General features: G+C 44.6%; 2 protein-coding genes and 1 long non-coding RNA gene across 3 annotated transcripts; 2 read left to right on the top strand and 1 right to left on the bottom strand.

Moving 5' to 3' along the window:
* The first annotated feature begins 38091 nt into the window (after positions 1–38091).
* Positions 38092–88587, top strand: LOC119167989 (uncharacterized). The gene is made up of 5 exons (XM_037419441.2): positions 38092–38267; positions 58392–58525; positions 58591–58679; positions 85843–85947; positions 88371–88587. The coding sequence occupies exons 1-5, from the start codon at positions 38151–38153 to the stop codon at positions 88526–88528; spliced, it is 603 nt and encodes a 200-aa protein (XP_037275338.1). The 5' UTR covers positions 38092–38150; the 3' UTR covers positions 88529–88587.
* Positions 88588–98618: 10031 nt separating this feature from the next.
* On the bottom strand, positions 98619–193005 carry LOC119167988 (uncharacterized). The gene is made up of 5 exons (XM_075866660.1): positions 192863–193005; positions 158785–158921; positions 158633–158721; positions 107308–107394; positions 98619–98834 (listed from the first exon to the last, which is right to left on the bottom strand). The coding sequence occupies exons 1-5, from the start codon at positions 192965–192967 to the stop codon at positions 98701–98703; spliced, it is 552 nt and encodes a 183-aa protein (XP_075722775.1). The 5' UTR covers positions 192968–193005; the 3' UTR covers positions 98619–98700.
* Positions 111175–118757, top strand: LOC142765535 (uncharacterized). The gene is made up of 3 exons (XR_012884299.1): positions 111175–111358; positions 114062–114317; positions 116893–118757. It is a non-coding gene; the product is annotated as an uncharacterized LOC142765535 (long non-coding RNA).
* Positions 193006–235906: the final 42901 nt, after the last annotated feature.

The raw sequence follows: 235906 nt of genomic DNA, 5'->3' as shown, positions 1-235906 counted from the left end.
ATTTTCAAGGCATTCTACGAAACACGAGAAGCAACAAAAAAGACGCGTACATCTACCCACACGACGAGCTGGTGTAAACGTGTCGCAGGGAGGTGAGGCTATCGGTTGAATGTTGCGTAATTGAGTATGGTTTGTAAAATGCTTAATTGTCATTTCGACTTCATTATTTCTATTTATTGAATGAAGGAGAAGCGCTGCCCTCAACGAGCGATGTGACACTGTGGTTGGGTTGTACCACACTGCTGCTTGAAGGTACTGTTGCTTCCAACGCATCTACACGAGTCAAGAAAAGCGTCAAGTCAAACAAAAGCCATGTAAAGACGCCTTTGACTGAATTCGAAACGCGCGATCTGGTGCCTACGTATACCGGTTAGTTGGTGAACGGCTGTGCAGCGCGAGAAGTTAGTTTTTTACTAGCAGACGCTGCCTGCAACGGCCTTCAAGTTAATGTTCTCTCAATGACGTTTCGTTTGATATTCATGAAAGCACGTTAGAGAGTGCTTGCATGACTGTTAATCGTGATGACGTCACGTGAGTCAATAGTGATCAAGTCGGTTGGCCGAGTCATAAGTATAACATTATTGCTCTCTCACAGACGTTTCGTTCGATATGCATGAAAACAGGTTAGGACAGCGCGTGCCTGTGTGATAGACGTGATGACGTCACATGAGTCACTAGTATTCACGTCGCTAGGCCTAGTGAGAGCACTCAAGTTATTACTCTCTCTAAGACGTTTCGTTTGATATACATGAAGGCAGGTTACAGAGTGATTGCGTGGGTGTCAGGCATGATGACTTCACGCCAGTCACTAGTAATGACGTCACTGGGCCTTGTGACAGCGTTCAAGTTATTACTCTCTCAAAGACATTTCGTTTGATATGCATGAAGACAGGTTTCGACACTGCGTGCGTGTGGGATAGGCATGATGACGTCACGCCAGTCACTAGTGATGACGTCACTGGGCCTTGTGACAGCGTTCAAGTTACTACTCTCTCAAAGACATTTCGTTTGATATGCATGAAGACAGGTTTGGACACTGCGTGCGTGTGGGATAGCCGTGATGACGTCACGGTAGTCACTAGTGATGACGTCACTGGGCCTTGTGACAGCGTTCAAGTTAATACTCTCTCAAAGGCGTTTCGTTTGATATGCATGAAGACACGTTAGGACACCGCGTGCGTGGGTGTCAGGCGTGATGACGTCACGCCAGTCACTAGTGATGACGTCACCGGGCCTTGTGACAGCGTTCAAGTTATTACTCTCTCAAAGACGTTTCGTTTGATATGCATGAAGACAGGTTAGGACACCGCGTGCGTGGGTGTCAGGCGTGATGACGTCACGCCAGTCACTAGTGATGACGTCACTGGGCCTTGTGACAGCGTTCAAGTGATTACTCTCTCAAAGACATTTCGTTTGATATGCATGAAGACAGGTTTGGACACTGCGTGTGCGTGTGATAGGCGTAATGACGTCACGTGAGTCACTAGTGATGACGTCACGCGGCCTAGTGCCAGCATTAAAGTTATTACCCTTTCAAAGACCTTTTGTTTGATATGCATGAAGGCACATTATAGAGTGCTTGCGTGAGTCTTAGGCGAGATGACGTCACGCCAGTCACTAGTGATGACGTCACTGGGCCGTGTGACAGCGTTCAAGTTATTACTCTCTCAAACACGTTTCATTTGATATGTATGAACTCAGGTTAGACGCTGCGTGCGTGGGTGTCAAACGCGATGACGTCACATGAGTCACTAGTGATCACGTCACTCTGCCGATTGACAGCGTTCAATTTATTAGCCTCTTGAAGACGTTTCGTTTGGTATACATGATGGCAGGTTAGACATTGCGTGCGTGGGTGATAGGCGTGATGACGTCATCTAAATCATAAGTGATCAAGTCAGTTGGCCGAGTCATAGGTAACACGTTAACGCTCTCTCGAAGACGTTTCGTTTGGTATGCATGTCGGTAGGCGAGTAAATTACGTGTGCGGGTGATATTTGTGATGACGTCCCCTGAGGAACTGGTTATCAGGTGACTTGGACGAGTTTTAGGTATCAAGATCCCGCCCTTTCGAAGACGTTTCATTTGATATGCATGACGGAAGGTCAAGACAGTGCGTGCGTGGGTGATATGCGTGAGGACGTCACCTAAGTCACTCGTGATGAGATCATTGGCCTGGTTAATAATTATCAAGTTATTACTGTGTGGACGGCTTTTCCTTTGATATGCATGTCGAAGGTGTGAATAGTGCTTACGCGGGTGATAGGCGAGATAATGTCGCGCGAGTCACATTGTGTCACGAGTGACTCATTCATGGTTTTTCCCTGTTAAATTCACTCCAAAGCTATTCACTCCACATATTCCCGAAAATTCTGCGTCGTTTTGAAGTCACATTGTCATCAGGATTAAATTTGCTGGCGTCCGGATTAAATCGGCTGGCGGTTGGATTCATTTCAGTGGCACTTGGATTAAAATGAATGGCACCTGGATTAATTTCAGTGGCGGCTGGACTAAATTGACTGGCGCCTAGATTAATTTGGCTGGCGCTTGGATTAAATTGAGCGGGAAAACCTGTAGTAGAACAAGAACAAGTTTCGTAATAGGTTGGCGCATAGGGTGACCGACTCGTGACGGTATTCACATTGTGCAATGATTTGTTTTTTTTTTTTTGCTCTTTTAAAGCCTTTCATAGGTCGTATTAACGCGATTGCTTCCCCAACATCAAGTCTGCTAAGGCAAGTTTACCAACAAGTCCTAAGCACTAGCATAGCTCAGTGGTAAAATAATGGACTGGTACCCAGGTTCGGGCTCCGCTGTGTCCTCGGTAATAAGCTTTTGTACACAGGAGGCGGTGGCGGACAATTACAACGCTGCGCTACAGCCCAGTTGTGATCTCATATTATCTTTCGCTGTAATATTTACTATCAAAATTAGCATTATGGTAGTATGAATAAATAATCCTGTATTTCGCTGTTCAAATATATTTACGCCCCTCCCTTCTACAATGTACAAACGTATACAAAGCGTTTAACAAATAAATGATAAATACAACACCAGGTATAAGTGGTTATAAAGGAAAATATGGTTAGTTAAAGTACTTCTTTTTGTTTTTACCCTGTTAGCCTGTGTGACTCTTGTGAATCTAGCACGTAGCGGCTTTTCATTATTCTCGGCGACAACTTTCTGTGGCAGCACAGCCAAAGCTACGTGGGTGAAGCTTCTGCACCTGTGTTACTACACCAAGTAGTCTGTTTTCATGCGATTTCGGTATCGGTTTCGCAAGCGCATCCAACATGCACTTTTTCGCACGGCTACCATGCAATCAATAATACATTTATTTGGGAGGCAATAAATAAAACGTTCATTATAAAGGAAAAGAACACGAAGCTTTTTTGGAGCGTTGAGGTTTATTTCAGAAAAAAATACGGCCGAGCAGGTACTGGGTGACTGGAACAACGCTAAGCCAACCAATCATTTCTTAAGCTTTAGTGCATACTTTGTCGCCATCGTTGCTTTGCTTCTTATCGAGACCTTGTGTCTCGAAAAAGAATTTTCTGGAGAAGCTCGTGTTATTTTTTAGGGAATGGGAATGCCACGATGGCATGAAGAAATCTTGGCACCGATCGGTCATGATCGGATGTGTAACGTTCGTAAACCCGAGTGAGTGAAACGCAATGTTTACTCGGCCAAGAACGCTGTTTTCGTACAGTCATTAGAGTAATATACATGGACGTGTCTGTTACCCAGGCAAAGCACAAGCAACGACTCCCTCCGTAAACACTCACGGGAGCGCTGTTACGGTAAGCGATCTTCAGCGTTATCGTACCAACAATATCTGCCAGCCCAAACACCGATCACGTATGCAGCGACATTTAGCAAGAGGGTCATTAGTTTTACGTACAGTTTCCAATCACAGTTTTTCTTCCAAGCAGCTAGTGTTACTGAATACTGGCAGGTTATCGGTATCACTTGCAAGGCGACTATTGCGATTAAAGTCCCACTTTCACTGATGATACCACTCGCACACAGCTTCTCGGCGATTGCATGTGCGGAAAACAAAATATTGCGCGACGCACCACTGTGTTCGTTTGTCCCTGTTTGATGAATGCAGATCAACTAACGAACATGAACTTATGCTCGCTCACAAGCTTCGATGGAAACTTGCAGCAACCGAGTGACACCATCAATTTTTACCGGATAGGGACAACTAGAAATGGCACTATGAAACCAGAAAACTGTAAACAGCAAAGAACGGGAAACATGCACATGGGATGCTTCCTAATATCAATGCGAACATTTTTAGCATAGCATTTAAATCATTTCTTTTTATATTTTCTATATTAGTACGCAGTAAGGAAATGTTATCGTTCGTGGACTAGATGCGGAAGCGTTGTAGAAAAAGGGCGTGCTTGGACTTCGTAGCCTTAGCGGTGCTGCCACAAAAAGTTAACGCCGAATATAGTTACAGTGCCTAAAAGGGCCAAGCGCAGGTTCTTGCGCTCGTGATACATCACTTCTGATTGAACATACATGGTCATCGTCTAATTATTGGTCACTTTTAAGATCCAGCATCATAAATTAGTGCCAAAGTTCGCTTCAGTGTGCCGAAAATACTTGGGCCCATGTCTGCAAGGTTGGATGTAGGTGGTTCCTCAGAGTACTGCCACAACCCACCCTGGGGGTCAGCCATGAAACGGCAGGCTGATTCATCTGCACTGAATAGCCGCCACCTTCTATCTTCCTCGAGCACTATTCATGTAGCGCAAAAAACAATTTCAAATTCATTACCTACTATCTTTTTATTGGAGACATCATACATATTAACAAAGAGATTTGAGCAGGTTTCCCGAATCGAATAATCAGAAATCGGGAGCTGTCACAGAGCTGCAGCGCCAGATTCGCATGATTGCATTGAGAGCTGTGACAACCACTGAGGCCTGGTGTCCTATATTTAGGACCCGAAGATCGTGCATTCAAGCGAGTTACGTGTTACTGTTATGGAATATTCACTTTGCAAGTAGAGAGTTAGAAATCTCAGATAGAAGGCTAAAATATGACAGCTACCGATATCACAGTTATTGTTAACTCTTCATGAAATACTCGGTGGCAGCGATTGTCACATTTCTCTCCTTACGTCATCTTCCTTTCGGCTTTTGGCTTCTCCGAGTTTCAAAGAACTCGCTGACAAGAGAACGACTGCTCATGTTTTGGAAGATATGTTGCTAGTTTCTGATTTTATTTTGTCATTATTTCTGAAAAGTTTCTTTATGTTCTTTCACTAGTAACCAGGGCCGAAAGACTTCATTCCAAAGATGTTATGAGATCACAACAAAGACGTCGTAGTTTTCCACTGCCGCCGGGGTTCATCACCGCTATCGCACAAAACAGAAAAAAAAGTTTTTTGGCTGCTGGTGTGTTTTTATGATTTCGTCGCACCTTCGCCTTTGGGGAAAAAACCTCTACGATGCAACAAACCGCAAGTGCACCTTTCGTTTCTGCCTTGATGTTCCAGATGTCGCCATACAGATTGTCCCCACGCTTGGCCGTTGAACGGTTTACGTCTATGTGACAGCATCCTCAGGTCTTTGAAGGTGACGGACGTTTATAATAACTGCATTCTGGGAAGACCTTGCATATTAACCCAGTAGTACTGCGCAACAACAACAACAAAACATGTACATAAGAGCAGAAGACAAAGAAGCACACGAATGAACAGTGAAGTGAGGCAGTCTGGTGATCACTCCTGAGTACTGTGGTCGACACGTCGGCAAAATCGCGTAGTTTTTTTTTTGTGGCGCTTACAGCAAAGGTAGCTCCGGCTCGCTTTCTCGCCATGGTAGTCGAGCAGGTGCTGCGAGCGCACCACGAGCCCGTCTCGCTTCATGGCGTAGTCCTACTGGCAGGTGGAGCAGTTTGTGTCACTAGAAACTACGTTGGCCGTTGACAAAACAGGAGCTCTGTAGTGTACTGACGCGGCCGCAGCCTGCGAACAACGCTGCTTGATAAAGCCGACTAGAATATAACTAAGGCTGCAACGTATGAGGGAATCCCAGGGACTACCGTCTGCTATTCTAAACAACGGCATGATCTTGCGATTGACGCCATGTGAGGCTGCAAAGATGGAAAAGTTGTGACCCATTTCTCTACCGATAACAATCCTCATAGTGTGACACAGTGATTGGGGTTGGTTTTTCAATTCCAGAGTAGCCTATCATTGAACAACGAGTCAATTGTGTAGTGGGCATTATTAGATAATCGTAAATAGGTGTTTTCTTCAAGGCAAATATTGATGAAATATAGCACAGGTTCCTCATCAGTCCCGCAAAGAGACACCTCAACTAGGTGAGCAAGTTCTCTCATGCTCAGCCATTTTAGCAGCGACGTAGTGTTATAATAGGATCACAGTTGCCACAAACCTCATCTTGTTTTCATTTTCGTGGCTAAGTGGCGTCTTCATCAAAACTGCTGACCTAGGTTGTAGTCAAAGGAGCTTTATCTTGCCCAGAGAGAGAGAGAGATGTAAAGATGTAAAGAAAGGCATGGAGGTTAACTAGACGCACATCCGGTTTGCTTCCCTGCCCAGGATTCTTATTAAAGAAAGGTGCTAGAGGGCACCTAGAAAGGTGGGTTAGTATTCGAGGGTTTTTGACTGTTATATGATTTTCAAATTATGCACTTTGTTGTTTTTAACACGAAGATGTTTTATACTGCGGTGCACCAAAATTTAGTGAAGTGTTTCCGTCACACAATTAACCTTGAGAAAATGGCCACTACCAAATGAGAAGGAAAAAAAGCCTGCTGAAAGAACTTCCCCCGCGGACAATCAAGCCTTGCAGACTATGAGCCGCAGCGACAAGCGTCGATGCTTTACGAGTGAGCTATCGGAGCAGATGCGAGACCTCAAACAAAGGCACCACATATTTCTCGCATATTTTTTGTCGCACGCTGCTCCCTGTTGGCGATCGTGGTGTTACCGCCGTCTGTGAGTGATAAGGAGAAGTAATATGGCACGACACTTACTACCGCCGATAGAGAACGATTCGTCGACGGCGTATTTAAAGTATGACATTTGATATAGCGCGCCGACTTTATAGCTCTTGTCTGAAACGTCCGGATTGCAGCCACGAAACATCGGCCAGGTACCTCCATGCTTACTTCCAAAGCGCATCGAAAGACCAGTGTTCTCTCTAGAAATAAAAAAAATCTTTTTATTCGACGTTCAGTGCCAGATTGGCTAGTGGTGCTTGACATATGGCGTCATCCGACAGTAAAGAGAAGAAACAAAAATTATTTTTTTTTTGCAATGGAGAACTATTGGTTGGCGGAAGCCTCTTTTCGTTTTAGCGATATGTAGGAAACACCCGCTTTTTGGTTCATAGCGCCATAGTGTAAGCGTAGCGCAACAAATAATGCGATCTCTTGGATTACATGCCTAAGCATATTACTAAAAAAGAAATGAACTACCTAATATTTACGTACTTATGTGGTGTCTCAAATATGCATAGTATTTGCTTCTTTATTAACAATATTCAAAAGTGTGAACGCAGTTACCAAATCATTGGGTGCGTATAAAGCACAGCTTTAATCTTTCGCCGGAAGGCTGAATTCTTGGACACAAACGATAATTCATTGTTGAAATATTCTAATCCTTAAAAGTGTAGCGGTAGCTTCAGGGAGTCACTCCAAACGCAGTCATGTTCTTTGGCTTTTTTTTTTTTTTCGCGTAAGCAAGAGACAGCTCGTTACCGGAGTAGTGCAGTTTCCACGTGTCGTGTACGGCGTGCGCTGCCGATAATAAAGCTGTTACAGTAACCACTGGAGAAAGGTAATTATGTCGGAGGGCAAGTGCAGTCCCTTCGCGCAGCGACAAAAAGGCGAGTGGGACGCATTTGTGTATGAGCACAAGCGTAGGTTGCCCTGTTACTGATGTTTATTGACGACTTTTTCATTTTAACTGACAGTGTCTCGCACGAGTTTCAGACTTACAATAGCCATGCTATTGCTACTTCAAGAGCTGTCTTTGAACCACAGGAGCTCACTGGCGAATTCGGTGATGAGGGAAGACATCGTTTCTTTGATGTGATGTGTTTTCCCAGCAAGTGATGAGGTGTTTTGGATGTATCAACCTCAAGTTAACAAGCTTCTTCTGCCATTCAATTCGGCACACAACAACGTGGCAAAACGACGTATTGTTAACAATAGTCTGACCAATCAGCTCCAACGGTCATGGCGACTTACACTGTAGGAAGCGTTTGAAAAATAGCGGATACGGTTGGTGGCTGCAGGCTACCCGAGTCATCGAATCATATTAGTGCCTTAGAGCGTAACCAGAGAAGTTCACTCGAGGAATAAAGAATACCTTGAAGCTGATTTTGCATTCTTTCGTCCTTGTGGCGAAACAATGCACAATGAACACTGGATTACCTCTGAGAGGACATTTTTCTTTCGTGTTACACAAATTTTAAAAAGGAGAATCAGCCACACTTTTCTACATGCTTCGCCCCGGCGCAGTTTCTGTTTTCCGTCACATTTCAGTGGTAAAATCTTTTAGCGCATCACCGAAAACATTCTGGCGCTTTTTGGCACTCGTATGGCTTTTCATAGGCAGCGTAGGTCAGCTTACATCAATGACTCAGGTTATCGGAACCTAAAGAAACTAGGTTTGCGCGAACACCACTTGCACTGTGCTTCAGCCCAAGCGAGACCATTTGAACGAACGTGATAACTGCCAACATCTCTTCTTTATTCGCTGTAGTGGTAGGTTCAACATTTAAGTTTCACGTGTTTTTGAGCCCAATACTTGCAACGGAGATGAAGATATGCGTTGGGCATCATACCATTCCCAGTCAACCTGCATTTTCTTGTAAGGTGGTTCTCAAGTCAAGGTTAGCGCCCAGGCAGCACACCGGCGTTGGACCAATCTTGGACCCGTATCGGCTAACGTCGGCCTCAATATTGGCCCAAGATCGGCAACTCGGCCAAGTGCAACTTCTTCCAATATAGGACCGATGTTGGCCGATGTTCAAGCCACAAGCCAATCTAGGGCCGACGTTGTGTCGTGTTATTCGCCAATATCCAGCCGACGCCGGCTCACTCTACACGTGCCAATGAAGGCCCGTCCTTGCACTGACGTAGTTGCCTACATACACCCAGCATAGAACCATTCTCGGGCCACTTTGTTGCCAATGAAATGCCATTATTACGCCAGCAGTCACTTTACCACGAATATCGGCTACCATTGGCTTGCCAATATTCCACCGTTATTAATATGGGCTTTTTAGTACTGGCATTCCTTAGCAGGTAAACTTTACATTACGCCCATAGAACTTCCCCTAGCAACTTATAGCAGCCCCTTACGAGCTTCACAGTGTAGTATACTTCAAGGCGACTGACCACTGGATGACTAGTGTAAAAACACTACATGTTTCCGCTAAATTGTTCATTTTTGTTTTTTTTCTTGCATTGCATATTACTTTCCCCACAAGTAGAGCATAAGGTTTCACAAGTCTAGTTACTGTCTATTTTTCTCCACATATTCCTCATTGGTTTTGCGAGAAGTTGTAACATAGGCTGTTCCGTCGAGTATTAGCCATAAAACATTATCTAAAATAACTGCTCGGTGCAAATATTCAGCACACCAGCAATCTAATATTAAGAAAACCGGAACACAATTTTTGTAGCTATATTTCTAAAAATACCAAGTCAAACCATTCATTTTTCAGTTCAGCTCTTCAAGTTACTGCTGTTCAGTAATGCATCCCAAACTAGGAGGCAAGTTTAGCAAGGCTCTATGGGCATAGAGCTGGCCAGGGCAGCAGAGGTGGGGCGATGATTTAGAGGCTGCAGCAGGAGATGAGGCAATGACGGTGGCCTACCCAGAGTCCTGAAAGCAGTGATTGGGCAGAAAACCAACCATCACAGGCTGTCGCAGATTCCTACTCTGAGGGGCAGCAGTGATCGGGCTGCAAATCTAAAACATATGTGCAAGCTAAAACAATGAAAAACAATAAAAAACAATGACAGCAGACGTTATATTGAATTATCCAGATCAAATGCCATGTAGCCATTGTGAAAAGAACTGAACATATACTTCAACAGTCATTGTGCAAAAAAAAATCTGCCACAGACCAAAATATTTAGGAATATGTTTCAATGAAAGTTGAATAAAACAAGCTTGTTTGGCTAATTTACAAATAAAGACTGGGTATTTCATAATTTCTAAGCATGACTTACAGGGTTGCAAGTCAGGTGAACTAGTCTGCAGCTATAAGCCTATGGCTGTATAAACTTGTAACAGGACAACAAGACAAACAACCGCACGAGTTTTCAACTCTGGATTATTCTTGAGCACACATAGGCTAATACCAGATAGACAACACAATATAAAAGAATCTATGCAAACCCAATTTCAGCACTGACACTTGTGGAATATTGCAAGGCTCCTGTATTAATTTTAAAATGGTATGTATCTCCAAATGCTATGAAAGATGTGCTGATGTGGTTTCCTATGTTGTTATTTTCGCTATAGATAAACCTCCGATATTTCACGTGCTTTTTGAGACTAGCATGATCTGAAGTCTTGGTTTCATAGGAGACCAAGACTGGATAGGTGGCTCACCTAAAAACAGCACTTGGCACAGAGTCGCGACACAACTCAGTGATTCGCACCCAGACGACCGATTGCAGGGAGAGCACGCACGTGTGGCGCTGCCGTGCTTCATTTTGGAACAAACAGCTCTAAAAGCCATTGCGCCAGTAATACTGCAATGTGGTTTCAAAAAACTGTCTGAACGCTACCCTCACATTAATAGCACTTGAAAACGGACAGAAGCTCTGCAAAGCGGACTGCATCTATGCATGTGGCATGGAAGAGACAGTGTTCTGCAGTGGTGGTGACTCCCTCGTGATCATTTTCTGGTTGTGATTTTGTGCTATGGTAGTACCGGCTTATATGCCCGTGCGGTGACGATACTACACTGCACACTTCTGTAGTGAAAAATGAATAATTAGTGGCTGTGGCATTATTTTGTTTCTGGCGGCATATGCACACTTTGTCTGCGGTATGTATGTACGTGGATCAATCAAACTACTGTGACAGCATAGCACGGGTGATGTCGTGGTCTTATGGTTGATAGCGCAGGATGGATCTCCGACCACAATGGCTGCATTTAGATGGGGGACGAAATATAAAAAGAACACCCGTGAATCAAAAGATATGCGCGCATTGGAGAACCCCAAGCGGTCACAATCTTGGTACGCACCCAACAGCGTACCTCATAATGATATATTCTTGGCACATTAAAGCCTAGCAATTATCGATGTTGAAGAGACATGTTCATTTTACACTCTAAGAAAATATCGAGTAAAAAGGGTGTCTTTTTGTCCCGCAACAATAATCGTCATCAGGCTTGCGTGCGCTTCCTTTCTTGAGAACTTGGCGCTAGCCACTTTCCTATCGAGAATTCAATGTAACCCTGATAATGGGCATGTCGATCGTGACCGGAATGTACCGGGCGCGGGGCAATAGCGCAAAGTTAGAACGCAATATAGATAACGGCTATTGTTGTGGGACAAAAAGACAACCTGTTACTTGCTCTTTATCAGAGTGTAGGCCAACACAGGCAAGCGGAAAAAACAAACTGTGTGTTAGGTGAAGTAAACAAGTAAACATCAAAGACATTTGATACTTCTCTAGCAATGCATAAATTTTTATCTTATTTAGCACCGGCAGCAAGTGGGAAAAGGGCTTACTGAATTGGCTGGCTCCATAAAGCTAAGCTTTGAATAGTCCGCTCCTTTGTTCGTAACAAGAACCGTGTCCTTTGCACAAATTAGGTTAAACAGAGGCACTTCGACATCGAGTTTTTCCCGCAAGAATATCTTTTATAAAAGTTCATAGGCATGTGAAAGGGGCGCTGCGCAAGTTTTGTGGGCAACGTAGCTTACCTTTACACGCAACCCTGCTAATTTTGGTTCACGCCAAGCTACGGGGGTGACCACGAGAGCAGCTAAACGTAAGCGGTTAGATAGATAGATAGATAGATAGATAGATAGATAGATAGATAGATAGATAGATAGATAGATAGATAGATAGATAGATAGATAGATAGATAGGCGGACGGACGGATGGACGGACGGACGGACGGACGGACGGGTAGACGGGTAGACGGGTCGACGGATAGATTGATAGATGGATACATGGGTAGACGGGTAGATGGGTAGATGGATACATGGGTAGATGGATAGATGGCTAGATGGGTGGGTGGATGAATGGATGGACGGATGGATGGATATGGATGAATGGTAGATACGCTCAAATTCGCCGAAGTTCGCTAAGAATTATTTCGCATTTAAAAGAAGTGACAGATTTGATCCTTGCAGAACCACTTTTGTTTGCTTATATAAGCCAGAAGTAGTTTCGTCGTGGCAACAAAAGAATTGGCTCTCACAGAGAAACTCCTCAACCAAAAATATATTGTCTTTTGGTACATTCGAGTGCCCCACTTTGCGTCTACTCCCGCTGTTTTTTCTCGATTTCTTCACGTATTCGAGAACGTGCAAAAATCAATATTGGTGTTTCTGGGCTGATTCGCACCTACCCACTGAGAGAAATGAGCCAGGTGGCGGTGGTTCACGTAATCTGATTTTCTTAAGACGAAGCCCTTAGATGCGTCATTAAATAGGAAGTTCAGGCGTGTGCGGCGATGTTCCCATGGCATCGGTGGATAATGGTGTGAAAAATTATTTTTATGGAATGACGTTGATGTAGGACGTCATCATGACTTCATATTTCACAAAATTTCGGATAACATGACGTCACTAATGCTGGCGTGACAGCATGCGTCGAATAAAGTTTCTTAATATATAGAAAGTAGTGACACTACCCTCCACATCCTCTCCAAAGCGTCCAACACTCATCTCCCAAGTGTCTGAACCTTATCTGTATCATACACGAAAAAGCCACCGTGCGGGTGCCCGTTGTTTCTATTCACTGAGTACTATCTCGTGTGGGAGCCCAGGTAAACGAGCAAGCAGACGCCCTGGCGAAAGAAACGCTTCAGTCCTTCGTCTCTGTGTGCCATGACATGGGCGCCTCCGACTTTTCAAGGCTCAGGTTGAGGAGGCTGTTGTGACGCTGCAACTCCGGCGATCGTGTAGCTAGGATGGAACCACAAAATGAGCTGCGTGACCGCAGTTTCACCAGGAGAAAGGTCCCTTCCACTACGCTCGTGAATCTGCTGCTCCTGGCCTGCGGCTCTGCGTCTTCGGCTTGGCAGAGCTTCGTCTCCTGCGTGCGCTGCGTGCGGGGCAGATGGAACCATCGAGAACATGTTCTATGTTTGCCCAGCGCTTCGCACACAACGAGACATTCTGCTCGCCGGACTCTGGCTATATGGTCTGCCCGCGGCTACACAGAGAGGCCTCCTCTTCCCTGCATGGCACCACACCCACACTAAAGGCGATTCTTCGCTTTCTTGGAGACACTGGACTGGACAACTCGCTACAGGAGACACCCGCCGCGCCCTCAGTCATTTACGCTATTCCTCTTCTTCTCTCTTCTCCACGTCTCTAATACACTCACTCCACACCTGCAGGCGCTGAGCCATGTTCGTGAAAAGGGCTGCAGAAGTTGCGTCTTTACCTTTTCTCAATATCTTCATCCATATATAACCTCCCTCGCAGCACTTTGCTATCAAGAATGGTCTGTCACGCTGATAACACGTGCAATGTTCGTGACCTTTTTTTGAGTGGCGGCACGAAAGGCGGGAAAGTAGAGTGCGGGCGCAGTGGCTCGGTTTGAAGAAAGAGACACTAAAAAAAGATCCAGGGACCTTAGTGTCTATGCTGTTATAGCGCTCTCGTTTAGGCGGAGAGCAAAGCCGAAGAGCGCTTGAGCTTAAGGCACGAAAATGAAGATGGCTGTTCCAATTCCACGTGAAAGCATGGCTCCTGCTCTCCTATACAACCAGTGTGCCGTAACAGGATTGATTCCGCCTTCCGGACGTTTTAGGTGAGACCACAAGAGACCGTAAGAGTATTTCGGTCATAATAGACGTTATAGTGCTAATAGTAATTATTAGTTTTTTTCCAGAGATCGAAATTTAGTCAGGACCATGTGGCATGATTCTCCAAATGGCAAACAAAATTATGTCAGGATAACGTATCTTCAACGTTATAAGTGGCTCATCTGTCGAATAGATTGGTTTTTATTCGTATATACGTTTATGCAGAGCAGTGGCCCGTGTTCTAGTCGGAGTGTCTCACCCTGCATGAGACATAAATTACAACCATAAACTTGAAAATGTACGCTCGCTCATCCGTTCTGGTCGCCTATTCGTCATTTTTCTCGCGAAAAAGAACATTTTTTACGCGTTTTTTGTGCGTTCTCTTTTTATCCTCGCGTTTCTTTCCTTCCACAATCACTATCAGCAGCTCACCGCTTGTTGACCCACTTAAGAGCTCTAACTACTGCGCTAACGTCCGCGCTTATAAGCTCCTCGGGGTGTCATGGCCATGCGTCGTATTCAACATTATTTCATATATATATTGTCACCAAACATGAGAAATCAAAGATGGGTTTGTTGGCCCAGTGAGGCTCTTGTGAGAGGCAGTCTTTGGGGCTTGCCGAAATACGGAGACATCCAAAAAGAGTAAGAACCTATTTGACGGTCCTGAGAGACAGCGATTCACATATCTTCAGAATTGTCAAGAATCCGCGATCAGGCTCCCCGCTTGGACGGAGAGGCCAAACCTTGCCGCTGCATCGTATGCTCTCTGGACAAGCCATGAAAGGCATTAAAGAGCGGAGCTCCATAGCCCAAAGCAGCACTCTTCTTTTGTGTTAATATTTGGGCTTCTGTGCGAATACCAGCCTTTCCAAAGCATATTGCCACGAGGAATCGTCAACGCACAGTACAACGCAGCCATTGGTAACGAAGAGGAACGCTGATGGCACCGCTACGACAGATGAAGCCAGCCGGAACACACAAGTCTGCCCAGCATGCGCACGAGCTTCTACCGAGCGGCCAACACATGTGACGAAGAAAACGATGGTGTTAGAGGCAGAGGCTCACGAGGACCACAGATGTTCGGTTCCTTTCCTAACTGTCGTGTAATTTCTTTGGCTCTGGGCAAAAGTTCGCCCGTAATAAACCTTGTGTATAGAAATCCTTGTAGGGAGGTTGTTACATTTTTTACATCATATTATTTTCCAAACACAGCATGTGTTTTTCTGTTTGCAAAGAGGAGGAGGAATGAAAGAGGAAGGACAGGGAGGTTAGCCAGTTCTCAGACCAGCTGGCTACCCTGTACTGGAAAAGGGGATAAGGGCCATAAAAGTTGAGAGAAAAGAAACGTTTAAAAAAAAAGGAGAGAGAAGGTCATCAGACGATCCATGACGCTGCTTATAGTCTGTCTCTAAGACCACTTGCCCGTAGAAAGCGCAACAACGCTCTCAAAGCCTTGCGTGCAGAAGACGGTTTTGGCCAGTGTCCTAATACCCTTTCTTCCGACAAACGCCATTGTGTAGTCTATCTAAAGCTTTCGACAGTTCTTTTCTTGGCACGCTGAAGCGAGGACACTCGCAAAGAAGATGGGAGAAAGTCTCTGCGCAGCCACAGTTGTCACATGTCGGGTTGCTGGCCATTCCGATTCGAAACGAATCTCCAAATTTCTTCTTTATTGAATGCTCAGTCTTGTAGGTAATGATGCTTTTATGTGATTAAGTTTAAACATAATATAAAAATGCACCGTTTAAATTCGTTGGTGATATCAACGTTGATATCGCAGACACGACCAATAAGTGGCTTATCCAACATGTGGTTGCTATATGTGCTCTGAGATTTATATCATATGACCATATGAAAACAACCACAATCCGAGGAACATGCATTTACCTAGTATTTGTAAATTTTGATTGATATGTGGGGTTTAACGTCCCAAAACCACTATATGATTATGAGAGACGCCGTAGTGGAGGGCTCCAGAAATTTAGACCCCCTGGGGGTTTTGTAAATTTTCCACTGCAACCTATACAGGAACCACTCAACATTCATTTCACAGACTTTAAAGCCGTCATATTGAAGGGACATCGTAAGCCATCCACCGTATCTAAGAACAAATAAAAGTTGATTTCTATATATATACACATAGTGTTTCTCATTATGTATTTAAATCATGATCGACTGGGATATTACACACGGAAGATTCATGGTTTTACCAATGATTCTCTCCAGAGTTTCGCCCACTCGTCATCATTCACCCCGTGAATACTGGGTTACTTTTTTTGTTGAGGATTTACTTGTGACTGTTCATATTGATACGGGTGCGCGAATATTTGCAATGAGCGAAACTTCCGTCAACACTTTCGAGTTGTTTTGACGCCTGGCAGTACACCTACCATTCGTTTAGGCGTGAGAGTTCTCTTACTATGTTCTGCATGTGCAATAAATACCCCGGCGGGAATTTATGTCAGAACGTCGCAGTTCTGTTCGCTGTACTGTAAAATCTCGCTCATGGCCTCATCCTTGCAATCAAATCTTTCAACACACACGCTGCGTTTTTAGGCTTTTCTGCAGTACTGCTTTGCGTGAGGCACAATTTGTTATCAGATGCTGCTTCTACGGGCCTTCCCCTGTCACCGCTCCCTCGAGTTTCTTGAAGTTCAGGAGCAAGCCGCATTCCCAGTGCAGCTCTCACCGTTCGCACTAGCAGTCGATAGTGATTATGTACATGCTCCAGTTCTTGAAGTCGCCATGACGCGCAATGTCACGCTCCCATACAGGGGGTGACAATTACTGACACTCCAACCTCGTTTCCCGCCCTGAATTCTGGCTGCTCGGCGCACGTTATTCCTCGCGGCATGTCGTTTGCGCATCTGCTAACACTTCTAGACCATTCAGCTTCGAAGTTAACCTCAGTTTTGCCGCCTGAATGCTCGTTGACGTAGTCATCAGAAGGAACGTCAAGTTCCTTCTGATTGCCGAAAAGTTTGGAGCTTTCCAGTGTGGCATTCCTTAATATCATACCATGGGTTTCGCACGTTAAACTTCAGCTATTGTTACTGAGCGGAAAAACAACGAAGATTGCAAATATTTTGACTATATTACGATTCGTTCTAAAAAAAAGGTCGCGCATAACACCTGCTTATCTTGAAGTTATGCCGCTCCAACCAGAAGCACGAAGGCTTCCACTGCCTTTGGGGCCTCCATCGCCTCAGCGACCTTTATGTGATAGCATACGTGACACGCGAGACAGTTGAATTGTAGTTTCTCTTTTAGTTTTGCGTTCCAAAACCATGGTAAAGTGGGGCAAATGGCCGAATTGAGGGCTTCAATTATTCCCACATGTTCTTTTTTTAGCATTCACATAAATCTAGACGCATAGGCTTCCGACATTTCACCTCCATTGATATGTGTCCGCCAAACTCGGAATTTCATGCCGTGACCTTCGTATCAGAAGCCGAGCACCCGAACCACTAAAGTGCCGTGGTGAGTTGAACACTGTTCCGGTGACTTTATATTGAACGTGACATTGATTACGAGAGCGAAAGTGCACGTGTAGTGTTGTAACTGTAGTTGTAACGAAAAAAAATATTGCACATGGATTCTAGGATACCTTACTACAGACACGGTGTGACAGCTTGTGCCGAAAAATGAGAAAAAGCAACCTGCACATCGTTCTAACTACAATATAACTACAACGTGAATTCTCTAAACAATATTTATGATCGATATTATATTGCACCTTTGGGAATTCGGAACGATACACGCACAGTAGTAAAAAATCGTGGCCAGCAAATTCTTTTTCCTTACCTTGTAATTTCCAAACCTATATCCTGCTTTTCACGATTGTAAACCTTTACACGTATTATAATAACAGCATATTTCTTCTCATTTGAACAATAGGAAAAAAATTCAGGCACACCTCCCCTCTAAAGTCAAAGTCGTTCGTAACATGCACGTACTCGCACTTTCCAAATTTGTCGCTCTAAAATATCTACTGCTTTCAGAGGCCATAGTAATTTTTTTAAAAGAACCATTATCACTTTGTTGTTTCATTGGTGGGCTCCCCGATTGGAAAATAGGCGATTTTATAGGAAGTTAGCAACAATAGAGCCCAATATGCATTTGAGGCATTCGTTTCATGATATTTTTCTTATTTTTTTCATTTGAAGTACTTACGTTTGGATGCGTTTTTCCTGAATATGTCCAGCGAATAGAAGTGGTAGGTAGTCCACGCAACAGTGGTTCGCGTGCGTCACAATTTGCTTTTCTTGCTAACCCTTGGATACCATGACCTCTATATTGCCGGCAATAGTTGTAAAAAGTGGCTTTCCGTTATTCGCTACTTGTATCATTTGAATTTGCGAAACAAGTGCTTGAAATTTTCTTACGTCATCAGTCAGCCACTTTGTCTAAATCGACTTCTTCATTCAGTATTAACACTTGTAAGGTATTGTGTTCGAAAAGGTGGCTGGCATATGTGTCTATTGTGTGTATTAGAACAGCAGCAATGTTTGTGCTTCCGTGCAATGCATGCAAAAAATTAGGACTTTTTTTTTCAAATAATAGAGAATTACGTCAACAATGCAGTACAATTTGGAAATGTGACTAAAGAAAACCTTGGTATAAACTATTTACTCTAAGGTAAATGGTTATGGCGCTTCATTACGTGACCCATCGCCTCCACAACAAAGCTAAAAACCATCCAGACTCATTGAGTTCAAATTGTTAGACATATATAGTACAGAAGCCATTTAAGTTAGGCGAAATCCCGAGTAAATTTTCGTACATTTTATCATAATGAAAACTTGGATGGCTGCGGGCCTCAGGTTGTGAGTGAGTCCCAAATCAGCAGGTGCATAGAAAGAGGAAGAGGCGAGGTTAAAAAGTAGAGGCACGGCTCAGAACTTGTATGGGAAGGAGAGGGTGATGAAGATTTTGAGCACATGAATAGAAACGGCTTCAATAAAGACATAGCAAGGTCACTGAATTCATTTTGCCGGTGGCTCAAAAGATTGTGGCCAAAAGCTTGCACGACCGTTTCGGCCAAGTTGTTCAGTTCTGCCTGAAGAGAGTAGTCAGTTGAGGACAGGAGTGACTGCCACGTCTTGAGGGAAGAAGATGGCAGTATGTTTTTTTTTGGTAATCGGTGTAATGATGTAATGCTGCAATGGCCTCATGCCTATGGAGCAGCGTCAACGTACCACATATTTGAGTGATCCTGAAATTTTCGCGAGGTTTTCTGCCCTTGCTTTCGGCTTTTGTGATGTATTTCTATCGACATACTTTTGGGCAGAGGATCCCTTGTAATATCTGCACGATATTTCGCTGCTGAGAAAGCCGTGTTGATTGTACAACTAGTGCGTCATCCAAGGCGGTTTAAAATGTGCTCGCCGGCTTTGGGTTGTGAAATCCTTTCTTCATGAGCCGTGAGGTGTCCTTCGATTGATTACTCTGCTGTGTTGTTTGTGGGTACCAAGACACCGCCGTTGCTCTGTACTTGCGTGCCTGGAAAATCCTAAAGCATGTTGATATATTTGTCTAATAGGGTAGTTCAGTTTTTCCACATCCCTCTCTCTGATGTTTTATTAGACAAATTAGGTGGCGCAGCTGGTTACAAAAGCATGGATTACCTTTTTTAGGTCTAGTTTCTTAATTTTTTTTGTTTCTAGTTGCCTCTCGCCTTAGAAGCTTAGTCGTTTGTTATACAGTTGCCTGTGTTTTGTTATAGCTTCTGTGTTATGAGTATTTTGCTAGATGCGCATTCCTAAAATCCTCATTTGTGAACGGTAGGGACAGTGTTTCTATTTACTGTGATTTATATCGTGGATTGCGCTCCCCTGTATCGGTCAATCTTCATGTTTCGCTTCTGATTACTCAGAGCTCCTAAATGTTCTAATAGAATTGTACGTGCGACTTAGAACGTTCATTTTGGCAAGGTTATCAAGTGCAACAGAATGGGACATATCATCTATTGCTTTACTGATATCCAAGCCAAAGATGGTCCTGGTAGCCGCTGTTTGACCTGAATTTAGTATAGTCGAAGATGCAACCTTATATTCTGTGTGGGTAACTGCTCTGGAAATTGCACCGTCAGGGAGGGGGGGTGTAGAAATCATCATCGTAGAGTTGCGTCTTTCACCGTCCTAAGACAAAAACTAAGGGAAATAGGCCAAAGGTTTTCCAGACTAAGAACTTAGAAATTAAGGCTACTGGATCATGTTTTCGAATGGAAGGTAGCGTCCCAGATGCCCAATGATAGTTCATAAAGTCAGTAATTATCGTAATAGACTGATCATCAAGGGTACCTAGTATTTTATTGATAATTTGACCATCTTTCGCGGTAGCCGTTGTATGAATTCTATTAAGACAACCCGTATTTCTGCCTCGGTGATGCCTCCATCTAGCTCAGGGTTAGTATTTCTAGAGTATTCGGGCATTGTGACGTGTCTACTTGTAAGTTTCAATACCTGTTTGTCACTTATTTTTCTAATTCCTGGTTGGTGTTCGTATATTTGTAAATAATCTGATGCATTATTGCATGACGCGCTTTAACTCTGCTGAAGATAAGAGAACTGCCTCAATAGCTTCCAGGTGTTTTTATATCCTAGCTGACCGTTGATCCTGTCACATATAGCTGATATCATTGTGTTTGAATAATTTTATTTGGCTACTTCTTGATGTCCCTGTTAATTTGAGCTATCCGGCGTTTAAAGTTTCGATGGTGCTTTTCGTGGAGCTATTGGTGATTTAGGCTGGCTGATGCTTCTCACAGGTGCAGAGGCTATGAGTCCGGCACGGGGCCGTGCCCCTCCACAAGCGTTTTGCAAGTATGATTATTTCCCATTTAGCATCCCTAGTGAGATCGACACTACGCTCATTGAGATCCTCAATAGTCGCGGTGAAGCGCTTTTCGCATGTGTATTAGTGAATTTTCATCTTTTGCAGCTTTTAGTAGGTACGTTGATGGAAAGCAGATAATAGTCGCTTCCTAGATGTCGTTCATTGTTTTGCTACGTAACTGCGTAACCGTTTTTAAAAAGTGTGAAATCGTGGGTCGTGTGGCGACGGATGCTATTCCCAAACTTGGTTGGTCAGTCGGGGAGCGTTACTAGGGCAAGCCCCTAGTCTCTACTCGTTTCACGTAGTTTACTGGCTTGGCGGTTCTATTTGAGGTGGCTCCATTCGATATGTTTGGAAATAAAGCCCCCATCACTATCAACTGTGAGTAACCCACTAGTGTGATAACATTCGTTAGGAATGCGGCAATCTCAATGCTTTTATCTTTGGGTGGACTGTACGATTTGAAAACGCACACGCTTATATCTCAGCGTTTGTTGGAAAGAATTAAAAAATTTTCACGAGAGTGTGAGATATCTCTGAATAATGCAAGGCATATCGGACTGTTGTGCGATTCCGTTGTACCTGTATGGCAGCAGCGGCTGTCTTATCGGAAGTAGTAAATTCATTGAATAAGGCATATCCACGCCGTTTCACAGCACAGCCTGTCTCCTGTATCACAATTATGTCAGAGGAAGAGTCGCCGTTTTGTAGGTGAAATCATGAAGCCCCCGTTTTTTGCGGTAGCTCTTGCGATCCTACGGACAGAAGAGCGTCGTACTTTAGTTGACCTTCTTTTCGTGAATATGGCGTGGCCCTGACTGATTTGTCCGAGCAAATATTGGGTATTTCGTTAGCAATAGGCTGCATAGAAGTTGAGGGCGGCACAACTGGTGTCTGTGATGCGAATGCGTCAGTCGAATCTGCACTACCTGTGAGGGTGAGAAGCGAAACTGAGCGAGCTGTAACGTTAGCGGGCGCCATGCCATAGGCAGCGATACTCCCAGAAAGCTGTTAAGTTTCAGCTGTTCGGTCCCTAGACATTTCAGCGAATAGTGACTATAGCCTTTTAATTCGTTCATTGAATTTTGAAACGTTCGGTATCACGTAGGTAGTTACGGCTGTTCATTTGTTTGGCAGCATTAGGCTTTGTGCTCCTGACTTCGTCTCCTCTATTGTGGCGGTGTTTTCCCTTTGGGTGCCACATCTGTTTGGTACTGTTTGCAATAGTGGCACGATCGGGCACTTGTTTGCTTTCCAAATCTTTATTTTTGTTGTTAGCGGCAGCCAATGATACATGTAATAGTTTAACCTGTTTTTCCTACTTACTCGTCTATCGGTTTTTGTGTGGTTGTGTCTCCAGCGGTCGCTGTTTGTCCTGTCCGTCTGCCAGGGAACACACTTTGAGTCTCTGTCAGGTCTGGTAGCACCGGTTCTTCTGCCACCAATGTGCGGAAAAGATTCTTCATAGTTGTCAATGTCGGTGTTAGCGCCCTCGGTCTGGAAGTCGGAAAGGTACTCAGTTGCTTTGTCGGTGCACTTGTAGTTGACTGGACACTTCCTTTTTGGGGATCTATATTTACAATTACCACTGCCAGTAAGGTGGCCCCCTTTACAAATGTCGCATTGTGCTAGACAAACTATTTCTTCGCTCTCGGCATGTTCTGATTGGCCACAACGACGACAGATATCTTGTTTTGGCTTCAGACACTCGTTGGTCTTATGACCACTGTGTCGGCAATTGAAGTCTTCACCCACTTCCTGACGGAAAATAACAAGAGTGATGGTTACCACGTAATCCCTGGTGTTTACAAGTCATCGCACAACTACGAAGTCGATATTTGGATTTTGGGCATGAATCTCTTTGAAAATCTGGTCGTCACTCTCGAAGCTGTGCTCATTGAATATTATGTCGCTAACTGAGTTGTCGGGTACTGGGGCATACAAAGCCTTGGCACCAGATTCATCGGCAATTTTCAGTTGTATAATTTTCACGTAAGCCATTGCAGGGTTTACATTAGGCGTGCAGTCTGTAACACTGTTGTTGGTTGGGTGAATGCACCCCTTGTTGATGTGCAATACTGCGGGTGAGTCAAAACGGGCAGCGCCACATAAGGCTTCAGTGAAGCGGGCTGGTTCGAGTTCGGCCAGGTTAAGTGAACTCTGAGGTCGCATAACTATTTTGGGTATTTTGGTGGTCACTTTGGTAGTGGGTATTGTGTTGGAGAGGCTGATGGCCGTGCATGGTGAAGAATGGGCTTGCTTCATTCGGTGTCGGTGATCACATTTATCAGCCACTTCTGAGCGATGCTCAGAATCAGGAGGGCAATACTGGCATAGCAAGGCCACTACAGTATGTGACCATGATCTGTCACTAATCTCTCTTCATCAAGTATTGGTGTTTCTTTTATAACTTAGATTTCCCTGCCTGTGAGGACCTCTGGAAGCGAATGCTTTAAGAGAAAAGTGGCATATTGTTGTCGCAATGATGCCATAGGTAGGGTGAGCATGAAAGCCTAGCGAAGTCGGGCATGGTGCGCTCACAACAGCAAAAAAAAAAAACGAATTGCCGGCGTGCTGAGGTTCTTTTCATTGTTGCCGGGCACCTTTTTGGAGCATTAGGTTACATATCAGATGTAAAGCAGGGAACGTCGGATGCAGGAAAGCGAAAATACAGAGTTCATGCGAAACGTGTCCGTGAGCTTTGGCGATCACAGCGCCTCCCGAGGAGCTGAATATAAGGAGGAGAAGGAGACGAGGAAAGAAAGGAAGGGGAGGTTAGCCCGTTCTCAGACGAGAGATCACGTCCATTACCAAGCATGTGGTGGGCAGCTTCTACAGCCATTTGCCTAGTCGAGTGCCCCCGAAGAAGTCAAAAACAGTCCTAAAGTCCGGGGTGTAGGGCCATTCAGGAAAAGGAAGGTTCTTTTGGGTAGCCGTGTGTAGACCCTAAATACGGAGAGTGGCGGGCAAGCTGACTCGCTTTTTTTAATGATTGGGCAGGTGCAAAACACGTGCTCAACCCTTTCGTCTACGCCGCGCATGGTGCACGGAAAGATCGAGTATCTTTCGAACCCGTGCCGCCGACTGCAGGCCAGAAGCAACTGGTGTGAAAGTGAGATAGAAGGGTTCTCCTCGAACTACACTTGGAGGTTAAGGGTGGAAACTCACGCACAATAGCCGGCCTCACCTCAAAAACACAGAACAGGCTTTGGCTCATACTCGGGGTTTCATGAGCCACATTAGTTATGCCGCCTCGGTGTTGCGCTGGTTCTAAAGGGAAGAGCCGAAAACTGGCGCGCTGATGCACAACAGAACACAACAAGTTGTTCTATATTGATATCTGTTACGAACAGACTGAATCTTGCGACTTTTATCAGCGCAGCACAATTTGGGCGTACTGGCCGTTTTGCCGAGTTCACAGTAGTACACTGATCATAGTAGCACACTGCTATGCTCTGCATCAATTGTACAAGTTTATACAGCACTGGCTGAGTAAATAATTATTGTTATAGTAATTAAGAACCCATCACGTCCAAATGTCTTTTCAGATTCACGTTCCACATATAGGACTTTTCCCTCCGGCGCAATCAAGTGGGAGGCAACGGCCATCCTCGGAAGCGAGGGGGCTGCCGGGTTTCACACCGTAACATGTTTCCTATCCAACCAGAGGGTCACGTGCATGCGCATGTCTCCAACGACAATGACTTTGCCCATGACCGTGCGCGTTATATCGATCACCGCAGCAGTTCCGATGGATTCACAGGCGGGTTGCCAGAAGGAACAGAGACTCGCTATTTACTTTCCAGGAAGCCATGTGCCAGTGGTATCTGTCTCGGAGGGTTCGCACTTCCTCATCTTAAACAAATACATGCTCAACCGCCATCATTGGCCTTCAGGATGCTTTAAACGGGGTCCTCTCCTTCGCGGGGTAGTTTAGTCATTTGTTGCCAAACATCCCACCGCATTGTCCAGACCACGGAGCGGTGTATTGCTCATAAACTCATGTGCTCTGGCGATGCCTTGCGTTACGTGACGCAGAGTATTGTATAAAACAGAACTGGAAGGGAGCCCAAAACAGCAGTGACTTCTGAGTTTCACGTCGGGCTGTACAGAGGGCCAGCAACTGGGCGGAGGGCCATGATCTTTTAGTCCGTACGGGAGAGCAACCTGCGCCAGGTACGCATTCTCTATAAAAGGGGTTGTCTGAACAAGTGTTGTGGAGTCACCATTCCGTAATTGAACTGATGCTGGAATAATTTCACAATTCCGTGACCCCGGAATTCAATAAGAATGGAACGTAGACAATACTCGAAGGAACGAAGTAGAAATAAAACTAAGCCCATTTAACCCGTAATGAAAAGAGAATGAAATTACCGCTTTTTTTCGGAACCTAGAGCACGTTTTGGTCTTTACGCCGTTTTTAAAACTTAAAACATTAGTAAATCAGAACCTCAAATGTAACAGTAAGCCAGCAATAAACTATCTTGGCTGTTTACAAGCATGGTACGTGTATAAGCAACGCACCTACTACAACTTTGCTCGTATATCGACTGCGTTCCTCCGAAGTTTGTCTCTATTCTTCGTGTGACCACGGTCGAATGGAGTTACAAAGACACAATCCCCCCCCCCCCCCACCTTTACACCTCATTTTTTTTATTTCGCTGGCACCCCAGCAGCCACTTCCTGTCTCCCTTTTCATCACTTTTTCGCGGTGCTATGTCACCGTCGGCGTTTAAGACGCATGATGGAAAAGACGCTTCTCTAAGCAGTGATGCGCATTACCACTGCCACGATGATTTTGTTCACTAAAAGCTTACGTATACGAGGCTGCGCGACCTTCCACTTCGTAGTCCCGTTTCCCTCCACCCCCACCCCTTTTTTTGCAATAGTGTTCCCCCTGCCTATACGCATGGGTGCTTTTGCTCGAACTTCTGTCGGTGAAGATCTGAAGCTCAGCGCAGCACGCAGTCGTACACGATAACTTGTACGAACTCTCTAAACGTACAGACAGAGAGAGAATCAAATATCGAAAATTTGGTTAGATAAACCACCCAAAGCAGCAAATTCCATGCAACCACGGCCGAGGCGGTGACTTCTTGATTTCTGGCGTGCCCATTTGCACCAAATATAGCCCACGTTCACTTTGTTCTAAGATGGAAGAAAACCCGGGTGGCCCCGTGCCTGTTTGCGGCCGGCTATAGAAGCACTACTATAATGCATTACCACGCATGCTCTTACTTTCTGTTCACGCTCGAGCAGTCCATGATTGTAAGGCACAACACATATTTACGGAAACGGCAATTCTATCATCTCATACTTTTTTACCAAGCGTTCAAAAAGCCGTCATTCACAACTTGGGTATTGAAGACTAATTAGGAAAGCGCCCATTTAGCTAACTATATTTCGGGGTGAAGTTTGAATGAATGAATCGAAAACAATGCTTATTTTTAACCTTGTACGGCTTGCCATCTTTATTGCAGCCTTAAAACTGCTACGAAATTTTGACAATAAAGCAATTGTAATCATTACTAAAAATATAAATGAGGCATTGGAAACTGGTACCGTGCCACAAGAATGGCGTAGTGCCAAGGTCTCGCTCATCCCAAAACCTGAAAAAGCGCTGTGCATCGACAACTTAAGGCCCATATCACTGACATCTTGCATTGGAAAAATAGCTCAGCATGCAATACTCAACCATATCATGGACCACATTGAGGACGATGGGCTCTTTCGACAAAATATTATTGGCTACAGCAGGGCACTGTCTAAGCAGGACGCCATGGTGATGTTAAGAGAACACGTATGTTACGGGCTCCTCCGCTCGCCCAAAGCCATGTTAGCCCTGAACCTCACCAAGGCCTTCGACACCGTAAGACATGAACGCATACTGGGTTAAATATCGCACATAAACCTAGGCGAGAAATTCTACAACTACATTAAAGATTTTTTGGTGATTGATTGATTTGTGGGGTTTGACGTCCCAAAACCACTATATGATTATAAGAGACGCCGTAGTGGTGGACTCCGGAAATTTTGACCACCTGGGGTTCCTTAACGTGCGCCCAAATCTGAGCACATGGGCCTACAACAATTCCGCCTCCATCGGAAATGCAGCTGCCGCCGCCGGGATTCAATCCCGCGACTTGCGGGTCAGCAGCCGAGTACCTTAGCCACTAGACCACCGCAGCAGGGCGCCTTTCTGGTGAACCGAACAGCCACCATACGCATAGGAGAGCAATGCGGCGAACCCAAACGACTCGGAAATATCGGCACCCCACAGGGGTCAGTGCTCTCGCCATTGATCTTTAATGTGGAGATGCACAGGTTGTCGGAAAAGCTCGCTCAAATCCCATCCGTGCACCATGCCATATACGTGGATGATATTACCATATGGGTCCCATGTAGCCACTCCTATGGTGCCTTGGAAGGAATCCTTCAACACGCACTGACTACAACCGAAGACTTTCTTAAGCCCACTGAACTTGCACTCTCCCTCACTAAATCTACTTTAATGCTCTTTTACCCTCACTGAAATTCGGACGAAGAGGAGCAGCAAGTATTGCTCAAAGCTGAGAACAACCAAACGATACTGCAAGTATCTACGGTCAAGGTACTAGGGATAACGTTAGGTGCCAAGGAGAACCTCAACAAGGAAGCACTCAAGCACCTTGAAGAAGCACGAACAATTTTGCTGGAGGCAATGCTAGAATCGTCAACAAGAGAGCAGGCCTCCTAGAAGACAATATCATGAAGGCGTATCACGTTTTTCTCGCAAGTCACGTAGCATACGCGTTCCCGTTTCTGAAACTTACGAAGGTTGAAATCAAAAAGGTCGACTCCATGCTCCGCAAGGGACTGAAAGCGGCACTCGGCTTGCCCAATAGCACGAGCAACGGAAACTCGAGCAACTCGGTTTGCACAACACCGCCGAAGAAATTTTTGAGGCTCAGAGTGTGGCACAGATCACATGCCTATCGTTGACGCAGGCGTTTCCCCAAATTTTCAACCAGAGAAAAGAACCACTTGGTAATGACGTGAGGAAACACATGAGCGTTGAGCCAATCCCCCGCAACGTTCATTCAACAATCCACAAAGGGCGAAGGAAGGACAGAGCGAGGGCAATCATAAACAAGGCAAAAAAACACACAACACGCACGCGCTAATCGTCGATGCCGTCAGCTACGACGGCAGAGATACGTTCGCCATAGCGGGCGTTGATTTGGACGGAAACCTCACAAACGCGGCAACCGTCCAAACAAGCCATGCTCACGAAGCAGAGAGAATGGCGATCGCGCTAGCCCAGCAGAGCTGCCAAGTCTACTCCACAATATACACACACTCTCAGACGGCAGCACGAACGTTCGCGGCTGGCCTAGTAGCTAGAAGCACCGGAAAACTCACCATCAACGCAATAAGAGAGTACGAGAACAAAGAAATCCTTGTTAAAGAAGGGAAAGCTCAAATGTACGTATTCTGCTTTCCAGCCCAAATGGGACAGTTACCGGTCCTCGACCTCTGCAATCACAACGAAGAGGTCAACCGCCTGGCGCGTGAGCTCACACGCCGCGCCGCGGACAACGACCCGTCAACGAGTGAGCGGTACGAGAATCTCTGCAGCCAGGACAAAGCACTTACATTCCACGAGATCACTTCACATTACCGGGGACTAAGACATGCCTTCCCAGCACCGCACCTAAAACTTAACAAAGCACAAGCTCCAACTCTAAGATTGCAAAAACGTACGTACATAACACCATCCACCTTACACAGAGTCGACCCCGACACACCACCCACATGCCCTTTTTGCAACCGTCCCTATTGCAATTTCGAACACATGCTTTGGCTGTGCCCTACCCACATCGCAGCACAACGGAATAATCAAGAGGCTTGGCAGGAAGCCCTCAAGAGCAACGAATACGAGCAGCAACTACAGGCGGTCCAGAGGGCCCGGGACATCGCTTTAAGCCTTCGGCTGCCAGCGCCATCCTAGGCGGAGCCTCCAGTTGAATTAAGGGTCGAAATGGCCCTTTCTCCGCCTCCTCAGGATATGTTTCAAATCAAGTCAATCTCTCTCGCTAAGCATAATTTATGATGCGAGCCGGGTGACCAAAGATAAAGTGGCCAAATCCGAATGTTTTCGGAAAACCAGGCGTTCGGGAGATCAAGCCCAGGAAATCAGACATTTGTGAATCTTGAGCATAGCTCTCGTCTTTCTGCTCTCTCAATGCTTCTGGGCGGAGTCATTACAATATTATCGTCAACCTATTATTTTTTTTTATTGGGAAACTCACTTGCTTCCTATGACTCTGGATATATCCGTGTTCGCATCACCCAAGAAACACGATATAGGGTTGGGGGCGTATTTTGCTACACCTTTAAGAGCTCCTATTGAAATAGCATGCTCAAATTAGTGATTTAGGCCTGAGTACATGTTCTATCGAAGTAGAAGGACACAACCCATTCTCTACGCCCACCTCTAGCTACCCTGAGCTAACGGTTGGCGTGGTTGAAAGTTGTAAAAACCTGCCAATTTGTGAAAGAAAACCGAGGCATAGGGATTTGTGAAAATAAGTGCATTATCCAAACACATAATTAGGGAGAAACAAATTATTTTTCCACGTTGGTTTTCATTTACAGCCCTACACCAAAGTGACCAATACTTTTTGCACAGCCCTATATCAATATCACGAGGAGTTTAGTACATTACCACGTAAATAGTCTTTACTACAAGAAAGATATTGCACAGCTGCGGGCGGGCTAACACAAAGTTATCACTTCACCCATGCATGCAAGGTACTCTTCACAAGAGTGAATGCTGACGAGCCATGCGGTTCAGTGTTTCGTATTCGATGCAGTGGCACAAGGTACCCGAGTAGTCATGCACTCTTTCCTCTGATACAAACAGCGCTAGAGGGTTTCGCACCCATTACTGACGTTTTTTAGATGTTTGCTCTATATTCACGACCAATTCATACACGCAACCAAAGATCTTATTCTTCTTGAAACGTCGTTTTGTCAGCATGAATATACACTATGTTATCAATTTAGCATGCACACATTTAAGCTTCAACAATATAAGAACATCACATTCGTTCAAACATGCTCAACATACAAATACTATATATAGCGGCAATGCTGCTAATCTATATGGAAATTTGTTTAATGGTTTTATGCATGAGATATGCTACCAATTTACTATCTCTGTAACTTGGTAACGTTTTGCGTACTTTGGCAGTTCTTAATGCATCTCGTGACACGAGTTTTATGGGGGCGTTCTTTACTAGCTAAAAAGTATCACGGTGCATTTCCTACAATAAGAAATTACAGGCATAAAATTGAACTGCTTGACTGTTCCTGAAGAGGGAATGGGCAAACTTTTTTTTTTCGTTCCGAAGAAGTAAAACGAATGAATATGCGACTAGTCCTCATTTCCCGCAATGGAATTAGATTGAAATGAAGTCACTCATTTCGCAGCACTGCTCAAAATGCAATGAAAAACAATGCAAATAAAAATTTTAAAAACTACGGTCATAGTGGGGATTGCATCCTGGTCGTTTCGGTCCAAGTGGGGTTTAACACGGGTCATTCGCGTGGTAAGTAGATGTTCTACCAACCGGCAACACGTCTGCTTCTTCATCATCATCACCATCAGCTTGTCTACGGCCACTGCATGGTAAAAGCATCTCATATGATACGCCAATCAACCCGGTCTCGGGTTTTGCGTTGCCACGTTAATCTTGCGAACTTTTCAATCTCATCAGCCCAGCTATCTTTCTGTCTCTCCTTAGTTAATTTGCCTTCTGTGGGAATCGATTGAGTTACCCTTAAGTATCAGTGGTTATCCTGCCTGCGTGCTACGTGCCCTGCCCATGTACATTTCTTTTTCTTGATTTCAACTATGATATCCTTAACGCCGATTTGTTCCTTCACCCACTCTGTCCTGGTCTTGTCTCTAAAGATTACACCTATCATTTTACTTTCAATCGCTCGCTGCGTCGCCCTCAATTTAAGCTAAACTGTCTTTGTGAGCCTCCACGTTTAAGCTCCGTAGGTAAGTACTGGCAAGATACAGCTGTTATATACCTTCCTCTTGAGGAATAGTGGCAATCTACTTGTGATAATTTGAGAGGGCTTGCCGAATGCACTCCACGTCATAGAAATGGGCAAATGTGATGAGATGAAACATCTAGGCGAATTGTCCGTGTGGTTGACAATGACAATTATCCCCTTGAGGATTAATGGCAGATTTTTATTCATGATTTCAGAATACTTGCTGAACGTATCCACCTCATCCTTTTTCTTTTAGTTATTTCACTCTCACGGTTCGGCTCCGCAGTTTCTACCTGTCCTAAGTAGATATATTTCTTTACAACTTGGAGCGTCTCTCCACTTACCGCAAAGTGCAGTTTCTTTCCGAAATGGTTGATCATTCTTTTAGTTCATGGTATAATATTTTAAAGACCTACTTTTCTGTTTTTCGCGTCCAGTCCTGTAATCATGAGCTGTTACTCGTCCTCTGAGTTACTCATCACTGCGATGTTATCAGTGACTCGCAGGTTACTAAGACACTCTCCATTAACTCTTATTTCTAACTCTTCCCAATATGTGGTTTTGAAAACTTCCTGTGAACACGCAGTGAATAGCATTGGAGAGATCGTGTCTCCCTGCCTCCGGCCCTTCTATAATTATTGGGATTCGGCCGCTTTATTTATGGAGAACTGTGGAGTCTGTGGATCCACTGTGTATTTCTTCAAGTATGTTTATCGAAAGTTCTTCGATACACTTATTCAGCAGTGCATGCAAAACTGCTGATGTTTCGACTGAGTCGAACGCCTTCTCGTAATATATGAAAGCTATGTATAGGGGTTGGTTGAACTCTGCACAATTCTGTATTGCGTATTGATGATATGAATATGGTCTATTTTGAAGTAGCCTGTACGAAATCCTGCTTAGTCCTTTGGACGATTAAACTCTAATGTCACCCTAATGCTATTAGCCATTATTTTCGCAAAGAGTTTGTAGTGAACTGGCACTAAGCTGACTGGCCTCTAATTTTCAAGTCCTTGACGTCTCCTTTCTTATGAATTAAGATGATGGTGGGAGTCTTCCAAGATTCTGGTACCCTTCCCGCCAAGACAAGAGAAACTTCGTTTTAAAAGATAGTCAGTTTTTTGAAACAAATTTTCGCCATCTTCAGGACGTCCGTTGTTAGCTTATCCACACCACCGGCTTTGCCTGTGTGCATTTCTTCGAGGTTTTTTTTAAAATACGATAGTCTTTCTTGGGAATCCTCGACGTGAATCTTTTGGTCTGTCTGTCTGTTCTTTTGTCTGTTTGTGCATCCTTAACGGTACCGGGTGTTTTAAATGGCACCAGCGGATATCCGAAACGGCCGAACCCATCCACAGTGCCCACCAATGTTGCTCAAGGTTGAGTGTTCATACTCGTGCGATTTTCAAATAAAAAGCAATCATCACAACAACACGTATATATTCTGTATGTGCATCTTTTACTACAAAAGGCTTACATAAGTTATTCTACGGGCCACAGCGTTTATCGTGCGGCGCTGACCATCCAACGCTTGCATTAAAAGGAAAATGTTTTCAACGCTTTGCTAAGACGACATGGTAGGGGCACCTTCCCATCGTCTTGCGGGATGCACCTTACCACATCTGAGACGGGCGCGCACGCCCGTGTCTCAGAGCCACGCGTTTCGTTGTGCAACATAACTGCCAGATAGTGCTCTTGCCTCACGTGTGACGTGACTTGGTGTGCTCGTTCGCTTTCACTGCACGCTCCAGGCACTCTAACGCAGCACCTCCAGAATACTATTCACCGATTTTTCTTTCGCAGAACACCAAATAAACGTTTTGTTTAGGCTCTGCAGACACAAGGCTATCGTCGTTCGACGACGCTTGCAGATTAACATGTAGATATGGGGCCAATTTTTTACTTCTCCTGTCGTTACTGGTAGGATGTGGAATTCCCCTGGACTATTATCGATTCTAACGATATCATCCTGGTTGTTTTGGCTTCCGTGCAGCTCTGTGTTGAACTCCTCAGCCGCCTCGACTCTTCTATTCATATTGGTTTCGACATTGCCTTCCTTGGTGCTGAATGCATACATCCAATTTTTTCTAATGCACAAGTCTGTCTTCGCAGCGTTCCGGCTTCTGCCGCTTTTTACAGCCTACTAAATTCTCTCCATGTTATACCTTTTCACGTCGGCTACCTTACGCCTATTGATTAACTTGAAAACCTGCACTACCTCTATTTCGTCGGTTGCATTTGAGGCGTTTATGGTTTGTCTTCTCTAAATAAGATTTTTCGTCTTTTGAGATATTTTGCCCATTTCCTGCTTAGTTACTGTAGCTTCGACTTCCATTGCACACTCTTTTATGATCCTAGTAAGACTATTGTTCTTTGTACCATTTTGGTTATCTCGTTTAGTGCCTCGAACGTATTCTAGAGCGAAACTCTGAATACCTGTACTTTTGCTTCCAGCGCTAAATCATTAATTGGCTTCTTGCGTACAAGTATTTGTGTTTATTTCTCGAAATCTAGGTGAATCCGAGCTCTTACCATTCTATGATCCCTGAATTGGATCTTGCCAACTGCTTCTTCACCATGTACAATGCCTTGGTTTTCGCACAGAATGAAGGTTACTTCATTTTTAGTTTTGTCATTAGAACTTTGCCACGTCCATTTACAGTTAGCTCTTTTTCTGAGGAAGGAGTTCGAGATCGATAGGTGATTACGTTCTGCGAACTTTACTAGTAGCTCTCCTCGGGCATTTCTACAGCCAATGCCATATAATATTCCCCCACTGCCTGGTCTCCGGCCTGTTGCGCGCCAGCTTTGGCATTATAGTCACTCCTCAGAACAGTATACAGTGACTTTACTCTATTAATGGTTGACTCTACGCCTTCATAAAATTGTTCAACTGAATGATTGTCATGGCTCAATGTAGGCGCGTAGGCCTGCACCACCTTCGTCTCGTACCGTTTGTAAACATCATTATAACACTTACCACCCTCTCATTGATGTCAAGTATTGCTCTATGTTGCCAGCGATATTTTTGTGTATAAACAACCTCACCCTTTGCTCTCTTCTTGCAATTAATCTCTGGTAGCATAGGACGTGTTTGTTCTTCTGCACTGTATAAGCCCCACGTGTCCTCCTAAAGTCACTGAGTCCTATTATATCTTACTGAACACCCTCTAATTCATCAAACAGGACAGCTAGACTAGCCTCACTAGATGGCGTTCTAGTCTTGAAGATAGCCAAGCTCAGGTTACAATGGCGGCCTGTAAGCAACCAGAGACTCTCAGCAACCTCCACTGCGTCGCAGGTCTGACCGATTCCTTGAACAGTTGGTTCGCAGCCGCTAGGGACTGAGGGCTAAGGGTTAATTGCTCTATTTATGGGAGGTTGTGGCAAGGTACTGCACAGGGTAGCCAATCCTGCTCTGGTGAGTGAGTACATTACTGGCAGGTGGTCACCAGTGAGGCCACACCCCAGACCTGTTTTTTTCTTTAAACCGTTTCCTTATCAGGTGGTTTATTTAGGTGTACGATTCGGAATGGTCCGACATGTGCATTCGAACCGAATTTCGTCACTACATGCTAGGCTGCTGCACTATCTCTAAGACGGGGCTCTGTTGAGCTTTTTTAACACTGTAGAACACCACTTAGTAATACTCTGCAAATGACTTGCTCTGCTTGGCAATGAAGTGAAAGTGACACATATTCTTTACAATCACACGCGTCCTGTATACATGCTTTACAATATAACATAAAATAATGCAGTAATATTGCGTGATACAAGCACCCATAGTAATCGGGCGTTGCAACAAGGGATTATCATAAAGACTTCATGGTTTAAAGCCAGTAACCCACTACGAAAGGCAGACACGCTGCTGTGCCTGTACAAACTACGCACAGAAGATCGCTATTGGGCTCAACTCCTAAAGACGAACCCTTCATGCTGCTCAAATTTAGGAAATTTGAGGATCTGGCCTTGTTCAACGTTCTCTTGACGATGCTTCATGACTCAAGCCTTGTAGCTTAATAAGCTTTGGAGAGTTTCATCATGGTGGGCGCAAATGAATGTCCAAAATATAATAACTTTTTGCGAACCTAACTACCATTTGTTTATTTGCTATCCTAACTCCCACCGTCACTCATATTCTTTACACACACTTTTGATCATGGCACCGTTAGGCAGTGTTACAAGGCAGTTAGAATGTCTATACTCGACGACAACTTTCTGTGGCAATGACGGGAAGGCTATGGAGTCAAAGTGGGCATGTGCCGTTGCTTGGAATATAGTGCCACAAATGCGCCCGTGTTTTCAGCGAGAAAATAATAAAAAAGAACAACATTAATTTCCAGTGGATGCTGTTTATAAAAAGATGCTGCATGCACCGAACAGGTATTCATATCTGTTGTTTTTTGAAGAGTCACTTCACGCTTCGCGTCTAAAAACGTCACTCGTTTTACGTGTGCCTCACGGTCAAAATGGCGCCTTCATATTCAGGTAAGCACGCGTCACCCTCCAGCTATTCTGATGACTCACCGAAAAATCTTGGTTGGAATTTCAGTCACGATTAGCTGTGTAAGCAGATGTATTAAATCGTGTGCAGTGGGATTGCCGGAAGACGACCATCATTTGAAACGCGAGGGGAACCGGATTTCTTCGCGAAGGCGTACAGGCACAGTAGCTCCACCCCTTAGCTCTGCCTTTATAGCCACAGAAAGTTGTCCCCGAATATAGAACTTGTCGGTCACTATGAATTAGGTTTCGTTGGTGTTACTACATCCAACATCATGTCATGACGTAGTTATTAGCACAGACGTTGCCAAAAACTTCAAATCGGGAACAAAAAGTGCTGTTGCCATAATCGTTACCCCATTGATGGTGAATAGCAATGGTTGCACCGATGCTTCTTGGCGAAATTCTAGGTTCCCGACATATGAAATGAGCGATGCTTCAATAATCGGTATAATTTCTTTCGTACTAGTCTATGAGTTCAAAAAGTTGTTCGAATTTAAGTTTCCGTTTATTGACTTTCATCTTACAAAAGTACACAGGAGGTCCCAGAGCACTCGGCTGAAGGGGAACCTCGTGTCCAAAAATATTTGAATTGTACCAGTACAATGTGTAAATTTTGACAACAGGAACGAGTGCTTATGAAAATTTGATAAAACTACAAATAGCTAAATTTAACTGCAAGAAACATTATTCAGTGCGAGAATGCTTTTAATAAAAATATTTTTGCTGTTTAAAGGAGCCAAATGTATGGAGCTCTGTGAATTATTCACCGGGGACGCCAGTTTTTGTTGGCACAAGAATTTCGGTCTTAAGATATTCAACAATGAGTGGCCAGCCGGTTACGCGCATTCGCTGCGCTAAGAACAAACTTCTACCGTTCCGATCGAAATCACGTTAAATCATTTCTTACAAAAAAAGAAAATGATACCCGTGCCTCATCACATCGTGGTATAGTTGATATACCGCAAAATGATTTCACCACTAAGATGAAACCACAGAAGTAGAAATAAAGAACCCCAGGTGGTCAAAATTTTAGGAGCCCTCTACTACGGCGTCTCTCATAACTATATGGTGGTTTGATACGTTAAACCCCATATATCAATCAATCATTACAGAAGTAGAACGTATCTCAAAAGCGTAACACTAGTAGTAAAAGGTATTTTTAGGGTAATTTGGCGATACTGCCATTTTCGGGTGCCTGAGAGCACGTGATGCGTACCAAGCGTGTCAGCTGCAACTTATTGGTCGCAAATACGAAATAAAAATTCACAGCATGGTGCTGCTCTGTCATGGCTTCTCTTCTACTTTTGAAGTTTAGCCCCCCCTCGTTATGCTTTTATATTGAACCCAAGCAGGTACTGTGGTTCTATTATTGAACGACACCTTGATATGCGATGCCAATATTGCTTGGTACCTAATCTTCTTCGTAATGCCTTATTCTTCTCTCAGTACTGGCATTCTGTGGCCGTGCATGTCGGTATTGAACTGCTTTCGCTCATAAAATATTAGAAAATTAATACATGGATCTTTGTTTTTAATATATTTCTGAAATATATATAAGCAAAAAGTTATATACCAAGTAAAAAAGGACATTCCAGAGTGAGTACAACTGCAAAAAATGATAATTCATGATTGTGATTTTTTCGCTGTAAACGTAACACACGAAGCTAAGAAATAGACATGTTTCATTTACGCTAGATGACCAACGGAAGATAGATTGCCAGCGTTATATATCGCTTACTTAGTATTTACGCCATCTGAAGAAATAGGTCAGCATTATCTGGTGCCGTGTTCTAATATGCATGAAAGTTGTGACAACTTCTGTTATAAACCTATTTTATATTCCTTCTCCTTATAGGCCCAGCCTCCAACAAATGTGCGAAAATTACAGCGTATTCACGGGCTGCATTATGATGAGTGCGGCGAAGTGGTCGCCTGCCTGCCTGCCTTCCTAGCCTGCCTGCCTTCCTAGCCTACCTGATCTGGTCTGGTCTGGTCTGGTCTGGTCTGGTCTGGTCTGGTCTGGTCTGTCTGTCTGTCTGTCTGTCTGTCTGTCTGTCTGTATGTCTGTCTGTCTGTCTGTCTGTCTGTCTGTCTGTCTGTCTGTCTGTCTGTCTGTCTGTCTGTCTGTCTAATACGCTGGGCTGGCAATGCCGGCAGAAGAATGCTGCATTGCCTCACACCATAAAGAGCTTCTTTCGTAGAAGAAGAAATACCAAATGTTTAAAGATATTGGTTAAATATAACTTATGTTTTCCGTATTGGTTTAGTGGTATGTTGCTCGTCTCATGTTGGTCTATAGCTGTCCCATATTGGTACACTGGAAGTACTAAAGTGCAGTGTGTGATTGACCGTGTATTAGGGCTGCCCTGGTTGTTGAAACCCTTGAAGTCCACCCATTCCTTCGTATCTTGCATCAGGAGCCTTTCTTCGTGATGAAAATGATTAAACCGAAGCTAACTGAAGTTCGCCATAAGATTATCACGCTTACAGGAGCGTTGTTTGAAGCTGTACTACGTACAATTTTCGCACCCGTTCAGATGCTCCAATGGCACATTGTTCTCGTATGAATGCTCGCAAATAATGCAAACAAAAATTGATGCAAATGAACAGGTTTTACATTGTGTAGGTATCCTATTGTGAAATAAATTTAGTTTCTGCATTTGAAAATATATATGGAGAACTGGAAATCATGCTATATCTCCTGGTATAACTGCGGAAGAGTAGGACACTTGCTTTCAAACGAGTGACATGAAAAAGCTGAATATTTCGGCAACCTTGGCTATTGCAGTTATAACCATTATTATAAAGTGCAATGGAAAACGTTTCTTTCCTGCAAATGTTTTTAGCGTGCCGAATATCAGAAAGGTAAGCTGTGTTTTTTTATACCTGTGATACACCTCGTTTTGCATCACACTGTTGAGGGCTAGCTCAACATGTAGGGTAAAGGATGCAACTCTTCTGAGAATGTGTCAAAAATGTATTCATAAATTTAGCACCTGCTCAGTTTTCCACAATTTTTTAGGGTTTGATTCCTTCTGAGACCATATTTATTCTAAGCATCCGTTTCATCAATGCTACCGATGTCAGAATTTAGCGGCGAAGCTCCTCAGGGCCAACCTAGTTAGCGCCCATCACACCCCACAGAATACGACCAGAAGCTGAACAATTTCACAACAAAAAAAACAAAAAATGTAAGTGTAAACAACCCACTTGTGTGTAATCAACTATACGACACCACAATTCATGAGCACTCGTACTGTCCACCTTTCTGCCTGTTCATAGATCTGTCCATTCATTCATCTATATCTTCGTCCGCCTATCTGTTCTCCCGTCCATCCTTTTCCCCTACTTTCCGAGCATACGTCTACTTGTCCGTCTGTCCGTTCGTCTGTCTGTCCGTCAGTCCATCCGTCCGTCAGTCCGTAAATATGTCCGTCCAATGATCGCACTAGTGGGCGAGTTCAACATAAACATTATGGGCCTTGGGACATAGATCTTTGCCTACTCGTCGTCATACACTTTGGGACGATGCACTTATTTTTTTTAACGCTCTCAAATTGAAATCACCAATGTCTGTTCACACCTTTCCTTGATTGAATTAAACTCGCAAGCACTTTCAGTGAATTGCACTTAACTACAACTGATTTTAACTCAACGTGAGAGCTGTACCATAGGAATACTTATGTTAGGTTTTCAAAACAATCGAACAGCCATCACTGCATCTTCAATGACGCTTCACGAAGATTGCGGTCTATTTGAAAAGAAGTTGCGACACTTGGCATGGCTCAGTGGTAGCGTGCCTGCTTACCACGCAGAATGCTGGGGATAATATCCTTGTGGGACCCTGACATTTGTTCTTTACATAAGTCAGGTCAATGCAGCCGGTGTCGGCTGTTCCTCAACGCTGACGTGTTTGAATTACCCATGCATGCTCTCGCCATTCCCAAGTAAATGAGAACTATCAATCTCATGTGACACATAACCGCCCGCGAGTATGTGCCTCTGTCTGGCGGGAAGTATGTGACAAGTTCGACGGCCTACATGACCGGTTTTTGGTAATATTTATGTTGTGACTGGTTAGTCGTATTCATCAAGCCATCTTACTTTCAAATACTAACTTTGGTTTACATCAAGGTAGGGGGGGTGACCACGAGAGCACCCAGACGTAGGTCGTCAAATAGATAGATAGATAGATAGATAGATAGATAGATAGATAGATAGATAGATAGTGTCACAGTGCAACGCGAATAAAAGATGACAGCAGCTTGAGGCAGTGAAAAGAGCGTATTCAGGATCAGCTGTACAGCAAGACGCCTGCTTCGTTGTCGTCCCGAAAAACCATCTGACCCACTAGCTGGAATCTACGAAACATTCCTATCATCGTTCTTTTTTATATAAACACGTGTAACTCGCTCTTCCTTATAATAGCATCGCCCCGATGCTGATTCAGACCAACAGTATTTCTTTTAACGTGCAGTCAGTCACTCACATACGGCTTCATACGCACTACATGAACAAGTTCAGGCTGGTGCTGGCGACGCCGCCTCGGGCATCGGGGACTGTCGGAGATGACCTCGTAGGTGACGTCACTTAGCTCGCGCGATTCTCGGTATGGCCCAAAATATCGCCTTAGCAGCTTCTCGGACTGTCCACGTTTTCGTACGGGTGTCCAAACCCACAATCTGTCACCGATTTTGTACGTTACAGTTCTATGGCGAGCATTGTGCCAGCCTGCATCGTAGTCTTGTCGCTAGGTGGATCCGTAAGCGGGCGAGCTGCCTAGCTTCTTCCGCACGTTCAGTTGTTCAGTGAACAATTGAACACGACCTGTGTCAGTAGCGTCCCATTCATGTGGCAACATCGCATCCAGCATAGTCCGTACCTCTCGTTCGTGAACCAAGCTGAATGAAGTCATGCGAGTCGTTTCTTGTTTAGCCGTATTGTATGCGAACGTGATATAGCGTAAAACTTTGTCCCATTTTTTATGTTGGACGTCCACGTACATGGACAGCATGTTTTCAATCGTCTTGTTGAGGCGCCCCGTTAGTCCAATCGTTTGCGGGTGGTACGCAACGGTCTTACGGTGAGTCGTTCCACTAAGCATCAGGACGTGGTTTAAAAGAGCTGCCGTAAATTCTGTTCCACGGTCTGTGATCACGATAGTCGGGGCACCGTGGCGTAGCACAATACTTTTCTATAAAAAATCTCGCCACTTCCACTGCGGTGCTCTTTTGGATAGCTTTTTTTGGGCATACCTAGTTAGGTAGTCTGTTGCAACTATAACCCAGCGATTCCCTGCAGTAGAAGTAGGAATGGGTCCCTAAATATCCATTCCTATCTGGTCAAACCGTGTACGTGGAACCTGAACTGGTTACAGCTGACCGGCGGGTCTCTTCGGGGGTGACTTGCGTCGCTGGCAATCGAGGCAAGTGAGAATGTGGTGCTTGACGGCTGTTGTGAGTCGTGGCCAGTAGTATCCCTGCTGTACTCTTGCCAATGTGCGAGTGTAGCCTAAATGGCCAGACGTCGGCTCGTTGTGACATGCTTGGAGCACTTCAGTTTAAAGGAGTGCAGGAATAACGAGCGAATAGGGAGCTCCGATGGATGAAAAGTTTCTTTTGTAGAGGACGTCATTGCGTAAGAAAAACGACAATAATGTCCTTTCAAAGACTCTAGGTGCCCTTGAAGAACGTCCGTCCACGTAATTAATCAAATCAAGCAATTCAGGGCCACCTCGTTGTTGTTGGGCAATCGTGGACGCGTCGAGAACACCAAGGAAGGCCATATCGTCGTCCTCAGAAAGCGAAGCTGACTGTACTGGTGATCGAGACAGGTAGTCGACGTCCGTATGGCGCTTCCCAGACTTGTGCATGACCGTCATATCAAACTCTTGTAACTTCAGACTGCACCGCGCTGATCGGCCGGTTGGATCTTTTAAATTAGTCAACCAACAGAGTGAATGATGGTCACTTATAACTTTGAAAGGGCGGCCATACAAATACGGGCCAAAAACTTCCGAAGCCACGGCGAGGCATTCTTTCTCAGTTGTTGAATAATTGGCCTCAGCGCGTGTTAGCATCCTGCTTGCGTAGGCGATCACTCGTTCCGTGTCTTCATGCCACTGCACATGCACAGCTTCGAGGCCTACATTGCTTGCGTCAGTGTGAAGCATTGTTGGCGCTTGCTCGTCGAAGTGAGCAAGCACTGAAGGTGTTTGAAGACGTTGGCGGAGGTCATTAAACGCTGCTTGCTGTTTGTGGTTCCACTCAAAGGTGGTGTCGTCTCTAGTGAGGCACGTTAACGGCGACGCCATCAGTGCGAAGTCGGTGATGAACCGGCGATAGTAGGCGCATAGGCCCAGCAAGCGCCTGACAGCTTTCTTATCGGACGGTACTAGGAAGTCTTCCACGGCCACAAGTTTTTTGGAATCAGGTCGAACGGCAGTGCGGCTGACGACATGACCAAGAAACAGCAGTTCTTCAAAGCAAAAGTGGCATTTCCCTGGTTTCAATGTGAGGCCTGTGGAGCGTATGGCTCGTAAAACAACTTCTAGCCTTTTGAGATGCTCGTCAAAAGTTCGGGAAAACACTATGACGTCGTCTAGATAAACTAAACAAGTCTTCCATTTTAACCCTGAAAGTACAGTGTCCATGAGCCTTTGAAAAGTAGCGGGCGCTGAGCACAGACCGAAGGGTAGAACTTTAAATTCATATAAACCATCCGGCGTCACAAAAGCGGTTTTTTCCCGATCTCTTGGGTCTACCTCGATCTGCCAATATCTACTTCTGAGGTCCATTGAAGAAAAGTAGCGAGCGTTTGGAAGCCTATCGAGGGAGTCATCAATACGTGGAAGCGGATACACATCTTTCTTAGTCACTTGATTCAGCTTCCTGTAATCCACGCAAGAACGCAGGGTACCGTCCTTTTTCTTAACTAGTACTACAGGCGATGCCCACGGGCATGTGATGGCTGAATCACATCATCTTCAAGCATTTTAGCGACTTGTTTCTGTATAACTTCCCCCGTTCCTTTGGAGCCACACGATAAGGATTCTGGTGTATAGGCATTGCTGCGCCGTTGGTAATTATTCGGAGCTTTGTTAGCGGCGTTCCACCGACCCGTGATGTCAATGAAAAGCAGTCCTGGAATTCAGCTAGCAGCTCAAGAAGTCTCGTTCGTTCATCCCTTGACAACGTAGTAGCAACTGCAAGATTAGGTACTGATTCTTCTTGAGGCGCTTCGTCTAGTGCCGATAAACTGCCTTGGATTTCGGCAGTAGTGTCAAAGTAAGCGACGGCTGTACCCTTCGGGAGATGTCAGCGCTCAGTACTGAAGTTAGTGAGCAGCAAGTTTGTGCGTCCAGCAGTGGCAGTGACTAGACCTCGAGCAACTGAAATACCTTGGCTAAATATCAGCGAGATTATTTAGTCAGCAATACCGTCGCCGTCAAACGGCTCATCCCCAGCCACCGAAACAAGCGTACACGATCGTGGCGGGACGACCACATCGTCATCCGTCAGACGCAAAGGCCCTGAACAAGACGCATGTCTCGGTTCTGAACAATCGACTAAAATAGGGCTGTTGTTGCGAAACGTAATGAAACCGTCAGGGGCGCTAATAACGGCGCCATGTTCTCTCAAGAAATCCATTCCGATAATTAGGTCATTACAGCATGAAGCGAGAACGACGAACGTCGCCACGAAAGTAGCGCCACTGATGTCGAGCCTTGCTGTGCACATTCCGACAAGCATCAGTAATTGGCCTCCTGCCGTCCTTAAGTGAGGTCCCGTCCACGCTGTCTTTACTTTCTTGAGGCGTACGGCAAGGTCATCACTCATAATAGAGAAGTCAGCCCCGGTGCCGACTGAAGCTTTGACTTGCTGTCCATCCACAAGAACGGTGAGGCCTGGGGTCACAGTTTCGTCGGTATTACGTCTTGTCGGCTTTACAGCGTCCTGAGGTGGGAGTAATGGGGGCTTTTTTTTCTTCGTCTTGACAGCCTGCAACCTTACCCCCTGAGGTCGCAGCCTTCAGTTTCCCCGGTGTGGGTTGGGTGACCTCGCTCCTCTGGTGTCGGCAAAAGTGCGGCGCTGCAACGAAGGTGACTGGGCAGGAGAAGGAGAGCGTGGTCGATGTCGGAAGACCAGCTCGTAATCAGTTATAATCTCATTATCATTGTTACGGCGGTCGTCGAATGGGGGTCGAGGTACCTGAGGTCCTTGAGAACCGACATCGCCACGGCGGGATACGTAGTCGTTGGTATGTCGACTGTCAAACCGTGGCCTGAGAGGGCGACACGGATCGGCGCGGTGCCAGCAATAGCGGGCTATGTGGCCTACACCTCCGCAGTTTAATCAAAGTGGACGCCTGTCGACAGTGCGCCAGGTGTCTGTTCGGCGAAGCTGTGGTTGCCGTGATGACTCCTCACGCGACGAAGGCCATGGCAGGCCAGAAGACGACTGTTCGTATGGGGGCTGGATGGGTGGGCGCCACGATGTCTCCCCCTGTGGTGGTGACCAAGGAACAATTGCAGGTGGGGGGTAGTATGAAGGCGGAGCGGGTGGGGAGCTTCAAAGGGCGGCGGCGTACGTCATGAGACGTTGTTCAGGGGCGGAATCAGCTGTCGAGAATGCTTGACGGACTTCGTCACGGACGAATTCAGCGACAGATGCCATGGGTGTATCCACTATCGGAGTCCACAGCCTTTGCAGTTCCTCACGTACAATCTCTCTAATCATATCACATAAGGAGCTATGACTGTCAATCGTCACAGCGGCGGCCTGAATTTGGGGGCTGCTGCACAGGCGGTCATATTGTCGGCAGCATTAGTGAAGGGCCCACTCGATAGCCGACGCTTCTTTGATAAAGTTCTCTACAGTGTTTGGCGGGTTGCGCAGAAGTCCGGTGAACAGCTGCTCTTTCAGGCCCTGCATGAGGCAGCGCAACTTCCTCTCTTTGGTCATCTGCGGGTCAGCCCTCCGAAATAAACGTGTCATGTCTTCGGCGAACATGGCGACCGTTTTATTCGGTTTTTGGACCCTTAGCTCTAAATGTTGGTGGGCGCGGTCACGTCTGTCGACATTGGCTAAAGTTTCAACCATTTTTGGTGTAAGTCGGTCCATGTGGACAGGTTGCCTTCTCTGTTCTCGTACCAAGTACGAGCGCTGTCATCAAGATAAAAATAGGCCCGGCCGAGCTTTTCCTGAGAAGCCCAGTGGTTGATCTTTGCAACACAGGCATAGTGATCTAACCAGTTTTCTGCATCTTCGTGTGCGCCACCACCAAAGCGTTTAGGCTCCAGCGATTGAAAAAACGTTACCTGGGATGGGACGGGAGGACTGGTGCCGAGAAGTACAGGCTGGGAGCTGGTGTTAGCCATTTCTAGTTGTCTGGTAGAGGTTTTCTGCGAGGGCTTGCAGTCTGGAAGAATACCTCGTAGCCGACGACTGAACCGATGGACAGGGGTTGCAGTAGGCACGTCCGGGATAGATGAACGGCTCCCACTAGGAGTGTGGAGCATCGGGCAGCGTCGCGGCCCAGCTCCTCCACCAGTGTCGCAGTGCAACGCGAACAAAAGATGACAACAGCTTACGGCAGCGAAAAGAGCGTATTCAGGATCAGCTGTACAGCTGATGATGATGATCATGATGATTCCACAGCCGTGGCTCGAACCCACTCAGGATGATCGGCCAGGAATCAATGACTTAATTCAGTAAGATTTTTTTAATATCGAAACCACCCACCAGAGAAAAGAAAGATAAAAGAACAGACACCCTAGGCAGAATGAAAGGAGTGCAATAGATGTTTGTCACTCGTTCAGATAAGACAATTATTCATTACATTGAATAGGAATCAGCATGGTTAAATAATGCTCTTGTGTATGTTGGAATTTATTTTTTGCGCAAATAATAATCACGCAATCAAAAGCTTAATTCTTTTACATTCGTTTAGGCACTTTGCAAACTGCATAGAAAACGTTCTCGTGGCTGAAGCCCAGATCATAAGCACCGAAGGAATGTATGTTTTATATTGTGAAATTCAGCCCTAGGCTAGCGAATGGGGGGACTAGGAGTTTTTTTCTGAGCAATTTGTATCGGCGACATGACAAAAAATAGTGCTCTATTGTTTCCAATTCTGAACAAAAGTTGCATAGTGGTGATATCGCCAGACCAGCCCTATGTGAATAGAAATTTAACGGGGGGACACGACATCGAAATCTAGTTATTATGGTTTCCAACTGCCTTGTAGGAAACCAATGAATTTTCCATGGAAATCTTAAATGAGTAAACTCTGGTGTTGGCAATACTGCTTCCATAGCGTCTGCACTAAGCGCAATTTTTCTGTATCTTGTCGCAGTTATAGTGGCCACTTCAGGAAGGACTGATAGTACTGGCCTTTCCAATGCTGCTCGTGCTAGAGAGTCGGCGATTTTATTTACTTTCAAGCCGCAATGACCGGGCACCCATACTAATTTCAGTAGCTGCAGCTGAGGAGGAACTAGCATAAAGAGCATCTTTAAGGCCATCGATTTTGTTGACGCCGTAATCGACGTACATACTGACAGAGAATCCGTGATTATGATCGCGTTAGCAGCATTCAAAGGTAGCTTTCGCAGTGCTAGAACAATTGCCAATAGTTCAGCTTCAAAACCTGGGGTGTAATCCGTTAATCTTAATGAAAAAGACCAGTCAAGCGAATGGGAGTATATACGTACACCTGTCTTTTCATCCATTACTGAAGCATCTGTGGCTATAATATTATTCGTTTCTGCGTGGGCAAGATAATCCTGCTGTCGGCTATTTAAGACCCTATAGGATTGTAATTTGGGCCTAGAGGAAAAAATCTCATCGAATTCTATTTTAAGAATTTGATTCGTAAACTGCGCCGCAATCACATCTCGAATTTTCACATTTACCCTATCTAGTTGTTTCTGAACAAAAGCAATTTGAGGTGTTCGAACCGTGGCCAATGGGCTCGAAAAAAGGTGTCGTGGTCATTTATAAAATCATATTCAGATCGTCTTGGCGCATAGCTATAAAATTTCAGAAACGTGTGAACCGTTAGGATACGAAAATTGCAAGGCAATGTAGGTAATCGTGCTTCCTGATACAAAACATTGATTGTTACAAACCTAGGAAGTCCTAGACACAATCTCAAGGCCTCTCGTTCCAGCATAACCAGAGGCTTTGTTTTATAAGCAGGGCCACCTGAGAACAATACGCACCAAAATTCTAGGATTGGTCGCATATACATTTTATATATCATCACCTTTGTGCTTCTGCATAGACCATATCGGCGGCTGCTCAGTCTACGAATTCCTAAGGCGCACTGTGCTTTAGATGCCATGCTTTCTATGTGGGGAGTCCAGTTTAGGTTGGCTTTATAAATTACTCCCAAATATTCAACAGATTCCACCTGCGGAATGGCCTCTTGTTTATAACATATTGAAATCGAGATTGGATCGGATAACGGGAATATCAATACTGCACTCTTTTTTACATTTAAGGTCATGCAGACTGCATCTAGCCATCTCTCCAGCATATTGACATATCTCTGAATATTTTTATAAAGAATATATGTCACTATGTGGCGTGAAAAATGCAATATCATCAGCATATACGAACATATTCACGTCTTGGCAATGCGGTATAGTGCTCATTAAGATGTTAAATAGAACTGGCGATAATACAGAGCCTTGGGGGACACCGCGTGTTTGTTTGCACTTTGACGATGCTCATCCATCCTTAAAACAATAGAACTCTCTTCCTCTAAAAAATTTCCTCACCCACGCCAATATATAATTTGGGAGATTGTGGCTCTCTAATATGTCTAATAAAACTGAATGTTCTACACTATCGTATGCCTTAGCTATATCCAATGCCACTAGTGCCGCATGTTGTCTTTTTTTGCGAGCAAGCTGAATGCGGCTTTCTAAATCTGCGTGTGCACACCAGATTGAGCAATCTGTTCTGAAGCCAATTTGATTTGGATTCAATATCGAATTTTCCTCCATCCATATTAGAATTCTTTTATGGAGCACTCTTTCAATGAGCGTCACCATGTTAGATGTAAGAGAAATGGGTCGAATGTTTTCTATGACATATTCGAATCCTTGTCTTTTTTGTATCGGCACTATTTTAGCTAATTTCTACTCATACGGATTCCAGGCATACTTTAACGAATAATCTACAGTGTTTAGTAGGTCACATGGTGATAATTCGAATAATAATTTTATCATAGCAGCTGTGATTCCATCCGGACCAGGAGCTGATGAGGGCAAACCTTGTATCAATTGTGCTAACTCTTCCTCTGTAACTTCAGTAACTGCAATGGTTAACGCTGGTTTTTGTGGATCTTAGTTGATGTATATCTACACTCCAGGCCTTTAGCCATGATTTCTAAGGATTTCTTTGTTTCTTCCAAAGACATAATCTCAAACCCTATATTATTTTGAGATGGCATCATTTTACGTGATCTCATGAACCTGAAAAGCGCCTTTTTGTTACAAGCTTTTGAAAGGTGATCATAATGTTTTCTATCATATTGTTCCTTAGCTAAAAAGACTGTGCGTTTAAAAATTGCAGCGCGATACTTGTAATCAGACCAGTTTTGAGGGCACTGGTTATACATAAGTTTTTTCCAAGCTGCCTTTCTTCGTCGGAAATCCCGGGCACAGTCCGAGTTTCACCACGGACTGTGGGTTGTTTTTATTGCGGATTCCACAACGAATTCTGCATTTTTATATGTTCTTTTGATCAGTGCACTCATACTCATGGCTTTTGTATCTTCTTGCTCTTCAGAATGAGTTGCCAAAGCAGATCCTAAATCTTTCATAAATTTGGTGTAATTAATAAACACTCGAGTCTGAGAGCCTGACATTATAGCTTGGCAAGCAATCTGGAATAATATAAGCAAATGATCGCTGTTATTTGCACAATCACACGTGCTCCACGACAAACTAGTGAGTTATGAACTCACAAAGCTCAAATCTAAGGCTGAACGAGACCTATCACTAATATAAGTGGGTGTTCTTGAATTCAGGCAATACAAGTTATTATCCGCGGTCCACTCCCACAATCTCTTACCGCATTGATCAGTTCGTAAACCCCAGCACGTATGATGAGAATTAAAATCGCCGATTAAATTTTTATTTTGTTAACTAGAAGTCACTGCAGCGTCTAAACATCGAGTATCTATTACACCTTTAGGAAAGTATGCATTCACCACCAAAAAAGGCATGCAGCCTGGTAAGGTTACTTTCAAGGCGAGAAGTTCACTGTCAGGTGACATGAGCTTATACGCAATTTTTGCTTTGAGACTTATCCTATTAATAATAAGAAATGCCAAACCTCCACCTTTCGATGGACGGTCTAGACGGAAAGATCTGAATCTATTTAATTGAAAAGACTGATGCATTGAAAGCCAAGTTTCTTGCAGTGCAAAAATATCTGGAGAAAATTTCGATGCCAAATATATTAGATCAGTTGTTGCAGAGTGAATCGATCGGCAATTCCAATGAAGGATTTTAAGTGACCCTATTTTTGCTGTAAAATAGCCTCAGCGATGGCCTTAATTAGAATATTTTCTTTAAGAAAATCAGCTTTAAACAGGGTGTTCTTCTGGTACTTTTTGGTTTTTGAATTGACAGGTGCGATGCCTTTTTTTGTGTAAAGGGGATCTCGAGTGCTTTAGCGATCGGGGATCCATCTTCATTTCGTCTGAGTCCTCCACTTTCCTGGTAAGCTCGCATTGAAATACGCTACCTTCCTCTACTGAATCTGCAGCTACCATAGGTTGCTGTGGCGTATCGGAGCCATACTTCTTTGAAATTTCAGGGGAGTCACGAATGTGAAGGGCTTCCGTAGCCTGCTGTGGCGTAGCAGAGTCATACTCTTTTGCAAACTCCGAGGAGTCACTAATGTTATGTGGTGCACTGAGGTTGTTTTCCGCTGTACCCAACATTTGAGCCATCTGGTTCGATAGAATCTGGGCCAAGGACTCACAAAGATTCCCAGCGATGCGCTCCATTGCCTTTTCCACTGCCTTCTCAATCACTTCCGCAATAGGGACAGAGAGAGCTTCCATTGTTGGCATATTACGAGCTGTAACACCGGCGTAGCCTTGTGTTCGTGCTTGCATTTCAAGTGCTGCTTCCTTCCGTGAACACCGTCTTCGTTCTACTATCTCTAAAATTTGCAGTTCACGTACCTTTGCCGAACAAATAGAGCTATCGGCCGCATGAGCTTCGCTACATAGGCAACACTTTTCTTTATCCCTCAGACAGTCGCTAGAATTGTGGCCTTCCCCACATACCTTGCACCTGACCGCTGACCTACAACCTTTCATTGTGTGACCATAACGCCAGCACTTTGTGCATTGGAGCGGACGAGGAGAGAGCGGCTCTACTCTGTAAATTAAAGGCCAAGCCTTAATTTCTGATGGTCGGACTGTTCCCGCAAAGGTCACAATTACAGACTCAGTTGGTATTTTGTTGTTATCAACCACCCGTCCACACCGATAGACTGAAATAGCACCTGCTGGCGAAAACAGCTCTCGTACTTCGGAGGGTGGCATGTTGGCATCGAAGCCACGCACTAGACCTCGGGTACATGCTAAATGAGAAGGTATGAACACACTCACCGGCTGGGATGCAAATGTTGAGCACTTTAGCAGATCTAGGACACAGGACTGGTCTGGCGAAAAGCACAGTATGCCTCCTCTGCCAAACTGGCGGACCTTCGTTATGGACTGGTATTGGGCTGTCACTGACCGTAATTCCGCCTGAATGATCTTCGGGTTTTTCATCTGAATGATGCCGTCATTGTTCGGGACTAGATCCACTGGAACCGGTGATATTCCGTTGCGCAAGAAAGGATCCACTGGCACCTCCTTTGGATCTGTACAAGCAGACCAAAGAAAAGTCCCTGGCCCTGGCAAAGATAAGGGCATCTTGTCTTGCCTGAACTGCACAAAAACACTGATCAAACAACTATTGCAGTATAAGAAACGATGATAGATCAATTAACCAACAACAACTACTTAATTCTTGGCCACACCCCGAGAGCAAGCTTCAACGGCCAGACAGATAGCTGTTGTTGTTGTTGTTGCCCCTTCGCACTGGCACATACCCACTATGGGGGATTGGCCATGAAATCTAGAAGTATCCTATATGAGATATATTAAAAGGTTTATCCTTAATGAAAAAACTAATGATGTAATAGAAAATAATAATTAACTAAAAAGGAATATTAAACTAAACAAATAATTGAAGATTGAATCAAGAAGAGAAAAGGTGAGGTAATACTACAGTGGAAGACAGAAATTTTGAGTAGACCAGACAATCGAGCTTATCTCACCCGGTCACAATCAAATGAATATGCAAATTTCATTCAAAATTAGACAAGTGTCTTCAGAAATATATTTAAGCAGGCATTATTATGACATGCGCTTTGATTCTCGAATGAAATTGCATACAGCATCGAATACGCTCCTGTGGCAATGTCCCAAGCTAAAGGCACCGAAACTTAGAACATTATCTGCAGTTAAATTTAAACCTACTGCTTGAAACGGAACAATTAAAAGTCTTTTCCTAATTAATGAATAGTTTTTACATGTTATAAAGTAATGCTCTATTGTTTCCGTTTCTTCACAGAATGGACACAGGGGGGATATCGCCAGACCAGCTCTGTGCAAGTAAAAGTTTAATGGAGGGACACGACATCGAAATTTGGTTAAAATAACTTCTAACTTTTTAGATTGACTCCACTGAGGTTTCCAGGGGTATGTTAGGTGCTGATAGTCCGTATATTTAGTAATATTTTCCATAATATCCGTATAAATAGCCCATTTTCTATATCTGATCGACACTATGTGTTCCGATTCTGGTAGTACCGAGATCACAGGGCCATCAAGTGTGGCTCGAGATAGTGAATCGGCTATTTCATTCAACCGTATGCCACAGTGTCCCGGGACCCAGACTAGCTTCAGGAACTTCACATGAGGTGGAACTAATGTTTGTAATGTCGCTAGAGCTCTTGATTGTTCTGAAGCTGTGAGAGTAGTACACAGCGAAAGAGAATCAGTAATTATCATTGCACTCTCTTCGTTTGAAGGAAGTTTTCGTAGCGCTAAAATAATAGCCAGGAGCTCAGCTTCGAAAACCGGAGTGAAGTCTGGTAGTCTTACCGAGAATGACCAACCGAGGTAATCTGAGACGATTCCTACTGCTGCCTTTTCTTTATTCACAGAAGCGTCTGTGGCTATTATGTTCTTTATTTCCGCATGAGCTATGTAGTCTTCTAACCTGTCATTTAAGTAACTCGAAGATTGAAACTTAGATAGTGGGGGAAAAATTTCATCACATTCTATCGTAATATTGTGATTTAATGCTTTGGTTAGCACGACGCCTGCTTCGTTGTCGTTCCAAAAAACCACCTTACCCACTAGCTGGACTCTAGAAAACATTCCTATCATCGTTCTTTTTCATATAAGCGCGTGTCAATAGATAAATAGATAGGTAGATAGATAGATAGATAGATAGATAGATAGGCGCCAAAAGTGCTTGCAGTGTGCAAATGAATCCTTCGTAATGAATATACATTGCATCATGGGCCACTGGAATATTCGACGAGGTATTCACTAATATCGGCCCGCCAGGCAGCGCCACGGGGCCAGGTCAAAATGATCATGCATGTGTGTGAAAGGCAAGATTTGATCATTTGCAACAGTACTGAGAAGTCTGAAGGGCAAATAACATGGGAGATAGTAAGGCTGCAGTCGTCGATAGATTACGCACTGATGTCACATAGAGAGAGAGAATAAAATGAGAGAAAGGCAGGGAGGTTAACCATAAATTGGAGCATCCGGTTTGCTACCCGGCACTAGGGAAAGAGGGAATGGGGAAGAAAGATGGGAAAGAAAGCGAAGGGGGAAAAAGACACGAGCAAAAGAAGGGGAGGGGGGCTGGGGTGCTACAGTTCATACAAAAGGCCGCTGCCACGCAAACAGTTCAGTAAGGCCTTCACTGATTTTCTGTGAGCACACAAATCATGTCGCCTTTCCAGCATTGATTGTTCAGACAAAGGTCTGTCGTCAAGGCGAGCTAACGCAGCAGCTCGTTGTTCTCTTTGCACACGGTAACGAGGGCAGTGACAGAGAACGTGCCCTATATTGATGCCGCAATGATCGCAATCAGCACTGTCCCCCATGCCGATTCGGAAGGCGAAAGCTTTGGTGAAGGTGACACCAAGCCATAGTTGGCAAAGCACCGTTGTCTCGAGTCGAGATAGTCCAGACGGAGGCCAGAGTGGACGAGACGTGTCCAGTCTATGCATTCACGTGTGCCGTAAGCACTCGGCGTTCCACAGGGATTTTAGTTCTGCATTAGCAATTTTTTGGATGGTCATTGCAGCATCAGTCCTTGAAAATGGTATAGATTCTTCTTCACCATCTTCGTGTGCTGATCGAGCAGCTGCATCGGAATGTTTGTTGCCCAATATTTCGCAGTGACTTGGAAGCCACTGAAACGTGATTCTGTGTCCTTCGTCGAAGAGGTGGTGAAGCAGCTCTCCAATTTCCAGCACTAGTTGTTCCTGACGTCCACGGCGTAAGGCGAATATCAAACACTGTAGTGCTGCCTTTGAGTCCGTGAACACGCCCCATTTCTTGGCTTCTTGGAATATCACATAGGATGTATGTATGATAAGCTCAAGGGAATGTACATAGATAAAGGTGGCTCCAGAAGTCTGGGTATTGATCACAGACGTATCAAGCTACGTTTTGGAAGAGCAATGAAAGTGGGAAGGAAACAAGATTAGCAACTACGGGAAAATTTTTATTCAGAAAGGCAAATAGAAATAACTACTAAACAAATTCAGAAAGTAATCACTGAGCATAATAAAACAGTGCGGACATACACGAAATTAATTAGACTCTTTGAGCTAGAGCTTGATAAGGTACGTCACAAGTCACCCCGGAAAACAAGACACAAACCCAAAAGTTGGTGGAATGAGGAAGTTAAGAGAGTGATAGCAAAACGTCAGGAAGCCACTAAGGAACTAAGGAACAGAGACATGCTAAGCAGCGGAGTCAACCGAGAGATGATGTTAAAAGAAAATGGGAAATCTTTCTAAGCTGTAGAAGGAATGCTTCCATTCTGATCAATGAAAACATTAGAAGAAAAGGGGCTCAGTGGCTGGCAGAAGTACATAAAAAGATAGAAAGGCAACTGCGATATTTTGGAACCATCTAAACTCCATAAGAAATGAGACGGGCATAGAGCAGATGCTTATAACTACAATTCAAGGTGCTAGGCTAAGAGGGGGAGAAGCAATTGAATATATACGAACAATGGTGACCGAAAAATTTCAACAAAGAAGTGCTTTATGCACCACAATAGACAAGGAAGAATCAAGTGGCGCAAAGGCTCAATTTTAACAACGAGAGTGGGAAAGGGCTGAGAAGATGGTTCCTAGTAGCACATCAACAGGCCCAGATAGCATTCCGATTATGTTGTTAAAGAAATTAGGTTCGAAGCCTAAGCAGGCTTTGAGAGAGGCAGGGAGCAAAATAATAATCGATGGTGAAGTCCTCTAGGGATGGAAACTTAGCAAGATGAATATGATCTATAAAGGAAAGGGGGACAAAGCTTACATAAGCAACTACCATCCTACAACAGTGACATCAGTGGTCTACAGGCTGCAATGCAGATTATGAAGGAAAGACTGCAGGCATGGATAGAGGATGCGGGGGTGCTAGGAGAACTGCAAAATGGGTTTCGGATACAGAGGAGGTTGGAAGACAATCTGCTCTCACTGACGCAGTGCATCAAAGTAGGAAAAAGGAACACAGGCCCCTGTGGCTAGCATATTTGGAAATCAAGGGAGCGTACCATAGCGTGGTTCAGGAGGAATTGTGGGGAATACTGGACACACTAGGCGTGGAAGATGGAGTCACTGATCTTTTAAAAGATATCTATGAAGGTAACAAGGTAGTTATAAAGTGGGAAAAACAGGTATCCAAGATTGCAGATGTATAACGGGGCTTAGGCAGGGGTGTCCTATGTCGCCCTTATTATCATGATGTGCATACAAGGATTAGAGGCAAAATTAGAGGGAAGTGGACTGGGCTTCAACCTCTCTTTCGGTAAACAAAGAAAACTCATTGAACAGGCACTACCAGCATTGATGTACGCAGATGATATAGTGCTATTGGCCAACAACAAGGAAGATTTGCAGATGATATAGTGCTAAAGGCCGACAACGAGGAACATTTGCAGAGAATTATGGACATCTGGGGTAATGAGGGAGGTAGGTTATATTTCAGATTCAGTAAGGAAAAACCAGCAGTCATGATTTTTAATGAGAATGAAGGTAATGAGCTACTGGAGGTCACGCTTGAGATAACAGATAAGTAGAAATTTCTGGCTGTATGCATAGGCAATGGGGCCGAGTACTTGAGGGAACGCGAAATATACGTGACGACTAAAGGTAACAGGAATGCAGCAGTGATGAAAAATAGGGCACTGTGAAATCACAGTAGGCATGATGTTGTGAGAGGAATATGGAAAGGGGTCATGGTTCCTGGGCTGACGTTCGGCAATGCGGTCTTGTGCATGAGATCAGAAGTTCAACAAGATTAAAAATTAAGCAACGTGGAATAGGTAGGCTTGCTTTAGGAGCTCACGGGAATACACCAAATCAGGAAGTACAAGGTTATATGGGATGAACATCATTTGAGGGCATGGAAGCTAGCAGCAAGATAAAATTTGAGAAGCGATTGAGTGAAATGGGGGAAGAGCGTTGGGCTAGGAAGGTTTTCAGCTACTTATACATGAAGAATGTCGATACAAAATGAAGGAAGCGAACCAGGAAGTTGACTGGTAAATGCTTAGAAAACAGGAGCTGACCAAACAAAAAAAAACTATCGGTTAAGAAGAAAGTGTAGGAAACGGAGACTGACATGTGGAGAGTGGGCATAATTAAAAAGTCCGCACTAGAGATCTATCGAACGTTTAAGCAGGAAATCGCCAAGGAAAGAATCTATGATAATACTCGGGGTAGTTCTCTACTGTTTGAGGCCAGGATGGGAGTATGCGAACCAAGACATATCGGGCATAATACGAAGGGGTAGACACAGTGTGCAGTGCGTGTGGAGAGGTAGAATAAACTGCCGAACACTTGATAATGTTCTGTAAAAGACTTCAACCTATAGTTCAGGATGATGGCGCAGAGTTTTTCAAAGCACTGGGGTTTAGCGACCGGGAGGGCAAAATACACTTTAAGTGGGTAGACTTAACTAGAAGGAGGTTATTTGATTGGTGGCTAAAGTCAAAGCACGAGTGAAAATTAAACTCTTCACGAATCCTCAAACTCAGTTTTTAAGGAAAAAAATAAATCTAGTTTTTGGTTCAATAAGCCATATCCATCCATCCATCCATCCATGAAAAGAAGCAAGATGTTAGAAACTAGACGGTGGTAGTTTTGGTTGATAATGGGAGTTGCGAGACGTTATAAAATAGGAATGATGTCACGTATGGTGCATGACATTGGTGGAAGGCAATCGTTTGATATAATGCGGCGACGTACGCTAGGGGGAGCGTTGTAATAAAATCGAGTGGGCAAAATGTATGCAGGATTCATGGTTTACCAGGTTTATCTCCAGAGCTTCGCCCACTGATCATCATATACTTCGTGAATATGGCGACACTTTTTTTTCATTCCCTAACGATTGGTAACTGGACTGACTTATACTCCTAGACCATTTAAAGAGCGTGCCATTCCTTTCCCCATACTTTCCTTTAACAAAAACTTCTTTGCGGCGTATTACCTCTGAATCGCTTCATCGGATGAGGTGTTATTTACAAAATCAAAGGCAACGTCTCGTAATAATGGCTCTCAAACTGAACACGTTACTGAATTCGAGGGTCCCTCAGAGATTTATTTTGGAGTCTTTGCTGTTTTCAGTGTACATGTATTGGTCAGAATATTTTCTACAAACTTCGCCTCCTCGTTTACTTGATTGCGCGATTTACTATTAGATTAGATCCTTCTCTAACCATCAGTACTTGAAATGCAAGCTAGATAGTATGATGCACTGGTGTGTTTAGTGCCGTATAATAACTAACATCTGAGCTAATTGGTACGCACACACTATTATAATAGACAGGGCATGCAAAAACGAACACAATGAGATGGCGTATCTTTTCGAACGCTAGTAAGCGTGAATGCGTCTCCTTCACTGGTAAACACGCTGCTTACTTGTTCGACTAAACGTGAGACACCATCCAGCTAACGCGAGGAACTGGTTTTAAACATCTTGGTTTTCAGTTGGACCGAATATTCCTAGGAATAAGCAGATTCAGTATGTTGCAGTGCGACCTTGTACTACAATAGGTTTAGCTGAACATGGTTGCCGCTTAGATCCTTCCAAAATCGCAAAATTACACAAGTATTTCACTGCTGAAACTATACTGCAGTATGTCTGTGCGGCTTGGGATCCACAAAGAAAACCGTATGTAATATGCTCGAGCGAGTACGACGCCGTGCAGTTCCTTTTGTCAGTTGTAATTATCATTCCGCGCAATGTGTAAATACAATCGCCAACATTGTGAAGAAAAAGAAACGTTACCTTATATTCTGTTTTCAAACATTTGCAGGGAAGGGTTGAAATGAATAAAAAGTTCACATTTTGCCTCTCTATCTAACAGAAGTGACCATTCTCAAATATAAGTAAGCGTTTTTGCAGCACAAACGTATAACAATATTGTTTTTTTCTCACACACAATCCAACATTGCAGTAAGCTTTCGAAGGAGATGGTAGATTCTCGCACAGAAACATTGTTCACAAATATACTGTTGCGCTCACAGATACATCTTCTTTTGCAGTTTTTGTTTTGATCTTGTTTCCATAGTTATCATTTTTATATAGGCATAAGTTGTCTGGTGTGTCATCCGTGCAATAATGCCTTTGGGGGATGGAGCAGGTACGGTAAAAAAATAAACAGATAAACAAATAAAGAGATAAATAAAGAATGAATACATAAGAATAATAAATGAATAAATAAATAAATAAGTAACAAGGTCGGAGATCTTGATTGCTTTCTAGGATAGCGTGACAGGTATGGAAACGTTACTAATGCACAAGAGCTTTAGTGGAATTCGCTTTCTTCTTTTTGTCACCGTCTGAGGAAGACGCATACATTAAACATATTCCCTTTATTTGACAGAATCTTGCAATACAAATTCAACAGAGTAAACATCACAGGGCTGTTACTGAAATCAGCCAGAAGAACCGGAAACTGCATAGCCTTGACATGCAGGAAAACAACAACGATGTGTTTTTATTTTCCCCTCATGTGGAAGTGTATCCCTCTTTATCGACGTCCGAGTCTGTTCAGGCTGCGCTGCGAAAAACTCCGCCACCAGCGCCGCCATCAACGCGCCGGCCATAAATGGGTAGTGCAAAGCGAACCGTTCGCAAGCCAATAGGCATAGGCCATGCTAGTTCGCTGGTCTTGAGGCACGGTTTCATGAAAATCAAAAACCTGACAAGCTTCTTCCTTCAATCGAACATCGCTTCAAAAAAATAGCAAACTCATCAAAACAAATGGTGGCCACTATGCGGAAGATGCTTGGGTTAGTTCAGCGACCTGTAACAGGCAATTTAAGTGCAGGCGAGCATCGCATGACATTGAAATCGAGGCAAGCACTGCCACGTGCATTCGTAACGCCCAAGCTTGCTAAACTTGGGCCTATGCATGATTCTGGAGCGATGAAGTGACTACAACATCAATCTATGCTACAATAAGGGGTAAGAAGCTCACTTTATCTTGCACGAATAGCCCTGGCAATTTTCGCCTTTGCACTTGCATTCGCAATCGATGTCTCGCTTTCTGTGCATTGAACAGTTTTATTATTACCATCCTTTAGAATTATATTGTGCGTAACTAGATGTGATGCTCACATATATTTCCCATTCTTTCCTTTACAGTTTTACACGGACAACACGACTATATGGACTATGCTAACAACACAAAGCAACGTTACATGTAAAGTCGATTTGGTGGCTAATAAGTCTAAGACTTCCGTTTTCTTTGAAAGGCATTACTGTTTAGGCAAGCAATGGTGAGACATTATCATTCACTATTTTGAATCGCTACTTTGTGCTCACACAATGCCAAAACTTTTAGGATCAATGAAACTTTGGAAGGGACATTCATAAAAGCCAGCCCTTTTGCTAAAAAAGGCGCTCTTGACGCAATGCTAGTGCACCCTCCCGGTGAGCCTTACGTATTTCTATATTATCAAACGTTCTTTCCGCAATTCTAAACATCTGCTAATGGAAAGAACATCTTATCAATGTTCATTATTCTGCAAAATAGCAGAAAACATACTAACTGTTCTTAAATTGTTTACATGTACACTCTAAAATCTACCACAACGAAAGGCGCACACTCGCTACATGAGCTTTGCTAAATATATTTTGAAAATAGCAACTTCGATACATTTTAAAGTTTGTTGTTTAGGTTATATATCAGGACGTGACCCCATGCTATAACGTGAAGAAATATGTATTTATTAGTATATGAAGTTGTAATATCAGTGCGCGCGTATTCGTATTCATGTCTGGATGTAACCTGCTCTAACACCACTGGGTGGTACGGAGAATCTGATAAATAAAACAAATAAAAGAGCTTCAAACGTTTATGTTTGTTCAAAAAACCTCTAACTTACAATTTTTTAACTAAAAAAGCTGTGTTTATTTCATTACTACAGCTGAGTACACAAAAGCATGTGTCTTGATTCTTCAAAGCATACGTGCTCCATTTGAAAACAACGTATTGGGATTGGTTTACATACTTCAAATCACAGAACCTTACATAATAAGCTGTCAGTGGTTCCTTATTGTCATTTCTGTAATTGTGCGAGTAATATAGCTGAGACTTTTTAACGTGAGGCCCCACCACGGTGGTCCAGGGGCTAAGGTACTCGGCTGCTGAACCGCAGGTCGTGCGATCGAATCCAGGCTGCGGAGGCTGCAATTCCGATGGAGGCGGAAATGTTGTAGGCCCATGTGCTCAGATTTGGGTGCACGTTAAAGAACCCCAGGAGGTCGAAATTTCCGGAGCCCTCCACTACGGCGTGTCTCACAATCTTATGGTGGTTTTGTGACAGTAAAACCCACATATCAATCAATCAACTTTCTGACGCGAGGTCGTTAAAGAGTTTGTTTTTACCAAATTCTGGTGTCAGTGTTGGCGTTAGCATACGCGCCTTTGATTGTGAGGGAAAAATTATCTTGTGCATGGTGTAAAAATTAAAGAACATGCAAATAAAAAGCTGGCAGATCCAACGTACTGTGGAAATCGATTATATGCAAATCACGAATGAGAAATTTTGTTATGTCTGATTAAAATCTGCAAAACGTCACGAGTTGAAGGTGAATGGTGGCGTGTATGACTTCCGTGTCATGATTATCATGTTTGAATGCGCCATTTACTTTCGTCATCTATTAACATCACGTGACACGAAATTTAGTATGTGTGCAGCTAGCGAAACGGCCGGTAGCACGCTATGAGCGTGGTATGCTGTCATGTTCTTACATGACACGTGTGTCAGAATTATAATGTTTGCATGCGCAAAATATATAATTCGTCATTTATTGATGTCACGTAACACCAAATTTGGTACATGTGGAGTTAGCAAAACGACCGCGAGCGCATCATGAAGGGCCCATTATACTCCAATGTAACGTTGACACGCGCGCACGCTGGGCACAGCGATGATACGTTAGCAAAACGCGAGCACTTAAATTCTGACGCCAGGCGTGACCAGGGTCTGTCGGCACGGCTCGATGGCAACCGGCACCAAATGCAACATGCTGGATTTCGCGTCGATAACATGCTGCATTTTGAGTCACACACCTTCTTCATCCATTCACGTACTCTAATGCCAAATTTGGTATATGTGATGCCAACGAAACGGCCACGAGCGCTTCATGAGCGTGGCATGTAGTCATGTTGTTACATGACACGCATGTCACGAATTTCATGTTAGGGTCTGTCGCTTGTGTTCGCCATGCAATCATGCCATACCATAGCAGTTTTAAATTATGCTATGTAAACAAAACCACCGCAAGAGTTACAAGATCATGAAATGTAAGTTAGGACATTCGTGACACATTCGTCGAGATTTTCATGTTATAACTAGTTAAATGTGTTCTTCATACGCGATACCCAGTTTGGTATCGATACCAAGATTGAAACGGCCAGGACAGCTAAAAGTCGTAGGTAAATGTCGTAGGGACAGCTAAAAGTCGCAAATCGCATTGATTATTGCAATAAAATCTCTCCCGTACATGTCTGCATCAGCAATGATATATTTTGAATGCAATAAACATGAGTGTTTTATGGTGATTATTGCCGCATTTGTTCATTCGTTTCAAACTGTGTTGTACCTGCAAAAGTTTCAAATTTCGTGCCCCCAAATTTCTACTTCTATTGTTTTGTGGAAGTAAATATATTTTTTGCTTCTGGTATTTACGTAGTCTATATTTTGGTACACTTTTTATTTTTAAATACATTTCTAAAGCTCCTTTAGTGCGCAAACGCGTCAGCGGGGACGTAACCAAGTTACCTGCTTGGGCTTGGGGATCTCGTGTCGGCCGCCTCACAGGGGGTCGGTTTTACATCACGTTTTTCGTTTTTGAGTTCTGTGCGCTCTGTGTTCGTGTTTTGTGTTCTTCCGGTGCTGCTTATTACGAAGATGAGCTATACTCAAGCGAGGAACGTGTGGCGTCGTATTGTGGAGCACTCGCCAGGTATGTACCATATTTTGGCTGTCAGTGCTTTTTTAACACCGAGAGCGTGGCAACGACACCGTGCTTCGTTTTTCGTAACATGTGGACGACAAGTGAGCTTTGTTAACGTAGTGAACCTGTTTGTGTGTGTTATTTATTTAGGCTCAAGGCAAATGATAGGGCAGTTAAGCGCGAACGAGTTTTTTTGTTCGATTGAAGCAAGCTTCGGTGTGCGAAGCAGCGAGTGCACGCGTGCGCAGTGGGAATTCGGTAGCAAATTTAGGCAGAGTTGTGGCGGCGCCTGCCTCTGCCAGCAGTGGTGTTGGAAGGGAGCCCTGCTCGCGATAGACTAATATTTTGGTTAAGTGATTGCTGGGCAAAAACGGCATTTGTTAGCTGTAAGCGTTGATCAAGTCTAGGACACGTATGCTTGGATTTGCTAACTTGGGTATTTTTTTCCTGCCTGTTTATATTGTGTGCTATAAGATTGCACGTGTCCAAGACAGTTTATATGTTGTAAGTCCTTTTTTAAACTACTATCAGAAACTTTTGTGGGTAGCCGAACGTATGTCTGTGTATGCATCCGCGCCGGCACGCATCTTCGAATTACCCTGTTACTCGAGTTCGCGTGCAGCTTGTTGCCTCGTCTTGGGTAGGGCTTGCAAAGCTTGCACTGACATTTAGGTGTTTATGCAGCCCGTTTAGTGAAATCCGAGCTTAAGAGATGCACCCACAATACAGGTTTCCCGACGCGGCCGGAACCCGTGAATTTCGAGCCGTTCGTTAAACTTGAAGTGTGTTTTCGAACAAACTTTTCATGGCTGATTGGGCCGAATAGCTGTAGCCTAACTGTGCGAGTCCTAATTTGATCATTAGTCCGTTAGTTCAGCTTGTTTTCACGATGCTTGGATTTTGATATTTCGCTGTGGTTTAATAAATATTGTATGTGCCTCGCCCAACCTTCGTGTTCAAACTTTGCTAAACATTTTTACTTGTACGAACAGTAGAAACAGTTTAGACCACCACCTCCAAAGACATTTCCTAATCAATGACAAGCTTAAACCTGTCTCGTCAGAAACACACATGAAAACACTGAAAAACCGCAGACTGGTTATGAATAAAAGCACAATGATTGTCACTTGTGAATAAGGCTGCTATGCGGAAGCGAAGACGTCAAGCATTTATTTGCTTTTATTCGTGCTCAGCATGCTGTTTTAATTGTTTTTACAGCAGATGACAACCTAAAGTAAGTTCTCTAGGCATGCGGTACGGGTGTTGAAGGAATTTGGTGTTGATTAATTTATTAATATTTGACGTTCAGCGTCCCAAAACCTCCACATGGTTATGAGAAACGCCGTATAGTAGAGGGTTCCGGAAATTTTGACCACTTGGGGTTATTTAACGTGCGCCCAAATCTGAGCACACGGGCCCATAATATTTCTGTCTCCATCGCATATGCGGCTGGCGCAGCCACGATTCGATCCCATGACCTGCGGGCCAGCAGCCGAATACCATAGCCACTAGACTACCGCGGAGGGGCGAGAGATATTTGATGTTTGAAGAAACGAATATATATTTATGTGCAAAACTTGCAATACTAATAAATATCATGGTAGGCCTACAGAAGGCAGGCACGTGTTACTGTGAAAGTGTAAAATTAGATGATGTATTTATCTGAGCATCATGAATATAGACTGCGTGATTCCAAGCTGTTGGCAATGAAGCAATTACACAACTTTGGAAATCAGTCTCATCAAATGTTTTTTTGTGTACTGCTAAATCGCAACCAATAGCTTCCATTGTTCTGGTTACCGGACATCGTTGCAAAAGCTTCCATGCTTCATTGGGATAGTATGTTATTCAAGATGGGCGCCTTGTATGTCTTGACATTTCCACATTTTTTACCATTGTTCATTAGACAGCTTGTAATGAGGGTTATGTGAGGGATGAGTGACGGGTACTGCCTTTTTTTCACCTGGAAAAATTGAAGCTCTTAGCCATAATTTAGCAGCAGACGATAGTAATTTAGTGAAACCGATTTTTGATATTCTAGGTATAATCATCCCAATTTGAGCAGCCGGAACAAAGTTACATTAGCTGTGTTCAAATTGATTTCATAATTTCTTTTATGTTACCTGCAATGAATACTTGATGAAAGTTCATAGCGTCATATATGTATATCCTATCACTGAATCGGCATGCATACGCACTATGCAGGAGCCCTATTTAAGCATATTTTGTGACACATCTGTTATGTGCAAATCGCATATTCTTTCATAAGGGTGCTTGTGTTTGCCAAAAACATTGAGGAAGTTTTTGTTGTAACAAGTCTGGTTTTCGTACATCCTGTTCGTTTAAAACACGCTGTTCCTGATCATTCTAAAAAATTGCAAAATTGAGCTTTGCTAACAAACACAGGTCAGTAAATTGTTTTTTGTTTCCTTCGCAGCCTATACATGCTCGTCGTAAGAAGGAAGTGTGAAAAACGTCTGGACTAGCCTGTCATCAATGCTGGCTTGTGGAAAAGTTGGCTGCTGGTGAACAGAAGCTGTGCATGGCGTCTGTTTTCTGCAGAAAAGGAACTTCACAGAGCCACCTGGTAGCTGTGTTCAAGGGGCACAAAGGTCCAGGGTGTTCAAAATAAAACATTTGTTTTTCTTTAACAAAGAAATCAGCGCTGTAAGTTATGTATGTAAAAGCCACCTTTGCAGATAGCTATGTATCCGGGGTGACGCAATTTGAAGGTCAATATCAGTGTCAGTGGTGCCATTAAGCAAGATTCATTAATTAACTTAATCGTGATCGCAGAAGCTGGTCATGTGTGTGGTAAATACTTGAGCCAGTCACATTTCTACATAAGTTCACTTGTAAGAGTTCTAGTATGCCTTGCATGCAGGATCATGAAAAGCAAAATTCAATTTCGGAACGGGATATCTAGGACCAAGAAGATAATTAAAAAAAATTTCATGTATGACTGTGTAGAAATACGACTGCCTCCAACTTTTCAATGCAGACATACCCACTTATTTCAGTTACTAAAATTTCAATATTTTTAGTTGATTGGGCTTATGACCGCATGATTTGCTTAATTTTTGTCCCCCTGAACACAGTCTGCCAAATTGTTTTTTCTGTGTTCTTAAGGATGCATTTCAATTCTACAAGTCAGCACATTTATGAATGTGTCAGTGGTACCACTTGCCCGCCAGACTCGCATGTCACGTTTTAATTGATGCCTTATGCGCAACTGGCCATTTAAAAAAGCACTTTTCATGTGGTGATAAACAAATCGTACAAAAATCATTTTATCTCCACTGTAACCTTCACTGAACATTGAATTTTGATACGTTTTTGTAATACTAGTTATTTCATTGTCTTTGAGAAGTTCATTTTATAAGCGCAATCAAGTGGTTTCCTACTGTCGTACTTAATTATACCTAACTTTGCCAATACCTTCCATATGGGATATTTTACAGTGATACATACTCATGCTAACCTTGTTACTGATAACTGATAGAAGGCAAAGTAGAATACTGTAACGTGAGTCCTTGGATTGGGGCGTTAAATGGTGAATTTTCAAATACAAAACATTTCTTAGCGAACTTCTGCAAAATTGAGCGTATCTATCTATCTATCTATCTATCTATCTATCTATCTATCTATCTATCTATCTATCTATCTATCTATCTATCTATCTATCTATCTATCTATTTATCTATCTATCTATCTAGCCACCTACGACTTTTAACTCTCCTGGCCGTTTTGGTAATAGTATCGACAACAAACTTGGTATGGCATAACATGACTGTATGAAGAACACATTTTACTAGTCATAACATGTATGTCATGAATGTCATGATTTACATTTTGCCGTCCAGCATCTCTTGCGCTGGTTTCGTTCACGTGGCATGTTGCCTAACTGGTATCGTACAGCATGATTCCATGGCGAACACAATGGACAGACCCTAACATAACAATCATGATATGCGTGTCATGTAACATGACTACATGCCACGCTCATGATGCGCTCGCAGCCGTTTCGCTAGCGTCACATGCACCAAATTTCGTAATACAGTACATGAATGCATGAAGAAGGTATGTGACTGGGGCAAACATGTTAATCATAAGATATATATCTTGTAACAACATGACTACATGCCACGCTCATGATGCGCTGGCGACCGTTTGGCTAGCTTCACTTATACCAAATTTGGTATTACGAGACGTGAATCGATGACGAAGGTATGATACTGGTGGAAACATGATAAACATGAGATGCGTGTCATGAAACAACATGATGTGCTCGCGGCCGTTTCGCTCGCTTCGCATATGCAAAATTCGGTATTACGTGACGCCAATACATACGAAGGTATGTGACTGATGCAAACATAATTTTGAGATGCGTGTCATGTAAAAATATGAATACATGCCACATTCAAGCTGCCAATATATTTCGACGTGACACGGTGCGCTTGCTCCGATTTTGTGCTGATTTGTTGTGCTGACGTTGTGCTCATTTAAAGTGACATGAGCATTTCTCATTCATGTTTCGCATATCATCAATTTCCACTGAACATGGGATATGCCATTTTTTTATTACATAATAATATCTACTTGCTTTATTTCACCACAACTGTATTGAAAATTATATTTACTGAGTTACCGTGTTGAAACCGCAATACAATTATGAGGGATACTGTAGTGGAGGGCATCAGAAATTTTGACCACTTTTTTTTTAAATGCACCCACGTCTAAGCACACAGGTGTCAAGCATTTCCTTCTTGATAGAAATCGCGGCCACCACAGTCAGGGTTTGATTCCGCAGCCTTCATTTCAGAGTTCCAGGGCTACATAAAGGGTATACTGGTTGTGGGTTGTAGTTTTTCTTCCATGATGCATGTTAGTGCCTACCGGGTATCTCTGCTAGTGTGCTGGTGCTGCATTTTTTTGCATTCCTAACTTACTGCAATGTTTAATATTTTATCAAGATAAGTTTTTGCAGCTCTGCATAGCTTGTGGTGGTGTTTTTTATCACATTCCTATTTTTATGCAATATTTATTGATTGTTGCATGTATCCTGAGTAGGTTGTGCATTTATTATCAATTTTGATACTGTGTAAGGCTGCTTGTTACTAGCATGTAGAACGCAATAAGTAATTATAATATACACTTCATATCGTACATCAGACAACTAATTTGCGTGTGCAGAGCCTAACTAGGTAGCCCGTGGTGTTTTGAGTACCTTGAAAACTGCCTTGGGATCAGAAATTACTGTTCTGAAGAGTAGCATATTCAGGCTAATCTATGGAAGAGCCTCATATAGGCTAGCTGACGTTTCGATAGGAGGACCTATCTTCGTCGAAGGCGCCGTGTTGGTGTTGAGGGGTTTAGTATAGACGCCACCTCCTGGTGGTGGTGCGCGTCCTTGTTGGCCATTGCCGTCTGAAAAGAAAAAAAATACTATAAATCAGAGGAGTGCAGTCCTCGCTTCATTTTAGGTCGGTTTGCAGTAATTCAAAATGTTCTCGGACAGTGGAGAAAAAAATAGGAATGAGAAAAAAATAACTAGAAAACACGCAAAATAGGAGCATTGTGCTGCAAAGCGGTGGCCGCTACAGACACGAAAAAAAAAAGGAAGATCTCGAAAGTTCTAAGCCGGCAGATTCTCCCCGCGTCCGGCCACCAGACAGAGTTGCCGACGATAGTGGCTTACGCCTGATCTCGAACACCTCTAAATGGGCCGCATAACAAGAAAGCGGTTACAAAAAAGGGCGAAGAGAGAAGCAGGCGGCGTTATTTTAAATGCCAAGAAGTTGAAGGTAAGTAATTCCGGATGGGTTCGGAAGAGCGCGTGTCTATTGGGGAAGGTCATTGGCCAATATATGCTTTCAGTATACTCATATGTGGCCCGCTCAGCGGAATCGCCTTGAGAATTCGGCGGCATGTTGGCAGTGAAAACGGGAAATTGAGAATTCAAATGAACTGAGCAACGAAGAAAGAAACAAAAAGAAAGAAAAAATGGAAAAAACGTGGGTTGGGGGTACGTGCGGCGTTAGCGTTGACAAACGAAGGGAAAAAAAGGAAATGCTGAGAACATTGTGAGTTCGCAATGACTTTACCGATGCGCGGTAGGAGTTGTTTTTAAAGGGATAAAAGAGTAATGAAAGCATTGTTTGAAAGGTTCTAAAAATGAAAACTTCGTAGTTTATATATGCATACTTATACGTTAATTTTGTAAAGGAGATAGAACAGTAAAAGTACAATACGTAGGCTTGAAGCAGTTTCATGTAATACTGGTAATGCCTATTTCAAGTTTGAACGTTTCTTGTCTCTAAATACTGCCGCAGTTATGCTATGACTTTTAATGGTTCCCGATTGCCCCGTGTTTTAGGATTCCTGATAGGTGTAGGAACTTGAATTTGTGTAATAAATATTAATACATGTATTTCCTCTCTCGTGGTGACCGGAAATTACTTTGTAGGATGTAAATAATACGTAAAGCTTGGCTTGGTAGAAATTGGTGTCCTGTTGGTTGAGGTGACCGGCTACTGCTTTTGGTGAATTGTGCTTTGCGTCCGCATGGTGGCCGTTAAGTCTTACGTGAATTTGTAGCTCTGTTTTGTCTATATAATATTTTCTACAGGTGGGACACTCAAGACGGTATATTATGTTGTTTGAAGTGCACATGAAGCTCGATGTGACTGGGACTAGGCGTTGTCCGAGTGTTTGCTTTAGGTTTTGCGTGAGTTCGCAACGCGTGGTACATGGTGTTTGCAACGCTAACAATAAAGACATGCTTCTTGTCGCAAAACCTTAAAAAAGACTAGGACAACGTCAGGTCCCTGTAGCCGGCCCAGATGCTCCACCTGCCAACATATACAACCAGCTACCAACATAAACATTGGCCAGGCATCTGCATGTTTCACTGTGAATGTCTTCGAAACACGATAGTCTTGCATGTGGAGAGAGTGAACAAAACGTTTATTTGATGTTCTGCGCGAGAAAGTTGGCGTATTTTGTGTTAGAGAGTCTCAGTCCGTGCAGCGAAGGCAACGAGCGCATCGAGGCACGTTAGACACGAGTGCCATTTGGCTGTTATCCTCGAAAACCAAGAAAGGCTTGAGCGCCCGCGGAGAAAGATACGTGCCTGACTCGAAGACGATAAGGAGCAGAACGCAAAGCGACAGGCAGGTGCCACCACCGTGTCATCCTAGCAAAGCGTTGGAAACATTTGCCTTTTTGAGCATCGCGTTGCTCTGTCAGCGCAGCGTGATAAACGTTACGGTCCTTAAAAAACTTGTGTATGCCTTTTTTAGTGTAGAGGCACACATACAAAACATCGACGTATTCTTCTGGTGCCTCACATATGCGCAATAATTGCTTTTACTGACAATCGCCCAAGTATGAGCGCTGAAACATGAGGAATAATGGTGCACGCTGCGTAAGCGGTTGGCCGTTTGAAGTATCGGTTGATGCCCTTAGGGGGATCACTACTGCTAACGAACAGACAAGTATACAGACAGACAGACAGACAGACAGACAGAGCAAAACTTTGGCGTCAAAGGTCCGCAACAACGACTATCACCTTTAAAAGAACAACATCTGACTAGATTCACAAGATCACAGTGAGCTTCACCTGCACTTCAAACAACCTAATATACTGTCTTCAGTGTACCACCTGTAGAAAACAATACATAGGAGAAACTTGGCAACCAGTTCACGTAGGACTGAATGGCCACCGTGCAAACACGAAGCACAACCAACTGGACCACAATAATGACCAAGCAATGCTTTACGTTCTACAAAATAATTTCTGGTCACTACGAGAGGGAATACATGAAATCATAATAGACACACAAATTTGAGTCTCTACACCCGTCCGTAATCAATTTAGCACGTGGCAGTTTAGAATCCCTGAAAGCCATAGCATAGTTGCGGCAGTGTCTAGAGACAAGATACGTTCAACCTACGAATAGACATCACCGGTATAACTTGGAATCGCTCCTAACCTGCATATCGTGCTACTAGCGTTCTCTCTCATTTTTTTCATTTTATATATAAATATACACCTACAAAGTTCTTCTTTTTTAGAACCTGTAAACCTCGCTTTTCTTTCCTCTTTCCTTGTTTCAGAAACCACTGCAACGGTGCGTTGTTAAAGTCATTGCCAACCCACAAAATTTTCAGCGTCTTCTTTTTTCCCCTCGTCTGTTAACGCTAACGTCCTTCCTACCCCCACTTACAAATTTCTCCTTCTTCTGTTTCTCTTGTCGCTGATCATTACCTTTGAATTCTCAATTTCCCCCTTTTTCTGCCAACATGATGCCAAATTCTTGAGGCGATACCGCAGAGTGGGCCACCTATGGCGACACTGAAAGTGTAGTTTGCCAATGACTTTCCGCATTACACTTGTGCTCTTCCGAAACCATCAAGTATCGCTTAACTTCGACATCTTGGCATTTGAATGTATGCCGCCTGCTTCTCTCTCCCCTGTTTTTGTTCTATTAGGTGTTCGAGGACAAACGTAGGCCGCTATTGTTAGCAACCCTTTCTGGTGGCCGGACGCGAGATCGAACTTTCAACGCGAGGCTTCGAACTTTCAAGCTCTTTCCGTTTTTCTGTCGGTAGGGGCCACTGCTCCGCAGCCCACCACTCCTACTGTTCGTGTTTTCTCCTTTTTTCTTTCCTTTTTTTCTCCACCCTCAAGAACATTTTAAATCACTGCTACCCAACTTCAAATGAAGCCAAGATTGCACTCATATGCTTTATAAGTTTTTCCTTTCAGACGACGATCGCCAGCAGGGACACGTGCCACCACCAGGAGATGACGTCTCTACTAATCCCCTTAAATCTAAAATACCAAGGATCACAGGGTGCCTTTGGTGAAAATAGGTCCTCCGATTGAAACATCGGCCAGCCTATCTGAGCCACTTGTACTGGTCATCCTAACTATTCGACTACGTGTTTCCACCTGTCGGTACCATTTTGATTTTGTTGTGAAGAGTGCGTGTTTGAGAAACGAATGCAGTCCCTATTACCTAAACAAAGACTGAAAAATTAAAATTTCAAACTTTAATGATGTGGTGAAGCTTCATGGGGTTAGGGCTGATCTGTTACTCTTATCTTTCTTTAGCCACTGACAGATGAACATTACTTGTACAAATATTGTCTGCAAAATGCTCTATACTGTAGTGTAAAAGATAATATGTATGAAATATCATAATAAATGTCTTTGTTTGCGGGAAGAGGAGGAAGCAACAAATAGAGAAGGCAGGGAGGTTAACCAGAAAGACATCCGGTTGGCTACCCTACACTGGGGGATTAGGGAAGCGGACAAGAAAGACGAAAAAGAGGGAAGAGAGGGACAATAAAAAAAGGTTAGAGAGAGACTGACAGTAATTTCACTGCAGCCTGTAGAAGTCTACCGCATCTCAGAGGCGTTCACACAAGCCTGTCTTCCTCAGGAAACACAGCAGGGCTTTCACTGCCTTGTGGGCTGTCGAGGCATGTGGACGTTGCTGTAATAGCACCTGCACAGAAAGAGGCCGATCATCCAGTCGCTGCATTGCGTTGGCAAGTACTTGTTTATCTGAGGCAAATCGAGGACAATGGCACCACAGGTGTTCGATATTTTCGTCGGTGCCACAAACATCGCATGCCGCACTGTCAGTAATTCCAATTAACGTGGTATAAGCTTTCGTGAAAGCAACTCTCAGCCAAAGGCGATAGAGAAGCGAAGCTGCACGTCGGTGTAGGCTGGGTGGAGGCCGGAGCTGTAGTGAAGGTTCGAGCTCGTGCAGTCTTGTACGTCCTACGCTTGGTGTGTTCCACTCAGTCAGTGTGAGACTGCGGGCCAGTTGACGAATCTGCCTCGCCGCATCCGCTCTTGAAAGCGGAATCGGAACGCTGTTCGCTTCTTTATGTGACGGGCGAGCAGCATGATCTGCAGAATCATTGCCGCCTATACCACAATGCCCAGGTAACCACTGAAAGACGATGTCATGGCCTTTTTGTATTAAAAGGTGGTGAAGTTTCACGGTTTGGTAGGTCAACTGGTCGTGGCATCCGCGTCGGAGAACTGATATCAGGCACTGTAACGCTGGTTTTGAGTCAGAAATCACAGCCCATTTACCTGGTCTTTCTTCTGAATTGATGAGGTCCAGTGCATTGCACAGAGCCTCGAGTTCTACCGTCGTTGACGATGTCCCATGTGAAGTGTTAAAACACCGAGTTACCCCTTGTGATGGTATAACCACTGCCCCACCTGAACTAGACGGCGTAGTAGAGCCATCTATGTAAATGTGCACGTCGTTACTGTAGTTTTGTTCCAGTAGGAATAGACTCAGTTGTTTCAGGGCATGTGTCGGTAAGTCCGATTTTCTCCTCATTCCTGGAATCATTAAGTGAACTCGCGGCCGGTTCAAGCTTCAAGGAGGAAGCAGTAGCTTTGATGCAGGTGCATATGTCTCAGTAAACGATGAACGATGCTTGTAGACAATAGTGCCGTATGTCGTGTGGCGCCTTTCAGCAGCTAGGCTCGCCAGGTGGTGAGAAGGGGTCCTGGCATAATGCCTGAGGTGCATGCGCATTGTCTCAGTAATATAATGCGTCTTGCAATGGTTTCAGCCGTTGAAGCACTGCGGGGTAATCCAAGGCATATCTTAAGTGCTTGGGCTTGAATGCTCTGAATCGCGCGCAGGTTGGTCTTGCCGGTTTTAGATATTGCAGGTAAGCTGTACCGTAAGAATCCGATAAACAGCACTCTGTACAGTTGTAGCATGGATGGTATGGGCGATCCCCAATTCTTTCCTGCAAGGAATTTGAACATGTGGCATGTTCCGATCAGCCGCTTCCTCACATAGTTCACGTGTGAAGTCCACGACAGGTTTCTATCTATTATGACTCCCAAGAACCTGTGGCTTCTGCTAAATGATATGTATTCTTCATTATTCGATATGCTGTAAGCATACATTGGTTTCCGCGTGAACGCAACCACTGCACATTTTCCGCAGGACACCTCGAGGCCTTGTTTACGAAGGTAGCATGACGTCGTTGTAGCAGCCTTCTGAAGGCGAGGGCGAAGCTGAGGCCTTGTCACACCTGATGTCCAAATGCAGATGTCATCAGCATAAACAGAAAGTTCTACAGTGCTAGGTAGCTGCTCGACAGTGAGAGTTAGGTTGAAAAGTGTAGGGCTTAGCACTCCTACCTGAGTAACTCCTCGGCTGCTGTAATAATCAGGTGTTGGGCCATTCGCTGTCATCACGTAAAATGATCTCAACTGTAAGTAGCCGTACACCCACATATATATCTTGCCACCGAGATCTACTGTTTCCAAAGCACTAAGGATGGCTTCATGGGTGATATTGTCGTAAGCCCCCTGAACGTCTAGAAACAGGGCAGCGCACAGTCTCTTACAGGCTTTCTGGTGTTGAACATATGTCACCAGATCAACAACGTTGTCGATTGACGAATGGCCGCGCCTGAATCCGGTCATGGATACTGGGTAGATTTCGTAGTGCTCTAAATACCCCCCCATTCGTGCTTGAATAATTCGTTCCATCGTTTTTCCCACATACCTGGCAAGTGCGATAGGATGGTATGACGCAATATCTAAAAGAGATTTACCAGCCTTTAGAAGTGGAATGAGGCGACTTGACTTCCATGACTGGGGAACAGTACCAGTCTGTCAAGAGTCGTTATATAGGCGTAAGAGTGCCTTCCGAGCTTCGTCTCCAAGATTACAAAGGGCCGTCAGATAGGTAATGCCGTCAGGTCCGGGTGCTGAAGAACGTCTGCACAGTGCCAGTGCCGTCTCTATTTCATCAATAGAGAACTGGCATTCCATACGGGGATCAAGTGTGGGCGGTGGGTTGTCAAATGTTCCCGTTCTTAATATTGTGAAATTGGAATCACCGGCAATTCTTCTACAGAAAGATTCTGCGACGTCAATCTCTCAGCGTCGAAGGTGAAGTGCCAGAGATGCAAACGGGTGCCGCTGACCCAAGGCTGTGCTAAGACCCCGGACAGTTCGCCATATCAGTGATAGGGGCTTTCGTGGATCCAACGATTCGCAAAAGGTTGTCCAACGTCGCCTAGCAGTTTATCCATGTGCCGCTGCATTTTATTTCGAATGCGTCTAGCCAGCCTCAAATCATCCATGCACTTTGTCCGTCGGTACCTTCGTTCTGCACGACGGCGTATTGCGCGAAGTTTATCAAGCTCGATGTAGAAGTCGGTGCGCTTGTGACTAGTCAATTGTGTATGCGTGGTATTCTGCAGGACATCCTTCATCGAGTCCTCTAGGTTATATGATGAGCCGTCAGTACAGCACTCATCCATTAACATTTTGAATTGCGGCCAATTGGTGTATTTGAGGCCTCTTGAGGACTTGGAGCTGGTGAAACCTTCTATACACAGGTAACTTGGTATATGGTCGCTGCCCCACGTTTCCAGATCCGAAAACCAGTGCAATTTCCTGGTAAGTGAGCGAGAAACCAATGTAAGGTCCAAACAGCTGCTATAGGCTGATCCGCGTAAATATGTTGAGCTTCTATCGTTACAAAGACAGAGTTCGTACTCCGAGGCTAAGGACACCAACTTTCTTCCTCTAGAGTTGTTCCTGGAGCTTCCCCTTAGGAAATGGTGGGCATTAAAGTCGCCAGTGATCACCAATGGCATTGGAGTCAATGTCAGAATACCGCGTAAGCGCTCGCAGTCAAGGCGGCTTGATGGAGATAAGTAAGCTCCGATAATCGTGAAAGCCATCTTATCCTTCTTCACAGTAAGGCACACATACTGATTCCCTTCATCAGGCGAGACTCTGTGGTGAACGTAAGTGAGGTCATGGCGCATGAATACAATAACTTTGCTGCAGTCTCTGTGAGTGGAGGACATTAAGTACTCATATCCTGACAGCTTGATTGAAGCACACAGGTTGGGTTCACAAATCACAATAGTGGGGAAGCGGTTCACAAATACAAACTATCTAAAATCAGACATGCGCGACTTCAGTCCTCTGGCGTTCCACTGAAAGACAGATGCATTCTTGACTTCCGCTCGAAACGACGGTGCCTCGCTGACTATGGTTTTACCTTAGAGCTGCAAGCACCAGACTCAGGGTGTCCAGCACATGCAGAGCGGTCTGCGCAGCCCGAGTCTTTATATTACTCTCTTTGTTTGCAGTTGAGAGAAAACCTGTGTTGTGGTACATATTCTTCACATTTATCCGACGCAAATATGTATCTACTTTAAGGAGATGTGAAAAAAAAACTTGTGAATAACTGGAAACGATGTCTACCAAAGCATTTTTGTTATTTGTGTTTTATTAGAAAGTTCGAAATGAACTAGGTGAGGCTAAACTCACATTGTTTCGTGATGCCAAGACAAACTGCAAATCAAGTTGCTGAAACATGTATATGTCTGCATCCTGCATGACCCATGTGCACTGCTACGGTTACTTTGAGTTTAATATATTGTGTTTGTGTATCTACACACTTATACATACAAGCACTCTTGCTGTTTCAGCTCACTGAGCCTTGAATAGATACGCACGAGATGCTCATGCTATTTAATACTGTATATGTGTGTATTTATTTGTATAAACATAAAAGCCAGTTTAAATTTGCACAGTCCGCTCTACAAAAAATGCTTTGAGTAATAGCATTGCACTTAAGTAGCCATATATATATATACATACATACATACATATATATATATATATATATATATATATATATATATATATATATATATATATATATATATATAGGGGAAAGAAGTGTGTACATAGGGGCTCGTTTTTCCGTGTTTTGACACAATATGTCGAGATATAACAGACAATAATGCCAAGGTATGTATAGGGCAAGTTATTAGAACAAATCGATTGTAAATAAGAAGAAAGAAGAGAGGGTGAAAAAATAACCTGCCTTGAGCAGGAATCAAACCTCTGACTTTATGTATATATATATATATATATATATATATATATATATATATATATATATATATATATATATATATATATATATATATATATATATATGTATATATACATATAAATAAATATATATATATATATATATATATATATATATATATATGCAACTAGCCTGCTTTGGGACGTGCGCTTAACAGATTATCTTTTCGTTTATTACCCTTTGCAAATGTTCTGTGAGAGTCGACGTAGCAGATGGCACACACCCTTCCAACACTCTTTTAGAAAGGTGTTAAACTATCATCATCATCATCAGCCTGGCTACATCTACTGCAGGACAAAGGCCTTTCCCATGATCCGCCAGTCAACTTGGTCCTGTGCTTGCTGCTGCCAATTGATACCCACAAACTTCTTGATCTCATCTGCCCACCTAAACTTCTGTCTACCTCTAAACCGCTTGCCTTTTCTGGGAATTCAGTTAGTTTCCCTTAATGACCAGCGGTTACGCTGTCTACGTTCTACAAGCCCAGCCCATGTCCATTTCCTCTTCATGATATCAACTATGATATTCTTAACCCCATTTATTCCCCAATCCACTCTGCTCTCGTCGCACCTACCATTTTTCTTTTCATTGCTCACTGCATCGTCTTCAATTTAAGCTGAACCTTCTTTGTAAGTCTCCAGGTTTCTGCTCCATAGCTAAGTACCGGCAAGATTCAGCTGTTATATACCTTACTCTTGAGGGTTAGTGGCAGTCTACCTGTCATGATTTGAGTGTGCTTGCCAAATGCGCTCCACACCATTCTTATAGTATAAGAACACCCTACACCCCACGTTTTATTTTGCTGGACACCCTTCGTGTAGGGTGTTCAGCTAGCACCTTTTCAGAAGGGTGTCTTCGAAAACCGCCATGGCGTGTCCCTCTGGCGACAAGCCAGTTTGCACCCTTGAAGGTGTTAAACAATTACTGCGGAGTCATGTGCCTGCATGGAAATACATATAAGATAACTCCCTCTGCTTGGACATCCAGTGAAAACAGCATCCATGCCTTACAAACACATACATACATACATACATACATACATACATACATACATACATACATACATACATACATACATACATACATACATACATACATACATACATACATACATACATACATACATACATACATATATAAAACACATACAGTATTATGACTTCACAACAAAACTTACAATATCGCAGTGGTGTTGCGTGTTACACGCTTGCATTGGCATCGTGCGTCTGACAATGTGATTATAATGTATGACTCTACCTATTTTTTTTTTCTTGCGAAGTGTAAGTTTGACTAGAGTATATCATGTTTGACGTCGTGTAGGTTTTGACCTGCAACAAAAAAGTGCTATTGTACTGTTTTCGTAATATTTTTAATCACGTACGTGTGATGCTTGTTTCATCTAACAATAACAACCGATTCCAGTTCCCCAATATAGCATTTGTCAGAATATTATTTTCGATTAGGTAGGTGAAGATTCAAGTATTGTAGGTAAAATTACATTTTATTGAACGAACGTAATCACTTGTGCATTTCGCTATACCGCCGTGTTTAATCTATTGGAGAGGCTTACATCACGGACGTAAGCAAAGCGGTACACGAGCTGTAGAATGCGGGTTTATTTTAGCGTGCATGAAACATGACCCTCATTTGAGATCATATGGCGGCGATCCACAATCTTTGGTGCTTCGGGAAAGGCCTTTCTGAGGCACTTATTACTTGGCAGTATCAGATAACAGTAACGGCGGATATTATTTATGTTTGGAGATAATTTGAACACTCAAGTTGAAATGATTGCCGCTTGTTTCATTAGCCTACGGGGGCCCTCTTAAATAGCATACGTTTTATTTACCTTACCTGCTTCATTGCAGACCTTCCTTGAGACGCGTTGCAGGTATTATCTTTACTTATTATTTGCTTACTTATGTTATGTGGTGAACGTAGTCACCATCGTCGCTATAGATTCTTGTTAGACTTCTTACTAGTCTGGCAAATATCCCTTTTCGTGGTGTGACCTGGATAACTACTATGAAGTAGGTGTTGTTGACGATTTACTGGTTTTGTGTGAAACGTCGTCTTTCTTTTTCCTGCATTATTAAATACTATTCGGTCCAGAAAGCTAATAGCATTTGCAAAATAGTTCAGGGTGAATTGAATACTACAGTGAAACTTGTTACAGGGATGAGTGAATGAATTGAATTGTTTACGCAAGAAATACGTCGTTTTTATAAAGGACACGGGGGAAGACTACAGTACAGTGTGTAAGGCATAGTCACACTAGCACTAAGTAAATCAGTATTGGCACTCAAAAAACACTATATAGAACATTGTTTTTTGCATTAGCGAATTATAATTTAACCAACCCAAAACTCCACTGTGTTCGCCAGACAGTGCTTGGTAAGCGAACAAACGCTCAAAAAAGCTATATGGTTGGAGATGCCACCTTGAGAGTTTCACAGTAAAAATATGGCATGAATTTGTTGACAGCGTCTATTAGGTTCCACGTAGTTCTTAAGAGTAAAAATGGAGTACATCTGTTTAGGACAAAGACCTATTATACAAAGTTTTAGAAAATTTTATGCGGTCAATGTCGCGGTTATACCAAAAATGAATTCCGAAATTTGTGACGTCTCGTGCGGATACTTCGGTGCGAAATTTAAAATTGAAGCATCAGCCTTGATTTTCTTCTTTCATATTTAACCTATATTGGTTTACTTATGTCGTCAAAAACCAAGTGATTGTTTCTTTTTAGTGTCCCCGTAAGAAGACAAGTTGGATTGAATGTTAACCAGACATATTATCAGGGACATTGATCATTGACTTTCGAACATTTCCCTATTCTTTTTTTGTGTTTTATGCATGCGTATAGGTGTGCTCTTGCACACGCCTGTCCGAGGGCGCTCGATTTTCTCTATAGCACTCTTTATTTCACAGCGAAAGCTTTTTCATAAGATCACACCACAATTAGGGTGACGCACAAAGCTGTAGTTCTCCGCCACCGCCGCCGGTGTCCGTAACCAAAATCGCAAAAAATAAAAAAACTCAAATAAAAACAGTGAACACATGTGGTGACATAGTGAGATGTGAACACAGCTTCACTGCGTACCTGCCCACTATTCTACCACTGAGCCGCGCTGGTGCTTAAGACTCGTTCAAAAACTTGCCTTAGCCAGGCTTGATTTCGGGAAAGAAATCACGTCAATATGAGATTTAAAGCATTTCAGAACAGCAAAAAAAAAACAACCAGATATCGCACAATGTGAATCGTGTAACCAGTGGGTCATCCAGTGCTCCAACACATCACGAAAACTTTTTCTTTATCAGCTAATAACTGTGGCACATACCCACTTCAAGATGTAATTTTTCATTGTCATTTGCCACTGAATACAACACAAATTCCTTGCAAACAGATCGCAGATATCATGCTTCTCCGAAGATTGACGAATGATGGCTAAGTGAAGGCCAGCCTACTATAGATAAATTATGAATATTTATATATAATATATAATACCTATATATCAATACTTCAGCAGGTACCCAGCAAGTGTTTTTCTAGCACTCACCCAAGGAGTTAGGAAAAGGCTCTGAAAAGCTACTCTCCATGTTTTTGCGTTGACTGTGCTGCGCCTTCCACCCAGGCTTGTTGTTTTATTCCTTTAATATCTATGTTCAACAGTCGATCAAGTGCTAAGGAGTAGCCGTTGCCTTAATTGGGCGCATACAGCTTCCTATATATAATATGAATTATTCAAAAAAGTGACAAGTTCGCTTGTCCCACCGCCACCTCGACCACTTAAACAATGCTTAGGAATAATTTCACAGGAAAATTTCATCATCCCCTTCCTGCAATATTATTCATGAACTGTAGTAATGCAAAGCCGAGCAAACACTTCTGCTATTCCAATCGTTGCTATCATAGCTCCGCTTTTCTTTTAGTTTTCTAAAAAGCAAAACAAGTTTTATTATCATCAGCCTGACTGCGTCCACTGCAGGACAAAGCCCTCTCTTTTGTTCCGCCAGTCAAGTCGGTCCTGTGCTTGCTGCTGCCAATCTACGCCCAGAAACTTCGTTTTCTCATCTTCCCACCTAACATTGTGTATCCCCCTAGTACGCTTGCCTTCTCTGGGAATCCAGTTAGTTACTTTTAATGACCAGTAGTTATCCTGTCTACGCGCTGCATGCCGGGCCAATGTCCATTTCTTCTTTTTGGTTTCAACTATAGTATCCCTAACGCAGGTTAGTTCCCTGATCCACCGTTTCCATCGCTCGCTGCGTCGTCCTAATTTCAAGCTGAACTCTCTTTGAAGGCGGCCAGGTTTCTGCTCGGTAACTAAGTACCGGCAAGTTGCAGCTGTTACATACCTTTCTCTTGAGGAATAGGGGCAATATACCAGTCATGATTTGAGAGTGGTTGCCGACTATGCTTCGCGCCATGTTTATTCTTCTAGTTACTTCAAATTCGTAGGTTGGCTCCGCAGTCCTATGAGTAGACGTTGTCTTTTAAAACTTCATGGGCACTATTACCTATATCGAGGCGCTGTTCTTTTCCGAGCTTGTTGTACATTAGTTTCGTTTTCTGCAGAATAATCTTAAGACCTACCTTTATGCTCAACTTGTCTAATTCAGTAATTATGAGTTGAAATTCGTCCCCTGAATTACTTAGCAATGTAAAGTTAGCGGAGAAGTCCAAGTTACTAAGGTGCTCTTCATTAACACTTATTCGTATCTCCTCTCGTTCTAGGCCTCTCAAAACCTTAAGCACGCGATAAATACCATAGGGAAGATCGTATCCCTCTGTCTTACAATCTTTTTGATTGATATTCTGTCGCTTTCTTTATGGTGCACTGTGTTAGCAGTTGATCCCTTGTAGATTTCTTCCAGGTTGTTCATATATGCTTCGCCGACGCCCTCATTCCAAAGTGTCTGCATGACTGCTGATATTTCTTGAATCAAACGCCTTCTCGTAATCTATGATGGCTATGTATAGTAGTGGGCTTCATTCCAATCATTTCTCTATAACCTGATTTATAAAATGAAAGTGGTCGATTGTTGAGTAAACTGTTCGAAATTATGCTGGTTCCTTTTGTTAATAATGTTCTGTTTTTTGGTTGATAAATTCTCAAGAAATTTAAAATCACCTAAAGATGTCTAACAAGTACCTCAAAGTAAAATAGACCTGTGTTTTTCAATTCATCACATGTAAGTAGTTATGAAGAGTTTTGGTCGTACAAACAACCAAAAGAACGGGTTAAATCAAATATATAACGTCAATCGCATGCATGTGCCATATGTGGCCCTTGTTATGGTTTCTTGCTGTTTTCCACCTAATTATCCACCTCGTCGGTCTAGTGGTAGCAGTGGTCGAGCAAAGATCTGAAGGTCTCCCGATGACGTGCTGCCTGATGCAGCCGCATTTAAGTCGACACGAAATGCTAAGGACCCGTGATTGCGGGGCGCATTCAAGAATAACTAGTATTCAACATTTCCGGAGCCCTACATTAGGGCACCCCTCATGATCATTTTGTGCTTTTCGAATGCAACACCACAAGTTTTATTGTAATGCGTTGTATTTTATTCTGCAAAATAGGAAGGGGCAAAGGTGCAGGATAAGTGAGACTGCCTTCAAAACCGAATGCATTGCATCACACCCTAAAGAGCACGCAAAAACGTCCGAGCAAATGTTTTGTAAGGATTGGCTTTGTGCGTGGTGATTTGTCCCGAGCTTGTAAGAACTCTCTGCAGCCCCGCCGCGGTGGTCTAGTGGCTAAGGTACTCGGCTGCTGACCCGCAGGGCGCGGGTTCGAATCCCGGCTGCGGCGGCTGCATTTCCGATGGAGGCGGAAATGTTGTAGGCCCGTGTGCTCAGATTTGGGTGCACGTTAAAGAACCCCAGGTGGTCTAAATTTCCGGAGCCCTCCACTACGGCATCTCTCATAATCATATAGTGGTTTTGGGACGTTAAACCCCACATATCAATCAAGAACTCTCCGCAAAGAGGTAATAAAATAATCACTGTGCTCATACACTACTGTACTACAACGCTCTGAACCCCAATTCGAAAAAACTACCAGTGCACCGGACGTCAGGGTGTTCGTTCCCCGGCACGATGACTTATCTTCGCCATGTGCGGCCATCGAAACTACAGAAATACATTGAAGTCAATGCATAGAGCCATGCCCTCTCATTTTGCCACGGTACAATCAGCACTTCTTTCGCATGAAGCACGTTTGAGAGCAGTTCTCTGCGGTAGCACATGGCGAGTGTTATCTGGTCATAATTTGTAGAATTTCTTTGATTGCCTTAAAAAATAGGCAGGTCCCACGTGCAGTGAGAATCCATAATATGGGAAGCACGAATGAGGAAGGTTCATATGTCACTTTAAAATCAGCACAGCGTTACGAGGTGGAAGTAAAGGATGCCGTACATGACTTTCGCGTCATGATTATCAAGTTTGGATGTGTCTTTTACCTTCGTCATCTATTCCGTCACGTGATACCAAATTTAGTATAAGTGGAGCTAACAAAACGCCCGCGAGCACGCTATGAGCGTGGTATGTTGCCATGTTCTTCATGGCATGCGTGTGAGGAATATTACGTTTGCACCAATAATAAATTTCGTCATTCATTGACGTCACGTAACACAAAATTCGGTATATGTGAAGCTAGCAAAATGGCCGCGAGCGCATCATGAAAGGCCCAACGTACTCCAATATAGCGTCGACGCGCGTGCACGCTGGGTACAGCGACGCTACAATAGCGAAACGCCAGCACTCTATAGTCTGACGCCGGGCGCGACCGGCGTCCGTCGGCGTGGCCCGACGGAAACTGGCGCGAAATGCGACATGCTGCATTTCAGGCCGATGCGTTACCCAGACAACACAGCGTCTCCCTCTTTTCGTGAAGGAGGGACGCTCGACACGATGAAACGCGCATGCGTCTAAGCAACACAGCGTGGCGCGCTATTGCGAACACATGGCAGGACCGGAGCCTGACGTGGCAACGCCGGCGTGACGCCATGAAATGAACGCCGGCGAGCACGCACACCGCGTCACATTGAAATGTATTGGCTCCTTAATCGGGACATACAGTCATGTACTCACATGACACGCATGTAATGATGATCATGTTCGCACCAGTCACATACCTTCGTCAAACATTCACATACCATAATACCAAACTTGGTATATGTGACGCTAGCGAAACGGCCGCGAGCGCATCATGAGCGTGGCCTGTAGTCATGTTGTTATATGACAGGCATGTCAATATTTTCATGTCAGGATCTGTCGCTTGTGTTCGACATGCAATCATGTCATACCATACCAGTTTTGCAACAAGCTATGTGAACGAAACCACCGCAAGAGCTGCAGGACCATGAAGTGAAAATCATTATGTCTAGACAAATATGTTGTTCATACAGTCATGTTATGCCATACCAAGTTTGGTATTGATACCAGTATCAAAAGGGGTCAGGAGAGCTAAAAGTCGTAGGTGGCTAGACAGACAGACAGACAGACAGACAGACAGACAGACAGACAGACAGACAGACAGACAGACAGACAGACAGACAGATAGATAGATAGATAGATAGATAGATAGACAGGCAGACAGGCAGACAGACGGATACATAGATAGATAGATAGATAGATAGATAGATAGATAGATAGATAGATAGATAGATAGATAGACAGGCAGACAGGCAGACAGACGGATAGATAGATAGATAGATAGATAGATAGATAGATAGATAGGTAGATAGATAGATAGATAGATAGATAGATAGATAGATAGATAGATAGATAGATAGATAGATAGATAGATTGATAGATAGATAGATAGATAGATTGATAGATAGATAGATAGATAGATAGATAGATAGATAGATAGATAGATAGATAGATAGATAGATAGATAGATAGATAGATAGATAGATAGATAGATAGATAGATACGCTAAAAGTCACCGAAGTTCGCTAAGAAATGCTTCACATGTAATAACACTAGGCAAACAATATGTGGAGAGAAGCTTGTTCTGAAATGCCTTCTTCGATATTATGAAACAGACTTGGCCATAGAAATATTCTAAATATCGCTGCGCAATCAATCTTAGTTGACTAAATGGGCATATTTTAGATGTGCCATAGTGAGCGCCACGTCATATCAAACCATATGTAGTGCGCTTTATTCAGAGGAAATGTTTCAGTTAAGCGTTTTTTTTAAGATTTGGTTTTAGTTACGCCTAACACCTTGTGTACACAGAATATAGGCGGCACCTAGAAAGCTATGACAGGCTAGATGATGTTTCGTCAAGTAGATATTTGGGATCGATTTAGGAAGCCTTAGTGCCTAAAGTGGTCGATTGAACGCTGATATAAAAAACGAAGTGTTTGCTGTTGTGATACCTCTAGAAACTCCTTTCTAATACATTTCAGTTGTTCGCTTGTAACTTTTCTTAATACATTGCAAACTCACTATCGCTATTTAACTGTATTTTCAGCAGAAGTTTCTCTCCGACCACTGGAGGGACACCTACCGTATTCTACCTCTGTACTGCACATTAAGTAAAATAAAATTTCAATATATTGATTGTAAGAAATATACAAATTGTTTTACTAAAATATTAACTATAGCGACCATGTTTGAGCACCAGGTTGCACAAGATGTCTTTCAACTAACATAAAAACTCAAACAACGAGCAGGTAACATGTACAGGGACTAAGTAAGACAAGGAGCAGCGTGGTTCTTGGTCCTATTTAGTCTATATCCACTCTATGCGCCCATATTTTAAGTAATAAAAAATTACCAACTCGCCCAATTAGCGAATTGACAGGCATGTCTTAAAAATAATTAAGTTACCTATTTATTTTTACATACTGCAGCCGCTCATGAGTTATGGCACGAGTGGCGATAACAACAGATTTCAAGCCCAGTCACACACCAATCATCGCTAAAGCACGAACAAATCCAGGCAAAGCCTTCCAATGATTAGTGGTGCTCTATTAGAATGTCGGTGAGCCATACGGTCACGTACGCCTTTCCTGTTTATTTGTGGCTGGTGCTTTTCTGCGGTCGCGGGATCGAATCCCGGCTGCGGCAGCTGCATTTCCGATGGAGGCGGAAATGTTGTAGGCTCATGTGCTCAGATTTGGGTGCACGTTAAAGAACCCAATGTGGTCGAAGTTTCTGGAGCCCTCCACTACGGCGTCTCTCATAATCATATGGTGGTTTTGGGACGTTACACCCCACATATCAGTCAATGGTGCTTATCTGCTATAAAGTTCACCCACTGAACAGTTCCCTCTCTTCCAGTTTTGTTGCCGACCTATTACGCAAGAGCTCAATAACGTTTCGCTTATTGTCGAGCACCTTAATGAGAAGTTTTGTAGGTATGCGCCACAGAAATTGTAGAACCCTACTACCGAGTGCAAACAATATTGGGCACCATATGAATTTATTGCTGGTGGCAAAGGGATCTGAACGCGTGGATGAGGAAAGGATTAAAAGAATAAATTTGAGAGCATGATTCACAGCATGTCTATGAATTTCACAAATTTAACAGGTACGATAAGCGACGTAAGGGTAAGGAGGAGTAATGGGATGGTGACGAGGATGGACAGGGTAAAGCACTGTATTAACTTGCGAAGTATGGTACAGCAAGTTGATGGGGAAAAAAAGTCGTGGTGTGGTGGACGGAAAAGTGAAACATAAATGGGTAGCTCTTTTACCTTTTACCTAATTGTAGTTGAGCACGACGGAAAGCGGGAAGAAAAACGCCACCACCTTCACCGTTTTATCAGTATTTGCAGCACAATGGCGTAATTGTCCTATTTTTGGGAGACGTAATCACACGACAAACGTGGACAGTTAGTGGATCTCTTTTAATATTTCATACCTCTTGAACCGAATGCATTGAGGTTGTCAATCAATGCTAATCTATGTATGTTTCATTTTACGAAGAACGGACGTTCGACTGATGGCATAAAAAGTATGTTCATAGCCCATTCAGTCAAGAAATATTACATGGTGTCAAAAACGCATCCAATTTGCGCGGAATATTTTCCAAGCACTTAGTATTAGATTCCAAGTAAGAAAAAAAAGCAAGGCGTTCTTTTGTGTGAGATTTAGTAATTTAATGTTTTCAGTATGTAACTGTCTATTTATTCTGCCACCAGCCAGCTACAGCATTTGCATAAAAACAATGCACTATTAGGTTAGAAGTGCTACAGAGTTTCTTTAATTTATTTTGTTTGTTTGAGCGAAGAAAGAAAATACTTTTCGCAAATGTCCTTGAACGCGTCCCGGCGAACAATCGTCGAACATGGTAGTGAAGCCACCTAATTGATAATCTGCCGCTATATGGAGCATAATGAAGATAAATGATGCCAGTTGTCCGTTCAGAAGGCCTTCACAGATGTGCACAGAAATTTTCAAAGTATTTGATCAAGCTCGCAATGCGTGACGTGCTATTGAAGTTGGTGTACACAATTGTAAACACATTGATGGAAAGAGATAAAGACTGCGTGATGAAATGTGCAATTTTTTACCATAGTATTTAGGCTGTGTTAGAGCAATGCCTGTTAAAGGAATCCATGTATTACCTGTGTCTTTCTGTGAGCCTAGTCCGACTGATCATGATGAAGTTGGTAATGATGCTTACAAATGTACATTTTTGTAGGTGTTGTCGGACTCATGGTTGAGCAGCTACTAGTTACTAACAGGAATCGTACTTGCGGTGTCTTCAAAATATATCGTCAGCAACTATGGGCCAGCAGAGACGCAGGTAAGAAAACATCAATTTTCTAAAAGCGGGAGCTAGAAGGAACTGGCTCTTGAATCAACAAAGCATAGTGGAGACTCCCACTGATAAGTACTAATTATTTATTACAACGTAGCTGCCATGTTTTAAGGCCTGTTTATTGGACAATCTTGAGTTTTTACAGCACATCGTCAGTTCTATTGCCGTTTAACTATACTTTCAGCTGCCGTACGTGAGTCTTGCCCGCACAAGAAGAAAAATATGTCAGAGCACTTTTCCTCAGGTATACTTTAATAATCCCGCAGGAATCACACATACGCTGACGTTATATTGCTGTCATGTCCGTTAAAATTACGTGGAGTGGTCCGTATCACGAGCGACTCTAGGGGCCTTGACAGTCAATTTGCTCTGAGAAAAACAGGTGCCTTCACACTGTGCTTCACGTGTCTACCTGAGGCGTGCTCAGTCAAAGCATTAAATTCTACATTTGCCTTGTTTAATTGATAATAGCCCTGCTTGAGGTGCTTTTCAGGGTCGCGAGTTTCGCAAATAAGCTGGTAGTCAGAATCCGCGCATGAGACAACGGATAACATACACCACACCGGGTATATTATCTTTGGGTAACTTGTCCTTCACTATGACTAAGGGTTGTCGCAGTAATGGGTTTCGACAACCTCCTGCATTCTACAATGCTCGGGGTCCATGTAATGTCTCAGTGCAACATGTACCGGAGCAGATACTGTGACTACCCTTCGTCAAAGTGAAGGACAAATGGCCCAAAGAAAATTGGCGCGCCCACCTCGCGTTGGCCTCGCTCCAAAGTTCATTGCTTCCACGAAGCGCCGCCTGCACGGCGCTTGGTCTCTCCTGCGCGCGTGCCTCTAAAACTCGTACTAAGACTCGTAATTCAGGAGAGGACGAAGGTGTCTTCGCACACTACAGCAGCCGCATTTACAAAAGAAGCACGCTGCTTACACACGACGCAAAATTAATAGTGAAGGTTGTTCGCTCTTTTCCTGCGAATACTTGTGCGCTTGTTTCTTGCGTCTTTCTGTAGAAATAGCACGCTCTAAGTGCTTAACTTTGACAGGTGTTAAACAGCGCTCGTCCTGTGTATGCTAATTTAGTGCATGCTTTCTGCTTGAGGTGTGTGCGGCAATTTTTAAAGACGCTATTCTTTCTTGGGTACCTTTAAAGCAAACATTGTGATTTGTCTGTCTACCTATCTGTCTGTCTGTACATTTGTCTGTTCGACCACCCTTAACGGTACCCTCAATGACACCGAAGTGACCAAAGGATACTCTAAACGGCTGACCCCATCCGTAGTGCCCACCCATATTGCTCAAAGTTCAGGGTTCATACTTGTGCGATTGTCAATTAAAAAGCAATTATTGCGCATACCTGAGGCACTAAAGCACGTCAATATTATGTATTTGTATTTTTTACTAGAAAAGGAATACATAAGTAATTTTGAAGGCCGTAGTGTTCATCACGCTGCACTAACCATGCAACGCTTGCGCGAAAATACAAGTGTTTCCAACGCTTTGCTGAGACGACACGGTGGTGGCACCTACCCGTCGCCTTGCGTTCTACACCTTACACTCCAGAGACAGCGCGCACGCCACACGCTTCGTTATCGAAAATAACTGCCATATAGCGCTCATGTCTCACGTGTGACTTGACCTGATGCGCTCGTTCGCCTCCGCTGCCCGTTCGAGGCACTCTAACGCAGCACCTTCGGAGTACCATTCACCAATTGTTTTTGCGCAGAACATCAAATAAACGTTTTGTTCACTCTCTCCAGATAAAATATACGTCTTTTGAAGACATTTGTTGTGTAACACGCAGATACGGGGCCATTTTTAGCTGCTTGCCGTTCTTAACGTGACTTAGTGGTTTGTGGGTGTTGCTGGAGCAATACATGATAAACACTCAACTACCTCTGTAACGACACGTATCACTTTGTTGGTATACCTATTTCCATAAAGGGAGACCAGCCATGTTTTCGCAATAATCTCTTTATCCACCATTAGGAAACAGGCGCAACAGGTTTTTATGTCTACAAAAGATTGGGCGTTGATATCTTTCTATGAAAGCGGAAATCTAGAAGTATGGATGTTTATATAGCTTATATATGGGCAAAACCCGAGTATGTATAACCATGCTCAGCTTTGTCAGATAAGTTTGTCATCAGATAGGTTCGGTAAGTATCGAAGAATTTCTCGAGAATCGTACGAAAGTGAGAGCTTTCCAGATGAGGAAACAACAGTGTTAAATTGCGCACACTTAAAATAAACCTTCCATCGGATTTTGGGCAGTTGGTAATTGACGGTGAAATCTGTTGAATGGTGCTACACATGTTTCAAAAAGCTCCTAGGTGTTGGGGTATTTTTGTTCTTTCTAAATGAAAAAAAACGTATATCTTAAAACCTTTGTTTCTCTTTTAGACGCCATCTATGAGTTGCGTGTGCGAAATCCAAATAGTACTGAGATTGAGAAGAAATGCATGAACAAATTCACGAAGTACAGCAGTCACAAAGGCCGAAAGATATACTCCTCTCATTGCAACGCCAAAAGTTACGACTGCAGCATTTTGCCTGAATGATGTGTGTTCGAGACTGATAAGTGGTGGTTATTTTGAATAAATTAGTTTTGACAATGACAGTACCTTCTTATTATGTATTCTTTTGTAGTACATGACAGTGCGTGCGAAGTAAACAGGACGTAATTCCGTAGCTACAGCTTTGCTTCCTCCTATCAATGGAAAACTAGAAAATCTGCCACGAAAAAAATATTCACCGATTAGGATTACATGCATTGCAACAAAGGATGATAAAAGTGGAAGCTAGAAAAGAGAACAATGTCATCATCAATAAGTCTTTGTAGTAAAGGTCACTTATACGCGTAAGACGTATTCGCGATGTATGCAGGAAAATAAACTATAGATCACTTATTGATATCATTTTATGGTCATGATGTGCGATATCAGAGAAAAAACGCTCAGGATCACTGCTGCGGGTACTAGGGCTCTCATACTGAAGGCATTGTGATTCGAAGCTTATACTAGGATTTGGCACTTCATTTCTTTTACTGACTGTTTCTTTTACAGCGAGTCAAATTACGGGCGAAAAAGACTACAGGGGACATGGGTTTCGCATTAAATTTGCCTAGACAATTTCATACCTAAAGGGACACGTCTTGTTATGAATCACTTTTGGCTAAGCATTATTGGCGCATGAAGCACTGGTAGACATTTTTCTTTGTGCAATCCTTTTTTGCATGCCTTCGCATTGTTAGTTGTGATAAATATTTTATTTTTTATTTCTGCCTATTTTTGCTGAATCCCTCTGACATCCTAGAAACACCCTGCCACGTATTTCGCTCATGGCTGTGGCACGCAGTCGTTTGACGCGAAATCAAAAGCGATGAAACACAGAAGAGGGCCTATAGCCCCTAGAAATGGATATTGCGTTTAGGAACATCCGGCTCATGCTATCATTTTTTCCGAGTCTATGTCGTAGTAGTACATGTGCAACGTTCATTAGGTTGCACATCGTCGGCAGTAGGTTGAACCACGTCTGCACATTATGCTCTGCCATGTCAGAATTTATTGGTAGGCAGCCAGCAACACAGTGGTTGATATACTGCCTTTTTTCAAGCGAAACTGCCTAAGATATTGGTGACGTGTGGTCTAGTGTACGAAATTTCTCAGGCGGGTAGGCACAGAAATTTCAGCAAGGTTCAATACTCGAGAACCGTGGGTCAAAACGTGAAATGAAAACTGCTTGGCCAAGTATATGCGTGAAATAAGTGAAAAACAAAAAGACAAACAAGCAGATAGAACTTAGACTAAAAAAACAGAAAAAAAGAACACAAATAAACATGACTGAAAAAGAGAAAAATGTGGCGCAATGATGGAAACAGGCAGTAATATGGTAGCCATTCATAGACAAAGTAGATAACAAAATAAAGACAGGCTCGAAAAAGATAGAGAGGAAAAGCACGAGAGCCGAAAATAAAGAGGAAAATAGAAAAAAGGAGGTAGAAGGGGAGTGCTGTCAACAAATACAGGGTTTAAAATTCGGTAGATCCCACGTACCTTGTAATTGATGTTATGCGAAAAATGCGCAGGGAAGGTGACTGTGTTGTAATTTTTCATTGGGTAACCCGTTACGAAAAGGCACTTACGGTATGTTCAAATGTTGTACGCACAGACGTGTGTTAAACAATGGAATGTTCACTATTGCGTAACCATGCCAACAGCAACATGGGCATAAGGAACACCAGATTTTGTAATTAAGCTTATCGGAAGCTTTAGTGCCATTGGTGATGGCGGTCATGGACACTGATAAATAAATGAGCTTCAGTGGAAGGCACTTCGCTGTCATTTTTACTAACCCGACGTGACGGCTGTGGGATGGCAGTACGTATGCACTGTTATAAATATTGTATAGCCAGCCCTGCAACCACAATTGACGTTTAACGAACATTATGGTCTACTTCAAAATCAGTTTCAAAACCTGGCGGGGCTCTGTGGTAGAACACTTGATAACCACGCAAAATACTGGGGTTCAATTTCTGGCGGGGACTCTGATATTTGTTATATGCATTTGTGTAAATAACAAACTTTATGTGTAATCGAGTATACGACAGCACAGTATACGTTATCATCCGCACCGTCCGTTTGTGTGTCCATCGATGCATCTTTCCGCCCATCCGTGTATCCATGCATACATACAACTGCTGGTTTGTGCGTCTGCCCTTCCATTTGTCCTTCCTATATTCTAGTCAGCAACTTGATCGTAGACATTATAGATCTTAGAGCCTATAGATTTGCCCACTCGTCGCCATTCACTTCGAGGAGATCCACTGTATTTTCCTATGGGTCTCCAATTAAAATTATCAATGTCTATTCGCACCGTTGCTGGGTTGATAAGAACGGCCAACCCCATTCAGTGCGTTTCGCTTATAACAACAGTAGATCTTATCGCTACGTGATGGCTGTCTTGTGGGAGTACATATGTACTATCTATAAAATTGGATAGCCACTCGATGCTTCCGAAAATTGCGGTCTATTTATTAAGCAGTGCGCATACCCGGCGTGTTCTGAGGTAAAATACTTGAATGCCATGCAGAATGCTGAATGTATATTCTATTAGAAAGAAGCCCCACGGTATCTTGGGTAGCATATCGCGAGAGCCAACGCTGGGCAAGGAGCACCCAGGCATTGAATAGGCAAAACGTACGTACAAAACGCGGACGAAACGGCAGCTATACGCTAGCTGCACCGGATTTTTATAAGCCCAGGACGTGGAGGATGAACCTCCGTGGTTGAGATGCATCCGATTTCGTACGGACGCGCCCAGTTTCTCTGGTGGACGCATCTAGCATCTCTTAGGGGAAGCCCAGCAAGGGGCGAAAGCCCTGCCCAACGCGGACCGCGTTCCACGCATTACTGCAGGCTAGCCGTGCGGCACCTTTCTCGTAGTCCGGCTCCAGCTATAGCCTGTGGGATTCTTTAAAGTGATGGGTTGCAGCACACTCGTAATAGTTCCTCCACCGTTGTAATGTTGACCCGAAGGACAAAGGTTAGCAGCTAGTCTAGACAGTCCCTGCGGGAATCCGGAGTGTTCGTTCCCAGATACTCCCCGAGCTGTTGGCACGTGGCGTCTGTCCTCACTCATCTGTCATCCAGGACAGGGCTCTGGCTTCCGGGCTTGATCTATGCAGAAGCGCCATCACAGAGTTATCGCACGCGCCAGACAAATTTTCACAAGACCCACCAAGTTTATACAAAATGAAACAATAAAGCTTACAGGGAAGAGGGAGAACTGCACTTTGTAATTCAGATAGTTGATGATAATGCCGTAGTGGAGGGCACCGGAAATTTTGATCACCTGGAGTCCTTTAACGTGCACTGAAATCTGAGCTCGTGGGCCTACAATATTTCCGCCTTCATCGGAAATCAATCCGCCGCAACCGGGATTTGATCCCGTGATTTGTGGGCCAACAGCCGAGTACTTTGACCACTAGACCAGCGCGGCGGAGTGATTGAAAAAGCTTCACGACACACCCAATCTCTAGTTCTTTACTTTATGGTATTTACGAAACTGCGAAAGTAAGGCGCACTGCTGATTTGTAAGCTAAATTTGATTCCCATCAATGCAATGAGCTTGTCTCTCAGATGCCACAAAAATGACAAATATAAGCTTTCGGGTCTGCACATACTTATTTTCTGATTCATTTTAAACAGTTTGTAGGGGCAAAGCTTCTTAAGGCTTGGGTCTGTTCATTCTTTGTATGTGTATAGTACTACGTAGGCACCAGTGGCACATACCCCCACTAGAGCGGGTATGCGCCACAGGGAATACAAGATGGGGATGGCGGTACTTGGAGTGTTCACTAGATGGAAACACGGACGGACAGACAGACGAGCAAACCTATAAACAGACAGACGCGCGAACAGACAGAAAGACAGGTGGATGGACTAACTCACGGACAGACGCATGGACCGACAGCCCGACGCTCGGATGGACGCACGGATGGTCCCAAGGACAGACGGAAGCATGGACGGGCTGACGGGCGCTTTGCCCCACTCATCATCAATCACTCCGTAGATATGATACCATTTATTTTCACCTACTCCAATTCTTCGAGGGGTTATGACGCTGTGGTTATTAAGGACGCAATTTCTAGACTGTGCACAACGAAATAGAGAAGTTTACTACATCAACTGTTGAAATCGTACTTTATGAAGAGGCCGATTGCTGAACTCTAGTATATTGCCTGTCGGAATTTTTTATTTTCTTTGTTTAGAAGGTGGAAGTAAGGGCATAAAAGCCATTGAATACAGCCGAGTGGCGGAGATGATTGGCGTATTCGTGCACTAAATAGAGGTGTAATAGTAGGAAGCGCAATTGGTTGCCTTGTACATATGCAGAAACCTGAAAATACTACATCAACACAGACTGTACTTTTATTTGGTAATCTCACTTGTTCGCTACAAAGTTTGCATAATTAGACAGTTCGCATGAACGAGGAAGATTTGAATGGTGTACAACCGATTTATTTAGCCACTTGAATGCAAGAAGAGCCATCACGTATGCGAACACATAATGATTTTGAATATAATAATATCTGATACCACTGAAACCAGATAATGTAGACTGGAGTCGCACAAATGAACGCATCAGGAGCCCTAAAACTCTCTATCTCAAAATTTTGAGGTCTGGAATTTTGAGGACACACAGCGATTATGGTAATTTCATGAAAGCTTTCTTCAGGCCAATCAGTGTTGTTCAACTGAAACCTGCTATGAAATACCTCAACGTGTGTACTTTGTTGATTCTATGGGTCATTGGTATAGGAATTATATGGCATAATCCTTCATAATGGTGGTAATCCTGAGGCCACCTTCTCCTTGTGCAGTCTGCTTTGTACATGTCGTTTGAGAGGTTACACTTATGCTACCCTATATCTCTTCATGACCTTTCTTGCCAGGCATGATGACGCTGTAGGTTCTTTTTATGAACACGTTCGAGGCATTGGCGCAGCTTTTTGGTAGAATACTGGAATGTCACGCAGAGATCCTTTTTCGAATCCCACTCAATCATGCGTATTTTAACTAGAGTTATTTTACCTTGGAACAAGTTCCCTATAAAAAACACGTTTGGATGCAGCAGCAAGTATGCATGTGCGAAACAGCTCTTAGCATAGCATACCATTGCATTGTATACTGTAGGAAGCGGTGAGGCATGGCATAGTCGTTTATATCTTGACTGAAAAAAACGGTGGGGAGAAAAAACGGGGGACGAGGATTAATGTTAGGGTGAGAAGGAGGAAAATGATGTGGAACAAGGGTAAGCTACACGTAGAGTATAGCGTGAAAACTATTGAGAGAGAAGTGAGTGCGATGCAGAAGGATCTAAATACCGAGAAGGCACTATAAGCGATGGCAATTTAGCGATAAAGAAAATAAAGCGGAGCAAAAAATCAGAAAGTGAGCAAAAACGAAGAAATAACCAAATCCGCACCTTGCCGAGCGGCAGAGTTTGTATCGCAGCTCCTCTGTTCATTGATATTTCAGAGCCGTGGAAATGCCTTTATTTTTTCTTTATTGTGCGCTATATCCGTTTGCGTTATCGGTGGTGGTGGAAAACTGCCACGAAAATTGGGGCTGTGGTGTCATTTCTTAAAAGTTGGGCTGGAACCCATGAAGTATTCCCGGTAAAAAGTGCAAGCACGACAAAAGGTGAGGAGAACAGACGCTTATCCGTCATTCTTCTCTCGCATGTCATATGAGCTCGTAAAAGCTGTCGCTGTTAATAAGTTCATAGGACTCCCACACACGCCCTAAGCTTCGCTTTCCCCAATACTCCTAGAATGAACTGTTGATTTTTTTCGCAAAATGTTAATATTTTTTGCAAACACAATGTTTAGCTCGTGTAATTATGCTTTCTTATTGATCGAACGGGCACTTTTGTTGGGTCAGTAATGCATGAGTTACAGAATAGTTCCTACGCCTTCTCAATATGAGCTAGAGTTCGACAATGCATGCATTTAGCTCCATTTTTCTTAGATGTACAGTGCGTTTCATGATGTACTAATATCACTGCTTTCGGTGTCCCTTCCTAAAATAACAAACCTTTAGGTTGTAGGTGCGAATAATGCGGCCCCCATGAACATTATAGAATAGTTGATTGATTTGTGGGGTTTAACGTCCCAAAACCACCATATGATTATGAGAGACGCCGTAGTGGAGGGCTCCGGAAATTTTGACCACCTGGGGTTCTTTAACGTGCACCCAAATCTGAGTACACGGGCCTACAACATTTCCGCCTCCATCGGAAATGCAGCCGCCGCAGCCGGAATTCGTTCTCGCGACCTGCTGGTCAGCAGCCTAGTACCTTAGCCAGTGGACCACCATGGCGGAGTTAATTAAACGTTTCAATTAGATATCGCTTTATTAGACGTAAGTAAAACGATGTTTGAATATACGTGGCTAGCCCAACCATTCCTGAATACACGAAAGAAGGTGTCTACATGAACACGCGGACACCTTGTTTTTAAAAAGACTTGAACATTTCTGCGTCAAAATAGTGGAAAACGCGAAAATTCCAGCGCAACTGGCTGCAACATTTCCAATGGTACGCCTAACCAGATGCACAAAAGGGTGCCTTCTGCGAGGTATGCGACCTATTTTTCAAGAACTCCGTATTATAGAATAGTTAACTACAATATTTGTGAATAGTATGACTAATTTACCGTTTTATAAAGTATGGACATTTTCGAATACAAAACTGTGATTATTTATGCAATTTCAGACAATTTATTTCGCTAAGTTGGGTAGCAATACAACATTTGCCTTTTAATCTGCTCTTGACTAGTATAGTCGTGTTGATGTTGTGTACAACCGGGGATGACAACGATCTTCATCAATGAAACTTGGATCGAGCCAGTGAAGACTATCGAAGTTATAGTTGTGTTTCTTGACGCTATGTTGTCTAAGCTCAAATTGTCGTGCAATATGTCTCTCGGCTTGAAATTCGCTGCCCTATTTTATTGTATCTTAAACATTTAAACCGTTTTAGTAACCCTTTCGCACAATAATTAAATAAAAATTGATTTTAAATATGCTGCTAATTTGTTCAGAAACACACGCTTCACTAGTTGAGCGAAAAAAAAACATTTTTGATGTATTCGGCGCATTTCTATTTTCACATTATCGGGAAGGTTAATGAACCTGTTTTTTTCAGTGACTTTTGTTAATTCAACATTTTATGCATTAGGCTATAGTTATTTCAACTATCGTGGGCTGCTACAAATATATTCTTGTATTGAAGATTATTCGCATAACAAGTGAGCTTGAAATGTGCTCATTTTGTGCTCTCCAGTCAATTTTGAAGAGAAATGTGTGATTAATATAGTGCACCCATAATGTTAAATTTACGCAGCAATCTACTTTTGATAACTTTATTAGCACCCTTATGGCAATTCTGCTTACTGATGAACTGTCAAAGTTGCGTTGTTTTTATCGGCAATTAGTTCACGCACATTAATTTATATGGCCACCGTGGTATTGGCAATTGAAGACAATTTGTGAGTGGGGCGTTGGAATATGTGTAGGAATTACATGTTTTATACAGCGACACTAAACAGTGGCTAACAGGATATTTAACAAAATGTGCAAGGTAAATACGATCTAAATAGGTGACTGTTATATTGTTTCTCGTCAGTCATATGTTGAACAGGTGCTACAAGGGCGTCATGAGAAGCTTGCGTTTTTAGATTTATTACACCAACTTTCTCCATGTTTTTATTTATAGATAAGTTTTAGCTGAGTACAGCATGTTGATAGGAAGTTTGTAAATAGGTTTATAGGCATTCGCTGAATCGATGGCGGGTTCTGGTGGCCTTTGTGTTCATCGATTCAAGCTTACAATACTGTGTATTTTCGTAAAAGTTGCTAAACATGAAAACCCACACTGTGTGTTGTCAAGCGTTTATTGCTTACGCGATGCCAACTACTGCTGCATTGTAGAGTACATCTATAGAATAGTGTTAAGAGTGACGCAAGGTACGCAGATAACATTGAAAATTATAACACTTTGTTTCTGCTTCAAGTGGGAATTATGCGTTGCTCATGAGAGGGTCATACAATACTATCTACGATTCAATCTTCTATGCCAAATTTAGAAGTACGCGCTTAAAGACATCGTAAATGCATTTTCGCCCACTCGCACTGGTAGTATTATCATATGCAAATAAGAGACAGACTTCTAACTAAATGATTGGGACCAAATAAAGATATCTTTGCCCGCTTGCAAAATTAGCGTGATTATGTGAAGCTGCCAACCAGTAACTCCACCAATGACAGGAATCAAATTCTAAATGAGTGAAATGGCTAATTTGTTTGCAGCTATAATAACGGAAGCATTTTGAGTCTATTGGGAGGTCACTGCTTTCAATAAGATATTTTAAAATATGGTTGCTATTTAGTACAGCGAATGGCTGACAACGTTTATTCTGTGCATGTGACTCATCCGGCTAAGGCATACGCTCGAACCACAATTGCGGCCTCCTTTAGTGCTTCGTGAAAGGCGTCGTTTGAGTTTTTTTGCCCTATTTTTGACATCATTGTTGTAGAGCGTATGTGGCTTCTCGGACCTTCATATAGAAGTGGTGGCAGCTTTTTTATGACTGTGTTGGCAAAAACAACATTCTATGAATGTCATGTACTGAAAGGAAGCCTGTGAAAGCATAAAATGTCGCGTCGAAGAAGAGTAGAATTGCGCCAGGCGTGAAAACATGGGGATTGCGCAACGAGTTTGTGTTTTAAATTTCAGCTGTTTGAAAAGGCGCATATGTATCATATATTTAATCACAATAAGGAGAAACGCTGTGAGCCGCTGGGCTGGTTTGCGTGTCACGTTACACATATTCATAGCGTGCTCTTTAATCGTTCACAAGAGGCATAATTATGGTGCAGTGGTCACTTTGAGGGAGTATTTGCAGTAGGTATTCAGGATAGTTCGATACAACTTTTTTTACACAGACATTACAACATTTTACATTTTACACAGACGATACAACACAGACATTCGCTATTTTGCGGCATGGTTCATGTACCAACCAAACCATGGCGCTACGCTAGCAATAAAAAAGACGATGAGATTATATCATCATAATCACGCCATCAACGCGATCATAGCCTCTTTTAACCACTCATGACTTTTGCGCGGGAAGCGACTAATTGCAGCCGATAACGACTGTAAATTGTCGCATTCGATGTCGGCACAGTGATAATCTGTTCAGAGGTTTTCTTTTGTCGATAAATGTTCGGCTTTACTTTCGTGCAGGAAACATCAAGAATGTTTAATTTTCTTTGTCAGTAACAATACCTAGCGGTCACAGTGTGTTTTCGGATCCTGTAATAGGTCATGGCGCATGCACCTTCAAGGGTATCTGCATCAGAGCGTAAGGTTATTCTAAAATAAGCGAACATGCTAACCAAAGGCAAAGCCCTCATCAAGCTCTTTGGCACTGTCTCTCGCCCTTGCTAAAATAAAGATAACACGTGACACTTCTGCGTTGATTACAATCATATAAATCGCATCCCCCCCCCCCAAAAAAAACACCGTTTACTATTTGGCTCGAATTGATGAAATATTGATAGTCTGCTCTGTGCATGATACTTTTCATCTAGAGACCTGCGTACCGGTTATTATCGTATTGCTTTGGACGAGAAAAACCACGAGAAGGATGTTCTCGTCACTGCGGTTGCCTGTACAATCTCAAGCTTATACCGTTAGGTCTCTAAAACGATCCACTATGGTTCAAGCCCCAGAAGGGCTCTCTACAACAAGAGTTCAAGTGGTCAACATGCTCTTGTTGCCTATACAACCTCCTCGTATTTTCGCCTACATTTAGTAGCCCCTTTGAGCATCTCTCGGCTTTTCTCGGCGTCTTCCGCACCCTTGGCATTTTGAACTCGTCAAAATGCCACTTCGGTCGCCCTTAGACCTGAGGACCTTGCTCTGCCCACTCATTATCATTAACTTCATAGCGGTTCGTGGATTATTTTCAACACGACTGTGTCGAGTTATGTTTTATGGGAACCATACCACCTAGACCTTTTGGTGTTGTCATTGTTCTATCTGCTTTCCTTGAAACACAGCAGTAGTGTTAAAATGCAATAACTTTTGATCGGTGGAAGTTTATTAGGTCACTACTTCACTGGATTATGTTTTGGTGGGTCTTGAGAGATTTCTTTCACCTCTATTTAGACAACGTGCAATTCTTCCGATATACTGTTGTAATTGTACCAAAAGCTAGTTCCTTGAATTTTCTAACGCACTCAGGATTTGGTTCCTCAATCATGGTGTTCTTCACACGTATGTCAAAGTAGACAGCTGTAAGAAATGCAGCGTTGTTAAAATGTGCGATGAAATGCTTTTTCAAAATTGTACACATGTTTTTTAAAACAATGAAAAGTGTGGATATAATATTTACACCAATATATGGGGTACGCTGCATGCATATGTGAAAACTGATGGTACTTGAGCACAATGGTTTGAACGAAGTGCTAAAATAAATTATTCTACACTGGGTGTCTGCTGTGATACACGATAAAAGCTGATAGCGCCTGTTTTCTTGTGATCGCCTGAGTGTAGCTACGCTGATGGTCCAGGGAAAATAATATTCGACACATCTGATACGCAAGTCTTTAAGCAGTTCCAATAGGTTATACCCTGGAATTATGATTGATCTTTATTCTGGCCATACGAACAAGTGAAAGAGCTTGCATGTATTGCCCTCGATACGTTTGCCGGAAGCTGTTGCCTTAAGTGCATTACGCCTTCCATCTAGTTCAATCTGACACTGCCCCCTGCATTTGGATAATTTTTATATATGGCAATAAAATCAAGCATTGTTCTGTCAGACGAGTGCGTGCCTGAGAGCACATCACCCCATTTTTATTCTGTATACAAGGCACTCAAATATAATGATGCTAACATTACTAGTGATTAAGATTGAACTAGTACCAAATTGTAACTAAACACCTAGTGCGAGATTGATTTAGCAGCTTCTGATAGTTACAAGGACACTTTCTGAATTTTTCGTATGAATAACATCTCGTGGCACGCACACAGTTTGTATGAGTGCCCACTTTCGAAGGGCTCTTGGGGACATAGTCATTCACTGTATATTCTACTCAGAGTGTGAAATTGGCTGCGATGAGTGATGACTGATTTATCACGTGTAAAAGAGCAAGGCATTATACGCGAAAACAAACCTCACTGAGTTTTCTTGCTTAGAGGTAGTAATTTCCACTTCAGGTGCTTTATCTAAAAATATGACATTGCCCCACAAAAAGGCTAAGAAAATTCAGCATGTTCTACACAACAAAACTATATTCACTGAGCTTTCTCATAATGTATTGTCGAAGCAATACGTCAGCAATAAAACAATAACTTTGTACCTCCATTGCCTTTACCAAATTATTGAACAAAAACATCTTTCCGGAGGTGGAAGCGAATCTTTCCATTATCGACCCTTTTCATTAAAATGCATGCTCGGTGACCTGCTAGAATAAAGAACCTTACAGCGCATGAGAGCCTTGAACATCGCATATCTCTTTGTTATCAACACTGTTTCCGCTGAGGCATGTCTACAATTTCCAAATCATCGAAATAGCGGATTCGCTTTCTTTTAACATCTGTCTGCAAAACCGAATTCTTCTGAACATCCTAGATTCCTCTAGAGCATTTTATCAGCTTTCACATATCTAAATTATCTGAAACTACAGATTGCTCTGGGCAAAGGACCTATTGCTGAAAGGATCTCTACCTTGAATGCAGAGGATGGACAGAAAAATCTGAAGAGTTTCTGAACGAAGCACTTAGGGTGCTGATCATTTAGTAGATGTTGTAGAAAACAGATTGAAGATGGAGCTCGGAGGCGAGGAAGAAGTATCCAGGGGCACGCTGTGCATATTTTTTTATTTCCTGTTCTGTCAACAATAAACCGAAGACGTATCTGTTCTGCGGTCTCTCTCGTCCTTCTGAAACATGGTGCCGTGACCAGGATGATCTGAAGGCAGGCGCGCAGACTTCAACCCCATTCGCAACAACGGGTTGAAGAACGAAGCAGTGGCGTCTGGCTCAAGGACGAACCGTCGAGAGATGGACCACGACCGACGACTGTTGGCGACGCACATAAACAGGCAAGAGTTCTTTCAGCACGTTTTAAGCATGAATAAAGAGGTCCTATTGAAGAAGCGGAAGACGCTTGGAGCAAATGTGACGACGCTTACGAGCGAAATCGATAAGAAGATAGAAGAAGACGCCGATCGAGCGCAACTTATGACGCTTCTGAACCAGATGAAGAGTTTGTCACAGGCGTTAAGACAAGTTAACGAACAGATTGAACCGTTCATTAAAGAAGACGACGCCGAGGCGGAATTTGAAAGAGTTTTGCATTATGAGATGAAGATCGTCGCAGCAAAGACAAAAATAGAAGAGCAATTACGTGAGTTAGAAGAAGCGACGCAATTGACTACGAGAATAGTCACAAAACAGGCGTGCTCAGTGCAACGTACTAACCAAATCTCGGAGACGCAAGAGCTTGTTAAGTTGCCACGTCTTGAGATGATCAAGTTTGATGGGGAAAAAACAGCATGGCCAAGGTTTTGGCATCAGTTCGAAAAATCGGTGCATAACAGAGTGAACATGCCGAAGAATCAAAAATTTAATTACCTTCTGGCATCTCTGAGAGGGGAGGCTGCGTCCCTCATAGAAGGTTTGCAATTTTCTAATCAGAATTACGAGCATGCAATCGCTCTTCTGAAAGAAACCTTTGGAGGAGAAGATAATTTAAGAGAGACCTACATAAAAGAGCTTGCAAACTTGGAAGCAGTGAAGAGTCCTAAAGATGTAGATGGGTTGAAGAAACTCTTCCAAAAGTTGCAAGTGAACACACGAGCATTGCAGTCATTAGGAGTGGAAATGAGAAGTTACGCCACAGTGATAGCTCCTATTGTAAAATCTGCTCTACCGGTGGATATGAGGATTGAGATGAAGATGAAGGAGATAAAGGTGACAACAGGCCAGCAACTACGCAATCGGACTCAGCATCAAGAGACAGCACGAGCAGTTTAAAAGAAATTGTGGAGTTTTTAAAGATATACATACGCAGCAGAGAAGAAAGTCGAGAGGAAAAATACGACGTTACCATGTCACCGCACAGTATGAGGCGGACTAGAACATCTGCGCTTCAAAGCACCTCGATGAAAAAATGCATCTTCTGTGAGATGACTGGACACTACACGGAAGATTGCAGAAGAAGCATTAGTATGCAACTGAAGAAAGAAGCCTTGCAACGGGAACGAAGGTGCTTCAGATGCACCAGACCTCACTACACGGCGAAGATATGCCGCGCTAACGTACGCTGCAAAACGTGCAAGGGAAGGCACGCGACATCCATGTGTCGACCACGTACGCCTGCAGGAAAGTCAGCACAGCAGCAAAGCGGTAATGATGTTGAGCAAGTGCGTGAAAGCGCGCAACCTGACCGGTTAGACACCAGCAAGTCCTGCAACATGCACGCACAGCAGTCTGATGAACACAAGTGCATACTACTGCAGACAGCCTTTTCGTGGACGGAAGATGAACCCAAATGCATACTACTGCAGACAGCCTTTTCGTGGACGGAGGGAGAAGAAAGCGGGTGCTACGCACAGATTCTGCTGGACAGCGGGAGCCAAAGCATATTCATCCTCAAAAGATTGTCAAGAAAACTAGCATGCAAGGTAAAAAGATCCGAAAGGATTACCGTAGGATCATTTGGAGGAGGAGAGATGGAACTAGACATGAAAGTCGTCGAGGTCAGCGTGAGGAAGGATCCCACGTCGGAGCCAGTCACGATTGAGGCACTGGAGATAGAAGTTATATCCTGTGACGCGCTACCATCGCCACCGTTGACAATACACAAAAGAGCAAGGTCGATAGGAATGTGTTTGGTTGATGACAACGAGAAGACGGTCAAAGAAAGAAAAAATATGGAAACTTCTATATTAATTGGAGCAGATTATTACTGGACTGTAGTCACTGGTCGCATTTGCGAGATTCATCCAAAAGTAATGGCAATAGAAACAATATTGGGATGAACGGTCCAAGGTCCTGTAGGACTTCATTGTGTGCCGATGAAATCATCGACGGTTATGGTACTCAAGGTCAGTGCCAAGTCGGACACGACTGTGGATGAACTGCAGAGATTCTGGGACTTTGAAAACCTGTGCATCTAGGAGAAACCAGCAACAAAGATGAACGATGAACTTGTGCTAGACTACGTCCGACAAACAATGAGTTCAAGGCAGGAAGATACCAAGTGCGGCTACCATGGAAGGAAAACGTGAAATTGGACGACAACAACACTATTGCAGAGAAGAGGCTTATCCAGGTGACCAAGAAATTATGCAAGAATAAAGATGAACTCCTAGCCTACGACAAAGCTATTCGAGAATACTTCGAGCAAGAAATAGCAGAAAACGTCGAAGAAGATGCTGGATTCGATATACAGAACAAATTTGTATACTACATGCCGCATCAAGCAGTAATTAAGGACCGAACAACGACAAAAATACGGATCATTTTTGACGCATCGTCAATTCAGAATCCAGGTGAATCCTTGAATGATAGCTTGAAAAAGGGGCCAAACCTAAACCCCGACATCACAAGCTTGCTGATGAACTTTCAACATCACAAGATCGCTATGTCAGCCGACGTGGAAAAAGCATTCTTGCAGATCAAGATCCATGAAAATGACCGAGACGCACTGCGATTCATGTGGTGGGAAAGAATACCCAGCGAAGATATGCCAACCCCGAAGATAAAAACGTGGAGGATGACGAGGGTTACTTTCGGAACTACACCAAGGAGCTTCCTTCTAGCGGCCACGACTCGTCGACATTTGGATAAATTCGAAAAAAATATCCTGCAGTTGTGGCGCAACTCCGGAAAGGAATCTACGTCGATGACGTTTTACTAGGAGCTGATGAATACTCGACATCGACACAGATATACAAAGAAACACGAGATATTTTTCGCAATGCGGGAGTGAATTTAAGAAAATAGATTTCAAATGACGCCGAGCTAAGAAAACTCTTTGATGAAGAAGGAGAGGATCTGGATCGAGGGATACGAAAAGAGGGACAAATCAAGATTTTGGGACTGAAATGGAATTTCGTAGACGACGTGTTGAGCTTTCCCGACACTACATGGCGAAATGACAAGGACATGAGACAACTCTCAAAAAGACAGGTTTTGCAGGACACGGCAAAGCTATATGACCCTTTAGGTTTTTTCACACCAATTTCAGTTAGAGCAAAAATATTGCTGCAAAAAATTTGGATGGATAAACTGAAATGGGATGACCCGTTACCAAGCCAGCATAGATCAGTTTGGAAGGACTGGTCGGAGGAGCTTCAGCACTTAGATGACTTCACCGTTAACAGATGCTATGACAATAGGCAAGCTGAAGTGAAAGCATCGACTCTACACGTGCTCTCTGATGCGAGTCCAATGGCATATGGAGCAGCAGTATACATTGTGACAATATGCTCCGATGAAAGCAATGAAGCCAATTTAATCATTGCAAAGGGTAGAGTCGCTCCAATCGAAAATATTACACTAAAGCTGTTGGCGGCCACAATATCAGTCAGATTGGCCTGTTATATAACCAAGAATTTCATCAGGAAACTAAGAAATGTGAAATTCTGGACGGACTCTCAAATTGTATTGTGCTGGATAAAGTCTAACAAGGCGAAAGATCTGTTTGTTCACAACCGCGCAGCAGAAATTAGGAACAAGTCCAATGAGAGTCAATGAGGTTATGTTAAAAGTGATGATAATTCTGTGGATTTGATGACAAGGGGGATGAAGATGAAACGTTTGCAGGACAGTGAATTATGGTGGAAAGGCTCCACGTGGATCAAAAATGAAAAACAAAGGCCTGATTACGACATCACGCAAGAATCGGACAATGATGACAACAAAGACGAAGAAAAGACCGTGGCATGCTTAACTACCACCACGAGTGAAGAAAAGATAATTGATGTGAGCAGGTTTGGATCAAACAAGAAAGCGTTACGAGTTACCGTGTGGGTGATGCGTTATATAGGAAACCGACGAAAAGAAAGGAAAACAGGTTTGCTGACAGGAGAAGAATTGGACAAGGCAGAGATTGTGTTGATAAAGCAGGAGCAGAAAACGCTACAAAATGCAGTGACACGAATATATGACAACATGAATCTGTACGGCACCAACATCTTCGAAGACGATCAAGGTGTCCTATGAGTAAAAGGGAGGCTTCAGTGGAGTGATTGGAGCTTTGATGAGAAGCGTCCTATTATTTTACCAAGAGAAAGTTACTTTTCAGAACTCCTAGTTCTGAACACGCATCAAATAACAACGCACGGTGGCGTTGCGGCAACATTGACACATCTAAGAACGAAGTTTTGGATTGTGCGTGCCCAACAGATGGTGAAATATGTAATAAATAAATGCATCACATGTAGGAGATTCTGTTCTAGGCCATTAGCACAAGAAATTCCACCACTACCAGCTGACAGGATAACACAGACGAGGCTATTCTAGACAGTTGGTATAGACTTTGCTGGAGCGCTAAATGCTCGAGAGGAGAAAGGCGAAAAAGTTACAAAGTTTTACATTGTGATATTTCCGTGTGCAGTAACAAGAGCCATACAACTGGAGTTGGTCAAGAGAATGTCATCAGAAGCGTTTATACAAGCATTCCGAAGATTCGTAGCTAGAAGAGGATTGTGTACAACTATTTACAGTGATAATGCAAGAGCATTCAAAAATCTGAGAAAGAGATGAACAAAATATTAAAGATGGAAGACGAAAGGGTTCAACAGTATACCAGTAACCTGAAAATAAAATGGAAGTTTATTGTAGAGTTAGCTTCATGGTGGGGAGGATTTTAAGAAAGACTGATCAGAAGCTTTAAGACATCCATGGCAAAAACTATAGGTGCTCGACTTTTGGATGAAGCAGAACTATGGACTGTGGATGTTGAAGCAGAAGGAGTACTTAACAACCGGCCTCTTACTTATGTGTATGACGATCCTAACGAGCCACAACCCATCACACCGGCGGACGTTATAGGAGGCAGGCAAGCAATGAACAAGCATGAAGAAAATAGACTCGAAGAATACAGTTTGCTGAATTACGGGAGTTAAAGAAAACGGGCAATCAGAACATGGTGGACCAGATAGAAAAAGGAGTACCTGAGGGAGATTAAGTGTGCCAGCAGAAAAACAGAGCGTCACGCAAATGTACAAGAAGGAGATGTATTTCTGCTTGGAGAATCGCGAAAAAGACCTCAGTGTAAACTCTGCAAGGTCGAAAAGATTTTCCCAGACAAGGATGGACTAGTGAGAACATGCTTGCTTCGTACACCTATGGAAAATTATTCAAAAGGCCGATTCAACTATTGTACTCGCTCGAAGGTTGCTTCGGTTGAATCTGGCCGGCGGGAAGATGTAGAAAACAGATTGAAGATGGAGCTCGGAGGCGAGGAAGAAGAAGTAGCCAGGGGCACGCTCTGCATATTTTTTTATTTCCTGTTCTGTCAACAATAAACCGAAGACGTATCTGTTCTGCGGTCTCTCTGGTCCTTCGGAAACAGATGTGTCGCGCGAATCTGCTTCTTTCCTAATCTAAAAAAAATATGAGAAACTATTTCTACTCTCTGCAGAAGCAGGGTAGGCGTTTTACGGCGTGAGTTTTATACTTCATAGATAGAGAAAAAGTGGATATAGGCCTTGTCTTGCGCAGCTTGAAGGAAACAGATAGAAACGCCACACGCCACATGTAAACATAAAGTGATCCGTTTCGCTACAAAAGTTAGCTTCCGCTTCCCATGATTAGATGTGGTGATGACACGCCTTTATTCAAACTGACCATTCTTGTCAAGCCTAGTTACGCGTAAATGTAGCAGGCATGTCCCGTATTCTGCTGGCAATCACTGTATATTTCACCCTCAGCTCTGTGAAACACTGTGTGGAAAATCGTGCACAAAACGTTTTCCTCTGTTCTTTATCAGCTATAGGGGCAAAGAAAGAGCAATATGCATTCAGCTATGAATGAATTGAACTTCTGGCATAATACAATTTTGTATATTTTGTTCATTTCATACCGTACTACTGCATATATCACCTAACTGCAGTAACTACCACATTCGGCGAGTCATTCGAGGTGCCGGTTCCTGCGAGCGACGTTAAAAGCATGATTGTTTTTGCTTAAAATGAATGCAGTTAGAAATAATTTTCTACCTCATTCTTTTTTATTCTATTTATGGCACTGAATGAATGAGTTCGGAATGAACAGATGTATAGTTACAACTTAATTCGGGTTAGTTACACTTCTGCATTTAGGCCAATATAAAAGGACACTGTTGTTCTTTAAAATATTATTGAATGACTTGAAGTAAAGTCGTCTTCGTTTAGCGCAATTACAGTCAGGTGTCAGTGTATGGCGTCTAAGTGGGTTGAAAGTCAATCATAAATACCTCTGATATTAGATCAAATTTTCTGATTTAGAAATTGATGTTATAAGTTGGCATGCACTTATACTTCCTGATAAAAATTGCCCTCAATTTGTTATATAAAAATGAAAGAAAATTCTGTTTTGTTACTAGCCCTGTTATTATAGATTTATTTGACCCAAACTATGTTTACCAAGACATATAAGAGCCCGTGTGTGAAAAAAGGTAGAGTGTGTAACAGAAAGTTTTTAAAAAATGTTCAGTATCTATAAAAACATCGAGTAACACTTCGCGTGATTTTCGTTTTAGCTTACGTACCATTCCCATAAAAAACTACAGAGAAGATGCCACAAGTGTAGTCTGAGTCTACATATTGGAGCGTCTCGTTGCTTGATGGAGGCTGACCTGTTGGGAATAGACACGAAAGCAAATCGACGTAAATAAGCGGTCAGTTCTAAAAAATTAACAAATTTTCCTCATTTTCTTTAAAAAATATGTGCTTTTTACAAAGCTGACCAAGACTCCGCGTTAAAAGTTGTATTCAGATGGGCAGCTTTCGTCTTTGATTTATAGAAACTCGGCTGGTTGGCTTTATGCTCTTATCAGAATAGTCATTGACCAACTTTATGTCACACAAGGTCCCAATTCGCAATTTTTTTTCGAAGTAAGGAGACCATATGTAGTCTTTTTACTACTGTATTTTCACACACCGACCTAATATAAGCAAAATAACATATGGAGTATGTTACAAGATCTTTACAACTCCAACAATTTCATTGTGACACGCTCAACTCAGCACTGGAGCTTTCTCGTTGAATTTTCGGTCCTCTGAAAGTTCCCTGAGTTCTCAAACTAATATAGTGAATGTGCAAAAAAATGATAGGCAAGAAAAACTAACAACAGTAGAGTGCTAATTTTCATTGTTTTGGCTGCCTTATGAAATATTGGAGTTCGTGCCTCGAAGCTAACTTTGTCCTAAATACGTCTCTTATCTAACTCCTCGGTAGAAGGGAACGTTTGACACCACAGGGATCACATGCATACCTGTAGGTATACCACGCAAAAGAATCTCGCTGTTCTCAAGTTCACTGACTGGGGCGCCACGCTGTGGCCACTTGCAGATTTTTTCGTAATATTAGAGCGACCGCAGGTGACGCCTTGTCATGGCATCGCATCATCGAGGCACTGTAACTTTGTTTGCGTATGCATCCTTTGTGCAAGATAACTACACGCCACGCTCACGATGCGCTCGCGGTCGATTTGCTAGCTTCACGTATATGAAACTTCATATTACTTAACGTAAATTGACGACGAAAGTAAATGAAAGTGCAAACATGATAATCATGAGATGCGTGTCGTGTAAAAACATGACTACACGCCGCGCTCATGATGCGCTTGTGGCTGTTTTGCTAGATTCACATATACTATTTTTTATTACGTGACACTAATGGACAACAAAGGTAAATGACATGTCCAAACATGATAATCATGATATGCGTGTCATGTAAATATGACTACATACTACGCTCATAGTCTACTCGTTGTCGTCTTCATATATACTAAGTTTGTGTTTATCGGACAACAATGAATGACGAAGGAATATAACTGCTGCAAACATAATCATGATGACATGAATGTCATGTAGTACCATGACAGCGTGCCACGCTTATGGTGCGCTCGCGGCCATTTCGCTAGCTTCACCTATACCAAATTTGGTTTATGTGACCTGAATGGACGCCGAAGGCAAATGTTACGTCTAAATATGATAATCATGAATGGCGTGTCACGTAAAACATGACTACATGCTAGGTTCATAGCGTGCTCGCGGTCGTTTTGCTAGCTCCGCATACACCAAAGTTGGTATCACGTGACGCGAATAGACGACGAAAGTGAATGAAACGTCCAAAAATACTAATCACGACATGCAAGTCATGTAGGGGAGAATTAGCGTCCACCTCGTAACTTTCTGCTGACTTTAAAGTCGCATTTATTCGGGCTTCGCATATAATCAATTACCAGTATACGTGGGATCTGCCATTTTTTCCCTTTGAGAGCATTACAGCTGCTTCACTATTTCGGCTGCCTGCTTTGCGCCAAACTTTATTCTACGCGAACATAGCCACAGTATATTTTAAACGTCTAAACTTGCCCCTCGGCCATGTGGTGGGATTATACAACTTTTTTCTCAAACGGAAAATTATAGAAGTTATCATTTTTCTCTTGAATTCTTCGTTTTTTTTTCTCAACTCCTGATATGCCAGCACACACACTCTGCGAGCTGAAAATTGGCAAAAATGGTCTTAGTTTCAATGTAATAAGCAAAGTATTTGATATACTGAGCGCTGATACCGCATTTGCAGGAACCGCCTATATATCACAGATTTTATTCTCATACACAAAAACGAAAAATTGAGGACGCTTGAACCACGCTTTTAAAAGCAGAACGCGATATTACTACTCGACTATATTCCTGTCTCTTTCTTAATCGCTAGTATACCTTGGTATCTCAGTGAAGACTTAAACCATGCCACAAAGAAAAATCCTAAATGCTGACACTACGCTTCATCATGCAGTCATCCGACAAAACACAGATGCTCGATGCCGTTCATTGCAAGTGGGCTGCCTCTTTGCGCTAATTCGCAAGTTACGTTCAAACGTCTGCCACGTTGCAACTCTTCCAAGACGACTGTAACACCAACCTTAAATGGCATACACTCAGATTTATAGAGATTATTAGGGAGTACTGCCAGAGCAGAGCGACTGCATACAATCGAAAGCGTTCAACTATGTGAGGGAGCACTGGAGAGTTAGCCGCGGAACTTCCACTTTCCATGAATGCCGTGTAAACAGCGAACTCTCTGCTACTTATGTGGAGCACTCACCCCATGCTCTTCTCACGCCGAAGTGAGGTGAACAGGTTCTTGCACTCCTGCCTTATCGAATAGAGTACAATCTAGAGCCAGTGTCTTCCTGAAGCTACACAGTAAACCGATTCTGACCCTTAAGGGTGCAAAAAGAGTGCCGACACCCTAAGCACACCTTTTGAGCACCCTATTCGCGTCTCAGCACCCTACAAGCGGAACCTAAAGGGTGAACACATCAAAAGGGTGGAAACTAGGGTGCAAAAAGGGTGCAACAACTAATGGGTGCTGATGAGCACCCATTAGGGTGCACAGTCACCGACAAAGCTTTGTGAGTAACGTGGTCATAGAGCATAACCAACAGCTTTTAGATGTCTAGTGGTTAGACACCATGGTCTCATTAATAGCCCCACCGCAGTAACTGATATCTGAATAGCGATAGTGCCCGGCTGAACGTAAGTTCTGCACTGGTTCTTGCATTCTTGCTGCCTCTTTCTCGTCGCCTCACGGCCGGCGCTGACCAAGCCATGCGCTACAAGCTCACTAGCCAATGGCGGAGTACGCAGATGTAGAGCTACAACAGGATTGTGACTTACACATAGCCTCGTTTGCGCCTAACACTGAAAACAAAGCTTCGTCCATGACAGTATATATAAATCATACATTTGTTGATGCAAAGAAATACAAACCAACAAGACCGTGGTAGATAAAACAGTTTTTGTGTTGTACAAATATTTGTTAACCTTACAATGTATCAGTTGACACGTGTTACCAATTTTTATGGCGGGCTATGGACTTTGACGTTCTAATATTATAGCATTAAAGAAACGTTTTCTTGACTTTGTTCATAGAAATATTCTTCAAAGCAAGTTAAAATGAGCCTTGACTAAAACATTTTCCTAAAGAAAATTCACTAAAGACAGCTAAAATATTGTTTGCCAACTAATACGCTTATTTTGATGTGACAAATTTTGCTTGCTGCCTGTACTTTGTACTAATATACAACCGCTTTGACACTGTTTTTAACAGCCAGCTTAACCACTCAACCAATGTACAGATGTTAACAAGGTATCGGTATAAGAAATACACAAGCAAGCAAACGTTTCAAATTTCGCGCGCTCTTTCACATTTCAAATTTCGCGCAATTACGCGTAATGTGATTTTGTCATTTTCAAAGGTAAAAAAACGTTCTATGCAATACGCACTAGCGTATCTTCTACCTTCACTATTTTTTACTTAAAATTTAAGCAGAAATAATCTATATACTTATCATAGAAAAAGTTATGTGCGCAAATGCGGATCGGTGGCGTCAGCAGGACAAAAATGGCGGTATCTTCCTGGAGGCCGCAACGGCCGTGTGCCGAGTGTTTAAAGTCGATTTTTTATGTTGTTCAAAGTGTGCTTGCGCTGTCTTTCGTGTTCTGTCGGTGCTGCTTGTTACGAAGATGCACTATACTCAAGAGAGGACCGGCTGCTTTGTACCGTCGAGCGCTCGCCAAACTAAAAAGGTAGGTGGATGTTTCTGCTGTCGACGCTTTGTTTTTTGCTTCTCCGGCCAGGCCGCGGCGTGCCCGATCCAGGCTGTTATGCTCCTCCCGCGGTTAACACCGAAAGCGCTATAGTATAATAACGTTGTGAACTAAGGTTTTTCTAGCTGGTAGACGATAAGTGAGTTTTTATTAACGTAGCGAGCCTGCTGGCGTGTCTGATTTCATTAGGCTCAAGTCTAAGCTCAGGGACGTTAAGCGCGGATGAATTTTTTCTGTGGGGAAGGAGTTTAAATCAATGTGCGCTGTGATGCTGTAAGTCGGCGGGCGATGCTCTTCACGCTATGAATCACTATATTTTTGCAATGCCGTCGGACGCCGTTCGGAGACGGCGCATGGAAGCCGTAAGCGTCGTCTGTGTGTCGCGTGCGCTGGAGTATTCCGGTGATTCGCGTTGAATTAGATCTTTCCGTATTTAATTTAGAAGAATGGAGAAGAATAACGTGGTGTCCGCGTTGGTATTTACGCGGCCTTGTTCGTTTTCTGTGCCAAAGAAGTATATGAAGAAAGTTTTATATGTTACTCGTCCTCTTTTCAACAGCTACATGATCATTAAATGTGTGTGACTACTATAAAGTAGATGTGTTTTCCTGTGTGACCAAATGTGTTTACATCCACCGGGCACGTATAACATTAAATTACCATGATATTCAGCTTAATTAAGTGTGCGTAAACTTGACACAGCGTGCTGTAAGTGCGGTTCTCAAAGCGTGCAAATACGCCTGGGTCAATGCATTTTCTCTATGAGTGGCCGAATATACGTACCTTAGCTGTGCAAGCGCTAGGTTGAGCAGTAGTTCACTCGTTCGAGTGCAATTTTGGTGGTACTGCTTGTTCCCCCCTGCTCACATATCATTGCATTCTTCTGGTTTGTAAAACAATTGTGGGCGCTGCAGCCCGCTTTAGAGTTAAAACTTTGCCGAATACGTATACGTCTACAAACATTCTAAAACTGACCAAAATTTCCAATGACACTTTCGAATACAAGTGTAATGCTTTATCTGATATAAATTCTTTATGACCTCGCTGCAGATTTACAAGTGACCCGTGATATGTGCAGTGTATGAATGCCTAATTTATTGCTCAAAACACAATAAGGTTATACATCACAGTATGCGTGCATATGTTGCTGCTGACATGCAAACTTAGACATTGTATTTATCTAAGAATGAACAAATCTAAACTGCCGTTTTTTGAAGATGTACGCATCAGACCAATTGAATAATATCAAAAATAATGTTCACCAAGTGATTGTTGTTTACTGCCTTGCACCAACGTCACTAAAATCGCCTTGTTGGTACTTAGACCACATGGTAGGATGCAAGATTCATGACGTCATATTGAATGTTAATGTCACATGATATGCAAGGTAAATTGTTATTAGCCTACAGAGGCTAATAACGTTATTGTCTCATCGTTATCATAATGAAGCAGGTTAGGCAATATGTGATTCTGCTGCCTTTACGTCATGTTGGGAAACCATTACGTTATGTAGCTATCTGCAGTGTCTGAGATCCTGGTTGCCGGTCAATATTGCAGAAGATTACCTGCTTCATTGTGATGGCATGGGGTTCAAGATTGATGTTTTGTCTTAGCGTTTCCACTTTTCCTCCCCTATGGTCATTAGACAGCTTGTGCTGTTTGATTAGAAGTGAGGAGTAGTGCCTTTTTAGCCAACCAGAACAATTTAGATCAATGATCACTATGAAGCAGCATACAATATTCATTTAGTGAACTCAATTTCAGGCAAATTATAAACGTCCGAATGTTAGCCGTTTGAAGGAAGCTTTATTCGTTGAACTCATGAGAATAAATGGTAGAGAAGGAAAGGCAGGGAGGTTAGCCAGACCAGCAAAGACGGTCTATCACCCTACACGGGGGAACAGGGAGATTGAAGTCCTGTCGGAGTGGTCTGGTCGCTAAGGTACTCGGTTTCTAACCCGAAGGTCGCAGGATGATATTCCGGCCTTGCTGGCTGCTTTTTCGATAAAGGTGAAAATGCTGTAGGCCTGTGGTCTCGGATTTGTGTGCACGTTGAAGAACCCCAGGTGGTCGAAATTTCTGGAGCCCTCCACTACCTTGGTAAAAAATTCATGTGTCAGTATTGCTTTAATTTTATGCTTTATCTGCAGTGGATGCATATGCTCATATGGACATGTATATGTAGTGGTATTGCAATTTTACGGAATAAAATATGGTGCATATTGCATGGCATTTACTTAAGAAACACATCACATGGGTATCATAACTACAGAAATGCAAGTGTGCCTCTATGGATGCACTCGTGCATATATTTGGTCAGCTTCAAGAAAAGAATTTATCGATTGCAGGCAACAGCATTACTCACGCATGCTTATCTTTTAATTACGTGCAGTCGATACAGCTAAAAGGGGGTGTCTTCATCTAAAAGTTCTAACTTCATCTTCGTGCATGAGTGAGCTATAAAGGTGAATGAAAATTCACATGTATGACATCGACATGAAAAGCTCTGCAGCAGCATGTTTTTCGTTGTATTTATACTGCAGCATGCCCTTTTTGTATTTCTCAGTTGCGTGCCACTAAATATATGTTGGCCATGCTTTTCTAGCCATTCACTGCAATTCGGCAAGCAGCGCATGCAGTCTAGACAAACCTCACTAAAATAATTTTTTTGCACTGGTGCAGAAATTCTTCGGCACGGTCTGTCATTTCATTTGAGTGAGGCTGCTCAAGGAAATTTCCTGACAAGGTCAAGGAGCCCAAGCACCAGCGAACTCTGAACCATTGTTTCAAGCATCAGCTCTGTTCAACCTGCTTATGCGCTGTGCCTCACCAAGCTACTGGACGCTGCCTACTTATATGAAGTGCTCTTCATATTCTCCTCAGTTTGGCAGCAGTGTGTGTGGTCTTCACAGTGCTTGCCAAAATCATTTTTGCACAGGTGAGACACTTATTTCCTGCTTTAATTGTGTTAGTATTACTGCATGCACTCCTGCCAAGCAAGAGTACTAATGTTTCCTGTGAATTGTTTGTCATGGTAAACAGAGGATTTCAAGCACAAAATTCATACTGAACTTTGGTCCTTCAAGAAGTGTGGAATGAAGGTGGTGACAGTGTCAACGCGCTCTCTTTAGAAATAAAGGCTTTGCATGAAAAGCCTGTCGCACCTTGAAACAGGCACAAAAAACTTCCAGGCGAAAATAAGCAACTTCAGATGAAAATTGAAGAATTTACACTGTATTCAAGGTTGAACTATCCGACATCAAAGGCGTCTCAGATGAGGGTTTTCTTTTGACGCTGTCCGAAATTTTTGGGCGATGATGGAAAAACCATTACTCGTGATGATATTGACACTGCAGACAGAGTAGGAACAAACAAGCCTAGTTTGAAAAAAAATAATAGTGCATTATGAACGATGTTACAAATGAAATGTTCTGGATAAGACAAAAAACTTACGTCTGTCTACAGTGGCCTTTCCTTTTAGATCAAGTAGTCCTATTTATGTCAACGAACACTTGACAAGACAAGGTAAGCAGTTAGTGAGAGCACGAATGCAAAAAAAAAACAAGTTGGATGGAGGTACATTTGAATGCAACGCACGAAATTTATAGCAAAAAAAAATTGGAAACATTAGCAATTTTAAAGACTGCCTTCTTAAAAGATCTGGCAAAACGCTGTGTTGATGCCTTCAGAGCCACACTTTTCTTGAGCTTGCAATGTCAGTAAACTATGACTGACATGGCAGAATTTTGTTACCTAGATAGTGAAAAATTCATACCTAGATAGTGAAAAAGGCCACCAGCTATCTTCAATGCCTTTACCTTAAATGCTCTTAGCATTATAAATAAGACTAGTAGCCTGTGTCTCTATTTCGATGACATGCCGGTAAAATTTGATGCCATTCTTTTGACATAATCCTTGTATTTTTTGTGCGATATAGCCTACCAAAAATACCAGGGTACAATTATCATGGCATTGTGTAGTCCATGAAATGGGGAAATGGAATAGCGCTGTACATGTAACGTTAATTTTTGGCCGATGTCAATAGACTTCCGTGTGTTAAGCCCTGTGTTGATTGTCTAGTAGTCAACTTGGGGGTTTTGTTTTGCAGCAATTAGCGCGCCTCCATTAGGTCATAAGTAGGAATTTTGAGTTTCTGGAAACTAGGTAACTTGATTTTTCGGTCACAGATGCACAGACGATTTTTTGCTCACAACCAACGGGGCAGACGCCGGCGGCGGGTTTTCTGCGACACGAGCTCTTCAACACTATCATGTTAAAAAGCTGACATAGGCAGCATTGACGAAATGAATGCAAAGAATAAAGTCAAGCGTCCTAGCAGGAATCCAAACCTAGTATTCTGCTTGGTAATTAAGTATTCTACCACAGAGCCATGCCCGGCCTCGGTTATACTTTCCAAATAGTCTCAAATCTTTGTGTAACATCAACTGCCGTTGCAGTACTGGCTATCAACTTTTACAACTATTACATGTGCACTCCTATGATGCAGCCGTGAGGTCGAGTCAAAGTCAATTGTAGTCAGGCACCATCCTGTGAAGTATTTGTGTAGCAGTGTTGAGGGCTACCATCGTCGCGAGTGCCAGCGCAAACACCAGTGCTTCATACCAGCCTACCACTTCTAGTGTGGCTAATATCCATGTTTCTGTTGGCATCGTTACGAAACAGCAAATAACTGCTAATGTTGTCAAAGGTGTGACACCTCCCCATAACAAATGAAACATATGCGGCTGTTTAACGTATGTGTGTGCGAGAATTTGTACTTATATTGAGCTCCACTTCATAAGATCGCTCAATAAAAAAATTAAAATACATGTTATGCGTGTTTCGCATAACATCGATTCCCAAAGTATGTGGGGTCTGCCAAATTTTTAGCATCAATTTTTTAACCTATATGCTATCATAAACAATTATTTATTGAACATGAACAGCTGGACTGCAACATAATAAGTTTTAGGTATTAGGAAAACTGAATATGTTCATGACTACAGCATACCTAACAGGCAAATACTAGTACTACATACATGACACACTATTGTAGAGCTAGACTAGAATATTGCTTATTGGCACTTTACGATTCTTTAAAAACCCTAATTAACTTCAGTGCCTTATTCGATTTGTTCAAATCGGATGTGCGCAATCACTTGATGAATAGCTTTTTTACTCAAACCTAACTCATGTTTCACGTGTGCATCATGCTGAATCATTGCTCAGATGTTTCTTGTGTATAAATTTTCTTTCTACTATGCTGTTTGTTTTTTATGTGAAATCTGTTGTACGTGCTACCCTCTGTAGGCCCACAGGTACTGTCAAGTTGTTTACACAGTTTTTTGCCTGGGGGACCTCCAACAAGCATGTTTTCCATTGAAAACAAAGCGAATTTTGATGCTGACTTCTACTCACAAAGAACTAAGAACACTCCAGCATGACAACGCATATTGTATCTTGGACAGTCTGTCTTGTGAAACTCTTAGTGATTACTTCTGTCTTTATTTTAGGCTTCCGGGTACGGATGTGCTGTAGAGAAGGAGCGCCCTGACCACACTTTTGTAAAAGGAACCAAAGTCGCCTGGGCAGCTGAAGATGGATTGTGCAAGTGTTTGATTGATCACATTATATTAATCCAACACCACTTGCATTACTTTGCCAATATTTGTGATTTTGTAACACACAAGTTTAGAAACACACACACATATATAAAAGGAGAGCTGTAAATAGGCCTTGAGCAAGTTTGTAGTCAAGGCTTTTAGCATCATGACCAAAGCATGTTATATAAGCCCACATGTTTTACCACACACCTACTCTCCTATCTATTTTCTTTTTCAATTTTGTGGGCACCGGCAACACCCTCAATAAGCGCCTTTGGACTGCTGGTGCCTCTAACTTATATTTTGTTGTTCTAAATAATTTATTTGTTACCTACTATGCAAGGAGGGAAGTCAGAATGCTAAAAGTTAAAAAAGAAGTCTCGTCACAAAAAAGATGTCTACTCGTAAGAAAAAAGATTTGAAAAAACAGAAGATTGATCCTCACTCACAAAGATCTCACCATTAACAATCGATGCAGAAGGTCATAGCTCATGTTTACTACTGTCAATCTTTTTCGGTTGTATGCTATGTACAATAAAATAGTGACTATTGGCATCATGTTAATTTATTTGTCATAAATTTTTGTTGGGGCCTAATATCTTGCATTCTCACATGCATAAAAGCTCACGTCTGCTACACATAATTTAAAAGAGCGCAATGTGGTAAGGTTCTGTATTTAGTGCATATTATCTGTGTGTCTTTCAAAGTGAGTATATGGCATTTGAAATAATCACCAGTATTCAAAACTTGTGAATTTTTAATTTGCAGGCATGCATGTCTGTATGATGACCAAGCATCCATAAATTGTGCATGCATGTGTGCAGCAAGGGGCCTTGAATAGATTACATTCATTCTGGACCAAAAATGGGTAGCACAGGCCATATATGCACTCTGGGATCAATTTCATGATTATTAAAACACACATATTTATTCAATATAGCTTGCTTTAAGGTATATATTTACATATTGTCTACTTCCACCTTGAACATTGCACCATGCATCCGGCCGGCACTCTGCCGAGCGCTTCTCGAGGGCACTTTGGTAACTAGTACACAAACGTACAGACAGCTGTAAGTGGGCCTCCACTTTGTTGACTGCTGGAGAACTTGGTTTCGCCAAATCACACTTCCTTTGTGGTGAAGCTAACTTTGCTCTTGCAACAGTATCAGCTTATCTAAAATTTGACAATGTTCTTTAGAAGTGCAGCTTGTTCTATCCAGAGCAGCCAAAAACGAAAACATCAACAGCACCTGGACAGGGTAAGGCACAATTGCAGCACTTCTCGATAACAGTGCCGGATTCTCTATTTGCCCACACATAGAGAAAGCAAAACACTGGAGCCAACTTACCAGTAGCTTCACTGCAGAGACACTGTGTTTTAAAAGACGATGATGCAAAAGCCCCACCTAGAGCTGTCACTGTGTTTCAGTGCTAGTTTCATAAGCACCTGCGGAAGGCACTCTGTGGAGGGCCGGCCACGTGCATGGTGCACAATCAGGATGGAATGGACGACTTAGTACATGTGTTCAAGTACTAACAAACTGTATGTGGGCTGTCACTCAGCATGGTCTACAGAGTATACAGCAATCTGCATTTTTAGCCATCTCCACCGTCAACCCTAGATTTGGCCCACTGGTACGTCGATGTGGAGCACCCTTCAAGCACCCATTTGAAAGGGTGTTATGACATCACAGCACCTTTTTTTAAAGGGTGCACTCATTACACCCTTCAAAATTTTTGCTCTGCACCCTTTCCTTAGGGGTGCTGAGCTCTGCACCCTTTTTCAGCACCCTTTTTTGAGCACCCAATAGGGAGCAAAGGGTGTTCGTCTGGCGACAAGCTCATTTACACCCTTAAGGGTCAGAATTGGTTTAGTGTGTACCAAGGAAAACAATAACTGTCTCGTAATTGCTGCACACTCTAGCTGCACTCTTTCCTGTCTCTCTTGTTTTTTCTTCAAGTTTGTGCAGCAAGTCAATTTTTCATCGTAATTATAATCCTTCAAACGTAGTCGACACGGCTGTAATTTCACTGCGTCTAGTTAATGGAACTTTTACTGATAATAATCAATGCTTTCTGATCTTTAAGGCGTGGTGTCTGAAACGACAACCGCAGCAATTCTGAAGCATGGTACTGTAGCGAATTCTAATGCGCCGACCAAACTAGTTCAAGGCGAAAAATAATTGCCACAAGGGTAAGGCAGGCACTAGACATGTTAGTAAAATAAAAAGTACGAAAGCCGCCTTCAAAAGGAAAAAAAATTCATCCGCCAGAAAGCCTTGAAATTGGCACCTATTCATCACCAGTTGAGTTCTCTCACACAGCACCATTTGGCTTTCTTGACTGACTCTGCATCTAACCACACGCCACATTTGTCCTACAAACGCTAGTAAAAACAATATACACCCCTATACCGAACGTGTGGCACACTGAAGGTTGAAAAAATCTCATTTACAAACTAAAGTTAGTGTCTTCATTAGATAATAACTGCTGCCGAAGCACGCATGTGGCGCCTCAGAAGCCAACAGCACCATCTCTTCTTCAGAATCCATTCGCTATGTAGAAAAAATACAAAATTTTTAACCGAGGAGCACGGGCAATTCATCGGCAGGTACTGACGTGTCTAAGAACAGTTTCTCGCTATTTTCGTAAGTTAGCGTGTACAGTTCAATGTTGACAGCAATGTCACCCAATAAGTAGGCGCACTTGAACACTCATAGTTTATTTTCTGGCGCAAGCGACGATAAGTTTTTAAAGCGGCCGTGTCAATCAAGATCCGCATCTCTATGGACAGCTGCAGCTACATATCCCGCCGATAAAAATTATGTTGTATGTGAAAGTACGCCATCGTGTTACTTCAATAAGGCGAACTATACAACTAGTCTCTGTTTTCGCATGCGTCGGCGAAGTGCGGCGAGTATACGCCCGGTAGCTTTCGGTGGCGGCTTCGTGCAGCGGCTGAAAATGCGTCGCATTGATACTCACCACTTGAGACCGGAATCGCGTTTTAGGCACCAAAACTATAGTTTTGGTGTCTATAACTCTGTTTTGCCTGCCTATGGGCAGGCAAGACAGAGTTATAGTTTCCAAAAATTGTAAATATAGGTAAAATCAACTAAACGAAAAGTCAAATTTTTGAAGACAAACGTGCTAACCGGTGTTAGTGACATGAAAGAAAAAAAATGATATATTTTATGATGACCCAGAGGTACCAATGGTATAGCTAAGCCATCAAAATTGTACCTTTTCCCGCATCGTTTGCAGAACACGGTCTCCCCTTTTTATTGGCAAGCACGGTGAGATAAGTGTTCACCTTCTCACACTCCTTGGTCTCTTTTTTTTCGGCGTGGCTGAGAAGGGCAGCACAGGAGCAAATAGTGAGGCTGTTAGAAAATCAGAACGATTTTTAGCCTCGTATTGGCCGGGTCTGGTGACGCAGAGCCAATTTCCCCTCTGTCTGTTAACACCTTAAAGAACCCTTCGCCAGGTCTGGGAATTTTGAGCAGGAAAGTGTAAGGCATGCACTGGGTGTTCAAGATCACGTCTGCCAAAATTGACAATATTGCGTGGTTCGAATATAGTTGAAATGTCCGATAGAACGCCGCTTACCTTTCATCTTGCGGGTGCATGTCCTAACATGGAGGAGGTAACGCAGGCCTGTAGCCGAGGGAGAACGGGAGGGGGACGAGCGGCTTGCCTCCTACTCCCTCAAAAATTTGTATACAGGCGTATGTTTTGCTGAAGCCAATTATTAAAATTGGTATTTTCCAAGGCCTTCAACAGGTGGACCCCTCCCCGAAAGAAATTCCTGGCTATGGGCCTGAGGTAACGTACAATTGTGAATGGTCCCACGTACGTCCCAGTATTACGTGACACCACGAGAGTTATTCGAGACCACATGTCTAATTTGTGCACACTACGCTTGAATAGGTGAAGGGAATATTGGAAGATATATTGAAACCTACAAGAGGAATCGCGCCATGTAAGAGCGATTGCACAAGGTGGCTGGCCCGACCGATTTCACGGCTGCTGGTGGTCGTTTACGGCAGTTTGTTAAACTAGCGAACTAGGTTACACTACACACAGTTCGGAGATGTCAGTTTTGCCCACTCATATCAATAATGGCGTCCTCAAACTGTACAAGAAAAGACAATTTGAGGTCAAATAGTTTTCATATCTAGGCACGAATTTTGAAAATAGGCATCTACAGGCACCTATAGTAACTTAAACACAAACGTTGAAATTGGGCATCTATAGGCATTCTAAAACACTGTAAAAGCTATCGTTAGAATGGTATTTATGCTTATATATTGAAGTGGCACAACAGGAATGCAAAGAACAAAGTGGGTATTTGTTTAAAATTCACTCCTTGTGCGGCCGCCGTAAATCACTCCTTGTGCGGCCACCGTAAGTAAAAAGAAAGAACAATGATGGAGGGTGATTCCACGAGAGATCGACACGGGTTCAAAAGTTGATATTTTAGATTTAATTGAGTATTTTATATTTTGTGAACCTCTCACCAGGTAGCCCGAAAGTCAACTTCGTTTTTTGATTAACGGCATAACTTACGAGAAAAAAATATCAAACTTCACCAACACGGAGGCACCAATTTCGTTACCTGTCATTTACGAAAATTGCAGATGCTATAAAAAGACAAATATTTTTGTTTCAAGGAAGATATTTTTTACCTGAAATTCATGTCTAATGAAAAATGAGTTCATAAGGTTTCAAGTTTGTAGATTTGAAGAAAATAGCTTTTAAAGATGCCTAATTTTGCAACAGTTTAAGATAAGTAACAAATTCTCCATTTTTTTTCCTCCGAAAGTAATGCAAGCAGCGTTTTCAAACTTGACAAGTTTTAAGGATATAGTGTGTTTACTAGGTACATAAGTTATTGCTGCCGTAGGGCAAATGTAAATTTTTATATATTGCCTTAAAGTTCTTATATTGGCTAAAGTGTTCTCCACTGAAATTTGAATAATAAAAAAAAACCATCTTCGATTTTTCTTAAAATCTCGTAAATAGACAACCGATGGCCATCATACAGTAATATAGAAAAACATGTCGCATTATTTTGTATTTAGCGTGAATATTCGTGGTACAAATCAGAGCTTTTCGAGAATGCGCTGATGAGTTGAGAAATCTAGAAATCGGAACGGAAAAGCGGCAATGAGCTTCAAACGCGAGTAAACGTGACCGCATTTGGTGAAGAAAGGCTTTTTTAGCAGATAGGAGTAACTATTTTGAACACGATATTCTACAGTATCTGAATTCACTCTTAAACGTAGAGCACTGATACTTCTATTATGTGGTGCCTCTCCATCACTGACACACAGATGGAGCTGCTGTGACGGCCATGTGTTTGTAACACGTTGGGTAAGAGAATTGAATGTTGAATGAGTTCATAAACGATTCATGACAAATTTTTATCATTTGGGGCACGAAGACTGCCGCATTACACTGAAGAACACGCTTTAGGGCAAGTTGTCATCCGTCGTCTGCTCTACAGAAGAATTGCTGTGCGCCGCATCTCGGAGGCAATGCTTTAGATTTTATGGTTCAAAGTAGGGACACAGATTACGCCTCCCGTAATTTTATCGACAAAAACCTTGTGAAATTCACTTTAACGTACTATACTTCAGTTTTGCATTCGCACTGTGGATACTTGCGCACGCTGTTTTACGTCTGCTCTCATTAAAGGTCAGAGACATAGGAACAGACGACAGACAGATCACTTTCGTGCTGCTGGTTTCACGCATAGTTGCATTGCCAGTAATTTGAACCTCAAGGAGCGTGGCGATGGCTGACCACATCAGCCAGGATAGTTTTTTGTTCAGATTACCTCATGTTGCATAAAAAGAAAATACCTTATCAAAGAAAGTTCCCCAAGGTCGAAGACATCGGCCTGTTTGCCCTCCAGAAGCTTTTGCCGAAAGCTGCCCGCCATGCACATAACAACGACCACGTCTGCCAGAACTGCTTCAGACGCCTCAGAGATATACTGTTTTCGTCTAATGGCTTCTCAGCTAAAACAGCTAATGAGTTTTTGCCGGAAGAAGAAAAAGGCAGAAGTCAAGAGCGGTGCGTAAACACGCCTGAAGCATTGCCACATATGCGACTGGAGAAGCTGCATGCGCAAAATAGCAAAGTTCATGCAGAGCCAAGACAACGTAGCAGCAATTCTACAGTTACCGTGAATTGCCACCGTAACGGGTGCAACCGCCACTTTCAACCATCAGATCTAAAATGCAGTGTGTGTGCCCAGTAGTTCAAGAACTTCAAGCAAGCCTATGAAGCGTGTTCTTCGTATCAAGAGCGCATGCGTTTGTTGACACTTTTGCTGAGCGATATAGAGCGCCGAAAACTCCAAGCGCTTATACGAAACTTGTCACCTTAAATTATATACAGATCCCGACGCTGGCGCGCAAAACACTGGATATGGTTTGCACCAAATGCAATAAGAAGGACACGGCTGAACCCAATGGACGTCCAGGCAGCTATGGCTTACTACTCCAAAGATGAGTATAGCTGCTCTCGGCAGAGTCCCAACAAAAAAATGTAGTATCTGTTATCATCGACGCAAAAAAGGAGCTTGTTTTGAAAAGGTTTATGACCCGTTCGGTGCGAGAGGCTTACCGTCTCTTTAGAGAAGCTAATCCGAACACATCTATTGGGCTCTCAAACATTTATTCACTGAGGCCGAAGTGGGTTCTTCTTGCACCACACCAAGAATTGTGCCTTTGTATATACTGTGCTAATGCCACGGAATGTGTTTCTGGCCTACAAGACGTCACCGATGGTGCCTACACGGCGGGCTTCTTGAAAGAACAATGTCTTTGCAGCTTGATTGCACAAGGAAGCAATCAATTCAAAGTTTTGCCGTCATCAGTGATGACACATGCCATGACGCTGCACATGCCTGTTTTGCTCTACAAATAATCCACAACTATATGAAGGAACAACTAAAGCCTGACACGCATGTTACTTATGTTTCTGATGGTACATGCAGTCACTTCAAAAACAAGTACCAGTTGTTCGAGTTATGTCAGAAAGATTATATATCAGCAAAGTGGATTTTTTCGGCCACAGGATATGGCAAGAACTCTTTTGACGGCGTTGGCGCCCTATTAAAGCATGAGGCTACGCTCTAAAACCTCAGAGTGCAAGCTAAGCTGTGATTATGTCAGCATCCCAAATGGTGGCGCAAATGAGCGCGAAGCTCAAGAATGTCAAGCTGCTGTGTGCAAATGCGGACGAGCTAGAAACATTCCGTCAGTTTAAGAAGAGCCAGTGGAAATTGTTGCCACGTGTTTGAGGCATACGTTTTTGGCATGTTTGGCTAAGCACATCCGCGGGCATTGATCGTGGTCGTGTTTTGTTAGCGTCACGTACTGCTAAATGCGATCTGCAAAAGATGCAGCCATTTTGAGCGCATCTATTGTTTCACACAGTAACCACCAAAATACCAGTGAAAGTACTTCAAGAGCATATGCTTTTTCTAGCGAGACCCAGCACTTGCGTTGGAACATTTTTATGTTTGAGTTTATCTGCAAATATAGACAGATGTTTTGCAACTGAGTTACAGTGTCGAAGATTTACTCCATTAGAACTCTGTTATCAGGAGCATAAATGCGCCTTCATGGGTACGTATTTGTCACGGTGCTAAAACAGCCTTTCTTCACCAAATGCGGTAACGTTTACTCACGTTTGAAGCTTGTTGCCACTTTTACGTTCCGATTTCTAGATTTCTCAACGTATCAGCGCTTTCTCGAAAAGCTCGGATTTGTACCACAAATATTGTCGCTAAAAACAAAAAAATGCAACATGTTTTTCTCTATTACTGTATGATGGCCTTCGATTGTCTATTTACGAGATTTTAGGAAAATTTAAAGGTGGGTTTTTATTATTCAAATTTCAGTGGAGTACACTTTTGCCAATATGAGAACCTTGAGGCAATATATAAAAATTTACATTTGTCCTACGGCAGCAATAATGAACACACTATATCCTTAAAACGTGTCAAGTTTGAAAACGCTGCTTGCTATACTTTCGGAGAAAAGAAAATGGGTAATACGTAACTTATTTTAAATTGTTGCAAAATTAGACATTTTTAAAAGCTATTTTCTAAACGTCTACAAACTTGAAACCGTATGAATTCATTCTTTATTATACATGCATTTCAGGTAAAAAATATCTTCCTTGAAACAAAAATATTTGTCTTTTTGTAGCATCTGCAATTTTCGAAAATGACAGGTGACAAAATTGGTGCCTCCGTGTTGGTGAAGTTTGATATTTTTTTTTCGTAAGTTAGGCCGTTAATCATAAAACGAAGTTGACTTTCGGGCTACCTGGTGAGAGGTGCACGAAATATAAAATACTCAGTGAAATCTAAAATATCAACTTTTGGACCCATGTCGCTCTCTCGTGGAATCACGCTGGAATGATTCCAAAGCTCTGCTGTTAATTCATTCTTACTTCTGGAGACGGGTACATTTAAAACGAGAAGGACCGATGGTAGGTCGACATACTCTGCCAGTACGCTAGGCCTACTTTCGCTGGCAGTTGTACGGGTCATAATTGACGGGACCGATCTTGGCGCAGGTGCCTCGCGAAAGTTTAGGTTTGCTCATTTTCAGTGTTGGAAGCTTCTCGCCTTAACGTTAAGCTCTCTCTGATGTAAGCAAAACAAGAATAGCCAGGCAACAGGATAGCCAGGGATGGGATTGCGTGTCTCTCAATCGAGGAGCATTGTTTCTGTGGCAAACATCCATGGCACTGCATTTCGGCTCGAACGTCGGATCGTAATGTCATAGATTATTGGTCAGCCAGCCCTGCTGAAAGAAATTGATTTGTCAGCAAGTAGCTGCAACCTTGAGGCTTGCGCAAAGAGGGTTGTGCTACAGTGAGCCCATATCACAGTGTGCCGGCTGATAATTGAAATTTACTGATGACCAAGGCCTTAAATATTGTGCAGCTTTAGAGTAAAATATTGATACGCCTTCAATCTTGTTACCTATACCCGGATACCTGTAGTGTTTATTTAGTCTGTATTTGGTGTTTACACGTGACAGATGTGTTGCCCTATTGGGACTAAAATGGGCGCTAGATATTATAGGTGTACATATCCACCTCTTATTGTTCGTAGTGTCCGCTGCACGAGCCGTATATGTTCAGTCCGCCTGTGTTCTGTACGATAAAATGTTCGCGCTGTTGTCTGTCCTTGATATGGGGCGCCACCTTTAGACATGTAACTCAGTGCACTGCCAGACTGTAGGAAATGCACGGCGATTGTATTCTCTTTTAAGTGCGAAGCAACTCCTTGACTAACCTGCAGTGTGTGACGCTGTCCATATATGTGACGAGAGTGACGTCACCTCGAAGTGCCGGTGACGTCACCCTCTCGCGTTCCACGTGCTTGCCCAATGCCACCTAGATAATAGGTGACCAGTAAATAAGCACTGCGCCGTGCCCCCGACCGGGTTGCAGAAATTAGGTTCCTTTTCTCATCTTCTAACCACTACGACCACCACCCACCAGTAAAAGAGCGAGGAATTGTGGGCTGCACCGTCTGCTACCGGCTTCCGGTTCGAGGAGAGTAGACGATGCGCCTTAGATTATTCGATATTCGCGCGCGCGGTCACCTCTTTATCTTTGTCCTGCTAAACCATGGTCGGTTTTTCAGCCATTGGCTGCCCCAACTCGAGCGTGAAAGGCTAACTCATGTATCCATTCACATGAAACGAAGAAAGAAAAATGAGGTGGGCTGCAGCTGCTAAGGTAGCCTTTGGATACCGAACGTTCGATCCAGAGTGTGCGAAGACCATTTTATCACAGGTACGTGTGTATTCCGCACTAATTAAAAGGTTACGCATGAATTGATGCGAATGATATTTCGAGCAATAAATTGTCGCGCAGGCTCGCCTAGCAAAGATATTATGGGAACGCGCGGGTGAAATCTATACCTGCCATACGAGATGAGCGCCGGCCATTGCACCCATATATATAACAAAAAAAAAACACGGGGTAGCTTCACTCAAGATTAGGCTTACTCGAAGCACTGGACGAGACCATTTGCGTTTATCTGGGTCAAACTGTGTGCCAGGACGGCACACAAAAGAATAAGTGCGTTAAACAAGAACAGGGGTTCGATTCTTCGTCGCCGTTTATGTCTGACTTTATTGTTTATTTACCACCGTGCCGTGCAGCTTGACCGAGATTAGCGTTCAAATAAGCATCTAGCTTCGACTAATAAATGCATCTTATAGCCCACTGAAGGCCATAAAAAAAAGAACGATATCTCAACGCGCTCGATAAATACTGCGCTTAATGCCGATCGACCGACGATGTCGGCCAAAGCAGCGATCCCGAAATGAAGACGTAAGACACTGCTACAGTTATCCTTATCCCCTGAGAACTTTAAAATGGTGATTTGTTATCTGCAGTAACGTATGATACAATGAAAACTGTCTTCTGTATTTAGTGATTTGCTAGCCAAACTGACAGCACCTCCGAGCAGTATGAAAGCATTGCAGAGCATTTTGGTGCTATGAAAAGTTTCCCTACTGTTCATGGCTTTCGTAGCTGGCTGGTCATTGTCAATATCGCGGTTAGCAGAAACAAAAAAAACAATTGCAAAAGCACTGATGCACGGAGAGGTGCTTTTTTCAACGGAGCAGTACAAAAGTGCGCGCTTGCCACAGCTATAGCACGCGCGGTGCGTCGAACCGGAAGCCGTCGTATCCCACTGTTCCCTGCTATTGCCTATTTTGCCGGTCACCTATTTCAGGCATGCTCACTATATCTGCCGTGGCCTCTGACGTCAATCCGTTTACACCACCGTGTTTCGCTGCACATACGTGCCTACGCTTGCTGTCGTCGCTCGACTGACGAGGATTGTCTAGCCTGACGAAGGTTTTCGTGGCTTGCTGGTGTCCTTGTTAATTGGCGACTCGAGAAGACCATGTTTTTTTGTGTCAGTGAACTACAGCGTGAATATGTGATGCGCTTTATGCACTAGATATTTGCAATGTGTACGGCCATATATTCGAACGGTTGGCCAAAGCTGCATGGCGAATTGTCGCGGCCAATGGACCGAAAATGTGAGTGTTCTTGTTTCTTAAGGACAACCGAAGAACAAAATGGGTGCGTGTCGTTCGTCGAGATGACGTCGCCATCTGTTTTCTTCGTGACCCAAAGGTACGTGTGTGTGTACTACGGATTTCGAAGTCGTTCCAATGGCACCACCTTCACCATGTTTCGTTCTTGCTTTAACAAAAGTGGGTCGACTGTGCTTCTTAATTGTCAGTGTAAGCCCTGGTAAAAAATTCATAAAGGCGGGTGGCAGTAAACTTTCAGGACAGGTTCTTTTCCTATAGCGTCGGTAAATATTTTGCTATTGGCAATTAGCACCGCGAACTTCTTGCATTACGTCAATTTTCTTGGTTGAGAGATAAAGAGAGCAATGCTGTCGGATAGCATGCTCCATCGGTTTCGTGCATAGTATTTTCTTGCCAGTGTTCCAACCACTTTATCGTGGTATTATAGGTTTGCTGCAGTATCACCAGCACCATCACCTAATATGTTTCCTTGAGATTCAGATGCCTGTAGACACTTACGGTAAAGCGCTTGCTAAACAATTTTGCGGTGTGTGAGCTCTACTTCAAGCTACAATATTGAAGAACCGCTGCCAAATATAGCAATACTCGTGGCAGCGGCACACACTCTCCTCAATAAGTACGTGTTAATGAAGACAGATGTTCGAAAGACTACAAATAAAGCAGTAGAAACATTTCAAATGAGTAGGAACAGTTTTTCTGCATGTTCAAGGTAGTGTGTGTGTGTGTGTGTGTGTGTGTGTGTTTAAATATAAAAAGCACGAATAAAATTGACCTTATTTTTTTCGTCACTCTGTTCGGATATGAAATTTTGCTCTTAGGGAGCGACCACACGTTCGATAGTGCACAATATTTTTTTACTTCTTCGTGGAAGAAATGGCTCACAGATAAATCTCTAAAGGCTTTCAAGCATACTATAATATTTGATCGAGCGCCCTTTTTTGACGCAATATATTTCTTACTTTTTTCGTGGAAGAAATGGCTCACAGATAAATCTCTAAAGGCTTTCAAGCATACTACAATACTTGATCGAGCGCCCTTTTTTTACGCAATATGCAGAATAAAGCTGTTTAGCATGTAAAAGTGGCCGCGAACGCTTTATTTTTTAACGGGAGCCTATGGTGCAAATGAATTCACACGCTCTCGTACGTGTGTTCGCTCGGGCAAAACGAGTGACGTGATGGCGGCAGCGGGCAGACCTGAAAATATTTGTCTAGGTGGCATTCCATGTGGTATTAGCTCACCACGTGTCACCTCTTTCTCACTTCACCCTCCCCACCCCTCGCAACGTTCGAGCACACCTAGAATGAACACTCTTTCGGCTAGTTTATCTGCGATGGAGAGGACGCTGGAAAGCGAAGCTCCTTCGTCCACCAAATCATGCGCCGAAGCGATTCGGTCTAACTTGGCCGTTGCTGGCATTGCGAGGGTTAGCAGAGTTGATCGCGTTCGCGAATGGCGACCTCGCGCCTGGAGCACCCACGAGGAACGAGTCACGGAAGCGGAACGCAAACGTCAGCAGTGAAGGACAAACGACACCGCTGAGGTGTCATTGGTCTGGCACGGCGGTGGCTGTGGTCTACCGCCGCAGTGGCTACATGGTTAGAGCGTCCGCTTCCAATACGAAAGGTGCCGGGTTCTATTCCCTCTACTGACCGAGAATCCACCGGCTTTTCTCTATGAGAAGATGAGTACACCGACCTGGCACTCGGTTGTTTCTGAGTACTCATCTCGAAAGATAGCCCCATCAGGTTCTACGAGGGCCCCGGGGCGTACCTTAACCCACCACAGCCTTGGTGAAATAGTTGAGCATCCGCCGCGTCTGTGGGAGGAAGAGAGTTACTGCCATAGAGTACCTACTGGTTAAATAGGTACAATCGCACTTCCGGCGTGGTGCTCAGTGGAGTGAAATCAGTCTCTTGGGAGGGCACCAACTCCGAGGGAAAATGGTGGCATGAGACCAACAGCCCTAAAACTAAGGTCATCCTTTTTTTTTGTTCAAGCACACCGATCGCGTTCGGCAATGGAGATGGCGCGCAGGTAACACCGATGACACGCGAGCCAAGGAAGCCTAGCGGGAGCGCCGATAGCGCGAAGCCAACGCCCGTGAGTCCTCGACGTCGCACTCGTTGGCAACGTCTCAAAAGCGCCGCGTTCCCTCCGCCGAAGAATCTGCCTGCAAGCACAGGGCTCAGCCGGATGATCCGAAAGTGACCTGGAAAAACAATCCGGAACCTTTCGAAGACGCTCCTGCTCCAAGTGCGTTGTCGAGTGCGTCAGCGACATCCCGATCTTCTTGCTATATCTTGCTCCCAACCTGCCGAAGGAACAGGTTCAGTGCTGTCTGGAGGAGACGCTCAATGATTGCGGCAAAGCTTGTCCACGGGCGCCTCTCATATTCGCGGGAGTCTTCAAAGTGGACGTCAGCAGAGGAGGAGGAAGAGAATGGCAAGTCAATTACATGCATGACGTGCACTCGCTGAGGTGCGTGTCGGTGGAAGGGAAATATTGACTAAGAAATGGGGAACGTGCATTGATATGGTCTTTGCCAACTCCAACATCGAATGTCTGCAGGAACCACTTAGCGTGCACTTCACCGATCACAAGGCCGTGGTAGTTAAAGTGAACCGCGGGCCAGCTACGGTCCAGCGCCCGTGTCCACTCTGAAGAAACGAAGATATCTACTACACCAGCCATCGTTTCAAACGAATCGTCCAGCGCGCACAACAGCAACCACATTAGCGCCGTTCCACCCGCGACGCCACCCATGCCGCCGTATGCAATGCTGCGGCTTCGCATCCAATAAGGGTTCCTTTTGGGAAGATGTCCTTGAATTTTAGATGTGAAACATTTTTAGTGAACTTCGGCGACATTGAGCTTATCTATCTATCTATCTATCTATCTATCTATCTATATATCTATCTATCTATCTATCTATCTATCTATCTATCTATCTATCTATCTATCTATCTATCTATCTATCTATCTATCTATCAAGCCACCTGCGACTTATAGCTCTCCTGGCCATTTCGATCATGGTATCCATACCAAACTTGGTATGGCATAACATGACTCTAGGAAGAACATACTTGATTTGTCATAACATGAAAACCATGATATGTATGTCATGTGTGTCATGATTTACAATCCAAGGTCCTGCGTCTCTTGTGGTGCTTTTGTTCACATGGCATGTTGCAAAATTCGTATGGTACGAATTGATTGCATGGCAAAAACAAGCGACAGACTTTAACCTGAAAGTCATGACATGCGTATCACGTAACAATATGACTACATGCCACGCTCATGACGCGCTAGCAGCCGTTTCGCTAGCGTCACATGTACCAAGTTTGGTATTACGGTACATGAATGGATGACTAAGGTATGTGGCTGGTGCAAAAATGATAATCATGAGATGCATGTCATGTAACAACATGACCACATGCCACTTTCATGATGCGCTGGCAGCCATTTCCCTAGCTTCACGTATACCAAATTTGGTATTGCGGGACGTGAATGGATGATGAAGGTATGATACTGGTGAAAACATAATAACACGAGATGCGTGCTATGTAACGACATGATGACATGCCATAGTGAAGGTGCCGATGCATTTCGACATGATGCGGTGCGCGTGTACACCGGCTTTCATTTCGTCGCGTCATGCCGGTACTGTCACGCCAGGCGCCGGTGCTGCCATATACTCGCAGGCGCGCGCCACGCTGCATTTTTTTGACGGATGCGCGTTTCAGCGCGTCCGGCGGCCCCCCGTTACGAAAAAAAGAAGACAGTGTTTTGTCTGGGTAACATATCGGCATAGAATAATGTTACTCTATGGTATCGGCGCGAAATGCACCCTATCGCATTTCGCGCCGGCTGCCTTCGGGCTGCGCCGACGGACGCTCGTCGCACTGGGCATCAGACTATAGAGTGCTCGTGTATTGCTAACGTAGCATCGCTGTGCCCAGCGTGCGTACGCGTCAACGCTACGTTGGAGTTTATTAGGCACTTCATGATGCACCCGCGGCCATTTCATTAGCTCAACATACACTAAATTTGGTATCACGTGACGTGAATAGATGAAGGTAAACTACACATCCAAACCTAATAATCATGACACGAAAGTCATGTACAGCATCATTTACCTTTACCTCGTAACGTTGGCCTGATTTGAAAGTGACATATCAACATTTATTATTCATGCTTCGCATATCTTCGATTCCCACTGTACGTTGGATCTGCCAATTTTTTCATGAATGTTTGTTCACACAGTAAAAGTGGTTTTACGGAGTTGACGAACTCTAGTTCGATCGGCCATATCATCATCGAGGGAGTATCCTGCCTCCTTCACTCAGTGTATGTATTGCATTTCAGAATCGTGACTTTCAGAATCGCGAAGAATCTTGTTCACATTCGTCAAGCCGGAGTTTCAGAACCCTATAGAGAGAGGCTTACTGTGAGGAAGAGCGAGTTACTAGCACTCCTATAATCGTGCACCCACAAAACGAACTTCTCTGCCCGGAGAGCCCTTCCGCGGGCGATGTTTCCACTGCCCCGTTGGTTGGCTGCGAAGCACATCCAGAAGGCCGACGAGGCGCACCGGAAACAAAAAAAAATCGCAGCATATCGCCGGAGTGAATGATGATGAGTGGGACGAATTCACTAGCACGCTCTTACCGCTTTGGTGGTGGAGCGGCATAACTCATCGCGCTACGAACTGTTGGGAAGCATGTCGGAATCGCTGGTCACACTGAAATCGAAGTTGTATTATTTTTATTTGCATCTACTTCAAATTTCACCTTTTCCGCTCACCATCCACGACGTCGTCTAAACCGACCCTGGAACTTCTACACAACAAGCTCTGTAATGCTCTCGTGATAACACCCGCAAATGGTGGGCGTATACAGATAACACCCTCGGAGGTGTGCCAGTCACACCGGTCATTGAAGCTCCCTCGATCATGTGCTTCTACGGAGCATTTTGCGAGCAGAAGCTCATGGCCGAAGTTCAAATCTATCTATCTATCTATCTATCTATCTATCTATCTATCTATCTATCTATCTATCTGTCTATCTATCTGTCTATCTGTCTGTCTGTCTGTCTGTCTGTCTGTCTGTCTGTCCAGCCAGCCAGCCAGCCGCTTAAAATTTTTGACTCTCAGGGCCGTTTTGATGATAGTATATATACCAAAATTGGTATGCCATAACATGAGTGCATGACAAGCTTATCGTATTAGTCATAACATGAAAATGATAACACGTGTGTCGTGAATGATATGATTTACATTTTATGGTCTTGCTGCTCTTGCGGTGGTTTACGTTCACATAACATATCACAAAATTGATGTGGCATGACAAAACGGCATGGCGAACATAATTGACAGGTCCAAACGTAAAAATCATAGCATGCATGTAAGTCATGACTAAACGCCATGATCCTGGTGCGCTCGCGGTCATTTCGCTAGATTTGCATATACCGAATTTCCTATTACGTGATGCGATATATACGTAGTGTCATCATCATCGGCATTCGTCATCATCGTAATTTTTCTATCCACCGCGCTGCACCTCTCTTGCCGCTCATGCCACAATTCGAGGCGCGAGCTGGGTAGATCGTGCTCACGCACCTGGTTGTTTTGGACGCTGTAGCCGCCTCCGCTCCCCTTCGCCAATCGCCTTTCGTAATAAAGTGGCGAAACAACGACATGACCACGATGGCCACCATGCCTCCTTCCTCTCTCTCTTTATATTGGTGACCCGTAGAACACGCCCTTCGCCGAGCCGCCCGCTGCCATGCTTCCGCAACTCTGTCCTCCAGTTCCACCGTTTCGCCCGTTCTGCCCCCGAGCGTGGTTTATGCGGTTCGATGCAATTCTAGCGGTCAGTGGCATAAGGCACAGCCGATGTCGTGCAGCCGCCGAGTTGTCCTCCAGCCCACGATCCTTCAACGACCTCTGTGCTGCGGTGCTCGCCTGCTACGGTGAAACCTACCATGCTCTTCCGAAAAGCCGTGAGTTCCAAGTTTCCCCTCTGCCCCAGCGAACGATACCAGATGGCCCGCAGACCTACCTTGACAAAGACCTTGTTTCCCCGTCTACGACTTCTTCTACCTTGGATTCGCCTACAGAAGCATCCATTCCTGCGTCCAAGCGCCACGACGAGGTAGAAGGCGCGCCTACTTCGACCGATCTTCCTTCCAAACCCTTGCGTGAAGGTCCGTCACGCATGCCTGCAACCCACACGTCTTTCCCGACTTGAATTGCCGGCGACGGCTCGGAGCCGTCAGATTCTACAACCGCCACCTTGCGGCATGCCCTGGAGTATGACATGGACATCACACCGTCCGCTGTTCGCTCCTCACTCGCGGAGGTTTCGCCATCGACAATGTCCGACCAACGCGACCTTGCATCGACCTCCACGCTTTGTGCAATTTGCCAGAAGTCACCAGCATCGCCCTCAGTGTCTCGCGCAGCTGAAGTTCGAGCCCCCCAACCACTACGGCCGAAGTTCCGAGATGCTGCCAGCACGACTAATGCGCTTGCAGACGACGTGCCTGGTTCGACTACACCACAGCAGCCCGCACATACTACGCCTGCTGCGGAGACAGACATTCCGCATACTTACCTAGGCATTAATCTTCTTTCGCCAACTTCCAAAGGTACTTCCATGATCTCAGATACGCGGACTGCGCCTCATGCAGAGTTCCCTCGTGCTGCGTTTCCCGACATCACTCTTCCGCGGTTCTCGACTGCGGACGCAAACCAGCAGGGCTTAACCCTGAACGCAGGCATGACGTTCGATACAGCGCAAGAGTATTCTACCTCTACCCAACAGGCTTACTTACCACGTGCCGCATACCTCATCACTACTCGCATTGCGCGCGGCATTGTTCTTCGACCACGACGTTTCCGCATCCGTTTATTCGTATACCCGTGCCACCTCGACGGCAGCAATGAAACGCCGACGCCGGTTTTTTGCCCCCACCAACGTCCGCACCCGCCCACAACTGCATCTGCGGACAACGCTGTTGGCCGCTCTCACTCGCGAGACCCGGTGCACTAATTAAAGGCTCCATCAAGTCGTCGTGGAGCCCACCTGGATACGAACACAGCGTACTTTCCGCTAGTTCTACGTCCACTGCGCTTCTCCCAGAGCCACCCGCTAGAGAGTTACTGGTTTCTGATACCCCATTATCGCTAACGACCTGGACTGCCTACGGACCTGGACTGCCTACGAGGACTCGTGTCACAAACCTTCTTGTATATACGCCCCCACCATTTTTTCTTTCGGTTTCATTTCTGCCGGGGGAGGGGGCGGGGGCAGCAGTAACCTGTAGCGTCATCATCATCGTCATTTTTCTATAGCCAACACGCTGCGCCTCCCGTGCAGCTCATGCCACACCTCAAGGTGCGAGCTGCGTAGATCGTGCTCACGCGCTTGGCGGTTTTGGACGCTGCAGCCGCAGACGCTCCGATTCGGCAATCGCTTTTCTTAATAAAGTGGCGAGGCAACCACACCACCACGTTGGCCGCCGTCCCATCTTCCTCTCTCTCGCCACACACACACACACACACACACACACACACACACACACACACACACACACACACACACACACACACACACACACACACACACACACACACACACACACACACACACACACGCACACACACACGCACACACACACACACACACACACACACACACACACACACATATATATATATATATATATATATATATATATATATATATATATATATATATATAGTCAAGTAGTTCCTCCGTGACCAGTGACAACGTCGTTTATTTCGACGTTCCAGCCAGAGTCTCACCTTCATCAGGATCCTCAATCCTGATGACCAAAAAGCAAGTATCTAGTTTGCTATTCTGCACTTGGGAAGGGGGAATGGAAGACGGAAAAGTAAGAAAAATGGAATGAAGAAACTAAATGACAGTTCCAAACATGATAATCACGACATGCGTGTCTTGTAACAACGTGACTAAATGCCTTACGCACGATGTGCTCGCGGTTGTTTCATTAGCTTCAGACATACCAAATTTGGTGTCACTCGACGTGATTATCGTCGAAAGTAAATAACTCGTCAGAGCTCATAATCATGATATTCGTGTCATGTAAAACATGACGAAATGCTTCGCTCATAGCGCGCTCGTGACAGTTTAGCTAGCTCCACAGATACCAAATTTGGTATGACGTGGCGTAAATAGACGACGAACGCAGAATCCAGGCACAAACGTAATAACTATGACATGAAAATGATTTACGGCCTAATTTGCGCCCGCCTTGCAAGTTTGTCCTGAATATAAAGAGATATATATATACAGTCTTGATTCGTTCTTCGCGTATCATCAATTCCCACTTTACAATGGACGTGCCATTTTTTTAGGCTGCTTGTAATTTCTCATAGCCATATACTATTGTACCTTGGATATCAACGCATGGCAGCCGTTGTTACCTAATGCAAATGAAGCAGACGAGTAGGGATGAATTTTTTCTCTAGGCAGGGGTGGCACTCGCTGATGGCCACGACTATTTCGAAAGAAAAAAAAACACGTAGTTTCATAGCTTATTTTCAGTAACAAATTTGGTATATCAATTTTGTGATTTTCAAAACATCTTTTTATTAAAAGTCTCAAATTTTACTTATGAGTTAATCTCCTTGACCCATCACAGTATAATATTTTACTAGTTCAAGTGGTTTTAAGAGCTTAATGCATAAAGATAGAGACGTTACTGAACGCCTACAATAAAAATCCTGAAAAAGGAGATGCGTATCTTATTGAGGCACGCTGAACACTATCTTCATGTGCTGTGATCTCGACCCGTCCTATGAGTGAGGGCCGCGGTGCGTCCGTTCTGTTCAATGTTTCCTGAGCTTGCTCTTCATACACGGGAGCAAAAAAGACAAGTCTCCGTGTTTTTTCGTAGATGTTGCAATAACGTTGGTCATGTTAGTGAGCTCTTCGTAGATGTCAATAAAGCCAACCTTTTTAATTCTTCCTCAACAGAGTTGTTGAAAAGGTGGATTGCGAAGCGCGTATGCGTCGAAACACTTTACTCAGCTGCAGCTGAAGTAACAGGTAGTCTTGCAGCATTCTTGAGCAGAGTGCTGATGTTAAGAAACAGGTTAGGGTTTCGCTGCTTGAGGGCTTGAGCAACGTCTCTTTCGGAGGGGATACTTGCCATTTTAAATGCGAAGCACTTCTTAGCCTACGTCGGTCACCTTGAGTGTAGCTATCTATCTAGCCGCTTACGTTTAGGTCCTCTCATAGTCACCCCCTTAACTAGGCAAAAACTAAAATTAGCATGGGAGGGTAGGATGGTTTGACGAATATGATGTCCTGGTCAAGACATGAATAATTTCACAATCCCATCACGTACGTCGTCAAACCATTCCCGCCAGGCAGTGGCACATACCCACGCACGGATATGTGCCGCTTGTATGCGCGTATGTGCCACAGGTGATTAAGACTTAGTATATACTCAGGAATGGGGGGAAAACACATGGGCAATTTTAACGCGCGAGCATTAGGTAATTGCCGACATCTGTAACGTCAACCCGACGAATGCGAAAAATGAATGTCAAGGTTCCAGTTCGAATTCAATTCAATCATTCTGCGTGGCAATGAGGCATTTTACTACAGAGCTACGCGAGGTCTCGGAAATACTTTTGAAATTGACGCTATTCTTCCTTAAACATCAGTAGTGGATGCAGTACTGCCTACACAATTTTATAAAAAAACTACATGTGTGCTCCTCTCACACAGCCATCACGTCAGATTAACGTCCATTGTGGTTAATTGCCATGTGCTGAAGTTGATTTACGTAGCAGTGTCCAGGGCCAGCATCTTCGCGAGCATCAGCACTTCATATCAGCTTCTGGTGTTGCTAATACGCATGTTCCTGTTGGAATCGTTGCGCAAGTGCATACAACGGGTTATATAAACATCTGCGACTCTTCAACTATTGTACAAATTTATAGAATTACTTAGTGTGATTTTGTGGCGTGTCGCTCGAAAAAAAGATTGGCCCCGTATCTTCATACAACGCCTCCTAGAAAAACTATGCCTAGAACGTCGCTCTTTTTTGAATTTGGAGTTTCCTGCCAGCGCAATATCTCGAAGGCCATGCCTCTTACCGCGTGTTGCGACCGTACGCCGCGTGAGACCGCTCGCCTCCGTACCGCTCACTCTCGTGAAATTACCGTACCGCTCTATCACGTGACATCACAGCTGCTCAGGGGCAACTGTGAGAGCATTGCTGTGTTCGCAAGGGGCGGCCACCGAAGGCGTTCGCCTACATAACGGAGGGGAATAGTCAAATCCGAGAGTAGGCCGGCACGTTCGCGGCTCACTTTTCCAGCATGAATTTTTCTAAGAGGCATTGCTTCATGTTACACCAGAAATGTTGTCGAAAGACGATAGTCTTGCGTCTGGAGAGAGTGAACAAAATGTTTATTTGACATTCTGCGCAAGAAAATAGGTGAATGGTATTCTGGAGGCGCTGCGTTAGAGTGCCTCGAGTGTGCAGCGGAGGCCAACTAGCGCAATAAGTCATGTCATACGTGAGACATTAGTGCTGTCTGGCAGTTATCTTGTAAAACGAAGTGCGTGCCATGCGTGCCCGTCTCTGAGGTGATAAGGTGTAGAACGCAAGTCGACGGGCAGATTCCACCACCGTGTCGTCTTAGCAAAGCGTTGGAAACACTTGCCGTTTCGTGCAAGCATTGCAGGACCAGTGCAGCGTTATAAAGGCTACAATCCTTACAATCACTCATGTATGCCGACTCCGTAACATTATATTGTTACGGAGTCGGTGACTTCTGTACAAAATGCTGTTACAGAGGAAAAGCCACAGGCAAGTGTCACAATGGCTGATTGGCAAGCTTGCGCACTTATCAGCTGATTGTGTCCTTCCTCTTTCTTTACTTCATTTCCGTAACAGGACCCCCGGGCGCTGGAGCGCCGTCTCAGCGCGAGTCCGGAGAAGTACGACAGAAGTAGGGCTTCAGGCGCGAAACATGGACAATGTCAACAAGTTACGAACTTGGTGACGTATTGCAGTGCAATGGCGCTATTTCGTAGGTGACGTCGCTATCTTGACGTAAGGCTAAATAGGGTCCTGCGTATCGGGACAAAAGGTTTTCGGAGAGACCTACATGGCGACACGGTGACCAGAGGAGCACGCGGTCACCTGGGGCAAACATTATAATACGATGCCGCTTGTCCTAGCGGGCTTTTTGCGTATCCTGTGACTTGGTGAGATGAGTCTGCTTATCTTGACGAGCCATGTGAGCCCGATGAATGGCTTCGCGAGCGTACTCTGAAGCAGATGGCTTGAGAGATATGGTGGTTTCCAATGGCAATATAGGGTGGCGACCATACAACAGATAAAAAGGGGAGAATCCCGTGGTGTCATGTCGAGAGGAATTACATGCGAAAGTCACATAGGCCAACGTGGTGTCCTAGTCACGATGATCTTAGGAGAAGTACATCAAAAGCATCTGTGTAAGCGTGCGGTTGAGACGTTCAGTTAGACCATTAGTTTGTGGATGGTAGGCGGTATACAACTTATGCGCTCTAGCAAACGATCGAAAGAGGTCGTCGACAACCTTGGACAAGAAAGTGCGGCCACGGGCCGTAAGCAGCTGTTGAGGTGCACCGTGGTGTAAGATGACGTCATGAAGAAGAAAATCGGCACGTCAGGGGCGCAACTGGTTGGCATGGCCTTTGTTATCGCGTAACGGAATGTATAAATGGTTTTGGAAGATGCGCCGTGGATCAGCGGAGCATCGGCCTCATTGACGTCACCGGCAGCGCAGCTACTTAAAGAGCAGCACATCAAGCAACTCCTCAGAGGGCACGGCAACGTCCATGCGAACGAAATGCCTAAACTGCCGCCGTTCGTCTTCCAGGTTGTGCCGTGGATTTTGACAGCGATCACGACAAGCGGATCTGATGGGACGCCTTTCCTGCTTCCTCATCTCAACCTGGTTTTGGAAGATGCGCCGTGGATCAGCGGAGCATCGGCCTCAGTGACGTCACCGGCGGCGCAGCTACTTAAAGAGCAGCACATCAAGCAACTCCTCAGAGGGCACGGCAACGTCCATGCGAACGAAATGCCTAAACTGCCGCCGTTCGTCTTCCAGGTTGGTTTTCAAACTACTGTTGTCACTTACCGTAATGATAATAGATTTTTGATTGTCCTGCTGTGCCCTCATAGATGTTCCTTGATTCTTATTGATTGCTGGTCTGTGTTGCTGCGGTTGTTGATGGCGGGGGATGTCGAAGAAAACCACGGCACTACTGCGGCCCAGCAGCTACAGACTATTTTGGAAAATCAGGTAGCATTTGACCGTCGGTTGACTGGCATTCATGATCAATTAGCCCAGATACAGACAAATACCGATGGATTGGCTGGCTTAGTTGCTTCAGTCCAAGAACTGAACGCAAAAATTGAAGTTCTGGAACATACTGTAAAAACACAGGCAGAAAGCCAAAGTGAACTTGAAAACAGAAGTAGACGCAATAACCTCTTGGTTTTTAAAGGAAGGCAGCCCGGAACCGGAGTCAGACCTGAAAGTTTCTGTAGTCGACAATATATTTGGCAAAAAAACTGAACGTCCATGTTAAAACAATAGAAAGAATTCATAGATTGGGCAAGCAACGGCCGGGGCATATTAGACCAGTCATAATGAGGTTCTACGATTTCAAAGAAAAATATACTATACTCCGAAACTGCAGTAAATTAAAGGGAACTTGTATTAGCGTGAGCAATGATTATTCGAAGGAGACGGTCGCGGTGCGGAAAAAGTTGTGGGACAGCGCAGCTGCGGACAGGGGCAGCGGAAAGAAGGTATCGCTAGTTTATGACAAATTGAAGGTAGGCGAAAGCTTATTTACTTGGGACTACAACCGAGATGAACGCCAACCATGTCGTAAGGAGCGGTATGCTAAAGGATCGCCAGCAGCAACGCGCGACTTTGACAGCGTTGGCGGCGCCCCGGTGGGAGGGGCAGTGGCTGCACCGTCACATGCGTAGCTAGTGCTTCTCCTGTTCAATGCTCGTAGTCTTGTTAATAAGGTAACTGAACTCGAACATTTATTGCTGTCGAGATCTCCCCCTGTGGTGATCGTAACAGAGACTTGGCTAAACAACGATATTCCGAATGATGTGGTTGTTCCTCCTGGGTACAGAGTGTTTCGCTGGGACAGAAATTCCCGTGGTGGGGGCGTTGCAATTGTCATAAAAAATGTATCTCAGCAGTTCCAATTAATTGCAACTCATCGGAATCTGTATGGTGTAAATTTACGTACGCGAACACCAATTACCTTATCGGAGCAGTATACAGACCACCTGCCACTTCGCCCGAGTTACTGGAAGACCTTCAGACGTTTTTGAACTCAAATGTAAACAAGACAACAAAATTAGTCCTGGCCGGAGACTTTAATCTACCAAATATAGACTGGATTTCTTTATCCGCCGGTAATAAGGATGCTACTAGCAGCGAAAAGTTATTTGAAATAATGATCAGCCATAACCTAACCCAAATTGTTCAACAGGACACTAGAGTAACATCGGGTTCTCAGTCACAGCTGGACCTGGTATTCCTTTCGGGCACTATGGAGGACTTCAGTGTTACGGTCGAAGACGGCATATCTGACCACAAATTGATTTCGGTTGAGATTCTATGTGGTACAAAACCTGGAAGACGACCCTTCGTTCGGGTGCCTGTTAGTGACTACAGCCGGGCAGATGACACGTCAATATTAGACTTTTTGGAAACTGCTTTCGATGATTTCAAGCAAGCCTCTGATAGCGAGCCAGTTGATTGTTTGTGGCAGAAATTGAAATCAATAATTAACAGCTGTATAGAAAGGTTTGTTCCCATTCGATTGAAAAAAACAAGGAATACTAACCCCTGGATCACTAGAGATGTTATCCACACTAAACGCAAAATAAAGAGACTACGCAAAAGACAAGGCCACTCTGAGCAGATTTCTCAACTACGAGCAGCGTTGAAAATCCAAATCTCCAAGCCCAAAAAAAGGTTCTTCAATGAAACGCTTTCTGTGTTCTTGCGCACTTCACCTAGAAAATTTGGCTATACTTGAGCGATCGGAAAGAGACGATTGAACATATCGCGGTTGGCTCTGATGTTGTAACCCAGAAACAAGATATAGCTAATGGTTTCAATCGCTTTTTCTAATCTGTATTTACAAAGATGGCATTCACGGATGAAGATAAGGAAATGGCCGATACTTGCACATACGCCATGGATCCAGTTTCATTAGATCAAGCGGGCGTGCTTCAGCAGCTACTTAATTTGAACGAAAAGAAGGCTAATGGACCGGATGGAATACCAACTGTGTTTTTGAGGCGGTATGCGGAGTGGATGTCGTTTTACTTAGTCATTATCTTCGAAAAATCACTCGTGACACATTTCCTTCCAAAAGACTGGCTGAGCGCCATTGTGAAACCGGTATTTAAAAGTGGCGACATGATGCTTTTTACCAACTACAGGCCAGTGTCTCTGACGTGTGTTTGCTGTAAGGTTTTTGAACACGTCATTGCCAAACAGATGGCTATTTTCTTGGAGACAAATGGGCTGATATGTAGGCAACAGCACGGGTTTAGGCAAGGGCTTTCCACGTTATCCCAACTGGTTGAAACTCTCCACGATTTCGCCGCTGCCGTAGATAATAGAGAACAAGTCGACGTGATATGCATAGACTTTGCAAAAGCCTTCGATAAGGTCTCCCACCATAAATTGCTCTTCAAGCTCAAACGAACAGGCATAAACGAAAATATCCTGAAGTGGATAGAGGCATGCTTAACGAACCGCAAGCAGTTGGTACGAATTAATGGGTTTGAGTCTGAATCACTTGATGTTTATTCCGGTGTGCCCCAAGGCTCCGTGTTGGGCCCATTGCTGTTCTTGGGGTATATAAATGATGTTGTTGACATTGTTAACCCTCCTGTAAAAATTAAATTGTTTGCTGATGATTGTTTAATCTATGCCCCGGTGACGTGTAAGAATGACCAAATTGTAATTAATGATTGTCTTGATGATTTTAAAACATGGTGCGATAAATGGGAGATGAAAATAAATTATTCTAAGACAACATATACGCATATAACTACCAAGAAACACGTTTTACCATTTACGTACAGCATTGGACCTAATTATTTACCGCAGGTGTGTGCATTTAAATATTTGGGAGTGCATATTACGAATGATTTGAAATGGCGTGCACATGTCGAGAATGTATGCTGTGCCTCTTACAGAAAACTGCGTTTCTTGCGTGCTAAATTACCGAATCCTACGAAAGACGTCAAGCTGCTTGCATATAAAACATTTGTGCGCCCTGTTTTAGAATATGCTTGTGCTGCCTGGAGCCCCCACCAAAAGGATTTAATAGGTAAACTGGAACGAATTCAGAGACTTTCCGCGCGATTTATATGTTCGAAGTATAAAAAGACTGATTCGGTTACCGAGATGTTAAAATTAAGTGGTTTAGAATCTCTAGAAGTTAGACGACAAAAGCAGCGCCTAAAAGTATTTTTTCAGGTAGTGCATGGTCAAATAAAAATAGATAGAACAATTTACCTACACCCCCCGCATAAGCTCAGCAGCCGGATCAATCATGACACGGCAGTTCGCCCCTTCGGTGCTCGCACGGACGTCTTCCGCAAATCTTTTTTCCCTGATGTTATAGAAGCGTGGAACAAATTGCCGCGACATATTGTTGAAAATTCTGACGCTAAAAAATTTGAATGTGCTCTTGATGTTTACTTTGCCGAGCAATGAATATGCTATTGTGTTATTGTTCAAAGTTGCAGAAAATATCAATGTCTGTATTTACTTTCCATATCCTATGCTTCCCTCTCTGTAATGACCCTCAAGTGAGGGTTGGCAGTATAAATAAATAATAATAATCTGTGGCGACGGCGATCCGTTTATTTCCCAGTATCGTCGTCGGAAAAGGGCCAAGAAGGTCGAGTCCCACGCAATGAAATGGTTAAGAGGAGACTTCAATTGGGTGAAAGTATCCAGCTGGCAGCAAAGAAGGTCTTTTCCCGCGCTGGCAGAGGTCGCAAGTGGCGACATATCGACGCACGCTGCGGTACAGTCCTGGCCAGAAAAACCGATGTCGCACGCGATCGTATGTGCGGGAAACACCGAGGTGTCCCGCTGTTGGTGCATCGTGAAGTTGTTCAAGTATGGCAGGCCGTAGATGGTGAGGAATGACAAGCAGAAGCTTAGGGCCTTTAGTGATGACCTCGCGGCGGTAGAGGGTGCCGTCATGCAGCACGAACATACGGGATTCAGCGTCTTGGCTGTCAGACAGGTTGGCGTTGATAATAGTGCGCACTGACTCAGCCGTCGTTGTTCAATGCACATATCACCGATGTCAGTAAACGCCATTACGCTGCTCTCCAGGTCAGACACAACTTGATCAGAAGGATCGACCGGATGACGAGAAAGACAGTCTGTATCTTTGTGCATACGGCCAGACTTGTAGCTGACGCTAAATGAAAATTCCTGGAGCCTCAGAGCCCAGCGACCCAGACGTCCAGTGGGGTCCTTCAGAGAGTCAGCCAGCAGAGGGCGTGGTGCTCCATAACGACTGAGAATATGCGATCATATAAATATGGCTAGAACTTGGTGACGGCCCAAACTGAAGCTAAATACTCTCTCTCTCTCTTGATGATGGAATAATTCCTCTCAGGGGGAGAAAGCAGACGATTGGCATAAACTATCACACATTGTCTGCCGTGGTGCCACTGAACGAGAACTGCGCCAATACCGTGGCCACTGGCGTCAGTGCGAACTTCTGTTGCAGCAGAAAGATTAAAGTGGGCAAGCATGGGGGGCGTAGTTAAGTAGTCGATGAGAGCGGTGAACGCTTGAGTCTGCTCAGGGCCTCATGAGAATGTGGTATCCTTCTTCAGCAAGTCTGGGAGTGGCCTCACAACGTCGGCGAAGTTTTTCACAAAACTACGAAAGTAGGAACATAAGCCGATGAAGCTCCGGACGTCGGATGTAGAACGGGGCTCCGAAAAGCTACAGACGGCGCGGATCTTTTCGGAATCTGGTTGGACACCATCCGCGTTTGCAAGATGGCCCAGAATGGTAATCTGACGGTGGCCAAATTGACATTTCTTGGAGTTGAGTTGTAGCCCAGCTGTTCTGAAGACTGCGAGAATTGCAGCGAGACGGGTCCGGTAGCTATCGAAAGTAGATGATAAGACTATCACATCGTCTAGATAAGAGAGACAAGTAGACCATTTACAACCACGCAGGAGAGAGTTCACCATTCGTTCAAATGTGGCAGGGGCTTTACATAGACCAAAAGGCATTACCTCAAACAGGTATAAACCATCCAGTGTAATGAAGGCCATCTTCTCGAGGTCAATCTCATCAACAGAAATCTGCCAGTAGCCGGAGCGAAGATCAATAGACAAGAAGTATGTAGTGCCGTGCAAGCAGTCTAACGCGTCATTGATGCGTGGTAGCGGGTATACGTTTTTTTATAGTCAACGCAGAAGTGCCAGGTACAGTAATGTTTCTTCACAAGGACGGCAGCGGAGGCCCAAGGACTACTTGATGGTTCTATTACACCTTTGTTTAGCATTTTGTCAACTTCCGCTTGGATAACTCTGCGCTCAGTGTGGTAGACACGATAGGGGCGTCGGCGAATAGAACTGGCGTCACCAGTGTTTATACGGTGCTGAACAGTGGATGTTTGGCCTAGAGATCTGTCGTCGTAATGAAAAATGTCTGTATATGACGCGAGAAGGCGATAGATGTCGTTGGCTTGCGCAGGATTGAGGTCGGGTGCAATCACCTTCGAGAAACGATTTGGCAGAGAAAAGGTGCTGTTTTCTTTAGGAGACTGAAGTAAATCACTCTTGGTGTTGAGAGCCCCAATTTCGAGTTCATCAGCATTAGATACGCTGGCCAAGAACATGCCATGAGGAAACACTTGAGGGCACAAGCTGAAATTGAGAAGTGGAAGCGAGGTACAGTTGTCAGTGACAGTCACAAGCGTATGGGGAATGCCGATGTTGCGGCTCAGAAGGACGTTGGCGAAAGGAAGGAGGACATATTGACCATCGGGAACCTGTGGCTGTGCGGTCAAAACGCCGTAGGTGGCTGCCTCAGGTGACAGTCGTACATCCTTAAAAGAGCACAGGCGCTGCGGGGCAGTCTGGGGTTCAGCAACTATCTGAGGCAGCCCTAGCTGAGGCACACCGGTAGCACAATCAATAAGAGCAGAGTGATTCGACAAGAAGTCGAGGCCTAGGATATCGTCATAAGGGCAGTGATCAATCACGGCTAAAATGACAGAAGTAGTGTGGTCCTTCATACTTAAGCGGGCAGTGCACAGACCGAGAACCATCGCCGTGCCGCCATCGACCACACGGAGCATTTGTGCAGCCGCTGGTGTCAGAACGTTTTTTAAAAGTGTGCGTAGGCTTTAACTCATGACCGAAATGCTTGCGCCGGGGTCTACAAGTGCTTGTACAGGTCCGCCGTTCACTTCAACGTTTATTAAACTTCGTCTGGTGCGAACGGAAAGAGGATTTGCTGCGGAAGTCGTCAATGAAGCACTACTTCCGGGGGCTGCGATTCTCAGTTTTCCAAGATGATGCAGCCGAAAGCCACGGGGGATGAAAAGCACTGTGGCTGTGGCGAACGGGAAGATGGATGGCGTATTTGTGGCGAACGAGACAGGTGCTCACGTGGTGAAGGCGAATGGCTGTACCCAGTGTTCTGAGATTAGTCAACGGCATGGCACTCTTCGGCAGGTGAAAAGGTGCGGGTGGTACCGTCGAAACGGGTCCTAAGTCATTTCACAAGGTGCCGAGGACCATGTGTTGTGGCAGTAACGAGCATTATGTCCAACGCGGTGAAAGTTGAAACATATAGGGCGGTCATCTGCAGTTCGCCACTCAGCCGGGTTGCGGGTACGCGGAGAAAACCGTCGGTTGGAGGAGGGCATTGTGAAAGGGCGTTCGCTGACTCTGGGCGAGGTGACATGGCACACGGAATGCACTCCGATTTTTTCAAGCTCCTGGTGCACGATGGCTTTTAACAAGAGGAACAGTAACAGGAGTGGTATCGGTGCTGCGCGAATAGAATGCCGAGAGCGCCATTGCTTCCGATTCGAGACGAACAGTGCATATCAGGTCTCTAGGCAGCGACGGACCTTGTGGTGCGGACTGGTCCTCACAAGTTGATGTTGCAGTGGTGATTGGAAGTCGGGTGAATGTTTGCAGATTGCGGTGACTTTTTACTAGCTAAACTAACGACACTCTTTGATGATCGCGTCCACGGTGGAACAGCCCTTGCACATCAGGAGATTGAACGCGTCGTCGGCAGTCCCCTTCAGAACATGCCCGACCTTGTCACTTTCTGTCATGTCGCTTTCGGCCATTCGGCAGGGGGCCAGCACGTACTGAATGTATGCGAGGTATGATTCCGTTGGGAATCGGGCACGGCAGGCCAATTCCTTTTTGGTGGCGATCTTACGACTGGCGGTTTTGCCGAACACCTCTCGCATCTTTTCTTTGCATTAGTCTCAGCTTGTGAGTTTTTCTTCGTTGTTTTCATACTAAACTTTTGTTGTGCCTCTCATGTAAAACAGCACATTAGCCAACTGAAGTGTGGGATCCCATCTGTTCGTCACATTCCCTCGTTTAAACATGGCAAACCAATCGTAAACTTCGACGCCATTAGTCCCGCAGAACTTATTGGGATCCTTAAGTGGCGTGAAAACGTATGGTTGCGACGCCGTATTCGTCGGGGACGCTGATGTTGATGCGGCGAACTCATCATTGGCCATGGCTGGAAAACCGATGCGACGTCCACTGCGGTGCTCCGTTGCCTGATGGTTACTCAGCGCCTCTCACCAATATGTTAACGAGTCGGTGGCTTCTGTACAAAATGTTTTACAGAGGAAAAGCCACAGGCAAGACTCACAATGACTGATTGGCAAGCTCGCGCACCTCTCAGCTGATTGTGTCCTTCCTCTTCATTTACTATATTTACGTAACAATATTGACGTGTTGTTACAATGCCTCAGATATGCGGAACAATTGATTTTTAATTGACAATCACACAAGTAAGAATGCTGAACCTTGATCAATATTAGCGCACGTTGCGGATGGGGTTGGCCGTTAGAAGTATCGTTTGGTCCTACACAGACAAATGTAGAGACATTCAGGCCAAACTTTTCACGTCGAAGGTCCCCAAGAAAGACTATCGCCTTTAAGAAATAACAACACGGTCTCCATCCGTCGGCCTGCTTCGCATACGTCGATACCCAGGTACGTGGGATCTGCTGAACTTTTTTTATTTCCTTACCTTCCGCTCTCCATCAATTTTTTTCATATATTTTGATTCCATGTCCACAATACAGACATCTGTGGAATGTAGCGACTCAAAGCTGCTGTGAGCAGTGCAATACGTTCGCTCTAGTGCACACTACAGGCTCTCCGAATGCTGGAAGAAGCATGTACATATATGCAGTAGGGCTGCGCTTGTTTGTCTCTTCTCTTGTGTCCCGTTGGTTTGCGCTTCCAATTATTCTATTATGTACATATATATTATCATTTAGGAAAAGGGGAAGCGTGTGTTTCTCTAAGCTTCACAGTATCGACTTTCCTGGCAATGTCTGGATGAACGAGGTGTCTCTTTTTTGGTACTTCATATGGTTGAAACTTCTCCTTCAAATGTTTTAGGCTTTGTTCCTGATCTGCTTGAGCTGTTTCAGCACCAATTCGATATGCTCGATGACGACGCTGATTTTCATGAATTTGTTTTCAGATGCTGAGACCAATGACCTAACCCCTGTAATGAGTAGCAAACCAGTTCTTCTAGGTTAACCTCCCTGTATCTTCATTTTAGTTATTTCTCTCTATAATGAGAAACCTTGCTGTCACTGCGAGAAAGACCAGAAAGGTAAAGCTGCGAACACGTGTGTGAAGTGTGGAAGCAATCTAATGTCTCCCAGTTTCGCTTATCATGAGTACTTCCAGCGAGTAGACGGGGTTTAGAGGGATTATTACGGCTTCACGCTGCTCAATCTATTTGGTCTCACAGGAATTGCGAAGGTCCTAATAGAGGGGATGCAGCATCAATGCGCTATTTGAGAACACAGTTTTTTTTTATCGCGATAGCGTGAAAGAGGATTTTTCCCAAAAATTTCAACGTCGGTGGCAGTGGTGGCGCGTTTGTTTGTAAGACGAAAACCATCATCCTTGCATGACCGGTGAATCCAGCATCCTTGCGTGACAAAAAAGTGCGAAAGATGAAAATAAATTAAATAATAAAAATTCTACATCTTCGTGGAGATCGAACACGGGTTGTTTGCGTGGCAAGCGGGTGTTTTATTACACAGCCACGCCTCTGCTTGTGAGTACAGTGAAAAGAAGTTGCTCTGCATGAAAATGCCGTAAAAGTAACTTTCACGCTTTAAACACAGGCCTCTTGTATACATGCTTTACAATATGTTATGTCCGGTGTTGTCGTCGGCCCATAGACGTACGCGTTGGTCGCGGTAGTCCAAAAAGCTCAGACAGCCTCGAACGGTTAAAAACAAGTTTATTCCTATTCGGATGGAGGCGGCGGCCGAACTGCCGGGGGAAACGAACGGTGGCTCGTTTGCGCCGAGTGGGGGAAGGGGAGGAGTCAACATTTGGAAGTAGTTTCAGCATCCGGTCATTCGCGGGTTCGGAGGCTCGCTCGTGACACAGGGGTGCTTGGAACACAACATCTCCTCCCTCCTTAGATTGTCGCTCGGAAGCAATCTGGGGGCAGCCGTGGGCGCGTGGACGCTCTGGACGCACTAGGAAGAGAAGCCTCCGCTCGCTGGGTGTCGTTTTTCTTGTGTTCAGGGCCGGCGGGCTGCGGCGCCGATTCATCTGGTGCGAGATGCCAGGCTAAGTGAAACGAAGCTTCCGTCGAGGTGGCTGCTTGAATGGGAGGTTCCCTTGGCAAATTACCTAAACGGCGTAGCTGATTAGGGTGGCGGCGTGTGGCCGTTCCACCAATGTCGACGAGTCATGACCACAAACCTATGCGTTTGAGTGCCGTCGCTTCAACCCAGCCGGGCTTTCTGTGGAACTGGCGGGCGTATATGCGCTGTCCACTTTCAATTCTCCTGCTATGCGGGAGCTTTTCTTCCTCCGACGGTGCTTTCGCTGAGGGCTCCGGGACAATTGCTGCCAGCTGGGTTCTCATTTATCGTCCGAACATCAATTTCGCTGGCGTTTGATCAGTTGTGCTTCGAACAGTGTTGTGCTGTCTGAAGAGAAAGCGCGTGATGCGGCGTTGCATTGTCCCAGTCTGGTTTTTAGTAAGTGCGCGCTTTAGCTCAGCCACGTAGCGCTCGGCTTGTCCGTTCGTAGCCGGGTGGTAAGGAGCTGATGTAACAGACGAGACGCCGTTGTCGCTGTAAAACTTGAGAATCTCCGTGGACACAAACGGAGTGCCGTTGTCCGAGACCACCTTGCGCGGTAGGCCAAACGTTGCAAACAACGACCGCAGAGTGTCGATAACTGCTGCCGATGTCGTTGTAGCCATTTGTTTTACCTCCAGCCACTTGGTGTATGCGTCTACAACCACCAGAAACGAACACCCTTCGATAGGTCCAGCAAAATCAATGTGCAGGGTGTGCCAACGCGTGTCTGGTCTTTCCCATTTAGGAATAGGGGCTCTTGGCGGGCTTCTGTGGTTGCATTGGCAAGGCTGGCAATCGTGAACTGGTAATTCTATATCATGGTCGATACCAGGCCACCACATATAACTTTTGGCGCACTTTTTCATGGCAACAATGCCTCGATGACCTGCGTGGACAAGCGACATGGCCTGTTCGCGAAGTGCCGCTGGAATTACAACTCTTGAACCCAAGGTGACGCAACCGCGATGAGTGCTCAACTCCGCAGCTCGCTTGTGGTAAGCGTTGAAGTGTTCACCCTTTAGCTTCTGCACGTTGCCTTCTTGTATAGCTGCGTAGACTTCCTTCAAGACAGTGCACTCCTGCGTTGATGCTGCTGCCGTGTCAGCTGTTAGCGGAGGGTTCGGCAGTGCCTCGAACATGAGTATATCACCCGGCGGGGGTGGTTCATTTATTGTGGTGTCTAGCGGCAGGCGGCTGAGTGCGTCGGCGTTCTGGTGTTTCTTCCCAGTGCGATGTACGAGTTCGTAATCGTACGCCGACATCTTGATGCACCATCGTGTCATTCGCGGCGGCAATGTCTGTGGCATTGGCTTCTGGGGACCCATAATACCCAATAAGGGCCGGTGATCTGTTATCAAAGTCACTTTCCTGCCGGTAATGTACTGCCGAAAGTGATCTGCTGCGTCGACGCGGCAAGTCCCTCTTTATCTAGCTGGGAATAATTCCTCTCTGCCTGCGATAGGGTGCGCGAAGCAAACGCGATCGGGGCTTCCCGTCCCTGGTCGTCAACTTGGGAGAGGACTGCTCCCACTCCGTATGGTTATGCGTCACAGGCTAGCAGTAGGGGTCTCCTTTCGTCGTAGTGTCGCAGGACAGTAGACTTGCGAAGTAGTTGCTTAAGGGCAACAAATGATTCTTGGTGGCGTGGCGACCAACTCCATGGGACTTCTTTCTGCAGGAGCTGATATAGATCGTTGGCCACTGTAGCTCGATGTTCTAAGAACCGGTCTTAGAACGTCAACAGCCCCAAAAACGACTGCAGTTCTTGCTTGTTAGTAGGCGCTCGTGCTTCGGTGATTGCTCGCACTTTGTCTTCAGTGGGATGGATACCCTGCGCGTCAATTTGATGTCCAAGAAACTTCACTTCAGGCACCGCAAAAACACATTTTTCTTGACTGATGCGCAAATTAGCATTCGCTAGCCTTTCCAAAATGAACTCCAAGCGTTCTGTGTGCTCTTCATAGGAGGCGCCACCGACAATAACGTCGTCCAAGTAGACGCAAACACCTGGGATCCCGCAAAGTGTAGACTCCATAAATTTCTGAAAGATTGCTTGCGCTGCAGATATTCCGAATGGTAGCCTTTTAACTTTGTAAAGACCCTTAATAGTGTTTATCGTGAGCAGTTCAGACGTTGATTCGCTCACCTTCAGGTGCTGGTAGGCTTGTGTCAAGTCCAAGGTTCTGAAGATTTTTCCACCACGAAGCGTGCTAAAAACCTCTTCCGGTGTCGGCAGTGGGTAGGAAGATGCTTTTGTCGCCAGGTTGACAGTGCTCCGGTAGTCTCCGCAGAGGCGTAGGGTACCGTTCTTCTTTCAGACGACAACGAGTGGTGTAGCCCATTTCGAATGTTGCGTCGATTCGATGATCCCTTGTTCCTGCAGTCGGTTAAGCTCATTCTCGACTGACGTTCGTAGGGCGAAAGGCACTGACCTAGCTTTCAAAAATTTCGGCGTCGCATCCTCCCGCAGCTCCAGTGTGACTGGAGGTCCGTTGTTCCCTGGTATTTCTTCGGAGAAATCCGCTTTGTACTTATCTTGAAGCTGCTCCACTGACGGATAACTGGGTGTGTGGTGAACTCCGCCAATGACCACTTCAAGGGGGGTGAACCGATTTCGCCCTAAAAGGCTTGATCCAGAACCGTGGACGACTACCAAGGGGAGCTGATGGGTCTGCCCGTTGTAGTACACGTCTGCGTTGGCACAGCCCAGCAGTGGAAGGGAATGTCCGGACCACGTTTTCAGCTGCGTGTCGTCTTGCTGGAGAGCTGGCGCGTTCTCACACCAAGTAGCGCGAAAAGTGTCCTCGCCGATGAGCGTACATGCTGCTCCGGAATCCACCTCAAACCTGATAGGGCGCTGGTGTACCATAATTTCAGTTGTAATCTTCGGTCTCGTTCCGAGGTTCACAACGGCGTTTAAGTCAAATAGTGCCGATGACGTTAGTGCTGTTCGGCTTGTATCTTGCGTCTGGCCCTCCTGTGCATCGACATTGTTGTTCCGTTGCACTGAAGTCTTCGGTCCGAGCTGTTTGCGCTTCGAGATGCATGCCTTTTCAATGTGTCCCAGTTTTTGGCAAAAATTGCAGGTCGCTGTCTTGTATCGACATACCTGGGGATCGTGCATGTCGTCGCATCGCCAACAGCGCTGTGTATTTCTGCTTGATTTCGCCTTAGACGTGGAATGACCTGACTGCTGACCGGTGTAATGCACCGGCTCGACGTTCCGTCGAATATCCCTCTGCTGGTGACCGGCGCTCTCCGCTTGTTGGGCGATGTTGTAGGCTTTGAAGAAGGTGAGACCCGTCTCCGCGAACAGGCATTGTTGTAGGCCTGCGTCACGCAGTCCGCACACAAAACGGTCACGCAACATAACGTCCAAGGGGAGCATAGTGGTGTTAGCAGGTGTGGCAGTCGATCCTCCATCCTGCGCAGTAGCTGCAGTTGTCGTGGTCAACGTCCCGAAATTGCAGTCAGCAGCGAGATTTTTGAGAGCCGCTACGTATTCGGCCACTTTTTCGCCTTCCAGTTGGTCTCGCCGTTGGAAGCGGGCTGGACAGTAGACCTCCGATGGCCTTGGGTCATAGTGCTCTAGTAGCGCTGCTACGATGTCGTCGTAGTCAACGGCTGCTGGAGTGCGTGGCTGAATCAGGGCACAGACTGTGTCGTATGTCTGCTCCCCACACAGCGTTAGCAGGTTGGCCCTCTTCATTGCTGCATCAGTGATGTTGTTAGCCTCGAAGTAAAATTGCAGGCGTCCAAACCACGATGACCATGATGAGCCGTTGAATTCGGGCAGCCGATTTGGGAGCCCGTGCGTAGCCATAGCTTGTAGCTTGTCAATATCGTTGCGTAGCGTTGGTGCAAATTCACTTCCTCGTCGCCACTGTTGTGTCCGGTGTTGTCGTCGGCCTATAGACGTACGCGTTGGTCGCGGTAGTCCAAAAAGCTCAGACAGCCTCGAACGGTTAATAACAAGTTTATTCCTATTTGGATGGAGGCGGCGGCCAAACTGGCGGGGGAAACGTACGGTGGCTCGTTTGCGCCGAGCGAGGGAAGGGGAGGAGTCAACATCTGGAAGCAGTTTCAGCATCCGGTCCTTCGCGGGTTCGGTGGCTCGCTCGTGACACAGGGGTTCTTGGAACACAACACAATATAACATGAAATATTGCTATAATAACGCGTCGTACAAGCGTACATTCCCATCAGATGTTATAACATGGGATTACGATAATGACTTTATAGATTAAAGCCAGTCACCCACTATAAAACGAACACGCTACTGGACCCTGAATGCCACATAGAGGGTGCATAGCAAGTTGGAAAAATTTTTATAGACGAAGTGTTTGAAATATGCACTAGGAACAGAACATCGCTACCGCGTTTAACTCTTAGATGTGAAGTTTAGGTGTCCCCTAAGTTTTTAGGAGCTTTTTGAAGTCACTACGAATTTGTTTGGAATTCAAATGCATCATTCACGCAAATGTTGAGCGAATGTGAAAAGGAGTGTGCATGCAGTACTAAAAGATACGCTTCACAAAAAAAAGAGCCTTTACTTCAAGAATGAAGCACTTCTGACAGGCGCTCCAATTGTAACCTTTAGTTCTTATGTAGAGTTAAGGTTAAACCGAGTGAAACAAGCTCAATTTAGAAAGTTCCCGAGAACTAATACACAAGGATTTCCAACTAGCACATACGCAAGGAAATATTTTTTTTTAAGTTTATGGTTTCATGCTCCGCGTATCGTAGTCCTAGCGATTATTGCTCATTTTCTGTGCTGTCAGTTATACCATCGGTGAAAATCAAGAATGGCGCGCATGTTTAACAATTCCGTCGTCTGTCTTCTTACCCATTATCGCAGATGTTTTGTTTTATTTTTAGGCTAGTGTAAATTGCATTTCCGCAAAAAACATTTTCATGTGCACGGCAGGAGCCTGATTGCCTGTTGTAGCCCTGTAGCATAGTATGGTTCTAAGTTTTCCGTCGTCTTTCTACGTTCTTTCACTATAAGACTGCCAGAATCTCTTTCTCCCATGAGCATGATTTCCTGATGGCCACGAGGAAGTACTATCTGATTAACTGTTTGCAGCAAGGGCTTGTTTTTTTTATTCGACCTTTGCTTGCTTGTTATGTTCTAGAAGAACATTGTCTGTTTTTTTTTTCATAAATCACTTCCAGAAATCACTGAGCAACGATCTTGCGTGTTGGTGGAACTTTGTTCTGGCATGGTTTCTAAATACTCCAACTGCATTTTCCCACTTCATACAGGTTGAAGGGACAAGGCTCGGCGCAGTTTCATGGGAAGTGTTTCCTGTTACGCAGTTCTTGAAAAATAGGTCGCATACCTCGCAGAAGGCACCCTTTTGTGCATCTGGTTAGGCGTACCATTGGAAATGTTGCAGCCAGTTGCGCTGGAATTTTCGCGTTTTCCACTATTTTGACGCAGAAACGTTCAAGTCTTTTTAAAAACAAGGTGTCCGCGTGTTCATGTAGACACCTTCTTTCGTGTATTCAGGAATGGTTCGGCTAGCCACGTATATTCAAACATCGTTTTACTTACGTCTAATAAAGCGATATCTAATTGAAACGTTTAATTAACTCCGCCATGGTGGTCCACTGGCTAAGGTACTAGGCTGCTGACCAGCAGGTCGCGAGAACGAATTCCGGCTGTGGCGGCTGCATTTCCGATGGAGGCGAAAATGTTGTAGGCCCGTGTACTGAGATTTGGGTGAACATTAAAGAACCCCAGGTGGTCGAAATTTCCGGAGCCCTCAACTACGGCGTCTCTCATAATCATATAGTGGTTTTTGGAAGTTAAACCACACAAATCAATCAACCAATATCCTCTACCTCGAATTGATGATGCACTTGACTGCCTTCATGGTGCCAAGTATTTCTCTTCCCTGAATCTACGATCTAGATATTGGCGTATTTCAGTCGATGACCGCGACCGCGAGAAGACGGCATTCATAACACCCGATGAGTTTTATCAATTTAAAGTCATGCATTTTGGGTTGTGTAATGCGTTAGCAACTTTTGAACGCATGATAGACTCCTTCTTTGCGGTTTTAGATGGTCGACGTGCCTCTGCTATCTTGACGATGTCATCGTTTTCTCGCCAACCTTTGAAAGCCATCTTCCACTTCCGTCGGCCATTCTCGACGATTTTTGCTGTACTGGCCTCCAGCTTAACTCGTCTAAGTGTACCTTTGGGCTCCGTCAGATAAAGCTACTTGGCCACCTTGTTGACGGTACTGGTGTACGACCCGACCCTTATAAAGTCCGCGAGGTCCGTGAGTTTCTGGTCCCACGTTTCACGCAAGAAGTCCACAGCTTTTTGGGGCTCTGTTCATATTTTCGCCCTTTTGTCAGCAACTTCGCGAAAATTGCTCGGCCCCTCACAGATCTCAAAAAGAACATGGTTTTTTTCCTGGCGTGAAGACCAAGAACATTCCTTAGCATCGTTGGTTTCTGCGCTCACATCACCACCTGTGTTGGCTCATTTTGATCCAGCCGCTCGAACAGAGCTTCGCACCGACGCAAGTGGCCATGGCATAGGGGCAATACTTGCACAAATGCAGAACGGCACAAACCGTGTCCTAGCGTACGCTAGCCGCCCTTTTTCTCAGTGGGAAAGGAACTATTCAATTACTGAGCGAGAGTGCCTGGCTCTCATCTGGGCTATCGCGAAATTTCGTCCGTACCTATATGGACGCACGTTCACAGTAATCAGAGACCACCATGCGCTCTGCTGGCTGTCAATCCTTCAGGATCCTACAGGAAGACTCGGGTGATGGGCATTGTGATTGCAGGAGTACACGTTCTCTGTAGTGTACAAGTCTAGCAAGCTTCACAGCGATGACAATTACTTATCTCGACACCCAGTTGATCCACCCGACTCCTCTGAGTTGGAAGCTGATGCCAACAACCTAGCCTTAACAGATTTTCTGCAAATAGCTGACGAACAACGCTGAGAGCCATCGCTGCTATTGATGATTATTTTTCTTCAATCCGGTCATAAAGACCCTTCACTGAGCCTATTTTTTTCTTCGACAACGTTTTGTACAACCGCAGCTTACAGCTAAGTGGCGCGGAACTTTTGCTCATCGTCCCACGTTATCTGCGAAGTACATCTTGCAAGAACTTCACAACACCCCAACTTCCGGACATTTAGGTGTGTCCAGAACTTATGACCGCGTCCGCTGACTGGTATTCTGGAAGGGCCTTTATCATTCTGTTCGCCGCTACGTTGCAGCGTGGGACCTGTGCCAGCGTCGGAAGAAACCTACGTCCCTCCCTGCGGGTCACCTTCAAGCTAATGAAGTCCCAGGCGAGCCGTTTCATCGTGTGGGTTTGGATTTGTTAGGTCCCTTCCCAATATCAGCAACGGGAAACAAATCAATAGCAGTAGCTACGGATTATGCCACTCGGTATGCAATTACTCGAGCGCTACCGTCCAGCTGCGCAACGGACATCGCAGATTTCCTACTCTATGACATCAACCTTCAACATGGTGCTCCTTCTCACCTACCCACGGACCGTCGCCCTGCTTCCTGTCTCGTGTGGTTGACGACTTCCTTAGATCCTGTGCTACGCGGCACAACTTTACTTCTTGCCATCCTTAGACTAACGGACTTACTGAACACCTCAACCGCTCACTGGCGGACATGTTTGCTATGTATGTTTCTGACGACCACACCGATTGAGACACTGCCCTTCTGTTCGTAACTTTCGCCTTGAATTCGACGCGTCATGAAACTGCCGGCTACTCACCATTTTATTTTCTCTTTGGCCGTAATCCCTTACTACCTCTCGATACCCTGCTTAGTCATAACCTTCCGTCCACCACTTCGTACGCACAAGATGCCATCTCCCCTGCTCTGATCGCACGTAGAGTAGCCCGCGCCAGGTTCTCATCATCCCAGAGTGCACAAAAATCGCTCTACGACAGCCGACATAGGGATCCCAATTTTTCTCCGGGCTCTCTCGTGCTACTGTGGCTGCCATCCCGTAGTGTCGGCCTGTGCGAGAAACTTTCATCGCAATACGTTGGGCCTTACCCCGTTCTGCGCCAAGACACAACTGTCACCTATGAAATTTCTTCTACTACGAACCGCACTGTTACAACCGCACTGCCCGGGGTAATGCCACGGGTATAGAAAGTTACCTCTGGCACGGGTGCAGAAATGACGCAGAAGGGATGAAGACGACGATGTTGTTGTGGGGCCGTGTCTGAACTGCCCTGTTGTCGTGCATTTCCTCACACTGTGTGCAGTGTTAGCCCAACTGGCATTAACTTATTAAATACTCCCCGTTACAAAATAACTCTTTTAAACACTGTAGATAACAAGAAATCATGGAACAAGCAGATCAAGAAGCGCCAGGCTTCATCTCACCGCTTCGTCCTGTATTTGCGCTATTTACACTTGCAGATGCTGGTTGCGTCAAATGGTTGCAATACTGCAAAATAATAAGACTAATGACATCCAATATAGACTGACACGTCAATTTTTAAAATGTCGCAATGATACTTTGTAAATACGTTACCATGCACGCTGACCCTCATGGCGTTATAATAGCTAGTATTACGAGCAGGCAGCTGTACATAAAATTCTCCATCCATACTGTTGGCGACCCTGTTTGAGAGTTATCGTGATTAGTATGTGCGAAATATTTAAAATATATCTTATTAAACTTACAGTTGTTCTTTCCATCTGTAACATCTTGTGAAGTTTGTATACTCATTGGTTGTTTGATTCACTAGATCAACCATACATGTCTTCATTGTCTTTACAGTCGTATTGACAGTCCATATTATGCTATCATTGGAGTAAAACTGAAATAAAGGTAAGCGATCTTTCATCATTAGTTGAAATTGTTTAGCGCGTGAAAGCAGAATGCAGAGCATACGAGGGGTACGCAAAAGTAACCGAAACGGTGCTGCCTTGGGCGCATGTACCGAAGTGTGCCGTTATTTCACTAGGCAAGCGTGGTAGTACACCTTTGAGTACATTGCATTTGTTGAATTTTTACAAGCTTCTCGTTGAATATAGGAATCTTTTCTTGAAATCTGTTTTGTGCCTTCGCGTTTTTCTAAACACGAAAGTGTATTATGCCGGTGTCCCCTTTGGCTCACTGACGTACGTCTGTAATGGAAGTGACGTCGAAAAATATATACTGCGAAGAAGAAAGGGAGAAGATGAGCATACTTCCGGCAGAATTAAACTAGACTTCTCTATCTTCAGCGCGTGGCGCTAGCCCCTACGCCACGGAGCGTAATTTCTCTGGTATGCTAATGGCAAGCCATTCTTATACACGAACACCACTTGCAAGATATCAGAGCTTCGAAACTCTTGCGCGTTTTTGTTATCAGCGGCGAAATGGTGCGACGGGCTCGCGTTGGGTAGGTAGTCTTTATGTGTGCGCGTTTTCGTGTTTTACGGTAATGACTGCCTCTGACCTACCACTTGCAGCCAACCGTTAAAACTCAATGTTGCCAGTCCCGGTTTTCATGGCAACCAGCGTCATGTTGATTCTCCCTGCCAGGCGTTCCTGCTCCGCCGCACTTCACAAGCTGCATGTTGGCGCGGGTGTGAAAGCTGTGGTATGAACTACGTTTGACTACACCGTAGGCCTAGCTTCCGCTAGGACTCTATCCTTACGCTTCAGGCGCACCTACGAGAACTTTAGAGTGTAAATGCGAGGGTGCTGCGTGCTGCAATGCGAAACCATCTGGAGATGGTTCCGCTTCCCGACAGCTGGCGAAAGCGCTGCATTACACAAGTGAAGCGAAATTGCTTGGAGCCGACTTCCTATTACCATGTTTGTGAGGTGGGTACTCCTTGTATTGCGATTAGATTTAGCATATCGCCACATATTTCTTGAAACTATTGACTTGTTCACGCGAAGAAAATCAGTTCGAAAATGTAAACACGAGAACTTGCACAGTAAAAAAAAAAGATCAGGCTTCGTGCGGCTAAGCCAGCTTATGCGAGCAAAAGCTGGTTAACTGGAGTATGCTTGTTTATCCTCGTATACAAAGCGAAGTTCATAAATCGAATGAAATGAATTGTGGAACGCAAAGTCCTGCATGCATTCACTATCTGCGTTTCATAGGAAGCCGTCCCCATATTCGTCGTGAGAAACGCGTGGTGCGTAAACCGCCAACAGATGCTCGCGTTCCCGTCTTCCTTTTCTGGCAGATGTTCGCGTTCCTGCAAATTCACCTCGGTCACTAAGGAAGGGCTTTTGGATAAGTAGACGGGCGAGCCGAGAAACGTGCTTTCTGCAGACTCTGGTAGTATTGCACAGTTGCAACAAAACTAAATTTTGTGCGACTTGCAATGAGGTATTCGTTCTTCCCTTCAATGACTCACGGAACCACACCAAAGCTCGCTCAACAATGGAAAAAAGGATTTCGCGTTAATAATATAGAATGCGGCAGATTAATTGTTCGTGTTCTTTCATCATTCTGTCTGTGTGTCGGTCCTGATTGGTGCAGTGTATGAGCACAAGACAAGTCGGTTGCTGGCCGATAACTCAAATATGCCTTATGGGAAATTGTTGCTGCGTCGTTCTTTTCGTCATCCTTCTGCTTCAAAACCAGCCACAAAGATGACATCGTGAACTCTGTTTTTATTTAGTGCTTGTAGACAAAATGTGTATGGACTCTATATGTGGTCAGTGCCGTGTATGACTTTCCGCCTTGTTGCTTTGTTGTAGGCCCATTGCGAGGACACAAGCTTCCAGCAAAGGAGGCTGGATGGTTTAAAAAAATTAAGGCCAGATGCTGCTTGGATGCTGTTCGCAATAAAATTTGACCTGGAAGAACTTGCTTTGTTCGTTGTTGCTCCCCTGCTCTTTTTGCTTTTCTTCTAGCCTAATATACAGGCTTGTGTGTGTGTGGGGGGGGGGGGGAGTACGAGTTGCTGTAATATGATTGAGTGCCCTACTATTTTCTGGCAATGCTTACAGCACGCAAGGTTTTTAAGCAGTCTACTGTAGAGATTCATTCGCAGAAATCAAACTTGCTGCAGGAAAATATATTGCGGACAAAATCAATATTTAGCGTACAAGAAACAGGCCAGCGGAGTTATGTGGCTTACAGAGAACATTACGAGCTACACGGTTGTTTCACCTGCCTTTCCTGTCGTTACGGCTACCGTCATATAATACAGCGCCGTCTGGAGTCTTGCACTAGAAGGCCTTTGAGGTGTATGCAGTGATATGGTGAGCCTGCTTCATGAATGCCGCGCAGACATTTAAATCCGTTCACAGCGACATCAAGGTTCTCCCCCTCGCAAATGTAGGCTCGCTATATCCTCACTCCACCAATGCGGTTGGCCTACAAGGTGGAAGAAACGAATGTTTTACCGGTATTTTATAAAAACTTGGGCCCAGAACATGTTTTTGCTTTTCTATAAAACAGTGGCTAACTTAAAAAAACAATTTGTAAGCTTTCAAAACCTGCTAATAATAGTAATAAACACCCCATTCTTGCTGAAACCCAGGCTGCCTTCAATATAAATGAGCGTTCACTCGGAACCTACAGGGCCCGCTAAGTATGACGGCAGTTTTAGCCAGTTATCGGCAACCATGTTAGAAGCTGTCACCACCCTAAAACACGGAGACGCGCGCACGTGAAGGTCCCCAGCATTAGGACCGCTGGGCGTGCTCTAAAGCTCGTCGCCTCCTCGAAGCGCCGCCCCCTCGGAAGCTGGTCTCTCTCTCCTGAGTGCGCGCATGTCAGGCTCCTAATTCTAGAGGGGACGAAGGTCACTTCACACGCTGCCACAGTAACGTTTATGAAAGAAATGCGCTGCTGCCGTATGACGCAGGAAGAATTGTGACAGTTGTTCGCACTTGTCTCGTCTATACACATGTACACATTTCATGTGTTTTCTTCTGTTTCAATAGATAAGTGTCGAGTTGTGGCAATTGTTATACTGCGCTCGTATTTTGTATGCTAATTTTGTGCGTGGTTTCTGTTTGAAATGTGCGCTGCAAGTTTTGAGCTGATTGCCGCACGTAACGTGGCTGCAATTTGTTGCTCTTGCTGTAACAATGCACAATAAGCGTTCAACTACCTCTGTAAAGACACGTTTTCTTTTCACGTTACACAGATTTCTACATAGAGGGATCAGCCTCGTTTTTTTTTTGTGATGACTGATTGAAGTAAACAATGGGTGGCTGTGAATATTATGCTGTGCTAGCTATTTTGAAAACAAATAGCGTTCGCTTGGAAGATGCGTTGCAAAAGGAATTATGATATGAGGGATTTTGTATATACCAAAAATGTACCCAGGAATCCTCATTCTGGGCGTTCGTTAACACAGAGTGAGCGGAAACAGCTAAATATTGTCACCCTTTTCTTTTAAAACCGACTACGCGCCATTAAAGAGTTGTCTAAGTTATCTGGTATAGCTTGTAGCTGAATCAGCCAACTTTAGGGGCTGATATCGGAATTAGAGGAGTCGCTTCTTTCTCTAATCCAGACAAACTAGCAAGCAGTTTGTCGAACGAACAAGACCGCGGTTGAAAGAACGATTCTGAAGCTACCCAGGTTTTCACTTCGATCCTTTGTTCCATGACCAGTCATCACAGTGCGCTTCTTAACATAATACAAAACTTGACATATGCAGGAGGCCGTAGTGTTGGTTTCAAATCTATTCTGTCCACAATGAGTTCGCCTAAAGCAGCCTTTGCAAATCTATAGGAATTAACCTAGTGCAATGAACTCGAAAGTTAAGGCACCATGCACACCTATTTGGAAAGTCGTGTACTACAGTAGCTGCACCCAACGCAGCGCCAGTCCCGTTACCTTTGGTCGATTTTGAAAAAAGTTCATAATGGCGTGCTAACGGAAGAACATTCATAAGCCTCATATCCTGAGCTGTCAAATTTCCGCGAAACTCTTTACAGTGACATTGCACATGCTTTATTATAAAAGAACGCTCTGTTCCCTAACTGGGCACGTATACGCCAAAGTGAACATCAGTTGCCGTGTCTCCACTGACCATTGTCACAGTGAGCGTTTTGTGGCTGCTTCCCACTGGTATATCTGGGTGTACTAGCGGCGGAGCAAACTACATCTGCAAGACAGCAGCTGCAGTTGTGATGCTTGAAATCGCTGACGTGTTTAATGGTGTGCCAGGTAAATTAGGAAGTACAAAATTGCATGCATTCAGGAACTATTTTTTCCGAACACTTCATTTAAGATGAACATAATTTATGAGCCTTTTAATGACCCGCTCAAGAGGGAGGCCATTGCTAAAACGATTTGATGCCTTTTACAACGCGTTACATCTTGGGCTCAAGTTTCCACTACAATGCTACAATGCAGAATCCGTAGACAGCACCGAAATACAAATTACAGCATATCCCCGCAGTGATTGATGATGAGTGGGGCGAAGCTTTGGAGGGCTTTGTCATTAAACCGTGAATTCTCCGTCCAAGTGTCTGTGGGTCTGTCTCTCTCTCCAGCAGTCTGCCTGCCTGCCTGTGTCTGTCTGTCTGTCTGTCTGTCTGTCTGTGTGTCTGTATGTCTGTCTTTATGTCTGTCTGTATGTCTGTCTGTCTGTCTGTCTGTCTGTCTGTCTGTCCATTCATCCATACATTCGTCCATCTGTCTGTCCGCACCTGCTAAGTGAGGCACAGAACTATGTGGTCCCGTACCAAGAGAGACAAGCATGCAGAGTCCCATGGTCTAACAAGCTTCGCCTCTGAAAGAAAATTTCTGCCAGCGAGAAGAAACGCCGCTAGGGGGCCGTGGGGTACTGTCGTGCCCAACATATGCTCCTGCTAGTTTACTAGTACATATTTTCAACCCCATCTGAACACATTAAGTCAGTGCCACTATTCTGCAAAGAGAGCACACAGCAGCGGCATCACTTGGGCACTTGTGAGTGAACATTTTAGGTACTTGTCCGCCTACTGATTTCCGCATCGACCACTAAAATGCTAACCTTAACGCTGATGTAGGCGGGCTACATACTAGAATCGTCTGCCCACGGGGATAAACCTTTGTGTAGGTTTCGCTCCAAGGACAATCTGAGAGAGAGAGAGAGGTTAATGATGGTGAAAGAGATAAAACGGAAGCTATTTTCTGCCTCTCGTCGCGGGAAAGTGGCTCTGTGCCCTTAGCGATGGGAGGAAAAGGAAAGTAAAGATTATGGTAAAAAGAGGGAGAGAAGGAAAATGAATGGCATGGCAAGAGAATGTCTTGTCAGCACAGTCAGTAGTGCGAAGCGAAAGTGTTCGTCTATAAGGCGGCGAAGTCCGCACGCGCATAGAACTCGAGGAACGCTCGGAGGGCTTGCGTCTTCACCACACCTTCGGCACGCTGGCGATGAAGAATGACCCGTGGACTACATGCGTGCTGCAGGCCAGGTGCTGCCGGTACGCAGGCAAAGCAACAAACACCGCTCGCATCTGTTTTGCCGGGTCTACGAAAGGAATGGTGGAGGTCTGCCGCTTGCCACCAGTGTGTCAGGGTGGACCATTGATAGCAGTATCCGCAGTCACTGCCGTGTGAGTAATCTGACTAAGCTACCGCCTTGTTAACTGGCGTGTTATCGTGGTGTGCTGCCTTAGCGGCGGCGTCTGCTTCTTCGTTGCCAGCTATTCCAACGTGCAAGGGAAGCCAGTGGAGGGACACGCGCACACCGCTATCTTTGATGGCGGTCAGTTTGGCGTGCAGCAGCGTCACAGTTATGCCTGCTTAGTCTGGTTGAAGCAGCGATTGTATGGCTGGTTTGTAGTCACACAGAATCGACATAGGCAGCTGGGGAAAGTGGGAGCGACGTGGTAGGCTGCCAAGTGAAGGCCGTCAATTCAGCTGCAGTGCAACTGGCGTGAAATGGCAGTGACAACGCTCACCGGTGTCCACCTGGCGTGAACACGCTTGCCGGCGTCCGCCTTTTCCTGAGGTTGCCCAGACCTAATTGTACTTCCAGAGGCTGATGAGTGGAGGGGGCTGGATAGGACTGGGTTGATCGGGAACGAGCCTTTTAAAGATGGCGCAGATCTGTGTTATATGTGACACTGGTTCACTCTAAAGTCTCTGAAGAAGGGCAGCGCCCCCGCGGCTCTGTGAAGGGGATCCACACGACGCAAGGCCTGTTGCAGCATCAAGAGTGACAGAGGCCATGTGTGGGCTTCTGCCAGTGTTGCAGCTATGGGCGACTAACGGGGAAGTCCCACGAAGCACCAAATTGGCGTGCGGTGTTACCACTTCAGCTGCTTTTTGCGGTGTGGTGCCAGTTGCAACAAATGAGTGTGTAAGTTTGCGCTGCCGTTGCCGCCCCTTCGTAGAGCCATATGGCCAGCCATGAGGTGAACCCTTGGCCCCTGCTGAGCAGCTTGCTTACGGCCGTCTCGACCCTGGAGGCCTTGAAGATGGCGAGTTCACCGACCGGTATCCAGGTGAGGCAGTGGTCCATCATTAGCCCCAGCTACGTCACTGCTTTGCTCCACGAGATCAGTCGATCACCTAGCACAAGCCTTCGAATGGCCTTCCATTCAGCGGCTCTTGGGGGAACCAGCAGTGGGCGACACGGTCAGTCTGATTGCCTTTAAGAAAGAAGTGACAGTATCCGAGGAGCGTTGCAGAGAATGCCTTATGGCCGTGAAGTTCCGCCTAGGCCCTTTTACCTACAGTGCCACATCGTCTGCATACAAGGAGCACTACGCGGGTTCACGTTTGTCAACGGGCATCGCGGTCGGCAACCCCGCTAGCACCAGGTTGAACAAAAAAGGGCTCAGGGCAGAACCTTGTGGAACGCCTACCCTCACACCTGGAGGGTGTGTCCTGCCAGAAAGGCACTGATGAAGGTACGTAGGCAGCCAACGATGCCTAGTATTCTAAATCACTCTCTATGGCTATATCAGCCAGGCCGTCAAAACACCCTGGACATCAAGCAGGACGAAGAGGACCACTTCGCCGTTGCTCTTGGCCTCCTCCAAGGTAGAAATGACGTCCGTCATTGAGTCTTTTGTGCATCAGTGGGGTCGGAAGCCCATCTGCTGTTCTGGAAGAAAATCCTTTATCCCCGCAATCTAATTTAGGCGTGCCAGTGCTATGACTTTCATGAGCTTGCAGGCAGAAGAGGTGAAAGAGACAGGCCTGTAGGACGTGATGGTGGCACAAAGGCGGCGAGGTTTCTGGATCGGGACCACAACAGCGGTCAGCCAGGCGTCAGGTAGGGTGCTGCTCTGCCATATTTACTTAAAAGTCCTCAACGGGAGTCGTCATGAGGCTACGTTCAGGTTGCGGAGCATCTGGTATATGATAACGTTGGCACCAGGGCAACTACAGCGCTTGGTACTGGTATAGCAGCATTCAGTTCTTTTTCTAGATTGCAGCATACAGAGAGCTGCAATCTAGCTTACCATCTAGTCAGCGTGGTGACCTTGCGGTAGCTTGGGAGCAGGGGTGGTGGTGAGGGCTGCAGAATAGGCTGCTGGGAGAGATATTTGTTCAGTCGCTCTCCCAGTTCTTTTTCACTAATACCCAGGTGGATGGCCACAGCATAGACGGGTTGTCGCACCGTTGGCCCAGTGGTGAGGAATCGTAGAAAGCGCCATGCTTTTGCGCCACCTCTTGCCTGGCTCAGAGAATGGCAGATGCTTTGCCAGTTTTGCGGCCTGCGCTGATCGGCATGTCGCCGACATACCGCATCCACACGGTTGAAGGGCGTATGATGTGCTGGGTCACGGGTCTTTAGGTACCTTCTCTCAGCCCTGCGCCTCGCAGCCCGTAAGCTCAATGGAGGTCTGGCAGAGGATGGCGCTCGAACACCCTGGTCTGGATGGTTGCTGCCTACACTGCCGCTGCTACCAGATTCAGGAAATCCTGACCCTCCGGGACGTCTCGAAGCTGCCTGCGAAAAGCCCACCAATCGACTGTACTGCACAGCCTTCTCCTTGGTATCTTTCTGCCCACAGGTGAAATGCTGATTGGCAGGTCTGAACCCCAGGAGCCAAGCTCCGTTGCCTGATCGTACCGGTCCTCTTCACTGGCCAGGGTGACATCGATGGCCGAGCATGGCAGTCGTGCTGTTCTGCGGACGAAGGTCAAGAATCTGGTGTTCAAAACTTGTAGGCAGAGTAAATGGATAACATGCACCAGATCCCTTCCTTGAGATGAGTAGGTACAACTCTCTCACATGGTGTGATGAGCATTCATGCCCCCACATATGAGGTAGTCGCTTCCGAATCTAGCCGTGAGCTGTAGCAGCATGGTGGCGTTCCACTGCTGTCCAGGTCGCACATCCATGGAGGCCGCTGTCGTGTCTCCACTACGGAGACGCATCGTGACGGCACAATACTCAAGAGTCCCTCCAGTGGTATCAGCTACGTTTATGTGCACATGTGGAAGCTCTCATCGCACGCACACTGCACGACGTGGTCCACCATAGAGTTGTGCACTCGTTATGCACGGCACGTCCTGGCACTTGTCTAAAGTATACGACATGACACTTCGGTAGCCGATGTATCCGGAAAGTCGCAAGTTGGTCGCTGCCACGTACACTTTCTGCAAAGCAAGCACATCATACTCGCTATACTGGAGAAGTGAGGAGAGGTCTGCATGCCACCACCCCAACGAGTGAGCGTTACACTGAAGCACACATAGGTGGTGGTGGTTCTTTGAAGCATTCAGATTGGTGTCAGCCATGGTGGCTGCTATGAGAATGCACGCCACCTGCTTGAAGGCAGATGGAGTGGAGCTGGTTTTCAGGAGGCAGCAGGTCTACAGCCGCTCATAACAGCAGCTTCAGGTTTGCGTTTTCGTGGTCCACATGGGGCTGAGAGGGTGTCTTCGCGGGTACACGAGGCTTGATAGAGTCTGGTTGCTTTGGACTAGTCGGTGGGCCCCGCTATTGTGCGCCTTACTGGCCTGGATGAGTCGAGCTGATCACCATCTTGGTGAGTCTCCCATTGCGGCAGCGTAGCTCTTGCCCATAGTCTGCTTTAGCTGAGGACCATCAGTATCACTAGAGCTTGCCCACTTCAGCCTCGCGGAGGGGCAGGTCGGTGGGAGCTGACGCCATGATGGTGGTCAAGCACCGCTCTCTTTGCCAGAGCTGACAGTCTGTAGAATCAGCTGAATGTGGCCTGCCACAGTGCAGGCATCTTAATTTGTTGGTACACTTGGCGTCTATTCCATGGTGGCCGCCATACCGCAGGTACCGCTCTGATCCTTGGCGAGCAGCGGCGATTCGTTCATAGCGTCCGCACCACAGGTACTGCAGCAGACGACGTCGGGATGGCCTTACTTCGAACTCTATGCGAAAAAGGTGGACCCAGGTGGCTGGCACGGGAAAGGCGAATCGCAAGACTAGTTATGTCCCTTGTCACCTGGCTGCAAGTACAGTACTTCGGACGTCACGGCTGCCAGAAGGGCTTTGTTGGTATAGTCGCCATCGGCACCTTGCACCACATCACTGCTTTGTGAACTGTATGCAGGAAGGCGGGCATTCACGGGTATTTCTGGCAACTACGATGTTGCTAGGAGGCGATCTATTCATTAAGGTGTAGATGTGTCTACTGGCATAATGTTCCACAATATTCTTCTTCGTGTTTACTCCCGCCTCCTTGACTCCGGGCAGAGCATAGAGAGCTTGCGCATTGGCAACACGGGAGGTGTGGTGAAAGTAAGAGCAAGCGTTAGCCGGTCGGAAAAGAACTGTGCCTGAGTCTAACGACTATGATGCAAAGGCCACCATGGTTTGTTCAGCTGCACGCACCCCTGCAGGAGCGGTCAGTGTCGCTGTGGGCGCATTAGCAGGCCCAGGGGAAACGTGGGCAGGCACAGCTGCAGATGCAGTGGCAGGACGAGGACCAGTGTGGGCAGCGGGTCTCTGAGGTTTCAAAGATCGCTGTCGGCGCTTCTCCGACTAGGAGAGGACGATCTGAAACTTAGACGGATTGGTTGCGTCAGTTTCGTGAATGACGGAGTCTTCATGGGCAAGCGCATCATTTGACGGTGCGGTAAGCGACGTAACCGTGGTACGTTCAGACACTGCGGCATGCAGCTTTCGCGAGGCACCCGCATTGTCGCTGCCGGACTCGCTAGGACGCTAGTGTTTTCGCAGTGACGTAGTGTCCATGTTGGCAAGTTTAGGTTCGTCGTCTAATGGCAGTGGTACGTTCTACGGTTCGGTGACGTGTGCCCACGGCAAGCTCGTCGCAGCGCAAGATTCGACACAATCCGCCACGGGCGAGGAAGGAGTTAGGGGCCTACCAATTGAGCCGGGATCTTCGGTTCGGACTGTATGAAGCGCCGCTACTGTGATAAAAGAGGCTGTGGTGCTAGTGGTAAAGCAGGAGGCCGCCGAGGACGTCAGGTCTCTTGCCATTGTCTCGACGTCAGCAGCAGGCACAGGTATGCGAAGTGTTGTCAGTTTCTCGCTGACGACATTGCACAGTCTCTGCGCCTGTTCATGACGCAATCACAACGCTTTAGCACTGGAGATTAGGTTCAACAGCATGCGAGTGTACGCGACGCTCTCCGAGCGCTATGTGATGATGTGGGATCCAGGGAAAGCGACGGTTGTTCGATCGGCGTAGCCGAGAATGATTGAGACTACTCTGCCTTGGTATTCGGGATGAAAGCTGTCGCAGAGACGCGCAGGAGACAGAAGACGCTACACAAGGCTCACGTCACCAAAAGTGGTGGCAGGACACTAAATGCATACTCTGGAAAGAGTGCTTTCTTTGACGAAACTCGAATGGGTATAACAGTCTACGAACGCAAGGAGCACTGCGTGGTACGCCATAGCGTTTCTCGCGGACTCGAGAGCTCCAGGTAACACGTATGCTCTCTGTGAACACTCAAGAGGCTCCCAAACTGACTTCCGTTCAGAGAGATTCCATGCGCGAGATGAAATCACAACAAGTGAGTAATGCCACAAGAACGCCAAGCAACCACATTGAAATGACTGACACAGAATCTACGCGTCACGAGGGCACCAGCGAGCGGACCCTGGATGCGTTGGGAGCGTGGCGAGAGGTGATCAGTGAACGCAAGCTGAAGAAGAACGTGGCGGATGTCGTGCCAACACCGCTAGCGTGACAGAGCCCCAGTAGCAACCATAGGAAGTCAGGCAGTGCCTATTAAACATTGAAGCAACGTCAAGAGACAGACAACTGAAGCTCCTCGCCTTCCTTCGAACGTAGCAACACACGCAAGCCGCTTATACGTCGGCCGTCGCCTTCACTTTTTTAGAGTCACTACAAGGTTGTCTACAGGTCCAAAACAGGTATGAAACTTTCTGATTGGAAAGATGAAAAGCTTGAGCCTGTATATGTGCTTTTCGCGACTTCTGTGCCAACACCACCACCCAAACGTAGTGGCGTCAAACTTTGATTATCATTAGCACAGCCGACATAGACTATGCGCTCAAACTGGATTTACATACGACCGTTACGTCGTATTCCTGTAGCCACTGGCTTCACCTTGCAAGCCTTCCAGACGGGTCCTTGAGATCAGCGAGCCAGCACAATGAATGATGATCACTAATGACTCGAAAATGTCTACCGCATGAAATTGGCGGATACTTCTTGACAACCCAGATGAGTGTTTGCCCTTCTTTTTCTGTCACTGTGCAGTTTACCCGAGGTGTCGAAAGAGTTCGACTAGTGTATGCAATTACTCGTTCTTGTCTCTTTTGCCACTGAAAGAGTACGACTCCCAACCCTGACTTGCTCGTATCAGTGTGGAAATCCGTTTTGGCTTTCCGTCAAAATGAGCAAGAAATGAATGACTCTAAAGACACTTCTGTTGTACATTGAGTGCCTCTTCTTGTGCACTAAGCCATATAAAAGGTATTCCTTCCTTGATGAGCCTCGTTAGCGGTTCAGAGATGCATGAAAAATTTTCGATGAATCGTCGGTAATAGGCACAGAGTCCTAAAAATCGCCAAATGGCTTTTTCATTTGTGGGTTTGGGTATATAGCCACTGACGCTGCCTTCTTGGAATCAGGACGAACTCTCTCTGAGCTGATTGCATAGCGAAGACCAAGAAATGGAAGCCCTCGAAATCCGAAATGACATTTCTGTGGTTTCATCGTCAAATCTGCTGAATTGATGGCAGTGATCAATTGATATGTGGGGTTTAACGTTCCAAAACCACCATGTGATTTCGAGAGACGCTGTAGTAGGGGGCTTCAGAAATTTCGACCATCTGGAGCTCTTTAACGTGCACTCAAGTTTGAGTACATGGGCTTACAACATTTCCGCCACTATTGGAAATGCAGCCACTGCATCCGGGATTTGATTCCACGACTTGCAAGTCAGCAGCCGAGTACCTTAGCCACTAGACCACCATGGCGGGTAAACTGATCGCTGTGAGCACAGCTCAACGTCACTCGACATATTGCTCGAAGGTAGTCGAAAAAACCACAAAGTCATCTAGATAAACGAGACAGGACTACCATTTAAGGCCGGAAAACACTTGTCCATCATTCGTTGGAAGGTTGCAGATGCTGAACAAAGGTCAAATGGGAGCATTCTGAATTTGTATAAACCGTCTGGCGTCACGAATGCCATCTTCTCGCGATCTATTTCATCAACTTCTATTTGCGAATATCCAGTTTTGAAATCGAGTGAGGAAAAGTACTTTGCATCTCGTAGTCTGTACAGAGTGTCGTCAATTCTTGGAAGAGGGTGAATTTTGCGTTTAGTAACAGCGTTCAGTTTCCGGTAATCTATGCAGAAACGTATAAGGTCTCATATTTCTTCTTTACAAGGACCACAAACGACGCCCATGGTCTTCTCACGGTTGAATTACGTCACCGCGAAGCATTTTTTTACTTGACTTTCGATAGCCTCTCTCTTATTTGATGACATTCGGTGGAGGTGCTGATTCATAGGCCTCCCCAATTTGTCCTCTATAAGAAAGACAATGTTCGGCGAAAGGTGTACGTTCAACTTGGGATGATGCCGAGAAGCAAGCGGTGAATTCTCTTGCGAGGATATCAGTTTCTTTTTTTTTCGTCGGGTAGTAATCGTGATGTAATGTTGATAGGCGTGAGGACATAATCTATATCTGCTACACCAGATTTTGAGGTGTCAGAAACATTCACCTCCGTAACCTGGCCGAATTCATTTGAAATGGTGATAACAGTCTTCTTTGCAATGTGTTGTTCCTTGTTTCCATAGTTGGTGAGCAGAACGTGGGTGCATCCTCCGAGTAGCTCAACGGACCTCGAGGCGAGCAGATTCCATTTTCAAGTACCAGGCCTGAGTTGCTGTCGCCAACTCCTTCCAAGTCACTGAACGCTCTGCCTGTTACTGTAACCAATACGTACGATCTCGGCAGCAATACGAAGTTGTCCGTAATACACAGGTCATAGATGTTTTCTTCAGTGTCGAAGGGTGCGATAGCATGCCTCGTTAAAAATAAGACACACAATTCTCGCAAGTTAATCACAGCACCATTAGCCTACAAAACGTTCATGCCAATATTTAATTCTTTTGAGTACTCGGACATCACCATGAAATTTGCCGCGTACGCGAAATCCCACATTTCAATTTTAGCGGTGAATGTTCCCGTTGGGTCAATGAAATGTCCTCCCGCTGTCCACAATTGTGGCCACTTCCACGGCGTCAGACCTTTTCTCTGCGTTTAAGAAGTTCATGGCTCATTACCGATTGATCTGCGCCCATGTCCACCAGCGCGACGACATCGTAGCCATCGACAAGCACGCGCAAATCAGAAGTGACCTCGTCGTTACAGCACCCATCGCCAAGCCGGTCGTCGTCGGTTGCAGTAGCGACTGAGGTTTTTGTGATCAAGCATCAACAGCGACCTTGCCTCCCCAGGTTGCTGACTTTAGGTTTCCCAACGTGGGCTTAGTAAGCGGTTTCTTGGAGAGCTTGCTGAAATACAGGGAGAGGGCAACCGATACCTCGACGACATAATTGATCGAGGTTGATTTTGAAAGCCACGTGAGCCTTGACGAGTTGAGATGTATTCATTAACTTCAAATGAATGTCACCGTACCGTGGTTGAGGTGCGTCCATAGGGAAGCGACGAAGTCCCCTCTGGGGATAATGATACATTCGGTATAGATGGCCGGCCTCTGCACCGAGGTATCTTATCGGGAGTGCGTCATATCACTCTTTCTGAGTCTCCTCTCGCGTGGTGGCTGCATTGGGTCTGGAGACATCAGGTGCTGCGTAGGGACCGTGGCTGCGACGTCCTCATGTCCGGGAGTTACTTGCAGTATGACATCAGCATAGGAAAATTTTTGCTGACGCGGTAGAAGAGATTCTGTATAGCTCGTATATGGGTTGTATTCTGTGCCTGCGTTTTCTGTACTGCCTGTCGAATTTCCTCACGAATAACATCGGCCAGCAATGAAAGCACGAGAATTTTGGCCAAACCGTTGTTTTCAGAATTCTTGTCACACTGGAGATCATACCAACTCCCGAAACATCCCCATACTGTTTTCAAAGGCCGGTGGCAGTGCGTCCAAAGAGACCATGTTCTCCTATCTGCTGTACATCCTTGCTCACTGTTGCAGCATTCTTTACATCGAAGCCGCTTCGGAAGAAAACTCGGTGACGGTGGGCAGTGGGCTGTCAACCAGGCCAGCCAACTGTTCCTGTTTTATTCTCGCATTAGGTGATGAAGTTTCTTGTCCTCGCTAATGTTTGGATCCCCTCGGCGAAATAAGGAAGAAATATCCTCTACGTACTTGGCCCCGCTTTCTTCGTTCCGCACGCTTCTCGCTTGGAGGGCAGCTTCGGCTCTCTCAGTGCGATCTGTCTTCGGGTAAGTTGCGAGAAGCTCCTGTCGGAAGTCATCCCATGACCGCATGGCAGGTTCGTGGCTTTCGAACCAGGTTCCAGCGCTATCCTCAAATGCCAAGTAAACGTGTCTCAGTCTGTAACCTGCTTCCCATCCGTTAGCCGACGCAGCGCGCTCGAATCGTTCTAGCTAATCCTCCGCATCTTCGTAGGCCTCTTCATGAAAAGGCTCCGGCGTCTGGGGGGGATTCATTACGATGTTAGCTGGCAAAGCAAGATTTGTAATATTGGCGGAGTTTTCATTCACAGCCGGTTATATTCTAATAGACTCCTTCAACGGTGAAAACTCAGGGGCCTCACCAAGCAAGCGTCGGCTGCAGCGCTGGTGAACTGGAGTGAGCTCGTTGTATTCAAGTCGCTGTGGGTGTGGGTTGCGTTCCGAGACATGAGAAAGACTTGTAATTATACCCTGGCTCCTCCTCCGGTTTGTAACGTACAATGAAAGGGTACACTTTCACGAAACCAAGTGATTGAGGTGAACTTGTCTCCAGGAAACAGACAACTCAAAGCCTTTGTGACCACTCCAGCCAATAGTCAATTCAAAAGCATCCACATTGTCTTCTTTTTTCTTTCTCTTCAATCTCTCGTGTGGCTGCTGTTGTATGGCTTGTGCTAAGTAAGGATAATTAAAAAAAAAATACTGGAGTGGAAATCATTGCCTAGAAGTGAAGCAGTGCCACTGACAAGACGGCGGAAGCAGCTGCAATCTTACTAGGGGCAAGATAAAGTATTATCGTTCAGCGATTAGGAAAAAAATTTATTGTACACCTAACTTGTACATACACAAACCAAACATCAAAAACAAGTAATGATAGTGTGTACATCTTACAAATCAGCACCAAATTTTAATTGGTCACTTGGTATCCGAATGTTACAAGTTAAAGGAAAATTAAAATGAATCAAGTTTATGGCATTTTACAGAATACCACGTATGTATGCGTACTAGAGTGGGCGCACGGCTAGTACGAAACAACTGTAAACTTCAGATGTGCCTTCCTTACTCTGAAGAAACGTGTGTTCCATCCTCGAAGGGAAGCCTCTTCGCCATGATTTTGCAGCTGCTGATCTAGGTAATTCCACCCAATGAGCCATATTTTTTGGTGTGCGGAACAGGCGTCTCTATGAGGCTTGTGCCGTACTTCTGCTAAACAGCGTCGCTGCCACAGTACGTAGAAGGTCACTGTAAAAACCAGCCTAGCGAACAGCCCACGTTCTGCTTCCTTGCGTCCTGTGCGAAAGACAAAGAAGCGTTGTCCCATGTGCCAGACGCCTTTCGCCAGCGAGCACCAAAACAGAGCGTGTTGGGCCGTCTCTATTTCCCACAGTCTGGAGAGCGGTCATTTGGAACAACTCCCCGAAGTGCTTAGGAGCCACGCGTTGGCAATGCCCTCCATCTCCTCAACCAGCCGAACTCGCGCACCGGGTTATGTACGCGATTGGGGTGCCATCGTTTTCATTTTTGCGGCCAGGATGTTTTTCTTCCTTTTTGCTCACTGTGCTACTTCTCACCATATTGCTTATTTCCTGTGATAAAACATCTTCCAGACTGCATGCACTCATTGATTTCATTGTTAGTTTTAAGCCAATGGCAGCTCTGCAAAACGTAAGCGGAATTTTCGTTTGTGGCCGATGTATGAATTTGCCGTGAAAGTTCCTTTTGGTGTACTTCTCCAGTATATCAAGGGTGTGTACTCGGGGTGGTTGCCATCATCGAAGAGATTATGTGTAGTTTTCACAGCCAGCGCTCTCGTGAATGTTTGTATGTCTGAGAGACCCAGGCTTTCATGGTTTGTGGGAAGGTGTGAAAATTTTCCTTTGTACCTTTGCTGGTTTTCCTTCCCAGAGAAAGGTCCCCGCAATAAAAGCGGGGTGTCCTGTTACACGGTGACACAGAAAGGCAATTGTGCTATGTAAAACTCAAAAGTGCATGCCTGTGCCTTCATGACTGTTGCTTTTGCCATTACTGACAGGTTAAATTTAGTGACTGCTGATATGACATCGGTGGATTTTCTGAGTACGACATCCCAGGTCCTTTTTGAGACATCTCCTCCTTCAAAGTAAACTCCTAACGCCTTGACAGCTTGAACATATTCAATGTCTCCTGGCAAGAGTTCTCTGAAGCCCCCGAAACGCAATGCCTTACCATCGGTGGTGTTTAAAAGAGCACCAGACAGATAAGAAGACCGATTAAAAATGGCAAGGAATGTGCTATAGATAGAAGAGTTACGGGAAAATACCTTAATAGCTTAAGCATATGCGACAATTTTGAATGTTTCTTTGCCTGGCGTCGGAAAACCAAACTATGCTCTCGCAGTTTGCAACCTTTCTAATGAAAGGCTCTAGATACAAAATAAATAATATCGAAGACAACTGACACCCTTTTATCAACCCTTTTTGAACTGCAAAACTTCTGGTTACTGCAATGTTGAAATAAAGACAGTTTGATAGATCCTCATAAAGTATTTTTACCAGTCGCACATACTGCTATGGGAGGCCAAAGATGCGCAAAATAGCGAAAACATACCCTTGTTCCACTATAAGAAATGTTCTGGACTGATCAGGAGAAATAAATAATTCTGAGATCTGTTTTCCTTTAGCATCTGTGAAGATGTCTTTGATGATTGTGAGAGGTACGAAGACAGAACGTCGTGGCACTGAACATGACTGCAAGGGTGACACAATCTCTTCCAAAAAAGGCCGTAGACGCCGGGATAGCAGCGTGGCTACTAACATTATAGCCTGTATAGAAGGGTAATAGGCTTCCACGACTTTGGATCTGATGGCTTCATACCCTCTTTCAGCAATAGAATCCTTCTTCCTTCGCGGAAGGCCTGCGGTTTAGGTCATTACGTACCACAATATTCACGAGATTAGTGATTGCATCTCCCAAGAAATGAAAAAAATGCACATAAAATTTCGTTAGTATTCCGTCTGGGCCTGATGACGTGGACGTATTCAATAATTTGTGAGTGTATCATACGTCTTCATCAGTTTCTGCACATAAAATTAAACCGTCGCTCGAGCCTAGTGACGGCAAACCTTCGCAAAAGACTGAGAGTTTGGAACCGAATTCGTCGTCTTGTAAGTCATGGTCTGCACCAAACAGTTTTGTGGTTTCGGAAATCTTCTTGGACTTCATCTGGGTCATTACCAGTGGAACTAACCTTTTTCAGCGCCTTATTGATTTAGGGGGGCTGATATCAACCATTATAGTTCCTTTGCGCATAAGTCAAGTTCTCGGGTTCATCTGTCGATAAGTGCATTTCTTTTATGAGACTTGTAGCATGAGACCTCTGCTCTAAAAGGTTTTGATATGTGATTTTTTGTGCTTCAACGTATACGAGCATAGTGAACATGGCTGAGCCCTTTTTTTCTATATTTTGAATGCATCGGATAATCCTATTCAATTTTGCTGTGAGGCGAGCGTGGCGTGCTTTTCCTGCGTACTGAGCTATGATGTGCCAGCGAGATTTCAAGTTGGTCTCATGTGGCCGGGGTATTACAACCCACTTCTGCCAGTGAGGCTGCGAGCTCAGTTTGAAGCACAGAAATGTTTTTGTCACCAATAGTTGGGTCCATTTTCCATGGTTTGTGGATTCTTGTTCTTTTCTCAAGTTAAAGGAGCACTGACATCAAATTTACTCATGCCAAGATTTTGCATCAGCGAGTAGCTATAGACCCCGCAGCAACGATTCGCGACCTAAAACGCAACTGAGGGTTGAATAACTATATCTTTTATTGATTTCTATTACTGGTATCTAGCACTATTCAAACACAGGCGGCAATCCCGCCATTTTTATCGCCGCGAGCACCAGTAGTGGCGCTATCTCGCGGGCACCTCCAAATCACGCCACAGCTGACCACTTCTCCACAGAAAAGAGTGACGTCAGGCTCATCTGCTCCGCAAACATATCGTCTGCTAGGCGGACACATTAAGTCATGCCTTGTCACCTGAATTGCTGTCGTCGCCGTACAAAGTGTCGACTCGGGTTCAATACGATAGTCTGGAGCTTGGAATCCCCGCAATTCACGACGTCGTGAAATAATTTTGCTTCGATCGACATTTCGCAGAAGAGTGATTTCGAAATGAACGCCGTCCCAAGCAGCCCTGCAGAAGTGCCCGATGATGCACGCTTCAGCCATGTTTGCTCGTGTGTCTCAGTTAGCTATTTTGGTGTGTTTTGCGTTCAAAGCATTCAGGTACACGCAGAGGGATCAATGCAATATAGCCATCGCGAATGAGCATCAGCGGAGAAATAGAATGCGTTTCCTGCTTGTCACGTTCTTTTTTGCACCTCCAGATGGTCCAACTTATTCAGCATCGCACGTTTAACATGGTATTACCACATATACGTGGACGCAAAGTCTACAGATGAACTAAAATTCAACGATACCTGCGTGTTACGTGTTAGCGATGATATCTGACTACACGCTCTTTCACTTTTGATAGCTTGTGGTCGTATTGTTCAGTAACGCATGAGTGATTTGAAAAGACACCCTCATTGCGCTTTTTACGTCCTTCGAACTAGATGACTGCAACTCACCTGCACCTCGCAACGATTCCCCGACATGCTCACCAACAGCCACACGTTCAATCAAGCTCTTTTCTTTCACCATTTTTTAAAAGTAGTTTTTATATAGATAATTTCACGAAATCATTGAAACAGGTGCAATGAAGATCAGACGCGGCGAGTCACGGCCGGGCTAGACTGCACCTGCGCGTGCTAGCTTGACCGTGGACGAGTGAGTGCGTTTCTGCACTTCGGCGCCAGTCAGCGCCACAGTAAGAACACTCGTATTGTACACGTTATCGCTACTAGGACATCGTCACTTAGGATAGTATTTGTGGAATGTATCACACCAAACACGTAGAGCTAGTGTCGATGTCGCAGAGCAGTCTATTTTTTGTATTTCTTCTTTAGCTTTTCTCCGCAGTTTGACATCGAATTAAACTAACTTCCACGCGACGGATGCCGTTAAAATTTGGTCAAGAAGACTTACGCATACGAAGCGATAGAATGATTGGCTCATCTCGATTTTGAATTTAATGTCAGTGTTCATTTAAAGATGAAGTGTAAGGGAGCTTGATCACTGAGTCTCTGCTGACTTGGCCCAAGCTAGACCACCTCACAACCTTTTAGCTTGAGCAAGAAGTCGCCGGGCACATACACTCTATCAATTCGCCTTTGGTGAATGCCACACGCACAGATTGCAATGAACCTGACTCCGTGTAGAGTTAACCACCCATCTACTAGCTTGAGAGCTTTAACTAATTGCTGCAGTTCTCTAGCGTAAATATTGTTGGCACTTGGTCGGAACCCGTGACGTCCCTTGTGGTATCAAGCCCGCAGTTTAAATCTCCGAGAAGCACCTAATGATATCGGCTTGATCAAAATAAATCTGACGCCTTTATAGAACTCCTTCGTTTCCGACTTCGCTACGGGTGCATATACGTTGAAAAATCTGACTCATTTGCAGGTAATGACCACATCTACTGTTTTGATGCAGCATTCGGTTGATTTGATTGATTGATATGTGGGGTTTAACGTCCCAAAACCACCATATGATTATGGGGGACGCCGTAGTGGAGGGCTCCGGAAATGTCGACCACCTGGGGTTCTTTAACCTGCACCCAAATCTGAGCACACGGGCCTGCAACATTTTCGCCTCCATCGGAAATGCAGCCGTCGCTGCAGCCGGGATTCGAACCCGCGACCTGCGGGTCAGCAGCCGAGTACCTTAGCCACTAGACCACCGCGGTGGGGCATGCAGCATTCGGTGTCAACAAGGGAGTGAGCACCGCTCCTAAGCGTGGCGCTCATGACAATTACCCCTGTGCCACGTGCATGCGCATGGCCTCGCCGTGGGGGTCTAGTAGTTAAGGTACTCGGCTGCTGAACCGTAGGTCGCGGGATCGAAACCCGGCTGCGGCGGCTGCATTTCCGATGGAGGCGGAAACGTTGTAGGCCTGTGTGCTCAGATTTGGGTGCACGTTAAAGAACCACAGGTGGTCGAAATTCCCGGAGTTCTCCACTACAGCGTCTCTCATAATCATGTGGTTGTTTTGGGAAGTTGAACCCCACAAAACGGTGCAGTGCACTTGATGTACTCAATGCGTCTGCAGACCGTGCGGGTTTGGTAGAAACCTGGGTGTCCGCCGGTTTGCTTCGTGTTGGTTGCCGGCTTCTTAGCTCCTTCATCGTTGTCAAAGGCTTAGCGTTCATGTTCTTCAGGCTCGTCCACATACCAAGTTTTGCATTCGGTGCGCTCTCACGGGTGTCTGACGCCATCGCGGCAGAAGAAATGAAAGCAGTGCTTTCTGCGATGCCTCTTGTTATGGGTATCTATCGGGTCATCCGGCGTTTGGTGCTCTTCGGACACCATTTATGCGCTTCAGTTATGTCGAGTTTTGATGCTTCCTACTAGTCAAGAAAAATCACTGGACATTTCCGTGAAAGTACCTTTAGAGTGTTCACGTTGCATATCGGTAAGCTGTTGATCGGTAGTTGCCCCATCTGGCACACTGAACAGCTGGACACGAGTAACATCTCCCGACTGTGCGTCTATACATTCATCTGTTAGGCTGTCTTCATCCCAGTTATCTGGTGTCTTGACTTGTGTCGTTTTCTTCAAATACGCAGTATTTCATAGGTTTTGAATTGGTTGGTCCCACCTAGGGGGCTTGAGGTATATTCTATAAGCACTGAGAAAGCTTCGACAATCAGTGGCGGCGTCTTTTGAGCGGCATCTGCGTATGATCTGCGCTTGAAACGCTCTCTGGTTCACCTCCACACCTTTTGCAGGCTTCAGAGCACTTATACACAGCGTGTCTGTAGGCACTGCACCTATGACAAAAAGATGTTGCATAGACCACAGTCATGTGGCTTTCATCGTGGCAACGCGCAAAGACGCAACGCAAGCTACGGTACTCCAACATAACGTGGTGTCGAAGGATTGAAATAAAGTTCAGTGCGGGCTTTGCCATTTCCGACCTCGCCACTCGTGTACCGGCATATGTATACTGACGTCGTTGCAGAGCAATATATGTTACACTACGTACTTTGCCAAAAGGTTGCAAAGCAGAGACGACCTCGTCAACGGGTACATATGGCGGCAGCCTGTAGACACTCACGAACACACTTGGTGGGCCGACGACTTCCACTAGAACTTTTTCTTGTTCAGGACAAAACCTTCATTCAACATGAGCTTGGTGGCTTGTTCCGCTGTCCTTGTTGCTACCAAAAACTGCAGAGCAACGAGGTGTCGTCTCTTCACTACACTCGATGATATTATTTACGAAGACCACGCCTTTAGGAAGGGTAAACGTGAAACAGTGTTCTTTTGGCGGGGTGCGTACTGGCTTCGACGCCGTCCTCCCAGGCAGTTGTCGGTGACTTCTCGCCCGAAGCCCCTGGGATCCTGAATGTGGGTGAGACGCCGAAGAGGTGCTGCCGAAACAATGAACGCACGCATCGGCTAGCCACACCCACACAATAAAACAAGAACGGTAACGGAGAAGGAGCGTTTTCTTCTCACGCCCAACGAATTTATTGTGGAAACTTTTTCGGGTCACGTAGTGTTTTAAGCGTGTCAAAGTGTCACAAGTTTTCCCTAGTGATCTTATAATTGGAGGCAAATTTTTTAAAAAGTCAGTAACGCATACTCTATTTTGTGTGTTGTGCACCACGAGCAACTATCTTTCAATATAGAACTCACCTGAAATTTTCACTAACATATACAAGCCACTTGATCTCCAAGTGATCACATTCAGAAAAGAGCATGTGTCCGACATCTTGGCAGTGGCGAATGCTGGCATCACTTCTGCTAGCAAGGCAATTCGAGAGTTTCCACTCCAGCAATAATTTAGAGGCTAATCTCCTTAAAGCGGCACCCGTTCATCCCTCGTAGTAGTGCGTAACATGTCTTATGCTTTGACCTGCAAGGTGGTGCCAGTGGGAAATTTTCACTGTGCGTTTTCGAACAATAATTAATTCGCAGCGTGCGCGTTACCTAAAAGCCGAATTCTCCTGTCTCTCATTCCCCATTAGCATGGCATGTGCATTGAGCACTATCTGACAAGAAAGGGTTGCTACGTTATACTCGCTGGGCGTAACCTCCTTGGTTTTAGAAAGGTTTAGCCATTGCTGGGCCGCAGTGCCATGAACACAGTGAAATAGTATATGCCACAAACTCGAGGTGGTCAAAGGTGGAAAGTAGACATGAAACGCAAGCGGTAAGAAAGTGTGCGTGTGCCACGTCTAGTTTAATCCTTGTAATGTCCGTTTGATGGCGGTAATTCTATATGCAGAATATATGATGAAAAGATGCGAGAATGTTGTACTTGGAGTGTTGTCTAGATGGACGAACGGACACACTGACGGATGCATGGACAGACGCATTGATGGTTGCAAGGGCGGAAGAATGCGTGGACGGATGCAGGGGCGTATGCATGCACGGACGCACAGATGGACGTGCATACGCAGGAACAGATGCACGCGCGAACGGGCGGATAGGCGCACGAATGGTCCACAGACGGACGCATGGACAGACAAAAGTAAGAACGAATAGATGGACGGATGCTTCGCCCCAATCTTCATCATTCACCCCGTAAATATGCTCCCATTTTTTTATAGTCCTTGGTACTAACACGTACTACTTTCTGAATCGGCGATCTATTTTCCCAGTACGACATTCACAATCAGGAGGGTGTAAGGATCGGAGAGCATGCGTAGTTTAATTTAGGGTTTGTGTTAATATACGGAACATGCCGGCATCTGTGAAAATTCACCTGGATTCTCCTACAGTTACTATCAAAATAGGATTTGAAAAATTGGCAGATTCCACGTACAGAGGGAAACAATTATTTGTGAAGCACGAATGAGAAATTTGGATATGTCACTTTCAAATCAGCACAATGTTACGAGGTGGACAAAATGATGCCGTACATGACTTCCATGTTATGATCATCATGTTTGGATGTGTCGTTTACCTTCGCCATCTATCCACGGGAAGTGGTACCAAACGTAGCATATCTGGAACTAGCGAAGCAGCCACGAGAAAGCTATGAGCGTGTTATGTTGCATGTTCTTACATGACACGCGTGTTACGATTAAATTGTTTGCACCAGTTATATATTTCGTTATTCATTGTTCTCACGTAACACCAAGTTTGGTATATGTGGAGCTAAACAGTCACGAACGCATCTTGAAGAACCCAATATACTCCTATGGAGCGTTCACGCACGCGCACGCTTCGCACAGAGATGCTACTTTAGCAAAACGCGAGCACTCTATAGTCTGACGCCAGGCACGACCACCGTCTGTCGGCGCGGCCCGACGGTAATCGGCGCGAAAGGTGATATGCCGCGTTTCGCGCTGAGGTATCAACCAGACAGCTCTGTGTCTCCCTATTTACGTGGCGGGGGAACGCCGGACGCGCTGAAACGCGCATACGTCAAAGCTACGCAGCGCGGCGCGCGCCTGAGAGTGTAAGCAGGACCAGCGCCTGGCGTGGCAATGCCAGCTTGACGCGACGAAATGAACGCCGGTGAGCACAAGCATTGCTCACGTCGAAATTTAATGGCGCCTCGACTGTGGCATACAGTCATGTTCTCACATGACGCACTTCTCATGATTATGATGTTTGTGCTTGTGCTTCAAAGTTGCGTTATCACAAGATCAAGTAGAAAAAGAAGACAAAAGGAATACGAGCATTGGAAAATAAAATGCTATAGAAGAGAAAGGGCCAATCACAGAAAGCCACGAGATGCGCGAGGAAGTGAGGCCGTATTGTCGTGAAAGAGCAAAGACGAGAGAATTAGGTGGCGAAGAAGTGAATGTTCCATGACTCTCGGGTTCTGGACTCAGGCTTCAATCACCAGCTGAGCTCGGAGAAATCTACCACGTACCACCAGTTCATGAAGGCTCGTTCGCGACAGGTTCCTGCTTCATGACGTCTGTGCGTATGGGCACGCCGAGCAGCAAGGCTATGGGCATGAGCTTGGGCATGAGCTCAATCAAGTGTTTAGCCGGGTTGCTTCTACGGTGCCGTCCCGTCTGTTCCACCAGCTGCATTGGAAGGCTTTTCCTACCATCTGCAGTCGATCTGCGAGCTCCAATCTGCTACCTATATGCACCACGAACCTTGGTGAAACCAGCACCCGTTCACCGCTTTCCCGGTGCTCTAAATAACTGCTACGTCAGGGCAGATTTCAGGGTTTATTTTTGTATTGTGAGAATGGGCTTTCATCAGCATTGTGTGTGTTAGTTCTGAAAGTGCGTATTGAATGTGTGCAAACGACCTCGACCTTTCGTGGGTGCCCGTATCGCAAAGCACCACACGTCGTGCTGCGTACCTTCTGCATTGTATTCAATTACAGAGAATATGTTCATACGAGTTACTGTGGATGGTGTATGGTAATTCGACTGTGTGTGATTGGTTATAGAGGAATGATCGCTGCCACAGATATTTTCGCTTGATATTTGAAAACAGACTCTGCAAAGTTAGATGCAGCTCATACAGCGTTGCTTTGATATATGCTATCGTCTCGAGGCATCGCGCTCCCCCGGTTTCGTCATAGACACCACCAGTTTCTACGCGGGTGAGGAACACAGGAATGGGCAAAATCTTTCCTATATTACCTCTACTAACAACACGAGTCAAGAAGCGCCAGCCCACACACCACACAATAGCGCCTCGTTCACGGGACATAATTGTTACGACAGCGTTAGATTTGATGATTTCTTACGGGCGTAATAGGGAAAAAGTATATATTAAGATTTTAAACAATCAGACCAGGAAGTTAGGCATGCTGCGCGTTTGTGTATCAGCGGTCATCAAGATAGCGATGCCGATACTGCAATATTCAAAACAGACCAGTGACCTAAGATCTCGGCAAGAAACTGTTATTTTGGACACCATTCTGAAGGCTTCTGAAGGGACAACCTCGCACCTTTCAAAGTTCTGCGTCGCGTAAGTGACGTAAGTAAATAAGTGGTCCTTGTATGGCTTGCTGCTTTAGAACGCTTGTCTGTGTCTACTTGTTGCTTTCTCGTCTGGCCTGCGCCATTCAAATACTCATCAAAGTACTGCGCATTCCACCTGTAGCCTCAAGTACATTTAGACTACCACATTTAACCTCACACACACCTCTAGCCATTATGGCTCTTGTAAGCTACTGCGCGGGTCACGCCAGCAAATGCCGAGTGTGGGTTAGCAATGCTGCCGGGATTTAGCACATGTGAGAAATGCGGCTGAATTATGATCTCGCGACGGCCACATTTCAAGAGAGGCGGTATGCTAGAAGCCATTGACCATAATGTTTTAAGTGAGAGCACACTATGTAGGCACGGACAGGATAGTCAGGGACAACTTGTATCCACTACTTGCCCAATCAACCATATTGACACATTGAGAGCATAAGCTTAGGCGAACGCTACCGAACACTATTTGATTACAATTTCCGAAGCCCTCCACTATGGCATCTCTGACAATATTATTGTGGTTTTCGCTTAATATCTTCACAGTCATAAACGCTTTTATGCCTTGAAACGAGAATGCGCCTAAACGTCTTGATAATCTTTAGACAATGCAAACGCGGTGCCACTTGGATAGCTGCAAGTACCGAATAATGAAGCACATGCTTTGCACCTTTCAGAAACAGGATTTTAGATGTCTTGCATGCATGATTTCCAACGCACGCAGTGAATTTCACGCTGCGTAGTGCAGACACTGAAGTTAGTATTTGCTTGTACTAAAAGGTCATCTGCCATCCTCTTAACTTTTCTCTTTTACATAGAAGGAAAAACGAGATGAATGTTGTGCTTCAAGACTTAAACACGAGAAAATACATGTTTCTTTATATGGTACTATAGGTGCGTTGTTCGGTGGAACACCTACATGGCTAGAATAATTGCGCATTTCAAGATATAGAGGCCTTTTTAACAGGCCCCGTAAACTCAGCGATAGTTTCGGTTTGAAAGAACAAGCATGTTCGTAGCACTTGCCAGGCATCCTAAGATTCAATTAAACAGATTGAGGTTGATGTGAATGTTCGCATTTATTCGCTTTCACAAGTTCTTACAAATAAAAATTGGTTTCAAATATGCATGGTACACCGCAACTGTAGTCGAAAGACGACAGTCTTGCGTCTGGAGAGAGTGAACAAGACGGTTATTGATGTTCTGCGGAAGAAAATCAGCGAAGGGTATTTTAGAGGCACTGCGTTAGAGTGCGTAGAGAGTTTAGTGGGAGTGAACGAGCGCATCGAGGCACGTTAGGCACATGCGCCATCTAGCAGTTATTTTCGAAACCGAAGTCTCAGAGGTGATAAGCTGTAGAACACAAAACGACGGGAAGGTGCCACCACCGTGACGTCGTAGCAAAGCGCTGGAAACGCGTTTTTGAGCATCGCGTCGCACAGTCAGCGCTGCGCGATAAACGCTACATTCCTTAGAGTTTACTTGTGTGCCTCTTCTAGTATAAACAGAGACATACAAAACTTCGAAGTGTGTTTATGGCGTCTCAGATATGCGCAATAATTGCTTTTTAATTGACAATCACACAACTATGTACGCTAAACCTTGACCAATATTAGTGGGCGCTTTGAATGGGGTTCCCCGTTAAGTGCCGTTTGAGGTATCGTTAGGGCGGACAAACAGACAATTGTACAGACAGACAGACAGACAGACAGACCGAAATTTTTTCGTCTAAGGTCCCCAAGAAAGACTAACGTCTTCAAAAAGCCAATACCCCTCTCAAGAACTTCTCTTTTTATTGCAATATCAGTTGTTTGGACACACTCAGCTGTATTTTGCCACCAGTGTCGGCGTCGACGTGGTCGTCGCCGTCACTCACCGTATATGTGTACGTATCTCTAGATATGTTAACGCAAGAAAAAAAATCCTGAAAAAGACTCCAGAACAGAAAATCGAACGTGAAACTTCTGAGTCTCCAATGCCAGGCGGCACCCATTGAGCTATTAGGTTTTGTTTTCCTTTTTCATTGCTGAGCCTCAGCCACGGAAAAGCACGTCCTTCAATGCTCAAACTGCAAGTTATTTATAACTACCACTTGTCGCTGGTGATAGGCATCTTGGGAGGGAGGGGGACTATGGTGTTTTCATTATTACCAGCAAGATGGGGCAATGAGGGCGTGGCAGCACACGTATCGGAGGGGGGGGGGGCATCGTGTTTTTAACATTACCAGTGAGATGGCGCAATGAGCGCGTAGCGGTGCGCGCTCTCATCTTTCACGCGCACTTTTCCCCGCCGAGAAAAGAAGGTGGATGCTCGCTCACGCACCCTTATTTCGCGGTGGGGAGAGTCATACTTTATGGCTGGCTTGTGGCATCCACCGGAATAATCCTGTTGTAGTTACCGGGCACACAAAGGTCACTGCAATCGTTGCGCAGTCTACATATGCGAAAAGAACGCGCTTTTCAGACACAGCGAAGTCACAACTGAGACGCCTATTCCCGTTCATCTGTACCTGTGACTACGTTTGATGCGTAATGTGTGCGTGAGAAGCACGGTGCACGTTTCGATCTCCTTGCCATTCTGCGCGTGACATTCCCATTTATTGCTATCGTGTTTATCGCCTCGCCTTTGCAGAAAATATGTGACAGTATTTTTATATGTCTTTTCTTATTTCTTATTTCGTGAATTTTAAATCAAAGTGCGGGAAGTGATTGACTGGCGTTCTTAGTGTTTGCCTCCGCTCCTTTACACCCCTCGCTCAGCGATATTAGAAGCTGAATCGTGCTGCGTTATTTCGCCAGGTTGGCGTGTCAACTACGGGAGAGATGAAAAGAGCAAGTTGTGGCGGGCCTAGAACAGAACCCGCAGTGAGCTACGCCGAACACGTGAACCATGCCTTCGTCGAATTTGACCTAATCAGCCAACACAAGTTTCCCGCGGCTCTGCGGTGTGCTAAGCTTGCGATTTCTAGTTCCGCAAAAGTTTCTCGACGTTGCCTAAGGTAATTGGCGGTGAGCACAACAACTTAGACCTGTTATTTGACAATGTGTTGATTTTGAATGAGTATTTATGAGTAAATTCAGTTCTCTGTAAGCATGACTGAACTGACAGAAGTGCAGTGTTGCTTTACTAATTGGTGAAGACGGCAGCCAAGCTTCTGTCGGGAAAATACCTTTATTGAAAGCCTTAGATACAAGTTGGCTCGACTACATAATTTTAGTTTCTTTTACTTTTGCCGTGCAGTCCAAATTACTTCAAGTAATTATAGGCTGCTTCCTGCTTATGAAACTTTTGTAGCCGCAGTTTCAAAATTTGTGAGACTTGATTTCTGATAGCGGTACTCAAATACACGTGACAGGCTAAATCCTCTTGAAAATTGCGCGAGAGAGTGTCGATAGAGCCAACGTTTTTAAATGCGAAGCATTTCTTCGCGAACGTCTCCCTCTCTCTCGGCGACTTTGGGTGTATATGTTGGTCTATCTATCTAGCCGCCTACGACTTTGAGCTCGCCAGGCCGTTTCGTTTATAGTATCGATAATAAATTTGGTCTGCCATAACATGACTGTATGACGAGCACAAGTGACTAGTCATAACATGAGAATCATGACATGTGTGTCATGAATGTCATGATTTGCATTTCAAGGTCTTGCTGCTCTTGCGGTGGTTTCATTCATATGACGTATTGCAAAACTGGTATGGTGTGACATGACTGCATGGAGAACATAGCTGACAAACATAACATAGAAATTATGACATGCATGTCATGTAAGTCATGAGTACATGCCACGCTCATGCTGCGCTCTTTCTTGTTTCGCTTGCTTCACATATACCAAGTTTGGTATCACTGGACGTAAATAGATGACGAAGGTACTGCAATAGTGCAAACATGATAATCTCGAGATGAGTGTAAGATAAGAACACGACTACACGTCATGCTCATGATGCGCTCAGGGTCGTTTCGCAAGCTTCACATATACCAAATCTGGTATTACGTAACGCTAACGGACGACAAATGTAAATGACACGTCGAAACTTGATAACCAAGACATTCGTCTCATGTAAAACATTTATACATGCTACGCTCATGGTGCGTTCGCGGTCATCTCGTTTGTCTCACGTTTACCGAATTTGGTGTTGTGTGACGCGAATGGATGACGGAGGTATAAGCCTGGTGTGTTGAAAATGCACGTGCCCTTCCTGTAAACCGTGTGAAGGAGGACCACGACGCACAAAGAAACTTTCGTGCCGTTTTCGCCTACGTGTCGTTCGTAGCCTGTGTTGCTTGTGTTTTCTTGAAAGTTTGGTAAGTCGTTCCCTGACTGCAACGTCTCGGGTGCTTTAAAGACGCTTCAAAAATAACGGGTGCAAACATCACAATCACGAGATGCGTTTCATTTAAAAACAGGACAATATACCACGCTCAAGATGCGCTCGCGGCCGTTTTGGTAGCTTCAAATTTACCAAATTTTGCGTCACGTGACGAGAATAGATAATGAATGTATATGACCGGTGCAAACATGATTATCGTGAGATGCGTGTTATATAAGAACAAGACAACATACCTCGTTCGTGATGCGCACGTGGCTGTTTCGCGAGCTTCACTTATACCCAGTTTGGTATTGCGAGACGTGAATGGATGACGAAGGTAAATGACACATCTAGACAAGATAATCATGATATACGTGTCAAGTAAAACATGACTACACGCTACGCTCACAGTGTGCTCGTGTCGATTTCACTAGCTCCACGTATACAAAACTGTAAATGTAATTATGACGGTAATGTAACTGTAAATGTAAATAATGGCAACTTCGTGCACTCGTAGTGGTCTTGTCACCGTTTCGCTATCTCCACATAAGCCAAATGTGGCATCATGTGACTTGAATAGACGTCCGATGTGAGTTACACGTCCAAACATGATAATCATGGCATGTGTGTCATGTAAGACATGATTACATGCTACGCTCATAGTGCACTCGTGGTCGGTTCACAGGCCACACATCTACCAAATCCAGTCTTACGTGAATTCATTGAATGACGAAAGTTAAGACTGGTGCCAGAACGAGAATCATGATATACGTGCCATGTAAAAACATGACAACATACCATGCTTATGATGCGCTCACGGCCCTTTCGCTAGCTCAGGTTGTACCAAATTTGGTATCTTGTGACGTGAATAGAAGACGAAGGTAAATTGCACGTTCAAACATGACAGTAAAGATAAGGAAGTGATGTCCGACCCGATTTACGTCCACCTCGTAACATTGTGCTGATTCTATTGTGAGCGATTGACCTTTATCATTCGTGCAACGAATTCGCCTTGTACGTGGGATAGTCAATTTTTATTTGAATTGAACTTTTCTTCGTTCAGCCAGCGTTGTTTTCCTGAGGAAGACAAGCCAACTTGCTGAAACACTCTTTCCAGCCGCGTTCATTCTTGAGAAACTTCCGATCGCTTGAAGCCTCTCCGTGCCTCTGAACTTCAGTCTCGTTTGTTACTCAAGTTCCGTAAGAAAACTATGCGTGTCGTAATAACAAACATGATTCAGTGAAATAGGATGGGTCTTACTCGCGGTTGATGAGGATTTTTGCATCGATTCGGATATTTTGTGTTCAACGGTTGATCATTATGTACATATGTCTGTTGTAAACTAAGCTGCGTTTACAATGCGACACTTTCACAATACATGTATGTGTCTGTTTTTTATGGAAAACATTCAAGACAAAGTGCATCTCATTTGTGTCGATCAACTTTCGTCTTAGTAAAAAATGAGTCTACTTAACTTTAGCCTAGTTAGAGACATGAACAAATTTTAAAAGCAAAAATTAACAATATTTTATGGTGGCATTGCCCAAGCGGCCAGTAGACCTGAAGGAACACACGAGCGTCTTCTGTTTGCATGTGAAGTAGAAAAAGAGGGCTGCTGCGTAAGCCCTTTACTTCTCGATTTTTCATTGCTTCCCTCAATTTGAGGTCCTCATCAGTGACGCCCTGGAAGAAATTTTGGGTTTGTGATTTATTTATAGTAGGATGCCCGGCAAACACCTGTTGTTAAAGCGGGGCTGCTGCGGCTGAGAGCAAATACACGCAGGTAAAGGGAGATTCTGTCCCCTATATTTACCTCTTAAATTGCATAAAAACATGCATCATTTCAAATGCGATGCGTTTTTAGCGTACTTCGGTGACTTTAAGCGTATCTGTCTATTTATCCAGCCGTCTACGACTTTTAGCTAGGCTGGCCAGTTCGGTGGTGGTATCGATACCAAACTTGGTATGGCATAACAAGACTGTATGAAGAGCCTATCTGATTACTCATAGCATGAAAATTATGACATGTATGTCACGAATCTTATGATTTACAATTCATGGTTCTGCAGCTCTTGTGGTGATTTCGTTCACATGGCATGTTGCAAAACTAGCGTGGTATGACATGATTGCATGGCAAACACAAGCGACAGACCCCAACATGAAAATCATGACCGGCGTGTCATGTAACAACATTACTACATGCCACATTCATGATGCGCTCGCGGCCGTTTCGCTAGCGTCACATATACCAAATTTGGCATTACGGTGTGTGAATGGATGACAATACTATGTGACTGGTGCAAACATGACAATTATGAGATGCGTGTCGTATAACAACATGGCTCCATGCCACGCTCATGAGACGCTGGCGGCCGTTTCGCTAGCTTCACTTGTACCAAATTTGGTATTACCAGATGTGAATGAATGACGAAGGTATGGCACTGGTGCAAACATGATATACATGAGATGCGTGTCATGTAACAACATGACTGCATGACACATTCCTGATGCGCTCACGGCCGTTTTGCTAGTTCACGTATGCCAAACTTGGTATTACGTGACGTCAATGAACGACGAAGGTATGTGACTGGTGCAAACAGGATAATCATGAGATGCGTGTCATGTGAGAACATGACTACATGCCACCGTCAAAGCGCCACTACATTTTGACGTGGCGTGGTGCGCGTGCCAGCCAGCGTTCATTTTGTTGCGTCACGTCAGCGTTGCCACGCCAGGCGCCGGTCCTGCCATGTACTCGTAGGCGCGCGCAGGGCTGCGTTGCTTTGACGCATGCGCATTTGAGCGCGTCCGGCATCGCTCTGTCATGAAAAGAGGGAGACGTAGTGTTGTCTGGGTAACACATCGGCACGAATTGGAGCGTGTCGCATTTCACGCCAGTTGCTGACACACCACGCTGAAGGACGCTGGTCGTGCCGGTCGCGCCTGTCGTCAGACTATAGAGTTTGCGTTTTGCTAACGTAGCGTCGCTGAGCCCAGCAAGCGCGAGCGTCAACGCTACATTTGAGTGTAATGGGCCCTTCATGATGCGCTCGCGGCCGTTTCGCTAGCTACACATATAATAAATTTGGCATTACGTGACGTCAATGGATGACGAAATATATTACTGGTGCAAACATAATAATCCTGACACGCATGTCATTTAAGAACATGACAACATACTACGCTCATGGCGTGCTCGCGGGCGTTACGCTAACTCCACATCTTCTAATTTTGGTATCACGTTACGTGAATACATGGAAAAGGAAAACGACACACACATCTTAGTGTGATAATCATAAGACAAAAGTCATGTCCGGCATCATTTGCCTCGACATCGTAACGTTGTGCTGATTTTAAAGTGACATATAAATCTTTCTCATTCGTGCTTCGCATATTATTGAATCCCAGTGTACGAGGGATCTGCCAATTTTTATGAGTACGTTCCTTTGCTATTCCTACTGTTCAGGCAGCTTCACTTCTCAGATCGGCTTTCACATTATACTTCATTCGACAAGACTGTGGCACCAAGTCGACTGCTCATTATAACAGTGGTCATATATATATGCTACTTATATATCACTAAGTCACCGAGTAGGAGGTATATCTACCGTTGCATTGTTCATCGAATACTATCTAAAATTATGAAGACTATAAAGTAACATAAATATCAAACTTGCCATCTTGATCTCAGGTGGCACAATGCGAGGGTAGCGACATTGTATATAAGCCAAAAAAGTCATAAACGTAACAGTTTTGAAATTATGTTTACACGTGGTCATCATGTTGCCGGGTATTCAGCGCCTTGGAACTAAACATTAAACCTCAGTCGCGCAGTGTTCCACAGCTGTGCGCTTATAAAGCAGGAAGATATTACAATGCCAACAGCTTTCTTTGATGTCATTTGTTTCTGCAGACAAACAATGCTTCTATTATAACACTTCTTAGTGCCATATTCTATTTCAAGTATGCATTACACTGTATTCAAGCTACAACCAACCTGTCATGGGCAACTATAGTACATGCGTGTTTTATAAAATATGGGCTTGACAAGATAAAAAAGGGAGGATGGTATAATATTGGGATAGCAAATATATGGACAGCCTCAGCTGCTTTTTGCCGTCACCGCTACCGTTATTCCCGTATATATATATATATATATATATATATATATATATATATATATATATATATATATATATATATATACTGGAAAAGATGCGCCAGCCTCATCTTTCTGGGTAGCGAACATCACCTTTCCGGCCAGGGTCGTTTGCGCGCGCTTACTTTGTGAGCGAACAGGGGTGGGGGGGAGTGGAGCGCAACTTATGGCTTCAGAACTATCGCGGCAACAATCAGTGCGTGGCTCTTGCCCCCACACCAAGCGGCAGCTTCTATGGACTGCACTCTCAACACACACAAAAAAATGGCAGCATATCGACGGGGTGATTGATGAAGAGTGGGGTGAAACATCCGTCCGTTCATTCGTTCTTCGTTCCGTCCGTCCAGGCGTCCATCTGTGTAACCGTCCATGCTTCCATCCGGCCGTCCATGCGTGCGTCTGTTCGTGTGTCCGCACGTCCATCCGTGCGGCTGTCCCTGCGTTCGTCCATGTATCTGTCTGTGAGTCCGTTCGTCCATTTAGTCAACACTCCCAGTACCACCATTTCTCATCATTTCATCATATCTTCCGCATATAGAAGCACCGCCATTCAGTGGACATTCCAAGGACTAAACGAGAGGTGGCACACGTACTTTCTTACGGCTTTCGCTCCGTGTCTACTTCCCACCTTTAACCACCTCCAGTTCATGGTATATACTAGTTCACTGTATTCGTGGCACTGCGGCCCAACGTTCGCTAAACGTTTCTAAACCCAAGGAGGTTACGCCCAGCGAGTATAACGTAGCAACCTTTTCCTTTGAGATAGTGCTTAATGTACATGCCAATGGCTGCTAATGGGGAATGAGAGACAAGAGAAATCGGCTTTTAGTTAACGCGCACGTTGCGACTTTTTTTTTTTCGTTCAACAACGCACCGAAGAAATCTGCCACTGGCACCACCTTGTAGGTCAAAGCGTAAAACATGTTACGTACTACTTCGAAGGACGAACGGGTGCCGCTTCAAAAAGCTTCGCCTCCAAAAAATGTGCCAAATATTTATGCTGGAGTGACAGTCCACATAGAGTTGTGTTATAGACATAAAAAACTGCCACCAGCAGTGACACACGAATTATAACCCTTAGTACCGGCATGCTCTGCCCACGGGACGCACTTCTCTTCCACGTCGTTCCTACGCACGAACCTTATCTATTCCGGCTGCTTTGCACGAAACTTCGTTATTTACCAAGCGCATGTTTGCTACAAAAAATATATCTGCGAAAAATTCTTGCCCTAATTTTTGCGTCCTAGGACATTCGAATATGTTGCTAACACAACTGTTGCTTCACTCTTTTGGCGAAACTGTATTTTTATAAATACCTAGTCTTCTTTACCATTTTAACGAGGCAAACTTTTATAGCTTGAACTGCGAGACAAGAAGCTGTATAAAAACGTCCCAGATCTGACGTTATATGTAGCATTCCTTTAATAGAACACAACAGAGATCTTGAAGGCCGGTTGTGGAAACGTTTCTAATTATGACCTCGAGAAATTACCTTATGCTGGCCTCTCGAGGGATAGAAAAAGCAAAAACGCTTGTCAAGGCGCATAGGGTAGATACAAAAATGGACAATGCAAAAAAAAACATATAACATTCTACTCAATAATTTCATCAAGTGAACTGCCTTGCCACATGAGACAGGCTACACTAAATTAAGATATTGTAACGATAAAAGATGTCAAATCTCAAAGATATGGTCACCACTTCCTATTCTGCAAAAAGCCTTGCGCATGTCAGAGATGTGCTTTGAAAGAATGCTACAACGACTCCACGGTTACCACGTCTCATTACCTCGTCTCACCAGGCAAGGCTGAAAACTCGAGCCGCCCGCTCGTCCCGACGTGCGGACATAATCCTGTAATTTTTTTATTTCGCTATTCAGCTCTATTTCTGCCCCTCCCCTCTACAATGTACAAATGTAGCCTGGTGGTTTGACAAATAAATAAATAACTAAAACACCAGGCATAAGTGCTTATATAGATAAATGTGGTCAGTTAATGTACTTCCATTTAATTTTACCCTGTTAGCCTGTGCAATTCTTGTGAATCTAGCACGTAGCGGACAATCATTATACTCGGCGGCAACTTTCTGTGGCAGCGTGGGAAAAGCTACGTGGGTGGAGCTTCTGTGCATGAGTTACTTCACCAAGCAGTCTGTTTTTTCGCGATATTGGTTTCGATTTCGCAAACAATTTTTCGCACGACCATCATGCGACAAATCTTACATTTCTTTGGGAGGAACTAACTCAAATGTTCATTTTTTAAGTTATTGAACACGAAGCTTCTTTGAGGTTTTCAGATTTGTTTCATAAAAAAAAAGTACGGCCGGGCAGGTACTGGGCGATTGGAACAACCCAAAGCCAGAAAACCCTTTCCTAAGCTTTAGCACCTGCTTGGTCACCATTGCTGTTTTCCTTCTTTTCGAGACACAAGCACTTTTTGGAGAAGCTCACGTTGCTTTTTAGGGAATGCGAATATAACGATACGAAGCAGAAATCTTGGCACTGATCGGTCATGATCGGACGTCTGACGTTCGTAAATCCAAGTGGGTAAAACGCAATGTTTACTCGACCAAAAACGCTTTTTCTATACAGTCAACAGGGCAATGTACATTAAGGTACCCATTATTTCAAGCGCTTTGCTCCAGTCCTGGAAACTAGCCAGTTTTGGCCTTGATTAAGTCAAGCAACAAACAACTCCTGTCCAACATCACACCGATATCAGTTACATCGAATTCCGCTAAAGTGCTTGAGCGATCATATAACTGAAATTCACCATCTTATAACTACCTAGCTTGAGTCGAATAACCTACTCTCGAATAATCAACATGGATTTCGTCGTGGTTTCTGCACACTAAAACAACTCTTCGAATTCGCACATGACATTACCAGCAACTTTGACATTGGCAAACAGATTGATGCGTTAATCATGGATTTCTCAAAGGCTTTTGGCACCATTATACACAATAAGCTGCTAAGTAAATTTGAAGCTACCCTAAACAAACCTTATTTAACCAATTCGATAGCTAGCTTACTTAAATATTCCTATAAGTATGGGTCTTTCAACTCCACTTCATCCTAAACAGTCGACTTAAGTTCGGCTGTTCCACGAGGATTTGTTCTTGAACCTTTATTATTTTTATTATTTATAAATGACCTTCCGAACAATATGAAGTCATAAGTCCATCTCTATGCCGACGGCTGCGTCTTAGGTCAAATAATTTCATCTCCTGGAAATCATACCATACTTCAGGATTCTTTCATTAGCTCTTGCACATGGTGTAAGCATTGGCAGATGCGCATTAGTTTTCCGAAATCAGTAGTGCTATAATTCACTAACAGCCATTCGCCGTTGCCGCAAGTGTACACCTCCGAGAACACAATAATTGTCCGGGCACTAGAGTACAAATACCTTGGCGCTATTGTATCACACAATTTACAATGGTCGCAGCATAATAACTACATCACATCCAAGACACTGAAAAATTAGGTTACTTGCGTCGTACGTCATCTAAATCTTCGAAATGCACCAAGTTACTGCTGTATCGAACTTTTATACGCACAATATATTAGAATATGCTTCGTGTGTTTGGAACACGTATAAAATATTTGATGTGAACAAAGATGAATCAATACAAAGGAAGGCGGTTCGCTTCATTTGCCATCGCTACCATCATGTCTTTTCGCCTTCTTCAGGAATCAATTCCTTGAAACTCCTATCCACCAGATGGGATACCGATTCCCCAAATCTATTGCATTCCTTTCCTCGCTCATCTTGTTGACTATCATCTGATAATTACTTCTCATATGCTAATACTTTTTCCATCTAGATGCTACCACAGCCTCACCTTGAAGTCTTTCCTTACGTATACGAACATTTTAACAGTTACTTTCCTAGAAATATTGAAAGGTGTAACAAATTACCCTGCAGTATTCGGAAATTGTCGTTGTCAGATTTTGCAAATGCACTGTTATAAGTAATTCATTGTTTCTTTTTTCTTTTATATGATTGTTCAACCATGTAATCAGCATTATTTCTTTATGTATATGTACCCCGCTCCTGCAATAACCCGCATAAGGCTGCAGTATTTCAAGAAAATAATAAATAAATAAAACGCGTCTGTTACCCAAGCAAAGCGCAAGGAATGACTTCCTCCGTAGACGCCGATGAGAGCGGTGTTACGGTACGCAATCTTCAGTGTTATCGTATCAAAAATATTAGACAGCCAAAAAACCGATCACGTATGCTACGAAATTTAGGAAAAGGGTCATTGCTTTTAGGTGCAGTTTCCAATCGCAGTTTTTCTTCCAAGCTGCTGGTATTGCTGAAGACTGGCCGGATGCCGGTGTTACTTTCAATATTATAAAAATCACTAATCGGTTCCTCTTGATTACGGTAAATGCACATACAGAGGAATTAAATAAACCCGCTCTATGCAAGTAAAAATTCAGGGAGGTAACGCGGCAACGAAACTTTGTGATGGACATCTTCCATCCCCCTTGAATTAGAATGTTCACTGCACCAGAGAAATAACGAATGGTTGTACTCCGGAGAAACAGTCAGTGCAGCGTCTGAGAAATTTTGCCTGATTTTAAGTGTACCATTGGAGGGAAAATAGGAACGATGAGTGTCGAAAGCGATGCCTTCGCAAGGGAATGAGCTAACTGACTGAACTGCACTGCATGGTCGTGATCTTCTATCTTCCTCATGCACTATTCATATAGTGCAATAACAAAATCGAATTTATTACCTGTTATCTAGTTATTGGAGATATCATACATACTATCAAAGAGATGTGAACAGGTTTCTCGACTCGAATAACAAGAAATCGGGAGCTGTCACAAGAGCTGGAGCTCGGAATTCACATGACCGCATTCAGAACTCTGACAACCACTGACCCCTCGTATTCTATATTTAGGGTGCGAAAATTGTGCATTCATGCGAGTGACGTGTTTTTGTTATGCAATATCTACTTTACAAGTAGACAGTTTAAAATCTTAGAAAAAAGGCTAAAAGATAACACCTACAGATATCACAGTTACTGTTAACTTTTCTTAAAATATTCGGTGACAGCGAATGCCGTATTTCTCTACTTGTGCCATCTTCCTTTCAATATTCGGCTTTTCCGAGTTTCGAAGACGTTGACAAAAAAAAACGACTGCTTATGTTTTCGCAGATATATTAAGTATACCTCAATCACCAGTGCCAGTTTCTGAGTAAATTTTGTCACAATTTCTAGGAAAGCTTCTTCTTGTTCCTTACTAGAAACCGGGGCTGAAAGAGTTAATGCAAAAGCTGTTAAGAGTCCACAACAAGGGTGCCGTAGTTTACCGCCGCCACCGGTGTTCGGCACCGCTATCGCACAAAACAACATTGGAGAAAGAACCTGTATGGTCCGAAAGCAGCACTGCAAGTGCTGCTTTCGGACCATACAAAAACGACCATACAAAAACGAACCATACAAAAACGAAAGCAGCACTGCAAGTGCTGCTTTCGTTTTTGCCTTAGTGTTCTGGATGTCGCCACACAGATTGTCCCCTTGCTTGGCCGTTGTACTGTCGATGTCTATGTGACAACGGCCTCAGGTCTGTGAAGGTGACGGACGTTTATAATAAAGACATTCTGGGAAGTCGTTGCATATACCCCAGTAGAAATGCGCAACATCAACAACAAAGCATGTACGATCGAGCAGAAAACAATGAAGCACCCGAATAAACATCGAAGTGAGGTAGTCTGCTCATCACTCCTTATAGGAAGCCAAAGCAACGCATGATGGCGCTGCGACTCCGGATAGGCAGCGCCATCTTTGGTAGAAAAGTAGAAATCAGTGATGTATATGGCGCGTTCTCAATTGCCTCTAATTCACTGTCGCTCGTTTACGTGCTCGTGCAGAGAGAGCGTGCTGCGTTTGAGTCACCTCACAATGTACCACCTGCAGTGCGGCTTCATCTAAATCTCTGAGCTGGACAAACACTTCCGAGAAACCCATCTAACCAAAGCGGTAAAGCTCGTTCGCCAAGTTTACGATGTGGACCAGCAGACAGAATACGAGGACGCTAGAGGCACTGCGAATTGCATTTCTCGGATTCTCCATGATAATACCGTGTACGATGCTATGCCTCGAGGTAATTCTCATTCTCCCGACATAAAGCCGCGTACTCTATCGATGTGATGTGTCGATGTTCATGGAAACCATTTATTGTTGTTTTCATGTGGTATCTAGCAGTAGCAGCCGTGTACTGTCATGTGTAGATGTTTGCGTAGTGCTAAAAAATAAAACTAAAGTTATACGATCATGGAATTAAATATCCGAGAAGTTTTAGGGTAATGTCCTCCGGGCTTTGGGAGCATGACCCGCTTACGTCGCCGCGAAGCAGCATGCTGAAGTTTAACCACAGCCAGTCAAGCTAAATTCCTCGCCTCGTTTTTTTCCCGGCTCTCGTGTCATGTTAGTTTTATCGTTCGAGAACCTGGCGGTGTTCGCCGACTGTGAATTGCTGGGAAACTGATACAGCTTTTCACGTGGAGAGCGGCCCCTGGTGCTGTCTGCATTGTTGTGGCAGCCCCAACACAACAATACTTCGGACCTCGCTGAGGCTTTTGCGGGGCCGCTCCTTCCATTTCGGAAAGGCAACTTCGCACAGTGAGCATCTCGTTTTAGTGCGTCAAGCTGACGGCATAGTGCCCAAGCTCGCCGCATCAACTGCAGAACGCGTTGCGCGCGTGTCGCACGAGCTCCCATTTCAGCAAAACACACTCACTTGCCTGTGACCTCTCCCGCGCCTCTCCTCAAGTGTTCTGGAGCCTGCCACCAGGGCTAGACGTGGCATTGTCATCGCTCCGCAAATTTTAGCGTCGGTTCTCTATTGTGGTCGACGCGTGCTTTTGCCAAAATCGCGTAGTTCTTTCTTGTGGCGCTGACTACGAAGGTAGATCTGGCTCGCTTTCTCGCCATGATAGCCAAGCAGGTGCTGCGAGCACCCCATCAGCATCGCTCAATTCAGGGTGTTGTGATACTGGCAGGTGGAGCAGTTCATGTCACTAGATCTTACGTTGACCGTTGACAAATCGACAGCGCTGTCGGGTTCTGACGCGGCCACAGCGTGCGAACAGCGCTGCGTGTTGAAGCCAACTAGGCTATAGCTAAGGCTGCAACACATCAGGGCTTCCCTGGAAATACCAACTACTATTGTGCACAATGGCATTATTCTGCGATTGACGCCGTCTGAGGCTGCAGTGGTGCAAACATTGTGACGTACTTCTCCACCCATAACAATCCTCCTAGTGTTGCACAAAGTATTTGGGACCGGTTTTCAAATTTCAGAGTAGTTCATCATTGGGTAAAGATTCAATTTTTTGGTGGGTATTAGGAGAATATTGTAAATCAGCGTTTCCGCCCAGACAAATATTGGTGAACTATAGCGCAGGTTTCTCATCTGTCCCGCCAATAGTCACTGTATCCACCTCACCAGAGCGAGCAAAGATTCTTACAATCAGTGATTCCACGAGCGACGTGTTGTCATAATAGGATCACATCTGCCACAAACCGCATCTTGTGTTTATTTTAGTGGCTCAATAGCGTCTTTATTAAAACTGCTGACCTCTGTCAAAGGCGCTTTTCTTGTTCAGGATTCATAATATAGGGGTGGGAACGCGTCTGACGAGTTCGACTGTTACATTATTTTCAAATGTTGTACAACGAGTAGTTTTTGACACGCAATTGTTTCATACTGGGGTGCACCAAGAATTTAGTGAAACATTTCCGTCACAGATTTGACGTTGATAATATTGTCGCTAAGCTTAGGGGTTATTTCAGCTAGACACATCTGATGACCATCCAGACGAAGAAGTGTGGGAGCAACTGCGCACAGGCAAGCGATGAAAAGTCGACACGATGATTTCCGGGAGCAATCAATGGGGGTTTATTAATCTAATACAATCTAAATTTACACACTGCACTAAGTCACAAATAGAAAACATGGAAAATGGTGGAATACCCCTCGGCTTGCATGACTGGTCTTGCTGGTGAGATGCACTGCTGATCCCGAGTCCACTCACAATAAAAATGCCCGAATCACTGCTTAAATAGGGTTTTCCAGTATCCACTGGTTCGCGGATCAATCTGGCAAGTCGAGGATAACCAATCCCAACACGAGTTTTCATGGTCGCGTGAAGCCTGCCTCGCAACAAAACTGTAGCAGCTTTTCGAAACGGGCACATTCTCTAAAACGGCCTTGACGTGCAAACAAGTGCTCATATGTCGCTCCCCGATTGCCCCGGAGGACGCAAGGGGCGCCTCGCTCGTTTGGGGTGGTGGTGGTATTGGTTACAAGAGAAGAAAGGCACCTAATTTCTGCAGCCTGGTCAGGAGGATGGTGCAGTGACTGGTTTGGAGCGGAGTGCGCACAGTGACTGACCAGATGCAGATTTTTCTGTTCAGGCTCTCAATCTTTCTTGAGACGTCCTCCTCGAGACAAGTCGTTAAAGAGCGTCTCTAACAAGATCATCTGGAAAAAAACGAACTCCAGCTGTAGCTGAAAAAAAAAGCTTTCCGCGAGACATTACCTTCACGACATCTCCCCTCTACAAAAAAGAGTGACCCACTCGTTTTATCTGCAAAACGCGAAAACAAATAAACTAAAAACACAAAAATATTTTGCATTCAACAAGTGGGTGAGGTGCTGATTCAGAGATCCTTATACATGTGTCTAAAAAGTGGACAGCTTTAAACATTATATATTCAAAACCACAGATGAAAAACGAAAATCATCGTGATACATAAATCACTGCAATTCACTCGTCGGCACGTAATAAAACTCAGTGTCCGTATCGTAAGCGCCGACATTATGTTGTGCGTTGTTACCACTTTGAAATGTCTTCCAGTTTGAGTAAAGTTCAGTGTCAGTTTCGGAGCCTTCGCACTGCTGTACTGGAACACTGGTCTCTGTCCCGCGCACACCATGTCGCAAATGGCATTCTTGACTCACTCGCGAACCGCACTCGCGCACAACACTTGGATGCAATTCCTGTTCATCACTGTTCGCACAGCACCCGCGCTATTGAACACCTCGATGTTGTTCGTGGATGTCACTCCTTGCACTGCATTCGCGTACCCCCAGGTGGTCTAAATTTCCGGAGACCTCCACTACGGCGTCTCTCATACTCATATAGTGGTTTTGGGTCGTTAAACCCCACATATCAATCAATCAATGCATTCGCGTACATCAACACCTCGATCGCGCACCTCCTGATTATCACTAGATTCATCGTCTGCATCGTCGGCATCGGAAGAGCATCGGACGTGGCAGGGTTTTAAACGCTGCACATTATCAATGTCACGTTTTCTTCCAGTTTGGTCTACCACCTCTAAGTTATTCAGGGCTACCTGGCGCACGAGACGGAAAGGTCCGTGTATCTGTGGAGAAACTTAGTTGTCTTCCCTTAGGCCCGGTAGGGACTCCACAAGTACACCAAGTCGCCCACGTGGTAAACAACACTTCATCGTTTAGCTATAACTGATTGATTGATGGGTGGGCTTTAACGTCCAAAAGTCACCATATGATTATGAGAGACGCCGTAGTGGAGGGCTCCGGAACTTTCGACCACCTGGGGTTCTTTAACGTGCACTCAAATTTGAGCACACGGGCCTACATTATCGCCTCCATCGGAAATGAAGCCGCCGCAGCCGGGATTCAAGCCCATGACCTGCGGGTCAGCAGCCGAGTGCCTTAGCCACAAGACCACCTCAGCGGGGCTCGTCGTTTAGCATCATAGTTGTGTTTGTTCTTCTACTGGTGACGCCCCTCCCGTTCTTTTACCAGTCTTTGAGCCTGCTGGAGTCGTCGAGCCGCTTTGATAGCATCCAGGATGTAGTCGAATCCACGTTGTGCGCCCGACCCAACATTTCCAGGTAGCGTCGGCTCATGTCCGTGAAGCATAAAGAAGGGCGTGAATCCGATCGTCTCGTGAGTCGAAGAGCTGAACGCAATGAGGGCGTACAGCAAAAATTCCTTCCAGCCGCGGTGGTGCGAAGAAAGGTACATGCTGAGCATGTCAGCTAACGTGCGGTTGAAACGCTCGCACAAGCCGTTGGTCTGTGGTTGATATGCTGTTGTGGTGGCATGTTCGCTACCTACGAGCCAGAAAATTTCCTTGGTCAAGTTGGTGACCAATTGTTGTCCACGATGGCTTATCACTTTTTCTGGTGCACCATGACGCAGCACGACCTGTTCGACGAACGGCCTTGCTGCCTCTGCGGCAGTGGCCTCCTGACATGCGAAAGCCTCGACCCATTTCGTGTGGTAGTCGTTAATCATGACAATGTAGTGGTTCCCCAATTTGGATTTAGTGCAAGGTCCACTAAAGTGCATGCCCAGCTGTTGAAAAGGGTGAGCTGCAGGTGGGATCGGTTGGAGAAATCCGGCCGGCCTTCCAGGTGGTTGCTTTCGAGTCTTGCAGTCAGGGCAGGAAAATACATACTTGCTGACATACGAGAACATCTTCGGCCAGAAATAGCGGCAATGCACTTTTTCCCATGTGCGCTTAACACCAAAGTGGCCTGCCACGGGGTCGTCATGGCAGTGTCCTAAAATCTCGGATCTCAAGCACTTGGGAACCACGAGTGCCGCGCGATCCTCTTTGAAGCTTTTCACTCTCCTATGCAGCACACCGTCGATCAATCGGAAGCTCCGTGCCGTTTGTTTACTTTTCTAGACAACGGGGGCATCCGGGTGCTCGAGATGCTGTACGATATCTCTCATCCAAGGGTCTGCCGTCTGCGTTTTTCCAACATCCACCTGATCAAGAACCAGCAATGGTAACGGGATTGCTTCGCTTACCAGCACGGGATCTTGAGGAAGGTGGGACAGCGTGTCGGCATTTCCATTCCGGAGGCCAGGGCGGTGTTGCAAAGTTATGTCGAATTCCTGGAGCAATAGTGACCAGCGCATGAGATGACGGTTTGGATTCCTTGCTTTCATCAGCCAAGCCAGGCTCGCTTGGTCAGTAACGACAGTGATTTTAGCGCCAAAAATGTACGGCCGAAACTGTCCGCAGGCGTACACGACGGCGAGGCATTCTTTTTCATTCGTGCTGTAGTTCATCTCAGCCTTGTTAAGGTGGTGACTGGCATAGACGATAACTTGTTCTTGAGCCCCAGTTTTTTGAACAAGGATGGGGCCAAAGCCGTAATCGCAGGCATCAGTCTTGGCTTTATTAGCTTTCTCGGCTCAAACTGACGCAAAACTGGGGCTGTGATCAGCTTTTTTAATAAATTGCATCGCCGCTTCGCAAGCCGCATTCCAGATGAAAGGAACATTCTTTTTAGTTAGGTTTGTCACAGGCCGAGAAATGTGAGAAAAATCTTTGGCGAAATGTCGATAGTAGTTACAAATTCCGAGAAAACTCTGCACACACTTCTTATTTCGTGGCTTGGAGAATTTTTCGATGGCTGCTACTTTGTCTGGGTCTGACTGGATGCTTTCACTTTTGAGTATGTGGCCGAGATATTTAATTTCCTGATGGGCGAAGCTACACTTTTCGGGCTTCAGTCACAAGTTTGCCTAGTCCAACGTCGAAAAAAGACTTTCCAAATCTTCCAAATGAGTTGCCAAGGTTTTGGAAAAAACTACAATGTTGTTCAAGTAGGCCAAACAAACCCCCAAAAGATGCCGCGAAGGACTTTGTTAATCATTCTCTGGAATGTGGCCGGAGCATTGCACAGGCCGAACGAAACAACGTTGATTTTGTAGAGGCCGGATCCACAGTCTAATGTGCTCTTTTGCTTATCTTCCTCCATGATACCTTCTTGCCAGTAGCCTGATGATAGATCAATTGTGGTGAAGTATTTAGTACCCTGAAGCACGGCGAGAATGCCATCAATTCACGGCAGGGGGTGCACATCTTTTTTAGTGACCTCATTAATCTTTTGCAAGTCGACGCAGAAACGCAGAGTCCCATTTGGCTTTTTCACGAGGACGACAGGCGATGACCAAGGGCTGTGCTATTTTCTAATGATCCAATCGCGAAGCATTTCTTAAACTTGTTGTTAAATTTGTTGCCTTTCAAAAAGGAAATGACGATATGGGTACTGATGGTCATGAATCGCCTGAGTCGATCATGTGTTCAGCGACATGCCTTTGCCGGATGGGGTTATCAGTGCTCGTGAAAAGGTGATGGTACTTTTCAATGAGCTACAGTAGCTGCTCCATTTCAGATAACTGTAGGTGATCCGCAGTCACTATGTCAATTAGTGGAGCACTCGATCATTTTGTGGAGTCGCAATTGCCAGCTGTGCGTCATGAATGGACGAAGCCCATCCAAGCTTTTTTCCACCTAGGAGATTTAGTGGCGACATGGTGGGATTGGCAATACGAATGAGGCCTCTCCAATGCACAACCCTTGTTACTGTGCGTACCACTTGGAGTTCGCTTCTGAGCGTGCTTTTTGGTTCGACAAGATGAACTCCGTCTCTCGCGACTTCTACTTCAACAGCCAACTCTGTGCGTGGTTCGATACGAATGTGCTCGTGGCACCGCACCGTAAGGAAACCATGGTGTTCAGGGACACCTGAGTTTACACATAGCCGTAAAACTTCCCCATTGAGTGCGAGCTCTTTCTTCGAGAAATCAACAAGAAGTCACGCTGCTCTACAGAAAGGAAAGCCACCTAGCAGCTCATACGGGCTGATAGGTTCATGAGATATTCATGAGACTACCAAAAATGTCTCATGACTATTGGTGGTGCCGAACTGAAGTATTACTTTGGCTTCAAGGTGGAGGGTGAGCACACCTACGCCAATTGCTCTGATGAAATTGTCTTTTCTTGATTTGTACGTAGCACATCTTTTGTTGGCTAGTTCTTCTGAGATTACAATTACGCAGGAGCCAGTGTCAATTACAAGTTGTGCATCTGTACCATTGGCTCGAAGGAAGACTGCAAGAAGCTGACTTTCCGACTTTGTGCGGATGGGGCGGCCGGGCTGGGCCCCTGGGCCCGGCCGTTCTCGTTTCCGAGGGGTTGTGCTGTACATTCTGGTTCTCAACAGGCACCGCTTGATTATTCCTGCCATTTCAAAACCGCTGGCATCACTGTTGCGCTACGTGGCCTATGCGGCAGCAAATTTGGCATCGCGGAGGGCTGTCGTTGGTGTGGGAATTTCGCAATGGCCAAGGCATTGGAAGGCGACGCATCTCATCCTCAATGCTTTTGAGCCTGACGATAGTTATAGCGCGAGAACAAAACGACGACACAGTGACAAGAAGAACATGAGCGCTGTGTCGTTTTTTTGTTCTCGCGCTATTACTATCGTCATGCCATACCAACTAGCCCAAGCTGCCACACTTCTAAGTTTTTGAGCCGGTCGGAAAGCGACGCGATGGAGTCAGTTATTGCCCTTAGGTCTCTTTTGTGGTAGGAAGCCTCCCGCGGGCAACACATTTCGGCCACGGCGCAGCTGGCGACACACGTAGACCGCTGAATGGTTGCTGCGGCGTGTGCTTTGCCAACCGGAGGCGCGATGTTTTGCGTCCATGACTTCATGCCGGTAGAATAGTAGGGGTCAACCAGCTTGGATCCTGATGCACGACTCATTAAAGATATCAGAATAATGCGCTGCATAATTTGGAGGAAAGCAGCGCAGGTGTTCGGGTTTCCAATTATCATTTTTTCTTGAATGTCCGGGCGCAAACCACGCAAAACGGGCCGCAACCGATCGTATCCTTACCTAGACAGGTTGACCCTAGCACAAGGTAGAACAACATCATAATAATAGTGCTTGAGGGTTTCAGGCAACAGTTGAGTCTGGTTTTGTATCCGAAAATGGGCGATCTCAATCGAGTGCTGACTGGTGAACGAAGTCCTTGAAAGCATCGCCCACTCTTGTCATGAACTTGGGGCACCCGTTAGAGTTTAAGTAGTGTGCCATTTTTTCGCATCACCGTCTAAGGTGAAATATAAAAATTTAACCTTTGTGACTTGGTCCCAATTGTAAAATGACGCTACATGCTCGTAGCAAAGTAGCCACTGAAAAATAGATTCCTCCGGCGCGCCTCTCAACACTGAGGGTCTAACAAAAGGTTTTGCTTGGGGGGTAGACATAGCAGAAAGGAAGGTAGGGCGTTCCGTAATAGTAGAGAAGTTCGAGGTTGTTTTCTTATGTTTGTTATTGAATAGGGACACAATTTTTGAACGGTAATATTGTTAGCTAGCAACCTCCACCACATTGTAGTGAAGTTTCGGGGTTGTTTAAGCTAGACACATCTTATAACCATCCAGACGAAGAAATGTGGGAGCGATTCCGCACAGGCAAGCGATGACAAGTCGAGACAATGATTTCCGGGAGCACTCAATGGGGGTTTATTTATCTAACGCAACTTAACTTTACACACTGCAACAAGTCGAAAATACAAAACATGAAAAATGATGGCATACCCCTCGGTTTGCATGACTGGTCTACGGTTGTGTAATGAGCTGTTAACCCCGAGTCCGCTCACATCAAAAAGAGCCCTTTGCTTAACTAGGGTTTTCCAGCATCTACGTGTCCGCGGACCAATCAGGCGAGCCGAGGATAACAAATCCCGAAACGAGTTTTTACGGTCGCGTAAAGCCTGCCTTGCAACAAAATTGTAGCAGCTTTTCAAAACGGGCACACTCTCCAAAACGGCCTTGACGTGAGATCAAGTGCTCAAATGTCGCTCCCCGAACGCCCCGGAGGACGCAAGTGGCGCCTCGTTCTCTGGGGTGGTGGTGGTATTATATAGAAGAGAAAAAAGGCGCCTAATTTCTGCAGCCTGGTCGGGAGGACGTTATTTTTGAAAGAAATATACTTTCTTAGTGTGCAGGGAACGTTTTCAGAAGGACAATGAAACTGAGAGATAGGACAGAGCGCACTGCCCTATCCCAGTGCGCTCTGTGCTGTCTCTAGGCTCTATGTTCCACTAGAATACGTTTCCTGTGCCCTAAGAATGTATATTTCTTTCAAAAAATGCAATACCAACCAGCCCAAGTAGCCACTGTCTTGGAAGGACGGTGCAGTGCCTGGTTTTGCGCCCAGCGCGCACAGTGACCGATGGGATGAAGCTTTTCCTGGTCAGACTCTCATTTTTCCTCGAGGCACCCTGCTAGAGACAAGTCGTTAATTAGCGCCTCTAACAAGAGCATCTGGCAAAGAACGAACTCCATCTGTAGCTGAAAAAGAAAAACGCTCTCTGCGAGACATAGACTTCGCGACATTATGGTCACCACAAAATGATAAAGAAAGGAAAACTTGCAAAAGAAACTTCCCCGCCGTTAATCAAACTTCCCACACTATGATCTAAGACGGAGCAGATCTCAAACAAAGGCGCCTCAAACAAGACCTCAAACAAAGGCGCCTCACATCTCTCACACTTTTTTACTCGCACGCTGCTCTGTTGGCGATAGTGGTGTTGCAGCCGTCTGTGGGCAGTGAGGAGAAGTAATGCGACATGACAGTCACTGCCACCGATGGAGAACGATTCGTCAACGACTAATGTGAAGTATGGCATCTGATATAGCGCACCAACTCGCAATCTCAAAAACCATGTTTGAAACGTCTGGATTGCAGCTACGAACCATCGGCCGCGTATCCGATTGCTTACCTCCAAAGGACGTTGATAGACCTGTGTTCTGTCTAGAAAGAGAGAATATGTTGATTTGACGTTGAGTGCCTGAAGATTGCTTAGTGCTGTCTGAGATATGGCGCCATTTGGCAGGAATCAGAATAAACGAACGTTATTTTTTATAGTAGAGAACTACTGGTTGGTGGAAGCCCCTCGTCGTTTTAGCAGTGCGTAGGAAACACCTGCTTTTTCGTTTGTAGAATCACAATGTAAGCGTAGCGTAATAAATATTGCCTTCTTTTGGATCACAAGCCTAAGCACTTTACAAATAAAGAAACTAACCACCTAATATTTGCGTACTGATATTGTGCTTCAAATATGCGTAGTATTTGCTTTTTTGTTAACAATACTCACAAGTATGTACGCAGTTACCAGATCATTTGAGTGGGTGTAGAGCATGGCTATAATCTTTCGCTGGAAGGCTGAATCGTTGACGGTGACAAAAAATTTAGCCTTTAATTGTTCTAATCTTCAACAAATGTAGTGGTAGCTTCCGGGAGTCACCCTAAACGCAGTTATGTTCTTCGGCTTTCGTTTCTTGTTAGCGGGTGACAGCTCATTGCCAGAGTCGTGCAGTTTCGACATGCACAAACGGCGTGCCGCTGCCGATAATAAAGCTGTTACCGTAACCACTGGTGAAGTGCAATTAGCTCGGAGGGCAAATTCTGTCACTTCGAGCAGCGGTACAAAGGCGAGCGGGACGTAGAAGGCCTGCGAGCGTTTTTGGCTCAAGATACGAACCTCTGCCTTCCGTGTTTCTGAAGTGCAGTGGAGTCTTTGTACGAGCGCAAGCGTAGGTTGCCCTGTTACTCATGTTTATTGACGACGTTTTCATTTTAATTGACAGTGACTCGAACGAATTTCAGACCAACGATAGCCATGCTGTTGCTACTTCAAAAACTGTCTTTGAACCGTAGGAACCCACGGGCGAACTTCGTTATGAGGGAAGACATCGTTTCCTAATGTTCTGTGTTTTCTCAGCAAGTGATGAAGTGTTTTGGATGTACAACCTCAAGATAACAAACTCCTTCTGCCATTCAACTCGGCACACATAACGTGTTAAAACGAGGTATTGTTAACCATAGTTGGACCAATAAGCTTCAATGGTCATGGCGACATAAACTGTAGGAAGCGTTTGGAAAATAGGGGATACAGTTAGTGGCTGCAGGCTACCCGAGCCATGGAATCATTTCAGTGCCTTAGAGCATGGCCAGAGAAGTTCAATCAAGAAATAAAAAATACCTTGAAGCTGATTGTGCATTTATTTGTCCTTGTGGCGAAACAATGCACAATGAACGCTGGACTACCTCTGCGAGGACACGTTTTTCTTTCGTTTTAGACAAATTTTTAAAACGGAGAATAAGCCAACCTTTTCTACATGCTTCGCCCCAGCGCAGTTTCTGTTTTCCACCACATTTCAGTGGTAAACTCATTTAAAACATCACCGAAAACATTCTGGCGCCTTTTTTTGGCACTCCTATGGCTTTTTATTGGCAGAGTAGGTCAGCTTACATCAATGGCTTCGGTTATTGGAGCCTAAAAAAACTAAGTTTGCGCGAACATCACTTGCACTGTGCTTCAGCCCATGCGAGACCATCTGAACGAACGTGATAGCTGCCAACATCTGTTCTTCATTCGCTGTGGTGGTAGGTTCAACATTCAGGTTTCACACGTTTTTGAGCCCAATACTTGCAATCGAGATGAAAATATGCGATGGGCATCATACCATTCCCAGTCATGCTGCATTTTCTTGTAATGTGGTTCTCAAGTCAAGGTTAGCGATACCAAATTTTGTAACTTTGAATGAACAGAATTATACGCCAAAAGCGGCTTATTCCGTCAAGCATGCATGTTTTTTGTCAAAGATTAGTTAAAGTGTGAGCATCTGCAAAGTATTGCCAATCGGCCTTTCGTGAAATAAAACGAGTGGGTGTGAGGAAATTAGGAAAGATTTGTAAAGTCTCAGCATCCCGCTCATGCTTACAGGGACTTTGTCATAGATGACAACTTTCTCGTTGACAAATTAAAGAATTCTTGAAACACTACTTCCTTCGAAGTAATTCCATGACAGTTTGTCAATCTTTGCTAAAAGCAGGTCGCTTATGCAGTAATTGATGTCGATGCCTTTATTCTGAATGTACACTTTCTCGTTAATTTATATGCGATTTGAACTAGGTAAATTGTTAGCAGCTACAAAAAGCCAGCTGCAGTAAAAGCTGTTGTATTTTTGAATGCTACTATTCGAATGTTACGTATGCATTCTTCAACAATTGTCAGTAACTTGTTTTGATGTAGCGATCAATGAAGGCCTGTATGATCACATTTAGTGACCATGCACTCAAGGCGTGGAAGTTGTCACATGGCCAGAAAATATTTACATATGTAGAGCAGATTTTCTTTCGAAAACAAATGCTAGAAGTGCTCTGGTTTTTGTGAACCTGCCACCGTAGCGCACTCGTAGAGCATCGAACGCGTTATTCGAACGTGGCAGGTTCGTCGTATCTTGGTGGGGGCAAGTTATCTTTTGATGCACTGAGTTTCTTCTCATTTTCTATACAATTACTTTTACTATCATTCCCTATACTTTCCGTGGCATTTTTTTATATTTAGTTATCGTTTATCTTGTGTCACACAATCTAGAGCAGCCCTCAGACAAGCTCGTAGCGAACGGATTGTTCTCTACTCGTGTTCGTGCTGATGGCTTGCCTGCTCGTTGCACAGCACTGTTACATAAACCAAGAGTCGGATCTGTGTAGAAGCGCGAATGCCTATATCGTAGAGGGCACCTTGACAATCCTTTTCGCGCAGCTTGTAAGCCCTGTGAAACACATCTACTATTACACTGTGCCGCATTTCCTACGCAGCGGGCTTTGCTGATCGATGAATTTAAGTTTTTAGGACTGAAGCGCGGGACTACACGTGGTGAAGTTTCCGAGAGGCTTTGTTTTTCAACTCGACCCTAACCATCCTGTTCTACTGATCTTTATGAACCAAAGAGACAGGGCCTCCCATTTTAGAGGAACTTTTTTTCGTGTTTACTTATGCTTGTCTCAGTATTCTTTACTTTTTTTCGTTACTACCTTTCTTATGTCTTTCTTTTCTTTTTTCCCGTTTTTTTCGCTCCTGCCTTTAGACCAGCAGCAAGCATAACTAAAGTAAATAAGGAGATAATACATTAAGTTTACTTACGTGTACACGCGAGTCTTACGCTAAACGTATGAATCCTACGGAAGGAGCCGATAACATACAAAACAGGTGCGTGAAACTCGTCAGTAGACATGAAACGTTCAATTAGGGGTGCGGCCACCAGAAATCAGCAAAACTCCGACATTGTGAACATTCTGAAGCCGATAATGTCAAAATCGAACGAGACAGGAAGAAGTTCGGAAAGAATAAACGCTTGAAAAACAGGGACACCCTTGTGCTAAGCTGGGCTATGTGTACTCGACTATGTGAGTTTTGGCTATCATTAATAGCGAAAGTTGGGCTAGTTGGTGGTTTATACTTGGGAAGTAAAAACACTGCGAAAATATAGACAAGGACAGAGGAAGAGACGACACCGCGCTGATGACGACACTCAGCGCGGTGTCGTTTCTTCTTTTGTCCTTGTCTATATTTTTGCGCTATTTTACTTCCCAAAAAATGTGTCTATCGTATCATTGTGATATAGGCAATGTTGTGCGCAGCTAGGCGTGATAGACCTTTTCCTTTTTTTCCAGGGTGCGAATCATAGTGTGCATGTAGAGCTTGAATTCGTCAGAGGTGTTGAACTGAGTTGTAAAGGTGCCCACCTCTGACGTCGCTGTTGTTGTAAGGGGGCCCCACCTGCAATAGATTTTGGTTTAATAAATTTCGGGCGATGATGGCGTTGGTTAGCCGTAACCGTTGACCGTGCCTAAAAAGCGTATTCTGGGACCTGTCGTTAGCTTGTGTTTATTGTTTTAGCACGCTTGTTCATTGCGCTAAGAAGTTGACGTGTCTAAAACAGTTTAATTTGTAGAACGTGCTATTTTCAACAACTATGGGAGCATTATATGTCACGACTACTATCAAGCGCGTTTTCCTTGTGGGTGACCTAACGTGTGTCGGTGTATGCATCTGCGCCGGCGCGCATCTTTAAACTATATCTTGATACTCGAGGTTTTGCGTGTTGCAGTACGCCGCTTTGTCTTACGTAACGCTCGCTAAGCTTGAATTTTCGCCAGAGTGTTCATGCAGCCGTTGTGTGAAATTCTAGCTGGAGTTTTTTTTTATAATTCACCCGTGACGTAGGTTAACTGATGCAGCCCAGGCTCTAGCATTTAGAGGTGTTTATTAAACTTGAACTGCATACGAAGCAATTCATGTCTGCCCACAGCCGAATCACTGTACCTTAAGTTGGCACTTTTAAAAAAATGGTAGAAATCTTGAAACCGCAAGCACGGAGTTATACACCATTTCGTACATCAGGTGCAATGCTGTGGAGGCTCTGCAAGCAGTTCGGTCAACAAGGTGTCTGACAATACGCGCGTCTCGTGCGTGGCTTTTATCGTTGGAAACACTCGTGCGAGACAACCACGAACTTGCTAGCACAACGTTGCGAAAAACGACAAATGAAATATCAAAAGGCGCGAACAAAGAGACGCTAAGTGATCCAGAACAACTTATAGACGGTTGTATCACGGGGCGTCATTACCTCCGACTACCAAAGCAAGTTTATTTATTATTAGGACCAAAGATGAAATTAAGACCAAAAAATGAAATTAAGACCAAAGATGAAATGGATTTGGGATCTGGTTATTGGCAAATCCCCATGCACCCGAATGTCAAAGAGAAAACGGCCTTCATAACCCCGGATGGTCTATTGGAATTAAATGTAATGCCTTTTGGCCTATGCAACGCTCCAGCCACGTTTGAGCGCTTCATGGACTCTGTGTTACGTGGACTAAAGTGGGAAGATTGTCTTTGCTACCTGGATGACATTATAATTTTTGGCCGTACATTCGATGAACACAACCATCGTCTAGACATTGTTCTCACCTGCCTTGAGAGAGCTAAGCTCACTCTGAACTCTAAGAAGTGTCACTTTGGCAGCCGTGAGACTCTCATTCTCGGTCACCTGGTGAACAAGCATGGCGTTCGACCCGACCCCCATAAAGTCGCAGCAGTCAGTAGCTTCAAACAACCACAGTCGGTACGAGAGTTGCGAAGCTTTTTGGGCCTATGCTTGTAATTCCGTCACTTCGTGCCCAGTTAAGCGAGTTCGCCGAACTCGCTTACCCTTTGACGTCCCTACTCAACAAGAACGCACCTTTTCGGTGGTCAGCGGAATGCGAGTCGTCTTTTTCGCAACTCAAGTTTCCTCTTACGTCAGGGCCCGTACTTCGCCACTATGACCCATCTGCTGCCACAGAAGTTCATACCGACGCCAGTGGTGTAGGTATTGGCGCCGTCTTGGTCTAACGCCATGGAGCTGCTGAACACGTCGTTGCCTATGCCAGTCGCTGTTTAAGTAAAACGGAGCGAAACTTTATTGTCACAGAGCAGGAATGTCTCGCGGTCATATTCGCCGTGCACAAGTTTCGCTCTTATATCTATGGACGCCCATTCTCGATTGTCACGGACCACCATTCATTATGTTGGCTCACTGGACTACGGGACCCATCTGGTCATCTTGCTTGTTGGGCGTTGCGATTGCAAGAAAACTACTTTGAAATCTGTTACAAGAGCGGTCGTCGTCATGCCGACGTCGATTGCCTTTCACGACTTCCCCTTCCGACACCCGAGTGTGACACTGACAACTTTGACGAATATTTGGCTGTAGTGGATACTCCGTTTCCTGACCTAACAACTTTTCGAGCTGAGCAACGCAATGACAACAGTCTCGCTTCTTTCTTTATTTCCGGAACGAACGGTCAACGTGGTTTCGTCGTAAAAGGTCGCGTTCTTTACAAAAAGAATTATTCCGGCGTAGGCCCTCGCCTACTTCTAGTTGTGCCTACAAGTCTTCGACAACACGTACTTCGAGCAATGCACGACGACCCAACATCTGGCCATATGGGTTTTTCCAGGACATTTTATCGCACGCAAGAACGCTTCTTCTGGCCGAAGATGCGTAAAAGTATCACTGCATACGTTGCGAGCTGTGAGCAATGTCAACGCCATAAGCGTCCTACAACTCCGCCAGCCAGACTAGTTCATCCCATAGCACCCCGAGTTCACCATTTGACGTCGTAGGTGTCGACCTGCTCGGCCCTTTTCCGCGATCCACGAACGGCAATCAATGGATTATTTTGAGCGTTGACCACCTCACACGTTACGCTGAAACTGCGGCGATTCCTGCGGTAACGGCCACTCAAGTTTCACGGTTCATGCTGTCACACGTTATATTACGCCATGGATCCCCCCGCGTCATCATCAGTGATCGCGGGTGGCAATTTGTTGCCGATGTAGTTGAAGACCTTCTTCGTCTTGCTTCGTGCCATTTTCGTCACACTACTCCGTATCACCCACAGCTAATGGTTTGACGGAACGAACAAATAGGACTCTCGTCAACATAATTTCCATGTATGTTGATTCTGGACACAAAACATGGGACGTGATTTTGCCATTTATAACTTTCGCCTACAACACTGCACTGTACGAAACAACTAGATACAGTTCATTTTATCTGCTTTACGCACGCCAACCCCACACAGCTCTTGACACTATCTTTCCTTTTTCCGAGACTGATCAACCTACTCTCGCCAAAACCATTTGCCGCGCAGAAGAGGCCTGGTGCATCGCCTGTCTTCGAACTTTCGTCTCACAGAAACGCTCCGAGAACCGTTACGACAGAAGTCACCGGCACGTATGGTTTGAGAAAGGGGATTTGGTGTGGCTTTGGACGCCGCTTCGCAAGTGCGGCCTCTGCCAAAAGTTTCTGGCCAACTACACCGGTCCGTTTGTTGTCCTGGAACGTCTCAGCGATATCACGTACGTGATACCTCAGCTGTTGTCAACTGGCCGCCGCGAAAGCAAGACCAACATCGTTCAAGTTGCCCGTCTAAAACGCTATCATCATCGCAACGAAGCCTAACTCGCCCCTGCAAAGGGGGAATTGCCACGATACTGAGGGGACGCGTGGAAGAAGAGGAGAACGAGGCTGGCACGAGCGGTGATCGGCCAGATCCCTGGACTCTCGCATTCATCATCTCTTGTAAATAAAGGCATCGCACCGTAACAATATATATATATATATATATATATATATATATATATATATATATATATATATATATATATACGGCGAAACACGAATTCTTTTTGAGCCTCGGCGACATTCCATTTCGAGAGTCAGATAATTTGCATGCTGCAGATGGAAAAAAAGAGGTAGCAGAAATATCGACAATTGTTCATTGCAATTATTCCCATCTAATTTCATTTCATCAAATGACTTTGAAAGACTGCTGTTCAAATCCTCACATCCTTGATATTGGTTTCAGTATTTTTTGGTAATGTCAAGGCTTTCTTTACCTTTTTTCTCGTTGTTATGTTATTTGTACCCATGGTTATTTCTAAATTTTTGCATAACTGACAAGTTACTGTTTGTGTAATAAAATATAAGTGAGTATGTGTGTGAATATTGATTTTGTTTCAACCCCAATGCAATGCTTTGTCTATATCAATGTGCAATCCTAAACTAATTTTTTAATCAATACAATCATTTACGAAATTGATATGATGGTAAGACACCACTTCGAGGCACAAACAGCGGCCGTTAACACAAAATAGTTGCTACCAATTAACAAAACAATCGTTCGCCTCTTAATTATTGACTTCAGGAAAAGTGTGGACCTAACTACGCTGCAGTGTCTGCGAATCGATGTCATACAAAGTTTGTCATAAAAGTCATCGAAAAATTTGTACGTAGTTCGCAATATCCATCAACGGACTTGGCAGGTGCAATCCAAACTGATCGTGCCCGGCTCGCGCCATAAAAGGTGGAACACTGTGCAGCTACGTGGGAGTGAAGGAATGAACATTGAATGAATGCACGTCAGAGTGACATATGGCCACTGAAACCGGCCGGCATTCTGGGCATAACCGCAAACAGCTCAGTGTTTGCGTGCGACGGGTAGTACATATATCGTCCTTGAACTGTAAAGACGCCGTAAAAAGAGTTTTGATTGTCTGCAAGAAAGACCACAGTCGACACTTTAGTGTTTTATGCTTGCGTGCAGTGAAAGGGTTGCTGTTCAACTTTTCTTGTTTTCAATTCCACAAGAAGAGATATGCCAAATTTATTATGCGCTGACGTAAAACAATGCGTCACCTGAAGTGAGTTGACAACTTGCTAAGCAGCTTTTCACAATACCTAGAGAAGAGAGGCACCGTCTTTGAAATTTTATTGCTCCATTGGAATAGCAATTATTGTATAGCATGGTAAAATGGTCGTGCTTTACGCGTACCTCAACTCTCCCCACTACGTTGTCACCCAAAGTAACCACCTGTTTGTCATTTTTTCCTCTTAAAACACGTGAGCTCCACGTATCGAATTTTAGCGCATATTCTAAGAATGGTGGTGAAAAACTTTCTCCACGCAAAGGCCAGAAAGTAACACATTTAAAAATTTAAAAAGCATAATTGTGAGTGGCCTTCAAGCTGCCGGTTGTGGCGCCCTGGCAGTGCCTAGCAAGGACTTCTTCCGCTCAAGTCATTAGCCGAAGTTGTAGGTCCAGCCTGGTGCTGGACAAAGCAGCCTACCATTGCTGAGGATATCTGAGGTGCCAAGAGGAAGGGGGCAAATCTGCTGCACAGGAGTAAAGTATTTGTTAATAGTTGGCAATCAAGCTGCCACATAAGTGGCTGGCCAGCTGGTACGTTCCGGGTTAGAAGAGGGCAAGAGGTGTGGTAATAAGAAACACGTGGGCCTGGAGCTGGCGCCCAGGTATTGTTGGTGCTGGAAAAAAGATTGGTATCGTGGAGATAAAGTGAGGTTGGAGAGCTGATAGTGCGATGTTATGTTGTGGTACGTGAGGAGCACGTCGCGCATATTCATTCTCGGGTGGCGAGCCTGCTCGGTCGGTCGAATTGCGAGTGAAAGAATTTGCCACCTCCTTGCCAGGATGACACACGTGAGTGAGTACCCAGACGAGCCGACGCCAGGTGATTGGACCTTAAGGCCTCCTGGCAGAGACAACACACCTTTTGGCGCCAGCTTCATGTAGACGGCACCCCTGGGCTGACCCACCCTGGTGAAATCGGCAGTCGCCTTTTCCCATCTCTTTCCCTCCGTAGATATTCGTGTTTATCTTTTTATTTATATCGGTCATATCATCTTCTCTCTTATATATACTTCCGAATTTCATGGCGGCGAGGGTTAACCTGTGTAGTTGTTCAAACTTCGGCAGTTATATTTGGTTATAGTGGCAACGTACTGCTGCCGTCTGCAGTCCTATGCAAGCGTTACAGCGTTGCCTAGTTGCGCTCTATGGTGGGTCGCCGTCATTGCTCCCCAAAGAACAAAACTATGGGAACACCTTCATTTTTCCAACTACTTGGTGGTCTCCCTAAAAAAGGCTTCGCACCAAAGAACTAGCAAGTTTCAACCGCCCAAGCCTATACTTCCCTAAATTTCAAGTAATTCATTCTGAAACTCCGAACAAACAAGCCAGATCAATTTCTCTATTTCTTGTCTCAAGGTCGCTGACCAAAGTCTTTGAACCAGGTTACAAGAAAACTAAGATGCCGAGCAGTGACCTCCGGCTCCACCTCACTGAGCCACAGCAATTTGAGAAAGTTTACAATCTAACCGCATTCGGCAGCATTTTAATATCCGCTTCGCCTCACCGCTCCATGAATACCTTACATGGAGTCGTATCAGAAGCAGACCTCCTCGGGCTGTCCGAACAGAAACTCCCGGAAGGCTGGAAAATGCAGAATGTAACTGAAGTTAAACGAATCGTCATTAGACACCTACCAAGCACCTACCAAGCACCTACCAAGCACTTTATTTTACCATTTTCATCTAGTGTACTACCTAGAAGCATATAAACAGGTTACATCAAAATCCCCATCTGCTCATATATTCCGAACCCTAGACGTTGCTACAAATGTCAGAGATTTGGCCACGGCTCGCAGAGCAGCCGAGGTCAAAACACTTGCGCAAAATGTGGAGACCAAACACAAGCGTCTGATAAGTGTACTAACACACCCCGCAGCTGCGTTAACTGTGACGGTGATCATGCAGCCTACTCTCGTTCCTGCCCAAATTGGAAGAAAGAAAAAGGTTGATATGTGGCGTTTAACGTCCCAAAACCACTATATGAATATGAGAGACGCCGTAGTGGAGGGCTTCAAAAATTTTTTTTGAACACCTGGGTTGTTTAACTAAACCCAAATCTGAGTACACGGGCCTGCAACAATCCCGCCTACATCAGCAATGGAGCCGCCGCCGCCGGGATTCAATCGTGCGACCTGCGGGTCAGCAACCGAGTACCTTAGCCACTAGACCACCGCAACGAGGTGAAAGAAAAAGAGGTTGTCGCGGTTAAAGTAAAAGAAAACATCTTATATAAGGAGGCAAGTAACAGATGTGCACCATTTTGCACTACACCTTAGGCTGACGCGGCGCGCCAGAAGGCAACGTTGCACCAGCCCCCGCCACTCCTTAGGCGAGCGCTAAGTGAGCCGTCGGCTGTGAAACCTTCCCCCTTTGTGGTAGCAGCCCAGTCTGTTCCGTCAGCTCGCGAAGAGGTACCAGCGATCCCAGGGTCGTCAGGGACCAAGTCCTCGTCTTTCCAGGTGAGGTCCGAAACCCGGACCATCGACCCGTGCATGTGGTCATTTAGTGACTACCAGGAGGCCATGGAAACCACGGTACCTCTGGTACTGAAACATTGGTGTGGCTCCTTAAGACCGCGCCCAATGACCAATCTGTTATCTAAACTCAGATCTCCCTCTAAAAAGCAGAACCGCTTTTCTCGTACACATAGTGCTACTTTGCTTTATGATAAATTCACAAATTATACAATGGAGAGTCAGGGCCTTCTTAGGAACCTGGAGAACGCCCAAGAACTCCTGTACAAACATTCGCCAAAAGTGTTTTGTGTACAAGAAACACACCTAAAATCTGAACGCACCAACTTTCTTCGTAGCTACATTATTTTACGAAAGGACCATGATGATGCAATGACGTCATCTGGAGATGTAGACATTAGAGTTAATCAAGGAATTGCATGCACCCACTTACCGCTTCGGTCATCCCTTGAAGCAGTTGCTGTTCGAGCGGTACTCTTTAGTAAACTTGTCACCATTTGCTCTATATGCATACCTCTACATTTTCAACTGCACAAACATGAGATCAGTCCTTTATAAATGAACTTCCCGAACCCTATCTTATTCTAGAAGACTTTATTGCGCATAATAGTTTATGGGGCCACTCTCGATGCGACGATCGAGGTCGCCTAATCGAACAGTTTCTGTTCTCTTCTGAATCTTGTCTCCTGAATCGGAAAGAGCCTACATACTACAGTCTTGGTAGCAATACCTACTACTCCATAGACCTATACAATGCATCTCCGTCGCTTCTACTCCTACTTCAACGGAAAACCATTATTAATTCTTACGGAAGTGACTATTTCTCGGTCGCTTGAGCACAGCAACACCATATGAATATCCTTTACAGGTACCTAAATGGCTCACTGAAAAATATAATTGGGAACAGTTTCGAAAAAATACTCTCCTAACATGGACTGACTTGCCTGCATTAAGCATAGAGACTGCTGTGGACCACTTCACAACTTTTTTATTCGACGTCGCCACCGAATGTATTCCTCAAACAAATGAAACATATGACAAACGAGTGTTCTTTGGTGAAACAATGAGTGTCGAAAAGCTCGTAAAAACAAAACAAAGCATGGATCTTGCTCCGAGAATCACTGATGGCCGAAAATCTTACAAATTTCAAGAACATAAAAACCCAGGGCAGTAGGACGCGAAGACAGGCAAGAAAGCCGAGTTGGCAAATTTTTTTTCTGGCATTGCTTAGTACACACATGAGGGTAAGGTCTGGAACAGGGTAAGGAGGGTAGAAGGAAAACAAGCACATGAGCTACATCGGATGGGCACAGACGGTGACAGCTGGGAAGGCTAGGCAAACCACCTAGACGCACACTTCGAGCAAGTTGCCTGCTCATCATTACTACTCTCAAAGTTCCAACGCTACAAGACAAGGGTGGAGAAGCAGAAACTAGATATCAAATGTATAAAATATGAGGCATACAAACTACTATTCTCTTTAGCTGAACTACGGGCATCTCTAACCTGCTGCAGCAATTCTGCCCCGGGATTTGATCGTGTGATCTATGAACCTTACTTCACATTTGCAAGGCCATCTGGTTTTCCGGTGATATCCCTTTGAGTTGGAAAGAGGCCATTGTCATTCCCATTTTGAAAGAAGGCTGGGATTCATCCTTTGTTATGAGTTACAAACCCATCGCACTGAAAAGCTGCCAAAGCAAACTTTTTGAAAATATGATAAATTGCGGGCTTGTGCACTTCCTTGAAACTAATAGCCACCTAATAGCCCGGTCGTGAAATTTCTAGGTGATCTGGTGGGAAGACTTGACGTGTTCTCGACTGAAGTTAAATGTGAAATAGCTAAGGTCGCTTCCTCGAACACTAAAATAGTAACAGAACTTGTAAGTGTTTGAGATGCTATTGCATTCATGAATGAGAGCTTTGAGCTCTTTAGAACTGACGTGGAGGCTTTTCGCAAGGAGAATGACGTGGTAATGGCTGAGAGTGCGCAGTGTCGTAAGGAAAACGAAAACTGCGGAGGGACCTGAAAGAAGCTAGAAGGGAAATTGTCGAGCTGAAGCAATACAGCCAAAATATGAATATTGAAATACAAGGTCTTCCGCTAATCGAAAAAGAGAACTTAGAGAAAACTGTCGCAAACATCGCCAAGTGCTTAGGAACTGATGCCACAGATAACGACATTGACGTCGCGCACCGTGTACTATCGAAAGATAAAAAGAAATCAAATGTGGTCGTCAGATTTTTCACCAGAACGGCGCGAGACAAGACGTTGTCCGCAGCAAAAAAGATTAAACTAGATAGCACTCGTCTTGGTTTTGACAACAGTAACCCTGTATATATAAATGAACACCTGTGCATAGAAATGAAGGTTCTGCTCAGTAAGGCGCGGCAAGCAAAGCGTGAAAGAGAATGAAAATATCTATGGGTATCCCAAGGAAGGATCTTCATGCGGAAAGCAGACAGGACACCTGCTTTAAATGTAGCTTCTGAGGCGGATCTGGCTAAAGTAGTCTAGCCTAATAGTAGACTTATATTTCTGCTGTGAACAATGGCAATGTATTCCAGCGTTTCTGAATTGAACTCGTATGTGAGTGGCCGTCATAGGCAGCCCATGACATTCCTTCACATTAATATGCAGTCAGCTCGTTCGAAAGAAGAAAACTTTCTTTTGTTTCTTGATGAGTTCATTTTTTTCCGTTATTATGATGACTGAAACTTGGTACCGTAGTGAAACAGACGTGTTTTGTATTGACAGATATAATGTTGTGTGCCAAAATAGAAAATTGAGAATTGGTGGTGGTGTATGCTTGTATGTCAAAGCTGAAATAACGTATGAGTATCGTGAAGATCTGTCTCAGTGCACCGATGACCTTGAGGCGTTAACTCTACAGTATCGCAACTACACTTTTGTGTCAATTTACAGGCCGCCAAGTGGCAATTTTGATTCATTTATTCAATATTTAGAAAACCTATTTTCCGTTGTAAACCAATTTAATTACAAACTAGTGCTGGGAGGTGATCTTAACATAGATATGTTGAGTGACACTCATAAACAGATGAGACTTTCAGATCTTCTTGCTTCTTTTTTCTTAGCAAACGTAATTACCATTCCAACACGTATTACTGATACCACTTCTACTCTATTAGACTTGTTTCACAAGTATTACAAACAGTACGTTACAGGCAGGCGTCCTGCGTGCCCCGATGAGTGATCATTTGCCCATAAATCTAGTCATAGAAAACATCACCAGTGTAAGGAGTCAAATCCTTCCTGCCGTTCACTTTCAACAAATTAATCCACGAACGCTATCTTCTTTTAGAGAGGAAATAAGAACTCTCAATTGGAACAACGTTCTATCTAGTTCTTCTGCTTATCTTGCTTATGATTGTTTTATTGATACTTTATGTTCAGTGTATAAAAAACATTTTACTTACAAAGCTTTAAGAGACCAAATCGGGCGCGCAAGCCTTGGATTTCTTCCGCAATGCTCAATATGATAAAAGAAGAAAATGGGTTGTATCAAGAGTTTCTGATAAAGCGAGACCCGGATAAATATAAAGCTTTTAAAGTATACAGAAATAAACTCACTAAACTACAAAAACAAGCTAAACGCGATTATCACTTCAAGATGTTTGACGGTGTCACTGACTCTAAGCAATTATGGAACAAACTTACTGCTATTATATCTACCAAACAAGTGTCTAATGATATTAGAGAGCTGGTGATCGAAGACAAAATATACAAGGGCGCAGTACTAGCAAACAAATTAACCGAGTACTTTACCTCACTAGTTGACAGTAGTCATAATTGTGATTCATCAGGTTATTGGCCTCCTGCTTTATTTATTTCTGTGTTTGCAAATCCTACAGACGCGCAAGACATCATCAGTGTTTTTCAGCATTTCAAATTGAGTAAAAGCGAGGACATAGATGGCTTAAAATTAGAACCTATAATATACATTTTAGATCTCATATGCGCCTGCTTAGTACATATTTATAATCTCGTGTTCACCACTGGGCTGTTTCCTCAGAGAATGAAAAACGCTAAAGTAATGGTTATATATAAGGGTGGAGACAAAAGCAATTTAGGAAATTACAGACCAACTTCAATTTTACCAGTTTTTTCTAAGGGGTGTGAAAAACTAATTTTCATTCGGTTATCAAATTTCTTTAATAAACACAACATTATTATGCCGTCACAGTTCGGTTTTCAGTCAGGCCTCTCAACCGAAAGTGCCTTACTATACCAAAAGGAATTAATTTTAAGAAATATAGAAGCAAAAAAACTTACCCTAGGAATATTTCTGGCCCCGCCGCGGTGGTCTAGTGGCTAAGGTACTCGGCTGCTGACCCGCAGGTCGCGGGTTCAAACCCCGGCTGTGGCGGCTGCATTTCTGATGGAGGCGGAAATGTTGTAGGCCCGTGTGCTCAGATTTGGGTGCACGTTAAAGAACCCCAGGTGGTCGAAATTTCCGGAGCCCTCCACTACGGCGTCTCTCATAATCATATGGTGGTTTTGGGACGTTAAACCCCACAAATCAATCAGGAATATTTCTGGATTATCGAAAGCTTTCGATAGAATAAATTATGATATTTTGCTAGAAAAACTTCACTGTTGTGGAGTTATTGGTACCGTTTTAGCTTTAATAAGAAGCTACTTATCTAATCAGAAACAATGTGTATCAATCAATCGAGAGCTATCATCATCCCCGAACGTTAAAAATGGCGTACCTCAAGGTAGCATTTTGGGACCCCTATTATTTAATATTTTTATTAACAATATTGTACGTATTGACAGCCCTGTAGAATATGTAATCTACGCGGACGCTACTAGTATATTTTTTTTTCTGGGGAAACGGCTGATGACCACATTGTTTTTGCTAATGAAATACTAAATAAAATATATGCCTGGACTGTGGCAAAATCTCTACACATTAATTTCTCTCAAAGCAAGGCTGTACTGTTCCGTGCGAAAGCCAAGTCATTTGAAACGTCTCACAAACTAATATTTATTGACGTTGAAATTAAACTTTGTCAAACAGTTGAAACTCTCTGTGTCCATTTTCACGAACACATGGCATGAAATTATCATGCAGAAAACATTAGTCACAAACTTTGTAAAGTTCTAGGTGTGTTGCGTCGACGCCAGAACATACTACCTGTGAAACAAAAAATATTAGTGTACAATGCTCTTTTTTCTTCACATCTACACTAGTGTCATCTGGTCTGGTCTACAGGCTCTAAAGCATCTCTACAGAACCTGGTCGTGTTACAAAAAAGGCCTTGCGGTGCATTGAAGGTGTATCCTATAACGCACACACTGCTTCAATATTTGCAAAATATAGAATTTAAGAGTTACCTGTTATTACGAATACCAGCTTTTGTCAGCTTTTAAATCAGAAATAGGCAGAAGAAGCATCTTTTTTACGCACCTTAGCCACCTTGCAACCAAATCCTGCCAGTCGCGTTACTCGGTGTACGGAGACTTAGCACGTACCTTGTCCTTGCACAAACTATGGATTTGAAACACTACATTACCGCCTTCCAAGTGTGATGAACAAATGGAAACTAACAACTGAAAATCTTCGTATATTGTCTAAAACTGAAATGTTAAATTGGATGGCCTGATTGTGTTGTAAATGAATGTTGGGTGATTTCTCTAATGTTTATTCAGTTTTTAATCTTTCAGGCATTGCTTTGTTATGAATATTTTTGTATGTATTTTAGACTTATGATTCTATTATTTGCTTTCATGGGCCACATGCGTGTTTCTTTTTGTATTGTCGCTTTCCGCTGTCTGTAATTTTTGTAACTTTTTGTAAATTTGTTGTTTAGATTTTTTTTCTGGGTGAAAGGGCCAGTCAAGCTGTGAAATGCAGCTTTTTTCCCTTCGCACCAAACCACGTATACAGTGTATTTTCGTGTACTTGTCATGTGGTTGAATAAACTCAAACTCAAACTCAAAACCTTGATTCACACAAAGGCGGGTTTCAAGAAGGCAGATCGGCTATTGGCCACCTCGTACGTATCGAGGCACAGACTCGAGATGCTTTCATTTCCTATCTATCTTTCTCAATATGAAAAAAAGCATATCACACCACATGGCGCTTTGTTATACTGCAAGGTCTCTCGCACTTAGATGTCGGAGGTTATATGCCGAACGTGGTGCGAAGGTATCTGGCCAACAGCACTTTTCGTGTCCGAGTGAGAAATGTCTGAAACTTTCTTGCAGGAAACGGGAGTTCCGCAAGGTGGAGTGTTGAGTCGCACACGTTTTATTATAAAAAAAGATATCTTATATACCTGTATTCCATGAAGCACATTTTATTGCATATACGTCGACGACGTGCAGATAGGCTACAAATCATGCAACCTCGCATTGTGCGAGTGGCAAGTTGCGCTTGGTTTGAATAGGGTAACTAAGTGGGCTGACGAGAACAATTTCACCGTTAACCCACAAAAGAGCACCTGCGTTTTATTTCCAAGAAAAAGAGGTCTCCATCCAGATCTGCATATTGACCTGCACGGTCAGAGGCAATCAGTGAAATCTGAGCAAAAAGTTTTAGGCTTTGTATTAGACAAGAAATAACGATCATCGCTCACATTGAACATCTCAAAAATAAGTGCCTGAAAGCAATGAATGTCATCAAGCTTTTATCGCGAAAATCATGGGGCAGTGATACTAATTACCTCATGAATCTCTATAGAAGCCTTATATGCACACGTCTAGATTATGGAGCGATCATATATCAGTCTGCTGCACCAAGTGCTTTGTAAATGATTTACCCTCTCCACCATTTGGGCATCCGCCTTTCTACGGGTGCTTTTTGCACCAGCCCCATAAAAAGCCTATACGTCGAGTCAAAAGAGTGGTCTCTTCACCTGCAGAGAACTTATATGTCCTTTGCATATTTCATCAAAGAGAAAGCAGACAAGAAGCACCCCTCATACTCTGCTAGAATGAATTTTCAAGCTCCGCTCTGTTTCAAAACAGACCTTCGGTGAGGCATCCCTAACCAGTTCGCCTGAAGGGTCTCGCTGAGGGTACTGGTTTGTCACTTGAACACAGGTTAATGGCTGCTGTGGCATACCTCCCACCGTGGGAAAGGCAGATTCTATATTCCGATGTGTCTTTTCTAGAAGTTACAAAACATGCTCCCATTGCCCACATCCACACATACTTCCTGGAACTTCAACACATATACACGTGTCCTGAGTGTTTTACAGATGCCTCTAAGTCTAACTCTTCTCTGTCCTACGCTTGTGTCACGCCATCGTTTTCGGATGCTGGCCCTCTAAATCCAGATACGAGTATATTCACAGCGGAAGCTTACGCGATACTTACGGCCGCTAAACACATTAAACAATTACAACTACAAAAAGCAGTTCTATACATAGAATTTCTCAGTGTGGTAGAAGCTCTTCAAACTTAAAAAAAACTTGGTCTTTGTCGCACTTTACTCTATTTTATGCCCACTCTACACACTCAAACAACATGTAGTGTGCTGGGTGCCAGCGCACCGTGAGATCCAAGGCTATGTAATGACGGATGAGCTTGCTGCATCCTTCTACCAAAGCACTGCCACTACACCCATATCGATCCCGGCCCTCGTCACGAGGATTCAGGCTCACAAGCAGGAGGTGCTATTTCCGGCACGATGAAGGCGGGCCCCGCGTCACTCTATGGAAGCGGAGAGCAAAACAATATTAACTCCCCTTACTTTCTGATTTTATAATTACTTTCACGGTTTCAAGTATTAACTGTACAAACCTTTCTTCTGCTGGAGTTACAGTATTGTAGTTGCAATGGTGCGAGTTCCCCAGTTTATTAAAAGATAATGCACAGCGCCTATGGGTGCTCTCGAAAATGTTGGCTGTTTCGCCTCATTTGAATCGCTGCCGTGAAAACGTACTTGAAGGTATCTAATTGCTTTTTGGGATTTAGGTACTGGCATATATTTAGTTTATGATGGTATAAAGCGTGTTTGAATCGCGTGGTAAAAAGGTAAAAAAAAGTTCCCTGGCCAGTTTTGTTCAGGGCGCGACAGCCGGATGAATGGGTGGACTGGATGGATGGATATGGCTGTACCTTTTAGATCGGGCGGTGGCTAACGCCACAGCCGTAATACTTAGTGAACAAAAAACTAGATTAATTTTGCTTCCTTTAAATCGTGAGGTTGAGGACTCGTACTTTGCAGTGAAGCGTTTATTTTCACTCGTGCCTCTGTCTTTAGCTACCAATCAGATAACCTCCTTCTAGTTCATTCTACCAGCTTAATGTGTATTTTGCTCCCCCCTGTCCCTAAACCCCAGTGCTTTGAAAAACTCTGCACCATCATCCTGAACTATAGGGGGGAGCCCTTTACTTAACATTATAAAGTGTTCGGCAGTTTTCTCCTCCTCTTCACACGCCCTGCATACCATGTCTACCCCTTCGTTTTTGGCTCGATATGTCTTGGTTCGCAATACTTCCGTCCTGGCCTCATGCACTATAGAACTACCCCGAGTACAATCATATATCCTTTCCTTGGCAATTCCCTGCGTCAAAGTTCCATAGATCTTCAGTGCGGACTTCTTAGTCACGCCGATTCTCCAAATATCGGTCTCAGCTTCCTCCATCTTCTTCTTAACCGAAAGCTCTTTTTTGTTTGGCACCCTGCACTTTTCTAAGTATTCACCAGTCTATTTTCTGGTTCGCTTCCTCTATTTTGTATCGACCTCTTCATGTACGAGTAGCTGAATACCTTCCTAGCCCAATGCTACCCCCCATTTTTCTCAATTAGTTATCAAATTTTATCTTGCTGCTAGCTTTCCTGCCCACAAATGATGTTCATCCCATATCACCCTGTACTCCCTGATTTGGTTTATTCCCGTGAGCTCCTAAGGCAAGCCTACCTATTTTACGTTGCTTAATTTCTAATCTTGCTTGAACTTCTGATCTCATGAACAAGAACGCATTGCCGAGCGTCAGACCAGGAACCATGACCCCTTTCTATATTCCTCTGAAAACATCATACATATTGTAATTCAACAGTGCCCTGTTTTTCATCACTGCTGCATTCCTATTACCTTTAGTCGTCACGTATATTTCGTGTTCCCATAAGTACTCGGTCCCATTGCTTATCCATACGCACAGATATTTGTATATATCTGTTATCTCTAGCGTTACCTCCTCTATTTCAGGCTCACTACCTTCATTATCACAAAAACTATGACAGCTGACTTTTCCTTACTGATTCTGAAATTGAACCTATCTCCCTCATTACCGCAGATGTACATCAACCTCTGCAAATCTTTCTTGTTGTCGGCCATTAGCACTATATCATCTGCGTTCATCAATGCTGGTAGTGCCTGCTACATGACTTTTCCTTGTTTGACAAAAGGGAGGTTCAAGACAAGTCCACTTACCTCTATTTCGGCCTCTAATCCTTGTAGGTACAACATGAATAAGAAGGGTGACAGAGGACACCCCTGCCTAAGCCACCGTTTTACCTCTGTGGGCTTTGATACCGGTTTTTCTCACTTTATAACTACCTTGTTACCTTTATAGATGTCCTTTAAAAGATTAGTGACCCAATCTTCCACGCCTAGTGTGTCCAGTATTCCTCACAAGTCTTTTTGAGCCACAATATCGTACGCTCCCTTGATAATCAAAAAGCTAGCCACAGAGGCTGTGTTCCTTTTTGCTATTTCGATGCACTGCGTCAATACGAACAGAATGTTTTCCAACCTCCTGTGTTTCTGAAACCCATTCCGCAATTCCCCCAGCACCCTCTCATCATCCATCAATGCCTGCAGTCTTTCCTTTATAACCTGCATCGCCAGCCTGTAGACCACTGGTGTCACTGTTATAGGACCGTAATTGTTTATGTTTGCTTTGTCCCCCTTTCCTTTTTAGATCATGGTCATACTGCTAAGTTTCCATCCATCGGGGACTTCACTATCGATTATTATTTTGCTCACTGCCTCTCTCAAAGTCTGCTTAGACTTCGGACCCAATGTCTTTAACAGCATGAATTGAATGCCGTCTGGGCCTGTTGATGTACTACTAGGAACTTTCTTCTCAGCCCATTCCCACTCTCGTTGTGAAAATAGAGCTATCGTGCCACTTAATTCATCCTTGTCTAATATGGTGCATGAGGCACTTTTTCTGTCACTTTTGTTATTGTATATTCAATAGTTTCGTCCCCTTCTTGCCTAGCACCTTGATCTGTAGTTAGAAACCTCTGCTCTAGGCTCGCCTCATTTCTTAGGGAGTTGAGATGTTTCGGAAATTACGGAGCTGCCTTTCTATCCTTTTTATGTACTTCTGCCAGCCAATGAGCCCCTTTCTTTGAATCTTTTCATTGATCAGAAGAAATGCTCCTCTTCTACAGCCTAAAAAGATTTCTCATTTTTTTCAACATCATCTGTCAGTTCACCCTGCTGCTTGGCATGACTGTGTTCCCTGGAGGCTTGCTGACATTTTGCTATGGCTTTCTTAACTTCCTTATCGCACCAACTCTTGGGTTTGTTTCTACTTTTTCCGAGTGACTTGTCACGTGCCTTAGAAAACTCTAGCTGAAACAGTTTAATTGGATTCGTGTATGTCCACAGTTTTATTATCCACACTGATTTTGTTCTCAATTTGTTTAGTAGCTATTTCAATTTGCCATTCTGAATGAAAATTTTCATGTAGTCGCTGATCTTGTCTCCTTTTCACTTTCACTGCTTTTCCAAAACTTAGCTTGATACGTTTGTGATCACTACCTAGACTTCTGGAGCCACATTCATTTATGTGCATCCTTATGAGCCTTTCATACATCCTATGGGACATCAGCGCGTAATCTATCGTCGACTCAGGCTTTCTACCTTCCATGTCATTTGCCTTCCACACTTCTCAGTACTGTTGCAAACGATCACCCCGTGGCGGTGGTATAGTGGCTAAGGTACTCGGCTATTGACCCGCAAGTCGCGGCTTCGAGTGAAGGCTGCGGTGGCTGCATTTCCGATGTAGGCGGAAATGTTGTAGGCCCATGTGCTCAGATTTATGTGCACTTTAAAAAATTCAGGGGGTCTAATGTTCCGGAGCCCTCAACTATGGCGTCTCTCATAATCATATGGTGGTTTTTGGACGTTAAACCCCCCAATATCAATCAATCATGTTGCAGATTATAAAATCATGCCTCTCACATATACTCATGATCTTTTTGCCTGTTTGTCGGTATACCTATCCATATCTTCTATGTTCACATTCACATCTCCTAGTATAATTATCTCGCACTCTCATCCTAATTCCTCAATGTCTTTTGATATACTTTACCATTGCCTGAATTTCCTCTCTGGCCTTTTCTCGCGTACACAAGTACACCAAACCAAGGAGTGTCATTTGCCCTGCCACTTTTCTTTTAGCCATAAAGGTTCCTTGCACTCCTGCTCGACCATTTGCCAGCCCGTACATTTAAGAATGAATGCCCCAATACCACCTCATTTTCTGCTACCTTCTGTTCTATTACAATATTCCCACGCGTATTCTGGATTGTTCGGAGGTTTTTCCATGTCCCTAAGATGTGTTTCTACAAAAACTTATACCATCGACGTCTCCCCCCCCCCTAGCTGTTGTATCTTTCCCCATTTTAGCCTGTTCCTGCCAACCTGCATGTTAATATACCCGTTGTTTGAATTGACTCGGCCCTCGTGGCTACGTCTATTTCTGCCCCGGACTCAATCTATTTTAGATACTGGTGCCTCTTTGGAATAGTATCTGTCCATACCACCTGTCAAAGAGTCTTCCTGGTTGTTTTCCTCGTTACTAGCTATCCTCGAAGGGCCCGCTTGCCCCCATCCCTAAAGAAGATACTGCGCGTCCAGCATGTCGCTAACCCACCTCATGATCTTGCCGCCCAACGAATTGAATTCTATCTCGTTGGAAACCACCCAACCTATGCACCTCTCTGTTTATTTCCACCACCTCAAAGCCTTTCTCTGAACTCATCCGCCATATCTCTTGGTTTGCGTTGACAACCGCTCTTTACATGTTGCCGTCACGCACTGGTACCTGCGGTATCATGCATATCACTACCTGCACCTGAGGAGAAGTGCGCGCATGCCATCGACCCCTTTTATCAGTGTGGTCGCTAGTCCTTTCATACTTTCAGTTAATACATCGTTTAAAGCACCTGAAATAACACGAGGTTTCGTCTATCAGCTGTAGTTTTGAGTTTCACGCTCCCTTGCCTCATGACTGCTTCCTGCTTGCGTTCTGAAAACGTCCCTGCTGCAATCCTCTTGTCACCTCTTATCCTCTCTTTGATTGCTTCTGCGCATCGATTCAAATTCGTGTCCCCGGCAATTATCACATGCTCTGACGTTTCAACTAGAGCGTGCTGCACCTGGAGGTTACTTGCTCCTGAGACGCCGGCTGCTTTGTCCTCTTTCAGCCCCATCACTACTTCGCTGAAGCTGGGTCTTGTGACCACTGAACTGGCTGAACCTGTTCTTTCCGAACTTGCTTGCCCTTTTTTTCTACGCCGTTTTGGTTACCGGTGCCCTACTGTTCTCTCCGTCAACCGCTCTTTTGTTCACCTTCACTATTGCTTCCTCGGCGGACTTCAGTCTTTCTCTCATAGCCCTCGTTCTATCTTGCTCTGTCACCAATGCAATCTCCGGCTCGGTGATTCTTATCAAGAATTAACTTTGGGCAACCATCATTTCCTGCATTTTTTCCTCGACCTCACAATGCCTACACTTGGCGTCAGCCTCCTCTCCATTCGTTTCTGCACTTGGGTGCAATTTGAATCCAATCCGCATCTGGAACTCTTTACAGTCTTTTTAACCATGTCTTTCTGACACCTATTGCCCTTACAAATTGTCTCACTCAATAATTACAAAACACGATCCCTGCCCTACAAAAAAGAGAGAGTCTAAACTCCACTACAAAAATTTTGTGCTCAGTGTACGTGCACTTTCCCCACGAGGTGGCAACAGAAAAAAACACAAAGAAACAAACACACACGCACACACACGCACAATCTAGTAAATACGTGGTGACTGACCCCCGAAAAGCCGTACAAGGGCTACAAAGATTTAACTGCTGCCTTGTTAAGTTTAAGGCAAGCTCAAAAGATGCAAAATCACTTATCTGCACAGTCGATCGGGAGCGCTCAAAAACACGTCCATTCAAAGCGCCAGTCTGAACCGAATCAGAGCCGTCAAGCCCTCCTTGCTCCATGTAGCATTGACATGGTGTACTCTACGGTGCCACGTAAAAATTAAAAGAGGGTACGCGTGAAAAGGGAGTATTTCTTTGTAACGCATTTTATGACCCCGCGAAACAATATTTAGGGTTTATTGAGGTAAAGATCGATAGTATAGCACATCAATAGGGTATTGTTAAAAAGGACGAAGTGCACGTTTTTAAACATTGAGGGTACGTACCCATAAAATACTATTTACAACGCATTCTCGAGTTCCACAGGTTACATTGTAGTTACAGTTACCTACTAATTTGTTAATTAGTGTTAAATATCAAACGCATCTCAGGTCAGGCTTGGAATTTGCTGGTAATATTCACCGGGCACAATACTACAGACGATGGAATCAACTCGCCGTCCGCATCACTTAAATTCGGCCTACCTCAGGGATTTGTCCTCGGACCTCCTTTCTTTCAAGTTTATATCAATAGTGCCACCCGTGATATAACAGCAAATTGAAAGCTTTTCGCAGATGCCTGCATGCTTTATAGTAGTTAACGCTTCCAGCGACCACGTTCTTTTAAATAATTCTTTATCTAAAACTCAGGATTGGTGTACAAAATGACGGATGACTTTTAATGCGAGAAAAACTTTGTCAATAACCATAACCCACAAAAAATATCTATTAAAATGCTAATACAACTTAGGCGATCACTTCTTTTTCTTTGTCTCGCAGTATACGCACCTTGGTCTTGTCATCACATCCGATTTAGGATGGAACGAACATGTGTGCTATACTGAGAAAAAGGCTGTGAATATACTAGGCTACCTAGGACGGGCACTCGCTAAGGCATGCAGCCAACCTAAATGACAGTATGTGAAACGTACGTTATACTAATACTAAAACAGTTTTAGGCTGTCTGAAACCCGCACACGCAAGCTAACACAGATAAATTTAAATAAATACAGCGAAATGCTGTAAAATTCACAATCAATGCCTAAAAGTCAGACATCCCAGTCAGTTTTTCTGGGAAGCGCTAAACTAGAAACCCTGGAATGAAAACGTTGTCGCGATATAATGAAGCTGTTCTATCTCATATATAATATTAAGCTGCAATACAAAAACAAATATATCGATCTAATTTTGCGCCACGAAACGTGTGCCTCCAATCTTGAAAGAGCGACTGAGCCCCTATATACAGGTACCCTGTTTTTCCCGCCCAAGCGAAGAGTGGAACAATGTGCCACCAGAGGATCTTGAAAGTGTCGATCTCAACTAGTTTCTTCGTGCCTTAGCTTTTTCACGTGGCTCTTATCCATCTTGATCAGACTGATTGCTTGAGGTTCAATGCCTTACTTCTGCACGATTCTTCAATGCTTTCATTCTGCAATGTCTCGCTTGTTAAGATTGCCGACTTTATTTTTGCTACAGTTGGTATTTTAGTACTTTTTACTTTTCACCGAAACAATGTGGCTTAGTGAGCACTGTTTTTATAGTTTTCGTTTTGCTGTTGGAATTGTGAACCGTATTTCATGTCGGTTCTTTTTTTTTTGCGTTTTGAATCCTCACGCATTCGTTAAAAACTATCTATACTGCTGTACTTTCTAAATATTGTTGCGTCCACTGCGCCACACACCCCTGCCAAAAGTCTGGCAATAGACTGGCAGCTTATTTCTAAAATAAAGAACAAATCTATAATTAAATTAATTCACTTCTTCTTTTAACGATGGAAATTAATTCCAATTTAACGATAGAGATTAAAAATATGAGAGAAAGTAAGTGAAAAGAAGTTAAAATTTTCAGAAAAAAATAACCCTATTTGCACAGTGTTATCTCCACGGTAGCTGGAATAACAAACGTACGTAACAGGGAACGGAGTTTATTACTTTCAAGAAAGGCATTTGCGCGCAGCATGGTCCAAATGGTCCGAGCGCTGGCTTTCGAGTGCACTGTGGGCCACAAAAGGGGCGAGGAGCACAAAGGACAAGCAACCAGTGCGTGGGCGCACTGATTGCCCTGACAGTCAGTCAGTCCCCGGGCGCGCGCCGTCAAGTATCGTGGGGGGGGGGGGGGGAAAATTGGAGGTTAGGTGGAGGGCAAGGCGCATTTTTTAAGCTTGCTAGAAGCGGGAATGCACGTTCTAGAGCGCGTCCGTACGTTTTGTGATAGAAATAGCGATGGATAGGCTTAAGCTTCAACAAGCCGAAATCTCCTGCTGAAACTTTTTTTACCATGGGCTCCGCTCGTTTGGGCATTCTGTGAAATTGGCGGGCGACGACTGGTTGTCCTTTGTGGAGTTACCGGCCGCGCGAGGCGTCTTTCTTATGTGGTGGGGCATTTCAAGGCAGTTCTGGCAAAATGGCTGAGGTGTGTGTTCGCAGCTCGCAAGACAACATGAGATTTTCCGGTACCTAGCCCGTCTGGCTCGTTGTGAGTTGCTTAAAAAAAGCGTGCATTGCGCCGCTGTAGTGACCCTGTACTTGCAAGAGCACGTTTTAGCTATACCACGTAGCGTTTCAATTGTGCGTTTGTGGCTGCGTGGTTTGGAGCAGATTTCATCATTGTGAAGCAGTTGTTGCTAGTATAATTTCTGAATTTTGGCTGACATGAATGCGATTTCGTTGTTTGAAATCACCTTGTGGGGTATTCCGAAAGTTTCGAACAACAAGCGCGGGAAATCAACGGCTGCTGCCGATGTTGTTTTGTTCACATAGGGAATGTCAACCCATTTGCTTTAGGCGTCTGAAATTACCTGGAATGTGTGCCATGGTGTGCTTAGTCAGCCCCAGTCTGGTGCTGGAGCTCGCGGCGGAGCACGTTGATTAAAGTGGCGGGCTGTGCACTCTGCAGCTGCCTCGGCGCCCTTGCCGATTCCTGGCCACCAGATGTAGCTGCGAGTGCACATCATTGTGATCACGCCTCGGTGTCCGTCATGAATGAGAGCTATTGCTCGTTGTCGAAGAGGGCCATGAA

Source organism: Rhipicephalus microplus, chromosome 6 (assembly GCF_043290135.1).
Source record: "Rhipicephalus microplus isolate Deutch F79 chromosome 6, USDA_Rmic, whole genome shotgun sequence".
In the NCBI taxonomy this organism is placed as follows: domain Eukaryota; kingdom Metazoa; phylum Arthropoda; class Arachnida; order Ixodida; family Ixodidae; genus Rhipicephalus; species Rhipicephalus microplus.
Note: the sequence above shows the minus strand (reverse complement) of the source record. Positions and strands in the feature narration are given on the sequence as shown.

Bases quoted from the DNA above. Each gene is read 5' to 3' on its own strand.
- LOC119167989 (XM_037419441.2), top strand. From the start codon at position 38,151: ATGAAAAAGCTGAATATTTCGGCAACCTTGGCTATTGCAGTTATAACC. The intron at 58,526-58,590 runs GTGAGACATTAT...CAAAACTTTTAG, and splicing joins TACTGTTTAGGCAAGCAATG to GATCAATGAAACTTTGGAAG. The intron at 58,680-85,842 runs GTGAGCCTTACG...ACATTTTTGTAG, and splicing joins AATGCTAGTGCACCCTCCCG to GTGTTGTCGGACTCATGGTT.
- LOC119167988 (XM_075866660.1), bottom strand. From the start codon at position 192,967: ATGATGACCACGTGTAAACATAATTTCAAAACTGTTACGTTTATGACT. The intron at 158,722-158,784 runs GTAAGTTTAATA...ACTCTCAAACAG, and splicing joins TACAGATGGAAAGAACAACT to GGTCGCCAACAGTATGGATG. The intron at 98,835-107,307 runs GTACGTAAGCTA...CATTTCTTACAG, and splicing joins TGTAGTTTTTTATGGGAATG to CTGTCTACTTTGACATACGT.